The 288,358-nt window shown below is 42.7% G+C and overlaps 3 protein-coding genes across 3 annotated transcripts in view; all 3 read right to left on the bottom strand.

The window, feature by feature from the left end:
• The window catches only part of SERGEF (secretion regulating guanine nucleotide exchange factor), a 114,095-nt gene extending 15,343 nt beyond the window's left edge, over positions 1-98,752 (bottom strand). Inside the window, exons 1-10 of the mRNA XM_088533853.1 lie at positions 98,690-98,752; positions 97,741-97,879; positions 96,899-97,054; positions 96,452-96,546; positions 95,672-95,732; positions 94,141-94,254; positions 93,980-94,042; positions 91,549-91,707; positions 70,898-71,058; positions 32,839-32,875 (exon numbers count right to left, since the gene is read on the bottom strand). Coding sequence (XP_088389979.1) covers positions 32,839-32,875; positions 70,898-71,058; positions 91,549-91,707; positions 93,980-94,042; positions 94,141-94,254; positions 95,672-95,732; positions 96,452-96,546; positions 96,899-97,054; positions 97,741-97,879; positions 98,690-98,713 — 1,009 coding nt within the window. The 5' untranslated portion in view covers positions 98,714-98,752. The remainder of the gene's footprint in view (positions 1-32,838; positions 32,876-70,897; positions 71,059-91,548; positions 91,708-93,979; positions 94,043-94,140; positions 94,255-95,671; positions 95,733-96,451; positions 96,547-96,898; positions 97,055-97,740; positions 97,880-98,689) is intronic.
• A 2,126-nt stretch (positions 98,753-100,878) lies between these two features.
• TPH1 (tryptophan hydroxylase 1) lies at positions 100,879-109,946 on the bottom strand. The gene is made up of 11 exons (XM_088533841.1): positions 109,882-109,946; positions 108,058-108,195; positions 107,096-107,279; positions 105,673-105,773; positions 105,062-105,129; positions 103,666-103,862; positions 103,031-103,166; positions 102,406-102,532; positions 101,916-102,011; positions 101,382-101,515; positions 100,879-101,053 (listed from the first exon to the last, which is right to left on the bottom strand). The coding sequence occupies exons 1-11, from the start codon at positions 109,942-109,944 to the stop codon at positions 100,879-100,881; spliced, it is 1,419 nt and encodes a 472-aa protein (XP_088389967.1). The 5' UTR covers positions 109,945-109,946.
• Positions 109,947-156,001: 46,055 nt separating this feature from the next.
• LUZP2 (leucine zipper protein 2) lies at positions 156,002-274,870 on the bottom strand. The gene is made up of 12 exons (XM_088533849.1): positions 274,793-274,870; positions 219,339-219,456; positions 218,490-218,560; positions 216,423-216,504; positions 210,884-210,946; positions 193,351-193,413; positions 190,989-191,051; positions 184,565-184,639; positions 182,545-182,709; positions 162,512-162,598; positions 156,980-157,057; positions 156,002-156,657 (listed from the first exon to the last, which is right to left on the bottom strand). The coding sequence occupies exons 1-12, from the start codon at positions 274,852-274,854 to the stop codon at positions 156,532-156,534; spliced, it is 1,053 nt and encodes a 350-aa protein (XP_088389975.1). The 5' UTR covers positions 274,855-274,870; the 3' UTR covers positions 156,002-156,531.
• Positions 274,871-288,358: the final 13,488 nt, after the last annotated feature.

Below are 288,358 nucleotides of genomic sequence, written 5' to 3'. Positions count from 1 at the left end.
TTCAATCAAATTCCCCATTATTCCAAACTTAAGATCTTGGTTTCCTTCCTCCAGCACTTCTTGGCAACCACAAATCCTCCTCCTTGGCCAAGAGCCCCAGTGCAACTCTGGGGAGGAGAAAAAAAAAGGAAATATCCTACGTACTAGTCAGATCCCAAACTATCATTTCCCAACAGCATTGGGTTTTCAGTGTTTTTTTAAGCACATACGAAGTTAATTTCTGCAACTAGAGTAAAATGCACTGCCTAAATCAGGCAGATCAGAGTTCTCATTGGACACTGAAGGGTTGCTATGACTCAGACATCATGCTTTAATATTTAAATTCCCACTAGCTAGAGATATACTGATAAAAGAACAAACGTCAGAAGGTTAATGTATTCCGAGATCCATCTTCCATCTCGGAAGAAGGTAGATGACCGACCCACTTTGAAATCAGCTTCTGTTTCTGTCTATTGGAATTTGACAGATCTCAGCCACTCGAGGAAGACAAAATTGCCAAGGAGGGATCCAACTGCACAGCGCAGCTTTCAAACGATCGCACAGAAACACGGCACTGTCATTTCCTTTGCCCTTGGTGGAAAGGGTAAGAAACAGCAAATTCCTTCATTTATACACATGCGACATCCTCAGCCAAATATTGTTATTACTTGTGCCATTTTACTTTCCAAGTTTTGTTTTTATACCAATATACATCTACTTATTGCTAGAATTTTGCAAGAGTGCCATACCACCTAGTCCCAGCCACGGAGATCATCCTGCTGTGTTGTTCTGCCTTCCCTAACGTTGGCTCTGGGCTTGGCAGACCTGCCAAACTGGGAGATCTGGCAAGTGGGCAGGAAGTGAGTAAAGAAGAGAGGCTACAGGGTCAAGCTAGGCAGAGAGAGATACAGGAATGAGAATCTGGCACCTGCAGCGCAAGCAAGTCTAGACTCTATTGCAGCAGAACAGGGAGGCCACAGGGTGCCTGTGCTTTGCTTTGTTGTTCTTTTTTTCCTCCTTGCTTTTCTTTCATAAGGGAAGAAACCTTCGTGCTGACCCTGGCCCTATGAATTCCATTAGCTGTAGCCTGCACAGTGCTACAACTGAGAAAAACAAGATCCACGGTGTCAGCCACTTACACGTGTTCGCGCGTAGTCACCATCTGCTTGGCGGTCCCCGGAGCCGGTGGCTCGCGCTGCGAGAGGCACTGTCACATTAAACACCCTGCTGACACGTGGGGCAAGCACTGAGACACCGAGCCAGCTAGGTGCCAAGTCAGCAGGTTATTGCCTTAACGCGTTAGCAGCAAAATAAATAAATAAATAAATAAGACCTTAAATTGCCCTTCCCCTGCTGCTCCCAGCTGAGGCTGAAGCTGCTGCTGCTCGCGCTGGTCCTGTCTGGGGGCAGCAAGATGCCATGCGACTCGCCTCTGTGGTGGGTTCAAATACGCTGACTGCACCAGAACCAGCTGCAGTCCCTGGTAGCCACTCGCCAGCCCATGCATGCCCAAGGTGCATCCCCAGCACAGCCCTGAGTGCTCGCTAGGGCACAATGACCCATGTCCCTGTTATCCAACAATATAAAAAATTAAAAATTAAAAAAATTAAGGGGAGGGTGGGGGGTTTAAATTCATTAAACTCGCAAGCCCACCAATGTCTTGTTACCAACACAAAAATGTGTTTGCAAGAGCGAGCTTATGCGGAGAAAAGGAAAACAAAGGGAAACCAGCACTATGCTCCCTGACAAAATAAGCCATTTGCCCTTCAGTGCTGTGGCTGATCGCTGTCAGCCAAAAAGGACTCAGAAATCACTTTAAATGGCAGGACGGGTCTTCTCTTGGACTCTCAAGGAGGCTTAAACCAAGCAGCGAGTGCTCTGCCGTGCGGCAGGATGCGGTTGGCTTCCTCCTGGATGATGCCCGTCGCACTGGTGCACGGGGAGGCTCTGGCTCGAGCGCCCCTGTCCACCCCCAAGCAGCTAAAGAGCACGCGGGGCCCGGCCTGAGCCCGCTGTTCCAGCTCTGACCCTGTCTGACACCCACAGAAATGAGCTCTCTGGCCGCTCGCCCGAGGCCACAGAGACGCGGGCTCACAGCGAAGGACCCGGGGGCGCACGGGACAGATGCCATAGGCAGAACTGCTGCGGTCTCAAAGGGGAAAAGGACCAAGCTCGAGAGACACACATTGTGCTCACTCCTCCTTGTGCACAGGCAAATACGTATAAATATTTATAGCTTTAAATGAAATTATGGATTTAGCAAGTCATAATTCTTTGGTGTAACATCTTATCCATGTTACAAGAAGCTAGAAAGTCTTCGCATCTGCATATTTGGGACATTTTAGGCTTCTACTTGGAAATCTTATTATGCCAATTTGTTTTTTGGGAACAAGAGGGCCTGACAACTTTCAGCCTCGTGCTCGGGCTCATCTTGCCAGCAGAGACGATGCAGCGTTTGCTTCGCATAATTATCTCCAGCAGACAAGCACATTTCTGTTTTTACAGAAATACACCAATTATTTTTACGCTACCTATACACACACCTTTTTTTCCAAAGCAAGCTCTGGAGATTTAAATCCGCTTATAAGTGTAGAATGAACATTTTCACAGTACACAATTGCTCTGCTAGCAGCTCCTATTTGCCAGCTGAACTCAGAGGCCTTCCCCTCCAGCCTTGCAAAAAGCCCCGTGTGGCAGACTCCGCTCTTGAGGAGTTCACTAACGATGAAGGTTTCAGTAATGAAAACTTTGATCCCCCCCGCAAAAAGTAGCCCAGCCACTTCCAGAAGTGTCAGCATGGTGACATAAGCAGATAATCCTGGGAGAGACTCAAAGACTGTTCAGCCAAGCTTTACATTTTGCTCACTGAGCCCTCCGCTCCTAAGCGGAGCACTTCTGCAGACAGCTTTTGCAGTCTGAATTTACTGCAACCTGCAGGTCATACCAGAACAGCACTAATATAAGTCCTCTTGTGGAAATATCAAAGGACTCCTGCCTCAAGCACAAGACCCTGCCCTGCCCAGGCCCATCACTAGAGCAGAACTCAATAGTGACAGGAGAGAGTAGAGCATTAGGAAATCAGCCTCCATTCCCAAACGGAGAGCCAGAACGCGCTGTGCTTTAGACTGACACACAGGCCGGTTTGAGAGGGTGCCCAGACCCAGCTGGGCCCACGAGGCCAGGGCAGAGACCTGCTGGGGGCCATGGGACACTCTTCTGTTGCTGTCGTCCTTCTAACTCGCCTTCCTAAACTAACTCCTAGCTTTAATCTCAAGGCTGCTTTTGTGGCTACGCAGAAGGCACAGGGCCGAGACGGCCAAATCAGAAGAGGGAAGGCAACCAGAGCAGACAAGACCACGCACCGCTGCTCCCCAGCGAGACCTGGGTGGCCGGGGACAGGCGCGCACAGCGCTCGCTCTGAGCAAAGGGAGGTTCAAAAACTAACAGCGGCTGAGAGAAGCAGCAGGAGATCGAGCAGCCTTTCTTCACACTGCAGGAGATCAGAGAGAATTCAGAAACAGAGACAGATTCAATTCAATATAGAAAGTCAAAGGAAACTAAGAGAAAAATCAGGGTCAATCCTGCATGCACATGGCATTCTCATTGATGAAAAAGGAGAACCACAAGAGCTTTGCACTTCAGAGGTCTCCAGAAATGAGCAGCAAGCACGAGCTCAGCAGATGGCCTTGAAAAAACGTCTTGTTGGCTTTGGAGCCCCACTGGGAGCTGAGTCCTTTCTAAATAACTGGAACAGTCCCTAACCACCAAGCAACAACCAGTAGAAGAGGTGAATTTGCTTTCACAGCATTTGCTCTGTTCTTTCCAAGTTCTCCCTGCTCATTTATGTGTCATCAATTAAAACAACATTCCCTTTTCCTAACTGCTCTAGCAGCAGCAGAGCAGAGGAGCACAGAGAGAAGCATTTGGTAATTCAGCCCCAGAAACACACAGGAGGCTGCAGCCCGCTTCCCTCGACTCAAGGACAGGGAGGTACCTTGGGCTGAGCATTTGTATTCGCAGCCACGGCACCATCCCGGCCTTCCTCCTCGCTCCCCAAGCAGACATCACCTCATCGGGAGAGGCGACCTGGCAGCAAACTGCGTCGCGGGCTGCATTGATGGGGGACCAAACCTGTAACAAGAAGTGACATGTAACGGCTCCACGAGTGACAGATGCTCACGGCCCTGGGCCCGTGTGGTGCTGAGCTTTCCCTGCCGCTGGAAGGGCTCTCCAGCAGCTATATAATGTTGCTGCCATCTCTGAAACCACCTTTAACCAAATAATGAAGACAGTAGAGAGGAAAAAAAGAACGTATTGGTGGCAAAATATTGCCTCCTGCAAACCTGGTGTCTCTCACTGAGCAGACAAACAGAAAAGCAAGGATCTGGGGCAGAGAAGATAAGGTTTTGCTCAGTCTCATTTCTATCTGGAAGCGAAGGGGGCCCTCATTCAGAGGAAAAGGCTGAGGAGATAAAGGTAAGATCAGAGATGGTAGGAAAGTACCCGTAACGGGCAAGGGAGAGAGAAACAGCAGCTGCAGATACCGGCAGCAGGAGCGAGCGCGGCACCGCAGCCGCTGCCTCAGGGGCCGCTCTGCGCGCCCGCCGCAGACACCCCGCGCTCTCGCCATAGCAACAAGATGCCCGACGCTCACCAGAAGGCCGGGGAACAGCTTAAAAACGCAACACGCATCGATTCATTAGCTCTATTTTAAGCCTCAGCTGTGAAGCACGCAAGGCAGCATTTGTTTAGCCTGAGGAAGCATCCTCACAGAAAGCTCCCTTCTCCCCTCGGATATGGGGCACCGTCTCCGAACCGACCGCGCTCGTCACGCACCCCGGCCTTGCTTCACGCCGGGTGCCCAGGGCTGCTGCAGGAGCTGTCAGCACCTGCTGGCTGCCCCCCGGTGCTCCGGCCGGCAGGGACTCCGGCTGCTGGTTATTCTTCCAGTCAACCAAAGCAGCATCTTCACGGGCCAGCTGCAAACCGTCACCTCAGTGAGCCAGACAGCCTCCCTTCATCCCCTCCTGATTTACTCCTTTTGAAGGCTTCACATTAATGTCACAGTTCTAACTTAGATGCTCCCTCATTTTAGTGAGTCATAAGTTTAAAAAAAAAAAAAAAAAGTACTGTACTCAGCAACTTTGCTGTGGCTCAGCACTACTCCCGACTTCATCTGTACATCTGCTAAATTGAGAACTCCAGAAAAATCTGATCCTCACACACTGAAACCCATCTGTCTAACCACTTCTATGGCTAGTGCGTTTGAATGAGTATTTTGGATTTAAAATGCAGAAATTTTCAGTCAGGCCTTACTTAGTAGCAGAAGATGTTTTATGGACCTTGCCCTTTCATTTCCTTTATAATGTTTTATTTAAGTACAAAATATTAAACTACTGACTAAATTTACCTTTCTTTTGAAAAAAATACTTTTGGAAATTTTTATCTGACTAGAACTGATTTCTAATAGAGCTTTGGAGAAAGCATAAGAACTAGTTTTGTCTGCATAGATCAGGTGGACAGAAAAGCACGAATCACTCATTCTCATAAAGAGATTTGCTAATTGAGGGCTGCCTCCTGTATGCTTGGTTGCGAGCGTAGAAATACCTCTGTTCACGTAGGTGTTGACAGAGGCCCAGATGCTCGCCGCCACCTCCGGTCCCACCGTTGCGGCAGCGTGAGGAGGCCAAGCCTCCACGGCCTGAAGCAGCTCGAGGGCCGCTGCTTCACGCTGAGCCCGCGGGCAGCCCTTGACAAGGACATTCTCCTCGGGCAGCTCCTCGCGAGCCCCCAGGCCGGGCGCCATGCGGAGCCCCCAGGCCCGGCCTTCGCTTCACGGGGGCTCGGCTGCTCCATCCTCCCAAGTCTAATTATCCCAGGCATCTTCCCTTAATTAAACAGCAGTTCATCTACTTTCATATTTAAGTCTGAAATGTGAATATTTTTTAAATTCTCCTGATGATAGCTACTGTACTGAAGAGACAGAGGAAGGAAAGGAAAACTACCAGAGGAAGTAGGGCTAGCTCAGCTAGATAAGTAGAATTGCATCTCTAAACACAGTCTGGCGGGTCTCAGCCTAGGATCATCTAGGTCAACCAGATTTCTAAAGGGAAAGTGGAAAGGGGACTCAAAACTTCTTCCCTTAAAAGCACGTGAATGAATCATAACAATTTAAAGTGACTTCAAGAGAAAAAAAAAAATCTAACTTGCCAAGCCGGAGGTTAGCGGAGTCTTTGCAGAGTCCTGCTGTGTGCATCAGTATTTACATTTTTCTGGCTCACAGAAAACAGTGGTTGTCTTGTAAAAAAATTCACAGCAATCCAGCAAGGTGCCACACATACCAGTCAGCAGCCAGCACAAGAGAATTAATGGGGAATAGCAACCTTCTCAAAGGAGGAAGGAGAACTTGGCTATCAATTTACAGAAGCATCCATTTCTTCAAGGACAAGAGAAATTCAGCACAGACTGCATCCAGAAAGGGAAAAGCAGCAATTTTGGTTCCAGCTGCGACTGCAGAGAGGACTCCACTAGACACGATCCTTGCCTCAGCATCAGCACCCAGATAGTCACTGCAGGCTCCCTAGCTCTCGTTCTCCATTTCCCCCAACCCCATTTGGGAAGCAGATGAGACCTATGAAACCTCAGGAAACAACAGCAGGAAGACAAGACAGTGTTTTGTGTTATTGGACCTCTCATTCGTTATTCTCTTTTGTCCTTGAGCCCTCTGGTATATGGCACCAGAAGCCATTGTGGCAGGAGGCAGGACAGCTGCCCGCCCCTGCCAGGCACCCGGGCTCTTCCCTGTCCCTTTCACGCTCTCCACCACCCTGGAGAGTGGTTCACAAGGCCAGCAAGGAAATGGGTGGTTGACACCTATGATGAAAGCAGGGCTGCACTCCAGCCCGGCTCCACAGACAGCACGCACAGCGGGCTGGAGAGGTGGCAGAGCTGGTCTCCTGCCCTTGCCCCCGCACCAAAAGGCCCCCCTCTGCCTCCAATGCCGGAGTGGCCCCGAGCCACACGGCACAGCCCGGCACAGGAAGCAGTGCTCCTCCATTGCCATTTGCTTTCTGCTTCTGCCCTTGAAAACTGGGAGATCTTTTGTGTATCCAAAGGTTTTGGCTGTAGCAATGACCAAACACTGCTATAATGTCAGATGAAGCATGGACATGCCGCCCTCTTCTCAGCGGGCTGCTGCAGTGGGTGGGTGCTCAGGTGGAAAGCGCCCGGACTGAGCCCCGTCTGCAGCAGGGGCTGCTTCTGGTCCCCCTCCATCTGCACGCCCCATATTCTCCCATGTGTATAGTTTTCCAAGGTAACATCCTGCCCTGCTACTCTGCATTGCAGTCACCGGAAACACGTTTATAACTTCCACAAGCAATTACATCTACTGCTCTTACTAAACTCTGGCAATTTCGACATGACTTGAATCTCAAGAATTAGCTTACTGCTTTTGACCTTGGTTGAACCTGAGATAGCAAGTTGCAATACTCATCTGTATCAGAAGCAGTTACCAAAAAAGAAATCTCTGAAAAAAGAGATTTAATAAAAAGTCATGCTCCTGCTTTCTTCCTTTTAGTGGTATACACAGATCTTTGCACTACTATAGGCCTGGTTTCTGCAACTTCCATATCCTCTCTGAGCCTTTTCCTAATCTTGTGTTCTGGTTTCTTTGCTTTCATTTCAGATAGGTTTTATTTTGCCTTTGGATTTTAGAAAAAAAAAAAAAAACCTGCATACCCAGGTTATTTTCAAGGGGAGATTCATTCTTTAAGTCCAGCCAATAAACAGTCAGTGATATTCCACATCCGTCAGCAAAACAGTCACCGAGTAACATCTTATCAGCTCACAGATACTCAGCTCAGATATACACAAAACTCATTAGGTCAACAAACAGCTGAGGAGATAACAAGGAATGTGATTTTTTTCTTGGATAAACTGTTTAAAATCTGAGCTAGAAAAAGTGAGACTCCACATTGAAGTATCCCAACAAGTGCACATAATACTTTACAAATCCTGTGACCAAACAGGATGACTAAAGGGTTTGCGAGCACAAATACCAATCCAAAATGAAAACCAGGGAAGAGAGAAGGGAAATTCATATGCTGAAAAGCCACGTGTCACCCATTCACAGGTCATTTTAAAATATCTTATCCATCACCCCATGAACGAAATAAGCATATGAGACTAATAGAAACTAAACACTACTGTCCTACAAGTTTTTCACATTTGTGAGCAAAGCTGTGTTGAGCATGGAAACCAGGCAACCTAGAGAACACAGGAGCAAACATCACTACCTTCAGTGTCTTTAAGAACAGACGTACCATGAATAAACAGCACAGGAACACAAGGGCTCAATGAAGAAAATTCTTCTCCAGGAGGAGCTATGATGGCGCAGTGGTCTATGAGCATGTACCAATGCGACATGCGCACGAAAGAGGACGTAAGTAAATGACTAATTGGCATTCAGAATTTAGATACAGCTAGAGTCAAGTCAGCGTTTTCAAAATTAGCCAGCTATTCCTGGCGCTCAATTTCAGACTCACTAAAGGACTGCAGCTTTAGCACAAGTCCCTTCTGGCCTCCAAAATCAGGCACTTTCATTGCTCCTAAGTAACCTAGACACCCCAAAATTAATGGATTCCAAAAACTGTTAGTCATTTCTGGGAATACTGACCTGATAAAAGAATGAAGCAAACCAAATGCTGTTTGTAAACAGGGAGTTTCCTGTATTGTTAGTGTGAGTCATTATTATTATTTTGCTTTCCTGCTATTCTCATCCAGTCAAAGCCATTATCTTCAATTAAGATGGTCTTTAGTCTTTGAGATACAGCAACATTCAGACATATTAGATAAGGGCTGGAGATCTGTAAAAATCTGGGATGTCTCTGAACAAGTTTGCACAAGGCTCTTGGACGATAAACTTGCTAGATGAACAAGATGGAGCAACACAAGACAAGAGAAGCAGCAAGTCCAGAAAAAATGCTGATGATCAGTATGGTGTGGCTGCTAAGCTCCCAGGAAGCTGTGTAAGAGAGTAGGAGATCTAAATTTCAGCTTCAAGATGGGAGGAAAATGAAGTGATACAGTTAAAATATTTAGGTCACATTAAAAAAAAAATCGATTGGAAGACTGAGCACAATTACTGAGCAGGATTATTGTTAATGTCCTGCAAGTGTTAACTTGTGAAATTGTATTATTACTCTTCCATTCTGTATCTCGGGTGTTGAGCTTTTATCAGTTCTTCTCCCCATCCTTTCCCCCAAGTAGACTTGCAGGACAGCACAGAAGGCCATGCTGTGTTAAATCTTCATCATCCATTTTTAATCACTCCTGGCAACAACTATTCCATTTGATCAAGCTGATTGCGTTAGTGGAGGGCTCCTGTTCTTAAGTGAGCTATTTGACTGCTCCAGCTCCCAAGGAGTATCAGTTACTGCTTTAGCATCTGCAGACATTGGAGCATCGTGCTCCCCAAAGAGGCTGTGTTAGTATTAGCTGGTTGCTGCTAACTTACCAGCCACAGCGTCCTGAAGAGGTCTTTGAATCCTGAAAGGACTCTTCATGAAAATTGCACAGGAACCTAACAGCTAGACATTGAAAAGCAGGCTGCTGCCCCAATTTAAAAATCTAAAGTATATGTGGGAGGACAGAGTTTTTACTGTTACATATTAGAGATGCCAGACAATAATAAATATCTGAAATACAAAACAAGCACAGAAAGAGCGGGCCCTCAGACTGAGGACGTACTGTCTTTTAACTTCACTTCGAAGTTTGCAAGCAAATTTCCTATACGCCTCAAACCTATAGGTGTGGAATGGCCCACATATTCACAACAAGGGGCATGGAAAAGTATATTGGCTTTTCCAGGGCATGCTTTACTCTCACCACCCTACCAGTTTAAAATTTAAAATTCAAGATTTTTTGGCTAGTGGTTTTTCCTCCTTCCTTTGCTTCTTGTGCCACTGTGTGCAAGTTTATGAGGTAAAGCAAGCTCTGCCCGGGGTCTGGGGAAGGCAGGGCGAGCGCTCGCCTTGGCCATGTCCCAGAGGCTGTCGGCATCCCGGCCTCGGGGTGACCCAGCTGCCCGGAGCGGTGGGCAGACAGGCTGGGTGCTCTCGCCTGTCACCAAAGGGCCCCTTCCTGGTGACAGCAGCTCTCCTGGACAGAGACCACAAAGCCTGCAAGACCAGACAACGGGTGGCTTATCCAGGAACTTCTCTATCTGACTAAATGGCGTATTTGAACAAAAGAACAGTGAGGAGAGTAGGAAGAGAGTTCTTTCTTCTTAAAGCATCTCATTTTCACCTTTTCTTTCTTTAACAAAAGGATACCAACTTCTTTTGGAGGAGGTAAAAAAAAGAGAGAGACACTATAGCAGAAACCTCTACTGAAAAATAACATGATAAATCTGGCTTACCTCCCACAGACACCAAGGAAACTGGCAGTAAGGTACCCCTCTATGCGCAGGAATTGAAGTTGAGCCCAGTCTCTCTCTTTTTTTCACACAGGATTAGGTGTCAAGTTAGCCAGAAACAATCCAAAGGAGCTCCAAAACTCCTCCTTATACGGCAGAGCCTTTTGAAGGCTCCATTCTGCCACTGACTTTGGCAGTTGTGAGGGGAACCTGTCCTGTTTTTTCCCTACCACCCCTTTCCTCCCAGCATGCCAGCCCTGCGGGGGAGCCGCTCTCCTGACATCATCACGCACCCTGGAAGCGGCGGCAGCATTCCAGGGCCTGCATCTCGACCGTTCTTGTAGTCCCCCTGGTATGACGATAGAGGAGGGAAAGAAAGCCTCACAAGCAGCCCAAGATCACAGATGGCTCCAAATGGAATAAATATTAAAAAAGCAACTGACATCAAAAGCCACTCAGCAGGAGGGGAGCGTATGGATCGACACGCTGCACTTGCAGCAAGGAAGAGGAACCACTGACTTCACTCTGCATCTGCTCGCCTTGGTGCCCATGGACTGCAGCCTGCGTGGAGGAGCCCACATCCTTCCAGGTGCCCAAGGCTCCAAAAACGGCTGAGGGCCATGTTCTCCCACCAGTGTGCTGCTCCTGCTCCCCACAACAGCAGTCAAATGCTCCTCAGCAGACAAGCAGGCAGAGTCCTAGGTAAGTGAGGCAGTGGGATAGGGGAACAGCTAGGATACCCGGCTGCTTGCCAACCTCCCGCTCATTCGTAAGATGCACATACCCTCTTCAGACTGTGCACACACGTCATACACTTATGTGCACACACACGCACACATATGCTAAATATGTTCTCCAAAAAGAGAGAGAACCTTTGACATTAATCTCATACAGAACTGATGAAGATAACTCATCTACAAGGACAACTGCTAGACTCATCTGTTCAAATTCTCATTAACCATTTGTTGGGAGGAAGTCATTGGTTTGACTCCAATTCACTATATTAGCCCTACCCAGGTGAGTTACCAGCTGGAGCACAGCAATGGGCTGGCCACTGTGTTCTAGTTAGGAGTCTAACTGCTTTCAGCCTTTACCTCATTGCTACATCCTGCCCTCCAAGAACGTGGTTACAAAGATAAAGCTTAATTAACCTGAAATACAGCTTATAAATACTACTGTGTGTAAGTAAAGCTTCCAGAACGAAGGCTACAGACACAAAACAACACACACATCATTTCTGCTGGGAGGGCTCCTTCTTCTGCATCTGCCCAATAACCCCTCCCCAGAGCCACACAGAGACAGCAATAACTGTCCTTCACCAGAGAGCTGCTCCTCTCCAGCCTCCTCCCGGGGACTGGCCAGGGACAGCAGGGACCATTGCTCCCATTTTGCACAGCAACGGCAAGTCAAAGCTTGATGTTGCAGAAGCACATCAGTAGAATGGAAAGCAGGGAAAATGCAACCATTCAGGAGCGATCAAAGGAGATGAGAAGTTATGACTGACTGACACAGAGTGGGGCCAATATCAGGACCTGCCTTCCAGTGCAGGCAGGACCCAGGCTTCCCGCCCTGCTCCTGCCCACCACATCCCTGTGTTCACAGCAGTGTAACAGTGTGAACGCCTCTGCTCCAGGCTGCGTTAGGCAAGAAGGCTCTCAGAAGCGTTTGCAGACTGTACTGCTTGCAGGCTGTCCAAGAAAGGGGCCTTGTTAATAAGAAAAATGACGCTGCAGCTACAGCCCAAAGGGTTCAGGCTCTCCACTAGCCCCTTTGGCTTCCCACAGACACCGTGTCCTCACCCTCCGCTGATGGGTGGGTCTTGGTCTCCCATCCTACGGACGCAGTTACAAACGCCAAGTGTTTCAGCAAGTCACTACCTCATCAGCCAGCAAACGCAAGGATTTCTAACTTCACACCGTTATTGGGAAAAACCCACATTTCTATAAGCAGCAGCTTTTTTGTCCAACAGAAGAGCACACACAGACAAAATGTAGGTCCCCACAGCCTCAGCGAATCCTTCTGCAGTTTGTAAAGCTGTGCTATGACAAACATTAACGGTTCCACATACTTAACTTTGGACAGTAAGGACATCCCTTGGAAAAGCTCACCCGGTAGTAAAACGTGTAGTGAAAAATGGCCACACAGAAGTAAAAGTAGTCATACACAATTAATGAACTCCTTCAGCCAGCCAATAAATCAGAGCAGCAAACCAGGCTCTTAATCACACACAGAAACATTTCTCAGTGCTTCTTATATCGCATTTTGTTTAAGGTTTACATTACCGGTTGGTTATTTCTTCAATGCTTCACTTTTTACAATATAGTTTGAGAGTTATTTAAAATATAAGTGTCACTCAAGGATACTGTTTAAGGATATATTGTTCTTTTCAGGTTTCTAACTCTGAAGGAAATTACTATCAGTAGATTTATTCTCGGGCTCAAAGCCTATGAATATCCAGCAATTCTGAAAAAATTACTACTGCACCATTAATTTTGGCTTTCTGGAGAGGGTCCCAGCAGGTCCCTTGAGGGGGCAGCACACGTAAACACACTTTAGTCATTCAGAAAGCTTAGCACACCCTGAACATCACGCATTTTCCTTCCAGCAGCGACCCATGGGGCCTTTGGGTAGGAGCTTCAGGGCTGAACGCCTTTCTGCTGAAATCGCATTCATTGCTGTGCTTTTTTTCCCCCTCTTTGGATGCGACTTCTACATGCCCGTGACCTAAACTAGCCCCAACTGAACACAACGGACCGTGCTGATACTCCAGGCTTTTTCCAACAGCAGGGCTTACTTGGTGCCAGTGTCTAGTGCCAGCTCAGTAATGAGAGGTCACGCTAATTCCCTTCTTCCAGATTTTCATTCTCTCAAGAAGGGCAATGGGGAGAGACCCTACAAGGTGACTCAGAACCAAGAGACCTTCCTCCAATTACAATTATTGCCGTTACGATTCCCGAGTGAATCTATTAATCAAAGTCTCTGCATAGCGAGATCTTTAATCTGACATAAATCCTTTTAAGTCACCTCCAAACCCAGGAATAAAACAGATTTTCCTTCTTCCAGTTTCAACGGTAGCCAAAGCCACCCCTGCACCCAACAAAATGCCCATGCCCTCTCGTGCACGCTTGCTGTGCCATTTCCTGGACCAGGGTTTCACAAGGCAGCTTGCATCCGCACGCACACGCTCCTGCGTTAAAGCTCCCATCCCCGCTCACCCACACCACGTACCAGCCCCTGCAAACCCAACCAGGAACCAGCACCTGCCACACTAGGTGCGGTGGGAACATGGGGAGAGAAAAGCCTGCCCTCTGCCCCTACAAGATCACAAATTAGAAGCCAGCTAGAAAGAGAGGACATATCAGCAGGCTGTGTCGCATGTGCACTTGGGCACATTGCTGATATGGATTTTGCCTTGAACACATAAACTTTGAGACAAGCTTCATCAGGTACCTTAGGCAAGTCCCCAGATGCCCAGTGAAAGGCAAAGGTTGATGACTTGCACCAAGTAGGTAGGGCTTGCAGGACACATTTGGACACTAGCGATAGCGACACAGTGACAGGCAGCCTGTCCCTCGCACAGAAATGGGGCCAACGACCTACCCACATCCCCAGCAGAGCTGCTCTCTGTAGCTGAGCACACCTGAGGAACCCTGCCTAAAGCTGCCCTGGAGCCCACCATAAAGCTTTTCAAACAGGGGAAAAAAAAAAAGTCAGTTCTAGGGATCCTTTCAGGACAGCTCAACGTTGTTGCAAGGACACCGTGTGCTACCCCTCGCAGCCACACTCCACTGCGCTCTCAGACAACCTGCTTCCTTTAGGCAATACACCTACGAGTGTCATGCCACAACAGAAACTCTAATTTACTGGTGCTTTTTTGCCCTGAGAAACATCAGAGCCTGGGGGAAGAACCCAGCGATATGTTTTCGCTTTCCAGCTAGCATATTAATTTTGCAGGCCCTGTCACGCTACTGGCAATGCTCAGAAGCCATTGCTCATGCCACTTTGTGTGCCACACGTCCACTTTCTCACAGTGACTCACCTCCCTGCGACCGCACTACAATGGAGAGGGATGGCACCAGGCATTTCGGAAACACTAGCAGACAGTCACTATGTGAAAAGCACTGAAAAAGCAGCAATTTGATGGAAGTTATATCTGTTCTTTATGACTTGGCCTGGGACTCAGAGATCCAGTTTCTATTCCTGGCATTCCTGCTGACTTCCTGGGAACACAAGCAGATCCCATCCTCTTTCTGTGCCTCAGTTTTAACAATGCTGAAATGTGTGTGTGTGTGTGCACAGAGCAAGGGAAAAGGCAGCTGAAGAATATTAGCTTTGGACACGGTGCAAAAATCCCATGTCTTGCTTCCACCTCTGGATTTCAGTCATGGCTGTTTTAGTAAACTCCAGACCTACCTGTTCTGGGAAGTCTCTGACATGAAAGATGGCTACAAATTTTCAGGGCACTTAACGAATGTCCTATTTTTCCCTCTTGGCTTTTTGGCTGGAAAGGCATCTAGAATACAGAGGGAGCCAGGATCTTCCTTTCAAACGGCACACAGTTAGACCCAAACAGATGGCTCCCTTTGCACATAACCAGGCCACAGGCCAGTCCAGAAATTTCCTGTGAAAACCATCACTTGGAAAGCCTACATTAAAACGACGATATTGATGAAGGGCAGCCAGTCTTTCCCCTTACAGCTGCCCACGGAGGACATTCTGCATCATGATCTCCATTTTACAGCTGAGAAGGAGAAACACATGACAGAGGTCACTTGCCTCTAACACAGCAGCAGCAGGAAGGGGAGCTGCTCCACTGCCACCTCAGGCGCAGCCTGTCTCCTACCTGTTGATACCCGGCAGCTCAAAGCTCAGAGCTGCTGCTTACAGAGACGGATCTCTCACATTTGGCCTTAAAGAGGGCACAAAAATTCCATTCCATGGCCACGTTTGTTTCTTGTGTATGGAAACTTCAAGGCCAAGGAGATATCTTACACTTGTCCAGGAAGCAGAGGGAGACTCAAGCAGGCTCATAAGGAGTGGTCCACGGGCAGTATCACCAAACCATGGCCTTCCCCATCAGACCTTCCAGGGCCCTCCTGGTAGATACTGCCACTGCTTATCCCACTCCCTGAGCCTTCCTGACTTTTTTTGCCCCAAGGAGAATAAAAAACAAGTTCCAGAGCCAGGCGCTGTAACAGACCCCACAGGAACAGAATATGCATACAAGCACTAAAAATGATTCCTTGCTGGAGGAAGAAAACCGCCTTCTCAGCTTATTATCTTCACACAATTGCTTGTCATTCAGTCATGCTGAGAAAACACAGGGAAAGCAGGAAAACAAGAGTTCTCAAAAATTAATTAAAATAAATTAGTTGCTGACAAAAGTTGAAACCACCCTCTAAACTTAAAGCTACCACCATTAGTAGATGCTAACGACAGAGATGGATCCAGACACTTTTGAGTGGAAGCTAAGGTCCGTAGTCACCAATATCGCTGAGTTTCCTTTCACAAAACCAAGTTTAAAAAAAAAAAAAAATCACCTTGCCTGTCAGTACAACAGAAAGTTCACAAGAGCGTATTCTCATTTAGAGACATTCCTTAAAGTACGTTAAGCCACCCTGATGATGAAGTGTAATCCAATGTCCCCTCAACTTTCTAAGTGTTGCTGAGAATCTCTCTGCTGTATTGAGGCCACTGAAGTTGCGCTTTTAAAACCCATTTCCAAGCGACATGGCTCATTCTTGGTTATATGAAGTGGTCAGTGCTTACTTGCAGTAGAAAACCAGATGTTGTTAGTAGGAAAATACAATCATATGAAATTCACGTTAACTAGGTCCTACAGAAAGCTTCAGCCCTGCAACCACCAGAGCACCACCAAGGATTCGCTGCTGCAGGAGACAGACATCAAGATATTGACTCAAGCTGCAGCCCAGAGTGAAGGTCCCTTGTTTTCTTACATGCATTCTTTTCCAAGGAAGAGTCTGTCTGTAGAGCAATGCTGCCTGGTTCTGCCGTCTTCATGACACCAAGACTCAATCGTTGCAAGACCGGAGCTTCCTAGGGATCGCTGCCGTGCTGGTAATTAACAATAGGAGAGTTGATAAACTGACAAGGGTGCTTTCCGAGTGCTTCAGAGAATCTCAAGGGAAGCAGAAATGAACCATAACACTGAGTCCTGAGAACTGCCACGTGATCCTTCCGATGGCCTCCGACAGCCTGCGGGCACAAAGCGGCAGAAGGGAGCAGGGCTCCATCCTTGATGCCCCGAGAGGAAGGCTCAAGCTCCTATCTGCACCAAGCGCTGCAAAAACGCAAAGCAACATCAGCGACAAACACAGGAACGTGCCAGAACAGCTAATAGCGTAGGAAGGAAAAGGGAGAGCACTGCTCATCGCACATGCACCACCTCAGCATGGGATTTCCAGCAGTGCTATGAACACCTTTGAGCATTGGCTTCACAGTCCCCGACTTCCCAGTCGCATTTGCCTTTCATGAACTCCTAGTCAACAGATTTTCCTATAGTCTTTCTTCACTAAAAGAAAACTTCTACTTTTTTTCTTCTGAAGCACTTGCAGGAAAGGCTCCTCAATGAATCACGTGGCACTGCTTAATCTCATTTTCTCCACCTCAGGGCTGCTCTACGGTAGGGCAAAACAAGCCCCATGAGCGAGAGGGAAGGCTGCTCATTTATCAGTCTGCGCTACCACATCCCCTGACCTATTTTATTACTAAAAATAGTCTCTCTTAGGTCACTGCTACAAATTGAATTCTGCTGCTTCAGTGCCCACTGCAATCTCACGAAACTGCATGCTGCCTACACACAAAGCACTAAGTAGGTTAACTTATTCACTGCCAAGGAGGCAGCTGGTCTCATGGGGAAGAAAATGAAGTAGCACAGCATTTTGTTTAAAATCAATGAAATGTGTTGTCTGCAACACAGTTTAAGCCCAGACCCACTTATTTACTTGGGCCAAGAATATAAATTAATGCCATCACCTGAGCATTTGTATCCCACTTGCTGTATTTACTACGTGTTTTTCAATGTTTTTCTTACAAAGTATGCTTTTAAAGAAATATAGATGGACAGGTAGCCCTAAAAACTTCTACTTGCAAAGCAGCCAACAAGAACAAGGGCTAGGACTTTCTCGGCAAGCCCTCTCACAGAAGCAAGTCGAGGAAGACATGAGACAAGGAAGCAAGTCCAAACTTACCCAAAGGCATTAATTTCCCACATGAGACCAATGCTCTGCCTTGTAAGCCTCAACCAGAGCACTTCACAATTCTCACACACCGTGCAAGCCTTAGTCCAGCAAACCCACCTCTGCTTAAAAGGTACAAACACCCCCAGGCCCAACCACAAGGAGGTCAGAGCAAAGAGATCCAAGGCAAGAAAGGAAAACGCAAGCACAGAAAAATAAGTCATCCAAGAGCCAGCTGGCAGCAAAAGCAGCTAGTAGTGATATTTCCCATGGTGGGCCTTGACCATTAGATACTGTGTCTCGTCCTCCCAAACGCGCCGAGGGCAGCTTGGCCCAGGGGCTCCGCTGCCTACGGGTGCTGCTAAAGCCTGGGCAGGTTCTGCTGGCACCTTCTTGTTGTGGGGAAGAAGTTGTCAAACCCTCCGACCATATTTAATACCATTGTTCTCTAAGCCCAAATTTAGCACAATTTTGTAAACTGCATACTTGCCAAAACAGAACACAAAGATATCACAGGGCTTTGCAAGGTCTTTGGTCTTCCAAGACCAATCTAAGCTGTTCTTTACAGATCACTAAGATAAAAATCTGTGCAGCTACCCAAGTGGCTGGATAACTAAAATGGATTTTAAAATGCCCTGGAAGTGCACACGCAGCACTCTTGCTGGATTCCGGGAGTGGGGGAAGACTGGGAAATGTGTAATCTATTCTGAGCTAAAGGACAAAGAAAACATGAAAGACAGTTTGGGGGTTTTGTTTGGTTCCCGTGCTTCCAACACGGGACCGTCACCTTCCCACTGCTGACCCACGCCAGCCAGAGGTATCGTCAGAAGAGCTGCCAAACCTTAACTCCCACTACCACAAGCTACACACACGTTTCCTTAGTCTTTGGCAGCTGCAAAATTAAAAATAGCTGTCACAGGCAAAGCACTGCTGGAGATGAGAACGTTTGTTCATTTATTTCAGGCTGATGATGGTGTCACTGTTGACATGTTTGGGCTCTGAAAAGAGCACTAATGAGCAAATGGACACAATTATAAAGGCAGAATACAGAATTTTCTAAAATTGGAATAGGAAAATTGCTCGCCTTTCAAATTTACATGGAAAATCTGACTAGCCGTGACAAAATAATGTGCTTATTTGGCTCTTCAGGATGAATTCCTTGCTAAATACAAGCAGAGCAATCATTTAAAGTAGCATTCGCAGCTCCTACGAAGCTTAGTTTTCACCCTGACCAAAGAAGACTATTTTATCACGTATCAAAATCCTATGCTGTCATCCCCTCTTCAGACACGGTTAATAATTAATGAAATAGTACTGTATGATTTACTTTCCTGCTTTGAGTAACAGCCCATCAAATTGTGGAATTTGCAGGCGACGTGGAGTTCACAGGAGCAGAGCCTTCCATGCAGGGTGAGAAGTTGCTTTGTATCCAGGGCAGATGCAGTATCCCTGGGGTACTTCCCCTTGGACCTCACCTATAAACCTGCAATGAGGCAGCTCGGATCTGGGGAACCAAGCATGGGGATGAGGCTGTGCATAAAGGCCATGACAGAACCCACCACCAACGCCGAGAACACTGCAAGGGAGCTATTTGCGAAGGAGAAGGTGCTATTTTTATCAGGTGAGTCCCTGGGCATTAGTCATGTATTTGTTGTGGATTTCCTCTGTTTAGCCAGCTAGTCAAGCCTTGGTTAACCCCAGGCCAGCTCTGCCTCTTGAGGCTGCAAACCAGGTTTCTCAAACCCCGTGCAGAGCAAAGAGTCATGAGTGTAACTCAAATTCCTGATCTCACCTGAGCTGCTGTTTGCCACCATCACGCTGCAAAAAGGACTGATGCTTCTGAAGGGCCAGGATCACTGCAAGGCACCTGACTCCACCAGCCCACGAACAGGAAAATTGAGTCATCTGCATCCAGCCACAAGAGGCATCTCTACACGTGCTCCTAAAACACGCAGGGTTAATGAAGCCGTGCACAATTTCAGAAACTGGTACAATCCAAAGAACAAGGAACTAGGATTTGAACTGCAGAGTAACAGAGGATTAAAGAAAAAACTGCCAGTGAAGCAGTTTTTACAGGCACTTTGGAGAGGACATTCCCACCATTATAGCATATTTCACCTTACTGCACTTTAAATATTTTATCTGAAGAGCAGAAACACTTCCAAACGGCAAGGTCAGAAATAAACATGATCAGTCATTGAGATTCACTGGCTTCGCGTTCAGAGAGGAAAAAGAAGAAAACCTTGATTTCACAGGAGAGGTCCTTTCATGTACAAGTCTTTTTCTGCCACTGGTTTATGAGTAACATTTGTATATGACTGACAGATAAGCAAGAGTTATAAGGACAACCTTCAAGAACTTCATGAAGAACTGTTTATTGTCCCTGCGGTTATAAAAGGCATGCTGGGAACCTCACTATATCTCTGTGGCTATCCATCTTGAACCTGGTAGAGATGCATCTACCTCTTGGAAATCACATTCCATCCCCTCACCCAAAAGCAAGCCCTGCATTTCAGCCACCGCGTTGACACAAAGTCCCTGCACGTTTCCGACACGACGCAGCCTCCCTCTGCTCCATCGCCTTTGCGATGGCTGCTTCCACCCCATGTGATAAGGCGGGAGAAGGCAGAGCAGATGAAGAGAATGGTTATCATAGGAGAAATGCCCACCTGGTTTACCAGGAAAGCACCTTGTGTGCTTTTCATGCATTTATTTCCCCCTCTTCCTGTGTTGGCGCTGTCCCAACCCAACCCACTGATGGAGCTAGAACATTTGAACATGCTGGAGGCTGATGGCTCCTGCTTACTGCCGCTTCCACGCAACACCGCTTGTGCTATTCTGACAAAACGCTACCCTCTCCCTTCTTTGGTCACTCTGACAAAATAGAGAGTAATGCAGCTTAGCTTTTCCACAGCGAATCCCAGCTGACAACGCTTGGAAGATCACCAACTGCAGGGGCACACAAGACTTGACCAGGGTGCAGGGATAACAGCGAAGCGCAGGGAGGTGGAAAGTGTAATTTTTGGCAGCTTCCTTGGAACACAACATGAAGAAAGGCCGTGGGAGCCTCCAGTGCTTGGACAACCCCTCAGGCCCTCTGACAAAACACCATCGGGAGCAAGTCACTGAAAAGCTACTGCTCCTCCTCCCTGAAACAGCTACAAAAAAGGGAAATTCAGATTCAGAAATACTTTTAAAATGTATTCTATTGTATTTTAGGCTGTCAGCCAGTGCTTGGCTTTCTCCTAGTAAAAAGGCGATTAACATTATTTAAAATATTAATATTTTAAATTATTTTAATACAGAGAGAAAAAATATATTTTACGGCAGTTCTGAAATATGAATGAACAAGGTCACAGAACATCCAAAAGTCATTCCCTGTGCACTTGTTTCATGTCTTGGTATCACAGCAATGCCGGTGTACATGGCCCGCACAGCTGGGGCACTGCGCAATGCCTCTCCCCCAAAGAACGCAATCGCTTCCTCCAAGTGCTATTTTCTTTAGAGGAGCTGTTTTTTTCATTAAAATTAACGTCACTGGTTTATAATTATGACATGAATGGGCCCTAAACTGATCTCCAAGCAAGCAGCAATTGAGAAATATTATCACATAATTACCCTTCTGAATAGGAGCATAGCAGAAGCTTAAAGACCCAAACCTTGCAGTCAATGTGATACACCATATAAAAATAAATACATAAAAAGATTGTCACCTCCTGTGATGAAATTCACGCTGCTTTGCAACAAGCAAGAAGCCAGGCCTCTAAAGACAAGCACATCCAAAAAATAAACCATCTCTCAAAATCTTGGCTCAAATCCTGAGGATCCTGTGCGAGTGTCATGGGTGTATCTCCCCACGAACGCTTACACCAGAAACATTCCAGAGTACTCCATTCTGGAGTACTGTGTCCAGTTCTGGGCTCCACAGTACAAGAGGGATGTGGAGCTGCTGGAGAGAGTCCAGCGCAGGGCTACAAGGATGATCAGGGGCCTGGAACATCTGCCCTATGAGGAGAGGCTGAGGGAGCTGGGCCTGCTCAGCCTGGAGAAGAGAAGGCTGAGAGGGGGCCTGAGCAGTGTCTATAAGTACCTCAAGGGAGGGAGTGCAGAGGACGGGGATGGTCTCTTTTCAGTGGTGGCCACTGATAGGACTAGAGGAAACGGCCGGAAACTGAAACGCCAAAAATTCCATAGGAACTTAAGGAAAAATTTCTTAACAGTGAGGGTGACAGAGCACTGGAACAGGCTGCCCAGAGAGGTTGTGGAGTCTCCTTCTCTGGAGATCTTCAAAACCCGCTTGGACGCAGTCCTGTGCCACGTGCTCTAGGTGTCCCTGTGTATGCAGGGGGGTTGGACTAGATGATCTCTAGAGGTCCCTTCCAACCCTAAGCATTCTATGATTCTATGAAACAGCACAACTAACACAGACTATTCCTGTTTTACAGCTGTCAGTGACAACAGATTCATTAATTCTGAAGGAAATCAACCCTTTACATTATACTTAAGGCTTATGAATTGCTGATGGCTTCTGACTAGATTAGGAATGGGTGAACTTCATTTCAAGAGAGACTTATCTGGCACAGTCCCACAGGGCTTTTTAGCTATTGTACTTGCTGGGAACTGCCTAATAGCTCAACTCCAACTCTTCTGAGCCATGAAACTGCTTAAAAAGAAAATACAGAGACAGATTGTTTCACCAGGTTTAACTTCCCCACAGTATTCTAATATAGCACATGCTCTTGAATAGTTTTTTCAGGACTTTCCCCTCAACATAATTTCTTATATTTAGGAATACAGAAGGTACCATAAAGATCTACTCCAAGTGATGTGATGGAAGCTATTTCTGGTTAACATTTGCTTGCTTAAGGGTACAAAACATTTGATTGAACTTCTGTATTTAGAAATGCTTTTCATTTTTGCACATCTGGCATGGAATATTGCAAATGGGGATATGTTATACTACAAAAGAATTTCACTTCACCAAGTTATAGCTTTACAGTGTTGCAGCCCTGTTAACTTCTCACCATATTAGTCCAGTATTTAACACTTTCAACAGTCATTCAAAGTTGACTTCAGGTTTGATCCTTCCCACAGCTCAGCAGACTCTTTTACACTGATATTAACAGACTGGATATCACCCCTTTGCCACAGGATAAAATGTTTAGTTTCTGTCTGGCTTCTTTTCCTTGGTGCTAGTGCAAGAGGAGACATTTCATCAGATAAACCCAAACCCAGCAGCTCCAACTCACACAAGTTACAGATTTGCAGATCCGGAGATCTCACCTATATCACTCTTTCTATACCAGTCAGGAAAGCAAAATAAACAACAAAAATCAAAAGTTTTTTTTTTTTTTTTAAACCCTCCAAGTTAGAAGACAACCGCTTCATAAAATCCAAGAAAGTTCACAAATAAGGAAGTATCTCTGAAGCAGGATACTGTAAAATGAAGTCCATTTCCCACTGTAGAGCAGTTGTAACATACCTGTGCTACAAACCTTAATGAAACATTTCCTCAGTGTCTCGAGAAAAGGTTCTTGTTCCATTTCTGCTATTTAATTTATTGCTGGGAATCCGTTTACTTAATTGGTGCTTATGCTATTTTGCTTGCAAGGAACAAGCACCACAGAGAACTGAGCACAGGAGCCAAGAGCCAGGGGGCCTTGGCAAGTGATTTTGCCCATTTCCCCTTTTTTGTCCTTTTTCATCCATACGTCCTTCACTAGAGGAATAAATCCTAGTATGCATCAGCCTCCAACTTTTGCTGGTTCTTGAGAGCACTATGATACAGAGCTGTGATTTTACAAATTTGTTCTGATTTCAGTGAATGGGCTCATCCAAAAGCTGCTCTTGGAAGCCTTCCCCATTTTCCACTGGCATTTTGCTTTGCCAGAATGGAGTTTCCTTTCCCTAGAGTGAGAAGGCAGCAGATGGGAGGAGGAGGAGACCCACTGCAGACAGAAGTATTACACATGACGCACGCCGAACTTGTCAACAGAACAAGATTTCTTTACTATAGTGCTTAGGAAGAAGAAAAAAAAAAAAAAAAAAAAGGATTTCTTCTTTATTTAATAAACGTAGCAGGGACAGTAGCAAATTTAACTCCTTAGTTTAGGTAGTCCAGAATTTAGCTAGGAAAAGTCTTGCTTTGCAGTCAGCTCCATCAGCAATGTACTGTTCAGACTGAAGGACCTTGAGTGACATCTGGGTGACAAAGGCCATGATGCCACTTCTGCTGCACGTGCCAGGCTCCACAAGGCTTGCATGTAAGCAGAATGCATTGGGTTGCTGCCTCTCTCAGCATGTTCTAAAATGAGCAGCAGAGCCAAAAAATGCTTGGAAGTAGGGTGGGAGTGGCCACAAGGCAGTAAGGACATTAAATCCCTGTTTCTTTAGCATCACTTTTCTTTCTTTATTTGCTTTTGTGTTTTTGTTTGTTTGCTTTGGTTTTTGTGTGTGTTTTTTTTTTTTTCCCCTCTTCATTTGGGCCAAAAGTTCACACGAACATTAAGGTTAAAATTAGCCAGACTCATTAAAAAAAAAAGAAAAAGAAAAGAAAAAAAGAAAAAGGAACTGAGAGAATGGCAACCCTGATATCATCTCTGTTGTGGCATAGGGACTCAGCTCAGGGAGCCTTGCTGCTGCCCTCTTCCTACCTGGTATGACTCATGGTGAGCAGTGAGGTCCAAGTGATTTCTTCCCACACCTGTCACCCGGATAAAAATAATATAACCAAAGTGCTCATTTTTTATCCTCAGTGTATACATCCACATCTAGGAATCAGCCAGAAGTACTCATTGCCTCCATCTGCATCATATAGAACGACTGAATACTCCCAATCTGACATCCATAATACATCACCCTACTCATTCAATGTAAAGCAGCCATTAACATGATGAATTTATATACAGCTGCAATTTTGAAACACTCCCATCTAGAGGAGTTGGTGGTTTTGAAGTATTTGATCTACTATGTACATCAGCAGGAAACTGAGCAGGGCAGTAACGAAATATGAGTATGAGTTATTGCTATCAGGAAAACTTAAAAAAAAAAAAAAAAAAAAAAAAAAAAGGTGGGGGGGAATAAATTTCCCAGTAGTTGCAAGTAAGCATTTATTAATACCATATATATATGTAAATATATATATAGGCAAAGGTAATATCTACCAACATTCTTATAATACAACAAAATTTGGGAGGCTACATGGCAAAGCCTTACCCCCTCAGTAAACACACATCTTTTATCGGCGAAGCATCACGTAGCCAGTCCTGGGCATTCACTTTGAAGGTGAACACGTGCAAGGCTTTAAGAGATATACCTGTGAACTCATTCCATTTAAAAAGACCTTGGAACTTTTAGAATTGAGAAAAATAGTGCAAGACAAAGCAGGCAGGAAGAAACTGTTCAGTTCAGAGAAGAAAAACAAACAAACAGCAACTTTGTAAGCCAACCCAAACCCACCTTTCATACCAAGTGACCTCCCAGCTCCTAGAATTAGCCTTCGATGGGGATTCGTGTTGCTTGTCACCCTGCCCGTTGCCCGAGATGCCTCAGCTCAGCAAGATGGCAGATGGTCTTGGAGCAAATCGACGGCACAGCGAGGACATCCTCGTCTAGAGGAAAGCATCTGCTTAGCTGTTCAGTTTCTTGGCAACCACATTTGTCACCAAGGTCGCAATGGCTTAAATACTTTAAAAATTTAGAGCAAAATGCCTAAATAAAGGGAAAGGGAGATGCATCTGACTAGAATTTTTCCCCCATAGTTATTTAAGTTACAGTACAGAGCACCATCCGCGATGCAAAAAGAACAAATCCAAAGTAGGAAGTCCGTCAGATTCAGAAAATCTGATTCAAAATTCTTGAATGACAGCAATTCCCCCTCACTGAGAAAAAGCAGGCTGCGTTTCAGAAACCAGAGCCTCCTATCTGCGCGTGCCCTTCCTCCAGCAGCCAAGGGCTGCGACTTGCGTTACAGACCGCCTCGCTGGCGGCGGCGCTCCCAGGGGCGCACGGAACAGCCTGGCTCCCCCACAAGGTGAGTGAGAGGAGATCTGAGGACAGCTGATAGATTTTGAAGCCACTAGCACTGCAGGCCATGCGACATCCAAACCTGAGAACTGGCCCTGGTTTGCAGGCTCCCCGGGGGAACGCGTCCTGCGGGGCCCGGAGCGCAAAGCCCCTCGGAGGTCGCCCTCGGCTCACGCGAGCGCTGGGAGCGTCGCTGCGGGCAGCAGCCCCTGGACAGCCCAGGGCTCACACGGGAGCTGAGCTGGCTCGAGGTATTCCAGTAAATGTTTCAGCAAAGGGGCAAACACGACTCCCAAGTTTCCCAGGGGCAGCCTCACACTCAAGGCCCAGCATAAGTTTAAAAAAAAAAAAAAAAAAAAAAAAAGAGCAACCTACATGCATCACCTGTGCATAACAGCAGGATTTAAGGCCTGCTTTTATGTCATCTTTATCAGCTGTTTTGGCAGTTTTACCTCTTCCACCTATTGCCTTGGGCTAGTGTTTCCCATCATAATCACTTTATACTAATCTAGCAATTTGTTCCAATACACAGCTATGGAGCAGAGATAAGTAAAATGCTAAATCCATGCTAAGAGGAAAAAAGCAAACTGAAAGTATAGCAGGAGTTTTTGGCATGATATGAAAGTCTTCCTAGAAAACATTTAATTTAGCAAATCAGTACTATAACATATACAAGCAATATCTGAGCCAGAATCAATACCTTATAGATTATCTTCTCAATGTAATTATTCCATTAGATTTGTAGAGGTGGAACATCCAGGCCAGAACACTTACTCAGATGAGAAAAAAAGTCACTCACTCTCCTGGAAATCTGTCCAAAAGGACTCATTATACTATATATATATATTTTTAAATAACAACAGGTTTTTATATCATCTGCTACCACATCTATCACAATCAAATCCATATGTAATACATGGATTTTGCTCCTCGATGAGTGATGGGCCCCGAGAACGTTATGCATAGCAGCCGTCTCTCACTTCGTTCAGCTTCCTGCTAAGTGCAGTTCTGTTTGGAGCTCTACCATAAACAACTCTAACACACTTGACCTGATTCCTCTTTGATCTACTTCATTAGCACGAACATATCAACCCTTCTCACTGCTCACAAGAAATGTTAACCGTGTTGTGTGAAATGTCCCTGAAAGCCCCATTCAGCACAGCTCTCAATCCTTCTGACTCTCTCCCTGCTCATATAGGCCAATAAGCTATAAATAAAATAAGGCAAAGACCTTCCAGAAATAATAAAAAGCCCCTCTCTTCAGCCTGGTTGCTCCTCCAAGATTGCAAAATGCAAAGGAAAGAGCAGAATAGTGAAACTAGACTCAAAAGCATTTTTAGTTTTAACTACAGCAGTGAGGTAAAGAAAAGTAGTGTTTCAGAGGGAGAGAAAAAAAAAAAAAAGAAAAAAAAAAGAGCTCAAAAAAGCCCCAAAGCCAAGCAAAGGGTTGTTTGTTTGTTTTTGGTTTTATTACAAATAGGCCTACTTCTCATCTCTGGGTTGACCTTTTCATCCTAACCATTTTTGAGATATTTGCCTCTCTAAAGCCAGTGAATTTTAATAGAAACACTGTTTTTCCCTGAAAGAATGCTCTAGGCTTGCAAGCTTGAATAGTTGTTTTAAAATCTTGCTTGCCAGCTAATTCCACAGGATTTTCTCTAGCGCAGTTTCCAATACCTTCAACTTCAGAATTCTAACTCCTCAAGCAGGTAAAGAGGGATCCATCCTTGCCTTGGAAGGCTGCAGGAACAACTTCCCAGCCACCTCAGCTCACCAGAGCCTCAAAGTCTGCTCTGAGGGTCGCTGTCAGGTCCTGTGCAGGCACAGCCTGCGTGGGATTACAGCCACGCCGGAGATGTGTGTGCTGTCCCAGCAGCACCGTTACCTGCCCCATCTCACCACCAGCTTCACGTTATTTCATACGCAGCCGCACAGTATCACCACCAACCTGTGTCACTGTTAGCATCTCGGTCTTCAGCTTTAGTTTTGAAGAGATCTTTCTGGCGAAAGAACATGACCAAAGAACACAGTAAAATCCTGAAATTGGGCAACAAATATGAATTCAAAATGTACACTTGTGGAAAACCTCAAGTCACAGAAAAGCCAGTCTAAAAAAAGAAAAATAGTTATTTCCACTGTTTTATTAAATAACCCAAAAAAACTATGAAAATCTACTAAAAAAAAGCAAAATGCAAACATGATATGAGTGCCATTAACAAACCAGAAAGAAACCTGAAGGAAAAAAGCTGCCGCTATGAATCGCTTGTAGGAAATGAGTAACTGTGAGGCCAGGCAGGCATGTTCATTCGTGCCCTGAGGGCTAATGCCCAACTGCTCTGTACAGGGGTGCCCGCAGCCCTAGGCTGCCTGGCTCTGCATTCACTCCTGGATCGGGGGGACCGAATCCCCCTTGCAGCCCAGGAAGGGTGTTCATCACTCCACTTGCCGAATACACTCCTCACCTCTTGCCAACCCCCGACTTGCAGGATGACATTTCCACTGAAGAATACACTCTAAATTTAAGTGTTGATGTTGTCGCATGTAGGGAAGCCAGAATCATCAGCTGAGCTTACTTACGTGTCAGCCAGCAGCACAGAGCTGAGGCCTTCATGTGTGGCACTGTTGAGTGTTTTCAGCCAGCCTGGTGCTTTTACTTCTCTGAGTCTCTCCCACATGCTCCAGGTAACTCCCTAAAACTCATCATTTCTCCTGCCTTTGTTCCACTGAATAACTAAAAAATTTACAATCTTCCTGTCCTGAACAAGGGTATTTTCATTTTTCCTGTTTGCTCTCTAGAGAATTAAGACAAATATACCTTACAAATATCAGATGTGTTTTTCTTCTACTTTAAAGTAATTGTTGCACTTAAAGCCTATGAGTAAACAAATGCAATAAAATCTAAATGGCTTTTTAAATACACAGCATCCATCCTCTGATCCCTCTGACTGACAAAGAGCTGCATGTATCTGTACTGCAGCTCCTGCTCTCAAGAGTCTTTAGACCCTCCGTAATTTTTTGACCCTCTTTAGACCCTCCATAAGAACCCGGTGCTGCATTGCCCTCTTATTCATCGATACCTGTGAGAAGTTGCTCTCTACTCACTCTCCTTCTTCTTGCCTGGCAACATTTCCCAGTTGCATCCCACCCTCCCATGAGAACAAGTTTTCACACAGAAAAAGTACGATGGTTTCAGAGGCCGAGCAGTTCTATATCTGGATATTACAGGATGCTACACTGTAAACAGTATGATGAGCACCACATCTCATTACAAACATTACCTGTTTAAAGGCTAAATTATATAAATTCAGACAGACACACACACCCCCCCACCCCAAGTTTAATTATATTTTATAATTGCCTCTATGAGGGGAAGGAAAATGATTGCAACTATTATCAGTTATATTACAGAACTTAAAAATAAATAAATAAAATCAGGTCCCATGAAGCCAGACAATACTAAAGCACGGCAAGAGGCAGCTTTTATTCCCAAGATTTCATGACCTACGTGCTTGGATGAGAAGGAGATGAACTAAGCACCCTGCAGAACGAGCTTGCCCAAGAGCACATGGCAGCACCGACGTGACCAAGCCTGGAGAGGAAGGAGGCTGCAAAATCCAGACTTTGTTCCAGGTAGCATAAAAAAACCCAGCACAACCAGATCCTACCCTCAACTTAGGAGGTTCAGTATGATCCCACTTTTACCTGAAGACCTATTTAGCTTTTCACAGCCAAATATCCTCTCTTCCCTATATGCTGTGGCTGTACGTGTTGATTTAAGATGCTTTGGTTGATACTGAAATTTTTTAGCACCTTTAAATGCCTTTTCCAAATGCTTAGGCCAGTACTGCCACATTTCTCTCCTCATCTCCTCCAAACCAGCAGAACAGCTGGCAGCTCAGCTTCCCATAAACCTTGGACGAGAGGCTCAGATCGGAGGACGCATCTCTGTGCGTGCAACTCGCTGAACACAGAAACCAAACGTTGCGAGCTTCTGCTCTAGCAGGGAAGCAATTATTTTCCCCAGAGCACGGAGCGGTCTATGGGGAAGCACCATGAGACACAAGCCGTCTGCTCCGCGCTCGCAAAGCTCACTGAATCTAAACGTGGCAGCAAAACCTTGACGTCAGATTTGTACCTGGATACGCAGAAAGCGCTCCTGAGGACACAGGCAGGCGCCCGCTTAGCGATATGAGAAAGGCTGCTTTTTATGATGCCTATAACCACAGTGGTTTATATTTTGAAGAGCTATTTTGGCACTGTAAGCCACGCTAAGAGCTAAATAGCACACAAGGGCTTTGCCAGGGAGCACGTTTAGCAAACCACCATGGAACTCCCCGCGGAAAGGACAGCGGCGCCGACTGCTCGACGCCCTGCCAGGCACCCTTCAGCAAGGGGCGAAGGCGATGGGCACCGCAGTGCCTGCGCCGCAACACAGCCCCCCGCAGCGCTTATAAATAAAGCCACGGGCTGCCAGGCTGGGGCTCAGGCGAGCGCAGGACCCGCCGCTGCGAACACGGGAGACGCTCCCCGCGCTCCTGCGGCGGGAAGCACGAGAGAATCCCTCATCGTCTCCTGCCGAGTCCCCCAGGGCCCGTGTCAGACACGCGACTACGCCTGCGAGCGCACAAGGGCCCCAGGGTGAGGCGCAGCTCTGCCCGTCACTCGGCGCCGTCTCCACCACGGAAAGGAGCCTTTCGGGAGCTGCCGGAGCTCCCCTGCGGCTGCGCCTTCTCGCGGCCCCTTTTGCGGGAGCCCAGCAGCTTGGCCCAGGCCTCCCCTCAGGCAATCCCGGCCGCTGCCATCAGTGCGGTGCCTCAGGACGCGAGTCCACCCCTTCTCCAGTGGGCCCTGTTATTTATTGCAAAGCCAGAAATGGATTTGTAAAACAGTGCCTGAAAAGACGGCTGCACTGAGGGCACCGAGACAGGGCCAGACAGGCTCAGGCAGGGGATGGCTTCGCACCGGCGCTTCTGTGAGCAGAGGGGCCTCCAGGGAGGCCGCCCCTCTGCCTATGCGGTGCCCTCTCCAAGTCCACACGTTGGAAGGAGAAGGGGAAAACACCAGAATAAGGCATAAAACACTAGCAAATGGAACCAAAAATCTGAGCCATACAAATGGATGCAGACTATATAAAGTATATCATGCAAGAAAAATCAGCTGCTACCAAGTCCTATAAACCAGACACTTCACATCATCAGCACGATAACTGGAACAAACTTCTTCATTTGTGAAGTCAATCATAAATGTAGCTTCTACTTAAAAGAAGATGCAAAAAGCACATATCTGAATACACAACCTGAAATAGTTACTTGAATATTCTAATGTCAGAGGCTTTTCAGTTTACCTTTCACATCAAACTTCAGTTATTTCAGTCTAAAAATCAACCACTCAAGCATTTGCCAACTAAGAAAGAAACTGATTATATAGTTGTCCTAAATAAACACTGCTTGAATGATAATTTATTAAGAAATTGTACAATCAAGTCGTCATATTTACTGAAAGCAGTGTGATATCTTTAATGAACGTAACAGTTGGCAGCCTGGAACTAACAGTGACAAGTAATCGGAGAAATCTTTCCAGAAAATGGTCTAAGGCAGCAAGCTTTTCAAAAGTACAGGTAGAAACTCAGTTCAACAATAAAACATATCATAGGTTCCTAGGGTCCAAGAAAAAAAAAAAAAAAAAAAAAAAAGTAACACCACATTCTCTTGTGCTTCAAAGCACAACCAAGTAGCTTTCAGCACTGATAATTTTGTCATTTTGTCACTGAACTCTGTGCGAGTAGCACAAGGCTTAGATGGGCACATACAATTCTTTATATATGCCAGGTTCTCAGTTTAGCGCAACTTAGAGAATTTCTCCCTCCTTTCCCGCCCACCCCCCCCCGAGATTCCAGTCTAGAAGGCAGAAGCTTTAGCAGGGCACAAGGGAAAAGAGGAAAGGTTTCAACTCTGTGCTTGCTTCCCTCACCCCGGGGAAATCTGCTAGCGGTACACTTTTACTTTATCAATTCAGCAAGAAACGCAGCATAATTCTCCAAATTGCTCTTCAGTCGACATTCAGAAGCACCAGCCTGCCAATAATACAGGCATGTGACACTGAACAAGCCGAGAGAAAAGGAAAAAATCTCTTCTTAGAGCCAGGCACATATATTAAGCTCAAGTTTGACAAGTTCACTGCAAGGTTTAATTCTACAAGGATAATTAGAAATTCATACACAATATATAAGAATGGACAGGAAGTGCACCTAATTAGACAGTTAGGTAAAATAAATGTGTGTTCAAGAGTCAGGACATGAAATGCAGGTTGCATACCAAATAGCTAGTTTCCCCCCGGACCTGTCATACTGCACTCGAGAAAAAAATGAAGGAAACCACTTAACATCCCGAAACATGGGTCAAGCTAAATCCACAGCACCAGTGTGGGCGGAGGGTGGACTCAGCCTGCTTTCACCCACCGCTCTGCTGCGGCCTCATCGATTAACTTCCATCAAATAGATCCTTTACCTCATGTGTTCACGGGGATAATCATGCTGACCTCCCTCATGAGGCACTTGACAATCCACAGTTAGGGCTGTTATTAAGCCTGTCGTTACAAGCAACAGCAGGCAGGTAGCGGTGACGCCAGCTCGCTGCGCACACCCGAGGCGCCCGGGCAGCAAGGCCGGTTGCTGCTGCAGCAGCAGCCCCGCTGCAGAGCCCTGGCGTTAGCTTCCCCCCAGTGCTGTCCTTACTGCATCAGCTGCACTGCACCGAGGAGCTAACCAGCACAGACTGACATTTTCAAGACTGTTCCAAACCTCGACCAAGACATCCAGGCGTTTTTACTGAACGTTGCCACGTAAAACAAAAATGCTTTTGAGCAGCTTCAAGCTTAGATGCTACCCAGGATCTGCAGCGTGAATTGTTGCAACGGCTCCATTGTAAAACACGCTGCAGCGCTTCCTAACCCAGCTCTGCTCTCACACCCATCAGCTCCTCCGTGGGTGCTGGGCAGCAAGAGTATTTGTAGTATAAATAATGATGAGGAAAACAGATTTTGGTCACTCTTTCCTGAACACCTACAGATTACATTCTTCCTTGCAGCTGCTCTACACAACACCCTTAATCACTCAGTATGTTTATGGTGCACATTTCCCTTTCATCTTGAGCTCCTTACAAATGAAAAAAAAGGAAAAAAAGTCATGACAGGTTTTGATATAAAAATTAAGCTACTTACCAACTACTGCCAGATTATGCTCTGAGCCACATGCGATCTGAAAAAGAAATATGAATGAATAAAAGAGTCTCCTTACCAGTGGGAAAGATAACCACAATTATGACAGGAAATTAAAAATTTAACTTGAAACAAACAACTGCAGTTTGCAGGATATAAAAGTCAAGCTTAAAGTTCTCTCACTTTTTAAAAGAGTTTTAGGAGTAGTCTCCCTGGGGCACTTGGGTAGGGAGAGTAACTGCTTTCTTTATCAATAAACAGGCATTTTATTTTCAAACCCCAGTCACCAATGACATTTCCATCCTTAGTAGCAGGCAATAACTCTGCAGAAATTTCACTTCCTGAGCAACACCCCCTGGAAACCAGAAGGCTGTCCATGCTCAAACAGTAAACTTAAGTCTTTACCACCTCAGGGCCATACAGAGAGGACTGGGAGTCAAATGGGCTATAAAGATCTCCATTTTCCTTCATCTATCCTCTTCCTCCAGGTCACCCTTCTAGGGCTGCACAGACGCATACAGGCTCAACAGTGATAAACGTGAAGTGATGTTACCCCTATTTACAGCACTCATCTAGAAAGAAGGAAGGAATACCACAACCTCGAACTCCTTTACTAGCAGCAGGCTGTTTTATTTTATCCAGCCTCATTAGTAACATACTCCTCTACTTCTTAGAAGTATGTTTGGCAACAAGACATAAAATAGAAGACTATACCTTCAAAATTATATATAGTTTTGTGCGTGCGTAATGTTATACAGGGAAATCAGTCCTTGCACTCAGCTCGCTGTGCCGGAGCATCTGCTAGAGAAAGCCATCCCGAATGAAGGGCAGACCAGCACACGGTCATGAAAGCAAAGCCTTTGCACGAGCACCAGTGGGGCACCAGCAAGTCACCTGCTCCACGGTGCCGTGGCCAGGCACGGCTTTAAGTGCCAGCTGATACAACAAAGCCATCACCAAATCCTGGATCTTTACCCTCGCCTCACACCAGAGTCCTGTGCAGAACAGGGCTGCCTCCCAGCGCCTTCTTGCTGGCTAACGCTCCCCACCAAAGTTTCTGGAGCTTGAAGGCTGATGCCATGGAAACAAGATCCACACATGGAAATACACGTGAAGGAAGGTCTTTCAGCAAAAGGCAAATTCTGCATCTTCACCATGTGCTGAAAACTAGCAATAGAGAAGCTGCTCCTAATAAAATAAATCATAAATTTTATTTGAGGGGTGAATAATACTGAGTTATTCCCCGAGGAAACATGCTGAACACAGGCACAGCTTCAAAAGCATCAGTACAGTAGAACTGCTCAAGCTGCCTCATCCTTCCAGCCACTGCTCTGAATAACACGCTGCTTGCAGTGTAAAAAAAATTCTTAACAAAGAACCATTTTCTTCCTGCACCCAAGGGCAGGAGCCAGGCAGCCTGGAAACTCAGCAGCCATCGCTGCCTGTGGGGACTTGGACCTGGACAGCCACTCGTGGCCAGCGTGCTGGGTCGAGGCGCTGGCCGCAGCTCCAGCCTCATGGGGTAACCCACAGGCCACCATAAGTTACGAGTACCACTTGCACCCCCTTCAGCTGGCAAAGGCGTCTGGGGGGGAATGCCAGCTCAGCTGGCAGGGACAGAGCTCAGGCTTCATCCCCAGCAGCTGAAGGCAGCGTCCTGGATTCACCTGTGACAGCAGAGCACAGGGATAGCGCAAGCCCCACCCCACGCAGTCAGCTCCAAAGGGGACTCCGCCAGCATCCGCGTGGGGAGAATGGGATGCTCCCAGCTCCTGCCTCAGCAGGATCCCCTGCTGCCCCGTCACGTACCCTGCAGGGTGCCCTGCGGAGGCTGCCAAAGCCCCGGCCTCGTGGCCTTAGCTCCCACGGCACAGAGTTCAGGCCAGGCTGCTGGTGCTAATGAGCACACGCCTCCCTCTCTCTTCTCTTTTTTCCCCTCCATTAAGGTGTTTTGTGACCACCTGCAAGAGAAAACAATCACCCCAAACTGCACGGTTTGTCAGCACGAACAGGGGCCAGCCAGAGACAGGCATTGCTGGGCAGATGTTTTATGCGCAGATGAGATGTAATAAGCTCTGCAGTCAGCACAGGTCACTAGCAGAAGCCTGGTATTTACTGCAGCAACCATAATTTTCTGGCTACTTTGCTTGTCCCCACCCCCACTGTGCTGCAGAGAAATTAAATTCCAGCAGACATCTGCATGCTCCTAGTGGAGAGAGAAAAACATTCAAGGATACTTCCAGTTACAAATATACAATAATGCTTCCTACTGGGGCAATATTTTTACATTCTGTTTTAATTGAAAGAAAAAAAAAAATCACTAATCTTAGGATAAACCAGAGTCGCTACTAGCGAGGAAAACATTCCTTGAAGCTAAGCAACAACCTACCCACTAAGCACCCCCTACCCACACAAGTTACACCGTTTCCCCTCTCTTCAGGGGGCTACTCAGCAGCAGAGTTGTGGCATGATATCGTGCTGGCCAGATGGAAGACCTCAAAGCCCTTAGCAAACGCCTGCATGCAGATGCCAGGAAAAGACGACTTGGGGGGCATTTTGCTCCCAACTTCCCTCATTATCCAGGCCCTCCTATCCCTAACCAAACTGTGTGCTTACTGCCTTATCCAGAGTGTAAGCAAGCTGCTTTCTAGTAGCCACAGCCACAGTTCAGCTCTCTCCATCCAGATTAAGAAAGGCTTTGGGAGACCACCTAATGCCCAGCCTTTCATTTACCATAGGTGGTTGGAGCCTAAGTTACATGGCTGGTGAGAACAGCAGAACACCAACACTGCCATCGTGTACCCATGGCCAAGGGATAAAACCACATGGATGTTGGGCATGAGGCGCAAGAGAAGAAAAATATTAAAAGCGTGCGCACAAAAGAGCTTTAATGCCGGATTTTGAACTTGCTTTTGGCCGTTGCAGGTCTTTGGATAAATCCCACGGAAAGCACCAAGGGCGGAAGCGGGCGAACGCCACTGGGATGGGGGGCCAGGAGGGAAGGAGAGGAGGTGACCGAGAGGCTGCACCTCGAGGCTTGCGTAACGCGCCGGCTCCCTCTGCGCGCGCTGCTCCGCCGTGCCCTTGCTGAATGCAGCGTAGCAGTGATCTGCACTGCTTGACACACACCACCCAGCTACATTGGTATGCAGGGTTCTACTGATGCGAAAATAAAATAATCTAATTAGCAAAGCTGTCTTGCTTCCAATGATCCTTCTCTAGGAACTCTGTGTTCCTCTCCTGGATCATTTGCCTCCTGATTGATAAGGGAGCAGCCTGCTAACCAAGTCACACTCCCGGGCTTGCACAAGACTAAGTGCAGCTTAATGCAGCCCTTTAGCAGCAAACCAGTCCAACCTCACCAAGAGCAGCACCAAGGCTGTTCCTAGCTGTTCTTTGCATCCGTGGAAAAGTGAGAAGGCCCAAATCTTCTCGTTCACAAGGCATTTTTCATTCCCTGCCAATCTAATTTTCTATTACTGGTTCCCCCCCCCGCCACCTTATATTTTCCACCACAAAGAGAGAACTCACAACATAATTTAAACCGAGGTCTGCAAGAAAACATTCCTCTCCCAGGCAACCCTGGCAAAAAAAGCTAACTGCCACAGAAACATCAGTCAAGACATCAGGCACAGTGGATGAAAATCAAAGGAGATAAAAATTCCGGCTATCGATAAAGCAATTCCACAACAGATTCACATCATGCCAGCCCAAGGGTACCTCCAGAGTCTACCTCGGAGGCAAGCGCAATCTGGCTGAAAAGCTTGGGAAGGGAGTTTTTTTGTTTTTTTTTTTTTCTCCCCTCCAAATTCAGGAGGGATGAACTGAGATGCAGGAAAAAGTAAGGACCATCGACAGAAAAACGTGATAATTTGCAGGCAGTAGGGTAATACAAATGCTATTGAGTGCCTTGGATGAACACCAGCAGAATCGGGTACAAATGGAACAATAAGAACGCAGCCAAGACAAGTATGATAAAAACCTCCAACTCAGCAGGGTGACCTGGCTCTTCTCCATACCCTACTACTCCCTTCACGGGGTTTGAAAAGCGTTTGCGTCTTCCACTCATGGCAAACCCCAAGCTGTCCTATCCCTCGGCCTCAATAAGCTTCCTCTGGTTTGCCAAAGCTTTACCATTTTCCAATCAAGATATGAGTGAAAAATTGATATATTTTAAAAATGATGAAGGATAAAGCAAAATTAAGGTCACTCAATCCCGATTTATTTCCTGTAACAAGATCTCCATAGTTTCCTCACCTTGTGTAAATCAAGGATAAAAATCACTTCTGATTGGCAAAGAAATGGTCAATCATGTCAGCCTTCGCTGTTAAAATATCCATAATTCCAGACATGTAGCTGAGCGGCCCGGATACTCACGAGGGCACAGTTCTTGCTAACATTACATCTCTCTCTACACCTGCATACCAACTAGGGACCTAGGGCCCACAGCAGACACAGCTTTACACATGTTTTCTCACCATGCTTTGCAAAATGTTTTTGATTGAGTGACCTTAACTTAATTTTGGTTCATCCTTTCACCAATTTCAAGACATCCATGCAATTGCTTCCCAGCTCCTAAGTTAGAGGACAGACACATCCTTTAGAATCTATTTGAGCTGGCTTAGAGGTCTAAAACTACTTTGCTTCTCACGTGACGCCTGCAAATGCTACTGCAACAGAACAAACGGCAGAAGCCGAGAAAACAGAAGCAAAACAAAGACAAAAAAAGTGGAAAAAAAAATCTAGAGGAAAGCATGAAAAGGTTCCTACACCAATTAATTCCCTGAGGAGAGGGTTTGCTCATGCAAACCTCCAGGCCTGCAGCATCCACCAGGGTTAGCCAGGGTGTCCAAGAACCTCGCGCTGTTAATTCTGCTGACTGCCCAGTCCTCCACCTCTCCAAAGAAATGGTGCTTATGCCTTCAGTTTGTCATGTAACTGTCTGCTCTTGAATGCTGGATAATCTTTCTGCAGCACTTAACAGACTTGCGCCCTGCGGCAAACTTACTGGAAATAAATAAAATGTAATCTTGCAGAGATTCCCATGCAAAGACCAACAGAAAAGCTCTTCTGGGTAAATCAGGATACTGTTTGCAATGATTCAGATAATAAAGACTGGACCTTAATGCAGGTCATAATGGGGGAATTAGGAAAAAACATATCCAAAGTGACTATACAATTGAAAGACATTTATTTTTAAAAAGTAACTTATCATAAAGTCAACAATATTCCATTTCAGCATGTTTTTTCCCTGTCTGCTTTCTTCCTAGAGCTGTTTTCTCTGAGCTAAGCGCTAATAACGGACAGCTTGGTGCTAGAGGGCACCGTGGCGGTGGTCTCGAGCAGCCCAGGCTGCTGCTGCACTGGGGTGTCCCACGTCCAGGCACCTCTCGCGCGCTGCCGTCCAACACACCCGTCCTTCCCGCTGCCGAGCCCCACCAGTGGTCCCAGCCAGGGACCCGACATTCCTGCCTGCATTGACCATCTCTCTCAGAGTCCAACGTCCATCCAACTCCCTCAGTCTCTGCTGTCCTGGAGGCCCCACCGCTTCGGGCCTGTACTCAGGTCCCAGTTTCAAGGGGCCATTTGTCTCGTTTCCCTGGGAACGTGGCGGCTCCCTCAGCTCCCAGCGTTCCTAGCCAGGCCAGGCAGCCCCAAGGCCGCTGGGGCAGAGCGCCCACCCCACAAGCCACAGGAGGCAGCTACTGGTCTTGTCATTGACGTCAACAAACAGCTTTTCTTACGACCCATTTCTAAACATCACAACAAGATTCCGGTGGTTTCAAAGAATGAATAATATAATCACTGGGATACTCTTCGAGGCTGATTGTGGAAAGCAGGGTTTAACAAGACCAACTACATTCATAATTTATCCACAGAATTTGCTTTTACATGCTGTGATCAATGCCTACAGGAAGAGAAAACATTTTCCCCTCCAAACCTCATGCAGTAATTCTGTATTGCATTGCATCTCCCTTGCTGAGAACGGATACCATCCCCGAGCCGTTAACCGCAGCTCATGCCAGCGGAGGACCAAGCCCTCGCAACTCAATATGCGATGCCTACGTATGCCAAAAAGCAGATCTTCCTTCCTCAGGAGCGAAGGTTTTCTTTGTCAAGGCCGCAGCAGATAAGCTATAGCCGCCAATTGGGCGGCTCTGGCCAGCCGCAGCGCGAGCAGCCCCGGGAGGCGCGCGGAAGGGAGCGCGTGCCCTGAGCAGGGACGTCACCTGCTCTGGAGCCAAACAAACCCCGCACCGGCGGGCTGAGAAACCCAGAGCCCGAGTTCCCAGGACTGCGTGACGAGAGCAGAATTCAAAGCCAAAACGGGCATTTGGGCAAAGTCAAAGTACCGTATTTTTCTTCTTTGTGGAATGCTAACAAAATTCACAAGTTCTTAACATTTAAGCAGAGACTAAGTCCACCTAAAATCCACATCCTTATATATTTTCTGAACTAAGAGATTAACCCTGTTGAAGCACAATGACATGACAATGCCAGATTGGCTTTAAAAGTTTTCCTTTAATACATCCACTCACACAATTTCTGCAAATATAGATAATTTAAAATGTTGTAATCCTTATTTGTTTCTGTTTGAAGAGGGATGGTACTTTCAATCTAGGGGAGTCCCTTGTACCACTAAAAAACATGACAGCTATTATTAAAAAACAGTCCACAAAGAAAGCAGGACCGATAGCAACAGTTCTGCAACATGAACTCATTTGGCAAACCTGAAATTAAGGAGTGCTGAGAGTGAATCAAAACTCCAGAACGAGCCAATAAAATGCGACTAATGGGTAAGACCAAGACAGATAAAATTTAGTGTGGGCAGGTAGGGCATAATAGATCTTTCTGGTTACCAAAATGATCATTTACACTGCTCGCATGCACAGATAGATTCTAAATGAGTTGGAACCCCTCAGGAGAAGAGCAGCCCATAGGGAGGGGAAACACACTAGAGATATCTGTTCGACTCAAAAAGACATGTTCGACATATCGCATGTTCGACTCAAAAAGACAATAGGATGGTTAAGAGATAGAGGTGATACTGTCATCTTTTCATACAGAACAAGGATGTTTTACAGCTCCAGCCTGATTCAGTGTCATCCTTATACAGCCTGTCAGTGTTTTAAAAAAAGAGGAGGAAAAAAAAAAAAAAAGGAGCATCCATAAAGAGAGAGACCAAATGTCTTGGTCTAACAAGAGCAACAGCTGACTTGCCTTGTGTACTAGACATGATTAAGGGAATGCTGATGAGCTGAATATCTACTATAACATCAGCCAGTGGAGAAGAGAGCTGCAAATCTTTTGGTTCTCTAATATGAAGAAAATCTGTTCACTTACAAAATAGATTTTATATTAGCTGCTTTGTTTTAGCTATTTCCAGCTATTAAAAAAGAAAGACCAGATGATATCCCCCTTCATATTGCAGTGCAAGCTCTATCCAGTATTTTCATATTTTCCCCAGGTTTCAAGCTCTTCTTGAACTGTTCAGATCAGGCCCTTACTGAAGGGGGCTCAGTGACAGCCCAGGCACCTCTCTGGTGAGGACACCTCCCTTCAGAGACCTGGGAAGGCAGTTGGTGCCCCGGGGCCCAGCACAACCAGCACCACAAGCTCTCACGTAGCTGCTGAGCGGGACCCTCCTCTGGTTACGGCGACCTGTGCTCCTGCTCCTACATCTTGGGCCTTGCAGGTGCCAGCACCACCCGGGGCTCCCGTCTGCCCTCCGCAAATAACCAAGCAGCCCAGATTAATTGGCACTAGTAGTGACTCCACTAGAAACAAGTGCTTTACCAAAACTCCGATGTACAGTGGTATTTCAGGAACCTTTCAAAACCATTCAGTAATATCTTAATTCTTTTAACATATGCCATTTTTATTTGGTATCCTCATAATATTTCCTAATCAAAGTGTCATACACGGTCTAGTCAAATGTCTGACAAATCTGAGTATGTTAAATCAGCATTTGACATTGACGCATTTATCAATCAAACTTCCGTCTCATAAAACAATAGGTATCACATTAGTTTGACAAGATCTATTTTCCATAGCCACATGCTGACTGCAAGCAACTGCATTATCATCCTTTAAATCTTTATTGAACAAAACCCATGTCAGCTATGCCATTATTTTGGCCACAGCAAATATCAGGCTGACAGGCCTATAATTACTGGAGTCATCTTACTCAACCTCTTGAAATCTTGGCAGGGCACCGTCTTTCATCTGGTCTTCTGAAACTGCCCTCACGTTCTCAACACCAACAGCCTGGAGAGCGCTTAGGCCAACCCTGTTCAAACTCAGATGGACACGTTCCAGCCTTGAGAATTTTAAGATTCCCCCCTTAGAGGGTGAGCAAATGCTGGTGTGGGGAAGTGAATTTCCACCTTTTCCCCAAATGCAGAACAGAAATCATTACTAATGTAAAACTTACCTTGTCAGAGTTTGATGCCTTTGCCAGTGGGTATGTTCAAGATGGTTTAGCACAGACAGCATGTAGCCTCCTCTGCATGTCATCAGAGCAAACTCATCCATAATATTGTGGCTCACAGTCTTCACTTATACATACAAAAAGTCACTGTGAAATGCACTGACCAGAAATCCCTTTGCAAAACCTGTTTTCCTTCCTAATTTGTGGAGTGTTCCTTCAATAATACGTGGTTTTGAAATTCTAGCATAACATGTTCCCATAGACTATGCCACTTGATAGAATATAAGACTCTGAAGCATAGAGATTTGACATCCTTTATTAAAGAAGCTACGTTTCTGCAACACATGAGCAATATAGGAGAATAAATTGAAGTTAGGAGCCCTCCAGACTTCACCGCTAATTACTAAGCACAGACCTGTCACACATTTGGAATGCCAAACAGTGCTATTCTGTGGATGGAAGGCAAGCATTGCTCCCCATTCCAGCACCTTTTAGAAATCTGTTGAACTCATTGAGCTCAATATTACACAAACAGCACAGCTAAGAGCAAGAACAGCAATAAGGAACCCTCTTTCCAGATATTCTCAAACACAATAAACCTGAGATGTCTCTGCGTGACAGCTAAAACTACCTCATCGGACTTGAATTCTCAGGCCAGGGATGGCAACAAGGTGCCGAGTCCCTGCTCACTCTCTGGTCAACACCGAAGCACTAGCTCGAGGGCATCTTCTCACACTCCACCTCAAATGGCCCCATTGCCCAACCTCTCAGCTGGCCTCTCCATGCACAAGCCATTTCTCCTGCAGGGAGGTAACCTCTCTCTCTCTCATGTGGCTGCCCTGCTCTTACACTTTCAAAACACTCTACAACTGGGGCATGTCCCTCCCAATGACTGCAAATGCATGTGACCTCGGTAATGAAAAAAATAAAATCTAATTTTCCACCTATTTTAATACACCAGAGTAGTATCATCTATGGTGGATTTCAACATAAAAGTATCTGAAGCCTTTCAAAGCGCACAGTAGTGCTTCACTCCAGCTGTCCACCCAAGCAAAACCTGGAACAGCAGCAGTGAACAACCTGCCTTTCCCACCTAGCACTGAACACTGTAGCACTTAGTAGATAGCAGAGTGCTGGCTTTATCACTGTACCTTATAGAACAGCACACATGGGAAAAAACATGAATGAGATCTTACTCTTGCATGTTACATAATCCAAGAAAAGGCCTTTTACCTGTGAATAAACCCTGTTACATTTTAATACAACTATTTATTTGCATCACTTCTGACTTCTAACACTGCACCTTTGTCATCTTTGCATATAGCATGGAAGCACTGTGATCATAAACAAGCCCAAACCTCACTTAAAGAAAAAAGATAAACACACACAACAAAAAAGCATACTTTCCTCTCTTTCCAGTTTCTCAAAGGTATGTTATGCAAGACTTCTGCTTGCGACAGAAATAACCCATTTTCTGGCTTGCGGGATTAAAGTTGTCTGTAACTTCCAAGTATCACTCAACATATATGCAGGCAGGCTCTGGACATATATTCATTACTGAATTCATTGCAGTCCTTGTGCCCAGAGCAACCGCAAATGCCACAAAGACAAAATAATCTTAAACTTACTTGAGGCACATTCATACATTTTCTTCCTTTTCTGGACTACTCTTGTTTTTTCCATTCATTATTTCCTTTTCATCTCTGCTGTTGCCTTTCCTTTCAGCGTGTGCCCCCAGGCATTTGGGCATAAAGGACAATCACCGGTCTGCCTTGGTGAGGAGTGCAGGCAGAAGCAACGCTAAGCTAAGCTGTAATGGGGAAAAAAGACAGGGAGAAGGGACGTGTGTCTGAGTCCGGGATCACTTATAAGGCAAAACAAGACAGTAAAATATCCTGCAAGTTTTCCTGGTTGGAACTACTGTGTAATCTATAAAAGGGAGGAGATCCTCTATCACTGAAAAGACCCTAGGAATGAAATAAAGGACAATGCTAGGCATCTCTCTTCCCATCCTACTTTGGGAATCTATAATGCCTTCTAAAAACTCTGTATTTTTTCCTACATTTTTCCCTTTTTCAATCCCTTACTAAAAGCCAGCAATTTCATATGCAGCAGAAAGTAGATCATGACTGTTAACTTAACCATATAGAGAGGAATATTTAGTATATCTCTAAATTTATCATTAACAACATACATAAGCCCATACTTAGAAGTTAAGGATCTATTCTGGAGCTTCCTGAATACAGAAGGCACTACTAATTTTAAAGCAAACAGAAGTAAGAGCAAGCCTTAAATTATGCTGCACCTTTAAAAAGCAGAAATTCAGAATACAACTGTCATCTGCAGAGTGCACAAAGTATGCTACTAAAAATCATTTCTAAAGAAAAATTTCCACGTGTTTTTCAACACAGGCTCCTTCCTGACTAAAAAGGAAGATAAGAAACATCAAAGGCTAAATTGTTGCCGAGGTTGCCTGAAGGAAAAAGGTTCTTTCAGGTCACCCTGAAGGGTAATAACATTCACCTCAGCCTCGGCAATTAAGGAAATTGTTTCCATTTCCACAGCCATCAGTCTCCGAAAACTGAAGGAACAGTGCATTCAACACAACATGAATGAAATGCCCACCAGATTAAGAAAAAAAAGCCTAAAAATACGCTTGGATAACAAAAGATTCTTTTGGAGGAGAAAAAGCAGAGAAATGAGGCAGTGCATTAAAATTCCTTCCCTGGCGCCCCTTCAGCTGCTGTCCAAGCACAGCCTTGCTGCTTGGCCCATCCCTTGCACTGCCCCGCTCGCCCCCGGGCCTCCCTGCGCACCCAACTGCGCGCCCAGCCCCGCCGGAGGGCTCGGCAGGACTGAGCAGGGCCGCTCACACGTCTGCACAACGAGCGCTGCCGTGCCCGCCGCGCAGGGAAGGCCCGCGACGCCCCGTGAGCTCGCCACGGAAAGCGGCTCTTGGAGCTCACAAGCGAACGCAGGGCCAGCTCGCAGCGCAACAAAACAGCGAGGACAGCTGCACTCAAATGGTCTTTCATCTTTAGGATGGACTGGGGGGAAACAGCTAGCTTTAAGTAAAGCAACACGGCAAGTTTCTGCTAGTCTCCTCTGCAGCAAGAGACTTTTGAATACTGCCTGTCACCTCAAAAGACCTCAAAGAGGAAAAAAATATTTAAACAGACAGTTATTCTTTGATAAACATCATGGATGTGAAGGTATTTAGTACATCACAAGCCTTAAAGATTTTGGGTATAAAGTTATCTGAGGAAATGAACTACCTTGGTGAGTTGGTTTGCATTTTTTCATGAGGGCTCCTGATTTTTTCAGATAAAGAAACATTCACTTTTTTTCCCCCCCACTAAGATGCAAGAGGGTTTTTTTGACAGATGTTAAAGTTGTGATTAATTGCCCCTCCCATAAAAAAATTTATAAATTATATAAAATCAGGACATGTAATCTCTCCTGACTGGAGAGCTGCAGAAGTAACTCCCTGCATAGCCACGGCAAGATAGGCATGTTTGGCAAATTGCTAACAGGACACAAAAGAGGTTAATAGAAGAAATTCTAAAGTTCTAACTTCTTCCATGTCATGGGAAAGCATTTTCGCACTACAGCATCCAAAAAGGAGCCTAAATAGGCATGTTTCTAAATTTATACCTTACCTCATTATAAAGACAAAAATCTCTCAGGAACATGTAGTTACAGCAAACTATAGATAATTTCAACATCAACTGTGTAAATACAGTTCCTAAGCAAACAGTTGTCACCCCATACCAGGCAGTCGCATTAGCAAAGATGATGCTTCCCTCCTCGCTAGAAGCCAGATAGTTTGGAAAATTCCTGCTGCAGAAGGTTGCAGAGGCTCAATTAGGCATCCAAATCTCCTTGGCAGCTTGGAAGGATGGGGGGGGAAAGTTGGATGAGCTGTAGAAAACCTTCACATTTCTTGACCTCTATTTAGTAAAGGATATTGCAAAATGGATCTTACCATCCCAACCGGAGGAGCAGTCAAGCACAGGACAAGCAACTCCTGAAACAACTTAAGCGCAAATTCACCATTCGCTCTCCAAGGGAGATGCCACCACAAACAACTGCTCCTGTTATGTCATTAATTTGTGTAGAGATCTCCAGTCTGAATCAAGGAAATTGGAATAATCAATTTTTACTTTGCTCATGAAAACAGTTTACACGCGCAGTAACGTACTCAGAAATAGCGCTAGAGAAAGGACACACAACATGAAGTATTTTAAGAAACCTCTCTCCATCTAGTCAGCGGAGAAGGAATTAGCTGTTCTCTCTTTCTTTCAAGAGATGTAAACTTGTACTTCTCCGGCTGCCTTTCCAAGTAGGTTCTGCGAGGGATTTCCAGCGCTCAGAGCTGCACAGCAAGAGCATACCTCACCACTTGAGACTCTCCTGGGATACATCAGGCTGGTGTTGACATGCTGCAAAGATGACTTCACTTCAAAAGAACTTTTCTTGGAAGGCTCTAGGGAGACCAAATTCCCTCCAGCATTAAAGAGCTGAGCTTCGTGCTGCAGGGAAGGATGGCCCAACAGAAGGTGCCTGGGACTCATGGTTCTTGTCAGAGGTCAGAGCCGGGGCCTCAGCTCCGTAGCTGTAAAACCCAGCACTGCCGCTCCTTAGATAGCTCAGTCTGAGATACTTCAGAGCAAATGTGATGGTCAAAGAAGAACCTATAGAGGGTAGGAGCAATTCACTCCATGTCCATTCTAAAGGACATAAAACTACCATTAAGCTTTTGATTATTTGAAGGATGAAATATTTTAAAACTTTTTTTTTTAAACAACTCATTTACAAGAGAGAGGGAAGCGAGTAAGTATAAGGCTCCTTCATCAGCCTTCTACAAATTGAAGATAAGCAAAACAAACGCCCTTTTTCAAAGCTCAACCGGTTCGATCCAGGCCTTGTGACTGGCTTGCAGCTCCAGTCAACACCGAGGGCAGCAACATCCTGGGGTCCTCTGTCCCCCGTGCCTTCCCGTGATCCCCCATCTCCAGCTACTCCTAAGCTACTCGCAGCTGATATTCCTCCTGCAAGCAAAACAAGTTCTCTAGTGCATTTCAATGAGTTACCTGCAAAAATCCAAAATAGAAAAATAGTCATCAACAACTCTTATCTTCCAGTTCTTTGTCCAACCAAAAGTTTTTGCACATCCTCAAAAGTGAGCTTAGTTTAAAACAAAATTCAGAATGTCTAAGAATAAGCAAAGGGCCCCAGAAGAAAATGATGTTAAAGCAGCAAAATACAGCTTAGTACTAACTTTCATTTGTTATTGCTATTATTTTGCTTTTTTAAATCATAGATACTGACCTAGATTTTGAACGATGGTTTGATATAAAGAAGATAAACTACTACTTATAATGGAAGACATCTTTAATAAGACTGGAAGGAGATAAGTCAAAAAAAAAAAAAAAAAAAAAAAAAAAAAAAAAAAAGAAAACACACAAAAAAACACCCAGAGAGGGGCAGAAGCTTGTTTTTGGCAGGAGGGGGAGAAGGGTTTAAAAAAAAAAAAAAAAAAAGGCAGATTTTTATTGTTTTTCCTATGTGCATTTATAATGGTCTTACCAAAGCAAGTTAAAGAAAAATCTATGTAAAATATGTGGAAGTAAAACACAAACAAAAGCCCTCCTTATCTCCCTTTATAATCCACACCTCTGCAGAAGAAATCCAAACTGAGCAGATGCCTGCTGTGTTTTCCAGTTAGAAGAACAGAATAGCTCTACCTTATTTCAAATACTGTGGGATATCAACAGTAAATGTAAAGTTTCAAAACCAAGGATTTGCAAGTTAAGCTAACAATGGCATTTTAATCTGGGTATGTTAGAAATTGTTTTCTAAGGAAAGAAAACAAATATTTCCCAATTTCTGCCTCCTCACTGAAGTTCTGACCAAAGTGTGCAGATGTTTTGAAGTTTTTTCCTTCCAGTCTATGTAAAACAGTGTTCCTCATTATTCAAATACACAGCCTAAAAGCAAAATGTAAGGAAGAGAAATTACAGTTTATAAGAGAAGTTTGCCACTCCTACTCATGATTTATATCACCAGGGCTGAGCATAAGGGTAGCAAAATTTAAGGGAGAGAATAATGATAAGGATATTAAGGAATTTGAAGTCAAGTAATCAGAAGTGGCAGCATATTCGGCAAAAAGGAAAACAGCCTGACAACAGAGAACAAATCACCTTGCAACTACCCACTATCTGCAAAAGCCATCTATGTGCAAAAATAGTGTCTAAACCTTGTGAAGATAAAGTACTTCCAAAACAGCCTATGATAGCAGTTTTGAGTAGGAAGAGCTCCTGGCTGACACAGGAAAGAAAAAGGGATTTGTACAGAAGTCCGTCTTCTTCAGGGCGCAGATTTAGCCTGGGCCATGCAGAGGAGCCTTTCACCCCTGCAAAGGCACCTTCTGGAGAGGCCAAAAAGGGGGTTCCTGAAGAACCTCTCCACAGCTCTGCCTGCAGTGCTGGATGTTGCTCCAGAGTCGTGAAGAGCCAAAGGGTATTTTTTTTAAGGTTCAATTAAAAAACACAGTAAAAATGTAAAAAGCACAGTAGGAGCTTATACAGCCTGCCTTCCACTTCCTGGTAATGGAAATTCCAAGATAAGGGGTGGTATTAAAATCAGCTTCTCTAGCTGAGGGTCTCTACTTACATGCTGACATGACTGCAGGCCTCAGGAACAAGGCAGGACAGAAAGCCAAAGTTCGGACAGTAAAAGAAGGCAGCAAACAGCCTCACCTGCTCCGACTGCCACATTAGCTCTAGAGCCGCTCTTAGAAGCAAAATAAAAGCAGAACTCAGGGAGCACAAGTGGATGACTTAGCAACATCTTCACTTATCATTTAAAGATAAGTAGCACATAAGGCACTACACGATCTTGTCCAAGGTGTGTGGAACAGGTTGTAAATTTTCTTCTCAAAGGGAAGTCATTTCATTTTGGAGTGGAAGCCAGGCAATGCTGTCATCGCCAGTCAGCAAGCGCTTCCTTACCTCTGCTGGGTGTTTATGCACCCTCTGTTTCAAGGCTTGTGAGCTGGAAAAGCTTTCAGCACCGTATAAAATGCGGAACCAGACAGGTTAGAAAAATCCATTTAATGCAATATGTAAAAACGGCAGAACTTGAACCATGAGGCATTTCACCAATTCATTGAGCATCTCATTCCAGACAGCAGCAGTGATACACAACAGCACTGCCTGCTTCCAAAATCTGCATTGGGAAGTTCACAGCATTTATCTGCAATGACCATGGTTGGGAAGGGCGTTCTTCATTTGAATTACTGTGATGAATTATCACAGAAGCAGCACTCTCAGGTTTAGACATAAAACTCATGCCTCCAGAGTCCATGTTTTTTTGATATATTCAGCTCCCTAAACTTGCCTATAACACTGCAGTAACTGAAGGTGTTTCAGTCTGAGGCATTTATTCTCTTAACCTGCCCTTTGAAATGTCATTAGCATCCTCATTTGCATATTATGCAGATTGGGAATTGAGGCATTGAGGGGTTTTACTTCTTTAAAAGTATCCAAGTTGCTTACAAAGTCTTTTTTTCAGCAGGAAATAAGTCTTCTCCATACACCTCTTAAAATAAGATACACGCTTTTCAGTGGTCTCTGCGCTCCATTTAACTACCTGGTTTGCCTACCAGCACAATGAGACAGAGTTAGTGACAGAAAAGGGAAAGAGCTGCACAAGTTCCACACTAGCATCATAACCTCTGTCCTGTCCTCACGCTCTTCTGAAGGGGATACATTGCTTCCATGCAAAAACTGAGGATTAGCCCAAGTAGATTCCAGATACGTGGCCACAAGCACTGTCTTGTCAAATGTCTGCTGGTTGCCATACACACAGTCCCATCCACTGCTGCTGTGAAAAACCTCTCTCTCGCTTAGCACATTTTGCTTTTGCCACCAGCAGAACTAATCCATGGATCAGCAGCACTTCAGTGCTGTGTTTTACTTCAACAAGGCAACTCCAACCCCAGCAGTGCCTTCTGTTCTGCCCTGAGGTTCCGGTGGGAGATGCATCCCCTCCTTGGCACTCCGCTATGCCTTACTTTTCTGTCTTATCCCAGGCATGTTTAATTGCTGTGGGCCCCTCGTCACCCTCGTCCATCACATCTCACCCGCTCACAGCCTGGGCCAACGCGGCAGGCCAGCAGCTAACTCCCTGCCACTTCCTTTGCTGGTTTTACCTCATCCACGGCAATCCTAACAATCATGTCAACAAGCTCTTGGATCTGCACCTTTCCTCCATGCCACTTCTGACTTCAGTGGGAGATAAGAACCACCTTGCAGGTTTTGGCACCTAAGCACTGAAGGCCTCTCCAAAGGCAGATTCCTTTTCCCATACTAATACCGGAGGCATCATTACTCCAAAAGGGCTCGAAAACATTTTCTATTCTAAGACAGAGTCTGCCCAATCAAAAAGGTGACAAATGACTCCCTTTCTGCTTTCCTTCTCACTTTTTGGTTTAGGACCAAAGCAAATCTCAAGAGTAAAACAAAACACAAGTTTCACAAAAATTAATCTTATTTTTCCCCCTCATCTTTTCACATGAACCGTTTATATTGAAAATCACCATGCTTAAAGATAAAATATGCATTTGGTTCTTCTATGAGTGTCCCCTGCTTTAGATTGCCACTTATGGCCAGGGCACAGAAAGCCATATAGTACAGCAAGAGACATCAAATGGATTGGTTAGACCCACAGTAATTGAGTGGCCCAGAGACAAAAGGCAGAAGCAGCAGAACTTTAAAAGGATCTTGTACAGTTCCTTTCACCATTTTCTTTCAGGAGAAAAAAAAAAAAATATATATATATATATATATATCTATCTTACAGCTGCTCTTTTTAAACACCTTTGGTGTTTATCTTTTAATCTGTGTGGTTCTCATTTTTCAAGCAGTTTTGGCAGGTGCCACTGACTGTTTGGAGATGCTTTGTTTTTTATTGCTCCCCTTCTTTTCGACTCCACTGTAATTTTATTCTGAATGTCACCTCCAGCAAGACGGTGTTTACAAGCAAAGCAAGACAAGCTCAAAAAGGCCTATTTAAACAGCAGCACCAAGGTGTATGGAGCTGTTTACTACATGGCACCTTCTCTCCTCCATCTACATCTGAAATGTAAAAATTGTCCAGAAGGCCTGTGGCTCCTCAGCAATATCCAACCCGCCTCGCGTGAAGCGGCACGCACGTCTCCAGCGCCCTGCTTCACAGGGCGCCACAGCTTTGACCTCGGGCGGGGAAAGGAGGCTTTGCAGCCGTTCAAGCGCAGGGAGAGCAGGAAGGCCAACCTGGCACTGCTGAAACATCACCTGGCAAAAGCAGCGCGTGCCGGGGGCGGGCTGCGAGGGCAGCCGCAGAGCGGCAGCGCCTCCGCTCGCCGCGTCGCCGCGCGCCGCAGGACGGTGCCCTGCCGCCGCGCTGCGGTCTCCGCAGGTACGGGAGGCCGCTCCTGACCCACTTTCCTCACCAATCTCCATTTAGCTCTACGCTAGTGATGCTCCTGGCATGACAATCAGATACTGCAGCCTGCAGTGCAGCTCGGTACAACACACTCGCAGGCTCCTAGGAAATTCAGTGGAAAAGTACTGTAGCACCGGCGACTAATTAAGCCCGAGTCATTTTCATAAACTTAAAGTCAAACGCAGCAATAACAAAAAAGTGCTCCCAGGAGATTTAAAATATGTCTTTGTTAAAAAAAAAAAAAAATCTAGTAAATCTGCTAAGCATAAAGTAAATCCAAAAGATCTTTGCTGCTCAAGGTCTGTGAAAGGAAAAAGCCATCAGAGCTAGTCCCTCTTTTCCAGATTACCCAATGAATCTTAGATAATCTGAATTACCTAATGAATCTGTGCCACTTAAAATTTGTCACATGTCCTCCCACCTCATATACCTCTCACTAGAGAAGGGCTCCACCACTTAATGGCCAGTAAAACTGAATTTAATCTCAGTACAGCTGTTCAAATTATTTTCCTACATGCACTGGAACCAAATTCCTCCCTCAGACCACCACCACCTGCAATTAACTTCAGCTTCTCCCAGCACAAACAAGCAGGAGGACAGAATTTGCTTGGGCACACTCATCATCACAGCAGGCAGCACAGCGAACACTTTGCTAGCTCCACAGTTAAGATCTAATTTGGGGGATTACGCTGTGACCAAGCAATCAAGGTTGATGAGAGCCCCACTACCTGGAAACAAGCAATCCCATCCTCTACAGGGCAGTAATTTAACAAGCAGCCATAATCTGGAGTTCAGTTTTCAAAATCTAGTTTCTAGGCCCATACCTTTCACGACTGTAATGGGGCAGTGTCTGCCCATACTTCCTTCCTAGGCACGTTGGTTCAGTGCAGCTTTCTGCAATGGAGACAGCCAACGCAAGCAGCTCCCACACACCTCAGGTGGGCTCCCAGCCTCTTCAGCATTGAGGAAACTGAAATACGACACACACAGAGGCCTCACCTACCCTCTCCAGCATGAGCCAGGAGTTAATCACAACTGTTATACCAAAACATTCCAAATTACCCATCTCATGGTTAAAAGAACTGAATTAAAAACAAACCTGAAGGCAGCACGAACTTATGGTTAACAGTGGCAATAATTGAAAGAAAAGAAAAAGCAGAGCTATGGCAACATCAAACATTTGACCAGATATGGACACTTCAGGGCAAGGAACAAGTTAGAGGTATGGATCTTTTACACAGATCCTTACAGAGCAGCAGCATTCCCACAGTGCCCACGGTGCACGCTGCTGACAACCCATCAGCGCTTCCATCTTTTGTAGGAGCTTTCTTTATCCACGTGCAGTGTGGCCAGTCTGGCTGAGGAGCAAGAAATATTATTAAAAATTTTGTGTAGCTTGGCACATGTCATGCAAACTGACAGTGGTTTTTATTTGTACTATCATAATCACTCTAATTTACTGAATCAACTAAAGATTCCCAAAAATGGACCCCAAAGTGCTTATGTAAAACCTCTGCAACAACTAGACTGATTATCCATTAAGTGAGGCAATGCCAGCCAACAGCAAGAGAAAACAAAATTAAACATCCATCAGAATGTGCAATTCAGCCAAATCTCATACCACAGGCACCTATAAATATATGAGTCATTATAATAATGTACAAGGTAATTACATTTCATCACTCATTACCTTGACCCGAGGATGACCTCATCAGCAGATGGAAGATGCAATCCAGACTCACATTTTTATGGCCGAGGAGCTCTGCAAGGAGCACAGCTTACATAAAGCAGAGTCCTTTACCTAGCGGCGGGATAGGCATGGAATAAACTCTACACTTTAAATCTACTGTAGACTTTACCTTTTATCCTCCAGCGGCCAGTGAACCCAATAACCACCAAGCTACCTCTTGCACCACAGTCCTCCCCTCAGGCTGGAAACACACTCTTCACTTGCACTGAGCTCTTCACATTTAAGCCTAACACAAGCAGACAAAATTTGCACAGGACTCTTGAGGGAAAGCGCAGCGAGGACACTTGTTTGCACAAGATCTATCATAACTCCCAGATACCCGAGAAGCAAAAAAAGGTATTTAGAAGTGAAATCTCAGGCTACATGGTCTCTTGGTCGCTAGACCACAAGCCTCAACAACTGAGCTGGGATTATAGTGACACCTTGTTAATCAGTAAAGGAGAAGGTAGGAGCATGTTCGAGGCAATTCCAGGCAGGAATCCCCTAGGCAGTTTTTTCCTTAGGATTAAATTTAACATCTTTGCTGACTTCAGTTTATCATGAGAAGCCATGGAGCACAAAACTAGATCTAGGTCTCAGCAGGTTACTTCTCTAACTTCATCTCAGTCGAGTGAAACAAAACACAGTGAAGCCTGGGAGTATATGAAGGAGCCTGCAATTACCATAGAGGACCTGTCCATCCTGATGACAAGCACATAACAAAACTTTCACTACACACTTACAGAATAACCTATAAAATCTCTTTTTATGACTCGTTACTTTATGTCCTGGACCATAAAAGTTTACATCTTTTCAGGAGATGATAGAAACTTTTATTTGCTTTTCCCATATGAACTTGCATATTCTTAATAACAGTATCAAAACACTCACTGAGTTTTGCTATGTTCTGCTTTCCTCTCTCAAGCATTTGTTGCTGCTGTTATATATATATATATATATATATATATAAAATATATAAAAAAAACTCTCTAGGAATCCAGCACACTAATCCGAGTTGTTCCTGTTTGAACATCTGGCAGTAAAAGCAGAATGGTTTGGTTTACACAAAAGCTACTATGGCTAGCTACATGGCTAATAGATATCTGGCAAATGAAGGAGGCACTTTAGGGGCTGTAACGTAAGATGCATTCATTACATTGCTTCTTAGTCCCAGAGCATGAAGTCAGAGCAAGAGAAAAACCACAAAAAGAAACATGGGTTTCAATGATTACTTTCAGTACCACTGTGTTTAGCAGGCTGACGCTGGTGGTTCATTTGCAAATCCACTCATGCCCCCGGGAGTGGGATCTCAGACCATTTAGCATCATGGCAAACTTCCAGCTCTTGGCAGGAGGGCTGTTTCCCCTCCCATGAATCAGCAACTGTCCGTCAGACTGCAATGTGTGAAGTGCAAAACTCAGCTCCTCAGCACGAAGCGCAGGCGCGTACGGGTGGTGTGTATCACACAAAGGACCTCCCGGCCTGCACACACAGTCCGCACAACGCTGCTGGCGGCACAGACACCCATGTACGTCGTTCTTCAAGCGACCACCACGCGGCCAAGCAACTCCTCACCCCCGCGCTCATCCAGCGCTTATCTAACATTCAGTGCCTTATTTGCACTGTAAGAATTTTGAAAGAACAAAAGCACCAACCCAGCTATTTAGCACTTCCCGGGAGGCCAAGGGACAGCTCCAGGGACCAAACCCCTGCATTTGGCTGCCTGCAGCTGCAAAGCGAGCTCCACTTGTGTTTCTGATAATGCTCTGCAGCAAACGCCTTCCCAATCTCCACCAGGAAGACACAAACAAGCTACATTTGAAGCATCTTCTTGAAGCATGCTCCAGAATTTTAACTGCTTTCTCTAATATGCACAACATTTCTAAACATGGTAGCAAACCAGGTGACTACTGCCCTAATAAAGCGGGCTTATCCTCAGAAAAACTCTGCCAAGCAAATCATGTGCTCAGGAAATACATCACAGAAAAGCATATACTAATAATTGCTCTTTTTATTCTTTCTGTGTCCGTCTCCCTCTCGCTGATACACAAGAGATTGCAGTATTCTTACTGCACAGCATCACTGTGCTAATATTAAGTAACGACAGATTTGCTGACCCAAAAATGTCATTTTTTAAAGACGCAGGGGGACAACTACTACAACCAGAAATTCAGTGCTCAAATACAGGAATCAGCCATTTCTCCCACTGACCTCAAACAGAAATTGCCAGCAAAATTATAATCCAATCTGTGGGTTGCAGCACAGCAGAATGCCTGGCTCTTCACTGTTTCTTCCCTTGACCCCTGCCTTCAGGCATTGCAAATTTACCAAAATATTAACCCCTTTCCTCAAACTAGTCAAAATTTACATCTCAGCAATACACATTCATGGTTTGAGGATATTCATAAATGTACTCAGTGAACTATTGTTGCTTCTTGCAGCATTCATCTGTAGAGGGACTGAAGCTCATTGAATACATAACAGCCAAGTTATCAAACTGCAGCAATACAGTTGAAGGAGAAGCATTTCATTTTTTTTTAAATGTAAACTGCATTTTACTATTATTAGTTGCATATGGGTGATCTATGTTTACACAGCTCAGAGCTGGATTTAAAATCAATTTTAACAGCCAACTGTTTCAACTTGCATGTAAACAAACATACTGCATTTCTTCATTAGCTGGAATTTGCTGCAGTCTGCCAGCCATCTGAACTGCCTTGCACGTTGTTCCCTGCTCAGAGCACCACTATCCAACACTGAGGATACACTATTGCTCTCTTGGGAGACAGCTTGACTACTCTATAAATAGTTTAGTGACATAAAACCCTAGCTCTAACATTTGTCCTAATACCTGCATCCACAGGATGCACCAAGTTGTTCTGTTTTTCATCTGCTTTTGGTTCTCCGAAGGTTTAGGAGGATGAAAAAGAGATCTTGGTGCTCTCAGAGGCACAGAGCAAAAACTGCAGCTCCAGCACAACTTTATGTCATTCCTGCACCCTCCGAATCCCAGGATGCAAAGTCCAAACGCCCCAGCATAACCCTGGGAATATCTGCAATGCAGGCACCGCGATGACTGCATAGAGCAGAACATCCAAGCTATCTTTAAACTACTAGTTTGGGTGCTAGCAGCCGTCACGCTGCCCCAGGAGGCGCAGGCTGAGCCTTGCTCCGGGGGGAGGCAGACAGGGCAGAGCCAGCCTGGAAACCTGTGCTGCATCTGCACGGCCTTGGGCAGCCTGGGAGCATGCGGTGCCCCACAGCTGCCCTGCTGCTGCTCGTGCCCTCGCGCCCTTCCTCTCCCCAGGAAGGGACAGCAGCACTGCCCTAGGGCTGCTCCGAGGCTGCACCACTCCCGCTTCTGCCTTCAGAGGACAGGCGACAGGGTCCTTAGAGGAACACATGCAAATCCCAAGTCCCCACCAAGGGGCTTAATTGCTTGCTCTGCCACCCTCTCGCTTATTCTTAGAAGAATTCAGGGTGCCTTAATCTTAACACTTTAATCGTTTCATTTGGCAATTTCTAGCTGAGGACAGTGAGCAGGACTTCACTGGCAATCCAACCACACCAGTCAAAGTTTTGCCTTCTGATACTCACTGATAAAAACACATAGCTAACATGCAGCTCAGCAGAAAAGTTTGGCAGGTTTCAAAAGAAAATCCTCTAGAGAAGCCTTTTTATAGCTACAGCTTCTAATAATGCTGCCACAAGAGAGCTCGCACCTTCCCTGGCTTGTGGTTCCCTTTCTGGAATGCGAACGCCCACGGCCTCATGCCCACATCATCTTCTGCAGAATTTGATGTGCTTCAAACCAGCTGAGCGACAGACCTGAGCACAAGCAGCCCAAGGAGCCCCCACCACGGCCTGCCTCTGCACAGCCGCTTCATTCCTCACAACACGAGGGAAACCAACCCCGACACACGAACACTGGGGGCACATGTAATAGCTGGAAGAACTGTTTGGTTTCTTCTTCCTGCTGTATCTAACAATCAGGCAGCAGATTTCAAGGGGGGTTGGGGTGAAAGGAGGCAATTCTAGAGATCTGCTCAGCTCTGCGTGTCAAAGAACAACTAAGTGCAACTCAGTTTTCAACATCTCCCACATCACATCTCAAAGAGCAGGCTGGCCTAGAAGCTTCAAGCGCATTTAACCCAAGAGCCCTTGACAACTTCTAAAGCATAGGCTATTTATCATAAAATTAGGTGTTTATTTTTGGACTTCACCTTGGAACAGGAATGAATGGCTGTTTTGTCCGCATGAGAAAAGTTTATAAATCTTGCCAAGCGTATCAGAGTTATGCCTGATGTCAGAGTTGTGCCTCAGGTGCCTTACACGGACTGCAAAGATACCCAGAGCTCGCTGCAAAACAGCAGTTATGGCGCATTTCCCTCAATGTGAAGTCAGCCATCCAGATTTATCGTTTCTGGATAAGTTTATCCCCGCTCATTTAAAAGTTTTTAATTGTCTAGGGTAATTTCTAAGGCAGTCATTTCTCCTTTGCTCATCTCCACAGCTTCTACCCACACCTCAGTTCATTATGGATACTTTTGCGTGACATCCAAGCGCCCAGCCCTCCGGTTGGAAAGCTTCCCAAGGCTAGGGAGAAGCCGGAGAGCTCGCAGCCCTGCAGAAGGCTTCTCCTCAGCACGAGGCTTCCTCACGGATAAAGAGCTGGCAATTCTGCGCTGTCTCACCCCGCTGCCTTCCTGCACAGCAATTCACATTAATAGGTATCATGAGAAACAACCAGTCCGACTGCAAGCTCATTTGGAAAGGTCTTTTTACACTGCCTCTGTCTTTGAAGAACATCAAGTGTTTTCAACTATTTAAGCATCATCCTGAAATGTTGTCACCATTCCAGCGACTACAAGAGGGAGGAAGGGAATGACAGTAACTGACACATCAAATGACACTGCTACAGCTTTCTCCCTGCTCTCCTGTGTCCTGCTGGTACATCTCTTGTATTTACTTATGCTGCGTACAGCCCTGGAAAACAGTATTTCTGTTTGCATTTGTGCAGTACCTAATTGACAAGACCCTGCATAGATCACACAAGCCACTGTGAGAATATAGATAAATGAAGGAAGACTTATTTGGGATTGTTATAAACAGAAAACCTGGAGAAAATTTGAATTCCTCTGTTCAATCCCAGTGATCTGCATCATTTATTTAGACTCCTTACACTTGATTTTGTGACCTTCCACAGCACTATTTCTATTCCAGTCAGATTTTCCTACTCTTGCACCACACACAACGCGGCCGCAGTGCTGGTTTTATAAAGAATGTGCAAGATCCCTTGGAGGCGTCTTGCAGACTTCAAACAAAAGTCAGAGTCTTGGGCACAGATAACGGTGGTTTTTTGAACAAGATTCATTGTGATGCCTTTAATTCAAGCCCAAAGTAAAAAGAACAGGCATTAAGAGAATAAAAAAGAAATACAGGAGAAACAAAAGCAGTACTTTTAGCATAGTTATTTCTGGATACAGCTGACAATGTGTCAAAAGTAATTCAGGTAATAAAAAGAACTAGCTTTGAGTTTAAAGGTTCATATACATAAGTCTGAGAGTCTGAGAAAGAATAAAAATGAAGGGAACTTCTTCAGACAAGCAAAGATCCCTAAAAAGAACCACAGACAGCATACATGATTCTGGATGACTAAGGCTGTAACTCAGAAGAAACACTCGAATAAAAATGATTCTCATGAATCAGGACAGTGTTTTCCAAGAAACACTTTAATGATGATAAAGTCATATCGGTATCACCTCTAAACAACCTGGCCTCCTTTTGGCTTTCTGATTACCCTTGCAGAAAAATAAACAAATAAATAAATTTAATTCAGCATTGCAAACACTGGGTTCTCAGTTTTCTGAAGGACAGAGATGGCTCTTAGTAAATAATTTTAGTAGCATATCTATCTGTCATGCAGCCTGTGTATCTATTACTACACATAGGGAAACAGAGGACACAGAAGAGAAGAGCCTACAACTACAGCAACTTTTATAAATTGAGGAAATTTCAGCACACACCAGTGCAACAATTTTATATGATCAAAGAGCAATTTATGCTTGAGAACAGCACATAAGAGCAGAACAAACTTTCAAAACCAAATGATCACTTCAAGTATCAAGGCCAAGGGCACCACTTTTCAGTGTATGGATTCTTTAACCACACTGGATTTTCTCCTTTGCAAACTTTCAAGAATGGAGGGAGTAAGAACAAAAAAGACAACAACTAGTGCTAGTGCTTCTGGGTTAGAAGAAAACATCACCACAACGAACCACAAAACCATGAAACAGTTTGCAAGTTCATTGTCCCTGTTAATTGTTAATTTTTGCAAGCTACCAGTCATCCCATCCACAAGTTGGCACTGCAAAGATTCTACCTGCCACTAATACAATTGCCTTACTTTATCCAGATAGATACTCTGAGGCTCTGACTCTTTGCATTTTTTTCATGCATTTGGCTAAACAGAAAATGTGGATTACAGCTAATAGGGCAGAGAAGAGCACAGTTTCATTCTTTTTTCTCTCACTGGTTGCCTTCCTAGCAAGAAGCATCCTGTCTACAAACTGAACTTGACTTCTGCTTAGTCCCTCACATTTAAATAAACCTGAAAACTCACTCCCCTGTCAGTTTGCTCTATTACTGCACTGAATTGAAGCTTCATAGATTTTAATTTTGGGCATGTGTGGAAGAATGCTTCTATTGGGAATAGAAGAAAGATCTTTGGATCATAGGACAGTTCAAACTCGAAGGGACCTAAGATATTAATCATGATAAACTATTATCCACATACATCAAGCGCTCCAATACTTCTGCATAAAGAGCGAACACTTAAAGCTGTTCATGTAATGTTATCATACACCTTAAGATACTGACCACAGCCTCACACACTTTCATTAAATTATGTTTCTATCCATGTTGAGGCATTTTTTCATTATAAAAAAAGACAATTGTTAAAGTGGATTAACTCACCAGCCTTTGTTGATATGTCTGCATACTAATATCCAAACACCTTCATATTAAAGTTTTAAACTTTTCCATACCCACAATACTGAGGCCTTAATTATTATACTTTGCCTAAAGGGTCAAGCAACTGAAGAATTCTTGGGGTAGCCTTAAACATGAACACAGCAAGTTTTTATTTTTCCTTTTTGAGTCCTTCCGTAATGATCTCACATGATAGGACTTTCCAACTCCGACTTTTATGAGGCAAGTTCCCTTTTCTGCAAGTATTTGCTCAGCACAACCACACCTCACATTTCCATTCCAGCATCATCAGCACTACTCAATGATAGAGACAGGCTCCTACGCCTGAGGATGCGTGGGTTCGTTTTGGTCACCTTTTCAAAACAAAGTCAATTCAGAATGCAAGGCGAGTAGGGAAGTTTCCTACCAGAGTGGCAAATTACTAGATTTTATCAGTCAAACAGAAAGTTAGAATGGAAAATGTTCAGCTGCCCGTGCATACGCAACAGCAGCTACAACATTAAAATATACTAGTTAAGGTTCATAATTTTGCAGTTAAAGTTCACTTTTCTCTAATGGGCTATGTGCTATCACACTGCAAACCTTCACAAGAATAAATTAGGCTTTCCAAGCATTAAAGGCACATTAACAAGACATAGGTCATGAGAAATTCAAACTTCAAGTACTTACTGAATCCAATAGATCACAGAGACCAAGTCAGTATTAAAGGAGGAAGAAGGTTACACTGACTGAAATAAAGCACGCTGAAATGATTAAATATTTTTTCCAACACTGTGATAACATATTCTAGTGGCCTAGATATCACTAAAAGAGTAATTTAGTCACAATTTCAATTTTAGTCATTTATTGGAACACTTAACCCTCTGGCACAATCCCAGAAAATTTATCTAGTCCAATACAGAAGATTTCACATCAGTCTGAGCACTGGCTAATAATATCCTACACCAAACCCCATAAGTTGTAAGCTGCAATCAGACAGACAGCAATTCAGCACCATCTTTTAAAACTGTCCCCAATCTTTTTGGGCTCTTCAATTACATCAAAAAACCGTAAGAGACTTGGCAGCAAACCTGAACTCCTCTCACCAACTATTCCACTGAACAAGTTATTAGCCAATTCATTTGCTTATCCTTAGCAAACAAAACCAGTATGCTTATTCTTGCTCATAAGCAAATATTTAGTTCTGTAAAAACATTTGTACTGAGCCAAAAATTTGTTACACTTAATCATCTTTAGCTTTGCCTCGCTTCTCAAATCAATACTAATCAAGCACACTCTGTAGAGCTGAATGCAAAACTGGGTGTTTGATCAAATTGACAACCAGAACACTTTTCTAAAGCACTTTTTAAAAAGTGTTATCTAAGCTAAATTAGAAGTTAGCTTAGAAGCCATCAGACTTAAGAGACAACATAAGACTGCAATCTTGCTCTTTGACTCAGGTATTGAGACCTGAAGTTGCAGGTTTAAGTTTTTATCCTTCTTCCTTACAGACATACCTTTGAGGTTTGCTTGTTTTAGTTATTAATTGAAACAGAAGCTCAAATACACATAAGAATCATGGGTCTGAACAATAAACAAATACGACTTTCAAGAAAAGCCTGCCTTAGCACATGCACTCAGCCTCTTATAGTGATCACCGATTACCCTAGATGAGTATCAGACAGATGACAGGTATCATTACAGTCTGTTCAAGTTGACCCAGCTGCTCCTGCTTCATTTCACATTTGCACTGCCTGCAAACAAATATCAAAGAGATTCACAAGGAGTTTTACTACAGAAAGGGATGCTTTCTAAGGGTTTTTTCTGCATCTTTCTCATTCTGCTCTGTTCATCAGGGACCTAAGCTGTGTTTTTATCTTTTTTTGCCAGCGTGCTTTGAGCCAGGCTGTCATTGCGAGGCAGCTCGCGCACCTCCATCACGCGAGCGCGCTAGCGCTGGGACACGGCCCGGGCCAGGAGGCGGACACGGAGCCTGGCCAGGAAACACCGATTGCAGTGCGGATGACATGTTCTTTGCAGCTTCTAGGTGGCAAGATGTGTTTGTGCTTACTGCTGCCTTGGGTAATGAATTGCTCTTGTACAGTCATCTAAAACTGCTGGTGCAGCGTTTCTGCTCTCCAATGGCCACGCAGCTCACAGAGCATACTGCCCTCCGTGCAAGCGATGTGGGTCTTCAGTTCTGCCTGCATTCCCCCGCAGTAAAGACAGGCTTTCACAAAGCCATTTACAGAGGACCAAAGGAGAACATTTGGAGACCTTCCCACACTCAGCCGAGCTCATGCTATGAGGAAGAGGTGCTGAAAACACCTTCTAACCCCTTGAAGCCTTCCAATAACTTCAGTACTTCTCACAGCAGGATTTGCCCATGAAGAGAGGGGACCGTGCTGCATTGCCAGAGGATGGAAAAGCTTAGTCAAATACCAGGCAGCTCTGCTGCAAAATTCAGCTGAAAAGCTCGACAAAGATCCGGGGGGAAATAAAACCCTACTGCATCTCACCTTGAGGTGTTAGGGGTAAAAAAGAGTGAATGTAAAGAAAAAACATGATGAAGAAAGCCCTTTAAGTTTCTGCAGCATGGAAGACTCTTCATGCCAAAAGCAGTGCAAAAACAGGAGGCTGGATAGCTTACGGAAAGCGTGTCCTTGAGACAGTGACTGGCAGACCTCAGCTCTATCCCCACATAAGGTCCACACAGACTGTAGACTTGAACAGTTTCAAGTGCTGAAGATACCTACTTGTAGCCTCTTCAACTCTCTTTTCCCTGAAGTTTGCTCAAAGTCTTTGCTCTGAAAAATACCTAAGTATCAAATGCTTATGCCAAAATACACTTTTTTTGTTTGTTTCTTAAAACAAAACAAAAAACCAACAAGCAACAAAGGTGCAGCCACGGTCCTCCTCTCTCAGGCGCTGTACAGGGGCAGACGGCGCCGTGGGCTCGTTTCTGTGTGCCGGGCACTCTGGCTTCCCGGCAGCCGCTCCACGGGGCGGTCCCAGACAAGGATGAGTCTCTTGGGCAAGAGAAAGAAGCAGGCGAAACCACAGGAGCAAACACCTCCCCCAGAAGCTGCAGCTGGGGCCTGTGCAAGGATGATGGTCCTGTAGAAATCCTTGATAGGTGAATTACAAGTGGGAGCAAATGACCTGAGCTGCTGAGAGGTGCAACTCAGATTAATACATGGCAGCTAGGGGGATTCTTATGCAGCTTCTCTAAAGTCAAAGTACTATCCTTCAGTTACACCTAGCTATATACAAACTGCAGGTAACAAATGCCTAACACACACAAAGCACTACTTTTGACATCTGTCCTTTGCTGTGAATTAAGAACTCCTGAGCGAATGACTTGAAAACAGTCTCAATTAAAGAGAAAATCTAGAGTTTGTGGATTTATTTTTGCTAGCTCAAACATACGGCTAATTTAGCAGCACGGTTCCAATTGTCTCAATATTTCCAATTCATTTTTTTCCCTGAATATTGACCAGCATATAGTATTGAGCCTAAAAAAAAGAAATAAGCCAAGAAAGGTAGATGGAATCCAAGTGTGAATTATTTGCTATATTCATACACATTGTAGTCAACAAGCGTTTAAGCACACAGCACAAACATCACAGCAAGGTATATCCATCTGATATGAGTAAATAGATTTCAGGGTTTGGTCCCATTTTCTCAAAGAACACCACAGTTATTGAATGTTCAGCCCAGGAGTATCAAAACAACAAAGTGTTCTCTCTTTGGACTGAGAGGAATAGTGCAGGCAGGCTCACTGCACGTGAGGAGGTTTTTCTGAACTATGCTTTTTGCTGCCAAAAATATAATAAGCAACAATATAATTTGGAATTCCTTTAGTAATAAAGGTATCTAAAAGAAGTTGTCAGTAAGTGAAGAGGGAAGAAGGGAGTGCAGGCAAAGAAAGTGTAAAGAACAACCTGAAATTCATGTCTGAACTGAGCAGTGGTACATCAGCGATCCCGCAAGTACTTAGCATTACTACATTTGAAGTCCTCCAATAAAATCATTTTATTATGATTATCTCTGGCATGGCAAGCTAAGCATGAACTCAACATAAGCGAATAGAAGTGCTTTTCTTGTTGGCTTTCTGGCTGCAATGCAAGGCCTAACTCGTTGCCATCTCTGAAGAACCTGAACACTGGCAGCCTTAGCATGGCCCTGAAGCTGTTTGACCACCAGATAACTATAAATATCTCGAGGAACCCCCAGAGGGTGAAAGAGGGTGCTAACACTGCCCTCATTTCTGGGGAGACGACGGGGGCAGGATGCAGGGAATCTCTTATTAAAGAGACACATTGCATCTACATTGTATCTTATTTCCTATTTGTGCACAGCTTTTCAGCCCAATTAAAACAACCCTACCTTAAGATGATTAAATAGCAGTCACTAATTCATAAATACCATCTTAATCTTTTTTGGTTAAACATTAAAAAAGTACATTTTGCTGCTGTTTTCAGAGCCATCTACTTAGAGGGCTTTCCAAGCAGTAATTGCTATATGAAAAATCAAGAAAAATGCAATAGTTTCCATTCCACTTCCTGTTAACTGCTTACATTTTGAAAAATTCTTAAAACTGCATTCCCTGAAGTCATGAAGCTTTTTTTGATAAGCAAATTGTCTATTCATTTATAAATATATAGATATTTTCACTAAAAATATTTGCTCCTCTTGAATTTAACTGCTTTATAACTGGAAGTAGCACATCTTTAAGAAAAATCAAAATGTCTTTATCTTGTAATGGTTAAATTTTGAAAAAAGGAGCAGAGGCAGTTAAAAATCCTGGGATCCTGGGGTGCATTAAGAAGAGCGTCTCCAGCAGGTCGAGGGAGGTGATCCTGCCCCTCTACTCAGCCCTGGTGAGGCCACATCTGGAGTATTGTGTCCAGTTCTGGGCCCCACAGGACAAGAGAGATGTGGAGCTGCTGGAGAGAGTCCAGCGCAGGGCCACAAGGATGATTAGGGGCCTGGAACATCTGCCCTATGAGGAGAGGCTGAGGGAGCTGGGGCTGTTCAGCTGGAGAAGAGAAGGCTGAGAGGGGATCTAAACAGTGTATATAAATACCTCAAGGGAGGGAGTGCAGAGGACGGTCATGGTCTCTTTTCAGTGATGGCCACTGATAGGACTAGAGGAAATGGCCGGAAACTGAAACATCAAAAATTCCATAGGAACTTAAGGAAAAATTTCTTAACAGTGAGGGTGCCAGAGCACTGGAACAGGCTGCCCAGAGAGGTTGTGGAGTCTCCTTCTCTGGAGATCTTCAAAACCCGCTTGGACGCAGCCCTGTGCCACGTGCTCTAGGTGTCCCTGCATATGCAGGGGGGTTGGACTAGATGATCTCTAGAGGTCCCTTCCAACCCTAAGCATTCTATGATTCTATGAAAAAATGGCCATTTAATACTTATTAACTCAACACTTAAGCACACAAACATTATGCCAAACAACGCTCTGGAAAAACATGCACACGATAAGAATTCCCCACCGTCTCCCGCGGAACACTTGTTCCCAGGAAAGGGGCCCTTTGTGGTAGCTACAGGATGACTGAGAAGAGAATGGGAGAAGCAAAAGGGACCTAGAGAGAAAACAGCAAAGCTCCCGAGCTGGTATTTTCAGCACCATACCTCTGAGGAAGCTAACAATTCTTTTCTGCTTGATAATGAAATAGTTTTTTTTCCTTAGAAAAGTTTTATTTGCCTTTTCTTTGATAAATAATCCTGCAAAGCATCAGCAACAGGATCACAGGGCTCAGCTATCTTTGCCAATACCTGATTACATGCCACATACACCCAGTTTAGTGAGCCCTCTGCAATTAACTGCCAGGCAACTAAGAATAAACCCCTAGGCAAGTTTTAAAATAGGAGACAGTTTAGCACTTTTATCGTTTTCTCCCTTCTCTCCACCCTTCACAAACATTTTCACTGACTGTTTGCTGGGCAAATGTTTGGTGATAGCAGCCACGGGTTCTGGGAGACAATGTACAAATCATGCACGGAGTTCAGGACCTAGGTGAGGCTGTAGCCACACAGCGACACAGCATTTTGAAAGGACCAGCACAGAGCAGTGCTGGAACCACTCGGGTCCAGCGTCACTCAGCCCGCTCCCAGCTGCGGGGCACACACTAGGGAGCAACTCTTCAAAAGTAATATTTTCTCAGTGCAGCAGAAGTAAAAGGAAACATCAGCATCATTTTTATATCAGCAGATTTCTTGACCTCAGGTTCTGGGGTAAGGCTAGTCAGCCAAGTAAAACAGATGATTAATGTGACCCCAGATGATCATTTTTGCATTATTTTTCCATCCACGAAAGGAGGTGTAGATGAAAGTCCCTTGCAGAGAATACTACAAATTGATAGCTTTGTTCCAGTTCACTATAGTTTCTATTGATCTTCTCTCATTTTAGACTGCATTGATTTGTTAAATCCCTTCTCCTTAACAGTTCTAATGACAGAGAATGAAAAACTGACATGTTGAGGCTTTTCCTCCAACTTCTTGCTTCAAACCATAATTCCATGCAGATTTGGAACCCAACCATGCACATACCCTGGGCTAACCCTGACTCATACTGGGACACACTTTATAGGGAAATCGTGGTTGAGGCTCGTCATGGATCCACAAAGCACCTCGGGGAGCTTTAATGAAGCAGGACAGGATTTCTGCCCTTAGAGGAGCCACCTCCAAAGGTTGCTGCCCAAACAGCCTTTGTCTGAGCAAATTTTTCAACCAAGTTTACGCCACTACACAATAAAAGGCAATAATTGCAGGACTCCACTGCAGAATCCAGGATCCAGACTGCCAGACTAGTTCCTAAGCCTCCTCAGGAAAAAAAAAAAAAAAATCCTACAACAAATCCCAACCCAAGGAAAGTTCTCAGAGCCCTAAGGAAGACAAGAAGTTTAAATGATCTCATGGGGACTTTCTTGAATTCTACTTTCCCCCTCTGCCCCCCATGAAGGCTGTGAAGTGCAAAACAAACAGCAAAGTCCAAATTCAGAAAGACATCTTTAAGAAAAGCATTAGTTTCTTTTAAATACCCATTACAATCCAACCATAATATGAAAAAAGTCACAATACATCCGCATTGTCTAATATACTAGGCGAATTTTAAAATTGTCCAAAGCTGCTAAATACAGCAGCAGCAGGAATGTGACTTATAAGCACCAGTTTTGCTTTCCCCCTAAATTCACACAGCCCAAGCGCAGTTTTCCTGCCCTTATCTGAGGCATGTTAGAGCTATCGGATCACCGACGGCCTCCTGAAAGCCGGCCATGGACCTGTGTGTGCAGCAACCACAGTCACTACCTGCAGCTTGCTGCTCCAGAGCGCAGAGCAGCATCAGCAGCCCAGAAGCTCCACGACTGCTGCAAACCCCTGCTTACAGGCCTGCAGTGACAAGCGCCCATTCGCTGCTGCAGGCAGCCGCCCCTTGCCTTGCCAGCAGGAGCTCGCACGCCCGCAGCCTCAGCAGAAGAGCAGGCCCTTGCCTCTTGCTCCACGGCAGCCTTTCCTGCTGGAGGATCCCCAGCTGGAGCAATGAGAGCGCTTACCCAGGCGCTTAGTGGAAGCCACCCACGGTAACTGCCACACAGCGCGCCTCAGCGTAACCTCCCCTACCTGCAGCTCCAGGGCACCGGCAGCGCTCCCTTCAGTCGTGCCACAACAGAGCTTAAGGAACAGAGGGCTGGAGAGCAACACGGGACTCGGGTCCTCGCTTTGTAGCTGCCTTGCTGGGTCACCTGAACCCATTTCACTTCTTTATTTCTGCTCCCACCTGCTACTCATCTTCCTGATTGGCTTCAAACACTAAGATCCACCTCTTACCATGAACTCTTCCAGGGCCACATCTGTCTTTCATTTAGGAGTTTTAAGGCAAGCTAGGAAATAGCACTTTTTCTGAACTATATTTTTTGACTTACTAAGAGTTACTGAGCTTGGAAGGAAAAGAAAAATAAAGAGACTTTTTTTAAAAAAAAAAAAAAAAAAAAAAGAATATTTTTAATCAGCTTAGTGCCTCAGTTAACATGCATATGTTCCCAAGCACTGAGCAGTAAAGATCCAATTTAGGCAAGTTAAATCTGCCCTCTTTTCCCCCTCTAACAGAAATACAGACCTCTTCTCTGACGATTCCAAATAAAGAACACAGCCATGACTAACTACAACACCAAACCAAGGGGCTTCTAAGAGCCACCCACACTTCCATCACAGATGACATATTTAATACTCTCGGGTTATTTCTCAATATATCCCTTAAAATCTTCTACTACAGTGTTGCTTACGAAGAGGCCCCTAACAACGTCCCCTAGTACACAGTTATTTATTTTCTATTATTACATCTCTATATCTGGTATTTTAAGATAAATTGATCCTTAAAAAGTTATAACAGTTTAAGAATTATTATTAGAACAGATCTCTTAAATTTGTTTACCTTTAGGGAGATGCTTAGTTTTCAACATAAAAGTAGATAAAAGAAAGAAAAGACAGAAAAAGTCAAAATGCGTCTATATTCCAAAGAGTTGCACCTAAGCAAAAGCATCATATAATTGCAACCAGGAGTGGGGAATAAAAAAATTTAAAAGGACAATAGAGAAACATAGGAGGGAATTCAGTCCAAGCAAAACAAGCAAACACATACCCCAAAACAGCAGCATGACCAGGAAAAAAAAAAGGGGGGGGGGGAGCATTTTTCCGCTTCTCAACTGAAAAATCCCCATCTCCTTCCTCCTATACAATCCAGCAAAGCTTTCTTTTATGAGGAATATGAGGAAAACATTGGCTCCACGTGAACGGGGCTACATATCCGACCTGAACACGGCCCTTCCGTCCATGCAGTGCAACGAGAAGCGCTCAGCCCTGCACAGGGACTTCTCACTTGTTTACTGCTGCAGCAAACGTTTGCTGCAATATGAATGACGTGCTGGCCATACCCCAAACTGTAAAGCAAGAGCTCCTCCAAAGGGAACCGTAACCCAGCCGTTCCAGAGGAGCTTTTGAGTGGTCACTACACAGGACGTCACAGCAATTGCAATGCACAGAAGGAAGAACCCCCCCCCTTCTCTCTTGGAGAAGAGGGTTGATAGGCTATAAGTAAAGAGATAACAGGCAACATGGAAGATGATTTTAGGGAGATCACAGTAGAACTTAACTAGATTTTAACATCAGTTCAGTGCTTTGTGCTTTTTCTCCTCGGTTCCCTAACTCTTGAATCAGTTTCTCCACTTCAGTTTTTAAGAATATCAACATAAGTGCAGAAGAAATCAGCAGATCACAACTTGGCCACAAGTTCAGTTCAATCATTTAAAATAGATAGGCTAGATCATTTAAAATAGATAGAAAGATAGGCTGTGGATGAGGATTATATTAATTTTAAGCCTCATTTGTTGGATCAACTCTCCATATTAAAATACAAATCAGAGTTGTTAACCCGTGGTAAATACAGAAGAGAATTCACCCCTTCCACATTCATTTTAATTCAGCTCCCAAGATAGACATCTTCAAATGACAACAAATGGAAAAAGAACAGTTCGTGTAGAGAAAAACAGCTAAGACTTATACCTATTCCACATAACCTACATATAACAATGTAAAGAGCAATTTTAAGTAAAACAAACAACCAATTTAAAAAAAAAAAAAAGACACCTAACTCCAGCTTTATTTTGTAACCTTGAAGAAGTGAAGCAATTCATGCTCTTATTATCTGCTTTTTCCTTTTCTCATCCATACAGCTCCTCCTAGGGTACAAACAATACTTACTCTTGATCATGCTCTTCTTAAATCATCTTCATGCTGCTAGCCCTGCAAAGAGCGATGCCTGCTCCAGAGCACTGCCATTGCTAATCACTCAAACCAGGCCTCACGTAGGTCTGCGAGGAGGAGCAGCACCGAGGGCAGCAGAATGAAGACGAGATTGATTTTGCTCTTCCTTTTCAAGGAATTTATCTGATTGCATCCTTTTCGTTTGCCTTCATGGATCATTTGTCCTGCCAAGTGCATGTTCCGTTCCTCCAGGCAAAAGCTAGAGCTGCCTTGCATTGGCTTTGTGTTGTACCAGAAACAAGTTCATACTTGAGGCATTGCCCAAAGCACAAATGAGAAACAGAATGAAAAGGATGCAGCTGTGGTGTTCTTTGCCGATATCCAATGACAAAAACAGGAACACAAACTGAAGAAGGCAGGAGCAGTTTGGGACTTGGAGGCAACACTGCATCGGAGGGATTATTCCCCGCCGTGGTACCGTGGGCTCTGAGGTTCCACTGAGCGTCTATGGGCACACACACAAACACAGGACAAGGCTCATGACCAGAATGGGCAGGGGCTGCCTCTTCTGACAAAAGTCCCATCATGAAATACAGTACCAGGCCCTAGGATGAAACACGTGCTCCACAGCTCAAGTGGTCAGCCTGCAGCCCCTTGCCTTTTGACCACCAGCTTCTCTGTAGGGAGATGTTTTGGACTGGATATTTGCCTATATAGGACCTATACATTGCCTCTCACAGGCTGCATCTCAGCCACTACCACAAAACAATGTTCGCAGGCAGTACAGGCTATATGCTGTGCCAAACTATGGCCAACACCCTGAGCGTCCGAGTAATTCTTTCTTTCTGATCTTCAGTGGTGGTCCTGGTAGAACTAGGAGGAAACGGCCAGAAACTAAAGCATCAAAAGTTCCACAAGAACTTTAAGAAATTTTTCTTAACAGTGAGGGTGACAGAGCACTGAAACAGGCTGCCCGAGGAGGTTGTGGAGTCTCCTTCTCTGGAGATCTTCCAAACCCGCTTGGATGCAGCCCTCTGCCACGTGCTCTAGGTGACCCTGAGTGTGCAGGGAGCTGGGCTAGATGACTTCTAGAGGTCCCTTCCAGCCTTAAGCATTCTATGATTCTCTGCGGTTTCAATATGGTTGCGTCGCTTCAAATTAGCCATATGAAAAGAAAACCCACAATACCTCTCAGGGAGGTTTCGAAGTAAATGAATATTCATGATGTGTTTAGACAGCCTGAGATAGAAGTTACTCTGTTTTTATTGTTTGTCTGCTAGAGAAAGGCCCCTGGTGAAGCAGTTAGAGAGGGCTCCAGACAGAAGTAGCACAGCAGCAGGGCAGGGTCCCACCTCGTCTGCTACACCTGGAGAGCTGCACCCAGCTCCTGAGCATAGCATTAGCTGAGAGCATGCAGCAGCTTTAGCTAAGGAGAACTCTGTTTATACACAGGAATAAATCAGGTTCTGAATACAAAAGCCTTTTACAAATTTGAAATAATTGAATCACGTTAACTCCAGAGCTTACAGGAAAGGCAGTGAAAGCTCTTACTGCAGCATTTGGAAAAGTTCTGTTAGGAAACTGTTCCGACTATCTCAATGCACTCAAAAAAAAAAAAAAAAAAAAAAAAAAAAAAAAAAGGGGGGGGGGGGGTGGAATTCCTTCCTTACCTGAGATGCTCCATCAAGGCAAGGCACTGAAGTCGGGATGTTACATAACGGCTCCAAGGGCTGTTCAGATGCTCTGCACGCCTCCTGTCCATCGGGAGCCACCGCACGCCTTCCAAGCTGCCCATAGTCTGCTCTGCCCCAGGTGAATACCCTGCCAGTTTCTCAACACAGAACATATTTCAAAATTACTTATTCATCAGGGCCATGGAACATCTGGGTAAACACTCAGAACAAGAACAAACCTTAATGTATTTACTTCTTGGGCCATAATTAAAAAAAACCCTTCAAACTAACTAAAAACATATTATGAAATACCTCTACACAGTTACTCTAACTTCATTTTTTTCATCTTTGGGGTGGCTTGGGCTGTAAGCGAAACCATCTCAGTAAAGCTGCATGATGTTTTGCACACAATGCTCGTTTCAGTTATACAAAAGTAATTTTCAGTGTAACAAAAGCTCACACAAAACAGTTTATTCTGAAGCATAAAAGAATTTTTCTTGTTTCCAAATATTTGCTATAGAGACATCTATGCTGTGTCCTGTATCTAGCATACGGTTTGAATTTTCCTTGTAGAAGATACCTTCTGTCACAGCTTCTGTTAACAGGGAAATGGTTCTCAGAACAGCAACTGGTTAGTCAGGAACATGACCACAGTTGTCAGTAAGCATTGGAAACAAGTGATCTGTTCTCACAGGAATCACACACTGGCCAAGAAAAGCTTACTGGGAAGCAGGAACTCTCATTCCAGTCAAGAAAACCTGAAGCAACCTTGAATTATGTACATACTTAAGCTTAGCCTCAAGCACCTCTCTAGACCTGAGCTCAAGCAAGTCCAAGTCAGTCACACGCTAGAAAGTCATTTTTTTTTCCGTAGTTCTATTTCAAGGCAAGCAACTACACGCTTCTCTCCTCATCAGTCAGTACGGACACACATCACAGACTGCCAAGGGAAGACACATGGGGCTTGTATTAACATATGCCATAAAACAGACCTTTGGAAACCTCAACACCTCCCTTTTTTCAAAATATATTTCATATATAAAAAGTATATGCATCTTCCATACAAACTTGCTAACAGTTTTCCATTCAGAGCTTTACAACAATTCTTCAGTTTCATTCTCAGTTCACTGATAATGCTTTCCTAAAATAATTAAGGGATAAAATTAGTTGCCTTCTCCTTTCAAGGGCACAGAGATTTTCCTCCTTTGGAGCATCTTGACACTTCAGGGAAAAGAAGAGACCAGTATCAAAAGTAGTATGTGACAAGAGGTGTCTTTCAGTACAGCAGTCCCGCTTGCTTAGTTTAATCATTAAAACAAGTTTATTAAGCAAATTGCCAGCTGAGATGAAGAAAACAGTTTGCAATTGCACTTAAAAAGTCAGCATATTTAGCTTACGCTCTGTATAGACCTCTGATAAAAACATCTGCAGCTACATAAGTGTTGCAAAAAAAATCGTGCATCAGTATTTAGTATCAGATTTAAATGAAGGCTTAGCCTCAGGACCTTTCTATGAGACCAACTTACTGCACGTATTCAAAACCACCTCAATGGACTAAAAACGGATGGGCAGACAGCTCTATTTTGCCTCAGCTACAAGAACAGAAGTTGAACTTTATGGAATTTAGAGCTAGAAGGAACATCTGTATCATCTAGCTATATCATTAATACATATCTCAGGTTCTCAAATTCTGCCCAGGCTTGGCTGTATTAATCCCAAGGACTGTAGCTGAATATTCATTTCCACTTTCAGAAGCCAAAGGCATGGACTGTAACCAGCAAAAGCATCAGTAACCCAGAAGGCCTTGAAACAGATTGAACAGAGAGAGCGCCCTGATGTTCAGCCACAACTAAGTGCCTTCCATCCCCAGGGTCTGTTCTCCCCCGGGCAGGCCCAGAACCGCCTGGACACGCAGAGCTGCCCAGACCTCCACAAGAGCTACCCACAGCGTAGGGCTGCTTACAAATAGAAATTAATTGTCACGAATTCGCTTTTTTGTTGCCACTACTAGAGAAAAAAGTTTAGAGTAGAAATTGGCAGGCAAATATGAAGAACATCCATTCAGAAAAGTAAAAATCAGATGAACTAATTTTTGTTTTCAAGAACAAATTTGTTAAAGCCCAAAGACTAGGTAAGCAGCCAGCTAACTCAGTTCTCACAACAGCTACTCCAGTCAACGGGAATTCACGCCCCAGAGTCACTGCTGATGGGGAGCATCAGCTTTCCCGCACTCGGGCTCCTGCTCGCGGTCCTTCTTTTCAGCAGAGCACATCTACTGTGGGATCCTTGGAAAAAATGACTTTTTTGATTATCATCTCCTGTTAGGATCTCTTACAGAAGACCTAGAAGACTCTTTATGAAATACTTATCATATTTTCAGCACTCCAACAAACTCTCGTTCTGAAGTGGAAATTTCAGGCTGAGGCAACACCAAGGCATGGAAAATTCCAGCCAAAAAGCTTAAAGTCTTGTCAAAATCCTAAGCAAAAAAAAAAAAAGACCACTGAATTATGACAGAAAGTGCTAAGCAATTGCAATGAAATGTATTGCTACTGTGCCACTTATAATATAGATGGTATTTTAAAATGTTCTAAAAATATTTGAGAAAGACATTAGTCATATAGAGTAAGGAGGTTGCAGGATGAATTACTTAAGAACGAAGGGTGATATAACAAGGAGTGTTGGTCTAATATTAGAATAGAACAGTTTTTAATTAGAAATCAGGAAAACATATACAGTGATGAGTCAACTGGACAGAGAATACATCAACCATTGAAGTGGCAGAGGCATCAAAAAAATGAGGAACTTCATACCAGACTCTATATAGTAAAAGGGCATAAAAAGGCAGGAGTTATTTCTACAAATTGAGAGAAAGAAAGAAACAAAGTGTAGGAAGGCTTTTCTGGTCTCTGAAGATACTAATGATGCTTAGCGAGACCTTGGTCTTCCCATGCCCTGAGCAGGACTGCCGCAACTCACCTGCTGCTCAACTGAGCATCTGCGTTGTCCGACCTGACTCCAGCGCAGTTGTGCCTTATAGCACCAAGCAGGGGCTCCAGCAGGCAGGGCCACCGGCTCCGCTGCCACATGGCAACGAGGAGCAATAGCTACAACCCCTGCACTCTCTGCCACCGTGGGGCACATCTTGAGTGGGGCAAGCAAACAGCGTGGCTCTTCCAAGAGCTCAGAGAGCAGGACACAAGGCAGAAGATTAAAACATAAAAACTATCCAGCAGCCTCTTAAACAATATATATAGAGAGAACATAACAATAGGCTACATTCTGCAAAGTCACACAGACCTAGATGCGGCTTCCTGCTGCTCTTTGAGCCCCTAGAAGAGCCATCGGCATCAGCCCAGAGACAGCAGCAGATGGGCTACCCCCCAGCACCAGAGCCCCGCGGGATCCGCAGGAAGGGCTGCGCACATTCGCTCAGGTGCTCGGGCCTGCACCAGCAGCCCCCCATCACAAAGGCTCCTCTGCCTTTCCTCCAAACCTTCCTCCTCTGCTAATGCTACTGCAAAGCACAGTTAGTTGAGAATGGCCTCCAGATTACAAAATCGGCCTCAAAATCACAAAATTAGAGTTGTGAACTTTCAGATTTTGCAAGTCTAGCAACACTACTACATAAAGCACTTCCAGTTTGCTTCCTGACTGCAGCTCTTACTGTGCTGCTTTATGCTGTTGCTGAGGATGTAGAGCATGCTATTTTTTGCCTTTTTTAGCACTTTCCCAATCCATCTGCTGAGCCATACAAATATTTGGAGACAATTATCAATGAAATATCCATTTTGGTCTTAAAAATAGACCTGTTTCACTGTTAAACAACAGGCAAATAGGGACAGTGCAATTTACCTAATGTCACAGATTCAGCTTCATCTTTATATCATTTTTTCTTGCTCTAAGATAATATCCTGATTGCACTAGTTTTATCTCCTTGAAGCATCTATTCAGTATCCAAACATGCTTTGAACTACCCTTTCATAAATACTAAATGAAAGAGTTCATCTGGGTTATCTCGGTTCATGGCTACATTAACAATTACTTTGCAAATGAGCTCGGGATATTCACAGCAAATGCTTAATCTTATTCAAAGCTGAATTCAAAAGAAAATTTGTAATGCCTCCTCTCACATGAAAACTCACAGGTGCACACATTAAAAACTGATATTTACAGACCATTTTCTCTTTCTCCCTGCCCAACATAGGGCAAACCTGTACCTTTCCTAATAAAAAAAAAAGGCAACAAGACACCCTTATTAAAAAACCTCCCCTGGTCTGGATTGGCTGAATACAATTTTAATCAAGTGTTACAGGAACCTGAAGGGCATCACCAATATCCCTGCAGTAGCTATGGATTTGTCAGCTGGGATTCCTACATGCTTCAAGCAGGCCTAAAATTTCCCTATTCTGAGCTACACTGGAAAGCTACAAACATGCAAAGAAGTTTATGAACAGGACGCACCAACCAGGAACCTAAAGCATCTCACACCACTAGCATCAGCATCTCGTGCTGTGAACAAGTGGCTTCCCACTGTGATCTATCTCTATTGCTTCAAAAGGCAACAAAAACAGAGGGGAAAACCAGCCCAGGAACCCAATGTACACTGTGAAAGAAAATTTCAGTCAGCCAGAAGGAACTACGTTCCACACCGCTAATGTAAACAGATACACTATAAGGAATATTATCCAAACTCCTTTCAGAAATTTCCAAAAATATAAAAATATTGGATATACCCAGGGACTTGGATGATAATGCAATGTAATGGAAAATGCCAAGTAAGACAGGGAAAGCAATTAGGATGAAGACAAAAAGAACATCTCTAAGAAAAGAGGCTTGGACTGTAACAGCTTTTAGCATAAATAAAATCTTTAGGGTGCAGACTGAGAACTCCTTAGATAACAGTTGGACGAAGGCTGCCGGAGAAACTTGGGGCATGACCAGCTATTTTCAGCGCAGGCCACCCCCCTGCCCTGTGCAGAAAACACCCATGATGAAGAGGAAGGTAAACTATTTTTCACCTGGCTGAAAAATGACCTAGGGCTTGGCAACAGCAAAAAGTGCAAGAAGCAGTGCTGTATTAAGGCAAGTTAATATTCTGTATGATAGAATAAAGATAATTTGCAGCTTCACACAACATGACAAGTTTATCATGCACTTCACCAATACATCCATTTCTAACAGGTCTGTCAACATCATTTAACATGTCAACAGCTTTGATTTTCATTCATTAAAGAAAAACAGAGCAGTGAGGCTTCTTCGTTTTTGCTTCCATAGTTACACCAAGTTTTGCTGCAAGATAGGCAATGTTTAGTTACTGGGATTATTCAAACACTTAATTGCATGCTTCGCTGCTTTGAGCGACTGGGCAAAAATATCTTGGGAGTAAAGCAAATTCAAAGCTTCTCCAGGCACTCTGGCAATCCTATGTGTTTGGGTTTTAAAGGGAATGAGGGCTGATTTATTTTAGAAGACAACTGGAAAACTGAAGCATCACATGAGGCTCTGAATGAACTGAAAGAAAATTAAAGTCTGAGAAATTTAATGTTTGTACAGTTGTGTTCATCCTGCTGATAACAAATAGATATATGTTCTTGGCCCAAAAAAATACGATTCCTGCCAGCTATTACCACATAAAGTCCATACAATCATGAAACAAAGCTGGGAGGGAGGGGTGTTAAGCCACCTATCACACTTGGTATTCATCCTGTAAGATGAGAAAATTCCCTTCTCATTTCTCTCCACTCCTGATTAGAGAGTCATGACTGCCTCACCAGCTGTGCCTCTGGCTCATTTTAAATTCAAACTACGATACATATCTCCCTTTTAGACTTTTAATAGCGATGCCTTAAAATGCAGATTGCTGCCTAAATTTAGTTACATGGTTAAAAACAAATCTAACTCATCTCTACCCAGCAAACAGAACTTCTGCATTCAAGGTTCAATAGAGGGCTCAACTCCGCATCTAAAACCAAAGTCCTAACAAAAAAGTATAGAAGAAAAAGAAAAATCAAAGTACAATTTGGCGAGGCCTCTGGAAAAGCAAGGATGCATAAAACATTAACCAGCTATGGAAAACTATCTGCAAGTGCATCATAGCATACTATAGGATTTTTGTTCTGTACTTTTGCAAATAAATTGAGCCCTCTGCTGCCACAGCAGTGTGAGTCATGCGCTTCTAGTGCCACGCTATATTTATACCTCCATGCCCTTCTGTACTGTTAACATGCTTCCACACAGGCCTCCCTACACCAGCATCTCCCCTGTTGAGGCAGTCCAGCACCTCTCCCTCTAACATCCACCAGAAAATCAATGTCAAAGACTTACTAAACACCATTTTGAACACGCAACACCACTGAACTATTGTGACAAAGTAACACTCTTATTTGTTCAGTGATTTTCTTGCATCTTATTTCCTATTTCTTGTCTGTAAATGGACTGCTCAGACAATTATTTCCTCAGAGGCAAGGTCTAGGTCTTGTTTCATTAGGCTTACCACAGTATGGTGCTACAGAAATAATCTTATGCAAAGATTACAAATTACAGGAAGTCAAGTTAAGTATATCTATGTTTTCCAGATTGACTTGGAAATGGCATTACCTATGTCCCAACTTTGCAAGCATCTGTGAATCTGCAAGCAAGCACTTATATCCCCCAGTTGTGGGGAATGCAAGTGATCCTTTTCATCTCAATATCCCATTGTCTTCTGAGGCTAAGAGGGAACAGGCACCTGTCTAAGAGAGATAAACAAAGGGAAGGTAATTAAGTTCCCAGAGCTAATATTTACCTCGTCAGAGGACTTAAGGGCACACTGCGCATAGACAGATGCAGAAATAGCAGAAGAAATACCCTGCAAAATGGGAGCATGCAGAAGAGCTGAGTTTTTTTTTTTTTTTCCCCTCTTGCCCACAAGATGCATTCTTAAAGAGCAAACATATTCATAGGCCTTTTGGACAGAGATTTCACTAGATAACAAGCCTCAGACATAAGTAATTCTGAGGAATAAGCCCCAAGCATGATGTCTAAAGAGAAACAACATAAAAAAAAAAGAGCACATTAGATGCCCAGTTCTGGGGCTTGCTAAGCAGTTTTAATTTTCTCAGCCATTTCCAGAAGCAGTTAAAGTGAGATCTATATCCTAATGGAATTCAACCATAACTATAGTTCATTCTGAAACAGTAAAGCACCAGGAAAACGACAACATCACAAAAACAAAACCAGCACCTTTGGGGACTCCCAGGAGATGGCCCTGCTTTTTCGGATAGGGCCAGAACCATAAGGACAGCAACTACACGCCACCAAGGAGGAGGCTGCTTCTTTGCTGAGGTGAGCAGCCACAACTGCAGCATTCTCACTAACCCAAGGAACAAAACAGTGTGAAGAAGATGAGAAGGAGACCTCACATCTAGGGCATGAATAACTAGCAATAACGTGATGGACTCGGTCAAGAACATCTCGACCACTTTTTCCTGCTCCTGAGAGATGCTAACAGTTTGAGAGCATGGAAAAACCATGCGATTTCACCTCAAGCTACGTATGGGAAGGACATTTCCCATGCAGAAGACTGCTAGGGGAGAAGGGACTCAGTAACTGCATAATGGTGGAAGTATCTAAATGCCACTTATGCCCCTGAATATTTCCTTCATCCAGCAGAACTTGTCAGTCAGCTACCAAGTTTCCTGCCTCCTTGTTCCAACTCACCCTTCCAATTTGCTGGAATTCATAGATTACGAGACAAACTGTGAACTACTGCCAGCACTTCAGAACCGCAATTTGGTGTGGAAGTTTAACAACGGAGCTGTTTCTGCTTATGGCAATTCTCTCATACGAATGCAATGCAAATCCCTCCTGTAGAGGGATTTGCAGCAGTGAGGAGAGGGAATTGCATTAGCATAGCCTGGTGCGGATGTTTCCTTAAAAAAGCTCCTGCTCTCCACAGCCTCCTCTGCTGCAGCATCCCTATTTGGCTGCAGGGGCAGCACATCTATGGTTACAGGTTGCCCAAGCACATTTGTAAACAGGGCCACTGTGCACGTATAAATGTGCCATGTTGCCTGTAAGTCAGTTTTAAGTTCACAAGTGAGAGAGGAAAGAAATGAGAGAACTTTTTCCCTTAGGAGGAAAGATAGAACAACAACAAAACTGAAAAGAATAAGAGCAAGAAGCTCCTGGTGCTTCACGTCCTTTTTCACTCCGACATTGAAACGGATGTTACCTGAAAGAAGTGCCAGCAAATTCATGTTTCACAGAGCACGCTGGAGCCGGACGGCTTGCACACACACCACGAGCTTACTCTTGCCCTGAGGCAGGTGGCCAGGCAGGGAGTCACCTGCTTGTTCTGAAGTGAAAAGCTTAAAAAGCAGACACTCCAAATCCAAATGAACACAGCACATTTAGGATCAGTTCACCACAGCAGCTCCAATCTCGAGGCTACTGGGGCACACCTCTGCAATCAGAGAAACTTTTAAATAACCAGTTTTGACATCAGGAACAGCCAGTGTGCATGTCAGCTACTAGTTTCCAACTGTGAAGGCCCATAGCTTTTTTTTTTTTTTTTTTTTTTTTTTTTTAAATCTCTGGTTACTTTAACAAGCAAGAAGAAACGAAAAAACCTGAAAAGGCAACCAGGAGTAAAGTGTTTTTTCCTCTTAAAATGGTTCCCTTTACTCTCCACACAGTGGAGAGTAGCTGATGGTAGCAGCTGATTTACAAGACAAGTTATCATCAATTTTTGAAATGATATACTGAAATCTAAGTCCCAAAATCCAAAAATTTACATGTTCAATTTTGAAAAAGAAAACCAAAAACAAACAAAACACATTCATCATGAAGCAAAGCGTTCATGTACTCTACAAGCGCCTCAAAATGTAGCATGTGTTCTGCTATGAGAAAGCATCCTGCCATTATCAATAAAGGAAAATACTGAATTTAATAAGAGCCAGAGAAGTCTATACAAGGATATTTCAGGAGCACTATGGTGGCAGGAATACAGCTATTAGTATCTTAAAACTACCTTACAATAGAAAACAAGATGAATAAAATGAGAATTTCAGAAGTTTGTCATATAATTATGAGTTAGTCTGCTTGAGGCAAGTGAGATGCAAGTGATACTGCTACACACTACAGCAATGCCAATAAACACTATGCATGGAAACATTTCCCCAAAAGTAACCTTTTCCACCTGGCAGGACACAAGAACCCTGACTTACAGAATAGCAATATAGTATTTGCAGTACTGCTTTCTATTCCACAAAAGCTTTGCCAAAATAAAACTATTTCCAACAGCTGGCACTGAGAAGATCAAGTCCAGACTTTGAGAAAAAGAATGAACACCAAAAGCAACTGAGCTCTTAAAGGCAGCAGAACATCCCCACAAGTTGAAGCACATCCTAAGAGAGGTAAACGCAAGTTCTCTCAATGTGCAGGCCTAACTCAGGCACACACAATGTATTCACTGACTAAGATACAGAACTTGCACTAAAGTTTAAATAGGATGTACAGGAAAGGGAAGGAGTCACACTTGAGTTGCAGCTATCATGCCTAGTGCTACCGCAGTCCTTGAGAATCATGCCCGGTCTCTATCAGTTCTTGGCATTGCTCCTCCTCATCATTCCTGCATCATTTTCAAAACTACCACAAACACGCAGGGAAGACTGCAAGTCACCTTCAAAGTTTTGTCAGGGTAGGAATGATCCGTTTGTTCTGCAGGGCCATTCTGCACCGAGACCGAGCCCCGCTCACCAACGGGAGCTTGCTGCTGGGCCACAGAACTGCTGGAGGCCACCTCTGCGCCACTTTGCAGCTACACTATTCACTACGAAAAAACATATTGTCAAAATATATTGCTAAAATGAAAATGGATCTGGAGAGCCACACCAACATAATTCAAAGTTCAACACAAAACTCATTTCTACTACATAGTAGGAATTCATCATCAGGTTTGGACTTCAGCAATATTTTTAAGCAAATAAATATTTTTATAGGTAGTATTAAAAAAATCATTTATCTTCTAATTAAGGAAATGTCCTGAGCAACAGGACATCACAGAAAGAAACAGAAAACTGATTTAACTTAAGATTTTTCTTAAGAAACACACACAAACACACACACAACACAAAAGAACACCGGCTGCTAACCACCTTTGTATATATTGACCCTTTGGCTTGTTTAGAGGTCAGTCATGATATTTTCAGAGCACTAAAACAATAAATAAAAATCCAGCTAAGTCAGCTGAACACATATGGATACATTAAGCAAATTAAAATCCCATGTGCTTGAAGCTCACTGTTGGTACTTACATCAAGACACAAAGACATAACATCAGGTTAGAGGAGCGTGAAGTCCTCCCTAGCGGCTGAACAGACACAGGCAATTCAGCAAGTAGGTAAGCCCACCTGAAAGCTTTACTCCTGCCTAGGGCTAGACTGTTATACAGCTCCTTGCACCTCAAAGCATTTGAGCAAGAAAAGCCACCAGTCCAACTACCAAATAAAACAAGTACATATGCTCCCCTGGCAGGTCTCATTAAAAAGACTGTCACCAAAGTCCTTCTATAAGCCTAGAAATCAGATACTCTGTATTCACAACAGTTGACGTCTCCTGCACTCAACAGCGTCTTATCTCAAATTTACTATTTGGGAGTACCTGAACACAAGAACAAGCCAGTGAGGTGTTTTGGCAGCTCACCCCATATGCTCCTAGAAAACACTATCTGTACTTAAATAGTAAGATTCATTACTGAGCATTAACCCTGAATAATTAATTTCTAAAATATTAAAAAAAAAAAAACAGAGAATGTCATTTAAAGATTATGGAAAGGTAGTAGTAGTCTTAAAATATTGCTAGGATTAAACTAGATCTTTAGATCAATGCGCATACAGGCACAGACCATGTACACATAGGCAGGTCCTCTCAAAAGCTGAGTTTAGTAACAAGATGATTATGAAATGCTTTAGCAGAGCACATATTCAGGTTTAAATGATCATTTGAAAAGGCAAAAGGCATGCCTAAAGATCAAAAAAAAGTGGTAAGTAAATATATTTTGTATATTTGCCAGTCACTTGCTAAATAGATTGTATCAGCTATTATGCAATGGCTGTAATGGTTATGTAAAAACTTCCAGCTTTTTATTCTAAGCAAAGTGAGTGTAAAGCACCCCTACCACAGCAAAGTGGTCAACTAATTTGTCTGGGACCATGTTATAGCCCCTTTGCACAGCTGCAAAGTTTCGGACATTTTCATCATTTGCCTGTTTCACATCAATCTCTTACATTACTAAATGCTTTGGGTTGCCATCATTTCAATCAATCTCATCATTATTCAGCTCCACACCACTACATCATATGACATGACCAAATTTAACACTCAGAAACTGTCATTTTTTTGCCCCAAAAGATCACAGTAGCAGTCAGGGTAAATAGATCACTATGTATTTCTAGTTAAACGTGATGAGGTTTGACAAGATCCTCTTGTTTCCCTTAAGTAACTTATCTATCAAAATTTTCCATGTATCAGCAACATTTTTTTGGTTTATTTTTAGCACAGCCCCGAGACTGTTAAAACCATCTTGGCACATGAGCTCATATGTTGTCCAACTTTTTTTCCCCCAAGGTTGCTCTGAAGTCTTTACTGAGCAGCAACATTACAGCCTCTGGCAGCAAAAGCTTTCATCTCACGACAGGACCTGCCACTGTGATTCCTGTGGCAGCGGGATGCTCAGGCCCCTTCCTCTCACAGCAGCTCACTTGCTCTAGATTGCTTTTTAATCACACAAATCGATAGCAAAGTCTGTGTGAAACTTTATCCTCACCTCTGTATGAACCTTCACATTCATTTCCTAGCTGCCAAAGTCACGTCCATGTCATTGCTGAGGACACAGGTCTCCCAGCAGCAGGGCCACAGCCAGCCCTGCTGCCCACGCTCGTCCCTGAGCAGCAGGAACCAACATCCACGTGGTGCTGCAGGTGGACAACACCCCAGGAAGCAGCTAAGGCTGCAGGGGACCCACAAGGGACCTGGGCGGGGGGGAGGCGCACAAGCTGAATTACAAGCTGGGAGTCAAGAAAAAAGGGACTTGAGCCGCACTGTCTCTGGCCCAATCTGTTGGGACGACAGCCAAGCACTACCAATCTTTTCAGTTGTTTATTCTGTATCTGCATCTTTTTCTTGTATTACCTGTTAACCTGCAACTTCAAGCTATAAGGGAAATGAACAGCGCAGCAGATGTTCCCTTGCCCTTACCCTTGCTGCTTTTCAGCCTCCAACAGGCAAGGCGACAGACTGCAGGTCCCACAATCACGGAGTCCTTCTGACAACAAAACTGCCCAGAAATGTTCTGACAACCGACATTATTGTGGCCCAGGCAAGATCCCCCACTCTCAGAGACAATTCCTGTAGGATTTGGCCAACAAGACTCACTGACAAACACTTCCAGAAAAGCTATCTGTAAATTTGATAAACGTGACTTCTTCACTGATGGAAGAATTCCCCAAACCCAGAGGAGAGATAACAGCACGATAACCTTCAGAAACTACCGCAGGATATGGTCTCTTCTGGTCACTAACTCAAGGGTCAGGTGTTGGGAAGGATGGGGTGGAAATTCCATCTCCAGTATATTCTGCTTCGTTCAATTCTTGATTTAGGCTACCAGACGCACCAGCTCCTTGATCCCATGAACAAAAATAAAGTCCAAAACAGTGAAGGAGGGAGACCTCTGAACATGAAACCCTCAAGAACTTCTCATTCCGCAAAGGTAAGAGAAGCGTATTTTCTACGATGTGGATCCAATAAAAAAGATGTTTTAAGGAAGGCAGCCTAATAGCACAAAATCATAGAGAATACCATGGAAAGATTAGAAAAAAAAAAAAAAAAAAAAAAAAAAGATTGATTTGCAATCAAACAAGGACCTAGATATGAAGACTTAATGCATAAAATATAAGCCAATTCCCATCTTGACTCCTGTGGCTATATATTTTACATTATCCAAAGGACTCCATATGAAGTTCTGCAGAACTTTGATCTCTGAATTTTGGTGACATTACCTAACAACATCAAGGTCCTCACACTTAAAAGTTTAAAACACAAAATAACTACTCCAGAGAGTCATCTCTGGAAAAGCAGCTTGACCACACGCAGTCAATATCAAAACAAACTATACCACTAAAACCAAAACACCAGGATACATTTTTTTTTTTCCTGCAGATAGATGAAATAGTATTTGCTTAAAACTGGCATTCATTTCTAGCTGTATCACACAAATTCCCTACGCAAACCTGAGCAGATTATCTAATTTTAACACCTTACTCCCCAAGCTGATGCTCATGTGCTTCTTTTTCACTCCCTCCTTCCATACTCCCTCCTGTATATTGAAAACATGATACCTTCATGAATAGGCTTACAGGATACCTACACGATAGGCCTGTATGAGAGTTTCAAGTTTCTCACCCACAGACTCACTTAAAAATCATTGTTTTTCTTAATGCAACCAAAAAAAAAAAATCCATCATCAGTTGCATCACAAGGTCTGCATATTATAAACTAACAACACCACCCATGTAAACTCAAACAGAAAACGACAACAGAAAGTTTGCACAATACCCATTTAAAAAAAAAAATCACCATCTAGTTTTTCTTTCTCAAGCTTTAATTTTCAGTAATATGCTCATTTTTTGAGTATATATTGAACAGATATACCTTTTCAGCTCAAGAATTTCAATAATTGAGAAGTATTTTATGGCATTTCTAAGTGGATGAAAAATAGCAATAATCAGCCATAACTCTCCAAGATATCACAGACTTAGTGAGCAAATCAATGCAAAACTGTGATTTTTTTAAAATTTTTATTGGAAATCATTTGCGTGATGATTGTGAGTACTTCCAGATCATGAGACCTAGCCAGAGAAAAGCTGTACCAAACACCAGAGAGACACCTCTATCATATGTTCATTATGTAACATTCTCTGTAACACATGCAGAAGATGGAAATTAGCATAGAGTTTTCCATTAATTGTAACAGTTCTGCCCGCTGATTTTATGCTTCTCAATATTTTTCAGAAGCCAAGCTTATACTTTATTCATTCTACCATGAGTAACTGTACCTGTAACAGACCTTGCTACTTAGGTATTGTAAGTAGAGCAAACACACAGCACCACAAGAGCTTAGAGTGAGCAACCTATTCCCCTATTAGATTCCGTGCAGTCTCTCACCTTCACCTTGACTCTTTTTCACTCTGTCATTTTTCTGACTTGTCTTACAGCTAGAGTCTCAGCACTGGACCAAGCTATCAAGTGCAGAGGTGGATCTCCCACTTTCTCAGAGCATCCTAGCAGAGCTGCCAGAACAACATGGACTCTCATCAAAAGAATAGTAGCCCAGCACCCAGGCAACTCCAGCACATCCTCATGTGCTCACTGTACCCAAAACACACCATCCACAAAGACAAATAAATAAATTCCACACATGTCTACCACCAGATGAAAGTCTTTCTAGAGAGACATTCTAGAGGCTCAGTAGTACAAACTACTGAGCTTAACACTAGCACATCTTCGTACCATTAAACGACACATTTTGGACCAACTAGTAAAAACCTCCTCCGCTATTATGATTCCTGGCTTTGAAATCCACATACTTTCAACTGAGAATCTTTGCTGCTTTGCCTTACCAGGCACACCAGTAATTTATTATGACAGCAAGGAACACAGATTATGGAGCACACTTTCCCTTACTTCATAACGTTGAGCTGCTCTATCATAAAGGAGAGTTAAGAATAACTTTCTAGAGACAACAGAAAAGCAAGTGAATTAACCACATTTTACTTAGAATTCACTTAGCCCAAGACAGATTAACAAAGACTTTGCTTCCCCAAACACCTGCTTTGCAGGTTCCGCAAAGTTGGGTCCTATCAACTTCAAGCTTTTGAATTATAATATTTTACATGTTCTCTTCAAACCCAATCACATGAAATACAGCTCATTCACATTAAAAAAAAAATATTGGGGGCTCCATATTCAAGGTATTTGACTGTCACCTATTGGCACTAAGCAAGTGATATATCCTTCCAACCAACTGCCGCATTGTGCGCTAAACACCCATCTGAGAAAGCAGAAACAGCTTGCTACTGCAAGAGCATCATTAATTCAGACTCCACTGACCATGTCAATTTGCTTTATGGGATAACATCACCCCAAACGGCACAAAAGAGGACAGCACTTCACCACAAGGCCAGATACGTAGCTACCTGAAGGATATTTTTGAAGAACTCCATTTTAAATCCTATACGGTTCATGGGAAGCAACAGCAAAAATCGACAAGCTTTTTCAGTTGACCGTGTGAGAAAGCAGCAGAAGAGGCTGATGCAGGTCCATGGAATGAACCACGTTTTGGGAAGGGTGAATTATGTACATTCCACCTGATTCAATACCTTTCTTTACAGATATTATTGAATCATAAATGCACAAAAGACATACTCATAGCTGTGGATCCCAAGAAAGAAAAAAATGCTATTTTAAGGTAGCCTTCGCCCCATGCTATCAATAAGAAAGATGTCACTGAGCACACAGCTCCTTCTCCATAAGAATAACGACAGAAACCAATGGACCATACATGAAAACTGTCAGCCACATCCTTTAATTCAGCAGTGGAAAATGACTGCGAGAAGGATGATCATGGAACCAGGACAGATCATCCTCCCACATTTTTCTGTGCAAGTGACATTTATACAAAAAGATGGGTTAATCTCTTTGACACCAAATAAATGATACTGATACTGAATAAACTGCAGTGCCATCACAGAGTATCTTTCTACTGAAGCCCAGGACAAAGTTGAGGGGAGCCTGAGGAATCATAAATGGACACCCACATTTCTCAGGACCGGAAATACACCATCCCTCAACTGGGCAGACCAGCACTCATCCTAACTAGTTTGAGCTATGCATTATACACATATGTACAGACATGCATAAAAAATTACACAAAACATACCAGCCTTGCTCAGAAAAATAGCAGTTTCTCCTACCACATTGTGTCCTATGGTATCCTAGAGTTGTCAAAATTTGTACAGCATGAAAACAACCACATACTCTGTTCTCCCATATTACCAATGCAAAATTCACATTTACATGCAGCACACGTAGCACATTTTGGCATTCAGTTCCTTCAAGCCCAATAGTCAGCTCAACAATACACATAGCAAGAATAGGTATAAGCAAAAGCAATTGCTTCAAGAACAAGATGCTCCTTAATGGCAGCTTTTGCTTCATTAACATTAGCTACTGAAACCAGAGTAATATAGAATCCATTCTGTCCTTTGGATACGATTATTCCCTAAAACTCCTTTTTTTAAATAATAATAATAAAATTGTAGAGTGAAAAGTGAGTTCAAAGGGACTTTTTAATAGCAATAATATCAAAATTAGGTTTTTGGCCTTCATTTTAAATACAGGCACCAGCATTAAGTAAACCCAGATTACCTTCAACAAGGTCTCTTTAAGCTATTTGCTATTCAGAACACTATTTCCCAAATGCAGTTCCTTTTGCTAGACCATACTATAATGGTTGAAGAGATACAAAGACAGTTCTTGTCCAGTACGTGCCTCGTTGGTACCATGCACAAGCCATCAAAAAAACAGCAGCAGGATTTATTTGCATTTGGGGGTACTGCTGAGCATTTGACGACTAGGGAGCTCTCATTCCCAGCACGGGCCAGGCTGCAGATTTCAGTCAGAGCAGACCTGGAAGGGACATCTAGCGGGCTGAAACTGCACTGCTCGGGGCACAGCAGCAGCCTCTCAATCACCCCAGCAACCAAATTCACACCAAAAAATTCACGTGAAAAATAAATATAGTCAGAAGAATACTTATACAATAAAGAAGGTCAGATTAGGAAGCTTATTTATTAGACATCCTAGTTAATAAGGAAATAAGTTGTTTTGAATTGAAGCTGATGATTCACCTCCGACTTTTCTCTTGCTATAATTAGGTTCACCTTCAAGCAATATCAGTTCTACTCTTTCCCAGAGAAGCCTGATTTACATCTTTAGCGATATAGGCCACAACTCAGCTCACTTAACTGATCTAAGCAATAACCCCTGCATTCACATTCACCTTTGGGCACTTCCACTCAAAGTGGTTTTATCATTGGAGGAGGCCCACAGATTCAAATTGGCACTGTTAGGCAGAGCAGTGCAAAAGAGATGCTCGTTATTATTGAAAATAATATCACACTGCAGTGGTGTTCCTGGCGCCATTGCATAGTGCAGTGAAGGGCAGCACAGCACTTCACAGAGCAGTTGCCTGAAGACAGTAATTCTTGAGCTTGGAGCCTGTGGCAGGAAGGACACAGATCATCTGTCCTTCCCATAGTGAGCAGTAGCAGTACTGCCCTGTCCCAACTGAAACGCACACCTAGAGAGTCACTCAACATAAATGCCAGTACAGAAAACAAAAAACAAGCCAAAGACGGTAACAAATTCATATCTTATCATCAGACACCCAATAAAAAAAAAAAAAAAAAAAAAAAAAAAAAAGCAACAATGGTCTTGACCTTAGCCTTTTTTGGCCAACTCTCATTGAGTAGCAATGCCATTAGCAGCAGAAATATGCTAGTTATTTTGAAGGAGTCCTACGAGTGTAATTGTACAGCTTCTTTAGGAACGGGGAATGAAAACAAAAAAGTACCTGTCTTGAAGGTTTTGTGAGGTTTTAAGGTTTTTGTTTGTACAGTGGGTAACCTAAAAATTCCAAAACAGGAATAGTCCCAAAGAGACAGCTCTACCCTTAAGAAGAACAAGGGATCAAATCTGAAGGTTTTCACATTTTCACAGTTACTTAGACAACTGCAAATTCAAGCAAAGGCATGGAGTGTCCTCTCAGAAAGGGCTAAATGCTTAGCTCGCACTCTGTCTTGCAGCTAAGCAACCCTTGAACATCCCATGAGATCCTGATTGGCACCTGCAGGCTGCCAAAGGGCATTCACAATCTTATTCTGAATGATTCAGGTTCAGTCCCACTGGTTTTCAGAGAGATTTAAAATTCCAAATGCATAAAATTCGGTTGCAGCACTTACACCACTTGGCCGGTTTTCACTATTTAAATTCATTTCAAATATTCATGAAAAAAAAGCTTCCCTGTTACTCAACATACTTTTTTCTCTTAAAATCAGATATTAAATACCTACTCTATTCCTGTGACAGCCATGGATAAGTATCAACTACACATAAAAATAGAATTTTGGATGAAAGAATATTCATTATTAAGATACAGTGATGCAAGGCCAATCATGTCGATAATACCCTCTCTTTAAAAACTAGGTTATCCTAACACTTCTCTCTACCATTCTTGTTTGAATAAGATCATCATAAGCACTTCTTGAGAAACACATTCTGAGACCAATTCTTTTATTTCACCTGAAAAGTTTCCAAGCAGCACTAGCATTAATTCCTGCTCAAATTCTCAAGAGAGCATCCCCCCTAAAAATCAGAGTTCAAACACAGCTTTCAAATAGCTTAGAGGACAGCCAGAGCAATGCCTTTTTTTAAATTTTTTTTTTAATTATTTTTTTTTTTTTTAAAACATGACACTGCTCATGTACTTTGATGCCAACAATGAATGCTATGAAACAGAATGCTTAATTTGTTTTTCCAATCATGCACCATATCCATCTGAATTCCAACACCAAGAGTACAAAATATACTGTAATTGAGACAGACACTTTTCTCACAGAGTAAGGTCATTACTGTGCAACTGTTGCAGGATTTATAGCACCAGTTTAATAAGATACTGAATGAGCGTGCAAGAGCTCCCACTTAAATCCAAATACCTGCATGTTAAAGGCTAAGCACTCAAACCAGTGCCATAATTACAGATCCCAATAACGGCGACAAATCTGCGGCTCCTCTTGTAGATTCATCTTTACAAACAGGATATATCAGAACAGATCAATAGGCTCTTCCAAGCACATCATCATTCTAGGAAAAACGTTTCCACCTGCTCTTCTTTCTCTCACCTGGCCCTATGTGCAAGGGAAGAGCAACGGCACATGTACCACCGATCCAGCTAATAACTCAGGCTCTTTTGCTGTTCTATGGAAGAATTTCATTCTCCTGTTGGTCTTAACTAGCTCACCACACAGTGTGCAACAGTAGCAGCAAACTGCACAGACTGTTAACACATGAACACAAAATGTTTTTAATACCTTACCTTTTTCTCCATCTATTTTTCCTCCTGCCTTTGCACAACTTAACAGAGCAACAGTACAAATACATTCAAATTACTTTTGCTAGATCAACCACCCTTTTAGGCATGAACACCACTACCAGACAACCTTCCTTTTATCTCTTGCCAGAAAAAGAACGTAACCCTACAATCCTGCACACACAACCAGCTCCCACACCATCCTCAGCAGAACAGTTCCCAGGAAGGTAAGGATGCACAGCTTCCATACTCATTTGATTTCAGTTCACCTTCAAAAGATGTACTTCATGTTTAACAGTGACTCTTTTTGCCTGCCTTTCTTCAATATTTTATTCCATGGTGAAACAAACACACACGACAAGACAGGATAATGTGACTTATGAATCTATAATTTTATTTATCCTTAAACATTTTAATAAATAGCAAAACAAGAGCAGTGAAAACTAGGCTCAGGCTTGAAGTTCAGCAAGGGTAATGCATCTGTGCAAAGCCACAATTTGTTTTAACCAACTCATGTCTTCCCAGAGTAGGTGGTAGCAGCAAAGGGAGATGAACTATACCTGTTTTCAAGTTCTCAACTCAGGTAATTTGGAAATGTCTCACACCTGTGCCTCCAAGCCTTTAGTATGCAGATTTGCATCAGGATTCTCTCTCCCTCTCTGTAACACCTGTGTCCTGGATCATGGTTCTGCCCATATCTTCCTGTGGAACAGAGCCATGTATCTTGGAACCTGCAGACACATCTTCCTACCTCTCTATCCTCTGAAAGTTTTCCAAGCTCTTCTCTCCATAGGGGCATTCATAACTCAAACTGTACAATCTTTAGAAGTTCTCACATATTCTGGAAAACTGGTAAGCTGATGGTGCACAGAGGATGCGTCTGACTGGTATGTGACTGCATGTACTACTGTATTTGTGAACATGCATCATATCTAACCACAATACTTGAGGGACAAAAAATGTGGAGGCTTGTTCAAAGACAATAGTACCTTGTTAGCAGATAGTTAACCACAAGGGTGTCAGTCTTTGCAGCAGATGGGGGACAGAGCCGAGAAAGACGAGGACTGAGGAACACCTCCCCCTGCCCCGTGTGCGACGTGTCTCGCCAGAAGAAAAGAAACAAAGCCAGACAACCGCGCAGGTGGCCAGATGCTGATTGGTTGTGCGCTTTGCAACACTTGTGTTAAGAAAGTATAAAAAGAAGTTGGTTTGGAAATAAAGTTGTCTCACTCTGCACCCCAGACTGAGTCCGTTTCTTCACAAGGTGCAACAAAAAAATGAAGGATATCTGCCCTCATCATTTTCAAAAAACTACCTCAGCTCAGGTGGAACTGCAAACTCTCTGTATCTAACAGCAATAAGGGGGGGGGGGGGGGGGAAAACACACAATTTAAAAGTAATTTTGCCTATAATAATTTTTGCACAGGTGCTGAATATGGCTGCTTCTTAGGTAACCTACCTGTTTGTGCCACTAAGTGTGTCCATCCACTCCAAACAGCTGTAACTTTTTCATGTGAGAAAAAAAGAGTCTCTATCTTCTTGGGCACAAGAAGAAAGATCTCTTTGCTCACTAGCTGCCCATGCTTGTTGCTTCCCCAGACGTACAGGCATCCCTCATCTACAACAGATACAGGAATAAAATCAGTGGAAAGTGACACATACAGAATATCACGAGATGCATGCCCTGTCTCAACAACACAGTGTGATATGCTGAAGAGCAATGTTTAACTTAACTTGTTTACTTCCTTGTATGTTTTTCTACCATCTCTTTACCATATGCACACACATTTTACCTGAAACATAAGAAGCATCTGCTGGGGCCTTACATGACTGTTTTTTGAGGGCTGCATTGGTTCTCTGACCTTTGAGGTTGAACTACCTAGACCTCAGTTAGGCCGCGAGATGACTGAAAGACTTTCAGAGCAAAAGCTAAATTTGATTAAAAAAATCAATTACAGAAATAAAATTCTCAGAGGAAGAAGGAAAAAAAAAAAAAAAAAGCTTAATGCATATGGATGATCCAGAATAAAAATAAGAAGGGTTCATACACTGGGCTCTCCCCACCCACTCTGTCCCTGCAGGGTAGTTCTTAACTCTGCCTGAGGGCTTAGATTCACCCCTTTTAATAACTTTCCAAATCACACTGGAAGTTGCAAATAATGCAACTTCCCTCCAGTACCTGGGATGTTCTGTCTCTTTGAAGCATGTCTGGCTGCAATGCAACCTCCCAGGCTCTCTACACAAGCTGCAGGTTTCCAGCTTTGCCTATTTCTCTCCTAGCCCCTTCAGCTTCAGCAAATTCAGTAACTCCATATGAGCAGGGACAGTCTCTAATGCTCCCTGCCACAACCTGCTTGGTTACTTCCTAAAGGATTGTGACACATGGCTACAAATGCACAACTGAAGCAGGAATCACCCGTCACCAAAAAAAAAAAAAAAAAAAAAAAAGTAGTATTTTCATACCTCAAAGCACTACTAGATCATTAGCAAGAGACTTTTGTACAGAAATATTTGCCTTCACCCTCCTCATTGTTGCCATAGAAATTTGCACAAGCACATGCTCCAGAATGCCACCCAGACCTAAACCTAATGTCATCTCTTGAGAAGGTTTTAGTGAAAACTTAAACCCTAATGCTTAGAAGTATATTGGCATAAATGCAAACATCAGGCAAGTTTGGATACAAATAAAGCAGCAACTCAGCTTCATCTTTTGTTTTTAAATGAACTGCCATTATTCACATTTGCCAGAACCCACTTTTGCAACCATTTCAAAAACCTGCCTCGTGGCAGGTCTTTCATATTCTACCAGCAGGTGGCTCATGAGACAGAGCCAGAGAAAACTGCAGCACAGTGAGCAAGACTCCTCAAAGAGGTCGCTCCCTACCCACTGCACAGGGCAGCGCATCCAAACAAACAAGTCCCTCTAAAGGCTAATGGGGGCCCAAGGGCAGCACTGGCACTGCGATATCAAAAGCTTTGGCACCCACTTTGGTAAGCTTGCTCTCCTTGTTGCCAAATAGACTGCTCTCTTAAATAAAAAGTAAAAGCATTAAAGAGTAATCTGTTCACTAGCCAAATAGACAGAACGTGTTAATTAGCTACGGCAGATTCTGTTTGTCCTCACAGTTCTACTTTACTCGTGGCAAACAGGCTCTGCGTCTTGAAATTCAGGAATTCACATCTCGTAGCATCTCGCCACACAGCTCAACCTCTCTGTAGGGCTGTGTGAGCACACACTCCAGCGCTCCACCTAATCATGGCAGGGGTGCCAGATGGCTACATGTTTCTTGAGATGCTGTTTCTATATGGTTAGGTAAGGACTTGTCTACATAAGGTTCAATACATCTTCCAAATTCAAAAATGTAAGATGACAGCAGTTCTGTTTTTCCCTCGCTCAGTTTTGCCTAAAGGAATACTTTTTCAGACTTCCATTAGCAATTACTGGACACTTAGTAGGCAACACAGGAGCAATGCCTCGAGTTCAAAGGACAAATGGTAGAAGCTATGGAAGGAAGCTATTTAAGCAATTCCTTAATGTTTTAAATGATCTGCGCTCTTTTACACCATCAATGCGGCACTGTATTAAAGCCACCTAATAGACACGTGGTCCCTGAATAACCATGCAGAATTCAGAGAACTTGAAACATGAATTCAACTCTTAAAAAAGGAAAATTTCTCAGAATCCAGCATAAAATGTCTACAAGACACAGGAATGCAGGACAGTTCATATTTTTAAATATGTTTCTCTTTTGAATTAATTTTCAAACCTCAAATAAGTGCACTAAGATACATAAAACTTCACCACTTTTACAAAATTCACAGAAGTTTCTAAAGTACAAAAGTCTTTATAGGCAGAGATAAGAATTTTTACTTCTGTACCTGAGGCCTACCTGTGAGTGACACTGAATGGTAGGAGCTTGCAGCAACTCTCTTCACTTTCACATCTTCCAACCCTAGAGAAAAGTTAGCCTTATAAAATTTGCATAGCAGATACTTTATGCCTAAACATAAAATACTGAGTTGCCGCAAATGAAGCGCCCAAGTCTATTACCTGTCACTTCACAGGGCTCCTTTGCTGTCAAGAAGAGAGGCAGAGTTTTTCCTTGGCTTGCACGCCTTGCCCGAGAGGCCATGCCAACTCCCCACTGAAACACCAAACCACTCTCTTTCCAAGGAAAACACAAACAGAAGAGATTAAAACCCATTGACTAATAACAAAATCACTTACAACAGTAACTAGTTTTAAAAGCACATTCACTTCATTTTCACCAGGAGAAACTGCACTTTAGCAGCCCTTTATGCCAGACATGCTTCAAAAACGCATGGATAACCCTAGCGAAGTCCTCAGGCAAGAAACAGTTGTAGCCTCATTGGACAGGTAAGAAAGTGAAGAAAATACTAAGCAATCTGCCTCAGCTTTTAAGTCTCATATTAGGGTGCTACTGAGGACTCGGTAACAGAAATTTCATTGCTGTTGTACCTGAGAAACATATTTATTATTAAAAGCATATTCCACAGTTGAGCTGCTAGCAAAAAAGAAATGAACATTTTCCGCCCTTTCCGGCTTTTTGAGCTTATTTGGCTATGTGGTCTAACACAGTGAGGGAGTCGAGTCAGTTGTCTTCTGCTCAGAAGCAGAGACTTGGCCTAGCTCTGAATTCGAATCTCCATCAGACTGGAGCTCAGTGAAGCTTAATTGCCAATGTTCATTGGAACACCAGAGATCCCATTCTCCTAGTCAGCCCAATTCAAGCACCTGGAACCTGTATCAAAGTTACATTGAGGGAAAAAAAAAAAAAAAAGTTGTGCTATCTAAATTGCAAACCAACTATGCTTGGAAGGCTTTGATTTTTGCAGTTATTCCATGAACAATCTAGAAGTCTATAAAAAGAGCAGGAGAAATATTTAGAAGTTATGAGCCTCCCACATATATACAGCAGACTGTGGGAGAAAGTCACAGTGCACCAGATTTTCAAAGTTATGTAATTAAACAAATATCTTCTAAAATTTTATTCCCAGTAGGTCTTTCTACTCCAACTAAAAGAAAAATCTCATTCCTAGGATTTTTCCAAATGTCAACTTCAAATACATTGTTCAAAACATTTTATTTACAGCTCCACTTTGAAACATCACCTACAAAACAAAATTCCTTCCTATGTACGTTAAAAAAGGCTAATCAATTCAAAAGAGTAGAAAGATAATTTTCTTGTAAATCAAAGTTCCAGGAAAAGATTCATTTTTGGTTTGTTTCAGAAAAGGAAAAAGGAAAGAAGAAACCGGTATATTTTCCATCAGAAAATTAACTTGTTAACCAATTGTCTCTCTGAAATCTTGGGGATGCTTCTTCACTGGAGTTTTGTGCCTACTATAATTTTCTAGCCTGCATATTGACATGACAATTTGTATCAAAACCTTACAAGACCTTCAGTGGTATTTTTGCTGTGACATTTAAAAATCACTCTTAAAGTAAAAAAAAAAAAAAAATGCACACACATCCCTCTTTTTTAAAAAAATTAAAAATTCCAAATATTAACGTACTATCCATTTATTACTGAAATGAGAAAGCAAGACTACATATTTACCTGTAGCAGCAAGGGCATGCCTCAGTCCTGCAGCAACAGCCACCACCTTCTCTTTCAGGGCCTAAACACATAAAAGAAAAATACTTTAGTTGCTTTCTGTTTTTTTTGTGTTTTTTTTTCTTCTCAAAGCAAGATATGCTAAACCAAACACAAACTATGAATATAGTTCTGACAATTCCAGGCTGCCTGTCACAGCACATAGCAACATTTTGTATGATAAAGAAATAGAACTGTATAAAACAGAGGAAAAAAATTCAAGCACAGAAATGGGTTTACAACATTACAGCAATAAATGAAAAGCTACAGTCAAAATCACATGAATCACATGAATAAAGGAATCCTGACAAAACAAACATGTTTATTCCTTAATTTCACCTTGGTGTTCCTCAAGAATTACAGCAGAAATCCCACAGCAAATGTAAGAGCAGTAACAGGCTCCATCAGGCTGTCCAGGTACCAGGCCCTGTGACCACCAACAGCACAGCCGATGGTACCACCTATCCCGACGAGCACTCAGAAGTGTTCACACAACAGGACACTAAGCCTATGCACATGTGCATGAGATGAGTGATTTCAGGTTGCACAGAGTACCTCAATTCTGGCTTTTTCCCCTACCTTTGAATACTCTGGGAATTTATTACTCTTCTCACAGAGAACAGACTCCATTAACAGTAGTTGAAGAACATTGCTTAAAGCCCACTGAGATCATGACACTTCTGTAAGTTGCTGGAAGCAATATAAAAGTACAGAGCTATAAAACAGTTCCTTTTGAATCTTTACCTCAATCTTTTGTGGAATCAAGCAGGGACCTGAAATTTGAGGAACTCCTAATTGTCCAAAAGAGTTAGACCCACAGGAGAGAACTAGGCCAGTTCCTGCAAAATGAAATGTTAGAGCCCATTCAGCTTGCAGCATGACACTTTATTTGTGGATGAGCAAAGCACTGTAATGTTCCAGCAAAAGAACAGGCAAAATATCACAGCCAAATAGCTCAGAAGAAAAGCCTAATGTCTCCCCTTTCAAAGCTCCTGAGGTCTCAGGCTTCGGGCCTTACAAGCCATATTCAGTGAAGGTCTGAATTTCACTGGGATACAAGGAACACTGAATAGTTTAATCTGCAGTGGGTGTTTCTTGAAGCCTACGGGCACCTAAGCACTGCACAAGCACTAGCAACATGGAGCCTTCAACTACTTCTTGATATGATAGTACTTCTCCAGGCATATTTACCTACTAATATGATTGTAAAGTCCCAACCACAAGCAACCTCTGTCACACAGAAGCCAGACAGGGCAGTGCACAAAGTGAAATGCAGCACATCCTCCGAGTGATTCAAACCCAACTGTCCTTCTTTGTTGTGGCCACATACAAAAAGTTCTCCAGCATCTGGGGAAAAAAAAAAAAAAAGTTCTGGTTCACAACAAAATAGAAAAAAATAGAGTAGTATATGCATTGAGATTCTGTGATAAATATGACCACAATTATATATCATTGTGGACACTGCAGGCAAGCGAAAAGAAAGCAAGCACTTAATTCTGATGATTCAGAAATACATCTCCATCCTGAGTGAGCACAGCAAGGGACAGCCGGATCGTCAAGGAACGATGTACAGCAGGCACCTCTCAGTAAGGCCCAATCCATGAGGAAGTACTTCAGCCCATTCATACCACCCTCCATAGTCCCTCTTTTCCATAACTAACTATAGTATGCAGGAGAACCATTCAAAGACCAGATATTATTTTCTGTCCTTTATCTTAAAAACTTCACAGAACTGAATAACTTCCCCTTGGACTCCCTTTTCGTGGATCAGTAGAGAAAAAAAATAGCAGCTTTGTATGCAAGGCTATGGTGTGAATCAACTTAAGAACAACTCTCACATAGCCATAAAATAATCACAGAGATAAATAAAATAAATGAATTCTCCCAAAATATTCAGTTAACAGGCATGGAAGAACCTGTTTTGCAGCCAAGAATTAGTACTTGCTCATAAACAGAAGTCACAAATAGGTGGCAGCACAGAATGAACAGAAACTCAGACAGAACAAAACGCATTTAGTTGCAAGTGTTTTTACCAGTGACAACCGCTGAGTGGCCTCCTCCTCCCGTAATGCTTTTAAAGCCTTGCGACTTACAGCAAACATCTTTCAGTGACTGAGGTACCAGTACATCCTCTCTATGACCAAGACCAAGTTGTCCATAGCTGTTTGCACCCTTAAATACACACAGAAAAATGTTATTAAAAAAAAAAAAAGAGAGAGAGAGACACAGAGCTGCTCCTAAAAAGGAATAGGCTTAGCAGGGGCATGTCAGGTGCTAACCTGCAGCAGCCCCGAATCCAAAGCAGGGCAGTCTTCATCCCACCTGCAGGCATTCCAGCCGCACTCTTCCTCCCCACCTGCTCTTCTCTCTCTGGCCACCCCCAAGCTGCAGCACCAGGTGTGTCTTAGGAGGGCACATTTAGCAGTAACAGGTGGATGCGATTGCAGGGCTCAGGCTCAACAGGCAAACCAGGGCAGCGGACTCAACTAGTGGCAAAGAGCTTCCAGGTGTGCCAGTATTCAACCAACAGGCACATAACACTGCTCGGAAGGCTAGTCAGGACATCTCCCTTTCATTTTTAAGAAGCAATAGATTTTCAAGACCTCAAAAACAGGCAAGCTAAAGTAAAGATTAAGAGAAAAAAAAAAAAAAAGAACTACAGTCTGAGGAACTGAGACACACACACATCTCTACCTTCCCACTGAAGCACCTATCCTTATTTACTCTTCCAAAAGCAGTGCTTACTACGCAGAGCAAGACACTGCCAGCAAGAGGGGGGGGGAAATAGAACCATTTTTTTTAAAAAAAAAAAGGCACATCGGAAACGCGCGTATCGCCTTGGCTCCCTTTGCCCTCAGGTCGAGCCCCAGCTCCAAGGCAGCAGCAGGAGCCTCGCTCCGGGGGCTCCGCGGCGCGGCCCGGCCCGCACCTCCCCTGCAGGGGCGGCCCCGCTCGGCTCCCCGCGCCGCGGCCGCCACCTACCCAGGCGAAGAGCGCCGGCTCCATGGGGCCGGCGGCGCCCGGCCCGCGCCCTTCCCGCCGCCCGGCAGGAAGAGGCGGTGCGGGGGAGGCGCCGCCGGCCTCCCGCTCCTCCCCTCGCGCCCGCGCCGAGGCGAAACGGCCGTTGGTCGCGCGCGCGGCGGCCGTTGGGCGCGCGGCGGCCGTTGGGCGCCCGGCGCTTTGAGCCGTTGGTCGCGCGCGCGGCGGCCGTTGGGCGCCCGGCGCTTTGAGCCGTTAGAAGGGCGGCGAGCAGAGGCAGGGAACGCGCAGACCCTTCGGGAGGAGTGAGGGCTCTCTGTTTATTGATAGGGTGCTGAATAAAAGTCATCGGTGTTTATTTCATTGACACAAAGTCTCCACCAGGGTGTAAAATATTTAAGTTATTACTGCTCTACGTAGCCAGATGTTAGGATACAATGACACTAAGCACAGATGCAGTTAGTACCACAAAAATCCAGTGTCTGTTTTACTAATTTCATTCTTAATTGTTACACAGTGAAAATAAAACTACAAATGCTGTTTCTGCAACATATTTGAAAGTAGGTGCTAATTTAGGAGATATGAAGTTTCCTGCTTAAAACAGATATATAATTTAACAGATACCTATGCATCTTTCTCCCCTTTTCAATAATCACATTTCTTTTTAAAACGCGGAAGCAGGCAAGAGGTCCTCCTCCCTTATCACTTGCTTAGAAGGCTCCTTCTTGAAAAGGAGGAAACACAAGATCTATTTGAAAGCGAGATGCAAGCCGTAAGTGTTGCAGACTATTTCTGTAGGTCCTAAAGGTAAAAGCACACTCAGAGAAAGAGAAATGCTTGGTTGATAAAGTCAGAGGAAAAAAAGGTCAAGATGCGATTTAAACAGTGAACGCAATTTGGAGACACCAGGCCAGTGCGTGTGCACGGGGTAGTTACCACCTACACAAAGGCATATGAAATATAAGCTGCTCCCAAGTCCTTCCAACTTCTCCACCTCCTTTCTATATATGCATTTCATATACGTGGCTGGCAGAAACAGACCCAGCACAGCTTTGGACTTCCATACAAGATGGTCAAAACTCAAAACGGGGGAGTTGGCTACCACACAATACACGCACTTCATCAGGTCACTGCCTGCCACCGTTTGTAACATCATCTTTAGAAACGGTCACATTTTATGCTGCTGTATACCTGTACCTATAGCCCCACTGGGCCTTTCAATTATCATTTGCTTGATAAGAACAAAGGTGTTCAGGATTAGTAAGGAAATTAAATCTTTGTGCAGTTTGCAAGATCACATTAAAGTAATATTTGTCTTTTGTCTTACAGAAAACCACATCAGACAACTTCAGCTTAGTAATATTAGAACTGTGATTCATTAAGTCCTGAGAAGCTATTTTGGATATTGAATTGTAATTTAGAGGTGGTTTTAGGTTTGCTTCTAAGTACCTGAATGCTTGCTATGTTCTTGGCTGAATTCATACAGCAAGGAAAAAGGCAAATTTGGTTTCCTTGCTGCCTTCCTTCAGGTGCTCTATCAGGGACAGGAGCAACTGTCCTGACCCTCTTTAGGCTGAGTCTGTTAGACTCATGAAACCCTCTGCCTTTCCTGGCAAAACCAATGATACATTTGAAAGAAAATTTTGATCCATGATAAATCCAATCATGATAAATTTCCAGTACTTGTGTCCTAATAAACTTGGGTTGTCTTAATTCTAGTTTTAAACTTAGTAGCATAGACTTAAAATCACTGATTACTTTGATTTCCATGCTGTAAAGCTTTCCTAACTTGTAGAATCAGGCAAGACATTTCAATAGGGTTAATTATTCCATTATTGCTTCCTAAGCCACCCTCTGAAGCATCATCTGGTCCTATTCCTGATACTAGTCTGAAACAAAACTGTGGTCTCTGTAATTTCTATATTTTCTGGGTATTTTCTCATGGGTAACTCCAGACCTTTTTTTTTTTTCTTTCATTTTTAAAATCAAGAAAGATGAAGAGGGAGGCAGAAGGAAAGCAAAGAACATTTTGGTAAGGGACTTAAAGCAGAGAAACAGGATAAAGAGATTATCCTTATGAACTTGTCCATTTGTAAAGGCAAGAGCTCTGCATACAACACATTTCATGCCTAGAATGAAACCAGGGAGCACAAGAGAAGAGTTGACCGAGCGTGCGCCCCGCTGCTTGGGGGTTACACTTCCATTTGCTTGCCCATCTTGCTGAGGGCATCGCTGACAATGTCCAGCTCGTGGCGGAGCTCGTTCACCACACTGGCAATGCTCTTGGTGTCTTGGAGGATCTGCACACTTTGCGTATACGGATTGTACTTCACACCAAAGGGGCGCTTGATGGTTTTTGCAAACTCTCTGTTCAAGCGAAGGGAAAAAGAAGGGCAAAGAAGGGGAGTTATCAACAAAAGACCAGGTATCCTCTGTGTGCAGTCAGAATAAATGACTGTGTATCTAAAGCATTTACTTTCTTAATGAGAGCAATAATGATATAGTTTGCGATCTCTCCCACCCAGCACATTGGGCATGAAGCCAATATTAAATTTATCTTTCCAATCCCATGGAAGGTAATTATAAAACCTTGCGTTAAGAATGAATATGTTTGGTGCCGCTGCTGGGAGATGCATGCAACTGAATCTATTTTCATGAAACAGAAATAACAAGCAAACAAATAGAAAAACAGTACCTCATCCTTTCCTTTGCTTCTTCAAAACTTTCAGAAACAAAGTAAACCTCCTGGAAAGTTGTAATGAGGCATTCTTGCTTGCAGGTGACTTTTGGATCAAACGGCTTGACTTTGGCACTGCCAGAGAGAGCGTGCTGGGGAGCACGGTATTACCGTGTGAGGAGAAACAAAAAAATCCATGAAGATGACAACATGAGATAGAGAACAAATTAAAAGAAAGACCAAATGAGACCACATTCAGTGTATCATCCCCTAAGAGCTGTGTCTGCAACAGCAGAATTATTCAGAATCTAATATTAACAAATACCAGTCATCTAATACTCCACCTGAAAGACAGGAAAGCTGCACAACATATACCCAAAAGCAGGCATACTGATCAGCGCCACCGCGTAATCACATAAACAAAGTCATCCCTACAGTAAGTGTCTAGGAGTTTTTGCAATTAGCATTTTCAGAATTATAGTTCATGAAAAATGGGGTAAAATAATACAAGAACAAACAAAACAGGACAATGATTCAACAGTAGAATTGTACCTTGAGCTCACTAATTGAAGACAGCAAGCCAGCACCATAAACTCTTAGCTGTCCTTCTTGCTTGCATAAACCAAACTCCACAGTGAAGAAGTAACACTGAAACAGAGACAGGAGTAAAGCAATTCAGCCTTTGACAAAGATGCTGCAGAAAATTAGATGGGGCATTCCTACTTGTAGGTAGTGACAAACAGTTGATGCCAGAGCTCCATCACTTGCCTGTCCTAACTGCATACATAAAGAGAAGAGAATCCAGAATGGAAGAGTGAAGAAACAGAGGTGTTTCTAATAAACAAGTCTGATATTCTGCATCCGGCTACTCACAGAAGGAGCACGGAGATGTCTGTCTGCCTTAGTTCTATGAAACATCCTGTCGTGACAGGACAGCCTCAACTTAAGAGAAACATTTGACAGATACAGATATATAGACAAATACATAGAGAGAAGTGCTTAGCTATCTCTCAGTGGGATCATCAGGAACCGAACTACTCACTGTTGCCAGTTTCTGGACAGCCTCATCTGACGCCCCAAGTGATGCGAGACCAATTTCCTGAGAGAACTGAGCAAAACTGGGTTCAGCCAAAAGAGGGACATGGCCTAGGAGTTCATGACAAGTATCCCTGGAAAGAGACACGCACGAAAAAAGAAATCTGATGGCCTTTATTTTTGGTGGAGTGAAAAAGCAACACTACTGAACATATAAAACGCCTTATGTGACATTATTTAATATTCAAAAGACAGAGAAGAATAAATTTTCTTTAGCCGAAAACAACTAAGTAGATCATACCAGCTCTGCTAAAATACATAAACTTAGATTTCAAAATTAGGATATCTAAAATGAAGGTCTGAGCTCCACGCTTCAGAGGCAAACGTATGGTAAGCGAAACTGCTCTCAGTGAAGTCAGATAGCAGTGCAACTAGCGTGCTGCAGTTTTGAAAACCTATGAAGATTGCACATGAGCATGCTAAAATGTCATTATAGCCAGTGTGAAGGGCAGGTGCTCCAGCATCTTTAAAAATAAGGTGTCTTGATGGTGCTCTTGAATATTAGCTTGTCTTTGGGCAGCAACATTCGAAAATGTTTGCATTAACTTTTACCCCCAAATTCAATGACTTACGGCTCTGGTGTATAGAGAGGATCCGAGCTGTGCCTAACATATTGAGTGCAGTGAAAAACTCTGAATGCTAAGCCTGCCAGGAAGTCCCTCGGAGACAGATATCCAGCCACGGGGCGAATGGTGAAACCTGTGCGCTCTGAAAAGCGATGGAGAAGTCATGCATTAGTTTCACATCAAATTGTATAATTGTATAATAATAAAAAAAATGCTCTCATCTTTCCTGCTACACTTGTGGTAAATGCCACAGCACTACTTGGGCTCAAGAACACATTGGAAAAGGAGCATATTTTGAAAAATTAAGCCTAAGCTTGAGAGTTGGCAAATGGATAGTTGAACTGACTTTGCCTTTGTGTAAGAGGATTTTCTACCCTTTAGGCTCCTACAACCAACACAATGCAGCCTGATACCTCTTTGGCCAGTCCTCACACTCCTTGCAATTAGCATTGCCCCTCACATGTCACTGTGTGTGTATACCCAGGACACAATAACTTAAAACAGGGGTAAGCAAAAGGCTATGACAGGACCAGAATGAACACAAGCCAACTGACTAATGATGTCTGTCCGTGGCTACATATGGGCAGTTTGCTTTCCAGTGGGCCTTGATTTCCTCTGGTAAAAGGATATTAGTACATTACCTTTCAGGAAGCGAGACACATCTTCCAACTGGGGGATATTGTCTTCCCGGTACCCACAGTATTTGGTGAGCAAGGGTAAATTTTTTAGGTACTCTCTGCAGGCATGAGTAGGGTAAAGCTTGTTCAGCTCTCGATACACAGTCCCCCAGGTCTTGATCTCCTCCTCAGTAAATTCAATCTTAGGAATTGGGTCACCACTGCAAGGAGAAGAGAGGATATTCCTTGGTAAATGGCTTATTATGAATAACTCATCTACCTACTATTATTACTTTACACTTAAATGGCTGTGACAGTCAGATTTAAGACCTCATTGAATTAGGTAATGTCAAATACACAGTGAGCCGTGGCCCATGCCCTTGAAGTCTCAGGGTTTGCACTATCTTCTATTTAAGGCATGTGAAGTCTCCAGTCCTGCAAAGAGTTTCCTAGCTGTTTAAAACTGAGAGTAAAGTTTAAAAACTTGCAAAACCTTTACAGCTTCAGGAGGCAAGAACATGTTCTTCTCCCTGTAGGACTTCCCTGTCTTTATATCTCTTTAAGGAAAAGGTAACTTCATAAATTAACAATGCAATAAATGAAAGTGGCTAAATGTACATGTCAAGTAAAATCACATTTCTGTGCAGAAGAGACAGGCATTGGTGTAACCATATACATTCTAGTCTATATTTCCTATTTAGCCTTTTGGATCTTGATTAAAGTGGATTATTGCAAGGCTGGGATCTAAACCCCACTGAAAGCAATGCAAGTGTTGATGGTGCTCTTGCTGCAGCCCAGGTGAGCAGTGTGCTCACTTCCCAGAGGAAACTGTGGTAATTGCACAGCAACCGCAACTGGCAGGGGACTGACAGGTCCATTGCATTAATGCAAAGGGGATCTAGATATCCAACATTTCTAGGTCACTCCTGAGGGAGAAACTTGGCATCTAAATACAAGCAGGCAACAAGAGCAAGAAAATTGTGTTCAAAAAGAAAGTATTGGATTATGCACCTAACTGTTTCAAGAGCTCCCACACAGGCACACATACACCCAGCAGCATCTCCAAACACAGAGGCCTTTTGAGTTTCATTTCACACAAAACGTCCTATCTGGGCACCACATGCCCTGTTTTGAACCCGGAAATACAGCTCAGGTACTTCTGTTTGCCCAGGGAATTCATATTCTGCACTCAAGAGGCTGTATAGGGCACCTGCTGCTCCTCCCTTGCCATGGCCAAGGGGGCCAACCTGCTCTGCTGGAGTTGCAGCAGTATGTGCTGCCCACCCCCTCGCTTGTCACACGCACTTCCAGGGTGGCAGGGAGCGACCAGAATGCCCTGAACCCAAGGAACGGGAGCTGTGTACCCAGCCGGTTACTTCCAAGGACAAGGAACACTTGTTCTGGAAGAGGTCAAACTTACTGATGGTAGTTCATAGCCAGGTCTGCAAAATACTTTCGCCTCTTGCGATAGACGTTGTCTTTGAAACCCTGAGGGGAAGGAAAAAAAGTTATATGCATTTGCAACCTGTAGTGAATAATTAAGGAAAAGACACTTGAAATTTCTTCAGTGAAAAATACAGAAGTGTGCTGTGTAAGAATGAGAGGACAGGACCCTGATAGCTGTGATCTGAAATGTTTGTTAACTGAACTAAGCACATACAGCAAATAGCAGCAGCTTTATGCATGTAACTACATATTAGGGAGACAAGCATTTCCTCTTACTATAATCACTATTTATATCAATTTTGTTACCTGCTTGAAAATTCTGAACTACTAAAGCAGCTGCCCACTGCCCCTACACACTCTTTGGTCCATTTATAGCAGGGAACAAAGCAAGAGGAGAAGCCAAACTTGTCTCCCAACAGCTCTCTTGGTACACGACCAGTCCAGGAAGAGACCAGTTCCCCACGAGAAAGCGCCAGGACCGCAGAGGCGCCGTTGGGGACAGGGAGGAGGAAAAGTCGCGCTTTCCAAGCGAGTCTGTCAAAACATGTCTTGGCTAATGACTGGGTGTCGGGGAAAGGTACTTACTGGATGGTCAGCATCCAAATCGGAGCCGTACATCAGCACTCGGTTTGCACACTTATCCAAATCTGAGATCTTCTTCGGAAACCAGGGAACATTCTCCATGCCTGGGGAACACATGGAATCCACAAAGTTATTAATAGTGCGAAACTTGCTGAGGAAGGAAATGCTCCTCTCCAGTACGGCTACGCAGTTAAAAGCGAAATCTATAAATTAAAGGGGCATGAATAGGACAAGGAGTTTGCCTATCTGGCACCAGCCTCCAGCTCACACTTCCTCCTCTGCCCACAGAGTACAGCCAGCTTCAAAACGCCCAGGGGAGGAAGCAGTTAATACATGTTTTCTGTGGCCCTTACTCTTATTATTGATGTTAGAGCAGCATCTAGAGGCTCCCATCAAGGCAAGAGCGCCTTATGCTCAGTGCTGGGCAAATCTCCTAGGACACAAAGTGGGCAAAGAGACAAGGCAACAGGCAGCAGGAGGGATCTGCCTGTGTGCTGGGCAGCATGGTAGCAGGTTTTAGTCCCTGTACTGCTTTACTGAGTACTGCTGTACTGAAAGGAAGAGTGCTCTGTGGTTATGTACCCCACAAAAGCCACCAGGCTGTGTGAATAACCTGGGGGCAAGAAGAAGCATTGCCACCTTGAAGAGATTCATCATTAGAGTTTTACTATTGCCTTTGTTTTCTTAGCCCAAGGTTTTATCAAAGTCTTGATAGTGCTTTTAATACACCGTGACGACCAAAGGATTGTTTTCTGCCGTGATGCTGTTCAGTTTTCTGTTTTCTTACATATAGTTGGAACAAACAATTTTTATCCAGGAGAACCAGATGTTACCTTCCCTTGCCTACCACCCCAAGCCAAGCACGCACCATGGACTGCCTTGTTGCTGCCCTGGACTTCAAGCATCCCTTGAACTAGGAGAAAAGGAAAATTGAATGTGAAACAACCTTAAGTTGACGTGTGCCTCTTCCACACTCACCTAAGTAACCTCCTATGATGAAAAGTGGCAAATAAATCATGAGGAAACTGCAAAGCCGCTTTCCCGCTCTTCCTAGCTCTCAGCCTGAAGCGGCATTGGCCATTACTGCACCTTGCTCATCGCAGCCCGCTGGCACTTGCCCAGCCACACATTCAGACTCTCGCCTCAATCCCCGTCCCCGCTCTAGCTGCTCCGCTCTGCCAAGGGGATGGGGGCCCTGAACAGCAGTGGGGAATTTGCACCAGTCCGAAATCGCCTGTGCTCCTAGGAGAGGACGGCCAGGCAGCGCAGCTCACCACTCAAATGCATCTAACCTGCTGGCTACCGACGAAGAACACTGTACAAATGTTAACACCATAAAAAGATTCTGAGCCAACAGAGAGGTGCCTTTTTTTTCCCCTCTCTCTCCTGTTTGCATCATTCTGACAAAACTACCATTCACACTTACCATTTTCCTGCACGGTGAAATGCTCCGATGAGTTCATAGAGACAACATTGGCGTGGGATTTCAGGAGCTGGAAGATCTCATTCAGTTGTTCCCTGTTACTGTCACAGTCCACCAAGATCTCAAACTCAGAATTTCTTCTCTTGGACTTCCGCGATTCAATATGTACCAGATTCACATGCTTCTCCTGTTTTGCAGAAAGGAGAGTTTTCAAAGAGATGGACTAAACCCGAGTTGTTTTCCAAATAAATATTTTGCTGACATAGAATATTCACCGTTTTTGTGAATTTCTTTAGTTTTGTTTACTAAACTAAAAACAATAACCAGGATCTCTTGATAGCATTTTTCTTACTAGAAAAGAAAAAAAAAAAAAAAAAGGAAAAGAAAAAAAGAACGGTTTCACTTTTACAAAGCCAACCGCTCAGTAGAACATGCAAGAGGAGCTGTGTTCTTTTGATTTTGTTTACACTCAAGAAACACAGAAAGACACAGTAAATAAGATCAAATTCATAGACCTTTTTCTTTCATGTCCTCCCATAGGAAGCTGATTAGAAACTGGGCATAGGAAAAGTCACCAAGCTGCCAGTCAACTCACCACGTAATTATCTCACAGCCAAGCCAGAGATTTAAAAGCAGTAGTTTTCCAGGCATAAAATTCTCCTTCCTTTTATCTGAAAAATTCTGTAATCACCTGCCTTGCAGCAGGAAGATACGGATGCCCCAGGTTACGTGACACAGGGGCAGATGACAGAGTCCAGCAGCACTCAGGTGAGGGAGCGCAGCCGCAGCACACGTACCTCTGCCACCCTCCATGACAGAGAGAATTTACCTTTGTAGGTAATTATGAGAGTTATATCTAAGAATCATCTCCTTAATAAATGCATGTAATTAATTCTAGCATGCTCTGAAACTGCTCTTATGATTTAAAAATATAGAATTGCTGTAGAAATGTGATGATTACATACCTGAAAGAGTTTTAGGGCTTTTACAAGTCCTCCAACTTCATTCTTCAAGGAAAAAATGATGGCTGTTCTACCTCTTTCAGACGAATGGTCCTTGTTCTCTTTATTGTCTTCAATCATCATGTAACTAGCCTTGTTTAACTAAACACAAGTTACCAAAAAAAGAAAAAAAAAACTTTTTATGAGTGAGTAGTCATGCAAAAAGTGTGAAGCTTACATTTCAGCTTGCCCAAGAGGAACGGTACCAGTCAAATTACTCTACACGTTAATAAGCATAATGCACACATAGGATCACCAGTGTGAGCTGTGGATGAAATACAGTATTTTTTTTCTTCTTAGCCCATTTGAAAACAGAACCTGTTTTCCAAATATAGTATGCAATTCCTGGTGGTACTTCTACGAGGCTTTAAAAGTCAGTAAAATAATGAGTTGAATAAATTACATGTGAGCAAATTTGATAAAATTTGGTAAAGGGAATAATCCAAAATCCATCGGGCAGAGCTAGGGAAAGATGAGTCAGGCTTTAAGAGATGTTATTGCTTTTGACAGAGAAAGCAGACAAAACTTAAAAGAGCTAAAGCTTTGTACTGAACAGACTCCTGCTGATCCACTCAGGTCAATGCAACAGAGATATTCTGCTGGTGCTCCCAATTCATGTGCCGAATCCTTACAATAAATCCCAAATATCACTCAGAAATGTCTTAGAAAATTCTCAGACAGGCAAAAAACATGGGACCACCAGGTTTTATACACTACTTGTGATTACCCTTCTGTGGTGAATATTGGTAATAACCATCAGAACATCAGTCTTCAATATTAGCAGATATCGAAGGCCAGGTTCTTAGCTAATTCTAGTCAGGCCATAAGTAAAAGTAATGCAGAAACCATTATGGGTCTCAAAAACATGAAGTAAAAGAAAAAGTACTTGAGACAGAGTCTCTGCTTCTAACTCTCCTTTGCTCTAAGCTCGTGAAAACAACCCAGAAAAGATGAGGTTTCTGAGGGAGCTGGGGAGGACGGGCAGGACATAGTCACTACTGGAAAGCAATTTGCTATAGCAAATTATTGTTAGACACAGTTTACCTGGGAATGGAAAGAACAAGAGCAACAACTGTAGGAGTGTGACCAGAATGTCACAGCCCTGTTGATTTCCTTCTATAGCCTCTCCATATTTAAAAGCTAAGCAGAATTAAAAAGTTAAATATATCTGTCTATTTATGAAGATATAATCTGATAGGTGATCACTACTAAATGCCACATCACAAGTGAAAGTTTTCAACCACACTAAAAATCCTTCCCGGGATTTCCCTGTGAGACACTAAAGCCGCGCTGCAAACAGAAAGTTAGTTAGCTTGCAAAGATCTTGTGGATAAGGGAAAAACTACTGCATTTCTTCCGTCAGATTTTCCGTATTAGAATCCGTGCTCCCGTTTTCCCCGAGCTAGACGGGTCAGCATCCACAGCAGTGCCGTCAGACAGGGGTAGATCCCCTCTCGCCCTGCCTGACCTGCCGGGTATGTTCACACCATAACACGAACTGGGGCAGCGCTGGCCTTCCCCGGGTCGTCACCCCTCTCCCTCCCAACAGCGGGGCGGCAGCACAGGCTGTACCCGCGCCACCCCAGGGTTCACCCGCTTGCGCTGAGCCCTCCCGCTCCCCTGCGGCCAGCCCAGCGCCCCCGAACGGCTCCCGCCGCTGCCGCCGCGCCCGGCCCCACGGGCGCCCCGCGCCGCGAGGGCAGAGGCGGCCGCCGGAGCCCCGTCCCGCGCCGTGCCGTGCCGCGCCGTGCCGTGCCGCGCCGTGCCGTGCCGTGCCGTGCCGCTCACCTGCGCGGCGCCGCCGGAGCTGCCGGGGCGGCGGCGGGGCCCGTCGGGCTGCGCGGGCTGCATGAGCGGCGGGGGCTGCGCGCCCGGCCCGCGGGCGGCGCGGGGCTTTATCGGCCCGGGGAGGCGGAGGAGGGGGAGGAGGATCCCAGCCCTCTGCATCCCGGCCCCGCCGCCCCGCTCAGGGAGAGCAAGGCGGAGGGGACGGGGGCGCGGGGGGGACCCACTGCCCTGGCTTCAGGTAAGCCCAGACCTCTGACTCCTCCCCGAGGTTAGGCCGGGCGACGACTTCAAGATGAGAGGATTTGTTGTGACAGGACAAGGGAAGCAGAAACGTTACCCAGGAACAGGCTCTCCTGGAGCTTCCACGGATGGGGGGGCTGTCTTTGTGCTGGGCAGGGAGGCTGTCCAAAAACATATGGACCAGAAGGTATTTTGCTATGGTTTTTTTTTTTTTTTTTTTGAAAGATAGGCTTTTACTTAACCTTGAAAGCTGTTTTTATCCTAGTTAAAATGCGTCTCAAACCTCTTCAATTTCTTTTTTTTTCTCTTCTGTGTCTGAAACAGACTCCTTGATGCTACCTAGTTGTTTAAAACCGTGGTATGAAGCAATTGTAAGTGATAATGGCCAAGCTTATAAGCAGGCCAACCTCTAACCGAGCAAGAGGAGATTCTTGTCCCATTGGAAAGGGCTGACAGAAATCGTCCTGCTGGTCCTAGTTCATACATTGTTCTAATAGCCGTGATCTGACACAAGCCAAGGCTAATGAACTCACATTAGCAGGCAGATGCACTTCCAGACTATGAGGCAAAATTCCCACTGACATCCATCCAAGGTAGGTTCCCCAAGACCTGCGGGGTGAGAAAGGCTGCAGAGAGCTGGGGGAGGAGGATGGGCAGGAGCAGAGGAGCTCTGCGAGCTCCTCGCAGTCACTTCTTCGCTCACTCCATGACCAAGCTCCCCGCGTCTCAGACACCATCTAAGAAATGTTGGGCACCCTCTCTTCTCTGGGGCACTCACAGGGTATGAGATGAGACATCCATTTTGCTAGTAATGAGAGGAAGCCAGCTTGAGATTACACAAGAGGACAAACATGACTGACAATGCTATTTTCCCAGCTGATGACAGAAAAAGGACACAGAAAACCCAGACACGAATTTTCTGGTCTGCTGAGGTGGTTTTGACATTATTTGGTCAGAGTACATAATCCAAACTACACAACACAACTCGCTTGCATCTCCCAGGTCCATATCCGAGCCTGAGGAACTCCCAGTTACTGGGGAAAGACAGTGTGATTTTAGCTCATCCTCTGCCCTAGAGGATGCTGTACTCGGACAACCCTGTTTCCAAGAGCACATCTGTGGCACTGAAAGCGACTAGCCCTGCCCTTTAAACAGCACAGCAGCGAGAGGGCATGTGAACACGTCATGGCATAGCCAGAAAAGCCCTTTACTCCAGTCTGTTAATGGGATATGTTTCATTAGCAGGTGTTTCAATTTTCCCTTCATAAGGAAAATGCAATATTTATTCACTCTACGCAGCAGGCATATCACTTCCTTCTACCAGAATAGATCTCTCCAACCAATAAGTTGACTCAAAGAGCAAACAACTCCTACTACCTCCACAAAGGCTCTTTAGCATGCAGGACCCTGATATTAATAATGAATCTGTAAACACTGGCAGAGTGGGATAGTTGTGATAGAGTCTGTCTAACCTGACAGCTTTCCCTAGTTCATCATTTGCAGGAATAAGAACTAGTATGTCCCTCTGCTTACGATTTTAAGAATTACTCAATAGGTAGCTCTCTTAAAATTGAGAGGAATCTGATAGATCAGATGATAAAACCAAAGCTTCTTTAAATGCAAATAAAGATTCTTCCCCTGGACAACCCTAGGATCTGGACTAGGTTTCTAGCACTTCCTGATGGCAGACAGGTTGCAGCTCCCAAACTTTTCTTTCCATCAAAATGTTCTGCATAGATCCTTGATAAAAATTGAAAGAACACTAAAAAAAAAAAAAAAAAAAAAAAGCCTGACAGATTTTGTCAGGCTTCAGAAGACATTTGAGTTTCGATCACGCTACATTGTGACAGAAGTCTTAATTTTCGTACTCTTTGACTCAGATCTGCTCTTCCTTCCCCTTCAAACAGACCGTGAGTCTAGCGCAGGATATGGTGGGAAAGCCACTTCATCCTGGGTCTAAACATGCGGATTATTCTGATGTCCTTTGCCACACGGTTGTCCTTCTCTGCAGCCCAGACTTGCAGAGATGCTCGGTGCCAAGTGAGCTCCCCAAGCATCGGCGAAAACCTACTCTGATGCCGCCCTCCATCTGTAGCTGCCCAGACACCTTTGAACACTTCTAGAGAGACAGCAGGAGAAGGGTGGTTGATGCCTACGAGCACCTGAAGACATCTGCACTGAGAAGGGCCAAGAGCAGCCAAGGGGACACACAGAGAAATGAGACTCTGGACTCAGCAGGAGCACACAAACCTCAGGGCACGCAAGAGAAGTGGAGGGGATATAAGCTTTGCTTCCAGCTCTGGCAGACCTTAAGGGCAGAATAGTTCTGCCTCCCTCCCATCCTTGCCCTGTCATGCCTGATTTGAGTGAAAACTTTCTGGGACGCTGACCCTCCCTCCCCTCCTACCCCGCTCTGTGGAGCCTGCTCTCAGCTTGGCCTCGAGGGGCTAACACCGCGCAAGCGGTATGGCAGCGGCAAGAGCAATTTAAGATAAAATGAAAATAATTAATGAATTACATAAAAGAATAACCTGGATGCCCAGAATTTTTTGGAACTGATTTAACCTAGTTCACTGGTTTAATAAGATGCACTGTTCGCCACAACCAATGCCCCCTAGTCTGAAAGGGCAGAACCACAAAGCATGAACTGACTCAATCAGGCTCTGGATGACTACTGAAGCCTGCTCTGCTGCCCTCCACTCAGTGCTTCCAGCTCCTGTGAATCTACAGATGGCTCAGAGAGCTGTTTACAATGTTTCACCTGAAAGCTGGATCTTTATGGGGCCTAGACAAGGAGGGCACTTAGTAGGTCTGCAGTCTTGCCTAACTCTGCAGCCACAGGTATCTAGATCTCGCACCAAGTAACCTTTCCAGCTTTGCTCAGAAACCAAAGGCAAGTCATGACTATGATGGTGGTAGCATCATTTTAACAAGGTCAAGTTTGCTTCCAGCTCCAGGCACTGCTATCACTTAACCATTCTGGATTCAAGTAGTACTCACGACAACATCCTTCTCTACATGACAGGGTTTTTCTGAAAATCTGCACCAGGACCCTGTCCTGTGATTTGAGGGTTTTCACAGCCAGCAGGCCACTTCCAGCTCCTTCAGGAAGCTGACAAAATAGCATCTCATTTAAGAGCGGCAGCTCAGTTGCTGGGAAAAAAAGGGGGATGAGAAACAAGGATGGAAGAGGAAAAAGAAAGCATAGAGTGCCTCAAAATACTTTGGTTTACTCACATTAGTACAGGTACTGCAGGTCACAGGGACGTGCACCTTTTGTGGGCAGTCTGTCCCATGAGGTCCTATCTCAGAAAGGATCTCCCAGAAAAAAATTGGTATGAAGATGTCCATGACACACAAACACATTTTGCACTCAGACTTCGCCAGTGTTGCAAAAACCTAAGGTGAATGCAGCTAAGATGAATGTCTTTCTTCTCCCCTCACATCAGAGGGGCTTCTCCCAAAGTGCTGTGTTAAACCAGCATAATCTCAGAGACAAGACCAGGAGTGAATATACTTTCTGAACAGAGAAAAGCTGGTTCCCTCAAATAAGCCATATATAAAGTTATCAAATGGAAAAGACCCATGGAGCATTAATGATACTTATCCAGAATACAGAGAGAGCAAAATATTCTACAAATAAGGTGAATTTTTAAAATTACAGGATATTTCTCATAGGCACCCTCTCCTACAGACAAAACCTTCCAGGGGGATAATCAGCACCTGAGGATCAAGTACAGGGCTGACCTGCTCGAAACTGGGTCAAGCTGATGAGGCGCTTTGCAAGGCAGCGCTCGGCCATGTGCAGCTGCTGAGACCTGTTGCACTGACCCACAGCAACTACAACACACCGTGACGGCTACGAGAACTGTTCTTCAATTACATTATCCTCTCACAACTACTCTTGCTAAATTAATCCTCCTCTCCGCAGCACTCTCACGCTCCAAGGAAAAGGTTGTTTCAGAATGAGAAGTCTCGTGTCTTCTGGCATAGGACCCTTCAGCAGAGAAGCCCCAGGAACGTGAAGGGCTTCCAGAAGGAGCCACCAGTCTGTTCCTGCTGCCAGTTCAGGGGTAGCTCTTCTGTCCAGGGCCTGCTGTAGCTTGGCAGTTGCTTGCAGTAGCTTGCCAGCAGAGCTTGAATCAGATAGCGGGTGCTGATGCTGTTCGTAGATAAACACACTGCAAATTCTTAGGCTGACAAGCTAAAAAACTGCCACACCTCCAGATCTTCCCTTCTGTGGAGACCCACACAGAAAAGAGAGTTTCTTTTTTGCCATCTGAAACAAAATCAGTACAAATTATGTCTCCTCCTTGCCCCACCTCCAGGAAACTGGCTTTCTATGGGAGACAAGTAAACTTGTAAGGATTTGATTAACCTATCACATCTTTTCAGAAACAATGCAATCACAGCCACCATCCCCATGAAGAAGTCAGTTTTAAAAAACAATAATGCCAAACCAGGGCTAAGTGCTCCAAAGCTAGGCGAGACACAGCATCTGACGGTGACGGCCACAGCAGACACCGTAAGGGCCAAAGAGAGGCAGGACGGGATTGAGCGGCAGCGTTATTAATCGTCTGCTGACAGATGAGATTAACTACCTGAGCGCTGCGGGAGCGGCAGAGAGAGAACCAGCCAGCCCTGAAGTCCCCTCAATCCCGTCAAGGTGCTCAGTGTCACCGGCTCCTTCTCCCGGTGCGGTAGGAATTGCTCTCATCTCCACGGCGGCCGTTTCACGTTGCTACCGGGACCTCCACCCGGCCGGCCCGCGCTAGGCGCAGCCGCCCCCCTTTCCAGGCCCTGGCGTTTGCCCCACGCCAGAATGCAGCTGCTCAAGCCCTTTTCACAAAAGGTATCAAGCGTTAAACCCCAGAACAAAACGGGTTTAACACGATTTAATGCTAAGTCTGCCTTAACCATAATTACTTTCTTCAGAATTGACCACTGCAAATCCTTACCACAGCCCTCTGCCTTTCTGTTAATTAACTGCTGCAGACATTTTATGCCTTTAAGAATTGTATGGCATTTAACTGAACACTATGGAAGTTGCAGGGAAGAGTGAAGATGGACATAACGCAGATCTTTAAAACTACTGAAAAGCTCTATTTTTTTCCCAGGAGCAGCACTGAACAGAGAGGCCTGTGCTGGGCATCTCCAGGCCACATCCTGAGGATGACCTCAAGCTTTGCTTGTCCTTCCTCCAGCAGAGCTGCCCTTGATGTAGCAAAGAACCTGCATATGGAGAGCATGGGACCTACTAAGGGTCAAAAATCATGTTTCCTTTCCCCTCACTTTTCCTAGGTATAACCCTGTACGTACCCCCATCGTCCATCACAGCTCCCATGTGAGCTACCTAATGGCCTGAGCCAGCTGTGACCCCAAAGCCAAGCACGATGTTTTGCAAGACACTGAGCCCCTCTTAATCTTCTTACTCTCTTAAGCCCTGCAAGCTACAACACTAAAAATGATCTCTGAGACACATCTGAAAGTCTTGGTGCAATAATTTAGTTACTGGACAGGAGACCCTCTCTCCAGGAGGATTTGGCACTTTGTTAACCCCACCGAGTTACTAGGTTTTGATCTTCTGAGTATTACAGAGAGGTTGCTGAACATTGAAAACATTTCATTCACAAACATTCAATAAGCAACAAGAGAAAGGGGGGAATGCTACCCAGCAAACTATTTAAGTTACAGATTCATTGAAAACATTCACAAATATTTTTTTTCCAATGACGAGTACAAGAATCAGTGGGGCAAGTTACCTGCTTGGAAAGAGTCAGCCAGCTGCAGCATCAATAACCTTTCCAGAGATGCTGTGTAAATCCACTGAAGCACATGTGGGCACTCACTGTTTGGATATTTGCTCTGGGCTGTTTAAAGAAATAATATTAGCCTGTTCTTCTCAGATAGGTAATAAATTTTCTTTTGATAAAAGCTAAATAAAGTCATAAATGATACAAGTTAGGTGCTGCTCCTAGCAAACAAGACATAGTTTTCCCTATCCAACTTTGGAAAACGTTTGTTAAGATGCTACTGGAGCAAGAGAGAAGCCTTGCTCCAATTTGTTTTTGCCACTGAATGTTACCTAATTTAGGATTAGCTACATTTCAGTCAAAACTGCTATTGGACTGGGAACAAAAATCCCAAAAGAGCTCTCTGCTCCAAACACCCTGGAATTAGTGGGTATAGAGGTGCTAATGACAATCCTTCATGTTTTTTTTTCCAAGTCTGCTCAGTGTTGACCTACTCACCTCCAGCTAAATGAAACTAGCCTTAGGCCACAGAAAGCTCCAGTAACGGCCCGTGAAAATGCTTGTGAAATTAAATGAAACCGCCAGGCAGGCGGATGAGTGCAGAGCTGCGAGCAAGAGCCCCGCACGAGGTGCTCCGGCCTGGACGCCGCGTTGTCCTTACGCTGCTTTGAGGGAAGTGGCTCTGCTTCACGCGGAGCCGTCGCTGTGCACGGCTGCGGATGCCACCCGGACACGGCGCGAGGGGACGGCCGGCACAGTCACCCCCAAAGCCCACCCCGGGCAAGAGGAAAGCAAGGCAAACCTTGCAGAGGCAAATCTGCGCAAATGCACGATGCTCACGGGAATATGAAAGGAAAAACACCTTAAAAAAGAGACCAGAGTGCCCGAGTGTCATAGGTAGCTCATAGGTACTTGCTCTCAGCAGCTGGAACAGCCAGGGATTACCTCTGCTGAGCATTTCCCAATGCTTGTATATCCTTCACACACAAAGTGTAGCTAGTAGAAGGGCACCCCATTCACTGAAGAACCATCAAATTCCCCCTATTTTGACTATATTATCATTTCTACTCAAAAACCTCTGGATTTATCCAGGTCTTTCACATCACAGGCAGACACAAAGCAAAACAGTGAAATGCATAAATAAGCCCACTGATGAGAAAAGCCATCGAGTGCCTGTTAACTTCAGCCTGTTGGCTTCATTAGTGCAACAGCAGCACGTTTGGTGTTGAAGGCAAAGGAGAAAGAGCTAATAAGTGGGAAAGCTTTGTGCTCCTTAATGATACGAGTAAGCACAGCCCAGAAAGCAAGGCCGGGCGCTTTGATCCATGCTGAAGGCAGGGAAGGCTCTGCAGGCCCTTCTGACACAACAGGCTTACCGTGAACATAGGCCTCTGCTCAGCCTCCACTGTAGTCACATTTATTTAGGAGGTTTATCTGACATTAGACTTCTTCAATGTGAAAAGCAGAAAGCCTGCGTTTGATATATTTTGCACATCTTAAAAACAGAAAGACCAAGAGAAACCAGGAACCGACTCTCAAGGTCTAAATAATCACTGAAGACTTTCGGTCTGCCTATTAAAGCAGGGTTTTTTCCACATTTGCTTCCTCTCCTTGCTATAAATAACCAGCTTTTCTAAAAAGGAGATACGATAATATTTTATTCTCTAACCAGTCCTTCATGTTGCATTGCTGCTTCAGAGTGAAAAAAGCTTGGAGAACTGTACTCAGCATGGGGGACTTCAGCCCTCTCTTTAAACTTTAAACACACTGGCAATTGCAAAATGCTCAACCTTAGAGCTGCAAAACACATCATTACTGCTCAGATTAGCAAGACTGTTCATCTTGCTGTGTTCTCACAACAGCCTTGGTGAGATGACTTTTTTTCTGAGTACCTTTTATCTGATTAGATTTTAGCTCCCATTACAGCTGGGACAATTTTGCAATGGGGCAAAATTAATTAGTTTTCATCAAAGAAAAGCTCCTTGAGATGTAACACTAATGAGCTTCATCTGCCCGATTACAGGCCTTTGCTTTTAGTAACACTTGGAGCAAAATTCTATTTCTAAGAAATATTATATTACAAGAATATTCAAAGCTAACAGCATTAACTGAACAACAACCAGGATAATGACCAAAAGACTGGAGTGGTGGCTGTGAGCAGACACACAACTGTGGGTATCGACAGGAGGCTGCAAGCACAGACCCCAGCTCGTTAGCCAAGGGGTAGCCAAGATGCACGCGCGCCAGCAGCGCGTGGTGCGGCGCCAGCAGCGGGTCCCTCCACACTGCCCCCTCTCCCTCACTCTATTAGTAAAGGCAAAAAAGAAAATACGGTCTAGAATGATTTTGCTGGTAGGAAGGTGCCAACCTACCTGAAAAAAACACTGGCTAAAAGTAATTATCAGAGATATGCTGATAAATTTGGCAAAGCATATCATAAACTACATCTGTATAGACAGTTTTAGTATAATTTGCCCATTCTTCCTGCAAGTGAAAGACATATAATTTAAATGCGTCTAAGAGATGAAGAAAAATGTCTTTCCCAGGACTAAATTTTCTTTTCCAGGTCTCCTCAGCACATATGCAAGTCTAGAAATGAAGGCACCTCGGTAGCAGAGCGAATGCCTAATTTGCTGGTTGGAACCCCTCCTTTGAGGGAGGAAGAAAATCTAAGTTTGGGCAAAGACATGCTTTTGCACAACACTCTTTTTGTGGCCACACTTCAGGATGTTTTCTAGCCACAAAATCCCGAGCTGAGCCAGCCATGGTCCTGCTAGATGTCCAGGGGGAAAGACTTAACACAGATCTGCAGCTGGGCACACAGGACGGCAGAACCGCATCGCAAGGCACAGGGGTAAACTGACCTCCGACGGTTAAACACGACGTCTTTGGAGCAGCCAGGAACTGAATTTAGAAAATTATTAACCTCTTCCTTGTGCTTGGATACCACTTTTCATCAAAGTGATCGTGACGTGTCACAAGCAACACTGAAACCAGAACAGTTTTATCCTTTTGCCAACCTGTTACAAGAATTTAATTTCAATAAACATCATTTCAAGCACCTCCGTGTCCTCTGATCCTATGAACATGCTGCACCTGTGCATAATATTTCTCCGCTAGCCTTCTGTGACGGGTCAACAAAAAAGACAATTCCTGTTATTTATAGACCGTTGGTTATCTCTCAGAAGAAGAAAAAGGGGCCAAGGCCTGTATGGGAAGGGAAATGCTTTGTTTAATTTGCTTAATTAAGCTCAAGTCTTTCAAGCCTGAATAAACTCTGGATTTGGCAGAACTACTGGTTGATTAAATGACAAAAGCGCTTCCTTCCCCCGTACGGGCAGCTGCATCACGCTGCACCCTGCGCAACACGCGCTCCCGCAGAAACGCTCCAACTTGACGCCACGAATCCCAGGGAGCTCCCGCTCGCCCTGGATTCCCCGGAGCCAGGAGGCGCCTCCGAACACAGGAGCTGGCAGCTACACGGCCGCACGCTTACCCGGGTGGTGCTTTTGGCGACAGTGTCAACATTCCCACCATGGCTTGTGTTTCGTTAACCGCAACCTTGCAGTAAACACGGACCAGGGGACGGCGGGGACATGCAGAAGAGCAAGGGGTTCACACTGAGGTCTAACCAAAGCCTGCAGAAGCTGTCAGGGATGCACCAGAAAGGAGCCAGACTCAGTCACGCCTCCTAGTAAAAGAAACAAGAAACCTCTTTTCACCCTTCTCGATACAAGATGCAATTCTGATCACCCAATTCCTCCCTGGAGAGCCCTGCTGCGCACGTGCCAAAGGGCGGCCTCTGCCAGTGCTAGCCCAGCACTGTGCCACGTGCTGCCCTTAACCAACAAGCCAGAAGAGGTTGCACAAGCGGAAAGCTTGCAAGAAATTGCAAGGCTGCTCTGGCTGCACATCTCTCAAATACTATAAATACCCCGCAGGAATTGACTCGTGCAACCCCACGCCAACATCTCCTCATCTATCTCCTTCCTCCCACCAAATCCCCACCAGCAGGAGGAAGAGGAAAAGTTAAATCTTCCCTTCAGGTGTATTTGGATATTTCCCAGAAGCAGCTCTGTTGTTCGGTGCCAATATGTCCATGGTCCCTGAAAGGCTTTTGTTGAACCTCCATAATTTTATAATTCACACCAATTTCCCAATGTTTCTCTTCTTGCCCTTCCTAAGTATCTCACCTACAGAGCTCACAAAGCTTGAGTCTTTCCTTGATCTTCCATGTTTTCACCACTCGTTTTTCCCTTTTCCCCACTACTCCAGTTTCTTCTACACAATTTTTCTCCCCCTTCCATTCAGTCATGCTAGTGGCCTCATCCCACATGCCAACGCAGAGTCGTTTAGCAATTTTGTTTATTCTCCACTAAATTTAAATGCTGCTCATTCCTTTCTATATTTTTACATCATGAAATCGAAACCTTGACTAATCAGGCTGGCCTGAACTCAGAATGGTTTCTCACAGTTCTTGTGTCCAGCCTTGCTCTCTGCCTGATGAGGAAACTCTTAGATGTTGAACATAAGCATTTGTGCAACAAAGAGGATTTTCAAGGGGGGAAAATACCTTTGACATCACTGGCTACTTATAATTTGCTACACTAAAATACAGCTCTGTGGCTACACTATAGAGCAGGATAAAAGTGTGCATGTATGTTCCTGTGTGCTTCAATATCCTCCTATTGACAGAAGATAGGATGACTGGGCTATGACTGGAGACCAGGAAATTATTTTTGTGATTTCATTAGATTAATTGACAAAAGCCTTTCCATTCTGTGGAAGGTTAACAGATGGCTTGTTAATGTTGCTATTTCTTTAAATAGGGCTGTCGCCAAAAATGATGCCCATGACAACAAAAAAAAATATTGATATAAGCTCATTGCAAAATTAAAACAGGGCTTGCATAATGTAAAGCACAATGTTGCCATCACTGCAACGCAGAAGTGTGTCAAACTGTATTTGCTTTTCTGAGGTTTCCTTGGAAGTTGGATGGAGGGACATCCGTTTTTGGAGAGCCAACAATATGCGAGTTGCTTTATTATGTGAATAAACCTGTAGTCAGTCAGTTGCCATGCCTACTTCCCTCTCGGACATGGATATAAAATAGTGTTATAGCCAGGCTGGGATTTAAATCCTAATTGTAACTATGTGTTTCCAATCTTGGACAAACATGCTTTCATATAAAATTGCTGAAGCGATTCAGAACTGTGAAGCGATAGTTGTAGCGGTGAGTTTTACAGCGCGAGCAAGACTCGGTTCTCAACAGACCCCTGGAAACCAAGCCAGTTTAGCCAATGGGGCAGCACGTTGCGTTCTGTGAAAAGAAAAATTGAGCAGGAAAGACACAACAAAGTGAGCAAGAGCAAGCCAGAAAGACAGCACAAGAAAGAGAGCAAGAGTGAGAAAGCAAGAGTGAAAGACAGAACAAGCAAAAAACAGCAAGCAAGACAACATGAGCGGAATAAAAGAAGTCAAAGGGTTTTCCGCAGGGTTTCATCACTTCACTTTGCTTCCTAACAACTCCAAAGGATATCATTTGTCTTACAGCATTTATTTTTTTTTAAACACACAGAGCTGAAATCTGTTCTAGAGAAGACATAAACCATATAACCAGGGAGGGAAATAAAAAGAGGACTAATAACAGTTCTCCGCATTGTAAAACCTCTGTGGGCGGCTGTCTGAAGTAGCCTGCTTTATTTTCCAGCCTTGTGATGTCGGGTTTGCTCAGCGCACGCCTCGTCAGCTGCCAACGGCGGGCACACCGACGGACACGAGTGACGCACGCGCCCGGCCGCTCGCGTTGGCCCTCACCCGAAGCGCTCTGGAGAAACTGCATAATATCACAGCAGACCTCTCCATGCCCCAGGTGCTGCAGGTTCCTCCTTTCTCACCGAGTTTGGCAGAGCATGCTGATTTTATCATTGTCTAGAATAAAACAATAAGTAAACAAAGAGCATTACAAAGAAAAAAAAAGGACAGAATTTACATTTTTGCTGACAGCAAAGAATATCCCGAGGAAATAAATAAAAAAAATAGTAAGGTATCTTCTCACCCCAATGTCACAAACCATGAAGATGACTGACTTGCAAAAAAAGATTTAAAATATTTTGTGGTTAGTGTGACTGTATTGGTCATTATTTGTGACATGCCCTCTCAGAGAAAAAAGAAATCACTACAGCAATTAAAAGAAAACATGAACTAAAATGTAATGCAGAAAATTAAGAAAGCAGAAGAGACGTGAGCATGGAGAAGTGGGGCAAAGAACCTCTCAGGACATTGTTTCATGGTTTAGTTTACCTGAAGTTACAAGCCTGTGGCATAAATACTGAGCAAGGATTACGATACCAACTATAAACATCTCCTCACCTCAGTAGAGCACAGATTAAGCATTCAGATATCATTGCTTTTTCCCTACATCCCAAGTCTCCTTGGTTTTCTGGGGCTTTGCCTCATCAAGAAAAAGCTGCTACATACAGTGAAAATGCTGATCTTACATAAACATTAACCAAAATAACGTTGTAATCATATATTTGAATGATATTATTATGCAGAGCTATTAACCCTAAATTCAAGTAAGCCCTTTTGGTTCAATTTCTACCTCTAAGCAGAATTGTTGCTCCTATCCAGTTAGAATTCAATTCCTACTGGATTTCATTTCTCTTGCTGTTCAGTTATTCCTATTCAGTTTCTACCATCGAGGTGCCACATGTCACAGTCTACCTCCAGCTCTGTCCAGGCAGGACTGAGCGTGTTTGCTGGCCTCATCTGCGGCTCCAGGGGTGGCTCGTTCAGAGCCCTGCTCAGGGCAGGGAGAAACCCTTCTCCTTCCTCCCCGGAGTGGGAGGTTAGCGAGGGAACCCGCTGCTACAGAACAGCCTTCTGAAGCCACCAGCCGGGACACAGCTGGTTTAGCAGGCAGCGGGATAAAGTGCGGGGACAAAATACCCTGCAGAGCTTAAACAGATCCAGGATTTTCAAGAAAGCGCGAGCTAAGGGAGATCCCTACTGGCAACACAACGCAATGCATGGGCACCCACTGCCCAGCACATCCCTCAACAAAGGGCTACAGCCAAGGAAGTTCCTTCCACTCCCCAACACCCCAAAGGCTCCCCAAGAAAGTAAAGAAATAAAGAAGTAAAGAAAGTAAAAAAGTAAAGAAAGGAGTAACGAAGCAAAGAAAGGAAAGAAGTAAATAAAGAAATAAAGAAAGTAAAAAGTAAAGAAAGAAGTAAAGAAAGTAAAGAAGTAAAGAAAGTAAAGACTTAAAGAAGTAAAGAAAGAAGTAAAGAAGGTAAAGAAGTAAAGAAAGTAAAGAAAGAAGTAAAAAAGTAAAGATGGTAAAGAAGTAAAGAAAGTAAAGAAGTAAAGAAAGAAGTAAAGAAAGTAAAGAAGTGTTGGTGTGCTCTAGTGAAAGGCTTATCTTTAGCACTGCACTAAAAGGATTTCTTTTTGGAGGAGCAAAAAGTGTTTTGTATTTTATTTTGCTTGACTCCCTGAGGCTCCTCAATGTCCTTTTTTTTTGACTAGTCACTGAAAGCCCTGGTTCCCTCCTAGAAAGTCAGAGCAGCTACCACCAGAGTTTGCCTGGGGAAAGACTTTGATATGTAGGCATGCTATAACTCTGAAAAAAAACAGTCAGACTTCTTTGGGGCTGTTGGGATAAAGCCTAAAGCTCTTGCTATGTGTTTGTTGGCTGTCAGTGGTTCCTCTGGGAACAGGAGAACAGCAGATGTTTGCAAAAAAAAATGCAAGTTTCCGCCTGCCATTTTCTCTCTGGCTCCCCAGTACAGGATCAGCCATAAATGACGTGTGGTTTTATCTTTCCCCCAAAACTTCCAAGTCCCTCTTTTTCTCATTTAATTTACTGAAGAAGTCTGTTAAGATGGAGGCATATACTTCAGAGTTAGTTGCAATTTTAATACAGCTGTGTATCAGCAAGGGCCCTGTTCCTCTGGGCATCCGTCGTCTTTCCCTTCCAGGCTCTTGACATGTGAATAGTCTAAACAAATAGAGGTGTCCTCACCTAAACTAGTCTTGAGGCTCCTCTCACGCTCCCAGTAAAGACCAAATTAGCTCTGCTCCAGGTATCTCCTCCTAAGGGGGATGCTTTTTCAAGCGGCCAAGTGGTTAATTCCACTATCTGCTCATAATGTCACAAATATTCAGGGTTTTTAAGAAGTCATTTATTATGACTTATGACTTCTTCTTATTACAGTTATTAAAATAATGTGGGTAGATACTGTATAAGTCCAATACAACCTCTGAACCCATCTATTTAATTTGTAGGTACCTGATTATATCACAGTTATTAAACAGCCAATGGACCTTTCAACAATTTTCCCTAGAATTGACTTGCACCAAGATATAACTGCAGGAGATTTTCTGAAAGACATTGATCTAATCTGTAGCAACGCCTTAGAATACAAGCCAGATAGAGAAGCTGGAGGTGAGGATAGCTCTTTGTCAGGCATTGTGAGGTCGGCCATTGTGAGGCCACTAGAGGGCCATTGTGAGGTCAGCCATTGTGACGTCGACCATTGTGAGGTCACTAGAGGGCCATTGTGAGGTCGGCCATTGTTGTAGGGTGCATTAGCCGGGAAGGTAGGGGTTAAATGGCTAATGTAGAATAAGCTGAGTCTTAGAGCACAAGGACCCATGATAACTGGCAGAGTCCGGATGTCCTGCTCATGGCAGGGGCAGAACCCTTGATAGATGGCAGGGTCAGGATGCCCTGCTCATGGCAAGGTCTGGACCCTTGATAGGTGGCGGGGTTAGGGTGCCCTGCCCTCAATCAGGGTGATAGAGGGGCTGCTTATCCAGATGTTTTAATTCAGCAAAATAGATAATATTAACAAGAATGCAAAACAGGAAAACGGGAGAGGGAACACTCTTGGGTAAGAACGGTATAAAAGAGGGGCGCCCGAAGTGGTCGGGGTCCGTGGTGTGACCCCTGCGTGGGAAAGCCCGGACCCCAGCTAGCTGGTAATACTTATTATCTTTCTTCTATTAATAAAAGACAATATATATCTCTGGTGGTTGTCTCTCTCCCTGTCAATTCGGATACCGGACCTAACAATAGGAGATTCTCTAGGTCGCCTTATCGGAGGCCGGGAGACTCCCAGTCGCCCATAGAGGAGGCCAGGACACTCCTAGATCCCCTTACAGGAGGCCGGAAGGCTCAGAGCCCGCCATAGCAGAGGCTAGGAGGCTCCCAGCCCCACCTTGGAGAGGCTCTAGGTCCCCATATTGGAGGCCAGGAGGCTCAGAGGCCCCCATAGAAGAGACTGAGAGGCTCCCAGCACCCCATATCCCAGTCCAGGAGACTCAGAGACCCCCATAGAGGAGGCCAGGATGCTCCAGGGCCCCCCATATTGGAGGCCGGGAGTCTCAGAGGTACCCGTGTTGGAGGCCGGGAGGCTCCAAGCTCCCCATATCTGAGTCCAGGAGGCTCAAAAGCCCCCATAGGAGAGGCTCAAAGGCCCCCGTATGGGAAGCCGGGAGGCTCAGAGGCCCCCCATGTTGGAGGCCAGGAGGCTCCCAGCCCCCCATAGGAGATTCTCTAGGTTGCCTTATCGGAGGCCAGGAGAATCCCAGTCCCCCATAGAGGAGGCCAGGACACTCCTAGATCCCCTTATAGGAGGCCAGGAGGCTTAGAGCCCGCCATAGCAGAGGCTAGGAAGCTCCCAGCCCCGCCTTGGAGAGGCTCTAGGTCCCCATATCGGCGGCCAGGAGGCCCCAGCGCCCCCATAGCGGAGCCCAGGAGGCTCCTGTATGAGAGGCCAGGAGGCTCCCAGTCCCCCCTATCAGAGGCTGGGAGGCTTAGAGGCCCCCATAGAGGAGGCTGGGACAATCAGAGGCCCCCATATGAGAGGCCAGGAGGTTCAGAGACCCCCATGATTGAGTCCAGGAGGCTCAGAGACCCCCATAGAGGAGACTGGGAGGCTCTTAGACCCCCATAGAAGAGGGTCTGAGGCCCCCATAGAGGAGGTCGAGAGTCTCCAGGTCCCCATATCGGAGGCTGGGAGAGTCCCAGTCCTCCATAGAGGAGGCCAGGACACTCCTAGATCCCCTTATAGGAGGTCGGGAGGCTCTGAGCCCCCCATAGCAGAGGCTAGGAGGCTCCCAGCCCCCCATAGGAGAGGCTCTAGGTCCCCATATCAGAGTCCAGGAGGCCACAGGCCCCCCATAGGAGAGGCTCAGAGACCCCCATAGAGGAGGCCAGGAGGTTCCCAGTCCCTCATAGACGAGGCTCAGAAGCTTAGAGGGCCCCACAGAGGAGAGTCCAGGTCCACAAATGGGAGGCTCCCAGACGCCCTTAGTGGAGACCAGGAGTCTCAGAGGCTCCTGTGTGAGAGGCCACCCATAGGATGCTCCCAGTCCCCCCTATCAGAGGCTAGGAGGCTTAGAGGTCCCCATAGAGGAAACTGGCACAATCAGAGGCCCCAATATGAGAGGCCGGGAGGCTCAAACACCCCCAAAATTGAATCGAGGAGGCTCAGAGACCCCCATAGCAGAGGCCGGGAGGTTCCCAGCCCACCATAGGAGAGGATCTAGGTCCTCATATCGGAAGCTGGCAGGCCCCAGGGCCCCCATAGTGGAGTCCAGGAGGCTCCAGGCCTCAAATAGGAGAGGCTCAGACACCCCCACAGTGGAATCCGGGAGGCTCAGAGACCCCCATAGAGGAGGGGGGCTGAGGAGGCTGAGAGGCTCCTAGTTCCCCATATTGGAGGCCAGGAGACTCCAGGGCCCCCCGTATCAGAGGAGTGAAGGTTCCCAGTCCCCTGTAGAGGAAGCTGAGAGACTTAGAGGCCCCCATAGGAGAGGCTCTAGGACCCCTTAGCCGAGTCCTGGAGGCGCCAGGCCCCCCATAGGAGAGGCTCAGAGACCCCCATAGAGGAGGCCAGGAGACTCGCAGCTTCCCATATCAGAGACCAAAAGGTTCAGAGGCCGCCGTAGAGGAGGCTGAGAGGCTCAGAGGCCCCCATAGAGGAGTCCAGGAGGCTCTGAGGCCCCCATAGTGGAGGCCGGGAGGCTCCCAGCACCCCATAGAGAGGGCTGGGACAATCAGAGGCCCCACTATGAGAGGCTAGGAGGTACAGAGACCCCCATAATTGAGTCCAGGATGCTCAGAGACCCCCATAGTGGAGGCCGAGACACTCCCAGATCCCCTTATAGGAGGCCGGGAAGATCTGAGCCCCCCATAGCCGAGGCCAGGAGGCTCCAGACCAGCCATAGCAGAGGCTCAGAGACCCCCGTAGAGGAGCCCAGGAGGCTCCCAGTCCTCCATAAAGGAGGCTGAGAAACTTAGAGGTCCCCACAGAGGAGGTCGAGAGGCTCTAGGTCCCCATATGGGAGGCTCCCAGATGCCCATAGAGGAGGCCAGGAGTCTCAGATGCTCCCGTATGAGAGGCCAGGAGTCTCCCAGTCCCCCCTATCAGAGGCCGGGAGGCTTAGAGTCCCCCATAGAGAAGGCTGGGACAATCCGAGGCCCCCATAGCTGAGTCCAGGAGGCCCAGAGACCCCCATGATTGAGTCCAGGAGGCTCAAAGACCTCCATAGCAGAGGCTGAGACACTCCCAAATCCCTTTTTAGGAGGCCTGAAGGCTCTGAGTCCCCCATAGCAGAGGCTAGGAGGCTCCCAGTCCCCCTTAGCGGAGTGCAGGAGGCTCAGAGGACCCCACAGAGGAGACAAGGAGGCTCCTAGACCCCCATAGGAGAGGGTCAGAGGCCCGCATACAGGAGGTCGGGAGGCTCCAGGTCCCCATATCAAAGGCTGGGAGACTCCCAGTCCCCAATAGAGGAGGCCGGGACACTCCTAGATCCCCTTATAGGAGGTCTGGAGGCTCAGACCCCCCATAGCAGAGACTAGGAAGCTCCCAGCCCCCCATAAGAGAGGCTCTACATCCCCATAGTGGAATCCAGGAGGCCCCAGGCCCCCCATAGGAGAGGCTCAGAGACCCCCATAGAAGAAGCCAGGAGACTCCCATATCAGAGTCCAGGAGGCTCAGAGGCCCCCATAGTGGAGGCCGGAATGCTGCCAGCTCACCATAGAGGAGACCAGGACAATCAGAGTCCCCAGTATAAGAGTCTAGGAGGCTCAGAGACATCCATAATTCAGTCCAGGATGCTCAGAGACCCCCATAGCAGAGGCTGGGACACTCCCACATCTCCTTATAGGAGCCCGGGAGGCTCTGAGCCCCCAATAGCAGAGGCTAGGAGGCTCCCAATCCCCCTTAGCGGAGTCCAGGAGTCTCAGAGACCCCCATAAAGGAGGCTGGGAGGCTCTTAGACCCCCATAGAAGAGGGTCAGAGGCCCCCATACAGGAGGTCGAGAGGCTCCAGGTCCCCATATCAGAGGCTGGGAGACTCCCAGTCCCCCATATAGGAGGCCAGGACACTCCTAGATCCTCTTATAGGAGGCCGGGAGGCTCAGAGCCCCCCATAGCAGAGGCTAGGGGGCTCCCAGCCCCCCATAGAAGAAGCTCTATGTCCCCATATTGGAGGCCAGGAGGCCCCAGGGCCCCCATAGTCTCAGAAGCCCCCCAGAGGAGGCCAGGAGGCTCCTAGACCCCCATAGGAGAGGATCAGAGGCCCCCATAGAGGAGGTCGAGAGGCTCCAGGTCCCCATATTGGAGGCCGGGAGACTCGCAGTCCTCCATAGAGGAGTCCAGGACACTCCTAGATCCCTTTATAGGAGGCCAGGAGGCTCTGAGGACCCCATAGCAGAGGCTAGGAGGCTCCCAGCCCCCCATAGGAGGGGCTCTAGGTTCCGTTATTGGAGCCCAAGAGACCCCAGGCCCCCATAGCAGAATCCAGAAGGCTTAGAGGCCTCCATAGAGGAGGTCAGGAGGCTCCAGCTCCCCATAGAGGAGGCTGGAACAATCAGAGGCCCCCATATGAGAGGCCAGGAAGCTCATAGACCCCCATAGCAGAGGCCGGGACACTCCCAGATGCCCTTATAGGAGGCCGGGAGGCTCAGAGCCCCCCATAGCAGTGGCTAGGAGGCTCCCAGTCCCCCATAGCGGAGTCCAGGAGGCTCAGAGGCCCCCACAGAGGATGCCGGGAGGCTCCTAGACCCCATAGGAGAGGGTTAGAGGCCCCCATAGAGGAGGTCGAGAGGCTCCAGGTCCCCATATCGGAGGCCGGGAGACTCCCAGTCCCCCATAGGAGAGGCTCTAGGTCCCCATATTGGAGGCTGGGAGGCCCCAGGGTCCCCATTGCTGAGTCCTAGAGGCTCCAGGCCCCCCCATAGGAGAGGCTCAGAGACGCTCATAGAGGAGGCCAGGAGGCTCAGAGCCCCCCATAGCAGACGCTAGGTGGCTCCCAGCCACCCATAAGAGAGGTTTTATGTCCCCATATCAGAGGCCAGGAGCCTCAGAGGCCCCCAGAGAGGAGGCCAGGATGCTCCAGGGCCAGCCATATTGCAGGCAGGGAGTCTCAGAGGCCCCCATATTGGAGGCCGGGAGGCTCCCAGCCCCCCATAGGAGAGGGTCAGAGGCCCCCATAGAGGAGGTCGAGAAGCTCCAGGTCCCAAATCAGAGGCTGGGAGAATCCCAGTCCCCCATAGAGGAGGCCAGGACACTACCAGATTGCCTTATAGGAGGCCAAGAGCCTCAGAGCACGCCATAGCAGAGGCTAGGAGGCTCCCAGCCACCCATAGGAGAGGTTCTAGGTCGCCTTATCGCAGCCCGGGACACCCCAGGGCCCCCATAGCAGAGTCCAGGAGGCTCAGAGACCCCCATAGAGGAGATCAGGAAGCTCCAGGTCCCCATAGAGGAGGCCGGGGGACTCCCAGCTTCCCATAGAAGAGGCTGAGACAATCAAAGGCCCCCATAATTGAGGCCAGGAAGCTCGGAGACCCCTCTAGCAGATGCCGGGACACTCCCAGATCCCCTTATAGGAGGCCAGGAGGCTCAGAGCTGCCTTAGCAGAGAGTAGGAGGCTCCCACCCCCCATAGGAGAGGCTCTAGGTCCCCATATCGGAGGCCAGGAGGCTCAGAGACCTCCACAGCAGAGGCCGGGACACTCCCAAATCCCCTTATAGGTGGCCCAGAGGCTCTTAGCCGCCCATAGCAAAGGCTAGGAGGCTCCCAGTCCCCCATAGTGGAGTCCAGGAGGCTCAGAGGCCCGCAGAGAGGAGGCCGGGAGGCTCTTAGCCCCCCTTAGGAGAGGGTCAGAGGCCCCCATAGAGTAGGTCGAGTGGCTCCAGGTCCGTATATCGGAGGCCAGGAGACTCCCAGTCCCCCATATAGGAGGCCATGATACTCCTAGATCCCCTTATAGGAGGCAGGGAGGCACAGAGCACCCCATAGCAGAGGCTAGGATGCTCCCAGCCCCCCATAGGAGAGGCTCTAGGTCCCTATTCGGACCCAGGCCCCAGGGCCCCCATAGCGGAGTCCAGGAGGCTCCAGTGCCCCCATAGGGGAGGCTCAGAGACCCGGATATAGGAGACAAGGAAGCTCCCAGTCCCCCATACAGGACGCTGAGAAGTTTAGAGGCCCCCACAGAGGAGGTCGAGAGGCTCTAGGTCCCCATATGGGAGGCTCCCAAACACCCATAGCAGAGGCCAGGAGTCTCAGAGGCTCCTTTATGAGAGGCCAGGAGGCTCCCAGTCCCCCCTATCAGAGGCTGGGAGGTTCAGAGGCCCCCATATGAGAAGCGAAGATGTTCAGGGGCCCCCATAATTGAGTCCAGGAGTTGCAGAGACCCCCATAACAGAGGCTGGGATACTCCCAGAACCCCTTATAGGAGGACGGGAGGCTCTGAGCCCCCCATAGCAGAGGCTAGGAGGCTCCCAGTCCCCCATAGCAGAGTCCAGGAGGCTCAGAGGCACCCGCAGAAGAGGCCGGGAGGCTCTTAGACCCCCATAGGAGAGGGTCAAAGGCCCCTATAGAGGAGGTCGAGATGCTCCAGGTCTCCATATCGGAGGCCGGGAGACTCCCAGTCCCCCATATCAGAGGCTGGGAGGCCTATAGGACCCGCATAGAGGAGGCTGGGAGGTTCAGAGGGCCCCGTGTGAGAAGCCAGGAGGTTCAGAGTACCCCATAGTGGAGGCCAGGAGCCTCCCAGTCCCCTATAGAGGAGCCTGAGAAGCTTAGAGTCCCCCACAGAGAACATCAAGACGCCCTCGTTCCCCATATGGGAGGCTCCCAAACGCCCATAGCAGAGGCCAGGAGTCTTAGAGGATCCTGTATGAGAGACCAGGAGGCTCCCAGTCCCCCCTATCAGAGGCCCCCATCGAGGAGGCTGGAAGTTTCAGAGGCCCCCATATGAGAGGCCGGGAGGCTCAGAGACCCTCATAGTGGAGGCCGGGAAGCTCCCATCTCCCCATAGCATAGTCCAGGAGGCTGAGAGGCCCTCATATGAGAGACCAGGAGGCTCCCAGTTCCCCATAGTCGAGGCGAGAAGGCAACAGGGCCCCCCATATCGGACGCGAGGAAACTCCTAGTCCCCAATAGAGGAGGCTGCGGGGCTCAGAGGCCCCCGTAGAGGAGACTAGGAAGCTCCCAGACCCCCATAGTGAAGGTGGTGAGGTTCAGAGGCCCCCATTTGAGAAGCCAAGAGGCTCAGAGGCCCCCATAGTGGAGGCCGGGAGGCTCCCAGTACCTCATAGACGAAACTCAGAAGCTTAGAGGCCCCCACAGAGGAGACTCTAGGTCCATATATGGGAGGCTCCCAGACGCCCTTAGCAGAGACCAGGAGTCTCAGAGGCTCCTGTATGAGAGACCCCCCATAGAATGCTCCCAGTCCCCCCTATCAGAAGCTAGGAGGTCCCCATAGAGGAGGTTGGGACAATCAGAGGTCCCCATAGCAGAGGCCAGGAGGCTCCCAGCCCACCAAAGGAGAGGCTCCACGTCCCCATATCGGAAGCCGGGAGTCCCCAGGGCCCCCAGAGCGGTGTCCAGGAGGCTCCAGGCCCCCCATAGGAGAGGCTCAGACGCTCCCACAGTGGAGTCCAGGAGGCTCAGATACCTCCACAGAGGAGGTCAGGAGGCTCCAGGTCCCCATAGAGGAGGCAGCGGGGCTCCCAGGTCCCCTTAGAGGAGGCCGGGGGGCTCCCAGCTCCCCACAGAGGAGGCTAGGACAATCAGAGGCCCTCATATTTGAGGCCAGGATGCTCAGAGCCCTCCATAGCAGAGGCTAGGAGGCTCCCAGGCCCCCATAGCGGAGTCCAGGAGGCTCAGAGGCCCCCAGAGAGGAGGCTGGGAGGCTCCTAGACCCCATAGGAGAGGGTCAGAGGCCCCCATAGAAAAGTTTGGGGGGCTCCAGGTCCCCATATCAGAGGCCAGGAAACTCCCAGTCCCTCATAGATGAGGCTGAGAAGCTTAGAAGCCCCCATAGAAGAGGCTCAGAGGCCTCCAAAGAGGAGGTTGAGATGTTCTGGCTCTGCATATAGGAGGCTCCCAGACGCCCATAGCGGAGGCCAGCAGTCTCAGAGGTTCCTGTATGAGAGGCCAGGAGGCCCAGAGCCCCCCATAGGAGAGCTGGGTCACCATATCAGAGGCCGGGAGGCCCCGGGCCCCCCATAGCCGACTCCTGGAGGCTCCAGGCCCCCATAGGAGAGGCTCAGAGACCCCCATATCGGAGTCCAGGAGGCTCAGAGGCCCCCATAGTAGAGGCCAGGAGGCTCTCAGCGCCCCATAGAGGAGCCTGGAACACTCAGAGACCCCACTACGAGAAGCTAGGAGGCTCAGAGACTCCCATAATTGAGTCCAGGATGCTCAGAGACACTCATAATGGAGGCCGGGACACTCCCAGATCCCCTTATAGGAGGCCGGGAGGCTCTGAGTCCCCCATAGCAGAGGCCAGGAGGCTCAGAGGACCCCCATAGTAGAGGCTCAGACACTCTCATAGTGGAGTCCAGGAGGCCCAAAGACCACCATATGAGAGGCCAGAAGGCTCCCAGTTCCCATAGTGGAGGCCAGGAGGCTCCAGGGCTCCCCGTATCGAAGGCGGGGAGGCTCCCAATCCCCCATAGAGGAGGCTGAGAGGCTTAGAGGACCCCATAGGAGGGGCTCTGATGCCCCCATCGAGGAGGCCGGGAGGCTCCCAGTCCCCCATAGTGGAGTCCAGGAGCCTCAGAGACCTGCATAGAGGAGGCCAGGAGACTCCCAGCTCCCCCATGTCGGAGTCCAGGAGGCTCAGAGGACCCCATAGAGGAGGCTGGGAGGCTCAGAGGCCCCCCATATTGGAGGCCGGGGGGCTCCCAGCACCCCATATCTGAGTCCAGGAGACTCAGAGACCCCCATAGAGGAGGCCAGGATGCTCCAGGGCCCCCCATATTGGAGGCTGGGAGTCTCAGAGGTCCCTGTATTGGAGGCCCGGAGGCCTCCTAGCTCCCCATATCTGAGTCCAGGAGGCTCAGAGACCCCCATAGGAGAGGCTCAGAGGCCCCGGTATGGGAAGCCGGGAGGCTCAGAGGCCCCCCATGTTGGAGGCCAGGAGGCTCCCAGCCCCCTCATAGGAGAGTCTAGGAGGCTCAGAGGCCTCCACAGAGGAGGTCAGGAGGCTCCCAGATGCCCATAGCGGAGTCCAGGAGTCACAGAGGCCGCCCACAGAGGCTCCTTGACCCCCATAGGAGAGGGTCAGAGGCCGCCATAGAGGAGGTCGAGAGGCTCCAGGTCCCCTTAGCAGAGGCTACGAGGTTCCCAGCCCCCATAGGAGAGTCTCTATGTCCCCGTAGCTGAGTCCAGGAGGCTTCAGGCCCCCCCATAGGAGAGGCGCAGAGACTCCCGTAGAGGAGGCCAGCAGGCTCCCAGTCCCTCATAGCCAAGGCTTAGAAGCTTAGGGGCCCCCATAGGAGAGCCTAAGAGGCCCCCACAGAGGAGATCGAGAGGCTCCTAGACCCCCATAAGAGAGGGTCAGAGGCCCCCATAGAGGAGGTCGAGAGGCTCCACGTCCCCTATCGGAGGCCAGGACACTCCAAGATCCCCTTATAGGAGGCCTGGAGGCTCAGAGCACCCGATAGCAGAGGCTAGGAGGCTCCCAGCCCCCCATAGGAGAAGCTAGAAGGTTCCCAGCCCCCATAGCAGAGGCTGTAGGACCCCATAGCGGAGTCCAGGGGGTCCCAGACCCCCCATAGGAGAGGCTCAGAGACCTCCATACAGGAGGCCAGGAGGCTCCCAGTCGCTCATAGATGAGGCTGAGAAGCTTAGAGGCCCCCACAGAGGAGGTTGAGAGGCGCTAGGTCCCCATATCGGAGGCCGGGAGACTTCCAGTCCTCATAGATGAGGCTGAGAAGCTTAGAGGCCCCCACAGAGGAGGTTGAGAGGCTCTAGGTCCCCATATTGGAGGCCGGGAGTCTTCCAGTCCTCATAGATGAGGCTGAGAAGCTTAGAGGCCCCCACAGAGGAGGTCGAGAGGCTCTACGTCCCCATATCGGAGGCCGGGAGACTTCCAGTCCTCATAGATGAGGCTGAAAAGCTTAGAGGGCCCCACAGAGGAGGTCGAGAGGCTCTAGATCCCCATATCGGAGTACAGGAGGCTCCCGGCCCCCATATGGGAGGCTCAGAGACCCCCATAGAGGAGGCCAGGAGACTCCCAGTCCCCCATAGAGGAGGCTGAGAAGTTTAGAGGCCCCCATAGAGGAGGTCGAGAGGCTCTAGGTCCCCATATGGAAGGCTCCCAGATGCCCATAGCGGAGGCCAGGAGTCTCAGAGGCTCCTGTATGAGAGGCCAGGAGGCTCCCAGTCCCCCCTATCGGAGGCTGGGAGGCTTAGAGGCCCGCATAGAGGAGGCTGGGACAATCAGAGGCCCCCATAGGTGAGTCCCGGAGGCTCAGAGACCTTCAAAGCAGAGGCCACGACACTCCCAAATCCCCTTTTAGGAGGTTGGTAAGCTCTGAGCCCCCCATAGCAGAGGCTAGGAGGCTCTCAGCCCCGCCTTGGAGAGGCTCAGAGACACCCATAGAGGAGGCCAGGGGGCTCCCAGCTCCCCATATCAGAGTCCAGGAGGCTCAGAGGCCCCGATGGTGGAGGCCGGGAGGCTCCCAGCTCCCCTTAGGAGAGGCTCTAGATCCCCTTGTCGGAGGCCTGGAGGCTCCAGGGCCCCCATAGCAGAGTCCTGGAGGCTCAGAGGCCTTCATAGAGGAGGTCAGGAGGCTCCAGGTCCCCATAGAGGAGGCCGGGGGGCTCCCAGCTGGGAGGACAGGGACTATCAGAGGCCCCTATAATTGAGCCCAGGAGTCCCAGAGACCCCCATAGCAGAGGCCGGGACACTCCCAGTTCTCCTTATAGGAGCCCGGGAGGCTCTGAGCCCCCCATAACAGAGGCTAGGAGGCTCCCAGTCCCCCATATCGGAGTCCAGGAGGCTCAGAGGCCCCCAGAGAGGAGGCCAGGAGGCTCCTAGACCCCCACAGGAGAGGGTCAGAGGCCCCCATAGAGGAGGTTGAGAGGCTCCAGGTCCCCATATCGGAGGCCAGGAGACTCCCAGTCCCCCATAGAGGAGGCCAGGAAACTCCTAGATCCCCTTATAGGAGCCCGGGAGGCTCAGAGCCCCCCATAGCAGAGGCTAGGAGGCTCCCAGCCACCCATAACAGACGCTAGGAGGCTCCCAGCCCTCCATAGGAGAGGCTCAGAGACCCCCATAGAGGAGGCCAGGAGGCTCCCAGTCCCCCATAGAGGAGGCTGAGAAGCTTAGAAGCCCCCTCAGAGGAGGTCAAGAGTCTCTATGTCCCCATATGGGAGGCTCCCAGAAACCCATAGCGGAGTACAGAAGTCTCAGAGGCTCCCCAGGGGAGGCCGGGAGGCTCCTAGACCCCTATAGGAGAGGCTCAGAGGCCCCCACAGAGGAGGTCGAGAGGCTCTGGCTCCGCATATAGGAGGCTCCCAGACGCCCATAGCGGAGGTCAGCAGCCTCAGAGGTTCCTGTATGAGAGGCCAGGAGGCTCAGATGTCCCCATAGGAGAGTCTCTGGGTCCCCATATCAGAGGCCGGGAGGCCCCGGGCCCCCTATAGCCGACTCCTGGAGGCTCCAGGCCCCCCATAGGAGAGGCTCAGAGACCCCCATAGAGGAGGCCAGGAGGCTCCCAGCTTCCCATATCAGAGTCCAGGAGGTTCCAAGGTCACCGCAGAGGAGGCTGAGAGGCGCAGAGACCCCCGTATCGAAGTCCAGGAGGCTCAGAGGCCCCCATAGTGGAGGCCGGGAGGCTCCCAGCGCCCCATAGAGAGGGCTGGGACAATCAGAGGCCCCACTATGAGAGGCTAGGTGGCTCAGAGACACCCATAGCGGAGGCCGGGACACTCCCAGATCCCCTTATAGGAGGCCGGGAGGCTCTGAGTCCCCCATAGGAGAGGCTAGGAGGCTCCCAGTCCCCCATAGGAGAGGCTCTAGGTCCCCACATCGGAGGCCAGGGGGCTCAGAGGCCCCCATAGAAGAGACCGGGCGGCTCCCAGCACCCCATATCCGAGTCCAGGAGACTCAGAGACCCCAATATCGGAGGCCAGGATGCTTCAGGGCCCCCCATATTGCAGTCTGGGAGTCTCAGAGGCCCCCGTATTGGAGGCCAGGAGACTCCCAGCTCCCCATAGTGGAGTCCAGGAGGCTGAGAGGCCCCCATAGGAGAGGCCCAGAGGCCCCCATATGGGAAGCCGGGAGGCTCAGAGTCCCCCCATATTGGAGGCCAGGAGTTTCCCAGCCCCCCATAGGAGAGGCTCTAGGTCCCCTTATCAGAGCCTGGGAGGCTCCAGGGCTCCCATAACAGAGTCCAGGAGACTCAGAGGCCTCCACAGGGGAGGTCAGGGGGTTCCAGATCTCCATTGAGGAGGCCGGGGGGCTATCAGCTCCCCATAGAGGAGGCTGAGAGAATCAGAGGCCTCCATAATTTAGTCCAAGAGGCTCAGAGACTCCCATAGTAGAGGCCGGGACACTTGTAGATCCCCTTATGGGAGGCTGGGGGGCTCGGAGCCTCCCATAGCAGAGGCTAGGAGGCTCCCAGTTTCCCATAGCGGAGTCCAGGAGGCCCCAGGCCCCGAAGGTGGAGGACGGGAGGCTCCTAACCCCCCTTAGGAGAGGCTCAGAGGCCCCCTTGTTGGAGGCCGGGAGGCCCCAGGGCCCCCATAGCAGAGTCCAGGAGGCTCAGAGACCCCCATAATTGAGTCCAGCAGGCTCAGAGACCTCCATAGCAGAGGATGGGACACTCCCAAATCCCCTTATAGAATGCCGGGAGGTTCAGAGCCCCCCATAGCAGAGTCTAGGAGGCTCCCAGCCCCCCATAGAAGAAGGTCTAGGTCGCCATATCGGAGGCCAGGAGACTCCAGGGCCCCCAGAGTGAAGTCCGGGAGGCTCCAGGCCCCCCATAGGAGAGGCTCAGAGACCCCCATAGAGGAGGCCAAGGGCCTCCCAGCTGCCCATATCGGAGTCCAGGAGGTTCAGAGGCCCCATGGTGGAGGACAAGAGGCTAACAGCCACCCATAGGAGAGGCTTAGATGCCCTTGTCGGAGGCCGGGAGGCCCTAGGGCCCCCATAGCAGAGTCCAGGAGGGTCAGAGGCCTCCATAGAGGAGGTCGAGAGGCTCCAGGTCCCCATAGAGGAGGCCGGGGAGCTCGGAGCTTCCCATAGAGGAGGTGGAACAATCAGAGGCCCCCATAATTGAGGCCAGGAGGCTCAGAGACCCCTGTAGCAGACACTAGGACACTCCCAGATCTCCTTATAGGAGGCTGGAAGGCTCTGAGCCCCCCATAGCAGAGGCTAGGAGGCTCAGAAGTCCCCACAAAGGAGGCCAGGAGGCTCTTAGACCCCGATAGGAGAGGGTCAGAGGCCTCCATAGAGGAGGTTGAGTGGCTCCAAGTCCCCATAGCGGAGGCGGGGACACTCCTACATCCCCTTATAGGAGGCTGGGAGGCTCAGAGCCTCCCATAGCAGAGGCTAGGAGGCTCTGAGCCCCGCATAGAAGAGGCTCTAGGTCCCCATATCAGAGGCCAGGAGGCTCAGAGGCCCCCATAGAAGAGACTGGGAGGCTCCCAGCACCCCATATCAGAGGTCAGGAGACTCAGAGACCCCCATATCAGAGGCCAGGGTGCTCCATGGCCCCCCATATTGGAGGCCGGGATTCTCAGAGGCCTCCGTATTGGAGGCCGGGAGGCTCCCAGCTCCCCATAGAGGAGGCTGGGACAATCAGAGTCCCCAATATGATAGTGTAAGAGGCTCAGAGACCCCCATAATTGAGTCCCGGATGCTCAGAGACCCACAAAGCAGAGGCCTGGACACTCCCAGATCCCCTTATAGGGGTCTAGGAGGTTCCCAGTCCCCCATAGCAGAGGCTAGGGGGCTTAGAGGCCCTCATAGAGGAGGCTGGGACAATCAGAGGCCCCCATGTGAGAAGCCAGGAGGCTCAGAAACCCCCATAATTGAGTCCAGGAGGCTCAGAGACCCACAAAGCAGAGGCCGGGACACTCCCAGATCCCCTTATAGGAGGCTAGGAGGCTCCCAGTCCCCCATGGCAGAGGCTAGGAGGCTCCCAGTCCCCCATAGTGAAGGCTAGGAGGCTCCAGGGCCCCCCATATCGGATGCCAGGAAACTCCTGGTCCCCTATAGAAGAGCCCGCAGGGCTCAGAGGCCTCCGTAGAGGAGGCTAGGAAGCTCCCAGACCCCCATAGTGAAGGCTGGGTGGGTGAGAGGCCTTCATAGAGGAGTCCAGGAGGCTCAGAGACACCCATATGAGGAGCCAGGAGGCTCCCAGTCCCTCAAAGGAGAGGGTCAGAGACTCCCATAGAGGAGGCCGGGAGGCTCAGAGGCCCACACAGAAGAGGTCGGGAAACTCTAGGTTTCCATACTGGAGGCTCCCAGAGCCCCATAGCAGAGGCCAGGAGGCTCAGTGGCTCCTATATGAGAGGCCCGGAGGCTCCCAGTACCCCCTATCAGAGGCTGGGAGGCTTAGAGACCCCCCATAGGAGAGGCTCTGAGTCCCCCGTAGTGGAGGCCAGGAGGCTCAGAGGGCTCCATAGAGGAGGTCAAGAGGCTCCCGGTACTGATAGCAGAGGCCAGGAGGCTCCCAGCCCCTCATAGAGGAGGCTGGGACAATCAGAGGCCCCCATATGAGAGGCCAGGAGGCTCAGAGACCCCCATAGTGGAGGCCAGGAAACTTCCAGATCCCCTTATAAGAGGCCGGGAGGCTCTGAGCCCCCCATAGGAGAGGCCAGGAGGCTCCCAGCCCCCCATAGGAGAGGCTCTAGGTCCCTATATGGGAGGCCAGGATGCTCCAGGGCCCCCCATATTGGAGACCGGGAATCTCAGAGGCCCCCGTATCTGAGGCCTGGAGGCTCCCAGCTCCCCATATCTGAGTCCAGGAGGCTCAGAGGCATGCACAGGAGAGGCTCAGAGTCCCCCATATCGGCAGCCAGGAGGCTCAGAGAACCCCCATACTGGAGACTGGGAGGCTCCAGCCCCCCATAGGAGAGGCTCTAGGTCCCCTTATCGGAGCCTGGGAGACCCGAGAGCCCCCATAGCAGAGTCCAGGAGGCTCAAAGACCTCCATAGAGGAGGTCAGGAGGTTCCAGGTCCCCATAGAGGAGGACCCTCTAGTAACCCTGAGGACTAATTGGTGACCTCAGTTGTCCACAAGACCTTGCTTTAGGTCTCCCTTTGACATCTAGTGACCCTGAGGGCTAATTGGTGACCTCAGGTTACCCCAGACGCCCTGTTTAATGGCTCCTTTTGACCTCTAGTGACCCCGAGGGCTAATTGGTGACCTCAGGTGACACCAGAGGCCCTGTTTCATGGCTCCTTTTGAGCTCTAGTCACCCCGAGGGCTAATTTCTGATGTCAGGAAAGCTCCAGGACCCTTCTTTGGCGGTCCCCTTTGACCTCTAGTTACCCAGAGGGCTAATGGGTGAACTCCATGGACTCCGAGACCCTGCTTTAAGTCTCTCCTTGACCTCTAGTAACCCCGAGGCCTTAATGGTGACCTCAGGAGACCCCAGACGCCCTGTTTCATGGCTCCTTTTGATCTCTAGTAATTCCGAGGCCTAATTGGTGACCTCAGGTGACCCCAGAGGCCCTGTTTCATGGCTCCTTTTGACCTCTAGTGACCCCGAGGGCTAATTGGTGACCTCAGGTGACCCCAGGGGACCTGTTTTTGGCTCCTTTTGACCTCTAGTGACCCGCAGGGCTAATTGGTGACATCGGATGACCCCAGAGGGTCTGTTTCATGACTCCTTTTGACCTCTAGTGACCCCGAGGGCTAATTGGTGACCTCAGGTGACCCCAGAGGCCCTGTTTCATGTCTCCTTTTGACCTCTAGTGACCCCGAGGCCTAATTGGTGACCTCACGTGACCCCAAAACCCTGTTTCATGGCTCCTTTTGTCCTCTAGAAACCTCAAGGGCTAATTGGTGACCTCAGATGACCCCAAGACCCTGCTTCAGGTCTCCTTTTGACCTCTAGTGACCCCGAGGCCTAATTGGTGTCCTCAGGTGACCCCGAGACAATGCTTTAGGTCTCCCTTTGACCTCTAGTGACCCCAAGGGCTAATTGGTGACCTCAGATGACCCCAGAGGCCCTGTTTCATGTCTCCTTTTCACCTCTAGTGAACCCGAGGGCTAATTGGTGACCTCAGGTGACCCCAGACGCCCTGTTTCATGCCTCCTTCTGACCTCTAGTGACCCCGAGGCCTAATTGGTGACCTCAGATGACTCCAGAGGCCCTTTATCGTAGCTCTTTGACCTCTACTTACCCCGAGGGCTAATTAGTGACCTCAGGTGACTCCGAGACCCGGCTTCAGGACTCCCTTTGACCTCTAGTGACTCCGAGGGCTAATTGATGACCTCAGGTGACCCCAGAGCGTCTGTTTCATGCCTCCTTTTGGCCTCTAGTGACCCCGAGGCCTAATTGGTGACCTCAGGTGACCCCAGAGGCCCCGTTTCATGGCTCCTTTTGTCCTCTAGTAACCTCGAGGGCTAATTGGTGACCTCAAGTGACCCCGAGACCCTGCTTTAGGTCTCCCTTTGACCTCTAGTTACCCCAAGGGCTGATTGGGGACCTCAGGTGACCCCAGAGGCCCTGTTTCATGCCTCCTTTTCACCTCTAGTGACCCCGAGGGCTAATTGGTGACCTCAGGTGACCTTGAGACGCCCTGTTTCATGGCTCCTTTTGACCTCTAGTGACCCCCAGGGCTAATTGGTGACGTCGGGTGACCCCAGGGGCCCTGTTTCATGGCTCCTTTTGACCTCTAGTAACCCCGAGGCCTAATTGGTGACCTTAGACCACCCAGAGACCCTGTTTCATGGCTCCTTCTGACCTCTAGTGACCCCGAGGCCTAATTGGTGACCTCAGGTGACGCCGAGACCCTGCTTTGGGTCTCCCTTTGACCTCTAGTGACCCCAAGGGCTGATTGGGGACCTCAGGTGACCCCAGAGGCCCTGTTTCATGCCTCCTTTTGACCTCAAGTGACCCCAAGGGCTAATTGGTGACCTCAGGTGACCCCAGGGACCCTGTTTCATGGCTCCTTTTGACCTCAAGTGACCCCGAGGCCTAATTGGTGACCTCAGGTGACCCCAAGACCCTTTTTCATGGCTCCTTTTGACCTCTAGTGACCTCCAGGGCTAATTGGTGACCTCAGATGACCCCAGAGGCGCTTTTTCATGTCTCCTTTTGACCTCTAGGGACCCCGAGGCCTAATTGGTGACCTCAGGTGACCCCGAGACCCTGCTTTAGGTCTCCCTTTGACCTCTAGTTACCCCAAGGGCTGATTGGGGACCTCAGGTGACCCCAGACGCTCTGTTTCATGGCTCCCGTTGACCTCTAGTGACCCCGAGGGCTAATTGGTGACCTCAGGTGACCCCAGAGGCCCTGTTTCATGGCTTCTTTTGACCTCTAGTGAGCCTGAGGCCTAATTGGTGACCTCAGATGACTCCAGAGGCCCTGTATCGTGACTCTTTGTCCTCTAGTTACCTTGAGGGCTAATTAGTGACCTCAAGTGACTGCAAGACCCTGCTTTAGGTCTCCCTTTGACCTCTAGTTACCCCAAGGGCTGATTGGGGACCTCAAGTGACCCCAGGGGCCCTGTTTCATGGCTCTTTTTGACCTCTAGTAACCTCGAGGCCTAATTGGTGACCGCAGGTGACCCCAGGGGCCCTGTTTCGTGGCTCCTTTTGACCTCTAGTAACCCCGAGGCCTAATTGGTGACCTCAGGTGACCCCGAGACCCTGCTTTAGGTCTTCCTTTGACCTCTAGTGACCCCCAAGGGCTAATTGGTGACCGCAGGTGAACCCAGAGGCCCTGTTTCCTGCCTCCTTTTGACCTCAAGTGACCCCAAGGGCTAATTGGTGACCTCAGGTGACCCCAAGACCCTGTTTCATGGCTCCTTTTGACCTCTAGTGACCCCGAGGCCTAATTGGTGACCTCAGGTGACCCCGAGGCCCTGCTTTAGGTCTCCCTTTGACCTCTAGTGACCCCCAAGGGCTAATTGGTGCCCACAGGTGACCCCAGAGGCCCTGTTTCATGCCTCCTTTTCACCTCTAGTGAACCCGAGGGCTAATTGGTGACCTCAGGTGACCCCAAAAACCCGTTTCATGGCTCCTTTTGACCTCTAGTGACCCCCAGGGCTAATTGGTGACCTCAGGTGACCCCGATACCCTGTTTCATGGCTCCTTTTGTCCTCTAGTAACCTCAAGGGCTAATTGGTGACCTCAGAGGCCCTGTTTCAAGGCTCCTTTTGACCTCTGGGGACCCCGAGGCCTAATTGGTGACCTCAGGTGACCCCGATACCCTGTTTCATGGCTCCTTTTGTCCTCTAGTAACCTCAAGGGCTAATTGGTGACCTCAGAGGCCCTGTTTCAAGGCTCCTTTTGACCTGTGGGGACCCCGAGGCCTAATTGGTGACCTCAGGTGACCCCGATACCCTGTTTCATGCCTCCTTTTGTCCTCTAGTGATCCCCAGGGCTAATTGGTGACCACAGAGGCCCTGCTTCAAGGCTCCTTTTGACCTCTGGGGACCCCGAGGCCTAATTGGTGACCTCAGGAAACCTCGAGGGCCCTTCTTTGGGGGGCCCCCTTTGACCTCTAGTTGCCCAGAGGGCTAATGGGTGAACTCCATGGACTCCCAAACCCTGCTTTAAGTCTCTCTTTGACCTCAAGTAACCCTGCGTGCTAACTGGGGACCTCAGGTGACCCCAAGACCCTGCTTTATGTCTCCCTTTGACCTCTAGTTACCCCAAGGGCTGATTGGGGACCTCAGGTGACCCCAGAGGCCCTGTTTCATGCCTCCTTTTGACCTCTAGTGACCCCAGGGCTAATTGGTGACCTCAGGTGACCCTGAGACCCTATTTCATGGCTCCTTTTGACCTCTAGTGACCCCGAGGCCTTAAGGGCGACCTCAGGTGACTCCAAGACCCTGTTTCATGGCTCCTTTTGACCTCTAGTGACCCCCAGGGCTAATTGGTGACCTCGGGTTACCCCAGGGGCCCTGTTTCATGGCTCCTTTTGACCTCAAGTGACCCCGAGGCCTAATTGGTGACCTCAGGTGACCCCAGGGGCCCTGTTTCATGGCTCCTTTTGACCTCTAGTGACCTCCAGGGCTAATTGGTGACCTCAGATGACCCCAGAGGCCCTGTTTCATGGCTCCTTTTGACCTCTAGTAACCCCGAGGGCTAATTGATGACCTCAGGTGACCCCGAGACCCTGCTTTAGGTCTCCTTTTGACCTCTAGTGACCCCGAGGGCTAATTGGTGACCTCAGGTGACCTTGAGACGCCCTGTTTCATGGCTCCTTTTGACCTCTAGTTACCCCAAGGGCTAATTGGTGACCTCGGGTGACCCCAGGGGCCCTGTTTCATGGCTCCTTCTGACCTCTAGTGACCCCGAGGCCTAATTGGTGACCTCAGGTGACCCCGAGACCCTGCTTTAGGTCTCCCTTTGACCTCTAGTGACCCCAAGGGCTGATTGGGGACCTCAGGTGACCCCAGAGGCCCTGTTTCATGCCTCCTTTTGACCTCAGGTGACCCCAAGGGCTAATTGGTGACCTCAGGTGACCCCAGGGGCCCTGTTTCATGGCTCCTTTTGACCTCTAGTGACCTCCAGGGCTAATTGGTGACCTCTGATGACCCCAGGGGCCCTTTTTCATGTCTCCTTTTGACCTCTAGTGACCCCGAGGCCTAATTAGTGACCTCAGGTGACCCCGAGACCCTGCTTTAGGTCTCCCTTTGACCTCTAGTTACCCCAAGGGCTGATTGGGGACCTCAGGTGACCCCAGAGGCCCTGTTTCATGCCTCCTTTTGACCTCAAGTTACCCCAAGGGCTAATTGGTGACCTCAGGTGACCCCAAGACCCTTTTTCATGGCTCCTTTTGACCTCTAGTGACCTCCAGGGCTAATTGGTGACCTCAGGTGACCCCAGAGGCCCTTTTTCATGTCTCCTTTTGACCTCTAGTGACCCCGAGGCCTTAATGGTGACCTCAGGTGACCCCAAGACCCTTTTTCATGGCTCCTTTTGACCTCTAGTGACCCCCCGGGCTAATTGGTGACCTCAGGTGACCCCAGAGGCCCTGTTTCATGGCTCCTTTTGACCTCTAGTAACCCCGAGGGCTAATTGGTGACCTCAGGTCACCCCAAGAGCCTGTTTCATGGCTCCTTTTGACCTCTAGTAACCCCAAGGCCTAATTGGTGACCTCAGGTGACCCCGACACCCTGCTTTAGGTCTCCCTTTGACCTCTAGTGACCCCAAGGGCTGATTGGGGACCTCAGGTGACCCCAGAGGCCCTGTTTCATGCCTCCTTTTGACCTCTAGTAACCCCGAGGGCTAATTGGTGACCTCAGGTGACCCCGAGACCCTGTTTCATGGCTCCTTTGGTACTCTAGTAACCTCGAGGCCTTAATGGTGACCTCAGGTGACCCCAAGACCCTTTTTCATGGCTCCTTTTGACCTCTAGTGACCCCAAGGCCTAATTGGTGACCACAGGTGACCCCAGGGGCCCTGTTTCATGGCTCCTTTTGACCTCTAGTGACCTCCAGGGCTAATTGGTGACCACAGGTGACCCCAGAGGCCCTGTTTCATGGCTCCTTTTGACCTCTAGTAACCCCAAGGCCTAATTGGTGACCTCAGGTGACCCCGAGACCCTGCTTTAGGTCTCCCTTTGACCTCTAGTTACCCCAAGGGCTGATTGGGGACCTCAGGTGACCCCAGAGGCCCTGTTTCATGGCTCCTTTTGACCTCTAGTAACCCCAAGGCCTAATTGGTGACCTCAGGTGACCCCGACACCCTGTTTCATGGCTCCTTTTGACCTCTAGTAACCCCGAGGGCTAATTGGTGACCTCAGGTGACCCCGAGACCCTGTTTCATGGCTCCTTTGGTCCTCTAGTAACCTCGAGGCCTTAATGGTGACCTCAGGTGACCCCAAGACCCTTTTTCATGGCTCCTTTTGACCTCTAGTGACCTCCAGGGCTAATTGGTGACCTCAGGTGACCCCAGAGGCCCTTTTTCATGTCTCCTTTTGACCTCTAGTGACCCCGAGGCCTAATTGGTGACCTCAGGTGGCCCCGAGACCCTGCTTTAGGTCTCCATTTGACCTCTAGTGACCCCAAGGGCTGATTGGGGACCTCAGGTGACCCCAGACGCTCTGTTTCATGGCTCCCGTTGACCTCTAGTGACCCCGAGGGCTAATTGGTGACCTCAGGTGACCCCAGAGGCCCTGTTTCATGGCTTCTTTTGACCTCTAGTGAGCCTGAGGCCTAATTGGTGACCTCAGATGACTCCAGAGGCCCTGTATCGTGACTCTTTGTCCTCTAGTTACCTTGAGGGCTAATTAGTGACCTCAAGTGACTGCAAGACCCTGCTTTAGGTCTCCCTTTGACCTCTAGTTACCCCAAGGGCTGATTGGGGACCTCAAGTGACCCCAGGGGCCCTGTTTCATGGCTCCTTTTGACCTCTAGTAACCCCGAGGCCTAATTGGTGACCTCAGGTGACCCTGAGACCCTGCTTTAGGTCTCCCTTTGACCTCTAGTGACCCCCAAGGGCTAATTGGTGCCCACAGGTGACCCCAGAGGCCCTGTTTCCTGCCTCCTTTTGACCTCAAGTGACCCCGGGGGCTAATTGGTGACCTCAGGTGACCCCGAGACCCTGTTTCATGGCTCCTTTGGTCCTCTAGTAACCTCGAGGCCTTAATGGTGACCTCAGGTGACCCCAAGACCCTTTTTCATGGCTCCTTTTGACCTCTAGTGACCTCCAGGGCTAATTGGTGACCTCAGGTGACCCCAGAGGCCCTTTTTCATGTCTCCTTTTGACCTCTAGTGACCCCGAGGCCTAATTGGTGACCTCAGGTGGCCCCGAGACCCTGCTTTAGGTCTCCATTTGACCTCTAGTGACCCCAAGGGCTGATTGGGGACCTCAGGTGACCCCAGACGCTCTGTTTCATGGCTCCCGTTGACCTCTAGTGACCCCGAGGGCTAATTGGTGACCTCAGGTGACCCCAGAGGCCCTGTTTCATGGCTTCTTTTGACCTCTAGTGAGCCTGAGGCCTAATTGGTGACCTCAGATGACTCCAGAGGCCCTGTATCGTGACTCTTTGTCCTCTAGTTACCTTGAGGGCTAATTAGTGACCTCAAGTGACTGCAAGACCCTGCTTTAGGTCTCCCTTTGACCTCTAGTTACCCCAAGGGCTGATTGGGGACCTCAAGTGACCCCAGGGGCCCTGTTTCATGGCTCTTTTTGACCTCTAGTGACCCCGAGGGCTAATTGGTGACCGCAGGTGACCCCAGGGGCCCTGTTTCATGGCTCCTTTTGACCTCTAGTAACCCCGAGGCCTAATTGGTGACCTCAGGTGACCCTGAGACCCTGCTTTAGGTCTCCCTTTGACCTCTAGTGACCCCCAAGGGCTAATTGGTGCCCACAGGTGACCCCAGAGGCCCTGTTTCCTGCCTCCTTTTGACCTCAAGTGACCCCGGGGGCTAATTGGTGACCTCAGGTGACCCCAGAGGCCCTGTTTCATGGCTCCTTTTGACCTCTAGTGACCCCCAGGGCTAATTGGTGATCGCAGGTGACCACAGAGGCCCTGTTTCAAGGCTCCTTTTGACCTCTGGGGACCCTGAGGCCTAATTGGTGACCTCAGGAAACCTCGAGGGCCCTTCTTTGGGGGGCCCCCTTTGACCTCTTGTTGCCCAGAGGGCTAATGGGTGAACTCTATGGACTCCCAGACCCTGCTTTAAGTCTCTCTTTGACCTCAAGTAACCCTGCGTGCTAACTGGGGACCTCAGGTGACCCCCAAGACCCTGCTTTATGTCTCCCTTTGACCTCTAGTTACTCCAAGGGCTGATTGGGGACCTCAGGTGACCCCAGAGGCCCTGTTTCATGCCTCCTTTTGACCTCAAGTGACCCCGAGGGCTAATTGGTGACCTCAGGTGACCTTGAGACCCTGTTTCATGGCTCCTTTTGACCTCAGGTGACCCCAAGGCCTTAAGGGCGACCTCAGGTGACTCCAAGACCCTGTTTCATGGCTCCTTTTGACCTCTAGTGACCCCCAGGGCTAATTGGTGACCTCAGGTGACCCCAGAGGCCCTGTTTCATGGCTCCCTTTGACCTCTAATAACCCCAAGGGCTAATTGGTGACTTTTCACCTCTTCTTTTGGGATCACTTGAACCTCTTGGAACCCTGAGGTCTGATTAGTGACCTCAGGTGAACCCCGGTCTCTGACTGGGCCTCCCTCGGACCTCTGGTTGCTCTGAGAGCTACTTGGCAACCTCTGGTGACTTCAGCGAGGGGGCAGGATTTTGGACTCTTTGATCTATGGTGACCCTAGGTGACTCTGAGGGCACTGCATTTGGACTCTCTTTGACCTCTAGTGACCCTGAGAGCTTATTGGTGTGCTCTGGCAATCCTGGGCCTTGCTTTGGAGTCAGAAACCAGGGCCCCTGGGGTCACCTGAGCTCAGTAATTAGTGTTCCGGGTTATTAGAGGTCGAACGTCCATTGGAAGTCTCCCCCTTTCCCATGTCACATATTTTTTTTCCTGTAGTGCTTTGCGCTTGTTTGATCGCTTAGTGTCAGACCTGCCTAGACGCTGCAGCCGCACTGGTGACAGTGTCTTTCTCTGGGGTTGTTTTGTATTCCCTCTTTCCCGTAGTGCTGTAGCCCCTGCAAGGCTCTCCCCCGCGCACTGCCTCTCTCCCTGCTGCCGTTCGGGTTCATGTCCAGCATCCCCTCTTCTCAAAGCCACTTCCCAACCCAGTGTCACCCTTTCCCAGTCCTGCCCAAGATGACGTGGCCCTTGAGAAGACAGCGTCAGGACCCGTGGGCACCATGCCGGGCTCAGCACGAGCACCCTCAGACCAAAGCAGCAGGGACACTCTAAAATGTTAGCAAGGTGACTTTTGTCTGCTGCATTTGTAGGTATTTTAGATGGTTAAAACACCCCCGCTAAGCTCTCAGACTCAGGTTTGTGTGTGAGAACATTTGTGTAAATACATATAAAGCAAGGCACATAGCAACTCCTTGGACAAAGGTAATTCATGTATTATAAAAGTTGGAAATGCTTCCTTTTTATTATTGCTAGATGTGAAAATACAAAAGTTAAGTACAATTTTATATCCTTCTATTGTATCCTAACGAATTGCTTTGTTTATTAAGGAATCATCCCCATGATGAGAATATTTGTCATCTCAAGTGAATTAATACCTTGTAAGAAGAGCTGGACAACGCATAGCCTTTGGACATCAGTAAAACGCCAAAAAGATTAGATAAAAAATGCAGTCTTTCAGTGGGAGCTTTATATTATAATTCCTTATAATCTCTAAAAAGTACGATGTGTGTGTGAGGGAGAGCAATTAAAATCCAGACAGCATGATTAAAGGCCTTCCAAAAGCCCATCTTTGCCAAGCTCAGGGCTTTACATCCCTATCCAGTGCATAGATGAGGGAGGTCTCCATGGGCACTGACATGTTCTGTGGTCATGGAGCGCGGGGCTGCGTGCTGCTGTCTGGCCCGTCTTCCTGTCAAGACTTTCAAGCAAGGAAACAAAACTCCAGCCTCCTAAAAATTCACCACTATTTAAGTAGACACTGGAAGTTAAGCTGAACTATATACACCCGCTCTGAAAAGACAGAGTAGAGTATCCACGCAGGCTTAAGCCCAGAGAAGCCTCCTGGCTGCACAGGTTGCGTGAAGATGCTCTCCCATGCTTAGGTCTTGGGATGGCTCCATGCCGTCCACATTTATACATTTTCACGGTATTTGCCTTATCTTCCAATTTGCTTTTAACACTGCCTGGTGAGGCACAATTCACCACAAAGAGTTCACTAAAAAGCTTGTCTTTACTGAGCTTGTTTCTAAGCAGTAGAGTACTTCTTTCATATGCATTTTGTTGTCCTAAATCAGTTTATACGTTGCATTCTACATCCTGTCAGCACTTGATCTGAGAGGAATTCTGTTCAAGATTTCCCGCAGTTAACATAAAGTTCAATTAATTCGCATCTCCATAAAGCTAATCTTACCAAAACCTGTCCTCCTTGCACCAGTCCAACATTGAAACTCCACTGAAAACAGCAGGGTTAGTCTGCTTTGCCTGATACAGATACAGTGCCACAAGCCTGTGGTTGTCACTGCCCTTCTTGGCTTTGCACGGATGGTTTTGTGAGGGTCTCCTAGGAACACCCAGGTTAAGAACTAAAATACATGCATTCTCCCAAGCCTGTAAAATGTTGAGACCTCAATTGCCTGCGAAAGCAAACAGCAGAGATGCAGAATGGCTCGGAGGAAAAATTTAATTTCATCAGGTTACTTGTATTGTGGCGCACCCTGCTCAAGTTGGTCTACTGTGATTTCGATCAGCTTTTCTTGCCTGGGATATTTTCTGCCTCTCCAAATTGCTCTGGGTTGTTCAGAACCGTCCGCTCACACACAGGGATACAAATAAGTGGTGCAACTACCCATTAGTTCAGCCACGTGAGCCCTAAGTTTAACTACGGGTCCTGACTTACCCCAGTACTTTGTATGCTCCTCAGCAGCAGCAGAAGGCAGGTTATTTATTCCCAAGCCTCACAGAGACAGATGGAGCTGTTCCTGCAGAAATCTCTACTGAATGAGACTGGAAGCCAGATCATTTCTTTATTGCTCCTGTTAGACTAGTTGTTCCGCAGCACTGTTCCTTGGATCAAAAGGCCGGTTCGCTTTTGAAAGCAGACACTGATCCATAACAAATTTGGGAGTCAAGCTGCGTGTTGCTTTCAAAAAAGTATCCGTTAAAAGGAAAAGAGTTCTACAATAAAGATTTTCTTTTGATCACCTTTAATAAAGCCTTCATAATAACATAAAAATGGAAGTCCTTCAGATGTCTTAAAATAAGGGTTCTACCAAAATGAGCTAATTCTAACTGTCCACATCCTTTCTGCTAGGTTGCAAAACCCTTTTCATTAAGCACGTTGGGCAAATTAGGGCTCTTCCTTGAGGCAGCAGAGGCCAGAGCTCTGCTAACGATTTTAATACAGCAAAATTCTTCACATAAGTGGCCAAGGATTTTGCAGAATATAAATATGTACAGAGTATTAACTAAGTAAGGAGGTATGAAATAGAGACAGCAGCTACGCCTGTGATAATTATGCCCACAGTTATGCCTAGTTTTGCCCCATGATTTTTGTTCATACAATTCAAAATCCCTGTTCACATTATTCCTAGACAGAGCATTTGAAACAAAGGTGTTTCATCTGCAACATTAGGACATTCATTTCAAAGAAAAGCAAAGTTTTTTTCCAAGTCTCTTTAAAGCTCCAAACCAGGCTATGACAATGCTGATGAAATGCCAGACTTGACAGAATTTAATATACTAGCAGTAAACTAAGTCTTTTTGTTTGTCTCCCTAACACTCACTGTTGCTGGTTGGTATGAATTTCCACCTTCAGAGCATATTCTAGCAAACTGCTTGATGCCTCCATTCACATTCCCAAAGAAAATCCTCTGTCAAAGGTGACAGAAAGCTTCGATGGGAAGGATTCGAGATGGGAAGGACTGCAGTGTGAAAGGTGGAAGACACGAACAAAAACCTCTGGCTTGCCTGGCCATTGATGTGCAGAGAATACACAGTGCAACTGATTCCCCTTTCTCACCTTCTCTGCTTGCATTTAAACGCTGCTTTAATCTCTTCACTCTTTTTAACTTAAGAAACTACTAAACAACAAAGATGCTCAAAGGAAACAATGTCGCACCGCCCAGCCCCCAAAACAGGAATGCAAAGGCTCAATGGAAAGGAAGCATAGATATTTTCAAAATATAAATAAAATTAATACTATTTTTATTGAAATAAAGAAATTAAGAATATTTGCAGAATATTTGTGAAACAAAAAGCTTAAAAAGAAAAGAAAAAAAGAAAAAGATTTGCATTTGCAAACAGCTATTCTCCTGGATTCCACTGAATACTTAAGTATAACCAAAATACTCCTAACAGAAATGCCAGTTTTTGCCCAGCATCCCAAAGATGACACCTTGATTTAGTTCAAATTCAAATTTCTGGGGATACCTGGGAACTCGACCTCTCAAAGGCCAAGCAAATCTTTGTTAATGGGCACTGCAATATTGCCCCAGGTTTTCCCAAGAGACATATTGTTAGGCCATTCTAAAAAGCATCCGACTATGATCTTTTGTCAGTAACCATCGCTTGCCAATATGGCAAGCAGAAATTTGTCTGCCCCGAAACTTAATAAAAATGCTAGCAGAAAGAGAAGATGGCACGAATTACCACTCTGCACAGCCTTTAAGAGCACGTCTTCCTCCCTTCTGATAGACGCAATGCATGGTGATTTCCCAGTCTTCTCCTATGCCTTTGCCTAATTAACATGAAAAAAAGATGCTTCTTTCCATTACTGCAGAATATTCTTTGTTTCTGTAAATGGGGCTGTAATTAACCACTCTGGCAGTAAGGAGTAAAACACAAAACAGGGTCTTAAATTAATGAGATATTAAAGACATTATGGATTAGAGCTTTTCAACAGTGTCTACCGGAAAAACATCTCTGAGACAATTTCTGCTTTCTCTTGCTTAAACTAGAAAACATTTTTAATGGGAAAAAAAAAAAAAAAAGCTCAAGCTGAGAGGCAGGATGTTTTCCCTATGATCCTCTCTCTGCTTACCCAGGCTTTCAGTTTTTACCCTCCTTTTCCCTCTCTGTTATTAATTGCAAGAACAGCACATTTTCTTTCCCCCTCATTTCCATGATACATCTTTTTCCTTCCCAGGCAGCACAGTAGAAGGATTAGATCTACATCGACTGACAAAAACAAAATACTTCTTCCCCAAAGTCACTGTCTGAATTATTTTCTTTGCCTCCAGATGTGAAATAAAAGCAAAAGAAAGTCCATAAAGAGAATCCAATACCCATTAGTTTAAGGTAACATTGTTGTGTAGTTGTTAAAAAAAAAAAAAAGAACATGAAGAAAAGAAAACATGAAGAAAAGAAAAAGGATATATATGTTTAAAACATATAAATAGTCAAGAAAAATGTTAGCCGTGAAGAAAGAAATACAAGCTATATATTTAAATGTATCAGCATCCTCTGCTAGAATAAAGAACTTTGAAATAGGGAGAGGCATTCCAGATTGTGTAAATCCCTTTGCTACACGTGTAAGAGAAAATTCTTTTCCACTTTTTCCTCTTTTAAACCCACAATCCCTATTACTATGCCTGGTGGCATATTTTTCTTTCACAATCATCTGCCAAAATTTCTTCAGGCAAGCACATAAATTGCCTTTTTAATTAAAGCCCAGTGTAATTTGTAATATTTTTCTCAAAAGCATTTGTAGCTTTTTAAAATATATTTCAGAAATATGGTAGTAAATCAAATGCCTTTTTTGTTCACTTGTTTTTGTAAGTATTTAAATGCAGACATACACATTACAAAAAAAAAAAAAAAAAAAGGAATGTGCTTCCAGTTTGGAATACTGAACAGCCAAAAATTTAGGACAGATTTGCGAGGAGTGATTTGTAGCTCACTTTTTTTGGTAATAAAATAATTGTTGTGCCAAGGTTTATATTTTCTGGAATATAATTAAATAGCTACTTTGGTTAGCTATGTGAAACAAGAAAAAACACAAATTTTGGCAGGATTTTGCAATGGTATCTCAGCCATATCACCCAAAGCAAAAATAATGCCAATATAAAAAATGAACTTCTCTTATTCCCAATTATATTTAGGGATGATCAGCCTTATCAGAAATTATTTTATTTAAATTTAGCCCCATTTTTGTCCATTAACTCAGTGCCCTCCCCTCCAATCATAAATTCAGTTTTAGAGTAAAAATAAGTTGCATTTCCAAGGCACCATATGATTAAAAGCAATCTGAAACAAGATTTAAATAAAGCAAACAGAGATAATAGCATAGTTCCCTTTTCCCTAGATCCAAAAGTTTTAAAATAAGTATGCATAATATTTTAAAGAACAGCTAGACAAAGAAAACCAATATCTGTTCAATGATCCCTTTAAGTCTACCAGTTTATGATGCCTTTACATCTATCAGTACCTGGTGTGAAGTTAATTATCAAAAAATCCTCTTTTCCAAATACGAACAGAAATGTAGCTTTGCATTTTCATATTGTACATATTTATTAAAAAATCTTTAAACATTCAGAAAGGCAGCTGTGGCTGCTTACCATGGGCACTATTTAACGAACCTCCTACATATTCTGGTTTAGCTATAATTCGAGCAATTAACTTTCCCCATCAAGGTAACATAAAAAGAAAGAAACATCTGCACTAAACTTCTTCAAGCCAATGAGAGAGTTTAGATGCAAGGTGCAGATCGAAAAGGATCTATTTTATATTTAAGATATGATTAGAATTAGATCTGGCTGATTTGTTTTTCAAAAATGCAATTTTGTTGGATTCAGAATTTCTTTTAGAAACCATCAATTCAGACTAAAGGTAATATTTCAGGCACGTCACCCATCATTTCTTTTTATGGTATTCAAAATATTATGATTTTGTCCTTTCTTACTTTATTCTTAATAATTCATTATATGTAATATTTGATATATTTTATATTACACACTCATTGATTATACAATCATGACTGTTGTATATTTTATTCTTCCTTTGCTAATGCTTTGAGATTATTAAACATCATAATTTGATATTTTCCAATTTCAAGCTTGCAGAATTTTCACTTTAAAAAATTCATTTTTCTCAAGAATGACAGCACATTTCAAGATAGGAAATTTACACAAAGGGCAGAAATTCTCTCCTAGCAGCTAGAATTTAATAAGAATAATATTTTAACAACAATTCGCATACTTGTACTTCTCTTTTGGCAACCCAGCACTTCCAGTTAAATGGACCTGTTTTTCCCCTGTTTATGTAGGGACCTAAATATGGCCTGAAGTGCTGGTTTTGCTACTTTTAGTCGACGATTTCATCTGAACTCTAAACATTTCTGACAAGGAGTTCAAATAAATAGTCACTTTTGTTTACTTTCAATTAGTTCAACATAGCTTGGTCAACAGGCACCAATAAATAATTCTAATCTCATGCTGTTCACATTCATTACAGCAACCAAGTCTATAAAATTGGGCTATTAATCATGGAAGGGCACAGAGAGGGCAGCAGAGCTTTAGCATCATGTCCAAAAATAAAGTTCTCTTTATCTTTCTTATCTTTCTGAATCAATGCACAGGAAATTTTGGGATGTTCTTATTCCACTATGCAAACCATGTGGCGTTAGGAAACTTTGAAAGCAAATCCCTAATACCATTGTGTTAGAAAAAAAATACAGAAATTTAACAAAAAGTATTTTCAGTTAGAGGAGATATAGTAAGTAACTACTGAGGTAACTTTTTTACATCATTTACGTATGTAATCTATGCACATCGGTTATTTCATGGCCTGAATCAAACCCAGAATTTATGAGCTAAAAATATTCCAATAGAATCAAGTTAAAATGTTTTACACACCATTGTCTAGTGCTGATTTGCAACACCTTTAAGAATATTTTGGGAGAAGTTTAATGGTCTCTGAGGACTGCTAGTATCTAAGGTTTGCCTTTCTTTTTTTTTTTCTTTTTAAAATAGTAATTTAAATAAACCAATAATTTGTGGACAGCAGTGTATTTTAACATCTATTTAATCACAAGTATGCCAGTAAGTTAAGTAGCCAACTTTTAAAGTCATCTTTAGAAAGAAGCACTAATAAAAAATTAAGTGATCATGTGAGACACCAAGGAGGATTTCAGGTACAGATTTTGCTACCTGTTTTTCATTATTTTTACTTATTTATTTTTTCTTGTCATAGGGAGGGGGAGAAAAAAAAAACGGACTTTCCCCCATAAACACCTTGTCAACATATCTAGAAAAAAATGCTCAAAACATGTAGAATGTAGTGGGGAAAAACCCCTCATTAACTGTTTACTGTGTAAGATCCTGTTGTGAATTTTTCCAGAAACATATAGAATTAAATTTAAACTTTTTGTTAAACAAGAAAGCCAAGAAATAGTGCTAATACTTTATATTCTTACATAGTATTTTTTTAATCTATCATAATTTGACTTGAAATGAAAAATAAGGTGACCAATACTATCCCATATTGTTATATTCACGTTATAGTAAGTCAAATTTATATTATTCGTATTGACGTAGTTACACAAATGAGAGTGAAAGCATATGTGCATGCAGGTATAACCATGCTCATGGTCCATGGTTAAAAGAAGGCTTCTTACAATGAATCTTGTTTCGTAGAGAAAAAAGAAAATAGAACAGATATTTAGTGCTGAATTCCTTACAGCAAACAAATGCATTAGGTGAATTACCTTGTGGTGAAATAAGAATTAGGTGATGCATATCCTCAGAAAGCAGCATGATTTCCTAGAAAGTATCAGAAAAAATCCTAGAAAGCAGAGGGGTGAATTCCTAGACAATTCCAAGACAAGCCCTAGCAAGCAGAGAGATCACTTCCTAGGAAGCAGCATGTGCCTTTCCAGGCAGTGGTCAAACTGTATTTTTTTTTCCATTGAAAATCTATCTATCCCATTGAGACCAGCACAAGTGCAAGGTGGGAACTGAATCCCCAGAACCAGAGCGGGAAAATTTTCACCCAGTTCCATGTGCAAATTTTTTTCCTTGAATCCTGAAAGCTGCAACTCTTCCCCATCTCCACTCCCTTAATTCTACATTTCACCATTTCTGTGATCAAAACTGAGCTCTTAAGTGATAGCAGTTAGAAAACAAACAAACAAACAAACATCTTTTATTGTTTAAGTAAGCAGACGTGGAATGGCATTACTGAAATGTAGATACACATGGGTCCTTAATGGTCCATTTTTACAGTTATTCTCATGAGTTGCACTGTACTCCAAAACTAGGTTTACAAAGATTTTCAAATACCTTTTTCATGTTAACTGCCTTGTATTCTTCACTTGACTTCAATCCTAATCTGCTGTAAAGGTACAAGAAGTAGAAGAGATGTTAAAGATGGTACTTGAGAATGGCAGCTGGATACTTGAGGATGGAACCAACTAATTCATAATAGGCAACTACTGATCAAGGTAGAATTCTATTTCAAAACCTGGACTGTATTACAAAGCATTTCTTCAAACATCCATTTTGGATTATTGCTTAAAGGTACTAATTGGTCTAGTCTAGACTATTTTACAAACATTCATAAAATAGTGGAAAAAAAAATGCATGCTTCAGAAACCGGGTACGTTCATGCCTCTGAACTAAAAAGAACATGAGGATGGGAGCAAGTGAAGGATGTTTCTAATGGAGTTTAGTAACACTTAGAGGCTTTTTTTCTTTTGTACTAACAGCCTCGTCAAACTTTCTCTCATTTCTTTCGGGCACTTTCTTGTCTTCAGGTTTAGTCCACGGAGGGCTGTGCAACTTCTGTTGGAGGTGAAAATAGCATTGGTGTAAGCATGGCATTTGTGACATGCACATATATAAGAAAACAGTGGCTACTGTTTCACTACTAAGATACTCTAAGACCACTATGATACTCTTCAAACACTAGGTAGTTCCCCAAATGGGTGATAACGAAGAACTATTTTAAACAGAGCCAATGAAAACAGCTAGAGAAACAGTTTACACTGAATTAAATAAGCAGCTCTGTTTCAGTTTTAGCTTAGAATGGGTACATGTACTTCAAGTAATTGCAAATTTTACAAGACCTTTCGTTAAAACCTTGAGAATTTCAGAAACGGAATACCTGAAAGCTGATCTCTGTTTCTGCTGCCTTCAAATGAGATGTTGAATTATTGCGGTTCCCCAAACACGTCTTGCCGACCTGCAAAATACAGATGTCACCCGTAACTACCTAAAACGAGCCTGTTGTTTCCTAAAACAGGCACGATTTTCCTGAAACACTTGCCATACTATCTTAGCCTAGTTGATGAGATGGAGGGAAAAAAGAAGAGTTCTAATAGCCAAGGGAATCCCACTCTGCCATCATTCACATATAGTCTACTGTGACTCGAAAAACAACTTAGTGCTTGCGTGGATTTTCCCTCTTTTAAGAAATTAAAGTGTAAAACGTAGTAAAATATGGGTAATCTTTAGCCATTGCTTTAAAATAATGTTCACACTGGATTTCTTCTGTTTATTTTGAAATTAAAAGCTGATACTTTCAAACAAAGTGAAAAGGGAAATAATATCTTTCCAGTTTAAAAGTCATCAAGACTCTTTCCAACATAACAGAAATTTTGCTTATTTTATAACATAAAACTTGCTCTGAAATGCTCCCTGTCTTGCATCAGTTCTTGAAAATTTTCAAAGCTAAGTCATACCTAGTTAGAGTATTTTTAGACATCAGATGCAGTTTAACATATTGGTAAAAATAAGGCTCAGAAATCATGTTCACAGCAGTATTAACATGAATGTGTACTTACTCCCAGCAATATCCACTACCAAGTTTGTTGGCATTTCTGCAACTTGCAATAATATTTCAAAAACGTATTGTTGATAACATTGTTCTAGGACAGAATCAGCTATATGGTTTGTGTAGGGCAAAGGAATCACGAACAAAGACAAGAGGAAAAAATCTGCTTAAATGGTGCTTTTAAGAGAAATTCAGTCTAAATTCATCCAAAAGAAACTTAAATTATAGCAGGATAAAAATTACCTAACCCAGCTGGGAACCACTGACATTAAACATCCTACCATATAAATCAAATATCAAGAAAATGTCTGAATATGCTTTGTGCATGTGACATCAGTTGCCGTTAATCAAAAAACAAGCAATTGAAAATCTTTTGAAAAATTCTGACAGTCTCTTGCCTATGACAAAGTTGATCTATGCAGAGGTGCGAATAAGAAAATGAAATGTGTTATTATGAAAACTACTACAAGAGGGGGCTGCTGCCTTTCTACTGAAACCTTTGAGAAAGTCCGTGGTATTGCCAAGCAGTACTTCAGGGCATTTTTAGTCATGTTTGAGCTAATAAAATGATCCTCTGAGCTGATGTGATTGAAATGACTTGAAATAGTGTTGATTTTTAAAAAAATCATTTTTAATCTAACGATAAAGTATCCACGGCTTTTCTTACAGAAAACAAACAAACAAACAAAACAAGAAATACAAGTATCAAGTTAATGTTCTAGTTAAATATTTAGGAGTGAGGTGACTGAGTGGAAAAATTTTAAATAATTTTCTAACATTTGTTCTGGCTAAAACTGGTATTTACTATATCTATTTAAGGAGCCAGAGAAAACGCATTTTCAACTTATCACATTTAGGAAAATCTTTAGGATTTCAGAGATCTCCAAGTGAGCAGCTTGAGGACAAAAGATGCAACAGGTCAAAAAAGCAACACCATTTCAGGTTATTTAAGGAAGAGGATAGAAGTAATACTAGTGAAATTTAAAGTCACTTTATATATAGACCAAAAAGTTTCAGGTCACATCTCAAAGGAAATAGAGATAGAAATCAAAAGATACCAACTGAAATTAAAAAAAAAAAAAAAAAAAAGGAGGGTGACCATGTAAGTGATACCGAAAAGAAATGCTTACCTTAGGGAAGGTAAAAATAAAACATATACTCATAAAAATAATGCTTTATGAGTGATTAATCCTTCATATTTCTTTCCATAGGCCAGTTATTGAGGACCATCTCGGTGGGCAAAGAGAAGTGAGGGTCTCTACTACTACATATTTTTTTCAATTCACAGCTTTTACCCTTTCTAGCAGCACATAAGGGAGAGCAGAGCTGGGCTAGAGTGAGCAGAGCAGGACATTTTTCTAGACACAGCAGTCAACTCCTGTGTCTTTACACTGCCAAAACAACGTTAATTATTGATTCCTTGTCACTACGAAATCTCTGATATTGCTAACAAATAAATTAGAGGTCGAACAGTAGAGATGAACCTAAATACATATAAATATAAATGTATATAAATATACATATACACTTCATCCTTAAAGGAGCTCAGCTGGCGTTGACCTGGGGCATGGAGGTGGTAGGCTGTAGAAATCTCCTCCAGAAACACAATCCCTGAATCTAACAAGACAGAAAGATTAATTTCTCTGAAGTTCCCCCTCCCCTCCCTAATATTACATTATTATAATAATAATTATAATAATTTCATGTGCTACATCTAGCCATTAGTGACCGATTCCAGAGCTTCACCCACAAATGAATTACTTTAACAGAGTAGCCTGTATATTTTATTTATGGAAATGTTCTTTGCCTTGCCATTACTGTGCTATGCTCTCATTGAGATTTCAAGTATGCCTGCCACACTTTTTGCAATTTATAAGCTTATTTATAGCATAGCATTTTATTCATTGAGCTACATATGCTGCATTTTGAACATAAGGCATCAAGCAGGACGAAGCGCTTGAGCATTCGGTTTTAAAAGCTTTAATACACTGCAGGGAGAAGTTTGAGAAGTGAGATCTAAGCCTTTCCCAAGGAAAAGGCCTCAGGAAAAAAGACATTGCAGAAATCTTTATCCAAGTCAGTTTGCTAGATGACTAGACTGTTTTGTGATTTTATTGTTATTTGATCTCATCTAATTGTGTATCTTCTTCTTACCATCTCTCTAAAATTGAACCTTGCCACAAATTGTAATTTTTATGGCTGTTTGTAATCTAAAGAGAGGAGAAGGCTAATTCTGATTTTCTTCTGCATGGTAGAAAAATACTTGAGCAGAATGAATTTAGTGGTGTTTAGGGCTCATGTTACTTGCTCTGTTTGAACATTAAGAAATGTATTAATGATTTCTTTATTTGCATTTACAAAGCAAAGTATTACGGGGCATTTTGCCTTAAGGCATGCATTGTGTACATTCAACAGGACTCAAAACACCTGGAATAGTTAATGAGATATTTAACGAGACAAGATAACCAAAATTCATAAGCTATGATGCTCACTTCAGCTAGCAATTTATACAGCAGAGCTGGAGCAGCTCACAGCTGGACGCGTAAATTATAAAGGTTGCATCTTCATTTAAAGAGAATCCTCAAAAGAAAGTTAAAACCCTGCACTCCCTTGTCTATTAAACTGCAAAAATTAATGCACAAACCGCTGAGCAATGTCTGGTAAAACCAGTCCAAAATGTGGGAGATTTGCCCACTAGTGAGGACATTGATTAACTCAACTCACAGAAAGGAAAGAGCTTTTTAATACATGAAATACACACTTCTTGTCCACAATCTGGTCTTCCTAAGCTGAGTGGATACTTTCAAATTTCTTACCCTTTATTTTGCTTGAGAATATTATCAAGCTTCCAATTCCTGAACTGGAGACAAACAGATCATTTGGAGGAAAGATTTCTGCACTAGCACATAATGTTCAGCTTCAGCAAAGTTGGCAGCGCTGCATGCAGTTAGGCCCACTGTTGAATATGCCTTGATATTTGATTCCCTCATTTTTCTTCTGTCACAATAATTCCCATATTTCCATGGAACACTCTCTTAACAGCTCTTTTATACAGCATTGACAACATATGCACTTAAAACATACACAAGCTATATCCATATCCAGATTAACCTGGATTTCAAAATAAACATAGATCTATATTTTCTACATTAATACGGCATAAGCATGGTGATATACAGGATAGATGTTCTTCTCTTGAAATACCATTCTGCAGTGTAAATAACATTATTAGCCAAGTTGGGTCTACAGTTTATTCAAGGACAGATTTTATCAGCTCTGCTCGTGAACATGGAATAGATCTATATATTAACCTCATATGACCCTCCCTGTTTATTAAGATAAGGTGCAAGACACATTCCAAGGGCATGTATATTTTCATAAGACACCCTTGCAGTTTTTCATACCTCACTCTTACCGTAAAGCACACAGTGTATTGAGTAGCTGGTGCAACCAAACAGATTTAACTCTCTATGACCTTCACAGCCTTCATTTAGGGGACAGAACTACTGAATTAATTTTAAGAATTTCATCATGTTGAAATTTTGTTACCGCAATGATTTTTTTTTTCCCCCTCTCATTACTCCTTTGGGAAAGCAAGGGTAAGGTTTGATCAAACCTCTGTGACTGAAACCCAGAGGAAAATGAAGCTAAATGGTGTGGTTGCTTAGGAACATGTGTGTGTTTTGGTCCAATACTCTCTGTCCTCTGTCACCGAGTGATTAATGAATATGCAGTGTTTGTTTACTGCAGGAAATTAAGGCAGTAAATAAAAGCACCATCGCTTTTATTTATCAGAAAAGACTCCGCAAGGACAAAGAGCAAGAAATCTAAAGGGAGAGCAGGAAACAAAGAATCATTTTCTAATCATCTAATGTTTTAACACTACCAAATAGATGGTTTTAAGTGACATGTGTCACTCGCATAAGGATTATTTGATATGATAAAGAGGCAAAGTGCACTCTTGGGTAATAGCAGTAGGCCTTCACAAGGGAGGAGGGAAATGATGCATCAATAAGAGCTCAAGATTTTTGCACAGAGACTTTCAAGAGCCACTCATACGGGAAAGGTCTCCAACAAGACTAAGAAAAATACTCCTGAGGCGATTGCTCTGGTAAAAATAAATCTCAAGAGCAACAGGACCTTTTGAAAGGTCCTGGAGTTAAGATATTATAGTCTAATTTTCATGGACAAATTTCAGATGATTTGGGCAATCAAAATTTTGAATTACAGGATGTCCTGCCTACTTACAGCTACAAGTCCTGTATCAAATATTGTGACAGCAAAGGTGACAGAAACATTTAATTTTGTTGGCCTGCCTGTATCCCATTTGTAAATAAAATTTCATTTGTCTACATTCCAGCATAAGCTACATTAATCAGTATGAACATGCCTAAAGCTACAAAGAAAAGTTGCAACAGGATCAGCAAATTAGAGTCAATTAGAGAGATGGTCAGTCATGTAGACCAAGAACATCAGTTGAACAAGCAACCAGTCATTTACCTTATTTCTCTTTTGCCTTGAAATCTGAAATGTTGTATGTTCTTCTGCAGTAGATGAACAGCAATGCTCAGCAAATGAATGAAATACATGGCTTTTGGCAATCTGTTTGGTATTTATCTCCCTCCAAGCGCTGCCCATTGCTGTGACTACCACCAGCAAGCCATCCAGATATCTCCACATTAAATTCATTTGGGATTTATGCTAAGAGTTCCCACCATGGTGCCTCAACATGTCCACGTGCACAGTTGTGTTTCCACCTGCCCGGCTCCAGCTCAGCATCTCCCACGTCAGTAGCTGTCTAAGGCTTTAATATCTCCATGCAGTCTACAGGCAAAACCTGGCTTGCAAGTGGGTTCAACTTACGTCCTGAGAATCACACTCCTGGATGCTCTGGTTTTCTTTCTTCCTCGAGGAAACGCGAAGACTCTCTTTGTCTGCAGAGACATTTGACTGGGCGCAGGAAATAAAAAAGGAAATAAAACATGCAGTGAGTTCAGATAACGGCTTTCAGCAGGTCGCATTTGAAAAAGCTGGATAACATAAAAACAAGAGGCCAGATACTGCAAACTGTTAATTACTTTACATGGAGCATTTTCAGCAAGTTTTATAAAGGGAATTGCTTAAATATTTTTTTTTCATTAAAGTACTTTGTTGCAGAGAATAACTTGAGGGTAAATCAATAATCAAGATTTTTTATATATATACAATTGAAAAACTGACTGCACAAAATTAACCCAATGGTGTATTGCTGTTTTGTTTATTAGCAAGCAAGGGTATAATGCAATGCAAGTTAAATTACATCTTTTTTCCAAACATTTGCAGAGGGCTAAAGGAGAAATAAGAATTTTCAAAACTCATTTCTCCAGCGCTTCTGATCACTGGGCCAGATTTAGCCAGAGAATTTCAGCAGTTTATGAACTGTTTATTTCAGCTGCCTGCAGTCCCTCCCTGTTGGGACCTCGTGTCACCATGAGTTGGCAAAGCGTGTTTTATTTCACACCTTTTATTTACCTCCTTAAAGCCAAAATGGGCTCCTGTATGGGCTTGTTGCTCTATAACCAAGGCTATTGCTTTATTTAAGCAGTGAATTTCCTCCCTCTGATGTTTTAGGCACGCGGACATCAAAAGAGAATCTGCACTACTTGCTTTATATGCAGCTTACACTAGGTTTTTACCAAAGCAGTTTTGAATCTACCTTGAAGAAATGCACGATAAGAAACGTGTTGCTCAAATCAGCTGGATATTCAGCTGTGTGTAACATTGTGTGGGCAAAATGACTGTATGTTTTGCTGAAACATAAAGCAATAAAGAGAATGTTGGGTGCACCATAATCCCATGATATTCATGAGATGATCATCATCCTCACGCTGCTTTTCTTGGCTATGCAGAATTATTAAATTATCATATACAGTGTTCATCTTACAGTGTTCATGACCTACTCACACAAAACCTCCTTTGATTCTCTATAGAGATTTGAGGTCTAAATCAAAGCCAACTGAAACTGATGCGAAGCGTGTAAATGATTTATTTGAGATATAATCAGATTCTTAAATGTTTCCAATATATACTTCTATACTTAAAAAAAAAAGGCAATAATACATCTTTGTAGAAATCATGCCAGACACAATGTCTTCACTGAACAGCTCTTTAGTGAGAGAGCTGAAGTTTTACAGAACAACAAAAACAGCTAGCAAAAACAGCCAGGAGGTGAACACACTAAAAGGACGAATAGAAAAAGATTATTTTGTGGAGTAACAAGAATTATTTCATACATGGCCTTTAAGCTATAGCATGGGATTTGCCTCTTTGGACTGTGAGAATGGCATTACAGTTCTGTCTACTTAAATTTCCATTTCTTATTCCAACTGAGTAAGACGCATCATATGTGCAGGTAATGATGGATTCACCTGATTTCTTAACTACATGAACCAGGAAATCCGCACGGGAGACCAGGGAGGCCAACCAACTTGGATCGCTATCAGCTCAGTCTTGCATTCAAGAGGAAAATAAATGTCTCTGGATAGTGCCTCTAATTCCAGAATTTGTCTTCTTCAAGCGTGTGCATTCACCATGTATATTCACTGCATTCCCCAATATATTGTACACGATGAAGAGAAGTCAGAGATATTTTGGTGAGGTTAGCCTAAGGAAAGGCTTTGCAAGTGCACTTGTTCTCTTCTCACTAGGCGCCTCTCACTCATCTGCAGGTCTCGAGTTCCAGATGAAAGTGACACCGCGTTTCTTGCAGGGTCCAAAGAAGGACACCAGAACCACTAAGGCAGAAAGAAGGAAGGACAGGAAGGAAAGAAGGAAGGGCAAGAAGAGGCCTTGCCAAGAGGCTGGAGCTCATTCCCATTGGTCTGAGATCTGCCCCTGTAGCCAGAAGCTTCTCACATCTTATACGGCTACTTGTAATCTGTCACATTTTTGTTGCCAAAATTGATTTCTCACACACAAAAAAAGAAAAAAAATCATCATAATTATTTTTGAATGCCTTTCTACCTCCTTGTGGAAGACTTTGAGGTAGGCTTTGCAAAGAAGATGCTTTCTGCTATTAAAAATCCTCTCTCCTAATAAAAAATGAGTATCCACACATTGTCCGCATTGAAAAGAAATTGCTGTCTGAATGAAGCCTATTTAGTAGAATGACAGTTTACCTAATAAAAACATCATTCAGTATCCTGGAATGAAACAGTCTGGAAACAGTTTCTGAATTCCTTTCCAATTTGCTTAAACCTTCAGGAACTCCTCTCAAAGCTTTTCAATCCAGGACTTCACATCCATTTTTTTTTTTCACACAAGAATCAGCAGCCTTTTTTTTTTTTTCTTTGAAATAATTTGGAAATTAGAGTGATTTTCCACCGAAGTCTTTCAAGCTTGACTAAAAACCAAGCTTTGAATTTCAGACACTTGAAGTAAGCACAATTGTTTGCAACCCATTTAACATACATGCTTGCTGATGAAACCAGGATCAATCTGTGTGCGCATTGCTTGCAGTAAAAAATCCAGCATACTTATGTCAGAAAAGCAAGCCAAACTCATTACTTCTTTGAGGCCTCTCCTAAAGTATGTACTCAAATAAATGACATCATCCAATTCCACTTTATGTCATTAAAATTCCCTTTGCTTATGTAAATACATATTTGATTTCAAATATTTCAGAAATTTTCTTGTCAAAGCACACATTGTTTCTGTAATATCCTCCTTGCTGAAGATGACTACAAGTTGTGATTTGGGTCAACTGAACTCCATCTTTTGTTAATCTCTTTTGATTTTGATATGTAGTTCAATTATTTCCTATCTCAGAGATAATCTTATTGGATCTCCCTCTCGCATGGCACGATTGCCTAGCTCTTTCTACAGTCATCTCATGTGAGATGCCAGAGTGTTTTGGACAGGTCTGCTTGCCATGTGGCTTGTCAACCCAAACATGGGCTCCATCCACACTTCAGTTTCCTGCCACTTATGCTGTTTCTCTTTTCTATATTGAGGTTTCTCACAATATTTAATTTCCATGTTGAGAAAAACACTTAAGGATACTCGTATAGATCTAATAAGAAGATTGCACTTCATTTTGAATGTGAGCAAGGAAAGCGAGCAACTTCTGGCAGAGTGAAAGAACTGCATGACACCTACCTGTAGGTATGATAATAACATAATATTAATACTGACAGCAATAATAATAAAACCAATTATATGAAAACCAAGATGATTTCTGTGCCATCATGGGCAATGCTCTGATACATTCAGAAGCTATTTTGGTCAACTTTAGCTGAAATTACTGGAGTTAGTCCAACAACACGGAAGGCTTTGCTGGCCTAATCTCCAAACATGTAAAACCTGCCTCCAGAAGTGACTTGACAGCCTGTCCCTGTGTCTGCTCAGTGGCTGGCAGTATTTCATGGCATCCATTTGGCAAGCAATGGCCAGGCAGGTGGCCTCCTGGGGCAGGTGGAGTTTCTTTTCACCTCTCTCCTGCTGAACAGGCAGATGGTCTGCAAAAGGACTACAAATAGGAAACAGCCATAGCCTAAGTGGTCCCTGCTTTGCAAAGCTCTTTGTAGCCTCAGAAAGAATGTATTTTCTTGGGCCTTATTCCCTTGGGATGGAAATGGTTCATGACCATACCTAACAAATTCAAAATTGCATCACTTGCTGTTAAAATAAACAAATAAATAAAAGAGCAGTTTTGTACGTAGCAGGTGGATGAGGTTGTCAAAGCCTTTCTGGGCAAAGCATACAGTGGAAGAGCCAGAAATATCTCCTTTCCCAAATCAGTTCTGTCTGGCTGCTCCTGGAAACCTTTGCATACCACATACAGCACAGGCCAGCTGCAAGGTGGTGCTTCACCCCTCCCACACATCTGGTTAAAGGAGAAGATATCTACTGAATAGATAGAGATATCTGTATTTATTCATATCTATATGAAGAGCATCATTTGCAATTGCACAACTTCACAACTGTTTTCTGGAATGGATCATTGACTTTTCACTAACCTAGCCCTACAAACTGTAGATCTTCTCAAGTACTTGAAGGCTATTAAACACTTGGAAATAAATACCAAAGACTTTCCGCAATAGAAATCACAGCATGAACACCTACAAATAGTACAAACCAAGCCGTTGTATCACAGCATTTTATATCATGGCTTAATCTGCACACAGAAATAACTGAGAAGTACAATTCTAGCAATGATAAACCACTATGTGCCCTTCTGTGACTGTGATGGTCATGTGTCTGTGTGTGCATGCGTGTGAAGTAGATGGCATTAGCAATGCAAACCTGTTATTGCATTGCCAATATTACTCAAGAAAGTGGGAAGGACACAGCTTAGTTTTGCTCTCTATTTAATTCCTGTCTCCAAAGTTATATCACATTTACAAAGGGCATTTCATCTTAAAGGACTAAAAACAATATTGTACACTAAATCTTTAAGTCCCTACTGTTTCTTAACCAAACACCTTTCCTCTGAATTCTTCTATTTGCACTATATTCAAACACCTTCTGGTTGGAAAATAGTAGCTTATTGGTACACATCATGCAATGTGCTTTTTTTTTCTTTTTAATAAAAGAATCTACAAACCTAACTTCTACTAAAACTGTTAAAAAACTGAAACTTTAACCTAGATAGCAAATGGCCATATCCTGTTTTCTTTCATATCCCATACCTGAGGATGATAGACATCGCTTTCAGACATTCATTTCCTGAAACCTGAATTAATTTCCTGGTATTTTCTGTCACAAAACTTAGGAAATATAACTTAGAGAGCAAAACATGAGATCATTTTCCACACAAGTCTGCACCTAATCTTTCAAAACCTCTTTTCATAGCACAGCCACAAGAACACGGCTCTTCCTTCACACATGCACTCAGGTTTGCATCTTTTTTCTTAATGGTTCTGGGTTCTTCCCTCTAAAAAAAAAAAAAAAAACTACTGTAGACGAAAAAAAAATATTCATGAAAAGTCTTATTGCCAAGAACCGGGGAAGGCGCCTTCCCAGCACAGATCGTGGTATTTCTCACTGCACCATTCTTCCAGATAAAATGCATCTCCCTGGTAAAATCTATTACTAATCAGCTAAAACCATGGGAATCGACCTCTATTTGGAACATCCTTCCGCAGCAAGAGGCAGGGGGGTCTCCCTGGACGCCCGAGACTGGGATAACCCCATCGGAGGGCAGAGCCAAGCACCCTCTCTAGGGAAGCCCAGAGCCACATGGAGCCAACTTGCAAATACACAAGAGATACAGAAAGCAAAATATAGAGTAATAACCAAGATTACACCAATCTTGGAATAGGAGATTATCTTCAGATGGGCACAAAGTTTATTTCCACTTAGAGCATATGCTTAAGAGGTGAAACTCCACTGCCTACACACAGGCATCTAGTATTTATGTTGACACCCAAATATCTCCAAAACAGCTGTAAAGAGCTAGTAAACATGAGAGATCCTATAGGAAATACCCTTGTAGAGGAGTAGCAGGAGAGCTATTTTGGGGCTTCTAAATCAGCAAGAGATGCCTATTTTAAGTAACTCCCCAAACACCTAGCTATGCCTGAGCAAAAAAAGCCCCATCTGTTTACCAGAGTGCTCTGAATTCTGCTATTTTTTTCTTAGTAATACAGCTCATTTTTGAGAGCATTGCACAGTTCAGATAATTTAAATAGGTTTTAAAATATTTAAATAGGTATTTAGATATATATGTATAAAATATACAGCAAAAATAGAAACTTAATTTTAAATAAGTGTTTTCTAATAGAACCGTAACGCAGTATTTTCCTCTGACTCCCCTGTAACAACTACAGTTTCTGAAGGATAGATATCTCTGTACAGTCAGAAGAGGAGAGCTCCTCACCAGAACACATACATACAGCTTTTTCAGGATTAATAAGAGCTCTGTGATGATGAATGGTAGCTCAGTTTATGAAAGAGTTGAAACGATGCATATATGTATCCTTAATTGTAAAACGGGACTAATTTTTTTGACAAATAAAAAGAAACAGCCTTTCCCCCAGACACGTAAGATTAAACAAGAAAAAAGGCTGAATACTCCAGGTAACAGAAACCCAAATTTAGGAATACGTTTTCTTGCACTGACCTTGTCAGATCCTTAAATAATAATACTTACTAAGCTGAGGACAACAAAAATCATCTTGTCATACAGCAAACACACACGTGTTGTATAAAACATGGGAGCTGATGAAAATCTCTGAAATTACTGGAGCCAGCTGTTAGGAAGGTTGTTCAGATAAATTAAGCACTAAAGAGCATCCTGAATATGAGATAGTTTTGGCAATCAGCTTGGCTAAATAGTCACAATCCAAAAATCTATTTTAATTGATAATGACCATCAATAAAGGAGTCTAAATAGTGTTGAATGCATACACACACATGTGTGTGTGGGTGTATATAATATAAAATATACAGCAAAAATAGAAACTTAATGTATCTAATGAATGTATCTCTCTCTCTCTATATATATATATCGACACATTGTGTGAACATGTACATGTGAGAGGGTGTGAGAGAGAGACTGAGATTTAATGCCGCCTGCCTGACCACAAAATCCATTTGCTATCAGGTCATGCTTATGCCCTACTTCTTATTCTTCCTAAATGGCAAGAAAACAACAGAAAAATCAATAAACCGTGTTCTGGAAAGGTGGTGTGTTGTGCACACCCACGAATGTGATGTGCCCCGTCCTTTCAAAGGACTCTCCCAGAAGAGTACAGCATGACTATAGCTGTACTATATATCCTGCTGGTATTCACCTCCTGCTACGACAATACGTGCCTTGAAAGAAAATATTGTGTTAGATCACTTCGGGCGAAAACAAAAAGGAGTTCTAATATGTTTTATGGGGAAAAATAAAGTCTCACAAATGCCAGTTTTATAAGAATTAAATAAAGTGAAGGATTCATATCATCTTATGCCTTTTTCCTGCCTTTTCTTTCAGAGGATATGGTTAATATTGACCAAACTGTTAAGGTATACTTAGATTTGACAGTCACTGAAAGTCCATAGGAGCACGATTTTTTTTTTTTAACATTATGCTTACTAGCAGGGTGAAAAGAATAGAATATCTCCTAATAATAATACCAGTAGCAAGGAATACTATTGGAAATGCTTACAGATAACTCAGGTTACAGGAAAAAAGCCCTGCAAAATTGACCATATTATTTACTGTGGACCATTTGTTCAGTTCTGATGTTGATGCTGATGCTGAGAGCAGTGGATACAGCATCTTCCAAAGTAAACTTGCATCATACCCAGGCTCTCGAGTACTCTAAATAGCAATGGTCGCTGTTATATGCCCCAGCAATGACAATCCTACTCTCTTCTCAAAGGGAATGCAGCAATAGGATTGCCACAGATCCTTTTTAAGTGTATATAAACACTGAAATATCATCCAGGTCTGCTGATTGACCACAAGTTTTTTGAAATCTATTGGTTTCCTGTGGCGATTCCATATTCTCCTGTTTTCTGCTTCAGTCTTCTCTCTATTAGAAAACTCTATGTGAAAAAATGGAAAGGTAGGTAAAACATTATGTGTATTTTAACATTGAAAAAAACCCCACAAGTCCCAGCTTATACCTGCTACTATGTCAAAAGCTCTGGATACCCCCCCATACCACCCCAAAAAATTGCTGGTTCCAGCCCTTTATCGTCACCTAGACTCATTTGGCATAAAAGGGAAATTTCACAGGGATGCTGAAAAACAACAGGGTTTTTGTTTTAGGCTTTTACTGTCACTGAAAGAGAAATCTTTAATTGCTCCACTAAAACTATAAAAGACCTAAGAATAACTCTGCAAAATTTGGGTACATCCTAAGCAGTTAAAATTGCACTGTAAGTTCATTTGGGCTGCCAGATTTTTCTTTGCTTCTACTTCTTTGAAGTATCTCTATGAATTAAAGCTAAAAGAATGATTTTGTTTAAACTGTAGCTTGTTTCTAGTGCTAAGGACACCAACCTGCTTTAGTCTGGAATTTGTTGCTATTTAATTGTGGAAGATATTCATACACATTCTGTGTATGGTACAGTTCTACTGTCATGGACTTGTGGTGGTTGACAATTTGTGCAGCCACAAGGTAGATTCCTAATTAAAAAAAAAAAAAAGAAATCTGAAGTCTTCTGAAGATAACAGAACGGAGAATTGCGGCTAACTACATGGAGAAATGTAATATGAGAAGAACTATTTGGAATTTGAGGACAGATGGTGCTCTGACATTATTCGAAATGACACTGTCACAATAATGCCACCAAAACGAAAAACAAAACACAACCAAAAACCAGCTACTCAACTCCGAGGGTCACTGAACACTGTAAATTTTCCAAATGAGTCCCAATTACAAAAGCACCTGTGCTCAATAATTTTATGCTAATCCAGTGAAGAATGCAATGCTGAGCATGAAGTGTCTACATAATTTTTCATTTATTATCTGTGGTGAGTTAGCCTGTTGTTTCTCTGCTCTATTTCGGCAGAGGACAAAATTACAAAGTGAATTTGAAGGATTTCTTCCTCAGCCTGCTATGCCAAAGCAGGTATCCATCTTTCCCTTTGCTAAAAAATACTTTAACCCGTTAATCATATCACAATCTTCAATAAATTATGCTATTACAAACATGAGGCTAAAACTCCCGTATATGTACAAATCTATAAAATGAACGCAGAGGAGGGCACATCTTATCAATAGAAAGCAATACAAGGTTTGACCGTTATCGTCCACTGCAAGGGAGATACCAGTGGAAAAGGTAATGATTATGGGTTGGGATTTTGTATATTAGTAGGTAGGTGTTCCCACAGCTGCCTAGAGCTTTTGTCTCCTTCTCACTCTTTGGCTGATATGTAAAAACAAACAAAAAAAAGACTTTCTAGAAAACACACCTGTGATTTCACGTAAATTGATAGATGAAAGTTTGTGCCTTAAAGAACACGCACTAAATTATGCTTCGTATAATCCAGTTAGAAAATGCAGCATGTCCCATTGGATCTGCCCTGGCTGATTTGTCGCTTTGACTAATCCTGGCTTTTCTAGGAGAGGGAAATGTGTTACTCCTACATAGTCTGGTTTCTTTGAAGTCTGCACGCAGTACAACCAAAATCTTATCACCTAGGTAAAAGGAAAAGTAGAACAATCTCTAAAGTGGCCAAGGAAAAAATTACACTTCTCTGAAAGTGCCACATAGTTTGCCTATAAATATTACTAGATTTGTCATATAGCCTGTCTGGACTTTGCTTATTTGTTATATTATTAAGGGATTTACTGTTAGACTTCTGATGTCTTTATCATTAACCATTTGCATTTTAATTATAAAGTTTTACTTTGTGGCTTCTCTAAGTCAAGCAAAAGAATGTCATAAAAATAAAAGTTGGTCTGTGAGAGGCAGCATGAGGAATGACTACACAATCATATATCATCTAACCTGTAATTATGCCCATATAGGCCATAGCCCGTAATTATCCAAAGGATAAATGGGATCTCATGCTACTGGCCTGATCTCAAGCTTCGTAACTTCATTTTTCCTTTTTTTTTTTTTTTTTTTTTTTGGTAAAAGGCAGCATTAGGTCTACCATGTTTTGCTGCCTAATATTACCAAAAAAAAAAAAAAAAATGTCCCTCAAGTTGTCTTCTTTAGGCATCTTTTTGAATTCCAAGGTAGGCTGCAGCACAACTTTCAGGTCTTCTGTGACTGTCTAGCACCGTATCGTACAGGCTTCATTCCCAGGAGATCTCACCAAGTATAAATAACAGATTTGAGAACAGTTTGTTCCAGGGCACCTTCAAGACACTCATCCCGAGAACATGACCTGAGAACGTGGCACAGAAACAGCATCACCAGTGACAACTGCAGACAATTTATAACTTGCATAAAGGCAGCAAGAGAAAGCCACAGGGTTGGCTAGTCGACCTGCGTAAATCAGAGCCGTAGACTAGCTGAACACTCAGCAGCTAAATTGTGCTGCTCGTTAAAAAAATAATAATAACATTATTAAAGAATACACATGAGGAAAACTACAGAGAGGCAACCACTGCAATACAAAAAAACTCCCAGCGTTATATCAGAGAGAGTTACGCAGAAATGTGTTATTTTAAAAAGTTACATCATCGCCTTACTGCCTTTCGAGCAGAATTTTTGTGCAAGTCAATAACTTTATTTTCTACTGGAGCTCAAATAAAAATGCTATTCTGCTACTTTTTAGCACTAAATTCAGACCAAGACATTTTATGCAACTCTGTTGAGACTAGTCTAATGTTAAAATCAAGTATATGGCAGGTGATACCAGCATGTAAATAATCAATTCCTAAGGTAGCCTATAATCTTTGCATTCCCACAATTGGTATTTTCCTCAGTAGCACCATGACTTAAAAAAAAAACACATTTGAAAACAATTGACTTTGCAAACATACAGAAGTGTAGGATGCTGCTAAAGGTGTTAGATACCTCCTTCCAAACACACAAAAGGCAAAACAAGCAGCTATAAAAATCCTTTTAGATACGGATAAGGCAAGAGCAACTTTTTCAGCTCGAGGACCGTGCTGACCAAAATCAGCAAGTTATCTTAAAACACAACATACAACCCTATCAAGACACAATATAAAACACTACCAATTCCAGGTATTCTAAAACAACTATAACTACATTTTTAAATAGAAAAATAACATGTCAGAAAGGTTGAGTTCTCTTTTGCGTAGAACACCCTTAGAGCTCTGATTGTATGAAAGATATTTCCAATCGCTGACATATGCTGCTTCTTTTTTCTGCCTAAGCCATTTCAGAAAAGTCTTATGTTTCATATTGTTTTGGCATACAGCAATGAGGAAAGCAGCAAATTGTCTTCTCAACAGAAGAAAAAAAAAAAAGAGGTTTTGAGGGTTGCAATCAATTTTAACAAATTTGCTCAGCAAATAAAGAGCAACAAGTTAGGACTCCAACTTCTAAAAGCACCTAGTATACATATAGACCTTTCTGCCATGGGAAACACTTGTGAAAGAAGAAAAATAATTCTCAAAGTCCAAGAGCAGGTATGCTGGATTTTAGCTACACCCTTGAGGGCGAGCATTTACAGATGCATACGGATACAGGGCAAGCCAGAGTTCTACAGCATGAAACTAGGTTAAACTATCAGATTACTTGGTAAATTTGAGCAATTTCTCCTTGGAAGAAACATAATCTTATTCGCACATATATTTTGTTGCTCTTTTGTACTGGATTCAATGAGCAGCTAATGGAACTTTGGCTCCAAGCTGGCATCTCGACCATTCAGAGCCTGACACTCTTTATAACATGAAAATTAGTAATACCGATGGCAATAAATTTCCCACTTATTCACCTTTTCTCCCAGACAAGATTAGACCAACAACCTTTGTTATGACAAAGCTTGTTTATGACAATGGATATTTTTTGTTCTATGTGTGGATCACTGATGTTCTCTACTATATAGGCACAGGAGAAGAGATTCTCAACTTTCAAAGGTTAGCAAAAGGAAAAAATAATGCAGTAATCAGTCTAAGTAAGCATCTATAAACTGTCTGGAAATAAATGCATAAATATTGATGTTTTGATTCCTCTTGTACTTGACATGTGATAGCTCCAAGAAACTTAATGAATAGAAAAATCTTTATCTTGCACAAAGGAGATGGTCTTGCAATACAAAAGTAGTGGTCATTCAAAACCAGAATAGCTTCAGTTTAACCTTGTGGTGGATATTTCAATTACAGATATTCTTTCATGGCAGAAGTATTTTTAAAAAGTAACTGAAGTGAAAATTATATGTCTATATTTTCAAGATTAAACTAGAAAGAAATACTTATGTTTTAAAAAGAATGACGGGGGATGTATGGTAAATGCTCCTGGAATCCATTTTCAGGAGCTACAATACATGAAAGATGATAAATAGAAAGCTCAGGTACTTAAATGAACCCATACCTGATGTACTTCAAGCAACATCAGAGTACAACAGAGCAAAGGCCTCCGAGGTATTAGCAAAAATCCTTTAAGTACTCTACAGAGTTTTAGAGGAATCGTCTGCAGAGCTTGTAGATATTATTTGTGGATATATTTTGATTTGATTTCTTTAAAGAAAGCAGAAGCAGCAGCAACAATATAGTCAATATCAGGAAAAAAAAAAGAAAGGGAAAACACAGCAGTATGAATGGTGGGACAAGATGCTATACTGTTATCATTTACAATGCCATTCCTGGGTCTCCTTGATACATATGTGCCTCTATTGTAGAACATCTATTTTAGAAGCTTATTGAGTTTTTTACTGCCCTTTTTTAATTAAAGCACAAGAAAGCTGCTTTTTCTGAAAGGAATTCATTCCTTTATCATGTGCAAGCTGTTATCTGTACTCACAAGCACAGCCTATCATCTGCTGCTGCAAAGCAAGGCCAGACGCCCCGCACACGTCTGCTGATATTTCAAATATCAGGAGATACTGGGGAGTTTTTGCAACCAAGCGACCAACTGCTGGAGAAACTCTGAAATATTCCTGAAAAAATGAATAAAAGCATGAGCCCATGGCGCAGGCTCCTGAACACAGTACAAAAAACAACGGTGCTGCTAATTCCTCTGGCTTCTTCTGGCATTTCTGCCTTTTCCATCTGCTCTTGGCTGAAGCTGCAGTGCTCGGGATACTTGGGAAGGACAGCCTGGGTTACTGCTCATTGCTATAACCACCATGTAAACTTAGAGAGAGAAAAAATATATATAAAAATCCCTCTTCCACATTCTACAGGGAGGCCAGGGCAATGAGCATTGCTTCTTTTAGGCCCTTTCTGCTCAGTATTTGAAGGGCACTAAAACTAGACACTTATGAAAAAAAAGATGTTTTTTTCCTGTCCTTAAAATGCATCACAACATAATAAATTTATAGCGTCAACAACCCTGTTTCACTGATGCCAATATATTACTCCAATATGGTATTATGGACTGGTGGTGAATAGGAGAAGCCTGGGTTTCAAGTGTCCAAGTTACACATAAGCACTTATATCTAATGCCAGAATGCAATTAGCTGACTGGATATGGATTATTCCATCCAAGCTTCTTATGATACATTTCCAGTAAATACCTAGAGCAATGCTAAACAACTGGGTATCTGAAGGTAAAGTATCAAGAAAAGGAGATGGGATTAACTATAGGTGTGAAAAACAACAGTTTTTGTTGGGTTATCACAAACATAGCCAGCATCATTAAAAATTATTTGCAAGTATATGTTAATCTATAAATATTATAAGTATTTGGAAATACATGTATAAATTCTGATCTGAGCCTGTTATTTCCATCCCTATAATGATCACAAAACTTTAATGTTTGTACACTTACAAAGAAGGCAAGTTGCCATACCTAAATATTTTTGGTATGGAAAGTTCAAGAATAGCTGGAGAGGTGGGTAGACATCTAAGGGTACAAATAAGTATATGTAGATGTAGACCCTTTCCCCAAACACATATTTAGTTTTGACAAATATGTGAGTTGGGTAATAAATTAATATACTTTGCGATTCCTGAAAAGTTTGTCATCCTGCTCAACAAGTGTGCTGCATTTTGGTTTTTCAGTGGTTTGAGAGACATAGCGCTGCTGCAGTTGTCGCTGAAAATCTGTATGCTCCTCTCTGCATCCTTACAGTGCCCGTACCAGGCTCCCACTATTTACTGCATGACTCAAACTGCTGCCACACACCACATGAAAGGTAATTTTGTGAAATTATTCTTCAAAGAAAGCGCTGGTTTTAATGCGATTTCGAGGACAATTGTTTCCCACAGCCTTCACAGAGGGAGGGGAAAAAAAAAGCCTTTAGCTGTGGGATAACACCCACTGGACAACGTTTCCCACATTTCAGAGCATACATAATTCCGCATCAGAGTGCACTTTCCAGGCAGTAACAGCCTTCCCAGATGCACAAAAGCAGCTACAGAAGTGCTGGTCACAGAGGTGAGCATTTGGATTTGTAGGAATATAAGGCCAAAGAGGTCCAAACCCCAGAGGAACAAGACAGTTTCAGTGAAATTGGAAACCTTCTGAAGCATAAGCTAAGTTTCAGAAATGATGAGGGCACTAACAGAAAGGCTTTTCCTTTTGAGACCTTGATTTTTCCCAGATCATGCCTTTAAAGAGGTTTTCTTATTGACTCAAAAAAGGGAAGAATCTGGGTTTGAGGCAGCCTTCTCCAAAATTTATAAACTCTTTCAACTCTCCTGGTTCTTAAGCCCTTCTCATAAAAAGGTCTCTGCAAGAACATTTGCTGTCATGACTAACATTACCTCAGAAACCATGACTATTATATTTTAAAGGTATTAGACAATATGATTCCATAAATAATAAACAAACTCTCTCAAAATAATAATAAAAAATATGTATTTCCCTATTGCAATGGCCATCAAATTTGCCTTAGATATTCAACTGCAGTTTAATTACTGAGGCTTTTTTTGTTTTAACTGAATAGCCTCCTTTCCAATATAGGCGAGGAGATTCACTCAGACTGTGTTACCTTCCCATTGAAAATAATATAAGTAACATTTACATCTATTGTTTTGCAAATCTAAAAAATGAGGGGCAGTTTTGCAGCTCTGGGAGACAGGACAGGACTTCAGTGCTAGGTGATTTCTTAAATTGATCCAAACTAAAATTAAAATCCTTGTGTTTAGCACATACTGCTTTCCTTATGACTTGATGATTCAAAGCAATGCAAAATTCAGTGATACTTAATTATTTTTAATGGTCCAAGTGCTTTGTTCTCAAGAGTCATTCAGTGACATTTCTCTGTATTTTACAAATCATTCTTTGCTCAAAGCAAAAAACTTGTAAACTCCACTGTCTTTCTAATGCTCCCCAATTGGCTCCATACGAATGCGCCACGTGAAGCTTTGCAACAGAGGGTTAATAACACATATTATATATAGGGTAAGGACATTAGCGATTATCATATAAATCATTAACGCATCCTTGAGTAGCAGAAGTCTTTTGGAAGTACTCTCACATCTACATTCAAGCTAATAAGCCACTTAAAATGATTAATTACCTCCCCTGCACATTTCATTGCTTCTTTTCCACATAAAGTAGTGTATGAAAAGAAACATTAACACTAACAAATCCTAAAATACATTCACTAATGTGCAACTGATAATTGCTCGCACTATGGGCGAAATAAGACACATCAGGTGCCTTTTCCCCATTTCCCTGACTGTACTCAGTTGAAAAAAAAAGAAAAAAAAACCCTCTAAAACTAATTTGCTATCAAGATAATGTGCTAATAATGAAGTCTCCTTTAAAGTGAGCAATAAAATCAAACAGTCTCACCTTTCAGTTTAATATATCTGGTGTTCAAATGTTTTCCAGCGTGTAATGAAAGTTTATTAAAAATTAGTCACTGAAGAAAAAGGACTGGTTGTGCAGCAGCAAATTCAGAAAATGAAACAAGGAGGAGCTGCCGTTCTGCTACGAATCATCATTAAAGGAAAAGTAATATAAGCCTGGGATCTAGTTGATCGTGAAAATATCATCTGTAAGTCTACAGCAAGGTATAAGCAGGAGAAGAGGAAAGACTTCCATGAAGAAATAGATCATTCTAGTCATGTTTCTGCACTCATATTACTTTTTTTTTTTCTTTTTAAAAACTAATTTCTTACTACATTAACCTTACAGATATTCTTAGGACCTGAGGTTTCCATGGCACGTACCTTAGCAGGACACACATATTCCTTCCTCTCTTGGAAATTAACTGGGGAAATGACTGGCATCCTTTTCTCAACACTGTTACCTTCTCTTGACATTTGTGTGTGAGGAAAGGGTTATATGATGGTGAAAGTTTGAAATTTGAAATTGAATTTAATTGAATTTGAAGCTTGAAATTTACTACCTGGAGAGAAATAACTGCCAAGCTATGCATTCTGCATGCTGCAACAACAGAGCTCACCCCGCAGAAAAACTAATGGGACACCTTAGAAAAGCCTTGAGAGTTTCAGTCCTCCTTTTAAAGACAAAAATAAGCCTGTAATTACACTGGTGTTGTTTGTTTCACAGGTTCTTGAACGAAAAATTTATGACTGCTTTGTTTGAAGGGTCAAAATCTTCATTTATACTGGAATATAAAGGCAATTGGACCAATAGCTCCAACTTTAGAAGATGTAAATTAAGTAATTTGCTCTGATGTTGATTTCTTTCCTGACCTATTAAGAGAGAGATATGAAATGATACGTTGCTACACTCGGCTGGTTCATTTTTCATGAATCTGAAACTATTATGTTAGTTTTCAAGCACCTGAAAAAAAAAATTTCAAAACACAGTTTAAAGATATCCCCTTTTCAGTCTTCCTAAACATGGATTTAGTCCAATCTATGTGTGTCAGACATTTCTTCAGTCCATTGAAAGGTGTATGTATATTTTAAAGTCATATATATAATTTAACTAAATATAAATTAGTTTTCTTTGTAATCAATTGTATTTGACTACTCAACAGCACCATCAATAATATAATACAAAATATAAATATTCAGCACAACATTAACTATTTTATTATTATTTTATATAAAATATTCCTATCTGTCTTTTCTGATTTTGCTGCTATTCCTTCAGTTGGAACGGGTGAGGTCCTGAGCCTGGATAAATCAAAGATCCTTTATAAAGAAGTTTTATTTTTTGAAAAAACAGAAATTCTGGTCAAACTAGTGAGGGACTTTAGACTCCTGAGGCTACAGTTGTGTGACTTTTCCAGCAGTCTTGCTCAGCATCTAGAGTTGATGATGCTCAGTACCTATGCACTTAGGCTGACTGTCACCCTAAATACATGAAAGTGGCAACACAGAAAATTCAGGGTCTTTAATTCATATACGGCTGTTCCAAAAGCTTTTGCAGAATCTGTGTCATTTCTGACAAACGGGAAAGTGTGAGTTTTGAAAGTGATCCACTAAAATTTTGGGTTTATTTCCAAGATAAATAGTGCCGTTTTCCCAATACACAAAAATCCTCAGCATTTATAATGAAATTTCCCGTTATTTCTGTATTCGTCTTTGCTACTGGATGCAGAGACTTTCCCTGTGTTTGACTTGTGGTTCAGTTTGCCATTAATTTTTCAGTGTTACTGAAGCTCATTTTGTTGCGTTTGGGACCCAGGTATATTTACACTGCACCATCAAAGATGCTTGCATGACACCTACAATTATACAATTACCTCCTAAGTATAATGTTAGCTTCTATGAGAAAGATGCATTAAAACAAATGAAAAAAAAATAATAATTTCAAATAATTGAGAAAAAAAAGATTAAAAAAGAGTGCTACAAGGTCACTTTTTTTTTTGGTAACATTCTGGGCAGGGCTATAAGGAGTTCTTGCAGGAAAATTGTTTGGTTGGACACATTAGCGCCAGTTTTAGATGGCAAAATCCATAACTTACACTCTTGTCCAATGTAAAGATTACTGATTCATTTAACGTGTGCCACCAAAAGCAGCTCAGATCGTAACTGCTTTTGTAACTGTTTTCTACAGCCTAAATGTTAAAATTTCCTGCTGCTATCCACTACTCCAAATCCCTGAGCTATCCACATCAACAGCTGTTATATTCTGATTTATGTTTCTTTAAATCACTGTCTCCAGAAAAACCAAAATACATCAACAGCAAATTACATTTTCAAATGAACCTTTACAAGAAATTTGGCAATTTTCTTGCCTAATTAACCTTTCTATACACTGTTTTTCTCTTCAGTATCATCTCTAACAAGCACTATGAGGAAGATACTAAAAGAATCTTAGATATGATGATTACCAAGCTACAAATACCATAAATAATCTACTTATTTGTGCTATTTAACTGGACTCTATCCCAATTCCAGGGATGCTTGGCACCTGGTGATACAGACACACTGTATGATGTAGTTTTTAAAAACCTTTTAAAAGCCCTTTAAAGCCTCAAAATAAATTTGACATTTTTAGAAAAAATTATTAGGCTGGATAGACGTGTCTTTGAAGGAAGAGCATCATTTCTTTCTTGAAGGTCAAAATACTGCTTATCAGACATGACAAGGAACATAAGTATTGCTCATCAGAAATTGCCATTTTTACATACAAAAGCATTTAGTTGATCATATTTATATATGCCTAAAATATAAAAGAGCCTAATATTTAATAGAGCTTGCTATTTAAAACTCTTCAAGCAAATCTAACAGAAAGAAAAAGCTTTTGCATCTGGGTTGTAGGAGGAAGACAAAGCAAGAAATGCAAACATAAGAAGGGATATCATTATATTGATTTAAGAAAAAAAAAAAAGCCTTCCAAAATCCAGGTCAGAAGGAGAGGGTCTAATCCTGGAATGACTGGGATTCCTTGACAACCTGTTTCGCAGGAGGAGCTTTCAGTTGTTTTATAATTGCAGATTTATAAAGCGCAGATTTCTAATAATGAGGTGTCAGCGTGTGGAGGAGCAGGACTGCAAACGATGATTTTCTCAGACATTTTCATGGCATATGCCAAGTGCAGAGACACATGAGCTCTGTCCATCAGGCAGCATCACTCACTCAAGCACTCGGGTGCAGCAGACTGCGGCTTCTGCAAAGGCTGGAGCAGGGGAATAATCACGTGTTTCATAAACAGGAATATTAAACACAGAACCCATATGAACATGGAAAAAGAAGGAAGAGTGTCTTATATTGAGAGAGTTAAAGTCTGATTCTCATCTCCTAGACCAAAGAGCTCTGCCACACCAGCAATACCTGCAAAACCAAGGAGATCTCAAATGCTGCAGAGCCTTTGACCCTACGCGTGCATCAAAGACAGACACAGCAGCTTGTTAGACCTTATCTTGGAGCGCTCCTGTGTTCCCACGACAGAGACACAAACATTTCCAGCCTGAAAAGATGCACGATAAGAACAGAGCAGACAATTCTGCGAGCCACGTTAATAAGGAAAAATGTGCTACTGAGGTGCCAGGGTGCAACTCGGTCAAGACCGCCTAAAGGAAGAGTTCCATCTCCTGCAGAACATGGAGCATGGGGTCTTCATCTAAATGAGCCGCTGCAATTTAATTAAATAATACATATATAATAATAATAATAATAAATAATTAAATAATACATCGCTCCATTTCTGGAGAGAATATTTCCGAAAAGCAAAGCTTCTTACCATATAACGGCCATCAAGGAACCTACAATTCTTAGTGCAAGACCAGCAATCTGAGATCCAGTCTCCTTATGAGTTTGCACTTTCCCTGATTATATCCCGTTTAGTCAAATTACATTTCAACCTTAATTGCATATAGAAAGCTTTGCTCATTTTTTTTTGTTTCCACTTCCGTAATGACAGCGCATCAATAGCAGCATCAATAGAAACTACATACAGAAATTGCAAATTGATGACTAATAGCAATGAGTAATGAGTAATTCCTAATTATATTTCAGGAAAGTGTTTTAAGACTAGTCAGAATTTAAGGGACGCATTAATTTGCCCTTCGGTTATCCTTCTGTAAAACTTGCATTTTTATTTGAAACCACAGTTTTTTTTCTAGGTCTCTATAGTCAAATTCAACAGCAAAATACAATGCTGTAGTTGGAGATTATCAGGGTAGTTGTTAATCGCTCTGATTCTCGACTGCGTTAAAATGTTTTAAAATCAAACACTTTTCTTCAAAGCTGTTTTCATCAAGCTCTGCATCATTTTAACATCTTAAAAAATTATATGAGCCTTTTGCACAGACCTGTATTTTGGCAATTCAAAAAAAAAAAAAGAAAGAAAGAAAAGCAAGGAAGGAAAGTAGCTGTTTCCGAGCTTGTTAAAACCTGACCGACAGCAGGAAAGGGGTTAGAATTGTTCTCAAAATTCATCCTAATCTTTCCATGACTTTAAAGCCCTCCTCAGCTCCAGCGCGATGCTCTGAGGGGACGAACCCAGGGCCGCCCTACCTTCCTGCTCGTGCCTTGGACGGGCGCCTTGGAGCCGCCGCTCGCGGGGGCCGGCGGCCGCTCCGACGGCTCCGACGGCTTCGCGTTCCCGGCGGGAAGCTGGCTGTGCAGGACGGCCGACAGGCACAGCTGCACCGTCTCCTTCAGCGCCCGCAGCTGCGACTCCTGCGGGGGAAAAGGAGCCACCGGCTCTCAGGGACGGGTTATGGTCACCAGCACCGCTCGCTTGCCCCCTCTGCATCAAGTCAGGAGAAGCTACTGCCTTTTCTCTTTTTTAAAAATAAAGCAAGAATTTAAGGCCATTTAATATATTTTTAATACGATTACCACATAGGCTACTCTGCATTACACATCAAACTGCCTAGGAAGTCATTGCGCTCTTTCACCCAGGCAATTCTAGCCACACACATTATCACAAGGACTTATTTAATCATAAATGTTATTTAATCTTAAAAGGAATACAAATGCCATCTACCAAATATTATGCAGTGTGCAGACTTATAATATTTACAAGGTAATGCTTGCAGCTGCAGCTGAATACTCCAATTTTAGCCACAATACAGAAATATATATAGATATAGATTATACTAATGAGAATAGCAATCTGTCATTGAAATAAGTACAGCTGGAAGGAGAGTAACACAATTGTGGCAACAGCTCGGGAAAGCTGGCTTTAAATCTTTGCTCTTTAATTTTTTGTCCCTTATAATCAAATGTCAGAGGTGGAGGTAACCGACAGCCAATTCAGTGGGAGATTGGCTAAATTCTTCCTTAGGAAACCTTGCCCTTAGTCTTTGTATTAGTCCTGTGTCTGTACATACAGCATACCAGCACTCCAGCTAGTAAATCTCCAGCTTCCAAGACTTTTTAAAGATGCATCAGTCAATGATTGTCAGGTATATACTGGAAAGATTATATGTATATGTAAAATACTCCATGCTACCTATATAAAACAACACATATATATATATCAGAAAATATCTCACAGCTATATCAATATGAATCTTAAGCAATGGTAGTTCAGTAAGGCACCAAACCTTGCTTTAATTTATTTGCTAAATGAACATTTTTTTGAATGTGACATATATTCTATGTTTAATGTCAAACTTCCATAGAGCTGGAGCTAGGAAACATGTCACATAACTGGGCCAATTTAGAAGACAACCAGTCAGTATCCAAAAACACTGACAGCATCTGACAGCTGCATGTTTTTATATCTTCCAGACCCATTTGTATTGTTACACTGCTGAATTCAATATACAATAACGGAGTTTGTGGTCATACAAATCATTGACGAATTCATCACTGGCACTAGAAAACTGCCAGGATATAAACATACTTATGAGAGACACTGAGTCCACTGTCAGCAGGAGCAACTTTTAAGACAAATAGTTAACAGAAAGGCCTGAAATCTCTGAAAAAAATGCAATAATAACCTCCATTTAGAGGCACATTTGAGCCTCAATTGGCTCAATTCCTCATTTCAAGCATGGTTCACGTTCCCAAAGTGTACAGTACTTGGTACGGCGTCTCTGTTCCTTGAGGTGACACTGCCAGTGCCAACACTGCCCAGCCTGTTGAGGATGATGAAGATATGGATGGACCCTTGGCCAGGCCTGACTCTTTGGATCATGCAGAAAAGCACTCAAACAGGAGGGGAAGGTGCTTGCAGCCTAAACGGCTGGCATTCCTCAATAGTATTCCCATTAAAAGCTCCTCATGTCAAGCACTCTTTGCCTTCTCCGTCACACCCGTCTTCACTGTAACAAACAGCTACACTTAGAGGATATTCCTTAGAGGATATTCCCTTCCAGATTGATTGCCCTCCACTTAAACAACTTTGCAATCACGCTTAACTCCCTGCATTACAATTAGGCCCAGTGACTTCGGGACAATTACTCCCACATACAGACAATTAAGTAGGCATCTAAACCCTGGCGAGGCTTCCATTTGTTTCTGTCAAATTACACTAAAATACTCATAGCGAAGAACCACGCTCACATTGTGTTATACTTCTTACTTTGTCAAGGGCCGCCTTTTCCAATTCATCTTTTGCAACTGCTAGTTTTTGCTCCAGATCTGTTAGCTGTTGTGCCTGCGGGAATAAACAAGAAAAACACGATAAAATCTACAGCACAAGTTTTCTTTTTTCCCCCATTATTTTTCATGCAGTGCCTGTGAGAGAGGAAAGGATTTAAATTTTACAAATAACAAATATGAATTGGGTCAGAATTCCTTGCTTAAAAAACAGTCTCAGGGGATACTTTTTTTTTCCTGAGAAAATGTATATTGCCATGTGGGAACTAGGCTCAAATCCCTTCCACTTAAGTGAATGCAAATTTACTTTTTAAGTTCAATGCCAGCAAGAAAAATATTTTATTTTATCTTTCCTTTGTCATTTTTAACACTATTTGGTAGTTTTAAGTATAGAAATGTTAATGTTCAGATAGCTAAAGAAATAGGAATATACCCAAATATTTGTGCAGGCATACTGTTCCTAAAAGGCTACGGGTGGTAAATAAGGAGTTAACTCCAGATTTGTTTCTCCACCTTCTTCCTATCCACAATACCAGCTAATGATGCAATGACAGAGCAAGAACACATTCGGGGAAATTTGGAATTGAAGTCAGGGGCAGGCAACTAGTCTGAACCAGACACAGAAGGACCCCTTGCTTTTTATATTTCATCAAATTGTTTTCTTTCACATTCCTTCAGGAGGAGATCTGGCTTCTCCCCAGATAAAGGCAATATATTGAGTGCAAGGGTTTTTTTGAGAAAATACCCTGTGAAATACCCTGTACTAAAATAAACAAAATCACCTGTACTCATTGGGAAGTATGTTAGACAAAATACCCATATTTAAAATCTTCTGGAGATAGACGTAAAAAAGAAAAAAAGACTAATCTGACCCCAAGCAGATGCAGAGAAATGCAAAATAACATGGGATATTTTGTAGCTAACAACTGACACCAAAGGGTATTTCTGCCTCTATGTCAAAAAAAAGCCAACATCTGGGTGCTTTTGGTAGAATGATTTTGAATTTTCAAGAACTTACAAATATCGTAGCTGTAAAATGCAGATGGGAGAGATGTTCACATTTCTCTGTCAAGGTCACACTACCAGCACCAGAGAAGCACCAAGGGCTTCCTTCATTTACCCTAAACAAAATTTTGAAGTATTTCACCAGAAAAAAAGGCTAAGTAACAGTTTCACCCTGAAGAATTCAGCGATGAACACACTTATTTCTTCAAGTTTTCTTAAAAAAAGAAAGAAACAACATCAAAAAAAAAGGAATTCTATTTTGTAGCTTTTTATGAAACTTTTAAAGCCTTGTGGGTTCAACATCAACTATGGCAGCTTTTTTAATGATAAAGAACTTGGTACATGTCTATATATCTTTTAGCTTTTTATAATTATATTTTCTAACTGGGACAACTTTTTAATTGAAAACCACATAACCATAAGCTGGGACAACTGCTGAATTATCCAGTTAAAACGGATTTATCCTGTGGTTATTCTGCAGGCGTTATGTGCATCTCAGAAAAGCACAAACAATTTCTGCTCGTGAATTGTCCTACTTACTGCAGCACAAGATGTTAAATGTAATTGAGAAGAACACTTCTTTTGGCAGCCATACCATTTAATCAGATGTGCAGCTAAAAACAGATATTCATCAACATCTGAATTATATTTTAAGCAGTCAGAAGGAAAAAAAAAAAAAAAAGCACAGTTAACATAATTTCCTCCCAAATCTCACAGATTGTACATTTTCTTGATGCTTATGGCTGTTGCAGTAGCTTCAGCTCTCATTAGCAACCATTATGGATGCACACTAAAAAGGAAATTAAGGCCTTTGTGTTTATTAGCAGAAACTTCACTTTCCCTCTACAAATGACATCTTTTCCCTACCCTCATGTCCTTCCTTCACATACAAAAATTGTGTTGATTAAAGCAGAATCGGAGCTCATGAGCGTTTTACTAGAGAACTGAAGCTTTGCCAAAAGGAAAAAGGGCTGTTTTCCTGCAGAAGCTCAGCATGGCATTGAAACTTTTTTATCAAAATGAACGCAATCCGAAGCAAAACGGTCCTGCTTTTCCTATTCAAATTATCAAAACCACATGCAAGCCATCGTAGACTAGTAGAGATTAAGCTGACAGCACAGAAAACCTTAACAAAATATAACAAATAAAAATATAATTAAGAGGAGGTTCAATTTGCTGATTCCTCCTCATTCAATGTGACATTTTGGCTACAGGAAATTGTTAGAGGACATTTCTGTCTATGAAGTCTTGGAGAGTTATTCTCTCAAAGCACTATCCTTCTGAGTGGATATATATATATATAAAGTGTGCAATAACCTGTAAGGTTCTTCTGCCGGATCCTACTTAGCTGTTATTCAGTTAAAGTGCTGAAGTCAGCCTGTAGCTTATAAAGCTCCTTATCTCTAATAAATAGAGTCACTGGTGTAATATCTCTGTGAAAAATCTCATCTGATGCTTTGCATTACACTCGTTCTTTAATGGCTATTTTATGTTAGTATTTTTCCTTCTTTTCATAAGCAGCTGGGCTATGTTTCCAAGGGGAGGTCACAGAAGATCCCAGCTTTGCAGCAACATATTAAATGAATAAACGGGCTGTGGGCTAGAGATGCTGGGTGAGAATGAGACAAGCTGATGGATTCGCCCAGAGACACTGTGACACTTGTGCTCAGGCTCCTCTCATCTCCCCCTTTAAACATGCAGCTGAAGATATCTACATTTAGCATTACAGGGGAATATACAAGCCACAACAAAATAAGAGCCTTTTTTTCATATTAAATAAATATATAAAGAATGTTTAAGGAAAACAGCATAGCTTTCCTGGAATGCATTTTTTTAAGAAGCAAAAAAAAAGGTTTTATGGTTCTTTAAACATAACGAGGAATCCTCTAAAATGTGTTAGAACTGACTCATTATTCAAGTGTGGAAAACCAGTTGCATTCTGAAGCTAACAGAAATATTCATACAAAAGGGTGGAAGTCATGGGTAAAGTGAATGTGTATGTGTGAAATGACTGGAATTGGGCCAAACCTCACCACTAACCATACACAAGGAGTTAGCAGAACCATGCTGAAAAACACAAAACTTCTGACTTTTTATGTAAGTGTGGGCATACAAAGCACATCTGTAAAATGTTAGGAAAGATTTAGAATTACTTAATCTATTTTTTTAACTGTCATTAAATTTCAGTGGTTAACATACAGCTAACGCTCCTAAGTTAGGCCTTTTTACTTGTAATCATTTCATCTTTGTAGGGAATGCAGAACAATACGGTCTGCATTACAGAAATAGGTATTTTGCAAGAGAAAAATACTCCAGGAAATAGGTTTACTGCGGCTTGTAATTAACTCTTCCTAATAAGGAGTAAAACACATATGGTGGCATCAATTTTACATTGGGGGAAGAATGATATAAATATTTACTACATGCAGTCAGTATGATCCGAAAACAATGTCACATCATTTTGCCTTTCTTAGAGTCTATTTATCATTTCCAGGGCATGCTTTAAAATGAATTTCACACATCCCAATAATGAATTGATTGGTGTAGCACTATGTGGTTGAAAGAACTTGGAAAATGGCTTTGAATATATATGGCAGACTTCTAGGCACAGGTTCAGCAAAGCCTTCAGACAGATTTTATGTTGTCTTCTCCGAGATCAGTTTAGGCACTTCACAGACAGGGACACTTCCTTGAAATGTGCTCTGGCTGTGTTTCATTCAAGAAAACATTATTTTTAATCTGCCTTCTCTTTTGAATGTGGCTAGGGAAATGGGTGCAGAAAGACAAAATACTGAACTACTTTGCTGATGATTTTGCACTACTACTTATAGGTATTATAACCATTATTCAGAGTTTGTAGACACCTACCTGTGATCATGCATGGAACAAATGTAGCTGTAAAATTGAAGAGCTTGACTGAAAACTGGTTATTAATTATGCTTTACTTTTCTGTCAACTGCTTAAGGTTTCTGTGCAGGTTAAGGGACTGAACACTGGACCAGGACACAGGAACTTGAATCCCAATTGCAGAAGAGATACCAGCAACCTCTCAGCTGTGGGTATCTCATTTAACCCAGAAGAGTGTTAACTGACATTAGTTACGCTTGCATGACATTATACCACCGTATATGCTCCATAAGTAATCTATTAGGTCATAAAACATTCAGAACGTATCAGAAAGGTATATAATACAAGATAATAAACTTCTGTTTTATTTATTACTACTTGATAGGTATTCCATTGCCATGACAGATCAGAAATTAATGGCTTTACTCAGGAAAAAGACAGACAAATCAACCCTGCCAAGATATTTCTGATTACACATGAAGGACACATCAAAATAGTGAATCAAGAATTCAATCACACACACAACTGCACACAGTCAAGAACTGTATCAACCATTTGCCTAAGTAATAAACTGGGCTTCTCAATACCTCAGACTTCACATCAGATGTAACAATTTATTAACACCTTCCATCTGAAGTCCTCAAATTATTTTCAGTTATATTGCTTTATGATTTCCCTAAACATTTTCCCTATTTTGCAGACTAAGTGAATTTAGAGCTGTATTCACCCTACCTAATTTGGGCTTGACACTTGAGCGGACAGTCCTACCATCCCTATATAATAAAGATCTCTACCTACTACTCTACCAAAGAAGCTAAACGCAAAATTCTTGTGGCCAAATAGATACATTTGCTTTAGAACAGGTTGAAATTCCTTGTTTCCAGCTGAATTGCCAAAGATGAAAGATGGAGTCTATGCTGCAACGATCTATATTCCCTTAGACAAGACCCTCTTCTAATCACATTCACACTACCAGCATCACATCTGATATAACACAACCCATTTCTAATCACATTCACACTACCAGCATCACATCTGATATAACACAACTTAATTCCCTCCCCTTCTGCACCAGTTTCTGATTTTTACCTCCATAACTTAGCTACAAAATCATCATTCTTGAGGAATGATCCTCTGAACAAGCTTCTGAACTAGGAATCAAAAAAAGGAGGATTTTACTTCAGGTCTATCAGTAACTTGTTGTATCACCTTTGCCAATTTATTCACTCCTTCATCCTTCCTTTTTCTGTTTTTCAGGGCAGGAATGCTTTCTTGTTAAGCATGACTCCATGACCTTGCATAACTCAGACCCCTTTTGGGGACTGCTGCAAGCTAGAGTTATGACAGCAATAGCATAAGTATCTTCAGCTAAGTAACACAAACCTTCACGCCAAGGCAGGTTGAGGAAACACCATCTTTTCCTTTGTGCAAATTCTCAGTAACATCTATATTGATTTTGGAGAGAGATTTGTTGGTTTTGCTAATAAGGGCTAGTATTAAAATTTAATTTGATGTATCAAATACCTATCTCTTATCTCTAAACCTATTCCCTTGGTTTGGGCCTTATAATGAGGCCCCAAAAAATCCAGATTCCAGAAAAAAACCTGGAATCAACATCTCCATTGAACAGACTCACACTGTGTATTTTAAACTGTCTGTACTAGTCCATCTCTCCAGTACTTGACATATAGTAAAGAGAAAGTAGTGAGAGTTTGGCATTTCCAAAAAGTAATTTGGACCTCATACTGAGATTAATTTATTTTAAAAGAACCCCTAGTTCTAGTTGCTTTGAAGCCAACTATGTACCTACAGCCTTTACGCAGGGCCCAAAAGCACTACTCTGTTAGCAGCCTCAGGCCAGGTGACCCAAGCGTCTCTTCAACAGGGTCTGGATGCCTTTCAGTCTGTACTTTTTTTCCCCCTAGAAACTTCACTTTTAGTAAAGATATTTCAGCATCTAATAGGAATCTGGATGCAGGAATCTAAGCAACATCCTATTGCTCACACTTATTGGAAATATACAACTTTCTGTGCTTACAGTAATTGCCATGGAGAACTGCTAATCAAAGCGGGGGAAAAAAAAAGAGTAAAGAGCTGTAAAATATTCTGTTGTTTAACCAGAATGATGATAAATATTATACAGAATCTATGGAACAGTGCAAAAGATTTTAGTCACTGTCAGGCAACCAGAACATGGCTTTATATGAGCACAGGAGTACAGATGTTCAGAAACCATCTATTTTCCCCTACTTCTGTCTATTTAGAAACAAAGATACATGATAATTTTGTAGGCTTTGGATCTTCTCTTTGCTCCAGAAAGCAATTTAATAAAAAGCACTGTCCCTGTTTGCAAAAAAAAGCCATTGAAATAGATGATATTTCTGAAATCACATTATGTTATCATCTGTCTTTGGTGTTTTGAACTCATTCAGCATGGTGAAAAGGCAATCTTTTCCTTAGAACTACAGTAATAAAGGTAGCTATCACACTTCCAGATTACTTCAATATTACATCAGCTCTCCGGTGTTAGCTGGCGATAGTGAAATAAAACTCACCTTAAAAATCAAATCCTTTTTCCCGTAACGGAGCTCTTTCAGCTGGGCCTGGATCTTTTTTGACTGCAAGAGAGGATAAAAAATAGTTTTTCTTTTTTTTTAAGCTAAAATATTTTACTTTGTCCTTTTAATAATTGGGGTGGGGAAGGGGGTGAAGAAAAAAGCTTAAAATCAGCTTAAGATGCAGAAAAAAAAAGCCAAAATGAATCTCTTGCACTTCCATGGTAGCATGACTAGACCAGTTAATGGTATCTAGTGAAACTTAGACTAGCAATCACCCAAAACATAACCATAAGTGAGTACTATGTGAACATCATTTGGATTATATATTTCAGACATGAGATGTTGCTAATGCTTTCCATGAACGCACAACTTCACTATACAGAGTCTTATTTTATTTATACTTAAGCGCATTGTAGCTGTTGCCATAAGCTATCATGACTTTTATTCAGGCTTTACAAAAGAAAAATTTCCATAGGGTTGCATACGTTCTGCTTTGTAATATCCAAGGATTTCCAGGTGGCTTATCTACATGAGGACCTCCATTGGAAAAGGCATAGTTATGTTGATTTATAGCAGCCTAGGCCCCAAATTAACTTGACTTTTCCTTGAAATACTTTACATTTTCCCTTAAAACCTAATTTCAAGTATTTTTACATTATATCAATATTCACTCTGGAGATGCCTGGCTCTTTCTTGGTGGCCTTTTGGATGCCTCAAGCAGGCATTTATTAGCCAGCAGAGCCAAGTACAATGTCTTAGGATAACATTGATGAGCCTGTTCCAGGCCAGCTAACTATTAAACCAAGTAAATAGTCGTCTTTTTCCCCTTCCTCTTAGTTCTGGCACTGCTGCCAGACCTTCTGAGGAAGTAACTGTCCAAAAGGTCTCCCTGAAGGACAATTGGGGAAAAACATTGGCAACTTTGTGGTTGACTTCTGCAACATCTTTAATTGTTCGAATGGCACTAGGCCCCTGAAAAGCCATGTTTTCGCTAGGAAGATGCATCAAGTCTGAAGTTCTTGAGCTGGAAAACGCATTCGCAGTCTGTTGCCATCAGTTTAGTTAGCGCAGATTTGGGTTCCCTGAAATTCCCTGACAGCAAGACTTGGCATGCTACACTAAATACAAAATAATTCTAGACTTTCTCCTCAGAATTATACACATTTACGCTATAAATATTAAAGTAGATATAATCAGGGAAGAGATCTTCAATTTAATTACCAAACATTCAAGATGTTACGCAGCAAGGAAAAACAAACTTGAAAGAGGGTAGAAATGACAATTTTTAGCATTAAAAAGAGAAGAAAACCTATTTGTATTCAAATATTGTGGCATGTTTGAAAACAACACTGATGATATAGGAAGATAACAGAGATTTAGACAAGCTGACAAAGACATGCATTATTTCTCACTGGTGAGGATTTCTCAGAAACAATTGTTGTAGATCCTCGTTTAGGTCATATAGCTAATATCTTTAGAAATCACTCTATGAATTCCTAAGTTGTGACTTCAAAAATAGTGTCTTTATCAAGGAAAATACATTCAGCCTTTTTTTTTTTTTTTTTTTTTTTTAAAAAAAAACCTAAATCACTCAAATTTGAGTGTTATGTTCATGGTTCATTTTAAGAAGAGAAAACAACTTTTGCAGGAGTTGTATATGCAAAAACTGGTGGCAAAAGGGAGTAAGTCAAATTCATCTGAAGTAATAGCCACTCTTGAAGACTTAAATTGACTGCTCTCATGAGCACAGTTAAGTGAACATATAAGTAGACACATATATACATGTACATATACATATATATATATACACATATATATAAAAGGTTCACTACCACAAACTCTTTGATAGGTGTTTCAGTTAAGAGGAGATGTTTTTCCTATATTTTACAAAATCAGATTCTTCCTTTTCTTCAAATAATGAAATATTCTAAGGATCAGTTATAACAAATCATTCCCATTTCTATAAACTATTTAAAATATGCACTTTGCCTTATCCTAAAAAAAAAAAAAAAAAAAAAAAAAAAAAAAAAAAAAAAGCTTTTCATTTTCTAGACCATGGAAGAAAAAAAATCACTTTATGTATCTTATGGATATACATCTACAAAGCTAGATATGGTTTTCACAAGTTCGTCCCAACTTTAGCATATTTGTCCAAAACTAGCAGTTTTGGCTCATTTTCCAAAATACCTAAGTCACTTCCAGAGCAGTCACAGGAATGCGTTGAGACACAGCAGCTTTATGAACACTCATCGTATAAGCATATGGTATATGATATATGCCAGGACCTCTGTACGAAAGCCATTGCAGCAAGCTTCTTTCTGGGTAGGTTACATTTAAAATAGAGAGGATCACTACTTACCTCTTCTGCGTGGATACCGCAAAGCTTGCTTCCTGACAGGAGTTTGTTTTTCAGGCTTTTGTTCTGGAAGGAGAAAAAAAAATACAGATTTATTACTGAGGGCTATTGAAAAATTAAGGGACATCTTAAATATTTTGTCTTACTGCTTTTATTTTATAGAGGGATAATATCCTCAAGTCGCTAAACAAAGACACAAATAAAAAGGTAAGATAGCAATATCCTGGTGTCGTAGTCGCCTCTCTTACAAATGATCAGCTGGGCTAAAAACAGCAAGGAAAAAAACTTGGCCTTTATGTGGTATCAGCTGCACACTGAACATCATTTTCAGTAAATCATTACAAAAATTATTACAAGTAAATTATTACAATAAAACTCAACAATAGCCTCAAGGATGCTGTTATATTAGTGCATAAAGCATCAACAACTCAACCTTGCTGACCAAACTAATGGGTTCTTTTCATTAAATTGCATAAATTTCAAGAACCACAAGTAACTAAAACATTTCAAAGCCTACAAACTGAAAGCATTTCCCCTACTCAAGATGCTTTTCCATGTAGCAGTTTTAACTATACTTCTTCTCATTTGCAGTGGGTGGGAAGAAAAAAAGCAAAATAAATGATCAGTAAGCTGATAATTCTTTCTGCACTCTTCGCTCATGTTATTCTATAGTTGAGAATCAAGTGTAAAGATTTTGCTGCTGTGTGAACAACTTTGTAAACTGTTTGGAGACTTTTAAATATTAAATAGGTAAATACTCAAGCAATGAACATACTTGTTTATAAATGAGAGCAGGCATTAAAGGTTACAGCTATCAAGGGCATGAAGAGGAACTTGTCAGAGGTAGCCGACAACTTCTTCCTTGCAGTTGGGAGTGGTTTTTTGGTACTTAAATTAGATGGCTCTACAAGTACAGCTTTGCATCCTGATTAATACCCAGGATTTCCATAGCAGTATGCCAGGCATGCTGGTGAAGATGGAGGATGTAGATGTGAGCCTAATTTGATGAGGGTGGCACAAAATGAGGAGTCTAATCACGTCTGTAGCCCATTAGCTTGCTAGAAAGGGGCTGCTCAAAATCACATCAATTAATCAGAGAGAATTGGAGATTACAAATGGTTATGAAGCCAGGACAGAAGTTGTAGGTTAAGTCTTAGATGAGAACTAAAGAAGACATTTCTTATTTTCTGGTCAGACCTCCTTTAAAAAGCAACAATAAATAAGTTAAACTAATTAGACTTTTACACAGTTACAGTTTCAAACATTTCATTTGTCACAAAGTACTTAACTGAAAAAGGTCTTAGATATTTCAAGTTTAACCACCAGTATGTGTTTAGAAAATGAATCAAGTAGCCATGAACATGCCTTCAATAGCCTCTATTAAAATAACATGCACTAATGATTTTAAATAGATACAGCTTTTTAGATTTACAGAAAGGATATCATCACATCCACACAAAACGAGTAGTTAAAAATATTTGGACTGCTTGAAAGAGCTTAAAGCAGAAGCTGCAATAATTTACAAGTAGCTGCAGCACCTTGGGTGTTTGTTCGCGTACCTCTGGACCCTGGAAAGCAAAATAAAACCCTTGTTCCCCTGACTGAAGAGGTACATGTCCTCTTCTATCCTAGGAACAGAAACACCAAAAAAGTCCTGCAACAGGCCAAAATAATTATCAAAATTAAACATCTGAAGAGATACTATCACAAAAGCAGCAAAATCCTATTAATCATCACAAACCAAACACATCACCTCTCCAAAGCTGAAGGCTTGGAGAAACCCATCACCTCCCTAGAAAGGATGGAGAAAGGGGAGAAAAACCTGATGAGATATCCATGACCACCTAAAAGCATCATGACATGTGGAGGCATTAACAGATTTGCCATTTGCTAATGTTTATCTGACATACCATGCATTGTATATACCTGAGGATTAAATTATTTCATTGATGAAAAGAGTACAAATTATCTGGTGTCATTTCTTGAAGCTTGGCTATCACGATCTCTCTCCCCCCAGGTGAGGGCCTTCCCCTCCCATGCGGATGCTTCCTGCTATGGACAAAGCTATACTTGCTCCTAGAAGTGGCATGGGCATCTCAGCTGGGGATTTTCATTATTTGTCACAGGATTAAAACCCCTCTGAGAAGTGTGATAAGGTGCTGCCAGGCATTCGGGGGACAAACTCCACCACGGAGATATCATCGATACAAGACAAGTTAATGTTGGCTGCTGGCCTTGGAAAGCACGAGGCCACGGAGCATGTTCATGCAAAGAAAATCGCTTTCTCTCTCAGAAAACCATTCCCTGCAATCAGCATCAGGCCAGACGTCCTATCCGAGGCCTGACAGCAGTTATTTGTTATATACAAGATAAATTTGCCTCTGCCTCCCCTTAATGAATAGTGGCAAATCAAATCATGCTGAGCCCCTGTTCATCTCTGGAATATTTTTAATAGGCATCCTATTAGAAAAAAAAAATAGCTTTGTATTTCAGGACATGGAATTCATGAGTCTGCTTTAACCCCCGTCCTGGGGCAGGTTAACTGAGGCTCCTACACTTGCCATTTCAGATAAGACCCTAAAAGCTGCAGTTCTATATTTTTTGTCTTAAGGCAATTTCTGCAAGAGAAAGAGCTTGCTCTGATATTCTTGAAGACAGTTGAATTTCTTCCCTCACCTCCCTCCAGGTTTTCAATGGCTGAAGGACTCTGCCTTCTTTTTTCTCTGGAATTTGACATAGTCCTAATTTTCATGACTCTCCTAGTTGCTGTGAGCAGCCAGAACACTGCATAAAAGTGGATGCATCTCAAGTTTCAGAACATTTCTGTAAGAAAAGGAATCTAAATTCTTGCTTTAAGGTTCTTCCACCTCTTCATCAACTTATGCAGATGGCCAAACCAATGCTCTAACATTCGTGCTTTGGATGGTTTAAAAAGAGACGGACAGACAGAAAGAAGCAGTTGTAATAGTTCTCCAGCTTGACTGAAGAGGTTCATAAGCTGCACAAAAATCTACTCCTGAGCTTTTAGCAGGAGTTTTGTGTTGGGTGGCACATGCCGCAAGAACTAGACTATGGCCATGAATCCTAAGCCCTACAAAAGCACCGCAGCGAGAAACACATTATTTTGGTGTATTAAGCACATTTTTCTTGATTTCTTCCACTCACTAAGCTGGAAGAGCTTGTGTTCCAGGAAAAGCAAACAGAGAAAAGCAAGTAAAGGGGCAGGAAAGAGGCCTAGGCACTTAGGGCTTTTTCCTGAGTTAAAAAACAGGAATTCTTGTGCATCCTTCCATCTTTGTGCATGATATACATATGATAACTACATCGAATGACAGCTTAACGTTTTCTGCGGGTAGCTTCCCACCCATGCTGCTGTTGTGCATCACCCCCAGCTCTCTCTGTTAAGGAAGATATATTTGTTTCACACAGCTGAAGGGGCACGAGACTGTCTGAACTTCTCACTCATCCGCAGCTACAAATCTACATTTTGCTGCTTCATAAACAGCTGCTGCAGAAATCCCAGTTAAATGAACTAGAGTAAGAAGTATTGAATGAGGGAAAAGATAAAAGGCTTTCTATAAATTTTTCATTCCTGTGTGTTTTTTTTTCAGTCTAATTATAGCTGTAAACGTATGTATGTGTGGAAAAAAATGAGTACTTTGAAATTCATAATCATCTAAACACACTGATTGTGCCTCAATAACTACACTTTCTACTATGAGCTGCCCCATTAAGCATATTCCTGCATTGGATCCATTATGGACAGTAAATTGGCAGTCATGTTGCAAACAAAATCATTCACGTGTGATCTAGCCCTCCCAAATATATGACCTTTTCCCTGAATCTTCTCATGTATTTGAGCTTTTCAATGTTTCCACCCAGAAGGTCTAAGTTCTGAGGGGTCAATAGAAGCTCATTCCTACTACAATAAAGGGTGTAACTGGAATTTCTCTCTCTAACAAGAGAAGTTCTCCCTTGACGTGAATAAGATTGCTTGGTGACGCCGCATGCAGATTTATCTCACACGCTGGTTGCCGTCATGCCGTGTTAGCATGTTAGGATTGAATTGCCTTGTACCTACTTCTCCTATTTATCCATGGATCTTTAGCTCTTTAGTCTGCATTTTTTGCTGTCTGCAGCTCACATCTGCTTCTTTCTTGTCCAGGGCTTACAATCAGAATTACCTGGAGAACGATGCCAGCTCAGGATACCGGCATTTACCCCACGATGGCCGTTCAGAAGTCCGACTCCCTACAGTGATAATTCTCTAGTGCTTTGAAGATCGGTTCACTTATCTTTAATGCCAAATTTCCTTCTTTTCATCTCCTGCAACTCAAATTTAATGACTTCACATTTACTAAAAAAACCCATCTGAATATTAACTTTCCGCCAATGTTTGCAAATATGTATCCGCAGATGACAAAAAAAGACTATTGACTATTATTGTTTTTGCATTATCACATATTGACACATACCATCAATTTATGCATGTTTTAACCATCAAACTGAAATGAAATTTTAAAAGGTTACTCATTGTATGAGCCTAAAATTTTATACACACATATATTTCCATACATATATATACACACACATACACATATTACATATATACATAAACATTTATATATATATTCTGCGGTTTCAAAACTGAATCCGTGTGCTTGGCTGGGCATTCTCTTTCAGGGCATTTTTGCTTTTGATTTCAAGCAATTGGGGCCATTTGTTTTGCCCCTTTTCTGACTAAAAGATGGCTCATGATGAGAATTAAAACTTTCCAGTCATTTCAAAGACTCTAGCATAGGAAAGCAAGTGCTTTTTATTATTCTTTCCATGTCAGATAGCCTAATTAAAAACATAGGAACAGACATAGGAACAGGCTTCCCATTTTGCAGGGTTTTTTTTCCCCTCAATCAAGGGGTAAATGTTTATGCCATGTAGGATTATCTAGAGAAAAGAAATCTGACAGTTCTTTGATCTTTCTGTTTGGTAGAGGTGGCTGAGTGCTCCAGGGCTTGTTTGGGGGATCAGCAAAGCAGAGCACCTGCTTAGGTGGATATTGGCCTGAAACTCCTTCTTGGAGTTGGATGTTTGTGAACAGAATGGTGAAGATGAGCTACTACAGCTGCAAGGTGCAGGTTATGCTTAAATATTAAATATATACATATAAATATAAACAGCTTTAACAGCTCCACTAAGGCCAGGTGATAGAAACAAAGGGATCATTCTGAATGTGACCAGATAGGCAAACAGAAATAACCCAAACATCAAAAGCACTTCTGACCTGCAAGGCACACAAGCTGCTGTATCACTGGCAGCGTGAGGGGGCCACACTGGTTACGTGCAGCTCTGCAAGCTGATCTTTGCTGCTGCAAACCCAGCAGCTGCCAAAATGCTGCACTGAGCACATTTTAGGTCCTTGCACGTTTTTATCTCAAAATTGTCAACATCTGTCTTGAAACATAAATAACAGTTGCAAAAGGAGGAGGCCAGGAGATGACTAGGAAATACGTTTATGCTGCTCTCTGTGGAGTTATATCAGCCAAGTTGCCTTTAATATTAATAGACTCTGTCTCCTGAATTCTCCTAGTAGCAGTACACTGAGTATTGCTGTTACATAACTTTTTTTTCTTTTTTTGCCAAGACATTTAATTTTTAAAAGTAGTAGTTTTGCAAGTGCAACCTAAAAAAAAAAAAAAAACACCAAAAACCAAAACTCAAAATCTAAAACATACATCAGCTACTTTAAAAAATACTTTAAAGAAGCTACTGTGATTCTCTTTGATGATAGATGTCTCTTAGACAGTGCTACTGTATGCTGGGACCAAACAACCCTGATTTATGCTACCCCTTTCGCTAGCTAATATTGCCTCTGTCTTCGCATGGTCTTTTATAGATCAGATGGCAATCTGCAGAGTAATTTTCATGGGCAGATATTCCAGTATGTTCTAAAATATTATTTCAAATCCACAAGCTCTACCTGAGCACAATTACTGGTGCTGCAAGGTCTGAAGGATCAGATTTTTGTTGCGAGGGCAGAGTTTTTGGCACAGATGAAATAGAAATGATTTCACACCCACCTAGATTTTGTTACTCAGATTACAATAGTACTTTATTACAGTCAGAGTCTCTCTAGCAAAAACCTTTTAGCAAAAAGCCCCTGCTTCCTTTTTCAGGAAATCTACTAGTACTTTTTCTCTCTAAACATGTAGTTTTTGCTGTTATCATTTGGCATGCTGCTTTTGTGCACACCCCAAATGCCATCTGTCATTGACAATGTTCTCTTAGCAGCCGCACTGATACATGAGCTGCAAAAATTAATTTGCCTCTGAAGGCATTTGGGACCATTTATGGCATTTAAGTGTCAGAAAAAATATTCTATGAGACTTAAGTGACTTTACGTTTAGTTCTGTATCATCGCTACAACAAAACAAGGTGCAGATTGCTTGGGAAGAAAGCTTCCAGTAAACTCATTTTCATAAATTAGGTGGCAGTCCATTCAGTTCAATTTATTATCAGCACCAGGTGTCAAAACCTCAGCCATGAGTCTAGCTATTTTGCAATGCTTAGCACATTTAACCAGCATCCTTAAACCAGTACTTTGCTATGGAATAAAGCCCCTTTTTTGTCCTTTCTTTACCCACACCAAGCAGAGAAAACGGCAAAACTTTTTTTTTCCCAATTCTGATCCCCTTTAACCCTTCTTTGATCATCCCTGAAGAGTGTGCGTAAGACCAAAATACAAGATATTTAGGAAAATTTCTAAAATAAAAGTGTAACACATCAGCCAGCTACTACGTTAGCTTTACTTTGGTGACACATTCATTTTAAATATATGCATCGCATATTTTATTTTTAGCTCATCAACACATGAAATTAGTAACAGGAACTTCTACAATGTAATAAGCACAAACAGTGAATTAGAACAAATAAGAATACGTTATCCAAGGAAGTTCACGTCTAGAACTCCATGCACACACAGAAGATTAAGGTAGGGGAGAAGCAGCTCTGCCTAAATTCACTTCACAGACTATGTCTTAGTTTCCTGTGACAGGTATAAAGAGCTGTACCTTTGCCAGAGTTGAGACAAAATGCACCTATCTAATGTACACACATTTTTAATGCAGAATGCAAACACACCACCATGCATCATCTGAAGTCAAAACAGCAGCTTGCAATGACCTGGTCACGTTGCATGGCTCAGAAGAACCACTCATCATGGCCAAACCCCAATTTTAGCAAGGGAAGACCCAGAGTGTAGGAGTTACTGAGTGTTTATCTCCTGACAACAGCCAACACAGGCAACATCACAACATGGAATTATCCTTGCTGTGTCAAGCAGCAAAGGAAAGACCTTGCTCTCAAGGCCTGATCTTCAAAATAGCATTAGCAAAATATTTGAGATCTTCTCAGCTTGAGCCTGAAAGGAGTTGTAACATTTTGCCCACAAACTGCGTTGCATGGGTTAAAATACATGGACCAGAAAGCTCATGTCAGTAGGCGATACAGCCAGGAAAGCCATGTTGGGCTTTAGCCTCTTGTGCTAGAAGCTTCTGTGGCTCTTCAGCCGAGGACAGCGGTTTGCAAGTGAAAACTTTCCATAAAGTCTGATTTTATCCTGACGTTTAAACACTGCGGAAAACTCCGTATCGACTGCTGATACATTATCACACAGAAGTATATTTAACTTCAAGGCAATGGTGCTAAGAGATGACATTTTTTTTTTTTTTTTTTTTTTTAAGCTTAAGGATGCATGGTCTCCAGCCACCAGCAAGATCTTCGGATGGACACATTGACCAGCAAGATCTTTGGATGGACACGTTGCTTATGAGAAACAGACTGAGCATTTCATAGACTTGTTAACTATTTATTAATTGCTAGATAGGCTATGCACATATGAATCATAATAATTATTTTGGTGTTCCTTCAACTAACCCTTCACAACATCTTTCATTTTGAAAATGGAAAAAATAAAATAAAAAGGAGGGCGATGGCTCTTCTTCACTTGTCTCACCTTAACAACAAAAGCTATTGGAAATATTCAGAGGACTGTAAATGTGCATAAGGAGCGTTTACTCCTGCTTCAGATGACCATGATTCTAGGTATGGTAACTGACGTGCAGGAACATACCAGGACTACACTGGTAGTTTCTAGTTACTACCCAGTTTGACTTGCTCCCAATTCCTTCTTGTTTCAGGCCAATGATGGGGGGCACTATGTGCCAGGGGACTGGAAGAGATCAACGCAAGCGTGCACGTCTGAAGAGCTACCAGTGAGGCCTTAAAAACTCACCTTGTTGGGACTAAACTGTGCATCCCAAATAATACGGGGAAGACAAATCCTTCCTTGCCTGCTTAGGAAGACCAAGAGAAATAGAAGAGACTCTCAGATACTCCCTTTTTTGAGGAAGATACCAGAACATGCAACATCAGACATGAACTGAACACATCCTCTCGCCATCAAACAACACCTACTAACCATGGAAACAGAGCTGACATGAAAAGTGATGAAAACCCTATGCCTAAAGCAAAAGGAATCTGTAAGAGTCAGTGCAGGATTTTATTTATTTATTTATTTCAATCCTATTTATATTGCAATACCTACCCCTATTTTTCCCCCTTTTATTTGAAGCTAAGCATTAATAGGTTTGGACAAGAAAAAAGGTTGACGGTCAGCAGCTTTCACTATAACACCTGTTTTACTAAAGAAGGATAGAAAAACATGATTGATCCCATGTGATCAAACCAAAGAGGATATTGGTTTGTCAGTCATAGGCTGGTAATCTAAGCAATATAACTGCTCAGAAAAATTTAATAACTTTCATGCTCAAATACTTCCCTGAATTAGAGATCTACCTCTAGGTTGCAGAAGGGGTAATACTCATGAATACTACATACGCTATTTGTTTAAAAGTAGTATGGGTTCACCTGCAAAATCTCTGTCAGTATTTTCTGGTCAGTAGCCAGATTTTCAGAGAAGCAGCATGATAACCAGCCCAACAGTTGCATGTCTTGGAAATCAAATAGCATCAAAAGGCATTTTGAGGCTCCCTGGTAACAATTATCTTCAGGATAATTAAATACAGCAGACTATCAACCCACCTGCAATCCGGGTCCGCAAGTGGACATTTACACAGAATTTAGGCCCTGGAACTGAAGCAGCAAGAGAAACATGCAGGTACTAGAAGGACCTAAAGTCAGGAAAGGGTAGGGTGCATATATATATATATGTATATATATAATACATATACATATTAGACAAACTGAAATGTCTTCTAGCACTTGGTTGATTTTGTATCCAGGCCTGTCTTTGAGCAGACACGAAAGCCTGAACCTAAAAAAGCAACTTGCAGTAGCTCGGGCTGCAGATCCTTCCTTCTGCACGAGCCTAATAATTACCTACCAATAGTGGCTCATTCTGCAAAGAACAACACAACAAGCACTTCACTTGCCCAGCCTTGCATGGGGATTTAAACTTGATTCTACCAAGGAACAAATACGCCCTTTATGAGGCACCTGTTCTTGCCTTGACAGGTAAAACACAAGAAGGAGCCTGCAAGCAGACCCGAAATTTCTCCTTTGCTACTTGATACAATAAAAAACTACTCAAATTATTAATCACAAAGAAAAATTAAGATGAAACTAGGCAACACCTTCCCCAGCACTTCAAAGCAACACCTGCTTAATTAAGCCCTTTTAATTTTACATGGGAAACATACCCAAAGCTATTCAATTTTTCACATTTAAAATTGTTTAAAATGTCAGAGATGGTTAAAAAGTTAATAATCCAATTTCTTTTGGCTGCAATTTTAAGCATTTTCAACTACAATAATTGTGGAACCAAATTTTGAACAACTGAAGAGTCATCACATGGGAAGACTTTTACAGGTCAATTTGACAAATTCAGATAATTATTGGGACCAACGGAGCAAAAGCATTTCTAGGGGTCTAATGAAAACTGTATTTTTAATTACAGCCTAGATATAAAACAACATTCTTAAGATCAATACTTAATCAGTATTTCAATGACAACTAAATAAAATAACTCAAGTTATTTTTTATTATTTTAACTTGAGCATTATGCTTACAATCCCCAACAAGCCAGTTAATGTATTTAATGTTTCTTTTTCTTATAGTATCTTCAGCCCCAGCTCAGACTGAGTTGTTTTCAAAAGGCAGCAGCATGAGGGAAAAGATGCCAGAGCAAAGTGGTTTTCCACATTTCTGGGTAACGGATCATTAGCATTTGTGACCCAAAATAGTACGATTTCTGCTACTTTTAACTCAGTATAAGGTGGGCTGGATGTTGAGCGTGAACTATTTCCAAGCACTAATCTGCAGTAAATGACTAGAGTGATTCTACAGGAACCCCTGCAGTAAGCTTGAAGGTTACTTGGCCCTGAAAAGGTTACGTTTTCACATTTCTATGGCTTTCATAAGGTTTTGCAGAGATTGGAAAATCCAAGAGATGCATTAACTCAGGTACCAACGTTACTGACAAGCAAAGAATTTCTTGTGAAGCTTTTTTTCCTAAACTAACTCTAACATGGATTTTAATTAAGTATTTTATTATTTTTAACCTCTTCAAATATCTATCCAATAATGGGAATTATCGTTCCAAATACTGTATTTGGTTGTTAAATTAAGAAGAGGGGATAAAGAGCCTCAGGAGAGGACTAAAATTTCTATAAAGTCACAGGCTATCAACCTGTGTAAAAGGAGAAATACTTCACCATATGAAGTTAACATTTTACAGCTACACTTAATTTCGCCCAGAATTAAAAAGGCTGTGAAGTAACAGCAGACCAGTTTAGTGTAAAGTTTTCAATAGCAAAAATTATGCTTCAAAATCACTTTCTGCTCCTGCCGAATTCAGCAAATAAACTTTCTTGTAGTAAACATGATAAGGAAAATGTGAACACTCAGTCTTTTCTCCTGAAACCTGCAGAACTTTAATGTTTTTGTATGATGCGCCATCATACAATCAAACTGGGGTTCTCTGGGTTTAGAATTTTTCTAAATTCTTACTGGCTTTAATAGAAAGTCAGTTAGCTCTGCAAGAGGCACCTCCCTCTTGCCTACTCCTTCAATGAAGAGCTCAGCCCAGGGCAGCAATATAACTTCATCAAGCAGCATTTCAAACCAATAGACCAAGTGTATTTTTACGTCACGTGAAGATTTTATAAATTCTTGTGCTATTAAGTGCCTCCTATGAGGCAAAATTTATATCAGCTTCAGGGAAAGTCCTACACAGGCAATAAAATTTCACCCATCCTTAAAGCTTTCCACAGCTTGGCTTTAAGCCACCTCACCCTGGAGACCTGTAATGCTGGCGAACACCGATTTGGATAACGCTAAGATGCACAAAATCCTCTGGATGGGTTCAAGGAGCAAAGATTTTAATTAGGTTTCACGCTGTCCTGTTGCCTAGTGAAGCTGCAGCAGACGTCATCAGGAGCAGCAAGTGCCGAGGAGGCAGTAGAGCTCTTTTAAAATTAATTAGTCAAGATTATCTCTTTTGCTTCATGTTTCGCTGCCGCCCTGAATTCCAATGAAGCCACGGGAGCACTAGGACTTATTATTCGTATCCTTTAGTTTCAAACAAGCTGGTCATACTCCCATTAAAATCAAGAGGAAATAGAGCATCATACAACTCTAGCATCTCCCTACTCCCTGTGCCCTCTACAGTCCGACCCTGGAAATTTTTACACAAGAAATTTCATAGTTTACCTTAGATATTATCACATTAGGTAGCATAAAGACCCAGCAGCTAGAGACAAAAGTAAGGAATCCAGATACATTTTGGAAGTAGCAAAGGTGGATGTTGGTAATAAGAATTTAACAAGGAGTCCTTGTCAGCCTGGGAGAACTGAGTAAAGAAATGAGAACTTCATTGAGCTTCATGAGCTTCACTGAAAAGCCTGAAGAGCACTGCTATGATTTCCTAGAACAGGAGCACATTTGGACTTTTAAAACCTAAAGCTCATTGAAACGGTTATAGCAGTTAAAGTAGGTCTTCTACCACAGACCTAGTATTATACACACTGACAACCTGGATGCATTAGGATGCTTGCCATGAGATCTCAGTGCTAATTAACAACCATTTTCCAGTGATTCAAGCATGCCTCCACCTTTTCTGTATCATTTTCAGTACAAAGCACCCTGAACAATTTCAAACAGCAAAATTATTTCTGGAAAAGGAGGCTGTATTTCACTTGAAGATGAAGTGACTTCAAGAAACAGCACCAAACTCAAAAGTTAGTTAGTAAAAGAGGATTTTTTTTTTTCCTGTATAGGACAGGTTCTATACTTAGAACAACCACAGGACAGGATTTAATTTACCTGTAGAGCACAAAGAGTGACAAACTACAACGTCTTCCAATATAGAGTAGTGGCAGTATACAGTCTCAAAGGCCTAAAATTTCATTTTGGCTTTGCTCAGGGAGGTTTCTATCACCATAATTCAAAGCAGTTCAATTGAATTCACCCTGGAGGGCATAAAATTCCCTATAGATCAGGTGGGATTTTAAACAACCACAACTTTACCTTGTATTAGTGTGGCCAAGCACAGAAAGAGTGACTAAAATTCCGTGTGAGGATGATTTACTCGACACTAAAGCTGTAACCACAATTTATACATGAATTGAGCCAAAGTATTGTTTACAAGGTAGTTATTTAAAAACATGCTTCTTAGAAGAACAAATATTATTGGGAGCTACAAGCAAATTCATTTTCTACCTCTGGTTTATTTTATATTGCCTGTACTACTATAGCTCTTTAATATAATTCACAGTTTTCCAAGTTCTGCCACAGTCTAAACAGTGACGAAATGCATAGCTTGTTATAAACCTCTCTATCAAGTTTATAAATACGTAGGATTGTTGTAAATAGAATCTGTGAAGAATGAGCATACCTTAATGTATATGTACATAATGTGGAAGTAGGCCCAGGCCACATGGGAAGAATATAGGAACATTATCAGAGAATGCAGGGATGCAACGAGAAAGGCCAAGGCCTGTTTGGAATTAGAGTTAGCAAGAGATGTCAGGGGCAACAGGAAGGGCTTCTATAAATATATCACCAGCAAGAGGAAGGCCAGGGAAAATGTTAGTCTGCTGCTGAATGGGGAGGGTGCCTTGGTGGCGGAGGATGCAGAGAAGGCAGAGTTACTAAATGCCTTCTTTGCTTCTGGCTTTACTGCTGAGGCCAGTTCCCGTGAACTACAGAGCACAGGGACAAGAGAGAGAACCCGGAGAGGGGAGGAATTGCTGCTGGTCGAGGAGGATTGGGTTAGGGATTATTTAGGCAGACTGGATGCCCATAGATCTGTGGGCCTGGATGGGATGCAGCCAAGAGTGCGGAGGGAACCAGCGGGGGTTGTTGTTCAGCCGCTCTTCATCATCTTGGAGAGGTCATGGAGGGTGGGGAAGGAGGGGAGGACTGGAAGAAACCAACATCACTCCAGTCTTTAATACTGGCAAGAGGGACGAGCTGGGAAACTATAGGCCCAATCAGCCTCACTTCCGTCCCTGGAGAGGTGATAGAGCAGCTCATCCTAGAGACCATCTCTAGGTATGTCAAGGAAAAGGTGGAGATCAGGAGTAGTCAGCATGGATTCACCAAGGGAAAGTCATGTTTGACAAACCTGGTAGCCTTCTACGATGAGGTGACTGGCTGGATGGATGATGGGAGAGCTGTGGATGTTGTCTACCTTGACTTCAGCAAGGCTTTTGACATGATTGCCCATAACATCCTCATAGGAAAGCTCCGGAAGTGCAGACTGGAGGAGCGGACAGTGAGGTTTGTTGAAGGCTAGCTGGATGGCAGAGCCCAGAGGATGGTGATAAATGGGGCTGAGTCCGGTTGCAGGCCTGTGGCCAGTGGTGTCCCACAGGGATCAGTGCTGGGTCCGGTGCTCTTCATCTTGTTCATCAATGACTTGGATGAGGGCACAGAGGACACCCTCAGCAAGTTTGCAAATGACACCAAACTGGGAGGAGTGGCCGACACTCCCGAGGGCTGCGCTGCCATTCGGAGAGACCTGGACAGGATGGAGAGTTGGGCAGAGAGGAACCTCATGAGGTTCAAAAAGGACAAGTGCAGGGTCCTGCAGGCACCAGGACAGCTTAGGGCTTGACCTGCTGGAAAGCAGCTCCACAGAAAGGGATTTGGGAGTCCTGGTTGACAACAAGTCAACCATGAGACAGCAATGTGTCCTCCTGGCCAAGGAGGCCAATGGGATCCTGGCTGCATCAGAAGGAACGCTGATCCTGGCTGCAGTAGGTTGAGGGAGGGGATCCTGCCTCTCTACTCAGCTCTGGTGAGGCCGCACCTGGAGTATTGGGTGCAGTTCCGGGCCTTCCAGTACAAGAAGGACGTGGAGCTTCTAGAGAGGGTCCAGCATAGAGCCATGAAGATGATTACCTATTCTATGAGGAAAGACTAAGCAAGTTGGGCCTGTTTAGTCTGGAGAAGAGAAGACAGAGGAGATTTGATCAACATGTTCAAGTACCTGAGGGGGGATTGTAGGGAGGATGGGACCAGGCTCTTCTCTGAGGTGGCTGGTGTCAGGACAAGGGGTAACAGGTACAAGCTGAAACACAGGAAGTTCCACCTCCATGTGAGGAAAAATTTCTTTACTGTGAGAGTGACAGAGCCCTGGAACAGGCTGCTCAGAGGTTGTGGAGTCTCCTTCTCTGGAGATCTTCCAAACCTGCCTGGATGCCACCCTGTGACATGTGCTTTAGGTGCTGGAGCAGGGGGGTTGGACTAGATGATCTCTAGAGGCCCCTTCCAACCTTAACTGTTCTGTGATATCAGTATTTGCAAAGGTAGTTTGAAGTACATCATCCAAAGATAATATGAGCAGTTTAAAAATAATTTCTTCTCTAATAAATGAGATGGAATTCAATGTTTTAAATGAGAATATGTTTTTTAACACCTGAAAGCTTTACCCGAGTCAAGCATTTATTTGTCCTAATCCAAACCAGCTGGTTTGGATGATGCAAGACCAAGCTGCAGTGCCCCCGGCACAAAGACTAAGTGCATTTCACTTCCTTTCAGTTCAGCCTATAGGAAAAGGTGCCTTTTATGAAGTTGGGGGGAAAATTCCCAACTCATTGACCTCAAGAAAATGGTATATAAATGTATGTCACCCACAACACTCCCCTTTTGATGACCTTTATATCATCACCAAGAGAAAAAAAGTGAAAAAAAACCCCACAAATGGAACAATGAAATGTATGGCTGACATGTAACCATTAAAGAATTTAATTTAGGAAATTAACTCATTATGTATGCATGTTTAGAGTTGCACCCAAAACATTCAGTTCTGAATGCCAAATAGTAAGTGTCAGGATAGATTTTTTTGGTCACTTGAGAAAACAAAACAAAAACCACACAACCTGCCCCCACAAAAAAGAAGAAGAAAAAAAAACCATAGTTAACAACCTCCTGTTTTAGCTTTACTTTCAGAGTGGCTGCGACATCTCTTGTCATAACTGATGGTAGGTAGGCAGGGTAGAAGTGAGCTCTTCATTCTGTAGTAGCTTACCTCTAAATAATGAAGACTTGCCAAGCATTTTAAGCATATTTTCTTTAGTCCACATTTTACCAATTTTTTCAGCTCCCAACTAAGCAATTCTTTCTAAACAAGTTTGGCTCATGGCATGCCAGGACTGCATCATTTTTTTAATCGCAGGCACTCTCCTATATTTCCTCTTAAAGCACATGCAGAATAAACAGTGTCCACATTTTCTCACATCCATGAGAATTCCTTGCAAGATGATAATGCAAAATAAAAAGGAAATATTTCCAAGATTTAACTAAAGAAAAAATTACTCATGTGGATTTTTCCTCTATTCACCCATGCCTGTGTGCTTGCATAAAAAAGACTAACGACAAATGAATTACTTTAATGGAGTAGTTTCAGTACTTGCATTAAACTCTTATCTTTCCTAGCTACAAACCATTGCTCTTAAACACAAGGCTGTGCCAAGGCTTGATTTTTTTTTGGGTTGTGGGTGGGAAAAAATAAAGATCCTTTATCACTTCTCATGCAATTTTGAAAACCTAGTACACTGAATTCTTCATTGCATTTTTGCTACACCTCATCTCTCTTTATTTCACATTAAATTAAGTCTCTTTTCCTTAGTCACGTCTTCCCCACTTCATCCCTTCCACAAGATTTAATCCGTTTATTCCCACATCAAATACGAAGCATTTGTACAAAGCACTAGAAGGTTCTGTAATGCCACTTAGAGCATCTAGACATTAACTCACTACCTTCCTAGAGAAGAACATTGCCCTTTATTCCTCTAGTGTGCTTATTAAAAGCTTTTTTTCTCTCTGTCTTTTAAAAAAGAGCAACACAAGTCAGGCCATTCTTTTTGAAAAAAATTCCAGGATCTTTTTTTTTAAAAAAAAAATTCTTATGTTTAAAATATAACATAAAGCTTAATAGAAATGTACCCATTTGAGACTCATATTCATGAAATAAAGCTTACGGAAACATTTTAGAATAGAATTTCCTTAGAACTTGACTCTATTAAGAATCTCAGCTCCAAGATTTTATGTCCTTCCTCATCCTCTTTCCATTTACCTTGGAAGCAGGTAGCGACAATGTAAATGAAGCTCCTCCATAGACAAAGCACTCCTTTCTGTGAAACCACAGTTCACAAGTGCAACAAGATTTCCACTTGGCCCTGGTCTTCCTCAAAAAATAATCTAGCTGTACAGGAGGCAGCCAAATGAAGCAACGGAGAGGAAAAATATGCACCAAAGGTACCTGTGAATATGTATTATGCTTGATTTGTTCACGCTTCATTATTTAATTTATGAAAAACTGGAGTAGAAAGTGTTAACAACAAAGAGAAAAATGAGAGCAGTGTCAAGATAATTAATTTTCCATTCTGTTTTCTCTTTTTACCTTCAGTCTCTAAGTGGTTTATTTTTATGTTCATGCAGTGCTCCTGAATTCATATTGGATAAAATAGGATAAAATTAAACTACTACCCCATAGCTGAGTAACTAAGTAAAATACTCATACCATGCTTTTGCCAGCTGAATACCCCCAGACAAAAATATCCTTTCATTTCTGTGTGGAGGAATCAGATAATTAATCATTGGCTATTTTTCATCCTCAGTACAGCAGCAGACATAGATATGGTGTGAATTAAAAGACTACAGTAGAAAATTAGATTTAAATCATTCTAATTTATTTTAATAGCCTACTTAGTATGTTTGCACTGAATGATTTAGCTCCACATTCTAAAATATCATGATGCCATAATGAAAATGAATGTATGCACCAGAATAACACTTATTGCTTGACACAGTAAAGCAGCAGACCTCAGAATATCTTGAAACCTTCATCATTTCACAATTCTAATACAAGGCTGTGGAAAAAAGAAATCAGACATGCTTCGGTGCTTTACGGTTAAATATTGGAGGAAAAAAATCTATTCAATATTGTTCAGAAATTAAACTTTTTCTGAAGCTGACTCCTAACACGCGGCTGACAATCAAGCATTCCTCTTACCTCGTTTTGGAGGTCACGGATCATTTTGCTCTTCCTTTCCATTTCAGTCTTCAAAAAGTTAATCTGTAAATTTAAAGAACAGTCGAGCATAAGCTTTTGAAATAGACTTATCACTTTAAGCATCAATTTCTACTTTTTTCCTCCTATAGTTTTCAAAGGCAACACGGAAGTTATTTACATCAGGCCCTAACCACAAACTAGCAATCCCATCCACACACGCTGAAGTTTTATTTATTGGTGTCCAAAGGGGTGGAATTTATTATGAAATATACATGGATTAAAGTCACCAAGTACAAAAATCAAGACCAGATGAAAAATAAGAAAATCACTATTCAGATATTCAGGTGTTTTATGTGTTCAAAAGATTTGCCAGCTAACATTAAACACTGACAAAAAGTAGTGTACTGACCTCTGTTAAAGATCATTCCTTTCCTTAGTCATTTCAAGACTATCATTATTCCTTCAAAGCATATCATTTCTAAATCTGAATATATATGAAATAATATAAAAAATATGCAACAGAAATTGCTCTTTGGGTGCTCTCTACGCAGAGCCTGTATTAGCCTGGATCTTCTGAGGACAGATATCTATGATGAACCACAACACTGTTCATTTAACTGCTAATGTAGGTTGGTTAAACCAGCAATTTATGTTAATTACTAACCACGTACACCTGGCATCTGATATCACTGCTATGGTCATCTTACCTAGCGCAAACTTAGCATTTTAGCTTTTCTGAGTAATGAAAGATACATAACAATGATGTTTCTTTTTAATATACCAGTATTAAGTAAAAAGTCAGACTTTTTTTTTGCTTTTATAGCAATAATTTAAAGCCATTCTACTTAATCTCTAACACCTGAAGAGCCACTTAGTCATAACGTATAGCTATAGAAGGCTACACAGGAGGGATTTATAGAGCTTGGTTGCAGGAGGTAATGCAGAGGTAACCTATCTGTCCATTTAAATGTATCTGTGTCTCACTAATTCTGTGCTCTCAGGCAGATGATTCTGCACTAGACCATTTGCCTGATGCTTTCAGGCAACCCCTGAGAAAAGCTGTCATGATGGACTACAATGCTGCTCCAGAAGCCAAAGCCCAATATTCCCTATTCTGCAGCAAACAACAGCAAGGCATGAACCACTTCTAAGGAGCATGAGGAGTAAGAATTCTATTTTCAGTCTCCAAATCCTGACAACGTAACATACCTGAATTTAAGTTCAGCTCTATATTAAAGGCATAGAAACTGAAAAAATTCTTTTCTACATCTTTTCCACCTTCCCACTAATTCTTTGCTCTTGTTTGACATTCAGATGTTTCCAAATGTTGCCTGCCTTTAATTAAATATCCAGCTGTAATTATAAAAACCCATAATGAAAACATGTTGGTGTTCCAAGAATGAACTTTGATATCAAGCAAGGACATTGCCTCTGTCTCCAGGAGGTAGACACTCAAAATATTCAGAGCTGCGTGTGTTTCAGAGCTCATTACGTTTATTAAAAGCAACATCTTCCGCCCAGTGGCCTTCACTCTCAGTGCTTTGTGACCTTGAAATGTTCAAATTAAATTTTTCCCCCGTTGAAATGCAGAATGCTCTAGCAGATGGCAATGATCCAATTCTAAAAGTCAGACCACAGTTAGTTATTGACTGTAGATGAAGGGTGGAAGAATACAGAAATAAAAGCTGAAGCTCGGCTGTAGGCTTCTTTGCTGGCCTCCATCTTGTTCCATCTTACTTGGAACGGAGACACAAGCAGTTAAGACAGGACAGAAATGCAGGGTGTTCACCACCATGGTTAACTATGACAGGATATGGGCGTATCTGGCAACCCTAACCTACTCAACAGTAATTTTTATGGTCTTATGTTCAAATTACCATGCACGAAATCATACTGCATAATGGAGAATTAATGGCGAATTAATGGAGAAGTAATGGTGAATTAATGGATAAGCAGATTTCAGATTTTTGTCATAGAGGCAGTCCACACTTGCCATGAAGTAGACAAAACAATGGATTAATATTTTAATAAATATTGTAATAAATATGTTGTAATAAGTTTTGTAATAAAATGAGCATCTTTCTAGCAAAAAATATTGCAGGCATGTGTTTGTGGTGACTCTTGATTCCTCTTTGATGATAGATCTCCCTAAATTAAATTTCATATATTTTATCAAGGATGTTTTATTGCTAATTAAAACAAACAAAAAAAACCTTACTGTTTTCAAAATGACCATATTGTGCTTGAAAAGTCAAGGAAAGTTTTCCTCCTCATCCTAGAGTACTTAGAAATATCCAAAGATGGTCAGAACCAGGCTTGAGCATTGGAGATTCTCCCTGATCCGTATTTAAGGGAAGAACAGACCAGAGCTGATACAGAGGCAGTTGCCTATTTTTCCCCTCTTCCTCAGGCTTCATCTCCTACTCATTCCCTCCATTTCCTAAAACTACCCTCAAGTCTTTGTTGTAGTTTCAGACTTCCAAGACATGAGATCACATCAGTGTTTTGGTCTACAACTGAAGTGTGCCTTGGAAGCAGCTCTCATTCCCACCTTCACATATTTTGTTTTTTTCAGCACAGTAGTCCCAGAGTGCACAACCTGGACTCTCCCAAATAAATGAACCAAAACACTGTCCTACAGAAGCGAAAATATTATGTAGCCAACCGAGGAAATCAGATTTATTTGATCCACTCTGTCAGTTGTTTCTGCTACTATGGGTTGGGATGCAAATCCAGTCTATGTTTTTCCCCTCAACAGGAATTTAGAAATTCATCTTTCTGGTTATAGAGGCAATAGAACTAAGAGAAATTTCAGATGCTTTAGCATCTGAAGAGAAATGAGCCATTATTTATCTTCAAAACTCATTTCTTTCTCCCTTCAACCATGCTAGTACAGATTTATCTTTACAATCCATACATGTAAATGTTTTACCTAATTCTCAGTTTTCATAATGAACTCTGAGCAGATATATTTTCTCCTTTTTCTCAACAGACTGTATTTTAATCGCAAAGTTAAATATCAGTAAGTGTTTTCAGAAATTGTTAGAATGACAGAAAACAGTAATGGGGGCAAAAAGTAAAATGCAGGCCAAGATTTGTCACAGCTTGACTGTTTTTACGTATTTCTGTTTCACTCATCCAGAATAGTCCATCTCTTTTTATACAGCAGGATTGAAGCTAGTGAGAAGCAACTCTATTAAGCTCAAGGTGACTTGCCAAAAAACTGTAACTGTATTTGTCGATATATCTGCCTCGTTGTTAACAAACTGCCTAATCCTGTTTCTGGAGGAAGTTTTTCCACATTTCATTTAGAGATATAGGATAAAATGCTAGCTTGATTGTTTGTTAATAATCATTTGTTGCCTAACACCCCGTTATAATCTACTTACGTATTTATTCTGGCACTAAATACAGATAAAAGAGTTCTGAACCAAGCAGTTCCATCAGTTTTTACTGATGGTTTAAGAGGACAACAGAAATTGGAATTATGCCCTATGGCCCATGAAAATACACATCATGAATTTAACAATTAAAATACAGTAAGCGTCGTATTATGCCTTCCTAGCAAGAGCAGAAAAAACATACTTGTATTTTTACTCCTTTTTTTTTATGCATAGGGCCTTGAAAAATGTAATCCTATTCTTGTTTACATTGATATAAATCAAGATTTACTTCATTAGGTCTTGCAGAATGAACTGTGCATAAGTTTGATTAGAAACAAGACTTACAGTTCATTAAATCAGAATTAAGTTCAAGCTCCCAGCCTCGAACAAGGCTTGTCCCAAACTACCTAGACTTTCTTCCATAATATTCATTTTGCTTTCAGAAATATGCAAAACACATGGAGAAAACAGGTGTAAAGTAATACTGTGTGACAGCAATATTTATTTCCATTTCCATCGCAGCTTTCATCCAAGGCTCCTGAAGCATTTCTTGAATATTCATTCAGTCTCCCTGTACTGCTAAGTTTTATTATGTACATTTTACCCTGAGGCAATAATAAAAAAAAAGTCACAAACCAAGGACTCGGTTCAGCTTTCCTTCAAATCAGTGGCAAATTTATTACTCTATTATTGGCGATTTTTAAAATAGAGCTGAAGATTTTTTTTTCTCTAACCAGCTGACAACACTTCCAGTCAAATTCTGTTCTCAACTCAAATGGATTTTTTTTTTCTGTTATTTGCACCGCATATTTTTGCCTTATAGTTAAGAGTAGATTTTGTTTAACTTCTGAAGAGCAAATTTTGCATTTTGTTACTGTCCAAGTTGAGATCACATGGAAAGTGCTGCTGTAGAAGCTAAAAAATACAGAGCATTGTACCCAACATAACAGAGTCAATTGCCCATTCAGAGAATATGGAATCACAGAATTCACTGCATCTCAGGTGCTGTCAGTCCATAGCTGAGAAGTCCTCAAGAAGCTAACAGGGACATTAAATAAATATATTTTTCACCTTCAGTTTGCAGGACTGCTTTTTGCTGTGCTTTCAAAGCTGTTCTGAATTTATCAATGCACCTCCTAAAAGATAATAATTTCCAGTACTTAGCAGGGAAGACTAGGCTCTTATTTATTTATTTATTTATTTATTTTTCTAGGACATGATTATTTGCTCAGTGCAAAACCATCTTGAAAAAAGGCGTTTTTCCAAGCTATACAATGGCCTGAATATCCAGAAAATCTACAAAATATTTTAAACTTGTGGGTAAATAAATCATCTAGTTTACTACTAAAAGAAGTATTTTTTTTTCTAGAAAAAATAAAAAGTTCTAACAGTCCAGCAAGCATATACACTTATATATAGACCTGAAGGCACTGGTGATACCTTCTAGCCATCCGCCTGATCTAGGTGACTCAAACACTAAGAATCCAAGGTTTGACACTTTAATAACCTGACATTAAATTTGGACTTATCAGGACAACAGCACAGTTCAACTGCTCGACTGAACACGAGAGCTCTGTTCTTACCCAACACATTGAAGTAGGTCCATTAACTTCAGCGGGAATATCTTTATTTCCTAAACTAATAATTGAGTTAATAATAAACTCATGTAATTTCCACTATTTATGCCACACATCATTATAGCAGTACAGAAAAAATCCAATTAACTTTGGAATTTATCCAGAAACAGAACTTCTTTAAAGCGTGAAACTCTAATGCAACTCAATACCTTCCTATATAAGTAGTCAGATCTAGCGCAGTCAAAATTGGACTCAGATATCTGTTTCTTTTCTTGCTGAAAATCATCAGTGATTTCAAAAAGAGCCAGTGGAGGTACGACAGCATGTGCTGGTGTGGACAAGACTACAATCTCCAGGAGTGCCCGTACTCAAATCCCACAGAAATGAGTGATGATGAGTACCCAAACTTTCCTATGAAGCTTGAAGAAAACCCATGCATACATGAAATCAAAGTTCTTTTCCCCTATATCCCCCATACAAACCTGTTTGAGATAATGGAAAATTCTCAAGGCAGGAGAATAAAAAAAAAAAAAGAAGAAATAAACAAAAATAATGAAGGAGGGACAAGGAATAACTCACGGTAGCCTGCTGCTTTTCTGCTTTCTCAGCTGCCTCATTAAGCTGCTTTTGAAAGGCCTCCTGGAGAGATTTCATTTCTTCCCTGATTTGTTGAAAACACAGAAGAGAAACTTCATTACAAGTGTCCATTAAGAAATAATCCATTCGTTCCAACAAAATGCACTTTTAATTATTCAGTGTGACACACAGACATGCTCTGTCTATTTGTCTTGCTCATAAACTCATAATGACCCCATGAACTCTAGTCCTAGCGCAAAACAAAAATTATCTGTAATGGAAATTAATCTGTAATGGCTACCTTGTACATCCACTGAGCATCCTGCTGCGCAAAACATCTGCCAGTGTATAATTTCTGGCTAAAAGCATTGGCACAATAAAAGTGAAGAAAAAAGGGACTGTGCTATTATCAATGAGAAATGGTTTACACTATTAAAAAAAAAAAAAAAAAAACGCTGATAAAATTAAACCTTCACTTGACTTTCTAGAAAGAGACAACACAAAATTCAGCAGAATATTCTACCCTATGGCTGGAGAAGAAACCAAAAGATGTTTTCACTGGGTTTTGGCACATCACTGATGGAGCCAGAATTTTCTACTGTTAACTATGGTGGGACTGAGATGCTCTGCTGGCCACGCTGCACATGGCCTTACGGACCTGCAGCGAGGTCCAAGAGTGGCACTGATTATGGGACTCTCTCTGGAAAACGTTTTTCTAAATTATGCTCAACATTTTCCTCCTTTAAAAATAGAAATCAACATGTACTTTTGGATGGAGCTTGCAAGATGAAGTGAGCAGGAGATTTGGAATACTTACTAGTATGTGGCTAAGGAGTAGACATTTCCCCTCAGAGAACTCAAATTTTGCATCTTCCTCTAAGAAAGTCTATTTTAAAATGTACTCAATAGTCATTAATGCTTTTAATCAACCAATGTCTTCATTGCATAGAAGCTGCAAAAAACAGTGACATGTAGGAGGGACAGAGCCCGTGACAAGGTCATGGCTGATGAAATGTGCACATTCACTTGCATACAAGCTGTCATATGCATTTGTTTAAACCTGGTATTAGCTGAAGTTTTGCCTTAATCATTCAACAGATTTATCTAGAATATCTTAAATTCCCTGAGGGATCTGCTCCATCTCTGCTGAAGTAAAAATGAGAAACATCCATGGCTACTGTATTATGGCTCTAATCTGTTTTGTATTGAAGAACTGAAGGCCGTTTAATCACAAGCCTCCTCTATAGCCAAGCAATTTCATATGTGCTACAGAGCTTCTATTAAACACGATATCACATTTCTAGCGACGAAATACACACTCTCACTAGAAAAAATCATTTATTAAAAACTTGAGGCAAAAATGTGAGATAAAGATGCATTCATCACATCGTATTATTTCAGAGAAAGGGATCCCTGTGTCAGTGATGTTGGCTGCATGTTAAAATTGTACCGATACAGTGATCTATAATTTTGAACTCCAAGAAACAAGAGAACTAACTCATTCTCTGTTAAATAATGATAGTTAGGTTACAATAGATAGTGACTAAGGACTATGCTTCCAATCCCAGCCATATAAAGTCACTCTTTTATTAAGTGTTCAATAAAAAATTGAAGGGAATACATCTCTCTTCATCCCATTCCTCCTAGATGTATAAAGATTTAATACATGTGTAATATTTCTAACTCTAGAGATTGGGACACTCACAGGTAAATTCCTAACCTGGGGATTATTACCCACTAGTAACTTTTGAAGGCTTCTGATTTTGTCCATTTGAATAGATAAAAATTCATGTCCGAACTTCTCTGAGATTCGAAATCCCTCTCGAACTGGCAAATATCTCACTGTTGTATTCTAATGTCTTTTCCTAGTGCTATTCATGTGCTATCTAAGAAGTCAAGAATGTCCATTACCTGCTCGTGTCATTTGTCTGAAAATCATTCCAAAATAGCCTTATTCTGGCCCTTATTTTTCTGTCATGGTAGAAAAATTCTATCTGGAACACTCCAGCACTTACAGATTGCAGTTTTCAGTTCAGAACTTGAACAAACAGGGTGGAGATGGGACATTACCTTTGCTTTTGGCCCAGTTCCAGCAGTTTCTGCACATCATTCTTGGCTGATGCCTCATCATCTTTCAACGACTGAGAACAAAGTAGGAAATGTATTACGAAAGAGATCTTTAACATTATTCACCTGTAAAAATGATTAATTTGGGACCTCTTTCATAAAAGGCTTCCAGTGAATTATACACATCACCATTTGCAAGGAAGAACAGGGGAACAGCCCGATTCTTCCCATAGTTCATCATTGCTAACTGCACATAGTTGCTTTGTCTCAAATATTAAAAGAGATTTGATCCAAAGCATGATTTAGAAACAAGTAAATGGCTAAAAGCATTAAAGGTGTATGACAAATATGTGTATTCAGCAAATAACAGTACAGTGCTTTGCCTCATCTCTGATGGGCTAGATTTGCTAAGCACAACCTTGAATTTTGTTGCACAGGAAATCCCATTCGAGCATAATTGTGTTACAAGCAAAAATGCCTCTTAAAAAGTAAGAAAAAGAAGAAAAAAACTATAATAAAAAGTATGGTACTCAACAACAACAACAAAGCAAGAGAGAGCAGGTTCAACGGGCCACAACTCAAACAGGCACGTTGGAGCATCTCCCTTTGCTAACAGCTGATGCACCCTTTGCAGGAGTCCCACTAAGGCACCTTGTTCTTTCTCCTTTCTTTCCTTTGTGTGGACAAAGGCTCCAACTCATTTGGATTACTTTTTCTTTAAAAATATCAGGCTTAGGTTAAATACAAGATCAAGAGAATAAATAATTATTCACCTTTCACAGGAAATTGAGACCAATATGAACAAATCGAGGCACATGATCCTTTGCCACAGAAATCAGGACATAAACTCACCTGAAGGTTTACTTTAATTCCCTCAAGCTCTTTAGAAGTCTTTGACAGTTGACGAAGGATATTGCTCCTTTCCTTAAAGACTTCTTTCAGCTGTCTTTCCAGTTCTTCATAGCTCTGTCTAACACAGAAAAGCAAAGCATGAGATCCTCAAAACATTCCTCTGCACATTGGAAAACAGTCTCAGTTCATCCAAAATTCACCACTTCCCAAGCAGGTTTTAGATTCCAGAGTGTGGGAAGACCCCCTGTCCACTCACGTGGTAATTTGCTTTCTCTTAATATTGATAAATGGATGTGTTTATTCAGCCAAATGTGGTCTCGCACATGAGACCCAAACACAGGTGCGGGCACATTGTCTGTGATGAGGAAGAAGCAAGAAGGATGCATTTAACATGAGCGGAATAGCGGAAGATTTTTTCTTGTTTTGAAAGATATTCCACCCAATAAACAGAGCGAACCTTTAGAATTCTGAAGTTTGGTGACAGGCTGCAATTTGAGAGTGAGCTGACTCAGAGCTATCCAAACTCGGCAGCACGTATCTCTTCCCACATCTTCCCCCCACCTAAACCGCCTTCCAGTGCAAACCCAAACTAACAAATACGCCAAGGGGAAGCAAATCTCATCATGACACAATTTGATGAAGAGTCAAAATAGCCTATCTATTCTTCTCAAAATGGAAATTTTTATTTGAAACGCAACCACGCGTCCCAAAGGGTCTGTAAAATCCAGACTGAAATCAATGCAATGCATTAGGCTGAACAAAATGCAGATCCAACTCAGACGTGCCACTTCAGGTCAAAAGCAAACATTTTGGGGTAATTCTGCAAGAACATTTTTTTTTCATTTAAAAAATTTCGTTTTGAAAAAGACTGATTGGTGACCTGAGATATCCATTCCTGGTACAACTGCAGTTTGATTTTTTTTTCCTTTTTCTACCCTCCTTCCAGTAACTTTTTCTAAAAACGGTAGAAAAAATTCACCTCTCCAACACATCAGCGCTATTTCATTATCAGATCTAACATCTTGAAGTTAAGCAGTGATCTTACAATTCCCTTCACAGACTTCAAACATATACTTTAGCAAAGACAATCATTTAAATCAATAAATATGCCATTTAATACCATTCAGGTCTATTTTGGCAATAACAGCCCAGATGACAGATATATGAAAAAAGAAATTATTTGTTCAATACCAAATGATATTTTGGATAGCTAGCAGAAATAAAAGTATCTCTTCTATCAACATAAGACTCTAGGAAAAGCATATAGCTCCACATTGTTTTGAAGTTTCAACATTAATTATCTTCAGCTTACTTTGCCAATATGTTGCAGACAGAACTCATGAAAAACCATAGTTCTTTTTTTTTTTGAATTTGAATCTCTTTACTGAGATGTAAAACACCTCCGATTTCCAAAATAAGTACATGCAATATATGTACATATGCAATTAGTAAATATATGCAATAAATAAATGCAAAAATAAAACATTTTCCTCAGACAATAAGAAAAAAATAGCAATGTAACTAAACTTTAGCTCTCAGCAAAATATTTTGTTCTCCTAAGATGTTTTGACTTGTCTCTAAATTAATTTATGTCCTTTACTTATTTCATGAAATGGTAGTTTCAGATTGTTTGTCTCATATTCATCCACCAAGAGTAAAGGTAGAGCTTGGAGTAAGCCCAAGAGTTAACTATAGAAAACCAACAGGTATAGTTAGTATGAGGAGATAACGTGAGGTCACGTTACAAATATTTGCTAGGAACTAAACAGGGCTTGTAAATAGGATGCTTATCCTCAACAGGAATAAATAATGTTATCAGAAAAATAATCATCTCGCATACTGGTCACACAGTCAATCTCAAGATGGGCATATAGGAAAACAGCACATCAAGAATTCAAAGTTTCCATAACTTAGTGCTATGCAGATCTGGAATTTTGTTGCTCTCGTTAATTTGCTGATGCACAAGGTCAAGGGGGAATTTCCCCCTCTTGAAGCAGGCAGGTGGTCTCAGCGAGGGCCATCCCTTGCATCCCTTTTTAACGGCACAAAAAAAGCAAATGAAGCTGGATGGTCCCTTGTATTAAAAATAATAATAATAATTAAATTACTTGCAACTGGCAAGACTGTCTTGAGCAATCACTTTAGGGGTATATTCACTTTTCTACAGGATCCCCGTGAGTTTTTATGCTTTGTTTGAGCATTTAAAGGCCATCTGTCCCAAGCAGCCAATTCTACTCTCCCATGGGCATTCACTTAGCACAGGTTTCTTGTCTCGTACATTCTGCTATTTACCAATTTGCATAAATTAAGATCCTCTAACCATTTTTCAAACACTTAAATATGTTGCAATAACCATCTATTTCCTTTAAAGCATAACACAAAACATTAGGTGGACAGGGAGAGAAAAGAACAACCCGACTGACTGAATCATGCTGCTATACACTGCCATAAACAGCATGAAACCCACCAACTTTTGGATACCTTCGGATGTCAAAAACTCAGTACTCCATTTGTTTTGAGGAATACCTGCACCTAAACCCATTCCTAGGAGCCCCGGTTATACACAGATCCAATCTGACCTCTGAATACCCAGCCACACCGTTCTTCAAAATGACTTTCAGTGAATATTTATCATTTTAGCGAGTGAATGCCCTTTCCAAAGGCAGCTGAAGCAGTCTCTTCCAGTCTTATTGCACCAAGTCGTACTGCATATATCTTCCTATTTAGTTTGCAACACAAATTCACTTGAACACATCTCAGTCTACAACAGGGAAAAAAATTAATGACAATCTCGAAGGCAAAATTTGGATGCAAAAATGTATACTAATGAAATGGAACAATTCAGCAATATCCTGCACATAAAGGTCAATGGTAGTCATCTAATAGAAGTTGTTTCATTTCTACCATCAATGCCTTGCCACAGAGTCAGTGCAAATGGCAGCATCACTTGTTCTCCTGCAACGTTTTTCTCCTATAGTTTTAAACTTAATAGACGCAGCCCCAATTTGAGCAGCTGCTAATTTTCAGCATGATGCAATGGAGACAAGGGCCTAGAAAGATTTGGGTCCTCAGAGATCACTCTACCTCTGAGTTTTTATAAGTTAAGCTTTTAGTCTTCAAAAATCAGCCCCGAGTCTGCTTCTCACCGAGTAATATGTACTATGTCAGGACAACGGAAAATTGATTCCATTTTCCCTCTAGGTTTTAGAGCCTGTCTTTGAAATACAACTTTTATAAACACTTCAATTATTTATTTATGCTACATAAATGTCCCTGACTGAAAAGGAAGCTTAAAACAAAAGAGAAAATTGGAGTATACTCCACAGAACATTAGAAACTCAGTCCGAGATGATAAACTTGATTGGATGCTTCTTTCAACAAAAGCCAAGGAAGCAATCTGTGTTCAGTTACTTTCCATAAAAGTAAGGGTTGTTTTGCTTTGTTTTCCTCTACTTGCAATTTATAATTCAAGGTATCTTAGTGTAAACACTAAGAAATTTATTTTTACCCAGTAAGCATTCTGAGAAGGCTGCCGTGGATTTGGCTGGGTTTTCTTAGTTTTATTTTTCTTTTAAGCAATGCTACTTAAGAAAACATAATTATTTACTAAAATCACTGCTTACACTTGCAAAGCACATGTTTGCGCAGGTGTTTCTAAAGCAATCATTCAAAGATATTCTTGGTTGCACATGTGAACATGGTTTATACTGATGTGAGAGAAAGATTAATCTTCATTTGGAATCACCCTACCTGGAAGCTGAAGACAAGAATCTTTAAAACTGTAAAATAAGCAAACTCGAGATGGAAATCACTGACAAGGAGAGCAGAGCACCAGCTCGTTGGCTCCTCTGTCTTACACAGACTCATACATTTGCAAGGTGGAAAGGAAGCTATTAAATCCCATGAAAACAACATTATTAAATCCGCCTTTACAACCACTCAAATACGGCCTGAGTAAATAGGGAGGTGTCCTCTGCACAGAGCTGACTTTTCACATCTAATCTACCAGCTTTAGTCTTTAAGAGGAAAAGCATTCACACTAAAACCATTTACCTTCTGATCGGTGGCATTACCCTTTTCAGTTCTGAGAGTCTTCATAATTTATACATATAACACCGCCTTTGGTCAGGTTTTCTGCTGCACATCTAAAGAAGCTTTTAGCTGTGACCTCAATGTCATTATCTTTAAGTATAGTTCACTTACATTAATCTCCTTAGATAACCAGCAAGGCCTTTGACCTGTGCAGAGGCACCGAACGCCTTTTCGTTGCCTCTCACTGTACAGTCAGGTTAATCTTCCCATCTCAGCTAGCTACATCATTTATTGCTGGCTTTGGAACTTTACATGTGCTTCTGCTGTTAATAAAAACACATCTACCAACAAAATGACGTGCCTCAAACTCCCCCTCTCTCTGCCTAGGCTGCTATCTCAGTTCGTAGAAAATCTAAACAATTCTACTTTACTTGACAAAAGTGTCACTGTGCATCTTGAACATCTGTTCCCCTGTTTATTAACTGAGCTTAATGAAAAAACAAGTTCACTGATCAGATGACTGTTGGAGAAAAAAAATTGCAATGCTTGCTTTTTAAAAAAGGCAGGAAAATAACCCCGGGCACCAAGACGGGAAACCTGAATTACAGAGAGATTAAATACACGCATACACGAATATATACAGACACAACGTGGGCATGCATATGTCTAGGTAAATTGGCTTCCCTCACTTTTATTTATTTATTTATGCCTTAAGTGAGGAGACACATACTTTCTGTCACTTGGCACTTTGAAAGCCTCTTATCCTATTAAGTCAGATTTATTGCAGTACCAGAGCATACCTGTATCCTCTTAGTATATCAGCAGACCTACATTTTTTCCAGCAAACAACGTTCATTTCCAAGATCCGTTCATTTCATTTACTTCCTCAATTCTTGCTCAGCTGCCCCTCGGCACCTTTTATGTTGCTAGAAATTAAACCCCAAAATTGCCCGGTTGTTCAGAGTTGCTGCGACGGAGCTTGGCTCCATGGCCTGCTCACCAAAGCTCAAGGCCCAGGCCCAGAAGCATCGATTTATCAGCGTAGGGAGGGCAGCCCAAACAACCACCCACTGCAAAGCCAGCCTTCTCCGGTGCTCAGAGAGATGTATTATAACTAACAACACATTACAAACACCAAATGGCAAATTATAATGAGAAAATAATTCCGGTTGCCTCTCAAGGAACCTGAAGTTACGTCAGCGACCTTAGACTCTTACAAGAAGAGAAACTAGTATTTTTCAATACCCTGCATTTGCTGAAAATGGTTCTATACACTCTTCCAGTAACTGAGAAGCCAAAACTGCTTATTCAATATTCTACTGTTGTCTTCTACTGAGCCCAGATTACTCCCCGTGTTCAGTTTATAGCATTCCAGCCATTCGAGTTGCAGCTTCTGCTGCTGCCTCTGGGAGGTATTTCCACATCCGACGCCACCAGCACAGTAGAGCAAAACATTTCCCAGTGTCCAGCCTGTATTTCCCCTTTTTTCTTTTCCCGACTCATGCAAACTCTTGCCAGCAAATCTGTCACCGGTTTCCTGCCCTCTTGTCTCCATTGTGGTGCTATAAATTAGAAAAATACCGAGCACATAAAGAGCAAGGACAACCACATAGTTGGAAAGGCATCAAATGTAAATAACTCATTTCGTTACTACGACTTGCAGGCAAGTTGTAGGCCTGGTTTAATACCCAGGTTTTGGTTTACGTCCTTCAGCATTATGAGATGTACCATTATCAGCAGGAACAGGGCCTGCCTGGTGTTTTAAAAGCCAAAATCTTCACCATCTACAGTTTCTCCCTTAGGCAAAGCTGAGAAGTGACTGCCCCCAGAAAATGGAATAAAACACGTTCAGGCCAGCACATCATTTACCAAACCTCGCCGACCTGCTGAGACTCACGGCGTTCAGCTACAAGCTGAGAAGAGTAGGCCTTTATATAGCTTTCATTTTGACAGTATATGTATGTTCATTATTTTGTATTTCATTAAAAGGCTCCATCATCCAATCAGAACATCTCACTCCAATGCGCCCTCACTTCAAAAATCATTTTAAAATATTATATAATACATAAAAATTTAGGGAAGCCTGGAGGACATCTAAAGAGTACTCATTCTGGCTCTACAAAGTCAATAGACTTTGGGCTCTGGGTCTTACAAAATTAAAGCTTCTCTCAAAGGGATACCAGAACCTGTTTATTCCTCATGGTAAGTTTTTCAGAACCACCTGAAAGGAAACACTTTTTTTTTTTAAATTTATTTCCTTTCTCCTTTTAATGCACTACATTATTACACAAACCAATTCAGAGCACACTTACTTCTTAAATGACATGCATAGGAATATTGTAGCTATCTGCAATATTTATTTCTGGACACTTGATATAGCATGAAAAAAAAGAATCCCACCCCACTTTCATCTCATGCACCAAAATTCATCCACACTCAGCAATTCTGGTGACGGTCCTGTCCTTCCACCCGTTCTTCACCTTTCGTACAGAATAATAAGGAGAATAGCCTGGAAAGAAAAATTGTATAGTTCATTTACCCTGCCTAAAGAACAACTTCAAACAACTCAGCGTTAAATTTGCCTGTATATTATCAAGCCACCGTTAGCTCTGCTCATCGCACCATGCAAACAGATCATCCGAAGAAACCATTATCCTGGACTTGCACATAAATGCTGCCTAAACGAAAAAGGCCAGAATGGAAAACAGTTGCCATTAACCCAGGATAAACCAAAGGGTTCTTGGGGTCATGTCCAAAGAGCCATGTAGATCTGTGCTGAAGGCAGCACAGCCAGAGCTGCTGTTGTGCAGGGTGAGAGGGATTCAGACGAGCTCTCCGGAATGCAATTCCAAGCTACATGACCACAGTCTCGCTTCTGTTTTGGAATACTTCCCCAAAAGACCCTCTGATCTTTAGCATCCTTACAATACATTCAAAAAGATTTGGAATAACTGCTTACTGTGTTTTTGTATTTGTGGTGGTACAAGATGGATAAAATTCCACCGATGCATCCAGGACGAGGACGATTTTCATTTCTGATTAGGTGGCTTGCAAAATTATCCTCGACATCTTGAACAAGGTCTGCAATCAACTTTAACACATGCTTAAAATACTCATAAAGTCTCCAAATGCACTTAAGTGCTGTTTGGAATAATAATTTATACTTTCAGAAACTGTCCTTAACTGAAGGCCTATATGCCACGAAGAGCAACTGATTTTTTTCTATTGCTATATCTAGCTTTTTTCTTGAGCTGCCATTCTACTGCATTTCTGTTTTAAATACAATACTAGCTCCAAAATGCATCACTTGCTAGGTCATATATCAACCAGTCAAAATCAGCATGTTTATTTTAACCATAACGTAACTTCACTTGTATTTATGAATCGAACACAATCAACGGGAGAAAGAAAAAAGTAAAGGAGAAAGAAAGGGAAGGTGAAGACAAAAATGCTCTTGTACCTGGCCAGAACTGAGGTAGGGTTCCCCTGGCAGAGACCGTGCATGACAGGAGAGCTAATAAATACAAAGTATAAGAAACAGTGGAAAATATCTGGCAGGTAAGAGAACTGAAATATTAATAGAAAGCCTGAAAAAAAGGAAGAATCTTCCTGAAGAACTTTGAATCACAAAATAAATGAAAGATACAGAAAAATAAATCTCTCTCTGTGCCTAACAGTTGCTAAAGTATTGCAAATTCATACATGAGGTTTATGATCTTCAAATTCAAGACACGAAAATTATTCAGAAGTATCTATACATATAAAACTGCAAAATCACACTGTGTACTTAGTGGCTCTCTTCTTAACAGGTGATTTAACAAGCTACGCATATTCTTTCAAAGCCTCTTTACTCTGCAAGATGCCTTTTTGCTTTCCTTAAATACATAGTGACAATCAACTTTCAAAATAAAAAATTGCAATTCATAGGAAGTTAAGAGCTAATAGCACCACTGAACCAATACTTAAAACATTTTTTTGTCTTTACAAACCAGTCTTCGTACTGTTAATGCTAACAAAATCAGCATTTTAAAAGTGTTTAATATATCCTGCTTATGATACATTTCGTTTGGAGATTCATCAGTAATAATCAAGAAAATAATCAAGGTGGGGATGTCACTGCGACAAGAGCCAGGAGGAACTACAGACCAACTACAGGTACCACCGTAGTGACAGGCAGACACCGACTGACTGAAATTCGCTGCACACCCAAACCAAGGACATGTTTTCAATGAACACAAAGAAGTGGCAGCGCCTCCTTGACTCTGCATCTAGCCTGTTTTTGCAAAGCCAGGTCCAAGTTAGGCATGACTTCATGCAATTGCCTGTGCTTGTATATTTTCTAACAAGCGTGACTTGCATGCTGCACGCTTGCCATACATTCTGTGTTGGTTTTTGGTCACTCAAGTGACCTCAACAGCAACCATAGCAAAAAGGTAAATAACGAGCTCTAGTGATATGATACTCAATTTGTGATTAACTAGGCTTGGCTCAAGGGCATTAAACCTTCAGTCACTGTCCTGGAAACTCAGAGCACCTTGAAGAACGGAGGTTTTTTGTGGTTGCTGGAGTTCAAATAAGGCAGAACAAGAGTCTTGTGGAAGATGCTGCCCGCACAAGCAATGTCTTGCTTGAGCTGCCTCTTCTATGGCACTTGGATGGTCCACAGAATGGCAGTCCATGAAACAGCCCAAGCTTTAGCAGAGATTAAATGCAAATCCCCACAGCCAAAGTGAATGGGAACATCTCCTGGGGAGCTGTGAAGGAGGCACCACTATCAACCACCACGCATGCCAAAAATGCTAGAAAATGAGTAAAACCTCTAGAACTCAACGATTAAAGGGTTTATCAACTGGGCTTGTACCTGAACCATACACTGATTTTCTCATGAAAAGTCCACTCTTCCCAAATGATGCATTTTGCTTGTTGTACCCAGATGTTTTACTGCACTGAATATGCATGAGGGATTTTAATTATACTCAATTATGGTATTATTAGACATGAGCAAGCATTAGTTGTTTACAGGGTGAAAGACAGATTTAACATACCTTCTTTACGATTTGTGCTGACTATGAAATCTGGGGTTTGGACTTCCTGATAATCCCATGGTTGGCTACCTCCCTCCAGTGAAGGGCTCACTCCAGTAACATAAATGGGAAAAAACTGTATTTTCAGAACAATTGCTCCTTTCACTTTTTATATCACTATATATACATACACCTACCCAAAAAAACAAGGTGTCTCTTGTATGCAGCTATTTTTTTTTCTGGAGTATCAAATAAGAACACTTGAAATCTTGCAGCAACTTCTTTTATAAGTATATGCTCTATTCATTAGCATGGAAATAATCTTGCACTCATTTCAGTAACTTCAGAGAAGAAGACATGACGTAAAGTCTTGATGAAATATTTATAATCTATTTCCCAATTAAAAAAAAAAAGGAAAATAATGCTTGCCCCACCTGTCTTATGTAGCTCAGAAGTAAAAAATAATATTATGGTAAAATACGTTAGAGAATCATATTTCTAAACCCAATGTTTCAGGTTAATACCTGAATGCTACAAGCAACACCTAGCACATCTGTCCACATATGTGTGCAGAAATGGCTGTGCAGCACGTGAATTCAAACATTCAAGACTTACAGAAGATCCTCTTGGACAAGTAAGACTATTCTCTGGGCGAGGAGATTATTTTCTTTGTACATGTATCCATATGCCATGTATAGGCTTTCAAAGATTATGCAAACACAAATTAAATGGGAGGTGAGCTGCATCAGACTCATTAAAGAGGGTGATTTAACTATGTTGTCAATGGAAGAGCTAATATTGACCTCAGTGGAACCTGGATTAGGACCTATATAGTGATCAATGTTCTCCTGCTTGGATGAATATTTATACACAGGAGGAAACTTTGGTTCACTTAAATAGAAGGCTCTATTCATCAATATTGAAAGCCAGGCTTTAGATTCCAATTCAGGTGGGCAACATCACTGTAATTCTGCTCTTCAATACAGCTACAAGCTTCCATACCCATAGGAAAAATCCTGGATAATTCAGCAAGTTAATTGCAATAGAATTCTAAATATTTCATTATTTGTATTTAAATATTTTAAGGGGTCCTGGAGGAAGAATACTGGGTATAAAAACCTGTATTTTTTTCCTAATTCCTTCAAAACAAAACAGAAATTTGACTTTAGGAAATGGATTTACCCCCTGCAAATAAGGTGTTTTAGTTGCCTTCCATACACAACTTGTTAAAGCAACACATGCTAGCCTAAAACCTAATGCCCTTTCTTAACGTGACTGCTACAATTTTCTAATTCCCTGTGTTGGAAGTAGTTTAACGTGGAGGTGCAAATGAGGGGCTCTTCACTAGCAGCTTTCCAGGGAGCTGCTTACTGCACACAACATGAGGTTGCCATTTTACCTTCTTCTCAGATGAGTTGCTCCTTTCTTGGCTTGTAGCCTGGCGTGAGCCTTCTTGGAGGTCCCTGCAGCTCACCGGGCTGGGGCATCTGCAGAGATCTGCTGCTGCCCATCCTCACCACGCCACCACTGAGCAAAGCTATCAAATATCAATGGGAAAACCAAGAAGATTTGCTGATGTGGTAACCAATATCCCCAAGAGATTCACTGCTGTCAAATTATTAGCGTTCAATTTTTTCAAGGCCTTTTTTGCTAATCACCTAGCCAGGGATTAGAGGCTGTGGCCATTTGTTTTGTAGAGGAAGACAGATATAAGGGGGGAATTCCTTTAGCTTCATGTGCTATTTCTTTCCAAGGCTTCTAACCTTTTCTCCAGGGATATATTCAGAAAGCCTTTGAATAGCTCCCTGCTGCCAGTTTCTAAACCTGTATTAAAATCACATTCATTATCATATCACTCATGGTCTGTCTTTTTTTCCAAACCCAGCATTAAGTTTAAATATTCCAATTGGTACTATTTTTAGTGTATCCAGACTGAGAAAGTACGAGCACTGGACCCTGCGTGGACATGAACTGATGTCTAATTCATCATTCACACTTCATTTTCTCCTGGATAGTTTGAAATAATCAGGGAAGCTGAGGTTATTCAGCAAATGTACGGTGCAGAGGAAAGAAATAAAAGGGAAAAGGTGGAGTCCTGTTCTTTTCTGTGGGGTGAGGAATAAAGATAGACATTTTTTGTCGTTGTTCCTAGCAAAAAGCCAAGATAGGAGTCTACTTATCTGCAATATTCTTCTCTAGATATTTAACTTTTCCCTTGTAAAGTCTGTTTGCATCTCTACACATGAGCTACCTTTGGCAAAATTTTCTGCATTTCTTATGGACTGTAGATTTTTAATGAAAGATACCTGCAAGAAATGGAGGAAGCTAAAAGAAAAAAAAAAAAACTAATTATTCTGGATCAGATGGCTTCTATGGTTAACCTTAGCGCAGAATAAAGATTACTTTTGTTTCATGAAACAAAGTCAAAGACGAAAGCTCCTTTGGTAGATGGACCCAGTTGCTTTCTCCTATAGACCCAAGGTTTGCCAAAGGCAGGAAAGGCAGCGTGTTTGAACTGCCTGGATTGCTCAGGGCTGGGGACCTTCTCTGCAGCCACTTTCTTGACACTCCAGTGGAGCAAAAATACGAGTTCCCAAGCAAATCCCTATGGAAGAGAGTAAAAAGCCCTCTCATTTCAAAAGCAACGCAATGCCTGCCTAATTTTAGCAAATGTGGTCGATTTTATCTACACTACTCCAAGCACCATGGCACTGTTGACCCCAAAGATATATTTACAGATTGATGCATCACATACTATTGTACTAAGCAGGTTTTTGGCTCTGACCAAATTACATCACAGGAGATGTATATACAGATATGTTGCCTTTGGGATTTTTACAGTTGAACTCAAAATACAAACGTGGGGGTTATGGGTTAGGAATTGAATTCATCTTTGTGGATATAAAACTAGTGGATATAAAACTAATGGTAATTAATTACCATTAGTTACCATTAGTTTTATATCCACAAAGATGAATTCTCATGCTGGGATCTGTTATGTAATTATTCAGACTTTGGTTCCTTAATAACGTGTATTTTGTACCTATTCCAGATGTTCTCAGCCTCCAGGTTCTTGACAGCCAAGCAAGTTGCTGGTCTCTGATGGCATGAACCACTTTTATGACTATTATAACTATAATTTTAATCCACATTGGAAGCATAGTTTGCAGTCCGACATTTTTATATTCTGTATTTTACCCTATATAACAAATAGCTCAAAGCCAGACAACATTCATAGTCATGAATCATTCTTTTACAATGTTCCTGGACACAATCCTGGAGGCTGACAGGTTGTAGTGCAGTGTTGAATCTATAAGATTAAACATCTTTGCTGATATTAAATACAAATTAAATACAAAACACAAATACAAGTATATTAAATAGAAATTTGTTTCATTCTCAATTTCACCTAAAATACTAACAGAAACACTTTCTAAAAACAAATAAAAAGAGATATATATGGTGCACTTTACTGATCTATGGTGGATTCCTGAGGCATAGCTAAACTCTGAACTTAGGAGAGAACAGAATTCCTCAATTACTCTGAACTCTACATCTGCAAACTGCAGGAAAAAGTCAAAAGAAAAAAAAGAAAAACACTTCCATTGCAGTACTGACTGAAAAGCATTTATTCACAATCACCATCTATCTTCTGATCTGAACTTTATTTTCTCCTCCATACCAAATACGCATTGCACATACTAGATGGAAACAGAAATAGCAGCTGCTGGGTGAAAAAAATAAAATAAAAGGAAATAAACTAAAAAAGCCAGAAGCAAGAGCAGAAAAACAGGTTTAGCATCTAGCTAAAAGGAAAAATCTTGTATTTCATCACCAAAACAAAGAGGCAATCAATTCCCAAGTGCCCTCCCTAACTGGAGATCATTTGTTAAATAGAGTATAATTATACTCTTCGTTTCTAGAATTTCGCACAGTGTATTTGAGCAAGAGACTGAGAACATCATCATCTACTAAAACCTGGGCCAGAACAGAGGAAAGCTGAATATGGGCAGCATAAGATCAAGCCCTGTTCAAGGAGCACTGACTAGAACTGTTAAAACAAATACATTTCTGTTGGCTTCTAAAATCAACTAGTCCAGAAATTATACACAGCAGACCCTTATAAAGTTTGCTTTTAAAATAAGTTCATGCATTTGCCCACAATTTATAAGTGAAACAGTCATTTTCCTCTCCTAGTAGGAGACTTTTTCCCCCTTTTGCATTTTACTCTAAAACTCCCTAATAATTTGTTTCTATGGCATTTACCACGCTCAAATCAATCACGTTTAATAATAAGCATGACGCATCATTTATATTTTTATTTTCTGCTAGTTATAAAAGAAAGAAAAGCTGATACCTTCTATGAAGCCAAGAAGAAAGCTGCAAGCTCAGCCAGTATTTGCTCCTGTTGCCCATTCTGCTTTACTACGCAAACAGGTAATTGATTTTTCTTCTTTTTAATTTCATTAGCTATTCGTTAACTACATTAAAGTACAGAATAAGAAAAATTGACAAGCTTTGGAAATAAGGTATCACAGCTAGCTATAATGGGGCAAAAAAAGCCTGATTCTGCTCTATCCTATACAAGATTGAAAGTATATAAAATAAATTAAATAGAACATATAAAATATTTTATAGCAAAATAAAATCTAATATTTATTTGATAATAAAATAAAATAAAGTATATTAAGCTAGTGAATGGGCGCCAAAATGTATGAACTAACCCAAACCACAAGACATGGGTATATTTTGGAAATATAAACAAGTGCACTGAATCACCAAAACAAGCAATATTCTGCAAAGCTACTTTAAGGCAGCACACATTTGCTCTGACAAGGAAATTTGCTAGCCTTTTTAAAAAAGTGCTTTTCAAAAATATCCTCCTGTACACAAGCACTGAAACATTCCAGCACGACTTCACTCGTCTTTCGCCGCACAGTAAAAGCTAAATTTAAGAACAATTTAATAACCAAACACAATCCAGCAATATTTTGTCATCACTAAATTATCTCTTGTTTCACCATTTTGTGGGAATGACAATCAAATTAGTTCTAAACCAACAAAAACCTTTTCCTTTGCAGCCACTATGGTTACTCATTGGTAAACATGCAGGTATCGGTATGTATTTATTTCAGTTATTTTTGCTAATATTACGTTTTACTTAACTCTCAAAGTGCCACAGTGATGACAGCACCACAGGCTTCCTGATTTTTAATTCCAAACTGGCTCACTGACTCCGTGGCAAATACATTTCCTGAACCTGAATTCCTGCTTTTTCATGTAACAACAATATTCCCAAATATGAATGATTCTCCTGTTCCTTGAAAACACCAGATATAAAGCACTGCCAGACTCAGGAAACTTGTAGGAAGGGCAGATGCAAGTGAAGGAGCAGATTTACAACTGATTTTGCTCATTTTTAAATGAAATCTGTTAGAATTTATCTTAAAAAAATATATTTAGGTGCATTGAGCACCAAACAAGTATCTAGACTGAAAAAGGCAGAATGACCTTATCTGCACAACTAAATATTTTCAGAGATTTGAATTTCATTGCATTTCCTATTAACTATAAATATTTTTCAGCTGTTCATCTCAACTTTAACAAAAGAAAATTTCCTAAAGACTGTATTTCTTTCAATACAAAATATTCAGAAAAAAAAAATCCAGTGTTTGCATCCTCTGCAAGATGAAACTTGCTGTAAAAATGAAAAAAAAAGCCCAAAACCCCAAAAATCCACACATAAAAAAACACATGCAAAATATAAAAATATGCAAATATTGTATGGAAAAATGGAGTAACATGTATTCTTTTGCTTACTTTTGAGCTTCACTTGGCACATTTTTGTCTCGATCAGGCAAATTAATGAGAACTTCCACACAGGTGGTGTGTTTGAAAAGACTGCTGATTTCAAGAGTATTTGACATTTATCATCTAACTAGACTGGGATCTTGGATTTGAACTATGCTCTTTTAAAAAATCTGATTTTACCCTAGTATTAGAGTATTTTAACAGCTGCCCCTTTTTCCTGGCTGCTTTGGTGCAAGTATAAATGTATCATCTCTTTCCAGAACCATGCTAGAAGGCCAATGCTTAACATCTCATGAGTTTTCTTCAGGTCAAGTAAACAAATTGAATTGGAAATTGAATTGAAAGCTTGATCTTGAAGTTGGTTTTTCATTTCATTTCATTTCTACAGCTCTCAAAGGCACCAAAGGCACAGTATTAATAATTTCCTCACTTAAATAAAAGTTGAAGTCAGGCATATCTGGATGTTGTGCAGCAAATCTGGGAAGTCCACCTCAGCAGCAACTCTATCAACGTCACTATTTCTGCAATCATCAGCTGTTGCAGGCAAAAACTGTCCCGACTTGGGGGTTTTTACTTAACTTATTGGCAGCAAGCACCAACTTCTGATGATGGCTTTATGCACTGCAAGATGAGTTATGACTCCTCTAGGAAGCGAGACCAGACGCCTTCATTTACAGGAGTTTGCAGCGAGGCCACCAGTGTCACCGAGGAAAGGTGACACTAACCACCTTGCTGGGCAAAGAGATAGCATGATATTTGTAGACTGTTGCTTTTTGTTTTGTAAAAAGTCTAATATTTTTACCCAGAAGTTTGCCAAGTTTCTCTTCTTATTCTTTTATGCACAAATTGTATCACATTTTCATGGCCTATGAAAAACATTAGTGAAGAATATCTGGCTACAAGTGTCAAATCCACCTTATAGCTTGGGCTACAAATTCTCATCCCTTTTTTTATTTTTATCTTTTTTTAAATGGGATTGTCCAGACTCATAGGAATTTCTCAGCAAACACATTTCAGCATTAATTTCTTTTATAAATTCTTATCAAAAGAATTAAGGTAAGCCTTTATAAAACCATTTGGCCCCACTGAGGTAACCACACTATCACTCAGGGAAAGCTTTTCTATCTTTATTGGTTTATAGTCGTGTTTTGATACCTGTGAAAAGCCATTTTATGATTGATTTTATTTATGGCCCTCAAATGTACCCCCTTCAGAGCGTTTGACTTGTGATGGAGAATGGTAATTACACGAGTGACAAGTTGACAACACATTAGCTGAAGAATATGTCTTCTGTCTACGCTCATTCATTCATGCTATACCTTGCTGTTGGAAATAATATTCTGATTTCCAACATTTTACTGATTTTCTTTTTACATTTGGTGATGTTCCTAAAAGTTCATGGCCAAAATATAGATAGATAAATGAACAAGAGCAGCACTTGCATTCAAAACACTAACAATGATTAGAATTATATATATATATTCACATATACACACCATACACACACCTGAAGAGATAAATCATATAATAATGCTCTACCATACTACACAAAAACTGCCTGGGTCTGGATTAATGTCCCCTCCCCGCCAGTCCTGTCTTCATTCACAGTGAGGCCCATGGAAAAGAAGAATTTACACCTTTCTAAAGCATCTGCCACAGAAACAGAGAATACAGAACCAGATGTGCCCATACTTTGTTACAACATGACATTCACATAAAATATTTTCTTATTTTGAAGCTTGTATTTTTCAAGAAAACACACTTTTCACATGATGCAAGAATCGTATATATTACAATTAAAAATATTTTAGAACCTCAGCACTGCTGAAGATCATTAAACGACTGAAGCACCTGATAGACTGAGAGCTGCGATTATTCAGTAATTAGAGGAATTCAGAGGGACCTTCTCAATGTTCACAAATATCTGATGGGAGAATAAAGAAGATGGGGTGAGAACCTCCTCAGTGGTGTCCAGTAACAGGACAAGAGGCAACAGTGGAAAAGAAATGAAATTAAATGAAATGAAACTTAAAAATAAAAGAAACCTTTCCTTACTGTGAGAATGATCAACCAGATTTTCACTTGCATAAAATCCAGAAGATTCAGGATATAAATCACAATGTAAAAATAGAATACACACAGAGAAAGCAAATAGATATTTTGAACAAGTTAAAAAAGAGAGTCAAGTTTTGGCTTGCTTTTCATCTTCTCATCTATATAGAAAGAGACACCTTCCTGACCTAAAGCAAAAGAGCTATATTGCAGAGAAATTTGAAAAATAAAACCCCACACCTTAAAATATTGTCAGTTGAGGGGTTAGGAGGGAATGCATGGTTGCTTCTTGAACGTGACGGTTTAGTTAGCAAAGGGTACACTAATCTCCCTGAGACACTGGCAGAAGTAAAGATCCATAAATGCCAGTTCCTTAGTCATTTAAAAGAGATTTGCCAACCACGACTTATTTTAGTGCAGATATAAGCCAACTACAGTCATAAAAATTGAATGCAGTTATCAACTTTAATGCACACATTTTAAACCTATATACTAATTTATTCAATGTTATTCAAACAATAATGACATTATCTTTTATTCATGCATAGTATAGTAACTATTCCATTTACATTTTTTTTTCAGAGAAATGGTCATAATGCACTAAATTCTTCACCTCCTTAAAATGGATCGTTGACTTTCAAAGGTTAGAAATATGATGTATGCTTTAATTGACTTTCCTTACTCCCCAAATCAAAGTACCAAATACTCTAAGAGAAGCTTGATCAGGACTGCTCTGGGTGACTATAACTCTTTGCAAAAGTGTCCAAGGAAAGAACACGCTGCTGCTAACACCAACCTCACTATTGAGCACCCTCAAGGATGTTAAGTAAAGCTATAACCATTTCCAGACCAGAGGTTTTGTGTTGCACCCAGTACATCCTAGGTACATTCTAGACCTTATTCTCTTCAAAACCATTAGCAAGAGTACAAGAAATAGAATAGCAAATACACAAAATACACTCAATTAAGCTCTCAATTTGGTCTCACTGTAAATTTTTTTATAAGTGTGATTTGCTAAATTACACTTGAGGCATTTCAGATTTTATCAGAGGGGAACATACTTCTTTATCAAGCTTTAAGGGACTCACAAAAGGTAAATTTAACAGAAGAAAAGCCTATAAGCATCATATTACCCCAGTATTACCACATTTCAGCTGCACTCTGAGTTATAAAAACCCAAACTGATATTAAGAAATACACAAAGAAATCTCAGTAAAGAAACATTTTTTTTAAAAAAAATGAAGATAAAGGAACAGGGAAGAGATGGCTTAAATCAAAACCTGGAACTAAGCTAAAAGCCCGCTTATCCCAACTCATTTCAGCAAGATTTTACATGTGCATAAGTTCCGCATAACTTTTTCCTAGAGATAATAGGCCTTCATACATCTTTCAGTACAGCTATCCAACCTAATAATCCCTTCAAGTGTCAAAAGACACTATATATAGACATGACTATTTTTCCATGGTTCCAGTATTTTTTCTTTGGCTCTTTGATGAGTGACAACCTTATCATGGAACTGGAGATATTCCTTGACCTTGCTGCTACTATCTCTTCTCTTTAGAGAAGTAGAAGTGTATTAATTTTGCCTGGTCCAAGCTCCGTACCAAGGCCACATTGCAGCTGGTTGGTGCTTCTCATCTCAGGGTCAACAGAAATCAGTGCAAACTTTCATAAGGTTCCTGGCTTCCCAAGAGGCAACAACCCATTTTAAGCAGATAAAAATCTAGTGTGCTCTAATGGTTTAAAGAGCTATATTCAGAGCGATGTTTATTGTAATTTTATTATAAATAAGGAAAGGATACTTCTTATTTGAAAAAAAATACAAAAAGGACTATGAAGCAAAGTACATTGAGAGTTTTGAGTTTCACTCGAAAATCATTTGATTAGCTTAGAAAATATCATAGAATTATAGAATCATTAAGGTTGGAAGGGACCTTTAGAGGTCACCTAGCCCAACCCCCCTGCACACGCAGGGTCACCTAGAGCACGTGGCACAGGACTGCGTCCAAGCGGGTTTGGAAGATCTCCAGAGAAGGAGACTCCACAACCTCTCTGGGCAACTTGTTCCAGTGCTCTGTCACCCTCACTTTAAAAATTTTTTCCTTAAGTTCCTGGGGAACTTTCGGTGCTTCAGTTTGTGGCCATTACCTCTAGTTCTGTCGGTGGTCACCAGTGAAAAGAGACCAGCACCATCCTCCTCACTGCCTCCCTTGAGGTACTTATAGACACTGCTCAGATCCCCTCTCAGCCTTCTCTTCTCCAGGCTGAACAGGCCCAGCTCCCTCAGCCTCTCCTCATAGGGCAGATGTTCCAGGCCCCTGATCATCCTTGTGGCCCTGCGCTGGACTCTCTCCAGCAGCTCCACATCCCTCTTGTCCTGTGGGGCCCAGAACTGGACACAATACTCCAGATGGGGCCTCACCAGGGCTGAGTAGAGGGGCAGGATCACCTCCCTTGACCTGCTGGAGATGCTCTTCTTAATGCAGCCCAGGATTCCATTGGCCTTCTTGGCCATGAGGGCACACTGCTGCCTCATGGTCAATTTGTCGTCCACCACGACACCTAGGTCCCTCTCTGCAGAGCTGCTCTCCACAAGCTCGGTCCCCAGCCTGTACTGGTGTCTGGGGTTATTCCTCCCCAGGTGCAGGACCTTGCACTTGGCCTTGTTGAATTGCATGAGGTTTTTCACCACCCAGTTGTCCAATCTGTCCAGGTCCCTCTGGATGGCAGCGCAGCCCTCTGGGGTATCGGCTACTCCTCCCAGTTTGGTATCATCAGCAAACTTGCTGAGGGAGCACTCTGTGCCTTCATCCAGGTCATTGATGAATAAATTGAACAGGACTGGACCAAGGACTGACCCCTGGGGGACCCCGCTAGCTACAGGCCTCCAATTAGACCCTGCACCGCTGATCACCACCCTCTGGGCCCTGCCATCCAGACAGTTCCTAATCCACCTCACTGTCCACTCATCTAACCCAGGATCCCGGAGATATATATCCCCAAACATTTTTTTTTACATCTACACATCATAGCCTGGAAGCTTGTTTCTAGTTTCTTAGCATTCTCCCACTCACTCCGAAAAATAATCTTTCTAAAAATGTAATGTAGATGATCCCTCTGGAAGTTTCTGCGATTTTTTTAAAATGGCGGATAACTCCTCGATGATTTGATATTGCTTTTAGAATTTCAAAATCCTCCTTAAAGTTCAATATGTTTTACTATCACACTGAAATGCAAAGGATACATACTAAAATCTCTTGTCTGTCTCATCAGCTTTGATTTTCTTTGCTTCCTGATAAGAACACAGTTTTGTCTTTAAGCAAACATTTCTAAAATACCAGTATCAATACAGAATATCACCATCAACACAGAGAGGGTGGCAAGCTTATAGCTCCTCAAGTCTCTAATTTCAGTTTTACAGGGATTGTTAGCTTGTATTAAAATGGGAAAAGTATTTTTTCCTCTCATTTTAATCAAAGTAAATTTAATGGGTTTATGAAAGAGTAAAGAAAGAATTAAAGGTGCAGATAACTTCAAGAGTGGGATGGAATTAAATTCTTGTGTTTCACAACAGCTTTCCCCCGAAGGCCACAAAAACCTAAATTCACTGATTGGACTTGCACATGCTAAACACTACACGGGCTGTCCCCTACATGGTATTGAAGTATTTTCTGCTGATAGCAAATACCATATCAGACCGTTCATTAACACTTTAGATGCAAAAAATAGCAATGAAAACATACATATAACAAGTTTTTTTTTTCAGAAAAACTTACAATTAAAAAAAGAAAATGCAAAGGTTTCAGGCTTGTGATCTTCATAATGATGACATGACTAAAGTGCTTAAATGATCAAATAACTGACTGCAAGAAGCTTCTCTTAAAAAAAAAAACACACAGTGGTAGGTGACATTTCAGTAAAATGAAAATACAATAAAAAAATTCCAAATTCCAACTGTTAGTTTAATGCACTTGATAGCATATCAAAGGCAATTGATTCTTTGTTTCAGAGATATAGAAAACTTAATCAAAGTAGTATTTTGCTGTAGTTTCCCAATGGAAGCACAGCTTTAAAAGAAAATATGGTTTAAGTATTACACACTTTGGTATTTTTCTGTTTAAATGCCCACTCTCCCAAACAGAGTTTTCTATTTAAAATGAAGCATTGAATTGCAAAGCTTTGGCTATTGGGCAGGTGAAACAGCTACATTTACTGCCTCTAGACACACGTAAGACACCTCCAAACAGAAGAGCTCCTGTCACTTCAGGAAAGACATTTTGACTTGCGGTGAGCAGCTCAATCATTGATCTAATAAAAAATATATATGTACATATATATACACCTTGATTAATGCCTACACATCCGAATTTCTGCAACATAAGGCCTAGTTCTGCACCCAGTCATGCCAGATTTATGTCAGGCTACACATGATATGATTTCTGAACAGCCAAAGCAATCGATCCCTGGGCTAGCACCTCTCCGTCTTGTCGTGCTGCTCTTGATAGAGCTTCAATAACTGCAGCAAAATTGGCCGTGCAGGGGAAGACAGGTCTTGGATCGCACTTCCAGTCACGCTGCCCTGAGTCTTAGCTACGAGTTGGAGGTTACTGTCAAGAAAACAAGAGCTGGTCACAAGAGCAATTTCCCTGCACGTGGTTTGCACCACAGTGGGCACAAGAGAGAGAATAATTAGAGCTCTGCTCCTGGTAAAGCTCTTCGAAACTCAAGCTGGCTACTTAGTTTGTAGCAGCTGATACGTGTACATGAAATATCCTTCAGCTGATGGTCTTAAAACACTCCGTGCTTCCCTGTGCTGATGAATAGTGCTATAAAACCCGCTCGCGAGACTTGTGCATTGGAGTATTCTTTCTATGAGGAATAAAAATAAGTACTGCAATCCCAAAGAAAGTGGAAGAGAATCCTCTTGAAATAGAAAGTAGCGCACTGGAAATCAAAGGGTATTTTGACACATTTTACAAACAAGCACGTTCAGAATACCTGTGCTTATCCTAAATAAGTTGATGCAGCTGTCATGCCTTTTTTAGTCTCTGGATTAAAATATCCTTTTCACACATTCTCGTTTTATTTTTGATACGCTCTTCTTGCACTTTCCATACTTAAAGTTTTCACTGTTTTTTTTTGTTTGTTTTTAATTGAATATTTGGGTTTATCTCCCGAATGAAAATCTCGAAATTTCATAACAATATTTCAGAAATCCTCATGGACATTAATAAACATAGAAGAATATAAAAGCCAAGTCCATATCATCTGGAGAAACAAAAATACGTGGCATATTTTATATGCAAGTTAATGAACAACAACAAGATCTAGGAAATGTCACTGCTAGTACAAGAGAATGTCATAACTGAAAATAGCTTGCAACTATTTATAGTTCATACATATGTATGAGCTGTATACTTGCAACTAGAATTCATGATTCAGTATCAGAAATACAGGCCAATAGAAGTGGAAAAACTGAGGTATTTTAAACACAATAGTTTTTTTTTTTTTTTTTAATAATGTCATGCAGTTGACTACAGCTAAAAATCAAGCATAAAGGAGTATAGCGTAAGGGACATATGCCCAGTGAGACTTTAAATACAGAGTATCCAAATCATCTCCATAAAAATAGGACATTCTGGTTTTTTGAAAAGTGATAAAAAGGCAACGAGAACTTTTATTACCATTGCCATTTAAAAGACAGCCAGTGATTTAACACAGATGTGGCAGCACAGAAGGAGCAGTATCACAATGCCAAAGAAGAACGTAGGTTAATATGAACACAGACACAGTCACTGTGCTCCTTTTTCGATGATAAATTTGATGGGTTCCTGTGTTCTTTTGAGCATTTGAAACCTATTTTACCATGCAAGCACATATCCTCACCAATACATAATACATGTGAAGAAACAAATCATATTTAATTTGTCAGCCTGGTTTGTCTTGCTGATCAGCATTTCCAAGGATTTGCAGTGGAAGAAAAACATTAAGAGCTCAATCAGAGTGGAAAAGAACTGCAATTTTTTCTAACCGATTTCAGACATTGAATACTTTGGAATTTTCAAAAGGATTGATTTTATGACTACATTATAGAGAGTTGAGCTCAAAAATAGCTGCCTTCCACATACATCCCTTCCAGAACATATGGAGGACAGAAAACAGGAACAAATCAAGAAAGCAGTGTTCCCAATTCAAATGTAAATTTGTGAAAATATTCCATAGTGCTGCATTTTTATTTCTCTTCATGAATGCTCACATCTGTCAGCTTGCTTTGGAGAAATCTCTCCACAAGAAAAGGATAAAAACCACAAAATAAAACAAAGGATGTCAACAGATTCACAGTGAATTTGCTTTCACTGAATATTGGGAAAAATTATTTGGCTTAAGCTTTTTTGTGCAGGATATTTTTGGTTCATTTATAATCATTTTCTCTCACCTTGAAAGTATACAGCCTAAGCCCGTAGTTTAAGAGAACAGATCCTTGCTTATACTTTTCAAAGGTAATGATAGAAACGGACAGCACTGTGCATTTTATTATCTGAAGGGGCACAAGAATTAAGTTTGATGAGAGGGGATCTAAAATAGCTTTTATATCCTTTGTAGTTAGACATCTCCCTTGCAGAACAGGGAGGTTGTGCTGGAAAGGGAAAGGTTACTAAACCTGGATCTCAGGAAGTCACTAGACAATAAATCAGAAAGGAGACAACAGATCTGAGATTTCCATCGGTGTCTGCCTTGTGCAATCAGTTCTGTACCTGCACACACAAGATTTACGTGCTCTTGCAGGAAGCCTCGATTTAGACGAGTCGCAGATGCAAGAGAGTCTTTTCCTCTTCCACACAGGATTCCTCACTCCTTCCTTCATTTGAACGAAGGGAACACCACGCATACCCCAAACACACACACACACACAAAACTTCCAGCACCCCAAGCTTTCCAAGTCAAATAAAATGGACACAGTGGCTGCCTGGGGCATTCTCAGCTTATGGCACCATTTAAGTGAAAAACCCCTTTCCAGAGGTACCCTTTCTTTTTCTCCAGAGCTTGGTTTGTATATCATTACTCCTTCCTGCATGCACCAAGTGGTAAAAAAGGAGATTATTACAATCATCTATCATCTAGATAATATCTTTGCTTTAAATTTCTTATCTGAAGAGCTCATAATTGTTGTTTTATCTCCAAAGAAGAGTGTTTTTCCAGCATCGCCTTTCTTCCAACATACAAGCTATCTATATTATATACGACCTATACAGTGCTGTTCACAGAGAGACAGGTTTGGCTGTTCTCTTTTTTTTCCCTCATTCCATATAATGTTAATTTAAGCAAGGCAGTAGAGCAGTGTACAGTGGAGTTGCCATAACTGATGGACATTTTTTCTCAGATTCTTTTAAGAAATTAAAACAGCCATCACCAGAAAACAACTAAATTGTAGCTCTCCCAGCCTCAACAGATAAAGCAAGACATCTTTATCACTCTACAGCTATGAAATATCCAAGAACTAACAGGTCTGGGTCAGGATTTACACCTAGTAACAGGGCCCACACAGAGAAAACGCCTTGCAAAAAATAAACTCGGTGCCCAAAAGGCATCAAGTAAAAGTTTTCAGCATTTTTAAATCAGCATTTCATGACACTGTTTGGTTCAATTAGTTGAGTTAGATTTCATTGCCCCCCAGATTGTGACAACACTAAAAGAGAAACACCGAGTTGCCCAAACGTATAAGAAATTCTGAGTTTTAACCCACTCTGATTTACTTGAATAACTAATGTCACAAACAGAAAATGATTTTTTTAAAAAGGCTGATCTTCATGCAAAATGCATTTACCACTAAAGAACAAGGAAAAAGAAGCCCAGAACAAAGTCTAGAGAAATCTTTCCATTGACAAACAGCTTTTTCAGCGAGCCCAAAGGAAACCACGTCTTGGCGCCAACACTCACCATGTTTCTGTTAACGTTTCCAAGCTAGTTCCAAAGACAACGCAAATCTTGGAAGTCTGTTCTGTTTGGATGTCAAAGACGGGCAGGCAGAGGACAAGGCAGTAAGAGGGGGAGAGCACGTTCAGAAGTGTTGGCTCCCTCAAGATGCTGGTCTAAATGTTAGCAAAAACACATGAGCTTCAAGGAGACTTGCACTCCTTTTTCTGCAGAATTCACCAAAAATAAGTGGAAGAAAATAAGCAGCATGCTGAGTACTGCCAAGTTCATTTTAAAGCCCTCCATTTTATAGCAGGTTTTAAGATTTCTTTTTTTTTTTCCCTGGCAATTTGGAGAAATTGAATTATTGCCTAAGAATAATCAGCTTCAAAGAGATGGCAAATTAATGTAATGACACAAAACCTAGGTCATTTTGAGAATTACAAGTGCAATTAAAATGGTGATAATGAATAATTAAAATATATTAAGTGCATGAGGTACAAATGGAGATGGGTTTTGAAACCTCTTGAGGAAATGAATGCCTATCTCCTGTTACATTACCATAATTTAGAGGAGCAAAAGGCTGTTCTTTTCCTGGCTTGATTCATTTAAATGGGATGTTAGAGTCTAAGAAAATTTCAATCAAATTTGGTCTATAGAGCTGGACCTCACCTTGACTACCAGATCCTTAGACATGCAAGTGGAACAGAATCTTCCTCTTCAGTTAGAGAGTAGCACCAGAAACACCACGTCAAATTTGGGATCAGGGTCTTGGGTCACTGGCATTCTTCAGGCAATTGTAGATAAATCACTACGTCTGGTTTTGAGGAAATATTCTCATTTCAAGAAGTGAAAGAGCTGATTACCACTTGCTGTAATTTCTACACAAGTACCAGAGCTCAGACTTCCAATTTTTCTATTGAGTCAATTCAAATAAAATCCTTCCTGCCCTGCATGTGCAATGAGTGTGACAGACCAATCACCCAACACATTTTTGTTTAATAAGAACTATTTAATAAGACAGAGATCTCACGCTGATCCTGTAGCTTAATCTCATCAGCTGCTCAAGACTATCTTTTAAAATGTACCCCAGACTTCTAGCAGAACCTCAGGTTTGCTGAAATATCCAGTACTACGCATTTCTTCAGCTTGGATTTCATCCTAAGAAGTTAATTCCCAGAGAAAACAAAGTGCCCTAAATATTTGCTGCAGTTGTAAAATTGTTTCATAATCTGCAAAAAAAAGAGCATAAAAGTGATTCTTCCCTGTGAGAGAATAGCTCGAGAAAGGGGAACTTAGAGGGAAATTAGGGCCTAACAGAAGCTATGGCATTGCCGAGGCTTGCTTGAGGTGAGAGATAGTCAGCACTTCCAGGATGGTTGGTACATGTGGCAGCTACTTCTTCACAATTCCCTCGGCAAGACCAGCTGCCCTGCTAGGACACATTAATAAGAGTAAACGAGAGTGGAGCAGAATGGAAACCCCATGGCCAAACTTTGCTGATCTCCCTGTGGAGGGGGTAATCTGATGGTGCCGTGATGGGTGAAGGGAGTGAAGGCACCACAGCCAAACTCTGTGGTGCTCCCTGCAGAGGTGGCCGCCTGGTCGTACCCTGCAGCCACATAGTGCCATGTCTGCTGCTGGGCCAACCATGGTGACACATCGGTGCCTTCGAGAGGCTTTGCTCAAACTTCTCCTCCTTCTAATTGCATTGTAATATCAATACACAACCCCATCCCACTGAGCACAACTCCTCACTGAGCGTGCTCTCTCGATTTTCAATTAACTTGGGAGACTTTTTAAAATCAATGAATAACAAAAGTAAGTATGACTAGAGTCACTCAAGCTTGACCTAAACGTAAAACAAAATATGTAAAATTTTTAAAAGGTGAACTAGGAAGGAAGAATGGGGTGAGAACTAGGGAGGAAGAATGGGATAAGAATGAGAAAAAGGAAGAATGGGGTAAGAAGTAGGAAGGAAGAATGGGACAGTAAGAATGGAGGAAGGGGAACTAAGGAAGAAGGAAGAGGAAAGAGGGAAGATTCAATCACAACTTCTGCATCAGTCGACAGGCTGAACCCCTTTCCTCCCCTTGGGTCAGGACACTGCCTGAGAAGATTCCTCAAGATTGAGAGCCCTCTCCCATCTTCTGGGTGAGTGATGATTGCACATGGGTACGCTAGGCACTAGCTAAGAACCCCACACTGCAGTAGAGAATTTACTATACTGATATCCGAAACGTGCTTTCTAAATGTTGCATTTGAATAAATTGTGCTATTCGTGAACCCAACCACTTGTTTTGAAGGCAAATGGCCCTACAATCGACGGACTGTTGGTGAATCCGATACTGCCAGAGTCAAGCTTATAGTTGATCACACTATTTGGGAACTTGATTCGCTCCTAGGAAGGTGATTGCACCTATGGTCAACGGATTGCTGGTGAATCCAATCCTGCCAGAGTTGGGCGTATAGTATTTGGTAATCCTAGTAAGAGGGATAAGTCCAGCTGCCCCCGGTCCCTCTAACCTTTGAGGATCAGCTGGAACACCAGGGGATTCATCTCTTACCAAATTTGTCCCCCTCCATCCAACCACAACACTCCCCACGCATGCTTCACTTGTTCCCAAGTGCCGCAAAAGAAAAGGATCTAAGTGAGTTTTGCTGTAAATCATTAAAATCCTCAGTTATGATACACACACATGAGATGCTCAACAGAAAGGGGGAGGAAAGGAGGGAAAGATACACTAGAAGTAACCAGCGCTTCATTACTCTTAATATCTGAGCCTATAGCTTCATTTATTTTCCCCCTCTTAATTTTTACAGATAAACTATTTTTGAAGGCATTGCCTAATCTGACTTGCATTTCCATAAGCTGTAGAAGAGGACAAAGATGACACAAACTCCCCAGGCCGCATGACGTGGGGGCCTCGGCATCGCAACCAGCCGGAGCCAACGTCCCAGCTCTGCAGACACCCCTACTCCAAGGACAGGGGCCACCCGCAGCTGTAATGACCAGAGTCTACACAGAAATTAGCCAAGAAATAAAAACTTTATCCCATAAGACTTTCTCTCTTTTGCATAACTAAGCTAATAAATCAATGCATATGGGGGAGGGGAAAAATAAAAAAAGATGTGTGCCATTATGAGCAAGAGATAATATATTGATGAATAAGTTTTCCTAATGAACTTTTCTCATTTAATAAATATTCAAGAAATGGTACAATTTAGTGTGGGAAGTCACATTAGAAAAGCTCATTAAAATCTGTAAATCTGCAACAGACATCCAGTGTTGAATAATTCAGTTACTAAAAAACATATAAATTACTTTTATTGCTGAGATAATTCTATTTTGGGGGGGTTGTTTTGTGAAAGGATTCTTTTCTCTTAGTACAAGCCTGAAAATGTTTAATTGCAAATTGATTAACATAGAGCTTTGCTAATTAAATCAGCTCAAGGAGATTTAGGCTGTCACCATGCTAGGTGCTTAAATTAAGGGACTGTCCCATTACATTAAATACAGTACATTTATCACAGATAAACTAACAGGCTATTAATTTCAGCTGGCAGAAAATGGAGGGGGAAAATGAACCTTATGCAGCATTTTATGTAATAGATACACAGCTCTCTGCTGCTAACTGCAGCTTCACAGTTTTCTCAACAATCAGAAAGTGTTTAGATAATTTTGTTTGCAATCTGAAGTTTGCGGAAAAAATACCCCACTCATACCTTGCTAATTTAAGAGTATTAGCATTTTTTGTCATGAGTTTATTCTAAAGCTGAGAAAACGGGGGATGCCGACAGCTGCCAACAGCGCTCCTTGAGCAGCAATAACATCATAAAACATCTCAACTTCCACACGAGGTGCTGCAAACAGGCTCCCAAAATGTTTTTGTTGCATTTCGCCATGTTCCGCAGAGACTAATAAACATTCACACAGCAGCAGACCCAAGGCTGCTTTTTCATAGATGACACCGGGTGAGCTGAACCTGCCACAATACCTATATAAAAATATATATATATCTGGCTTCTGCTGGATGGGCACGTTCCAGAGAATTTATCCCTGGAGGAAATCTTAGAGGATTATCACATCACATGAAGCAATGCTCTAAACCATCACTGAAACAGCCAAAATACACCTGCACACACAAAGCCAGGGATCTGGCAGAAATCCATGAATGTAGAAGTAATCCATGAATGCAGAAAGAATTAAAACCAAATTTGTGTGCTTGCATAAAGCATGCAGAACAACGCTTGGAAGACTGCACACTGCAAGGATAACTAATTGCGGTATTTATCCCGTAATCTGGCATAAGGTTTTTAGCCATCTTCATAATTTTCACCATATATTTATCCTCATAGTTCTAAGCCATCTCTTTCAACTGCTTTTCCTGATCCTTGCTTAGAAAAGTGTGGAATTGTCAGTAGGATACTCATCTTTTTACTTTTCTCCTTTTACATATTCTTGAACAAGGCTGAATTAAGATACTGATGATATTAATGCTATCACCAATAGATGACTATTTCACACTATTACTCCTGCATTCCTCTTACTGACCAACCAATTTGCACCCTGAGCAAAGCAGGTTTTCCAAACAGTTCAAGCTGCACATAACACAGGAATACATTCAGTGTCTGCTGAGCACATATTCTGAATTTTGATGCCTTTGAATACATTTTGTGTGTTTCATTAGGCTGAGCAAAGGGAGCAGTTGTAATTACAGCAAAGCGTGCCTGGCCTATATTTTAAGATAAACAAAGTTGACTTTGTTTCCAAAGATAAGCCAAATGTAGCTTATTGGGAAAACGCAACACACGAGGATCAATAGAATGAGGTGTCCCACTGATAAATGCACTGTTATTTCCCAGCTTTAGAGACTGAAGCCATTACTTTCTGATTTTGTTTTTTCTATAACCAAAGCTTGCAGATAAACAGAACAGTGTTTCTAATGCACACCACAACAGTAAGATAAAGACTCCATTATTATTTGCTGCTAAAAACTACCATCTCAGACATTCTTTCTGCTTTAGCACCTAAAATGCAATTATTATTATAGTCTATTATTTATCTACGCAACAGTGCCTACAGGCTGAAAATACTGGCATTGATATTGAGGGCTTTCATGCTCAGGTGAAAAGAAGCTGTTTCTGCAGCAGAGAAGCAAGGGGGACAGAAGAAATTGGTCCAATTGCCCAGGCCTCTTGGTACTGCCTGGATCACGCTATTTACCAAAATGACCTGATTAAATATACTTACCAACATTTTCTTATTCAAGTTTTTCATAAGCCAGCACATAAACATGTTAGCAGGGTACTTCAGAGGTGTTTTCTGTGAAAGCTGCTGAAGCAAGAACACCTCCCCTAGGTGAGAATTCTTTGCTCACTCACAAAGCAGGTGCTAAAAGGCCAAAGCTGCTCTAAACTGAATATAAACTACCCCAGTTTTAAGATACCATTGATATCAAATATCATGGTGAGGCATTATATACAGGAGCCTGAATCCCTCCCGTATGAAATATCGCTGAGTTCTAAAATAAGGATTTGAGGAAGAACAACTACTTCACAAGGCTGGTGACCAGGACAGAGGATACCAAAAGAGAAAGGAAAGAATATAAGATCATAGAATCACAGAATGCTTAAGGTTGGAAGGGACCTCTAGAGCTCATCTAGCCCAACCCCCTGCACACGCAGGGTCACCTAGAGCACGTGGCACAGGACTGCGTCCAAGCGGGTTTTGAAGATCTCCAGAGAAGGAGACTCCACAACCTCTCTGGGCAGCCTGTTCCAGTGCTCTGGCACCCTCACTGTTCAGAAATCTTTCCTTAAGTTCCTGTGGAACTTTTGGTGCTTCAGTTTGCGGGCGTTTCCTCTAGTTCTGTTAGTGGCCACCAGGGAAAGGAGGCCAGCACCATCCTCCTCACGGTCTCCCTTGAGGTACTTATAGACACTGATCAGATCCCCTCTCAGCCTTCTCTTCTCCAGGCTGAACAGGCCCAGCTCCCTCAGCCTCTCCTCATAGGGCAGATGTTCCAGGCCCCTGATCATCCTTGTAGCCCTGCGCTGGACTCTCTCCAGCAGCTCCACATCCCTCTTGTACTGTGGAGCCCAGAACTGGACACAATACTCCAGATGTGGCCTCACCAGGGCTGAGTAGAGGGGCAGGATCACCTCCCTCGACCTGCTGGAGACGCTCTTCTTAATGCAGCCCAGGATCCCAAGATGACCATGAAATCTTTGTTAAACTGTAATCTGACTTGTAAACTGTATCACAGTCATTAATAAGGATTTTCCAAGCATCATTCCTCCCAAATGGTGCTCCTAAAATGGCAAGCTCTTTATCCTACTCCATCTCCACATGAGCTACAAACAGAACATCACTTTAATGAGCTATCTAGAGTTTGTATCTCCAAACAACAATCATTAAAAACCACTAAGAACTTTCAAATAGAAATTGTAAAGCACTGTAAAGAATTGTGAAACAAGCAGGATAGGCCCATTTAAAATCACTGTAGAGGGACAGAGCCTACGTGGTCTTACTACTGAGCCTGGTCTTACTGTAGAGGGACAGAGCCTACGTGGTCTTACTGTATGGCCTGGTTACCCTGATGCTCAAGGCCACCTCGAGTAATCTCAGGACAGATATTGAAATTGTGGATGTTTCTGAGAAGGTTGTTTCTTCCCCAGCCCCTGTCTGGCTTAGAGCCCTACTATAGAAACTCCTACAAAGGTTAACAAAATGAAATTACAGAGGAAAAACCCAACGCGCAAGGATAGTTTGTACAAGAGTTTCTCTTAGCTGCGACTTGTAAAGGCTTCTTCTGTCAATGAGAACAAAGTGAAGCAAAAGAAAATTTATTTCTCTTCTATGTTATTATGAAAAGCATTTCCTCTTCTACTTAATTCAAGGTTCATGCTTCTAATAAGAGTATACAGATACCTCACAACAACTGATGAGATGACAGAATCGCTCTTCCTTTGGGAACGTGTCTATCAAACAACATTTTTTAAAAAAATTAGATCCCATAGCAAACCAGTGCAGGCTCCCTGAAACTCAAAAAAGTGTATATAAGCTCAGCATTATCGATTTCAGGTTGAGAATTTGTTGTTTGAGAGTGCTTTTCTGTTTGCCTTCCTGGTTTGCTGTAATTCTTGGACACCTTGCAGCCTTCACCCACATGGGTGCAAAAGAAACATCGTTTGGGATGCAGAAAGAGGAAAGCTTAAATATTTCAAATCTTGCTTTGAAAAACAATTGTTTAGATCTGAAATTTATCACAAAGTGAGGCTGTCAACTCAAAATATTCCACGACAGAAATGCCACTTATTATAAATTCTTCTGCTTGGTCTTTTTATTATTAAGGGTTGCAGAGTAATAATTGCTCACCTCTTAACATCAGCCCTTTGTAACTGAACATCCCTGCAACAGAAAGCAGCTTGTACTTTTCAAAATTTCTAACCCAAAGCTGTGGTAGAAAAAAATCAAATTATTGATCTATTTCCAATGAAATAATAATATAAAAAAATCCTAGCTATTTTCCAGATTTCTGAACTGGCTGCAGTTTCCAGATAAGCTGGATGAATAGCTAGAACAAATGTTTTTTTGTTGGGTACAGACTGGTGATGTAGGGCATGCAAAACACCTCAGAAACATAACAAAATTTCTAATGTCGTACATAAGTAAATTCCTATTGGAATGGAATCAGATTGCTGGAATAAAATACTCTTTTTATATTGCTCATTAAAGAGAAGGGGCAGGGAAGGAAAACTAGTGTGTGATTTGACATGTGAACACCCTCTCCCATTGGAGCAACGCTGCCAGAAAAAGCTGCCTTCAGCTATACACCATCATTCCATATTTTAACTCTAAAAGTCACTACAGATAGATTAGCAGCAAACAATTGAATTTTATCTTTAAGGAAAACCTTTATAACATAATCTGTTTTTTGCACAGTATAAATATCCCTATAGGGGATCCCTTAGTAGGACACAGCGCATGCTGTTTGTTGTTCTTGTTGCTGTTTTTTTGTTTTAATCTTTTTTTCTTTTTTTTGGAGCCGCTTCAATAACCTCTGGCTACAGTGACTATATGCACATAAAATAGAGCAAATCCGGTCAATTCCAGGACAGAATCAAGGTGTCACAAAATCTATTTCAAACACAAATCTTTCCTCACATTCTTATGCAGAAATTTCTAATCCACCCAAATCCACTTTCTAATTCACCAATACATTGAATTTTCCAATAACTAAATAACTGGTTATTTGGTTATTTTCATAGCTTTTTACATTCATTTCAAGTGAGTAAAAATTTAATCACAGCATCTACCTACGCTAAGAATTTATGAAAATAACCACTAATACATAATGTGTCCTCCTGCTCAGGTATGGAAGTTCTGCTTGAAGAGCACTGATAAGAATAAGGAAATTTCCAGAAATTATTTCAGGAAATATATTCCTTTTAGTATGCTTTGCATTTCTGGTCAAAATCTCAAGTGCCCACTGAGTTTTAAACATCACTGTTTTTTGCTTTTGAGTGAAATATAATTACCGAATGAAAGGTTCAAGGTGAATGTCTCCATTTAGCAAGAGTCTGATGAGCAGCAGTTTATATTTGTAGGCATTGCTCATGCCATCTGGCTCGATGTGCTCATTAATAAATGAAAAATACTCTGTTGCATTATTGATTTTAGATGGCTGCTGACTTTCTTGAAAGTGCCAATGCCGTCGCTTTGCTCTTCTCATTTCTGGGGCACATCCTAGAGAGCATATGGCTGAATATAACTTACTCTTGTACTACCTGACGTGCTGGTTGGCCTTTCTCCCCTGCCACGCGGCGCTGACACCACGCAGGAGTTGTTCAGCAAGTCGTCTGCTCCGTTTCATTAAGACTTCCTGCTGTGTCAACAGCAACAACTGAGCAAAAACTATCGCTGCTGCCATTTATAATTAGCTTTTTTGGCCGTGCATTTTTTTGCAGCACAAGTTTTACATATATTCACATAAAACACGACCCGTTTCAATGGCCTTCACCTGGTAGGCAGGATTACAATGGAAACTTGGCAATAGGCATCACCTGTGGCATGAATTAGTGAAATGTATTGGTTTTGATAGCGATATTCTCCCACATCAGAAATATTTTCAACAAATATGTGCCACATAATACATTTCCTTTCTTTTGGGAGATTCATCTCAACTGGTGTAGTTTTCCAAAAGGAAGTCTGGGACAAAAATGGAGAGGCTGATGCACGTAAAAGCAAAACTGGCTTATTTCATATATTTTTATATTCTTAATATTAAAGGAAATCCTTTAGTGGAACATTCTTACTGAAAAGTTAAAGCTAATGAAGACGGCAGGAATGACATGAAGTCACACGTGGAAAGAAAAGGAAAGAAGCAGGAAGTGCCAGAGAACCACAGCAGGCATAATACCCAATCTTCCACTTACGAGCTTATGCTTGTATTATGCTTAAAACCTTACTATATTAATTATAATTATACTATAATTATGAAAGTATATTAATACTTTTGCATAAAAATCAAGAATAAAAAAAAAAAGAGGGAGAGCAAAAAAAGGATTTTTCAGCAATGGGGCAAAAATCCCCAACCCCAGCTACCCCTCAGAGGATAAATCCTCCATAAGCAAAGCTTAATCCAACTTGTTATTTTCAAGGAAATTCATTTCCATCCCAAGAAATAAAAGCAGAAACTGCATTGACCAAACAACTGCTTTTTCTCCTCGAAATACAAATACACCTCACAAGCACGTTCTCAGGAATGATGAAAACCATCTCTGACACCGAGGCTTGGAGAGAGGAGTCTTTACTATGGAAACAGTAGGGAAAAGAAAAATATGAGTAATGTGGTTTGGTAAATATGGGTCTAATGGTCTAAACAGAGGCAAAAATTCCAATTTAGAGAAAAAAAATGCTGTCATAGTATATTCTATATTAAACAGCACATTATGCATATATCATCATAAATACCTACAAACATTTATAGATTTACTCTCCCCAAGCTTTTGGATCATTAACACCTAAGCAGAAGATAAAAAACAAAATATTGTAACTCTTTTAATCTTATGCATTCGATAACCTTGTGTAATATCTATATGACTACAAACAAGACTACAGGAAGCCACTAAGTGATCGCTCCTGAGACACAGATGCTTACCATGAAGTCACACTTTAAATACCTTCCAATTCATAACTACATGAGAATGGATCTACAGATCAGCGTAAAGCTGCTCTAGACAGAATACCTTAATAAAAGATATGCTATAGACCTTTCTAATACTTTCTGCCTCTTGGACAACACTTAAATTATTCCTAAAGTGTCCTTAACGCTAAGGAGTTCCAGGGAGCATAAGAAATTTTTCTACACTTTGTTATTTTATATCCTGTTTTTAGTTTTCTTTATTTTTGGCAGTCTAGCAGAATTGTAGGTGCACGTTACACGAGATTCCTACAGCAGCAGGAACTGAACGAGTCAAACAAAAATCAAAGTTTATGCTGAAACAGCTTAAGGAAAAGGCTCTAATCCATCTGATTTCAGCTACAGCATATCAAGTTATAAGTCACCTACGACTGCATAAAAAGCTTCCAATATGCCTTATGAGTCTTCAGTCATGGTTTACAAGACAATTTGGCATTTTGGCAAAAATAAAAATGAAAAAGCATAGCTTTTATATTGATAGCAGTCCTAAGAGTGTGAGAATTTTATATTTTCAACTGTTGTTTTCTCAAAAAAACCCTTTGAGGTTGAATTTTCCCTTAGTTCCTCATTTTTGAGCATTTTTTTGCTATTTTTTGCTATTTCTGATCACACCACAATATTTTCTTGTAATTGAAAAAATGGACATTTTTTTTTCCTGCCATTGAGTGGAAGAGCAACAGAGGAGAAAATTGACTTCCTAGTACTCCTAAAAACAGGTTCAACAAGCAGCTCTCCTGAACATCTCCAACAAGAGGACCATTTCACTGCATTCACCCTGCCTCCCTACCTCTGAAAAACGACCTAGAACACATCCCTAATTTCTGCTTTCAAGAAAGAGAGGAAATTAAGTTTTGATGTCTTTTTAGATCTCTAGATTTTAGTTCTTCCAGGCTGAAGTTCTGATTCTTGCCACCAAAACACTAGTCAGGTCCATTCATAAATAAGGGGAAAAATAATAGCAGAAATTGCATGAAGACAAGTTGCCTCCGGCTAATCCAAGCCACAATTTAGAATGACCCATGATGGCCAGACTGTTGACATACGGCTCATTTCAGACACCTGCTCTAGACTCCTACCAGCATCTTTTCAACAGACTAGTGCCACAGTGATGAGTTATTGCAAGATTCGTATTGCAGATTAGCAGCGAATTGATCAACTGTGCTATGCACAGAGTAATATTATATGCTCATTACGGCTGAAAACAGGACTTTGTGGGGCAATCCTTGCTTTTCAAGAACAAGTAATCACTTAAGGAAGGGGAAGTAAATATATTATTGTTCTGTTTTGCAATTGTTTGTTCTGCTTTCCTTCTTCGCGTGCCAGGGTCACCACAAAGGCCCAGCTTTCTCCGCACACAATTCCTGGCTGATCCAGTGGTTCCTAAGGACACATCTGACGTGTCGTGACTCAAATTTTAGGCCACTGTAATCACTTCCTCAAGCTTCTGTTCACACAGACCCAAAAACGATCCCATTTGGTCCATGCTCATCTTTGGGCAGTGCAATAGGCCCAGCATGAGTTATACACACGTAGAGATTTCTAGATTAATGCACAGGGTGTTATTACGGAACGCACACGTAGAGATTCATCAGCTTAAATAAGACATAGCTAAAATACTGAAGCATGATGTCTGAATCCCAGCCCTTGCCCAGGCAGGAGAGCAATTTAACACTATTTTTCCCATTTCCCAAGCGCAGAAACCAGCAGCATCCCAGTGCTTTGGGCCAGCATGAGGGGAAAAATAGCTCATATTCCAGAGGGGAAGTGTAAGCAATTCAAAATAAATAGTAAGAATTCAGCAAATTTCATTTTCCTGACAGAATAATTGAAGGCAGACTTAGTAACCACTCTTGAGGTCTTCAGTCATATATTAATTTTACAAATCAGAAAGTTTACATGAGTTGAACAAACATAATTTGACAAGAATTAAACAAGTCTGGATGGATTTCCGTTTTCATAGAGTTCTCTGTACATCGCCTTTTTACATTCAAGCTCCTCCATACTGCAACCCTCCCAGCTGTGTCCTACCAAAGACGGATAAGGAAGGAAGCAGCAAGAAAAACATGGAAAGCAGTTTTGAATTCCACAAAACGCACTTTATACTATCCCCTACCATGGAGGTGTGGTAGAAAGGGCCTGCAACACCAAGGCAAAATTTTCCCAAGCAAGCATCTCCTTTCCAAGCAGTACCTCCAACCTGTAACATGTTTCAATTTACAAATTACACGAGAAGTATAAAATCTGTTGATACTACTGTATATACTATATAGTATATATACTGTATATAATGTATATACCACTGATAATCGCCTTTGCCTTTGGAGCTAATTCATCCATAGCAGTGGCTTCCCAAACAGTCCCTATACAACTGTATGTGTCTCTATATGTACCATATACTATGCAATGCAAGTAAGTTCTTATTTAGCGAGAGCTTATTGACCATTAAAGATTTTGGCTCAAGAGAAATTACAACCAGACATGCTTGCAGAATATAGTTCTTCACTGGATTCAGAGAAACCATTATGAATATAGTTGTATTTTTTTTATCTTTTTTTTTTTCCCCTAGAAGTGGACAGTTATTTGTGCTGAAAATGAAAAATAGTTCTAAAAGACAATAGCTTTTTATGTTACTAGAACTCTGTTCCAAGTCATTTTTCTATGAGCCTTTCTGAGGACAGAAGGGCTTCAGGGTGGAAATGATAATTCCTATAGCACCATAATGATAGTAATTAATGCTGAAATAATAAATCCTTTCTGCTTACACTGTGAATCAAACATCTCAGTACAAAGACCTCAGAAATGTTTGCCAAATGAAAATTAAGTGTTGTGGATTTTTACAGCTTTCCCTAAAGTCATGTTCGTTGCAATCAGTACATTCGATTCTACCAAGTCTATTAAAGATAGTGAATTACATTTCTAGCCCAATCGTGGATAAAACTTACTTCACTTTATTACCTTGCCTGTGTTTTGCAGGTGCTTGTCTACATACAACCTGGAGCACTTAACACAACATTGGGGAGCATCTGCACATAAGAGGTTTTCCAACTGTTTACACTTTCATTCTGCTCCTACATCTGGGAAAAAAAAAAAAAAAGTGATATCATTCTGATTCCTTTTTAACCAAAATTAGTTGGCTTTGCTTCACGCATGTACCTACTCTAAGTTTTGCATTATGACATTTGAGATACTTTACTGAAATGGGGTCGACTGACATAAATCCCTGGAAAAAGCTGCGTCGCAGCATCAACAATCAGGACCTGGGGCAGGGAAGGGCTTGGGTCAAAGCTGCTTTTTTACCTTCCCCTATTAATCCATGGGCAAGAGAAATCTCACGTATAATTCAGATTAAGATGGACAGTGAGTCTCAGTCACCCAAGAAAAACTTAAAATACTTCCCAGATTCTCCATAGTGCCATGTGTTACAACCAGCCTGCTTCTTCCATGCTTATCAGTCATGTGCCAATGCAAATTTTCTATTCTGTAAGTACTGGCCATATTAAAAATAGTTCTACAAAATAGTTTTAACAAATGGCATGCAAGGGGATCATTAATAATGATCGCAGAAAGCTAATTCAATAACTCACAGTTAATAGTGTGATATTTTAGGGAATATACCCATTTATAATGGAAAACAGAGTAAAAAATGTTTTTATTTAACAACTTCTTATTGATGTTCATGAGCTATGTTCTTCTATGGTATTTTTTCAGGTTACTCTTTCTTCTCTATTCCTCTTCTCTACTGTAGAGTAACAGAACACTCTATTTTAAAAGTTATTTTCCAGTCACTAATTAGTCTTCCCTTAAGCTAGTGTTTATCAGTAGATAAGACCAAGCAAACTACCATTGCTCTGAGATGTAATTATCACTCTCTATTTTCGCTTCCTAAAACTACAGTAATGAGACTTCACAGATGTACAAAAGGTGACGAAATTGGGTTCAGTAATTTTTTTTATGCGCTGGTTTTTGACAGTCAGAATTTATTTTGGAGCAATCGTCTGCTATAACTGTATCCATGTTGCAGTTTCAAAGAACTTCGCACTGCAAATTTGCAAAGTTACTGAAAAGGCCAAAGAAGGCATTTCTTTTAATTTGATAATACAGTGGATTTTTACATAAGTAATAGGATAAGTTCCAGCCCCAAATTTTAAGATACAAGGTAAAAACAACAAAACAGTATTCTGCTATATTATATATTCTTTAAAAAAAGGGGGGAGGGGTCAAATTGATAATCAAATACTTCGCTGTGATTCCTTAACCATAAATCTTAATTCAACTTTAATTTCACTGCCAAACCATTGCCCAGCTATCAGCTGCACATAGCAATGACCAAACAGGCCGTTTTGTAGCATACATCATACATGATGCTGCATAATATTAACCTTATATTTCAATGGAAAAATAGCTGGATTCACGCAGTCCTTTCAACAGCAGGTATTTATTTCTACTGAGCTAAATGTAACTCATCGATTTAAAGGTGTTTTAGTCCAGAAAATACAAATCTATTACCCGTAATGGTTCTTTCCAGCTGAATTTAACAGCAACTCTTGACACATCCGGAAAGACAGAGAAGATGAAAGGTAGATTTGATGTGACATTAAGAAGTAACGAAGAGGGGATAAATTATTTAGCCCTTCCTTTATCTCCATTGGACAGGCAGCTGTACCGGGTTTTTTTTTTTTTTTTTTTTTTTTTTTTTTTTTTTTTTTACATTTACAGGAAAAGGAATTATTCCACTCATTTGAACCAAATTTTGCAGCTATTTACAGCACTCATAGTAAATCCAAAGCTAATTAGCTCACATCAGAGACCACTAAGCCTATGCCACGTCCAAAGCCAAAGGGCTACCCATGGATGTGGAAAACCCCAAGAAAAGCAGGTCTGGGAACTGCTCTCCCGGTTGATTGCGGCTTGAAAACCCACAGTTTGCAAATGCTGCTTTTGTCACTCCCTTTGCACATCTTGCTTGTCGGAGAAGCCGTTTCATGTGCCCCGCTGCATATGCAATATTAATAGCACGTGGATTAGAAATGTCTCCATTCCCACTGCCGGCTATTTGGCTGGAACTTCTCTGCGTTTCAGGAGCACAGGTAATTTAAACTCAGGAATCCAGCTGTTCTCAAAGAGCAGACTTTTCCAGGGTGATTTCCCCTCAAAAGCTTCCACAGGTCTCATTACTGCAGGAAGTCTGGGCAGGTTAAATGTGCGGCAGTGACAGCACTTCATCGGCCCTGCTATTTTTTCCCCTCACTTCAAACTCATACCAACTTCTCAGGGATAAAATGTTACTGCTGAGGACAAATTACACTCATCACTAATGTGCATATAGGCCGTATATCTGCAGACTTGGCCAGCACATTGCCTATTTTCCTTGTTTTTTCTTCAAACTAGTAGTAGCTCATCATCAATAAAACTGGTTTGTGAAGTATGATTGTTTTAAAAACAAAAGCTGCCTTATAAGATTTCTTAGCTATACCACACCATAGTATGTCCTGTGTGCCAAATGACTACACAGAATTTCCTATATCCATCAAAAGGAGGTGTATATTAGGTCAAAAAAGCTACCTACTGATTTCCAAAGAATTTATCAGCTAAAGGATTTACAATTAAGAAGAAAAATGGCAGGATTAGGACGAAGTTTCTTGGGAAAATTTCTCCAGTTCTAAACACCGTGATTTTCCTCAGCGAAATGAGATTCGCAATAGGAAAGGCAATGGGAAAACCTAATTTCACTGTCTAAAATGCAACCAGATCACAGAAGAGAGAAGCTGAAACCTCGCTCTGTCTTCAGGGAAAAATGGAAACGGAAACTTCTATTTTGCCGCTATGCTCAAGTCCTGCGAGGAAAAATTAATTCAGTAAATGTTTGCACACAGTTCCTGATAATATGAACAAATACTGATTCCAGCAGAGCCAACTGTGCGGCTTCCTTCTGATTGCAAGACAGACCAACACTGAATCCACAAAGGATAGAACCTAAATATTACAAGTAACACACAGTTTCATTATGTTCTGCTGCTTTGCCTCGTGCATATATGGGGCATTATGACAGAGGCTTAAGAATGTCTCTAAAAACTATTAAGCTCACCACGTTATTGGTTATTTCCCTTCCAGAGTTTTTCTTTTCAGCTTTCCTTTCCCATAATATGCTATATTAAAAAGTCAAAAAATGAGGCAACTGGAAAGCAACAAGCTAATGATGCCTTACAAATTGTGTCAATACAATAAATATGCTAAATGCAGCAGAACCCTCAGATTCTGGCTTCTGGGAAAGAAATGCAAGAAGAGGAATTAAAACCGCAGCACCTGGTTTGTAAAAGCACAAACACGTCACCTTGAAGAAACTATGCTGAAAATAAAGACATGTTCAACAGAGGATCAGGCCCCACTTTTCCCCAAATACTTTCATTTTATGTTTCTATTTTTCCATTACATAATTATTGAAGATACGCTAAAGAAAACTCCATATATTTTATGCTATAAAACCAAGGAAAATGGTCTGCGTAATTTTTTTTTCAATAATATATTGAATTGCTAGCAAGTGAGCACAGCAGCTTGACAAGAAAGGGTTTTTTTGGGGGATAATAGGCTCATAAAAGCTTAAAAGAAACACCATGAAACACCATTTTGTACTCCAAAACTCCAGGGATAATTCCAAAATAAAGCAAACAGCAACCAATACGTTACCTACGTCTACAAGTGCACCAGCTAAGTAAAAATAATTATGTCATTCTCATTCGCAACATGATCCTTTCTAACACAGCATATATAAATATATAGGTATTTTTTCCTCTGAAAATTGCATGCTTAATCTAAAATGCCTCCAATTCCACTTGATGAGGTGCGAGGAAGCTTACATGATGTCACTGCATGTTGAGCTATGGAAAACTATAGGGGTATTTTTGTGCTTTTTTGTTTTTAAGGAATTCAAGAGTGACCTATTACTATGGGATTTCATTAGAAAGTGGCTTTTCCCTAAAAGATGGTGTTTTAGAAAGCCGCATATTATTAAGTTATTTCAATTCCTATTGAGTCTTTAAAAAGAAATGCCTTAAAGGAGAAGAATCCTTAGAGTTCATAGGAAAAAAGTATGTAATTTTTTAAAATTAGCTGCTAAAAAATTAGCTGCTATTTCATTGCTATGCAATTCCTATCCATTTCTTTTGCATTAAGAAAAAGCACTCTGGTGCTGTTGGGTTAAACATCATAACCCTGCCATGCAAATTACAATCCAGAGTTACAAACTGGATACAATATAGTGTTTATATAAAATGTAATGAAGAAACAAATACAAACTAAGCAGTTGATTTCAGACAGAAGTACATGTTTTCAAACTAAGGTGTACTAATGTTCTTCAGGAAGAAAAAGGCAGTATTCCTCTGCTCTTGTCCCTTGCAGCTCAAAGGAAATTAGACTCCCTTGAATAATGGTATTTTTAAGGGATGACCTTATACTGTTCACTACATTTCAGAACCAAAAGAAATTGTTAATAGCAATAAAATGCAAAAGTTGGTTGTAATAAAAAACTACACCCACCCAAACTTTGAATATGATTTATATGATTTAAGTGAGTAGCATTTACAAGTGCATAGATATTAAAAGACACTTGGGTAGTACTGCCAACCATTAAAAAAAATCTCATGAAGCAAGAATTATAACACACAATACTGGGAAGCAGCAACAACCCACGACGAGAGGTTTAAATATTTAAAATGCAGAATGTCTCCCCTCTTCAACTAATTTCTATCTACTCTCCGTAATATTTTTCTTCTTCTCTAAAGACAAGGACATAGTTTTCTTTTTCTGAAGCAAGAGCACTTCTGCTCCTAAATAACGTAGCTTGTTCCCTGCAAGTCCCAGGTTGTACTTCTTATCCTCAAAAGCAAAGCTCTATCACAGCTGTTCATCTTCTTTTGCTGGTGTTTACTCAAAAATAGCCGGAAAGGTCATTTCCTCAGGCCACTGGAGTAAGCTGATGAAACAACAAAACACCCCACAAACTTTTAGGAAGGAACAGATTCATTTTCGTGAGCATTTCCTCCTCAGCATTTCCAGGACAGCTCCTGTATTCCCATCGCGCATTCCGCGCGTTCAAAGCCTTTCTCTCCCGCCCTCATTCCGCAGGTTCCTGCGGAGGGAAAGCAGCAGTGCAACCCGCAGCAGGCAGGGACCGCCTGGGACGGCTGCATCTGCTGCGACCCGGCCAGACTGCAGCAAAGGCGACGCAAGCTGCAGACCTCGTGGGGCAACACCGGCAATGCACGAGTTAAAAAACACAAACACGTTAAAAACAGGGGAGAAAATGACTCTTCAGCTGTTTTACTGGGAAACTCGAGGCATTTGAATTCCTGCACTTGAACTAGAAGGATGCATGCATCAGCCTGCGAGTTTCATGTCTTCTTGTACCCTATATTTCTAACCCTCCCTATTAAATTTTACGGCCGGCCCCAAAGGAAGCCCAACACCCCAGTGCAGCCTTTGGCTGAGCCCTTCTTCCCTGATCCCCACATTTCTTCCCAGCAACGCTCCTCTTCCTCCTTCAGCACTTATGCTCTCCGTGCTTCGCCTTCCGCAGCCCCGTGGGCAGGAATCCCGCTCCGTGAGGACAGCTGTGTTTCTGCAAGCGACTCTCCCAGCACTGCTCCCTTCTCCAGACAGCATTTGAGCCCATCTTTCACATGCACCTTTCAAAAACCTCCCCACGTAAAGACACTGGATGTTTTCACACAGAGCCCCGCTCCAGAGCCGCACAGAGCATCAATACGAAGCCGGGGGAGAGCAGCAAACAGGACACGGTCCTTTGCAGCCCCCTTGCTTCAGCCACACTTCATTTAGCAAGTTCTTCACCAGCTCCTGCTTGGCCTCATGCAGGAATTAAAATGTAAAATTGTAAGCCTTGCTTTCAGAGTAAAAATGTATATTTTTTTCCCACATTGCAGTGTTTCCAATGCACATTAGCCATTTGGCAAAAATCACATGAATCTTTCTTAACGCTGGTAGTTAATAGCCATCACCAGGTATTACAGCACTGAAAGGGAAGTGAATGAACTTCTACACTCAGCCTCCCCCATTACACCGTATCTCCCACCCTTCTCCTCCTCCAAGGTCCGTGTACCTCCTTACAGCGCTAAGGCAAACCTGGGCATTGCCCTTTTCACAGGGCACCACTAAGCAGCATTTTCCATTGCAACAGCAAGCTCTGATTTCCAATGCTCCGTGTGCCAGCGTGCGAAGATCTGCAGGCACGCCAGCCAAAAAGGCATCTGCTAACAATTCTGCGGAGCAGCACAGGGGCTGAAGAAACGCCCCGAGAGAAAGCAACGGCACGTGGAAAACCAGAGCCCCGCAGGGAGCTTCGAGGAGCCCCCAGTGCAAATCCGCTCCCCTGCGGCCGCCGCGTCGCCAGCGCCCTGGGAAAGGGAAGGCTACGTTAAACACGGAGCAACAGCAGCTGTTAGTTAGGAAGCAGGATGCTCTGGAGCCAAGACCTCTTGGGCCACGTGGAGAAAACGGCTCCCATCCACAAATTCCGGTGAGGGGCTTGGGAAAAGCACGTGGTCCAAGGGTGGTTCCACCATCTCCACCTCCAGCAGCACCGGGGAGAACTCGGACTGCTAAATCTGTCAACAGGTAAACCATTTATCTAAGTCACCATTTACATGTCACCATATATAATGTCACCATTGATATAAGTAGGTTAAGAAGAAAAAAGAAGCATCACCCACCAACGTGAAGGGGGATTCTCAGGTACTGCCCTTTGCTCAAACCAACAGCCCTCATTGCCTCAATTAGTGAAAGGTGATTGCAAACACAGGTGTATTATATGTCATTATATCCCACAAAAACGCCTGATGTGGTCTTCTCCATATCTTCTCCCCAACTCCAGAGCAAACGTGGAGCCCCATGGAAGGAGTCCTGTTGGTGAGAAGGGAAGGCACCACGTAGGGATGAGCTTGGAGAACCCCTCCAAAACCGTGAGTTGGGAGGAGCCCCGTTTCATACACTGAGCCCATCTCTAAAGGGCTCCGTTATCTCTGGAAACAAGGAGTCATCCAAACTCTGCTTTTCAAGCTCGGCTTTAGACAGAGGCTGTTCTTGTAGAGCTTGGCCTAAGCATCAAGCCTCACATACCGATTTGGATGAAAATGTAGAAAGCGCTAGTCAAACTGGCAAAGATACAATGGTCAAAATTAAAAGACGTCTCCTTTTGGGCAGCAGCCAGATCCTGAGCTGGAATAAAGGGGCAGATGCCAGCTGGAGATCCGAGCCAGTTTCACTCAAATACACTATTGTATTTCTTCAGTCCCACAAGGGATTTGCATTTCACTCTAGACACTGACCTCACACGGCAGCTCTTAAAATGGGGAATATTGTTTTGATTTTTTTATTTCCTCCCTGACATTTATCCAGCCCTAACTTCAACATCAGAATATCAAGATTCTGTTTTCAGGGGCATAATTCAACTTGGATACCCTCCAGCTCCTCCTGTTGACGCTCAATATCCAATTACTTCCAGACACCCACTTTATTCTTTGGAGCTGCCCACTCCATCCTAAAGATGAACCCGAGGGCCTACCCGTATTTCCCACTTTTGCAGAGGAGAAGGCCCCTTGCTGCAACACTCATCAAGTCAGTACTGATTAACTTTGCATAAACCATCCTCAGGTTCCATGCTCGTGTCATGCACAGGAGTCCAACCCTTTCCTGTGAACATAGCAGTAAATACTAGAGAAATGAAAAAAAGAGAACAACCTTTAAAGCACAAAGAGAATACTTAAAATATCCAAATGCCCAGCAGCGAAGAACCATAAGGATGGACCTGGTAGAGATTTGCTAACACTGTTCCACAATACTGCTACACAAATTAAGAATGAGCATTTTGGGGTCATGGATGCCATTCCAAGCACAGAAATGAAAAGCCCATATATTTGAAAGGAGAAGGACTTGCATCTCATGGAGGAAGGTCTCTCAGAGCAAGACATGTGGAGGCCAAGGTGGCTTCGTGGGCCTGAGACCTCTCATGTGTCTCCTGCAGACAGGATGTCTACAAGGAGGCAACATAGTTAGTGTCTGTACTTTTTGTGTAAATGTAAAGTTATAAAATGATTGAACATCACCCTTAACTATCAGACATATCAAAAGAGGAGGAGGGAGTGAGCAAAGCCTGCCAGATGTGTATGAGGACACAATGACACCACATGCCAGCATTTCCCGAATAGGAAAGGCAAAGCAAATAACACACGTGACACTTCTTACACTTCTTGGGCTGTATTTGGGCATATTTAAAAAAAAAAAAAAAAAGGCAAAATCACTTCCTCACCCAGGAAGTGTTAACCCAGGGAGGAATTCTGTTTTAAAGAAAACAAACATCAAGAGTTCACTACAGAAAAAAAACAGAAACATCTTGGCTATAAAGGAGAGGTGGATTCTCCGTACAGAATCTTTGAGTGTTTTTCTGACTAAACTGGGATCCCCCTTGATTTTTAATTTTGCCCTAACCATACCAGAAGGATCACACTAGAAGTTTTATATTCTAAAAATCATGGTGGTTCGATAAGTTTTCAAGATAAGCTAAACCATGCCACTAATTATCTTTTAAAGATCCCTACCTCCCTTTATTTTTAATAAAAAGCTTGTATCCTTTATCTTTCTTTAAAATACCAGGTTGCTCTTTTCTTAACCTGTTTAATGTAAGCAAGCAAACTCTTTAGGATGAGTTTCCTATAAGTGACATTCAAAAAGAGTTTGTATTAAATTCTTTTCTTTAAACTTTTGAAGAAGTTACAAAACAGACTACTGGGGATACACTGCAATGCCATCCAAAAAGTCAAAATTAAATTTCACTTCAACTGGATGCTACAAAAGCCCCTAAGGCGTTCTTAGCTCCTCTGAAAGCAGCCAAGCTAGTTAGTATTCCCAGTGTTATGGGTATCCCGAACAAGGCAAACTTCTATGTCATTGACCAATGGCAATCAAAAAGCCATCAGAATGTTTTATTACTAATTAACTAATAAAGTTATTAATTTTCTTCCTTTTGCATTTTAAGCCAGCACTTCAAGCTCCAGCTGACACACACTACCAAATAGGTACAGTGACTCTGCTCTGAATGGATCCTGAATAAACAAGAGAGCCTTTTACTTACTAGCACAAAAATAGCAATTCAAACCCGAAGTGGGCAAAGGGCTGGTGCAGTGTGAGAGTCTATAAATGGATTCACTTTGGGCTGAAAGTTTATTTGCTCGGATATTGATTTTATGGAAGTATCACATGGGAACAGCTCTATAATTGGGAACGCAGCTGCTTTGTGAACACTGCCCCAAGTGTGGAAGTGTCTAAGAAACCAGTAACCAAACAAAAAGATTAAGGAGGTGGATCCTTTTTTAAAAAAAAAAAAAACTAAAAAAAATTACCATAACTATTAAAGATTTATTGCAAAGCAGCACATTCATCTGAATACATCATTCTTCACTCAGAAAAGAGTTATCTCTGGTCTTAAGATACCATAATTAGTTTCTGCATGCAACTTGGCTGGGAAACTGGAGGGGAGATAACAGTCACAATAACATTAACGGAGGAAACTTTCAGAACACAAAGCTCGGACCCAATAACATCCATTTGAGAATCACTTAAACAAAAAATCTTTAAAAGGCTGCATTTTAATGCTCACTATGGATAAATATATTCACACATATTCATTATTCTATTCCTGAAAGAACTGTTTTCCTCTATTATTCCCGTTTCAAAAGCTGGGAGAAAATCCAATCTCTGCAAATACCAAGGACTCGTTTCACATATCCTCACCTGTAGAAACACACACTCTTGATTATACAAGTTTAATCTGGCAAAATTTCAGTGGAATTTACCTAGAATTGTACCAAAATCACCAACTGATTTGCTTTTTTTGCATTCTTTTTTTCTCCGACACCTCAAATAGTACATCCAGATTTCCACTGCCACTTAAATATGAGTGTTTTAAGTGAACACAGTTGCAGAGAATGTGAATATACACATAAGCACATCCAGAGTGAATCTCAGATGCTAGTGGCAGGCTGAGCACCCCAAGGAAAGGAGGCTGTGGAGATACTAACATCATCAAAATCAAAAGAAAACAACAATAATAAAGGTTTTATGAGGAATGGATTTCACCCAACATTCGTCACTTAATCAGGTTTTCTTCTGTAATTCCCAAAGAGTTCTTCTGTGAGAAAGTAGTGAGGGAGAAGGAAAAGAAAGGGGAGAAAAAAAAAAGACAACTTGCCACTTTTATACTCCACACAAGCACACATTTGAAGCACAACACACAGAACACTTACTTTAGAATTATTTCAATAGCAAATGATGCTGTAAGGAGCAATAATGATGGTGAAGGAATAAGTGCTGTCCTTGATTCCAGTCACCCGCCTTGCAGGAGTACCACTGTTGCTTGATGCAGACCTATCGATCAATATCCTCCAATCCCAGGGATTTCTGTAACTATATATCTTAATCATTGACTGAAAGCTTCCATTACTTCATTCTTTTCCTTTATTTAAAGGACAACTTACTGTAACACAGGTCAAAAAGCTAACACGCAGCAAGGGGAAGGCAGCCATTCGAAAGCAGCATTAAATCATCTGCTATTGCAAATCTGCATAAGTACAAACAAATTCATCATGGTAGGGGTCATTATTGCTACTGCTGTTTTCATAATAATAGCATTTTTACAGAATGATAAGTGCAGGACAGAAAATAGAAATTAATTTTGAGTAAATGGAGAGATAACCATTTGCATCAACGGAGATCTGTCCAAAGGAGAGTAAAGAATTAACTGACATTGTAGTAATAGCAGAAATCTTTTGCCATTTAGACAAGTCCAGCCCATAACTGGTCACCTTTGAGCGCCCTGCCATCTTTACAGGTATTTAAGAACAAGGAGCAGCTTTTTCATTCACGACCAAAGCAGAGAAATCAGCTTCTTGCAACACTCCAAGTAGATTCTTTTTTTTTTCAGTTAAATTTTCACCTCCATTTATCTATTAATATTTTAATAAAGATGCAGGATTCTCTACACGCACAATCTCCAAAACAGTGAAAGACTTACTAGCAAGTTAGTATAAGGGTACACATCACTTGGGAGTTTAAAAAGCATATGGGGTATGGGTTGCCCCATATCTCCCTGAATATTTCTTCCACATTTAATTCCCTAGAATTTAATTATGCCATTTAATTCCATGGAACCTGGAAAGATTTAGGCAGATGACATTATTTCATGTTTTTTCCTCCACGGTCTTTCGGTTTTTCTCTGGCAGCGACTGCTCTTGTTAACATGTGTTTGTTCCCATCTGAGAAAAATTGCACGTTCCTGTAATTACTACACATTACTAGAAAGGGCTTTCCATTAAGTGTCATTACCAAATATGACATAAACAAGTTAAGGAGCCTAAGGAAAAATCCAATGTCCCGCTAGTCGGGGAGGAGAGTGAAGATGGGGTATTTAATCCTGCCTCTATTATCAGCTTTTGTACATCACCTACTTTATGCGAAAAGAGATGAAATGTTTCACATCATATTTTATAAGCCGGTGCTGGGGGATTTCTATTGAACAAAACTTCTTCTACGCTTTTACTTCTGTACATGTTGCCTGTAAATCTACCCAGTTATTCCAGAAACTATTTCCATTTTCATCAGCAGTCTGGGTACCCACTCAACAGCCAATACCACGTTTTATCACATTAAAATAGCTTGAATCGAGTTTATGCTAAAAAAAAAAAAAGAATACTAAAATCAGCTCCAAGGAAATACTAAGAAAATCTTCAAATATATGCAGAAAAACGTGCATTTCTTCCTGCTTCCAGAGCCTGCTAACAACATCCTTCCTTTGAGCTGAAAGAGCTCCAGCTGAGTAGAAATTAGGCAACAAACTGGAATGTTTGCAACTGGGAAAAAGAGAAAAGTATGCGTTAAAGAAAAATATTAAATTAAATGCTTGCTTTCATAAGGTTCTCCGAGTCAAATAGTGCACATCTGCGTGTACGGAACAACACGTAGATGTTCTCCAAGTAAATAACATGAAACTGCTGAGAAGTACCTATTCACCATCTAAGCACTTGAGAAGAATGGAATTTTTCTTGCATCATTCATGTCTGAATGAAAAGATTTCAGACAAAACAGTATTTAAAACTGATTTTCGCTTTAATGAAAGTAAAACCATATATATAGAGAGAGAGGTGTCAGGGCGGGCTCTAACCAACCCTATGATTTGCATCGAGCCAAATAACCTTGTTCCCCAGCTCGTGGCTAAACAAAGCCAACTCAAAGGCTGCTTTTTTTCCCCCCAGAAGTAAGAGAAATTACCCCAAAATGAACGTTTTCCAGCAAGCGCCTCCAAGGCACAGGCTGTCTCTGCAGCCGGTGCTTTGACTCGCACCCTGGCTGCCTTCCAGCCTCACCCGGGATGATTCCCTTATGGAAAAGAGGGGAGGAAAGCGCGAGCAGAGTTGATTTCCCACCGGCTGGAGAGGGCGACGCTTCCCCCCAATTTTTCCCACTGCAGGGGCAGATTTCAGAGGGATCACTAAAATTCAGCACTCCTAAGATAATAAAAATAAAGAAACATGGGAGTGGTACTTGTAAGGGGGAAAGACAGGTAAGGACACAACAGAAAGGAAGGAAAAAATGAAGTAGCACGTACTGGATGCTACATCATATTTGTTCAGCATCTCAGAAAAGGCACTCATAGGTTTGAAGCCTCAAATATACATCTGAAAACCCGGAACAAGATGAAGATTGAGGCTGCGTGGAATATTCTGACCAATGTGCTCGACTTGCCTTTCGTGCGGAGGGTATTTACAGCCGTCGTGCAAAACTCGCTGTGAGAAGACACGCTATCCCTGACGAGCTGCACAAAGGCGATTTATGGGCCTGCAGAGTGATAGATCATAAACATGACTATCTGGGAACTGCTTTCTGCTCAATATATAGAAGCAGCATCAACCCCACCGCCTTGCAGAAAGAGGGATTACAAATTTAATTTCAGATATCCTTACGGTCAGGCCTAGCAATAAATTAATAAATGAGAAGCAGGAAAGTGTCAGCATTAGATATCATCGGGAAATTCTTTGATCGCAAAGAATATATCAAAAAAAAGCCCAAAGTAATCCCGTTTTAATTCTCCCATGAAGAAATGCGTTATACCCAGCATAATAATCAGATCTCCAACTACTCGACTACATTTTTAAGACGGGATTCTAGAGAGTTTCAAGATTTACTTGAGGTTACACAGAACTTCAAGAAAAAAATAACTGTAAATTGGAGCAAATCTAAAAATAAGTCTTTTTTCTGAAGGTTAAAAAGGCTTTTAGCAGTGTCCTTCCCTCCTCTCCTTGCTTCTATTTTTTTCCTTTCAGATTCCAGAGACCAGAAAGATAAGGGACAAAATATCACAGAATCACCCGATTTGTGATTTGCTAAACAAACTGAGAAGGACTTGGTGTATTTCTAATTTACGAACTTAGCATTATTTAGGGGGGAATTCAGAAAAGAACTGTATTTACATGGTCACCCCAACATCAGGAAGGGACCGGGGTTCCTCTACCTTCACGGTCATCTTAGTGAGAAACAGTCACTGACAACATCTCGTTACAGCCCAAAGTTTTCTAAGGACTAGAAATCAGAATTTCTGATTTTTTTTTTTAACTTAGTACACTAATGTTTAAGGCATTCACCTCCAGTTTCCCCAAGTCTCAAATTTTAGAGCACTTTAATTAGCTGTATTTGATAGGAAGGAGGAAGACATGAGTATTTTCAAGTCCTCCCCCAAAAACGTACCCAAAGCTAACAAATGCTGGGAGAATATCAGCATCATTGGAGTCAATTTCTCCTATTTTTAAGGTAAATGGAGGAGACACCTATCACTGCCAAAGACCTTCTAGGCCCTTCACCAGGCACCATCCGCCCCCCAGAAACCACACGCTGCTCTTACCCTGCTATGAGACCCAGGGGCAGCATTTCTCCTGGTGCCACTGAATTACCTGTCACTTAGTAACAGTAATTTAATGTGCTGCCAGGGAACTGCACTATTAGGGAAAAAGAATAAAGATTAGTGCTGGCCATTTCACCTCCATTAAAATAATGCAAGTTCTGTTCCTGTTATTGGTACAGCCATTCAATGAGTTGCTGTAGCAGTAATATTATTATTGTTACTAGGGTTCATGGGCCTGTTCTCAACTATAAAAATATTTTTCAGTCAAACTGTGCAAAGCATCAAGGCTCTGTCAGACTTTATGCATGGACAGAAGAGAGGCCGTTATCATAGAAAACAAAAAGTGTCACAAGATACCGAGTTTCTTAGGAGCAGTCAGGATTTAGATCCCACCAAAAATCACTGGAAAGCAAAAGTTTAAGTATTTTTTCAAGTAATATTTGAAAACGGGTGCTTTTAGTTAAACAAGTCTCATTAGACAAGGTAATTTGGGTTGCAGAATGCCATTACTGACCCAAACGAATAACTCCGTGCAGGCGCATCCCGCAATAAATGTGCATTTTCCATGCAGAAGCCCAAGGCCACGCAGGCCCCCAGCTGCAGAATAAGGCCCTGTTCTGAAATGCTGCGTGCACTTGGAGAGCACTCAGCGTAATGGAGCTCGCCGCCGGAAAAGCTCTTTTTGCGTAATGGAAGGGGGGATAAAGGAAAGAAAAAAAAACGTTGTAGAACAACATATACACAACCTTCATATCCATCAGATCTGCCCAAAGTGACAAGCCCAAGGAGGTATGAAAACGGACACGGCAAACTTCAGGATAGTTTGTACCATGTTCATTTCCCCTTCAAAAGCTTCTTCACCTTTTTATTTTTATTCTTATTAATTTATCTTTAGTGAGACTGATTTTAGGGCAATACATTTTATTTGAACCATTTAAAGATACATTTAACTAATTGAATGAGAAACCCTGGCTTGCTCCCTCTTTGGTACTACAACCAACTGGAAATGTGATTTGGAGGTGCTCAAAGACACAACAAAACCAAGTTTAAGTTATACAGAAAAGGGGGGTTTGCTTTAAAAATATTGGCTTTGTGCAATTTCTGGGTGGTTTGTCTCATGCATAGGGGGTTAAGACCACACTGAGATGTTAGCTACATACAGCACTGAAAATCAGAAGTTGATAATAAATACATAATCCCTCTCCAGCAGATGACATATCGATAGCATTGTATATTTTTTAAAAATACATCCATCCTGTGCTGGTGAAAAATGTTCTAGATAGCCAGGTAAAATCAAGAGACCTTGGAAGAGAGCTGCTGAGGAGAAGGGTCCATCGTATCAGCACTTGTATATACGGCCAGCCCTACAGTAGAGCTTCTGTTGTCCTCTTAACAGGATGACCCATCCGCTATCAAGAGCAAAACTTCATTTTACAGCACGTGCTGCGCTTGGGTGGGATTTTACCTCAAATTTCAGCTGAAATTTCTATCCCAAGCTCATCCTTTGCATCTTCCAGTTACCTAAGAGTGTAAATTGTCATGCACCACAAAAAAATTATACCTTTATGAGAACACATACACCCCTCAAGAATCATATTATTCATAATTAGTATTCACATGCCAGCTCCAACTCAGTCATATTCAGTCCAATTTTGTTTTGCAACTGGAGGGAAGCGTGAAATCTTTTTAAATCCTTAAGAATGGGCTACAGTTCATATTTATTTATATACAGAATATTTTCCACAGGAAGGTGATAGATACCTGCTTTTGGAGTTTTACACCAGATCTTTTGTCCCCGTGTAGATCCATGGCAATTAGAGCAGGATGTCAAATATCAAGGAAATATCAAAACTTCAGTAATTTTCCACACTTTTTAGACACATTTTAATGCGTTGAAGGACATGCAAGAGGCAAACTTGCAACTGCAAAGGCTGGCTTGACATTTCCTTCCCCCCAGTATAATTTAGCAAAAAATATATCACTTGTAAATGACTGTAAGATTACTAGACTGAATTGACAGCAAGTTTCACACTTCACTGCTAGCGAATGTTTCCTTAGACTACTTATTAGAATCAAAAAGAATAATTATTGAATCACAGTATGTTCCCATTTCCCGGAGTTTTAGATCTCCAAGAGCGCTGGGGTGATTCATACTGACTGGCGCTCCAGAGTCTCTGCATGGGAAATTCCACAACAAGCCCAACCTCAAGGAAAACAACAACCTAGCGGAGCGGAATAGCCGAAGTGCTCCAATGCTCCCGACTTCTCCCTGTCACCTGGGCTTTTCCTGCTCACAGATATTTACCATTATCATTCACTCACATGTGAGAAAGTAGAAAGAGAGGTGCTCTGGCTACACTTTTTGTTTGTTTGTTTTTTAAAGATTCAGTGAATAAGATAGACTTAAAACATGGTAAGGTCTTCAGCGAGGACTCTACAGCAGGGCAGCAAGGATAACCAGCAGGCAAGTTTCCCCCATAAAATTGCATATACGCTCTGAGAAGACATGAGGAGCTGTGGCGTTTGGGCGACCCTATGACTAAAGGAACACATCAACGAAGTAGCACGGTTAGAATTCGGCTGCACGTGCCGATTGGCAACCGGAGGCTAAAAACCCTGGACTGACACCAGTGCCATTAGACTACACCCTCGCGCCAAGCTCCCCGCGTCGCACCAGCGCTAACTTTCCGCCTGTGAACGGCGCCCACAACGCGACGCTTCAGCATTATCTCTGCTGAACATGCTATGTCCGCAGCCCAGAGCCCACTTAGGGCCTCGGATGAAGTGTGCAATACATTAAATACAATATCTTATCAGGAGGCTGCATAGGCAGAGCAGGCTTTCCTCACAAGCTGCAATACATTTTGCTCATGTTTTTCCCCAGTGATTTATTGCATAGGCACCCGCAGCAACGCTTCTGGATTGTAGCAACTTTTCAGCGTCCCTCCTGGCATTCAGACACCCCTGCAATCTCTCCCTTGTATTTCACAGTACAAAGATAAGCCTTAAATCTACATCCAGCTATGAAAGCCTGAACTGGAAAGAGGTTCTGCAAGAGCCTCGGGTTTTTTTTTGTGGGGGGGCTGTATAAGGGGAAAAAAAAAATGTTGGGATGTTCTCAGTTTCAGGTATGAGCTTTATTTTATTTCCACCCCCCCCCCCAGAGGATCAGCTTCTATCTGCTTTGCTGCTATATATACAAAGCTCATAATGAACTGCCTTGTCTAATCACACGAGCTCTAGGTCAGCACATACAGGAGCCGCTCTTTCAAATCATACGGAAAGCCCAGAGGAACCGAGCAGAGACTCTCCTGGAGGTCAGGAGCGGCTCCAGAAGAGGGAAGCTGCTCTCCAAACTTGCTGCCAGCGCCGAGGCAGATACGGACGCTCTTCCCCCGGAGCCGAAGGAAGAGCCGGCGGCACCACAACTCCGAGCACGGCAGCTCCGCACTCACCTCGAGCCCCAGACCAGCGCGGGGAGAAGAGGCAGCAAGTAGCAAGCGGGGACGAATTTCATGCCGGTCGCCGCTTCCTCGCCGTCCTCGTCGCCCCTGGCTCCGGCTCTTCCCTGCGGTGAGCAGACGGATGGACGGAACGGAGCCGGGAGCGGGATGAGCGCTCGGGGGTGATGTCACCAGGCAGCCGAGCGGCAGCTCCGCACAGCCGCTCCGGCACCGCCAGGCGCTTAAGTGGTACCCGGGGAGGGAGGGAGCCAAGGAGCGACGGAGGGAGGGATGGAGGGAGGGATGCAGGGGGCACCGCGCGGCTCCGAGCATCCCGGGCACGCTCCTCCTCCTCGCAGGAATGAAGCTGCCCCAATAACTAACACGTACTCATGCTACCACGCCGAGTCAAAGAGAAAAGCCGAAAGCGCTTCCAAAATGGCATTTGGAAGCACTAATGTCATCTCTCCAAGCCCTTGACCACCAGGAACAATGCATAAAACCTCTAGGGCAAGTGAGATGTTTTTTTTTTCCTCCCTTCCCAATTCCGGGGTTTGCATTTCATCTCATCTTTATTTCGATTTAACTCAAGCAGTGGTGACAGAGGTGCTGTCAGCATCTGAGCACTCACAACCTGGTCACAAGCCAAGTGCCTCCGCTCGCGAAGGAACTTCTGCTTTTCCCTAAGCTGGGCAGAAATTAAAACAAGAAGTGACCTGATGTGTAAGAAACATGCACAAGTGCAGGTAAGTCTTCTGTCCAACCTATGCAAGTACTGCACTTCAACAAGAGGTATCCATCTAGGTAAGAAGAAATAAAAATAACTTTGCATGCAAGTGCATCAGGCATGATCATTACAAGAGGGAGCTGTAGCTGCCTGGATGCTGTGCTGCTCACATTAAAATATACCCAGAAGTTACACTGCACATCCCACATATAAAAGAAGTTTTGATATTAGCCAGCACGTCTCTTCCCGTGCGGCAATACCGGCTCCCAGCAATGCAAACAGGGGAGTCACTGTTTGCAGGGAACAGGAACCTTTTTGAATAGAGCACCAGCCCACAAATAGAAATAACCCACTTTGCTCAATAATAAAATGAGAGAGAGGGGAAAAAGGGAGAAAAAAATGCAGTATGCACAGCCAAAACCAAATAAAATGAGGCATTTATGAGTAGTCCTACTTGTGTCCCTACTCTTCTTTTTTCCCAGAACACCTGGAAGCAAATTCTATTCCAGCACATTAATTTAAATCAGCTTTTATTGTTATTTGGATGCTACATATCAGCATCAAAGAAACAGTCATGTTACCATGGATACTTATGAGGGAATAGTAAAAAGGTCAAAGAAAGGGCCCTCAGCCTGTCATTTTCTCATCCATAAAAGCCAACATTTCCGAGCTGCTTGTAGTGGCCATGTATCAGTAGCTGCTACTACTTTTACACGCACACGTACATATAAAATGGAAATTAAATGCAGCAGGCACTGGTGCAGAGCAGCAAGTTACGCCCGACTCGCTCAGAAAGCTGAAGATGATGCAGAATTGTGGAAACCGAGGAATTATTGTTGAGTTTTGCAAAGGCTCTGCTGCTTTTTGGGAGGGCACAGAGCAACCTTCCGTGCCTCCTGACACCATTGCTTTAACCATGGCTCCCACCCAAGCTCCATTTGAAGATGGTTGCACCTCAGCTGCCAGATACGGGCTCTGAGGGGCAGGGGAAAACTGCGTTTTTGGGAGCAAATATGTTATAAATTAAAGACGGGCATTTATTTTCAAATGTTGCTGTTAGGATGGTTGTGCTGGAGCTTTTTGTTTGAAGACACAGAAAAAGGCACCCTATTGCATCCAAAACAAGGATTTGGACATGAGTTTGAGTCCTTTGTCCTCCTGCTAAAAAAATATGGAGCAAGAGAAGATGGATGTTAACAGCAGCACAGCTTCAGACAAGAATAAACTGCGAGCACCAAAAAAAAAGGACAGAATTGCTTAGAGATGTTGCTAGACTTGCAGAGAATAACCTATTTGTTTAGTGTCTCGTGTTACACGGTGAGAGTGAGAGCAAAAATTAACGCATGTTACGTTAATGCGTAACACCAAGCAATAACGCACAATACAAGGCCCTGGACAGCAATATTCCATATACTGCATGTTCCACGTACGCTAGCCACGGGCAACGCTTCCGTGTGTCATCGCCGCTCCTGTACTTACGGGCTCCACGTGGCGGGCTCCAGCCTACTCGCGTCCTTATTTCCTAACGCCCGCGAGGCGGGCGAGCGGGAAGAGGGCCACGTCGGAGCAAATCCCCGCGTGGAATAAAAGGAGGAGCCGCCGACGCTGCTGCCGCTCAAGCGCCGGCGGCTCTGGAGAGCCCGAGCGGGGCCTTTGGCCGCCCCTCGGCCTCCTGCGGCGGCGCCTGGGGCTGTTTCCTGAGGCAGAGGGCGGCTCTCCGGAGGCAGGGGCCTCCTGGCAGCTCCCTCGGGAGCTCTTCCATGGCAGGGGCACTGTGGGCAGCAGGGCAGCCCCGCTCCCTCCGGCCGCCCTCCCGGAGCGCTCCGGTACTTCCCTCATCGTTTATCCCTTTGCTTCTACCCTCGGGGGAGCTGCTTCCTTCCCCCCGGCCCTCAGTCCCGGCCGCCGAGGCCTGTTCCTTGCGCAGGGCCGGGAGCAGGAGCGGGGCCTGCGCCAAGGCCGCGTCTGCGGACATGGCGGGGAATTCCCTACACGGCCACTTCCAGCGGTGGATCCTGCACGCTGCCAAGGGCAGACGGGGCCCTGCGGCTGCCTGGCCCGAAAGAACGGAAAACATGGCCCCAAAACGACCCAAAGCCACGAGGCTACAAAAGCAAAGAACCAAAAAGGGCCAACGGCCGCAAAACTACAAAAAAGAAAGGACCAAGAGCTGCAAAACTGCCAGAACGCAGGGACCAACACACCTGCAAACCTACAAAGAGAAACAAAAAACCCACAAACCTACAAAAAAAAGAAAAAATATTTGTTTCATAGGAGATTAACCTACTCCAGGCATGAGGTTCACCTGATCTGGAAACGTGCTGAAAATTGTTTTCTAACTGTGTTTGTACTTTAAAGCAACTCTTCCTATGTTTTATATCCATCCGGAGTTGAGTGGGACTTTCCTAATGTCCCTTCCTGGGTGAAATGTAGCTGAAAGTGTTTCAGAAAGGGTTTAGAACACAATCTTCATGAAAAAAAGAAAAAAAATAAAAAAGTCTATCCTGAAAGAAAAATTATGATACTTAGTGTCTTATTGGGAAAAATTAAGTGGAAAAAGACCCCGAACAAGCACAAACCTACAAAAAGGATGACCCCATCCACCCACAAGCCTACAGAAGAAAATCCTCATCCACCTGCAAACCTAGATGAAAAGAAAGAATCAACATTCACTTGCAAACCTACAAGAACAATTCAGCAGAAGAAAAATATAGCAAATACCTGCAAACCTACAAAAAAAGAAGACACAAACAGCCTCAAAATGGAGAAAAAAAAAATAAATAAAGATTTCACCCATAAAATTCTAGGGAAAATAGGGCGTAGTCCCACCAGACGGTGAAATTCCAGTCTTGGCAGAAGAAGCTTTAGTCCATTCTTGAATGACTATTTAGTTCCAATGCTGAAAAGGGTGGAAAATGTATTTTTTACTGTATTTTCCCAGGATTCTCTCAAATAAGCAGAACCAATGCGGTGTCAGGGAGGGCTGTGCAGCGCTGCAGTAGCAGCCACCGCTGCTCCTGTCTGTGTCACAGGGGAGAAACTCGCTCTGGGCAGGAGGTTCAGCAGGTCTTAGAAACCTGCTGAAAGTTGGTTCATGCACCTGATTTAATTTAAACCAAATATGTCTATTTTATATCCATCTGGAGTTGAGCGGGACTCCTGTTTTACACAAAATATATCTGAAATTGCTTCAGAATTCTTTCAGAATTAATTCCTTATCATGGCGGGGGGGGGGGGGGGGGGGGCGGAAATCAGTGAAGAGAAGCCCATCCTGAAAGAGATTTAGACTATTTAGTGGCTTTGAAAACTATTCCTTCTCCTTGAATTATTTTGAAGAATTCATCAGAAACAATACACCCAAACACCCACAAACCTACAAAAAAAAAAAAAAAAAAAAAAGACGGCCCCATTCAGTCACAAATCTACAAAAGATAATCCACATCCACCCACAAACCTACAAGACCCCACACACCTGCAAACCTACCAAAAAAAGACCTGAACCAGCTGCAAGCTACAGGAAAATATCCAAATCCACCCATAAAGCTATGTAAGAAAATCCCCATTCACCTCCAAACCTACAGGAGAGACCCCATCTACCTGCAAATCCACGGAAAAGACTCCCCATCCAGCCACCAACCTACAGGAAAAATAGACATTCTCTAGAATGTCATAGACACTTGAACCATCTGCAAAGTCACAAATAGAGAGACCCCAACCAAACGCAAACACACAATAAAAAGAGCCCAAAACAGCAAAACTACAGAAAAAAGACCCCAGCACCTGCAATTTGCAATAAAAAGTTCCCAGCCACCTGCAAACCTACAAAAAGAACCCCCCATCCACCCGCAAAACTACCAGAAAAAAAACATGATACATGAAATACAGCTGAAATAATTTCAGATCCAAATAGTGTTTGATGATTAAGAAAAAAAGAAAGAATCTCTGAAGAGAAGTCAATGCTGAAGGGGAATTTAGCTCATTTAGCAGCTATGAAAATTGGTTCCGCCCTCTATGTTCCTTTAAAGGATTCACCTGAGAGCTGTAAATTCCACCCAGGGCAGATCTGCTTCCCCACTGCTAGATGTGGCTCTTACCTGATTCCCAGTTACAAGAAGAGACCAATAAATACAGCTAAAATCCCCTCAGGGCAGTCGTCTAGCTGTGAGCAAGGGCCTTCCAGAGCTCTACAGGGCTGGAGCGGGATCCACAGGGAATTACTGCAACCAGGTGAGCGGGGCTTGCACAAGGAGCCCCATCCTGGTGCCCAAAAGTTGGACTCCCCTGAGACCTCTGCGCCCGGAAGGATTTTGATAAAATATCCTATCATGTGAGTCTTAATTGCTGGGATTCTACACTGGTTGGGAAGCTCTGTTGAGAAGTCATTGGATTCACTGAACAACAGCTCCATATTTTGATATTTATGTACCCACATTACGGCCACCTGTGATGGAAATATACCCAAAATTGTTTCAGAATTGCTTTAGAACTCAATATGGGGGGACAAAAAACATCCAAATACCCGCAAAGCCACAAAAAAGACCCAAAACCTGCAAACAACCAGAAAAAATAGAGATGAACGGGACTTTCCTGATGTCCTTTCTTACATGAAAGACAGCTGAACCGGTTCCAGAACTGTTTCAGAACTAATTCCTTATGATAAAAAAAAAAAAAAAAAGAAAAAAAAAGAAGAAGAAAGAAATCTCTGAAGAACAGTCTATCCTGAAAGAGAATTTAGCAAATTTTGCATCTTTGAAAATTGCTTCCTTCCCCTTATCTTGAAGAATTAACTGGAAAAAATAATTAAAAACAGACGTCCACAAACCTAGAATAAGAGGCGACCCCAAACACTCACTAACCAACACACAAGGTACCCCAATCTTCTCACTTATCTACAGGAAGAACACGCCCGACATCCAGAGAGCTGCAGAAGAGATCCCCATTCACCCGCAAACCTACGGAAAAAATCCCCATCCACCCACAAACAGGAGACCCCGACCGCCTGCACGCCTGAAAAAACAGGGCCCTGCAGAAATCAGGATGTTCATGAGATCTTAGAAACGGGCTAAAAATTGTTGTATGTAAAGGTTACACCAAGGTCGAAATTAAAGGTTTTCAAGGATTCAGCTGAGAGCTGTAAATTCCACCCAGGGCAGATCTGCTTCCCCACTGCTAGATGTGGCTCCTACCCGATCCCCAATTACAAGAAGAGACCAATAAGTACAGCTAAAATCCCCTTAGGGCAGTTGTGAAGCATAGGACCTTCCAGAGCTCTACCAGGACGGACTAGGATCCAAGGGCAATTATTGCAACCAGGTCAGTGGGGCTTTCACAAGGAGCCGCATCCTGAGGCTTCAGAGTGGGGCTCTGCTGAGGCCTCTGCATCCTGCAGGATTTTCTAATAAAATCAACTATGACTTGATCGCTAATTGTGGGGAAGCTGTGTTGAGAAGTCATCTGACCCATTGGGGAAAAGGAAAACACCTGGCTGATGTGCAATTCTACAGAAAAGAGACCCCAACCACCTGCACACCAACAAAAGACCCCAATCACCCAGAAACCTACAGAGAAGATCCCAACAACCCAGAAACCCACAAAAAAGACCCCAACCACCCGCAAACCACCAGAGAAAAGGCCCCAAACACTGCAAGCAGGCAAAAAAAACAAACAAAAAACCACCCAACCCGGCACAAATCTATGGGAAAAAACACCCATCTGTGCCAGAACTACAGGGAAAAAGACCCAAACACCCCCAAACCTAAAATATGTCTGTCTGCAACCATCCACAAACCAACCAAAATAGTACCCCAGTCTACCGGGAAACCTATGGAAAAAAAAAGACCCCAATCATTCAGAGACCTTTTAAAATGACCCCAATGACCCACAGATCCACAGGAAAAAGTCCCCATCCACCCACAAAGTTAAAATATCCAATCATTTGATGGCACCTGTGGGGAAGCTCTGTTGAGAAGTCACTTGACCCATTGGGGAAAATGAAAACACCTGGAGAAGTTAATACTGCTGACCTGCAATCCTACAGAAGACAACCCCAACCACCCTCAAAATCACACATAAAAAGACCCCAATTACGCACAAACCTATGGGCAAAAAAAATCCCCGTCCACCCACAGAGCTACAGGAAAAGAACCCAAATCATTCGGGCGCTTTTGTGGCTGCACAGGGGCTACCACAGGACCTGCGCTGCCCGCAGCATGTGCTGCCCTTCACACCAGGGAGATACATAATTTTCTCCCTTTTCCACCTAGCAATACAGGCCTATAAGCATCTACTTAACTGGGTTGCCTTGATGAAATGATGAGAACTTCTTAATATTTTGAACTCTTTTCTGCTATCCTCTATCAAAAAGGTAGCTTGCGAAAAGCTAAGCCAAGCACAGCTTTAATTCACGTATTATTAAGCATGAAATGCATTAGGATTATGCTCTCAGGATCACATCAAAATATCATTAATATAGAAATAACGGGAAATCGGCGAGAATTGCTGCAGCACAGTAGTGTGGTTGTCACACAGACACCGTGTTATAAAGGCGTAGCTGCAATTCTGGCAAATTTCTGCATTGCAATGGAACATATGCACATATTGGCATACATATGCACACTTTAAAAACAAAAAGCAAAAACAAACACAAAATAAAGCACAGGAATTGCTAGGGGCACGTAAAAGCCGTCGCAAAACACACTGAGATCACTCGTGGCCTTCAGCTTCTCCCTAACCTCTGAAATTTATATGAGAGGCGCTTTTTTTTGCGTGACGAGCAAATGGGTCACCTATAGGCTGTGCCATATGTCACCTGCGAGGTCTCATGTCGTATCTTCCATGCACTGAATCTAGGCCCGGAGGCTCAAGCCACGAGCCTTGAGTTTGTGGCAACCCAGACGAGGGGAAACGTCTGCACAGGCGAGTTCTGACCTGGCCAAAGTCCCTTTTGGAACATTTTAAACAAGCAAAACAAGAAAAAGCACCAAAACCAGAGAGCAGGTCTGTTTTTCAAGATGCTATCTAAATTCATACGTTTAAAGGGATGCCAAAATGACTGCAACATAAACCCTGTAAAAACCCAGTAGAAAAGCACATAGCTATTTTTCCTATGAGCTAGATGATAAAGATATATTTTCTTTTTACAGAATAAGTTTTCTGGTTTATTATTGCCATTCTCAAATGAGAGCTTTCAACTCCTCAGGACTTTTTATCACATTGTATCCAAGGTTATGAAGAATCTTTGATATGATGCTTGAGCTAATCACTTTTCGCTAGCTACTGAAGGCTAACATATAAAAGTCTCTATAGAAAGGGAAAATAAAAACAAATATTTGACCATGGAAAGTTCTATAAAACCTGGGGATGTAAAAGAAAGAAAAGAAACCCATTCATTTTTAATGTGTAGGCACACACGAAATTTAGTATTTAGCTGATTCATTTACCTGACAAATATCACCACAGATAACATCTCCAATTAACATTGTTGCAGCAAACTTGGGCCCAGAGGATTTTTCCTTGACGTTTTATGCTTTTGTACCAAACAACTTTTAGCCCTGGATTATTCAAGAACTTCCCATTGAAGAGGCTTAATTTGGGCTTCATTCTGTCAGAGATTTTAATAGAAAAGAGAGGTTTTTGGGGGTCACAAGCCCAGCTTCCCGCCACCCGCTGTGGTCTGCCAGCTCCCTGACACACTAGGTTTCAGTTCACATTATTGATACGTGGCCACATGAAGCTCACCAAAAAGTTGACTTGACTGTGGGCTGTGTAACTGGGAACAGTAACACATAGAATTTAAGGAAGCCAAATCCTGTTTTGGGCTGGTTCTTTTTTCATTCCTACTCTAGGTTAGACTCCCTCCTTCAGCCAAACTCTTCCAGACATGACTAAGCTCAACAGCATCATTAACTTCTCCTGTTGCAACCAAAGCCAGCTGCAGAACACGAATCAGCACTGCTGACAATACAGGCGTTTGCAATTCGGGTTGGAGATCCCCAAACACTCTTACCCTCTTTGAACACCTCTTTTGAAACACGTTATTCATTTTGCTCAAGTTCCTACAAGTTCACACGTTTCTACACGTTATTTGCTACCATATGCAGACCTACCTTGCTGGAATTCAATTCCTCAAGCTGCATATCAACCTACAGCTCTTGCTAGAAGACAAGGCCAAGCAATAGTACAGGTCTACTATAAGCTGGAGAGACTGCATCTACATGTTCCTTGCTTGGAAAAACAGGCCAGGAATGTTTAAGAAGGGGATGCGCTTTGGCAGAAGGTCTTTCAGAAACCATAAATAAAATTTAAAACTTCATCATCACTGGAGAAGCCCAGTGATCTTGAAATAGAGTCATTCTGAAGTTATATGTTAGAAACGTTGGCATTTTTATCCCATTAAACTGCATATAGAAGTAGAAATTGCAAAAGCCAGCCTACCAACTTGAAACAAGCTGATGTTACTTACATTTTCTTTACAGTCCTGCATTATTTCTTTTGCATATAGCTGACATCCAAGTGATGACAAACCTAAAATCTCCCTGCAAATATTGGCTAGGTAAGCAGCAGGTGTTTTAGCTGCTCTCTACTATCAGGTTAGCAGAAAGCTGGGCAGGATCCCCATATTTAGCTTTCTTTAGGCTTTGCTAACACAGGCATCCACCTTGCCAGCAGGTAGATCATTCCCAGGGAGGCTTTTGTAAGACATTTCTTTGATGATCTTAGAATATGTACAGAGAACATTTGCTGCCTCGTAAAAGCATGAAAGTCTCACAGATCGTTACTAAATTCCTTGAAATATAAAATACTTACTGCATTGTATTGTCTTTGTAGACCAAATAGCCAGTTTGGGCACCTTGTAGGGGAAAAACAATGCAATTTTCAAGGTTAAAAAAAAAAAAAGAAAAAAAGAAAAAAAAGGTAAATATTCAAGGATCTTGCAGGTTCAAAGACCATCATAACAGCTTAAAATATAGATATGAATGCAGAAATATATTGCAAAACACAAAACCTCAAATATGGAACCGTGCCAGATATGGTTTACTTCAGAGCTTTTTCTTCCAGGCATAATCTCGCAGAAACCACAAACTAAAAGACAGGAGCTCCTAAGACAGGAGCATAAAAGCGTTCTTGTATACCAGCCTTTTCTATAGAGATTTGCCATGATTGCCTGGTTAGGGTATTTCAGAAAAAATTCAAGAGTCCTTATGCACAACTTATGGATAAATTCCTTTTTATGGAGAAAATCCTTTCTTGTGCCTATCCTTTATGGCAGAGTAAAACAAAACTGAAACCTCTGTGTATTTTGCTTAGCTCTTTTATTAAAACCTATGGACCTTCTTTGTGCAGCTATTAAAAAAATCTCATTTTAAGTCCTTAAACTCTTGAGCTTTTTCTCTGCCTAACAAAAATATAATCTACTTTAATGAGTATTAAATTTCATCTCCACGTTCAATTTATTGATCTTCCATTTACTTGATTTACTGTTTTTATATGCCAAAGAATGTTTATATACAAAAGGTGTTCTCTCACTATAATGGACATAAAAAAAATAATAATTTCAATGCTTGCTATCCCATCTCTATATATGAAACTAAACATTTATGCCATACCACCATTCAGATATCATGCTCTATTTATCAACCCTAAATTTACCTGCTTCTGTGGAGTTTTTCTGGAATACTTTCCCAAATGATCCATTACCTAGAATGATATTTTTTTTCTGCTTTCCCTTAATACTCCTTCCTAGATCATTGATTAATAAATTTATCTTTGTGGTCTAAGTCTTATGCCAAAGCAACTGGCATTTTTTACTCTTAGCCTTTTCCCCACACGGTAACAGGCAATTTATAGTGGTCTTCTCCTTGGTTTGTTTTTGAGCCAAGAAAGCAACCCAGCACTCACGCATTAAGTCAGCTTGTTTTATTTTCCTTTAAAGCCTCTTAGAGGGACTTTGCCACAGGCTTTGAGGAAATCCAGATATCTTTGTCTTGCTCTGCATCTACTTTTTGTGCGGAGATACTTGCAGGATGCTGTGGAAGGGAAGAGCAGGCAAAGGTGACCAGCTCTGCCTCCCCCTTATAAAACGGAGGCAGTAGCTTAAAGGAAGGAACTTAAGACACTCACGAGCTAGCTCTGGTGTGTCCATCCCAACCCGAGATGGGACAAAACCACCCACATCAGCTACAAGAGAGGTTAAGAGAAAAGGGAAAATCTGCTGCTACATCTTCAGGGCCATTCTCCTCGGGAGGATCATCTTGTGGGCTGGGCTCTACAGCAACCAAATCGCATTACAAAAACACACACACACACACACACACACACACCCAAAAGTAACAAAACAAATGCACACACAAAGCTACCCAAGACTAAAAGAGGATGACATTCCTTAAAATTCCCCAAGGTGACAACCATATGGAATATCACTCACAAATCCCATCATGAATCATCACACCAGGTTTTGCACATATCTTCCTATAAACAAGAGACAAAAACCTAATTATAAAATACCCCTAATCTTTCTAATACTTAAAAAAAATTCACAAACTCTAAGTTGCAACAACTAGCAATATTGCTGACTCTGTCTTCACAACATAATGGGTTCCAGCAGCGTAAATCACTTCCATGCTCCCAAGCTCCTTGGAGACAGAACAGTGGCACAAATTCATCCCCAGTATATCTATAACCTCAATTTCCAAAATAGTTTTATTATTGCCTTTGATAGTTACAAGAAAACTCAAGAAAAAAAATAGAAGGTTGGAGCCACATGAGTTACAAGGTTAAGATGATTTGTACTTGCAGAGAGCACACAGCAGTTCTGGGTCAGATACCCTTGTTTTATTAACTTCATTTGCCTATTATTTCAACAAAGAATTAACAGGAAATTGCACTGAAGTTTATTGGTTATTTCTGGAAGGTGCACACATTCGCAGGCTATTTTCATCTGTGTTATACAAGAGAAACAACCATTTCACATTTCACATAACTGACCATTAAATCTAATGCTATGTGCTTAAAAAAAAAAAAAAAAAAGGCACACCTCTTGTCTTCACTTATCTAGAAACCTAAATAAACAGTCTCATTTCATGCCCCTGTGAAAAGACACTGATGGTAAGAGGAAGTGGAAAACAGTCATTTGTATCCCAAAAACTTCATCTTGAATTGCAAATACAAGAAGGGTAGGGAACCTCCAGAATATCATGGACCAGAATTTAGCTTATTCTGAAATTAATTGATTATTAATGTCAGGATCCCAAATTATTCTCAAGCACGATTGTAATCAATAAGTCTTACCCTTTATTTAGTTTAAGAGAAAATTTGTGCACAAAACTCAAAGTGAATTTTGAGGGAAAGCAAAGTCTCTATAGGATATTAGTCACTGATCTGTAGTTTTCAAATGTATGGCCTTGATCTCAGGATATTTTCTGCTATTTATTCATAAGGCTGAGCATACAGAAGATCCCATTAGGTTTGTCCATGTTACTCCACCAATTTAGTTCATCCTTGATTTAGGACTTCTTATAGGGTTGAAAGGTCTTTTAAGTACAAATCTCTCTGATTTTTCAGATACCCCATGTGGGAAAAAAGAAAATCTGTCAGACAGAATCATAATAACTGCAAATATTATGATTGGTTTAGTCTAGCTCATACACCTAAGTGTTCAGGAAAGGACTATCCCAGCACCCATTCGATATCCATATCAATATTATGATATCATGGATATATGATACATATTACAATATCAACATGATATTATCATTGACATTGCAGCACAGTTCATCCCTCTGCTTCGATTACCCCCAGTTTTCACATTCCTTCTTAAAGACAGGATTTTAAAACTACAAATGACATTATTCCATTGAACACATCTTACCTCTGCTTTTAAGAGCATGTCAAGTTTTTTTTCCACCATCCTCCCTTTTAATTATTTCCATGTGCTTTTTTTTCTTTATGTCAGTTCTTGCTTTTAAACAATACCAGACCTCGTTTTTATCTTGCATTTGCATATATTGCCAGCATGACTAAACCTAATTGATGTTGCTTAGTCAGAGGAAGGAAGAAGGGTTTTGTTTTCAAGAGGCAAAACAAATGGATTTAGATCAAGCTAATGGTATTACGCTTTGTTTCCGAGGGAAGAGACGTAACAAAAGGGACTAAGCAATTGCAGGGACTTATTGTAAAACCCAAGGCCAATTCTGGAGGCAGAATTTGCTCATCTCGGGCTATTCTTTTCCTCTATTGATTCTTGCTAAAATTAAACACCACGAAAAATATCATTTTGGTGAAGGCAACACGGCAAAGGAAAAACAAACAAAAATAGACAAAGGCTTTGTTGCTTCCCACTCAAAAGGGGAATTATCGGCCCATTATTCAAAATAATCACCTGCTTCAGGTTTTTGATAGAGGTGAGGATACCGATCCCAGAATTTCCGTTCCGCGCTCCAGGTACAAATCACACCGCGCTCAGCGGCGCTTGCCTCGCCTAGGTTGGTGTTCGGCACACGAGGCAACGCTAAGTTCTGCTTTCTTCCCTTCTCTCCCTCGGGGGCAGCAAATTCAGAGCTCCCTGCCAAAGCACATCAGCATTACAGAACCATCTCCTGCTCAGACGCTCAACAAAAAAGGACAGGAAAAATACACAGCAACTCCTTGCTCTTGCAGTCAGGTTGGAAAATTTACTCAGTTCAAGTTTTGCATCTATGCGGACGAGTGCTTAGCTCTGTGTAAGGGAATCATTGCTGATTACCTGAAGGGGTCCTTTTACTTACCAGCTTTTATTAACTAATAGATATTAATTTCTTCAAGAGTAGGTCTGAGCTAAACCAGGGCAACCCAGAAACAACCCCACCAAATTTTAC

The sequence above is a fragment of the Tinamus guttatus genome, unplaced genomic scaffold, assembly GCF_059628265.1.
Source record: "Tinamus guttatus ecotype Peru unplaced genomic scaffold, ASM5962826v1 Tinamus_guttatus_pri_ptg000524l, whole genome shotgun sequence".
In the NCBI taxonomy this organism is placed as follows: domain Eukaryota; kingdom Metazoa; phylum Chordata; class Aves; order Tinamiformes; family Tinamidae; genus Tinamus; species Tinamus guttatus.
This window is presented reverse-complemented; position numbering and strand designations above follow the sequence as displayed.

Excerpts from the sequence above, each read along its gene's own strand:
- TPH1 (XM_088533841.1), bottom strand. The coding sequence starts at position 109,944 with ATGCAGCCCGCGCAGCCCGACGGGCCCCGCCGCCGCCCCGGCAGCTCC. Across the intron at positions 107,280-108,057 it reads AAGCCCTAAAACTCTTTCAG|GAGAAGCATGTGAATCTGGT; the intron begins GTATGTAATCAT and ends TCTGCAAAACAG. Across the intron at positions 105,130-105,672 it reads ATTTGGATGCTGACCATCCA|GGTTTCAAAGACAACGTCTA; the intron begins GTAAGTACCTTT and ends CCTTCCCCTCAG.
- LUZP2 (XM_088533849.1), bottom strand. The coding sequence starts at position 274,854 with ATGAAATTCGTCCCCGCTTGCTACTTGCTGCCTCTTCTCCCCGCGCTG. Across the intron at positions 218,561-219,338 it reads GAATTAAAGTAAACCTTCAG|TCGTTGAAAGATGATGAGGC; the intron begins GTGAGTTTATGT and ends CTTTGTTCTCAG. Across the intron at positions 210,947-216,422 it reads CAGAAAAGCAGCAGGCTACC|ATTAACTTTTTGAAGACTGA; the intron begins GTGAGTTATTCC and ends TTAAATTTACAG.